This window comes from Mercenaria mercenaria, chromosome 3 (assembly GCF_021730395.1).
Source record: "Mercenaria mercenaria strain notata chromosome 3, MADL_Memer_1, whole genome shotgun sequence".
Classification (NCBI taxonomy): Eukaryota; Metazoa; Mollusca; class Bivalvia; order Venerida; family Veneridae; genus Mercenaria; species Mercenaria mercenaria.
This window is the reverse complement of record NC_069363.1, coordinates 60,320,359-60,573,369: the sequence shown is the minus strand read 5'-3', so window position 1 is coordinate 60,573,369 and position 253,011 is coordinate 60,320,359. Positions and strand designations below refer to the sequence as shown.

General features: G+C 35.5%; 6 protein-coding genes across 14 annotated transcripts; 2 read left to right on the top strand and 4 right to left on the bottom strand.

Annotated features, from left to right (window-relative positions):
* Positions 1–2,677: 2,677 nt before the first annotated feature.
* Positions 2,678–16,261, bottom strand: LOC123524594 (elongator complex protein 3). Its single transcript, XM_053538702.1, has 16 exons — positions 16,133–16,261; positions 14,018–14,123; positions 13,627–13,717; positions 13,223–13,270; positions 12,150–12,220; positions 11,536–11,599; positions 11,185–11,253; positions 10,258–10,412; positions 8,847–8,927; positions 7,096–7,303; positions 6,536–6,608; positions 5,752–5,872; positions 5,315–5,471; positions 4,680–4,907; positions 4,371–4,452; positions 2,678–4,028 (listed from the first exon to the last, which is right to left on the bottom strand). Exons 1-16 carry the CDS (start codon positions 16,152–16,154, stop codon positions 3,931–3,933), a joined length of 1,674 nt encoding a protein of 557 aa, XP_053394677.1. The 5' UTR covers positions 16,155–16,261; the 3' UTR covers positions 2,678–3,930.
* Positions 16,262–28,132: 11,871 nt separating this feature from the next.
* LOC123524595 (neurofilament medium polypeptide-like) lies at positions 28,133–82,971 on the top strand. 4 transcript variants are annotated; one of them, XM_053538698.1, is made up of 5 exons: positions 28,133–28,239; positions 39,933–40,155; positions 63,591–63,714; positions 76,173–76,783; positions 78,224–82,971. In XM_053538698.1, exons 2-5 carry the CDS (start codon positions 40,032–40,034, stop codon positions 79,033–79,035), a joined length of 1,671 nt encoding a protein of 556 aa, XP_053394673.1. In that variant the 5' UTR covers positions 28,133–28,239; positions 39,933–40,031; the 3' UTR covers positions 79,036–82,971. The 4 variants fall into 4 exon arrangements, with proteins under 4 accessions (XP_053394673.1, XP_053394675.1, XP_053394674.1 ...); XM_053538700.1 differs by lacking the exon at positions 28,133–28,239 and adding an exon at positions 38,176–38,194; XM_053538699.1 differs by lacking the exon at positions 28,133–28,239 and adding an exon at positions 38,232–38,378.
* A 2,616-nt stretch (positions 82,972–85,587) lies between these two features.
* On the top strand, positions 85,588–170,687 carry LOC123524598 (CYFIP-related Rac1 interactor B-like). Of its 6 annotated transcripts, none has more exons than XM_045302895.2 (11): positions 85,588–85,723; positions 134,788–134,907; positions 140,908–141,029; positions 141,614–141,719; positions 143,900–144,036; positions 152,301–152,375; positions 156,376–156,498; positions 158,233–158,312; positions 159,725–159,851; positions 161,494–161,564; positions 162,431–170,687. In XM_045302895.2, the coding sequence occupies exons 2-11, from the start codon at positions 134,826–134,828 to the stop codon at positions 162,492–162,494; spliced, it is 987 nt and encodes a 328-aa protein (XP_045158830.1). In that variant the 5' UTR covers positions 85,588–85,723; positions 134,788–134,825; the 3' UTR covers positions 162,495–170,687. The 6 variants fall into 6 exon arrangements, with proteins under 6 accessions (XP_045158830.1, XP_045158829.1, XP_045158827.1 ...); XM_045302894.2 differs by lacking the exon at positions 85,588–85,723 and adding an exon at positions 111,828–111,956; XM_045302892.2 differs by lacking the exon at positions 85,588–85,723 and adding an exon at positions 111,891–112,065.
* LOC123524596 (uncharacterized) lies at positions 95,248–111,845 on the bottom strand. Its single transcript, XM_045302890.2, has 5 exons — positions 111,741–111,845; positions 101,013–103,825; positions 99,269–99,388; positions 98,998–99,081; positions 95,248–96,718 (listed from the first exon to the last, which is right to left on the bottom strand). Exons 2-5 carry the CDS (start codon positions 103,804–103,806, stop codon positions 96,516–96,518), a joined length of 3,201 nt encoding a protein of 1,066 aa, XP_045158825.2. The 5' UTR covers positions 103,807–103,825; positions 111,741–111,845; the 3' UTR covers positions 95,248–96,515.
* Positions 147,305–149,565, bottom strand: LOC123524597 (uncharacterized). The gene is made up of 2 exons (XM_045302891.2): positions 149,455–149,565; positions 147,305–149,182 (listed from the first exon to the last, which is right to left on the bottom strand). Exons 1-2 carry the CDS (start codon positions 149,482–149,484, stop codon positions 147,503–147,505), a joined length of 1,710 nt encoding a protein of 569 aa, XP_045158826.2. The 5' UTR covers positions 149,485–149,565; the 3' UTR covers positions 147,305–147,502.
* A 1,819-nt stretch (positions 170,688–172,506) lies between the features above and the next one.
* Positions 172,507–229,453, bottom strand: LOC123524600 (maltase-glucoamylase-like). The gene is made up of 45 exons (XM_053539726.1): positions 229,236–229,453; positions 228,275–228,449; positions 227,630–227,726; positions 225,338–225,450; positions 220,846–220,971; positions 219,437–219,568; positions 217,490–217,627; positions 216,237–216,353; positions 214,074–214,200; positions 212,934–213,090; positions 212,532–212,665; positions 211,413–211,447; positions 207,767–207,883; positions 207,114–207,145; positions 203,912–204,031; positions 203,292–203,376; positions 202,126–202,182; positions 201,677–201,804; positions 200,830–200,936; positions 200,368–200,417; positions 199,417–199,575; positions 199,014–199,072; positions 198,342–198,500; positions 197,954–198,125; positions 194,078–194,235; positions 191,757–191,931; positions 191,393–191,492; positions 190,490–190,602; positions 189,824–189,949; positions 188,762–188,893; positions 188,345–188,485; positions 187,944–188,060; positions 187,069–187,201; positions 185,991–186,117; positions 185,006–185,139; positions 183,124–183,158; positions 182,376–182,492; positions 181,723–181,871; positions 180,957–181,041; positions 179,984–180,040; positions 179,311–179,432; positions 178,321–178,409; positions 177,650–177,699; positions 175,785–175,925; positions 172,507–174,745 (listed from the first exon to the last, which is right to left on the bottom strand). Exons 1-45 carry the CDS (start codon positions 229,445–229,447, stop codon positions 174,683–174,685), a joined length of 5,172 nt encoding a protein of 1,723 aa, XP_053395701.1. The 5' UTR covers positions 229,448–229,453; the 3' UTR covers positions 172,507–174,682.
* Positions 229,454–253,011: the final 23,558 nt, after the last annotated feature.

Genomic DNA, 253,011 nt, shown 5'->3' with positions numbered 1-253,011 from the left:
TCATCTTGGTCTGTTGTCCCTCTAACTTACTTAAAACCTCTTATCAGAGAGTTTAACCTAACCCCCAGTAAATGTTTAGAAGGTGTTTTCATTTTTTAGGACTGTGTGATCTTTGACCTAGTAACCCTTAGCTACTGACCGCATGCAATTATCCTTTTAAGTTTTGGTGACTGTACGTTCTCTGGTTGTTAACTTGGGACTATTTTCAGCCTTGGTGATTTAGACCTTGGTCTTTGACCTAGCAGTCCCCAGCCCCTTATTGACTAGCAATCATAGTATGAAGTTTGGAATTCATGTATTCTCTAGTTATTGATCATAAATAAGTTAACTACAGATCAAACAACCTACTGACCAACATGGGCAAAATAATACATCCCCTACATATGTGACAGGAAAGCATGCTTCATTATCAGTCTGATCTGGATACATACTATTTGATTTTCAGTTGCATCCAGGTGCTGATAAACGAATAGTATGGATGTGCACTGATCTGGATCTTTTCTGGTCGCAAAGCCCCTAATATTTGTTTTGGTACAGCAACACGCAAAATACTAGATTGGTTTTCTTAGCTATAACATTCCAGTCACATACAAAACTAGACTTGGCAGTGGTAACTCCAAATTCCAACTAGAGGTATAGGAGTGTTTAGATCAAAGCATTTGTCAAAATGATGGTAATCACTCTACTGAAAGTCATTTAACCCTTAGCCTGCTAAATTTCTAAAATGGACTGGTCTTTCATTCAATTTGGGCAATAACATTTATCATTTGAAGGGGTGTTCACTGAAAATTTACTGACTGAATAGCGAACAGTGCAGACCATGATCAGACTGCACGGATGTGCAGGCTGATCTTGGTCTGCACTGGTCGCAAAGGCAGAATCGCTTGCCGCCAGGGTTAATGAGAACATGATGATATGCACAGCTACACTTCACATTAATCACTTGAGGTTTGGTGATACTCAGTCTGCTGAAAATCATTGACCTGCCGTTACAAATATATACATAACTAGGCTACCAGTGGTGTAAGAGAAGTTGTCAAAATATAAAGATTTGACAAATAAAGGGACCTAACTCTCTTGAAAACATGCTGATAATATGCATATGATTTTGCACTGATCATGCTTTTAAGGTTTGCTGGAAATGCGCCCTATTATATAAGAAAAGTTGCTTAAATATAGGATTTGAAGAATCGAGGGCCATTACTCGGCAGAAAAACACTGAACCTGAATATGCTGACGAAATGCACAACTAGGTTTGGCAATGATCTATTACATGAAGTTTGGTGTATCTGTATGGGAGCAATGCTCAGACAAGGGCCATAACTCTGCTGAAAATCACTGAACCAGAACATGTCTATGATATGTATAGCTAGGTTTGGCACTGATAAGTCATATGTTTTGTGGAAATCCGCCAAATAAGATAAATGGCCAAAACATAAAATTTGATTATCAAGGGCCCTAACTCCACTGAAAATCATCAAACCAGAAAATGCCATCAATATGAATAATGAGACTATGTACTGATCACTCCTGTAAGGTTTGGTAGAAATCTGCTCAATAATTCAAGAGAAGTATTAACTAGAATGTGGCTGTAGGACACAGGGTGTGCCCCCCCCCCCCATTGGTACATTTGTCACAAATAAGGGGCAATAATTCAAAGGTTTGCAGATTTAATGGGGTTTAGCCTAAACAAACATTTTATGAAAAGGATTCATTATTCTAGGCCATATATTTCTAAGCTATGAGCATCACAAACAAAAAATCTACTATTTTGGCTATTTCAAGGGCCATAACTCTGTAACAAGCGCAAAGATTCTCAAGAAGAATGCCAAGTGTGAAAGGTCACATTATGATAAAGACTCGAGCAAGGTTTCATGAATTGACATTAAATACTTTTTGAGCTACGCACATAATTAGGTGAAAATGTGCATTTTTTTACTATTTCAGGGGCCATAACTCTAAAACTTGGGGTGGAGCCCGCCAAAAAATAAGAGGTGTGCAAGTTTATATCATGATAAAGACTTATGCAAGTTTTCAACCATTTATATTAAATACTTTTTGAGCTAGGTGCGTCAAAGGTGAAAATGTGCATTTTGACTATTTTAGGGACCATAACTCTGAAAATAGGGGGCGAAGCCAGACAAAAAATAGGAGGTGCACAAGTTCATATCGTGATAAAGACTCATACAAGGTTTAATCAATTCATATCAAATACTTTTTGAGCTAGGCGCGTCACGAACTCTGGACGGACGGACACCCATACGATTCATGTATTAAGTGGTCATTCCATTGTTTGAAAACAATAGAATGACCACTTAAGGAACAAAAGAATTAAGTGGTTACGGAATGAATACAAAGGATTTCTATTGTCCTAGGCCACACCTCCTACCACCTAAGGTACCAATCCTGTGCTTGGACGGATGGAAACATAGACAAGACCAAATCTATATGCTCCCCACCACTCATTTTTATGAATCAAGGACCATAGCTCTACTGAAAATCATGGACCAGAAAATGCTGAAGATATGCACAACTTGGCTTGGCAGTGATAACTCGCTTGGTGTAAATCCATCCAGCATTATCGGAGGAGTTGTGTGGAAAACTTTGTGACATACAGACAGCACTAAATATGTATCTCCAACTACATGTGGACGACATAATTACAAACAAGAAAATCTGCAAGTATATTAAAACTTTTATTGTTGGAGAATATATTTATACCAGGAATCATAATGAACAAGGAAAAAGGGTTCTAAAATACACACATGTTTACTACCAGTTTACACTGAATCCCTAGAGTACTGCTAAAATGACGATGATAACTGAATATTGCTGTGTTTACTTACATACGATATTTTCAATGTTGGACAAGTAACAGCAGCCAGGAAAAAGGGGCTTGTTTGCACTTTGAAAATACTGTGTATGACAGCTGCATTTAAACGGAAATAAACAACAAATTTATGAACAACCTTTTGCCTTGAAGGTGTTCAGCTGAGATGTCAAAATGCAAATATACTAATGGTGCATGGATACAAACATGCTGTTAGTATACAGAGGATAATGTTTGGCTGACTTGGTAATGCCTATATTTAGTAAAAGAGCTCTGAAGATACGAAACACATTCTGCATTCAGACGTAATTTCATCGTCTGCTGAAACTGGAACCAGTACACAGAAACCAAGGAAAAGTTCACAAGGAAGCTCTAGGGCAGAGTAGAGACCGACTCTATACTCGATAACCCACTTGAACGGTATAAATTAGTACACCAATCGTACCTTCCCTGTTGAAGAGCTGAACTCTGCAAACACCATGGCGAGGCAGGGTTTACTGGTTCCTTGCTTTTCATCACAGCGCTCAGTGTGCCGGGGAAAAACAGTTTTAGATATTTCCAGGGCCCAATTTTTGATTGGTCGGCTACTTTACTGGTGGGAGCAAATACCATTTACACAACAGCCTACACTTCTTTAGAGCTTCGATGTGAACTTGCCCCAAAAGATGTGGTTCCGTATATCCATGTGCAAATAAATTGAAGCACAGGCAACTTTTGAAAAAACCAGGCATGTCTGATATTACCAGACATTGATAACACATTCAAGCACTTCTCTACCATCCAATGCTGAAGAGACTTCACTAACATTACATAAATAAGTCTGAAACTTAAACTAGGTGTTATATTCATGATTTTACTGGAATCAGCACTTTAATAACAAAAGTTTATCTGCAAATCTGTTCATTGCCTATCACTTAGATCTACATCTGGCCACAAGACTGACAGTGAAATATGTCACCAAGGCAAATTTATCACATGACACTTTCTTGACCCGACAGCATTTCATTTTCAGGAACGGTGTATCCTGTATATAGTTTGTTTACAACAGCTGATGTGTTTCCAAAATTTTAGTTAAATTTTATCTGTGGCCATGTTATTTTTCAAGTCTGCAAACTGTCAGGTGATACAAGAGATTTTGACATGTATGGTCCATCTAGTTCATATCCAATCTTTCTGTAATAATTTCTGGTACCAACACCTGTAATATACATTAAATATTATGTTTGTAAATCATCTACAATTGTTTACAGTAAACTGCTTTTAGGTTGCATTGAAAACAAAGATGTTAATAAAATTCACAGAACAAGAATAAATTGCAGTAGAACCAGCAAAAATTCTAGGCAGCTCGTCCTGCAGACGACTTACTTTCAAAGAGTATGTCAAGACCTGCAGCAGATATACAGCACTCAGTTCTTTAACTTTATTGAAAAATTACCACTAAAATCACACAGAGTTAAAAGTATATGAACAAACTTTAAAATTTCGCAGCTAATTGTCTTAAGGACAATATTATCAGACAATTAGATGTTAAAGCACATACCAGAGATTACAGCAATTTTATGTGAGCCATGTTCCTCTAATGCTATTCTTTCTGCTTCCTCCATCAACAACATCCCAAAACCCTGCAAACAAATTGGCACTGAACTGTATATGTTGTGAAACCAATTATCATGTGGGGTAGGGTTGTTATGTCAATCCATGAAACTAAATTCTAATGAAGCAAAGATCAATATCCACAAATTGATAATAGCCATTAGGGCCAAAACCATGAAATTTCTGTCCCACAAAATTAAATGAATCCACAGTATTTTATTTCCTTGACATACAGGCAGGAATTTAATTGTATTACCTGATGTTGAAATTTTGTAGGATCTCGTGCGTGTACAGGGACCACGCTTCCGTACACGTGTAACTCTCGGACAATGGACACACCTCCTTTCAGTTCAGGTCTGAAGGTATCCTCTGAACACTTTCTGAGACGCAACAAACCAATCAGAATGTCTTGTTCAGGATCCTCGTATGACAAGAATGTTTCCCAGCCTCCATTAGCAACATAATCTCGACGAATCAGCTCTGCCTGAAATCATCATATATCTATTATCAATTTAAGATCACAGAGGTCCTATATACAAATTTCTAACTGTGGCAAGTTCCATAAGTCTGGTCCGAGTGAAACCTAAAAGAAAACCAAGGAGCAGAACTTTACATAACATTCCTTTAATTTTTGACTTTAGGTCAAATAATTTTTGAGGCATGCATGATACATATTTGGTCAGACAAGCAAACAAATACGAATTTAAGTGCACCCCCTACCCAAAACTGTCAGCAGTACAGTCAAAATTCTATAAGAAAATTACATTTAAACAGAAAGTTACTATAACTAAGACCATAATATCATTATACAGTTTTTTATCACCTCTGTAAGTACTGAAACAGCAAATGCATATCACTGTTTGAAAACTGTAAGTATTCTCTCTTTCATACCTCATATGGTTTGACTTTATGGTGTATTTCCTGAATGCCAACTTCCCTAGTTCTAACATCTCGGCACTGAGTTCCCAGATCTTTCATTCTCGCGAGAGCCAGCTCGCGCAGATTCCCATGTTCTACACCTGAACTCACTAATGGCATAGGGATATCTCTGTAACATTATGTATTACATTTAATATTTTTAGTACATGTAAATGAAAGAAAATGTCTCATTAACCAAATTATCTGTTTCATTTTTAGATAGTACTGTGAGATTCTCTCACAAATGCGTCTTTTCCTATTGTATTGTGATCTTCAAATAGGTTCTCCTTTGGCATGCAAGACAAATACAGTTGAACCTGCTCTAGCATTAATTAACCAATCCAAAATAAATCTTCACATATCTGATAATATGTCATAGTAAAAATACAACACTCATTTAAGTCACATACCTTTGCACTCTATATACCCTTGTCCATGGGGGCACCAATGCAAGAATTCTTGCTATAAGATCTATCAATGTTGAAGGAGGATAACTCTTGTATCTTCCAGTCTTCCATAATTCATACAGCCCTATGAAATACAAGTAACAAAATAAAATTTAGGAAGATCTTGTTGATTAACAGAGAGCTGTTAACATATCTAGTGCTCCTAGTTTCTGTAGCAGTACTGACATTTTCTCCACAAGTAACTGCTAACTTCTTCAGATAAGGACAAAAGACTTCATAGTGATTTCCATTAAATTATCACGGAAAACATACGCCTCACCTGCCAATGGAACTCAGTACACCACAATTCACAGATCTGTCCTCTCCCTATTAAGCCAAGTGGACAGGGTTGTCTAAACAATGAAGTGTTTAAATCATAATTACATTTACTATTAACAATTAACATCCAAGCACAGTTGAACCTGCTTTAGCAATCCCCTGTATTAAACAGCAACTTGCCTTAGGCAGTCGTCAACAGTTTCTAAACTGACTTAAAAGTTTTAAGAAGCCACCTGTCTTAAGCAGCCAGTTTATGTCACTCTCTTAGCTAACTGCTTAATACGGGTTTGTCTGTACTACCAGTGTTGAGGAAGATTTATGTAGGAGAAACAAATGAAAACAATGAAAGAGGCATATTTCATTAAAGATGTATTCACAAAATAACCAACAAACTTACATTTTTGTCACAACATAAAATGACATTCATGCATTACATTCCGTCAAATAAAAACCAAATATGTAACCTTACCTGTTCCACGTATCACAAGAGTTGGGTAGATCTTTAAACCATCAGGCCGAAAAGCTGGGTTCTCAAAAAATTCCTGAAAATGAAAATATAGAAAGTTCTAGCATACTTATAAACAGCATCAAGCCTGGGATGTGATTAACTGACTCTGTGATCTTTGTTACCATTACTTTAAGGTTGGTTACTATTACTGTTACAAAATCATCAAGCAACAACACTGTGAATGTTGCCATAAGCAAGACCAATTAATATTATATAGTGTTAAAACAAAACGGTTTTTTCGGTTTTAAGTAACACAAGCACATGTTAAGTCATACTGGAACTTTAAATCTAGACTGAATGGTGAACAACATTATTTTAGATACAGGTGCAAGACGTGTACCTGAATTGTACCACTTAATTCCACGAGCCAGCTTAACTGCTTCCTTTGAGGGAAGAATTCTACACCCATGTTGGGGGATTGCATAGAAGCAGTGAGGGGCAACAGATCTGAAGTCGGCAACCACAACAACTTTGTCAAGTAAGCCACTAAAACAGAAACAGTCTACTGTAAATCAACTTACAATGAACTGGTCTATATCTCTCTCCAGGCCCATATTTGGCAGATCTGGCATCATATGTGCAACCACCTTGAATCCTGCATCCTTTGACATATGGAAGGACTCGCATACAGCGCGCACTGTGTGACCTCTGTTTGTGTCCCGAGCAACATCCTCGTACACACTCTGGACACCTATTTCCAGCCTCGTACAGCCATACTTCAACATGTCACTACAATATGGTATTGTTAACAATATACTAACCCAGTAAAAAAAAAGGTACTGTGAAACTCAACAGTACATAGATCTACAACATACAAAGCAACTTTTACAATTTTTTTTTGTTTGTTATCAATGTGCCCTTCATCAATGTAATACTCATGGTGTCTTGCATCAATGTAATTATTGTGGGGACTATGTGGCAGTCGGTATCTTTCTTGTACCTCAAATGCCTATAAATTTTGATTTTCATTTACATGTTTCAGGCAGCATTTTTTCCAAGAACGCATGTTTCAACAGAAATATATGCATTTAACTCATTAAGGACGCAGATCGCATTTTATGCGTTCATTTTAACTCTTATCGGCTACCGCATGTCGTATTTATCCGTCAAAAGGTAACAGGCGTGTATGCCGAGGATCGCATAATTGCGCTATCCGCCTGATAGTACTGTATGCCGCGTGACGTGATTTTACGTTTGTAAGAGTACCAACGATTGGACTGCTGTTAAAGGCAACCAACGAAAATACTTTACTCTAAAGATTTATAAAACCCAGAAGCGATCGAAACAATCAAAGCATTTAATATACTCATCACTAAATATCCGAATAAGAAAGTTATTTCTAGGTATTGTATGTGTTATCTTCTCATTCCATTATACCGCAGAATCTTTCTTTTTTATTCAGTATTTTTAATTTTATTAAATAAAGTATAATTTTGTTCTTTCATAATGTAATATGCTTAAAGTATAGCGATAGATGATATTTGAATAAAAATAAAATAATCAAATATTAAATGGTTGTTTTCTATGTCCAGTCTTTCTTGAATATTTTAGTTTTCCATATTCATGTTACTTCAGTTGGCCTGTAACACAATTTTGCAAATCAAAATAATAGTAAATTTTAAATTATTGATTAGATCGTAAATTGTAGTTTCAGTTGTGAAAATTTCAGTTTTATTCATCTTTTATAAACAGATGTTTGTCCCTAATTTTGATCAAAGGCTGCCTAGATCTTATCGATTATTGATTATCAGTGAAAATCCACAGGCATACAAAGCAGATAAATTGATAAGTGGCTCAGGAATGTATCGGAAAATTGATACCAGTAATTAAGCGGCGATATGGCTGCAGGTATTAATGAGTTAATGAGAAGCACCTTCTGTCTCCGTTATATGCAGTTAAAAAGGTGATGTTTTCAATTAATGGCACATAAAATCTATGTTTTTCAACAAAAAGAAGAAGTGCACTGTTGTGCAGAGCAATATATGGCTATGTTAACAGAGTGAATATACTTGTAAGGGATTCAGCATATATGAACAGAATTACTGTCCATCAGACCACTTAGCATGTTAGTGACCATGATCTTTAACTAACATGGTCCATGGTGGACATGTTTTTTGTACTAATGGCCTCTATGACCTTGAACTTTGATCCAGTGACCTCAAAATCATCAAAAGCTATGAGTAATTTGATCTATTATCAAAAGAAGTGAGTTAAGAATACAAAAGAAACATTGCATACAATGAAAAATATGAAACAGCACATACTAACTTACCTTGTGTGTTTCTTGAGACAGTAGTCAGGTCGTGTTTCTATGGTAATGCCAATGCATTTTGTCTTACTTCTTTCTGAGTACCTGAAATATAGAGGTTGCTTTAAGCATAAACTCAGAGCCCTATCTAAATGGGCAAAATACATCCATTCACAAGCCAAATATGACAGGGCAGTGAAAAAGGGGCATAAAATATTATTATAGGTGCCTGTAATTAATATGGGGGGTGGAGGTGGTAAAACAAGATCTTGGCCTCTCAAATGCAGAATGGGATAGGGCATTAAAGTGGGTATCAGCAATTACTTTGGAAGTTTGTTGATGGATGGCAGGGGATTAGGATAGAGATGGCTGGGAAAGAGGAGACTTGGAAACAAGTAACTGAATAAATTTGGGGGTATGTGTGTAGGTGTATGGGGGATACTAAGATAAAATATCAAGAAACTGAACTCAACTAAGTTGAGAGTTCAAAAAAAGGAGAATGGGGATTCCCGAGACTTTCACCTGTGAGCCACTAACCCCAAATTCTAAGTGATCTCCCTCAAAAGGTATAAAGCTATTGTGTAAAGTATGAAAATCATAGCTATTATACTTCACCACAAAACAAGAAGGCTCTTAGTCATTCTGTAAAGATTGAATGATATAGCTGTTGTACTTTCTGAATTAGAGTGCAGAAATGGAAAATGTTGATGGAAGGACAGACAACACCAATCCATATGTTCTTTTTCAAAAAACGGGCATATAAAAATGATGACTGAGGGGAATATGTCCCTGTGATCTGTGAGCCAGTAACCCCAAAACCAATAGGTATCTTCCTCAAGCATTACTTAGTCTAGTGTAAAGATTAAAAGCCGTAGCTATTATTCGAAGTCTGGAAACATATTCACTCTCCTGGTCTGTGACCTTGCCCTTTGACCCCAAAAACAATACTGATCTTCCTCTAGTGGTACATAGTCAAAGCGCAAAGTTTAAAAGCCGTAGCTTTTAAATTTTATGACTTAAGAGTCCCGTAACTTTTTCAGTCTCCAGGTCACTATGGCCTTGACCTTTGACCTACTGATCCCAAAAAACATTACCAATTCTCCAATTGGTGCTTAGTTATCAAGTAAAGTTTAAAAGTTTTAGATATTACACCTTCTGACTTAGAGCCCAGAAATAGAAAATGTTGACAGAAAGATGTATGTACAATACATATGTCCCATTTTTTCAAAACAGGAGTATAAAAGAGTGACACCTTAATTTATGATGGAGCTATCCTGTTGTCTCTTTGGTTCCTAATGATAAAGTAATAGCAGCATAGTTATTACATTTAGATAGTTTCAACGACAGTTCTAATGGCCATTTTAACCACTTGAAACAACTGGACTGGTTTACTGAGAATACATGTGTGTTATTTACTGATCAAAGAACTACATACTTGACTGCCTCCTCCACACTGCTACTGGTATGACCTGATAACGCATCATGAAGATTCCTAATAAAGTAGTCCCTGTAATCATCTGATAGACTCATGAATGTCCCACCCATCACAATAAACTCCACTTTATCTACACTGTGACCAAGCTGCTTCAACTGCAAAATTATGTAAGGTTTAAATGTACAATATGACTGGCTATGCCTATCATTTCATATATCAATAGTAAGTTGTTTTTTTTCTTTTTTTCTTTCTTTTCTTTTGGATTTAACGTCGCACCGACACATGAAAGAACATATGGTAACTTTCCAGCTTTAATTGTGGAGGAAGACTCTAGGTGCCCCTCCATGCATTATTTCATCACCAGCAGGTGGAACCACTGACCTTCCGTAAGCCAGCTGGACGGCCTCCTCACATGAAGAATTCAACGCCACGAGTGAGGCTCGAACCCACATCTTGACTTGCCTCAGCAGCTGTATCTTTTTTAAGTAAATACTGTAACTAAAATTACAATTTCACTTGATTTTATTTACTGAACAATTTAGGAAACAAGTCTTCTATCACTGTTAATGAAAGTTGTGAGATCTTTCTCAATTTAAATAAATATGTATGTTTATACTGAATACACTGAAATCTGTATAACTGAGAATACACTTTATTTTGAAACTAGCAACAGCAAAAGTGCTCTATTCTTACATATGCAATTAAACCAAATTATAAAAGGCTTAATAGAAACAGCTTGAGAGTCATTTATCAGTATTTTGTAAAATAGGTATAGCCTCTTTGGCCTTTGACTTTCATGTGTGTAAATTCGATTCGGCCCCACTCTTCCAGAACATTGTATGTTCAACTCTATGTCCTGTCTGAAGATAAGGGTTATAGTTACCTGTTCAACTCTATGTCTTGTCTGAAGATAAGGGTTATAGTTACCTGTTCAACTCTATGTCTCGTCTGAAGATAAGGGTTATATCTTGCTCTGATTGCTCTCATTGATGTTGGCTGCAAATAGAAACATAACCTTAATACAACTTCAATGCTAACACAATGTCAGCCGAGTTTACGATACCTGCCCCATGATAACTCGTGTTGAAAAAGACTTGAGTGGAGTTCAAAAGCATTTGCCCTTGTAAGTTTCAGAGAAACTTGCTAACATGTAAAATTTAAACCAAAATTTCTCTACTGAAAAAGGGCATGATTTCCACAAAATAAAAGCTAGAGGTACGTAACTTGCACTGAATGAGGCATGATTACCAGATTATCAATATGTTAAAAATACCTCACCTCATAGCCAGTATATGACTGTGTGGAGTACTCAAAATCTGAATCTGGACCACCAGGACAGTATCTGAAACAAACATGTCACACTGTTGTATAAAGGTCTTCAACAGCAAATTATAGCAAATTCATAACAAAGTCAGTGTTACATTAACTTCTGTTTTATTCTCTTACAGGATCAGATACTCCTAATGAGGTAGGAGAGGAAATCTTTTAAATTACAGCAGTCCTAATCATTCCAATATCTCAACAAAACTTCGTCAGAATAAATATGCTACAAACGAAAAAATGAAAAATTAAATATTTGGCATTTGAAAGTTTTGAAACTTAAGAATTTTAATGTTGATGAATAGGGACCCAGCCTATTTTTAAACTGATAAATTAACAAGGAAAATATAAATATGACAGTCAGAACACTAAACCACTGAAATAATTATGATATTTCTTATCAAAGTCAAAGAAAAAGTCTTAAGCATTACCGATATCTATGTCAAAATATATCAATTCTTTCGGTATACTGTTCTTTTATAATTAAAGCTTTTTGGTTCAGAAGGATGGAAGGGTTGGACAAGGCAAGGTAAGGCAAGTCCAAGCAGGACAAGACAGGCCGGCAAACTTACACACAGATATTTCCTGTCATAGCTATATGTGGACATCTGTGGGGTTTACACATGACTGCAACAACAGCAATCTGCAAGATAAAAAACATTAGCTTTATAAAAAGGATGAGACTCAACATAGTTTTGAGGAATTAAATGATCATATATCATACGTCTATGTAACATGTTCTTTTGTTGTATGTTATGACATCCTTAACGTCACTTGTTTTGCTTCCGGTCTACAAAAGTAAAGAGTCAACGTTAAACCGACAACAGCTTTGTCTTCCTTTAATGTCTCCATGACAAGCTTTATACATAGGATGTGAATCAACGTAGTTTTGAGGAATCAAATAACTATATATTTTGAACAAAGGTAACGTATCTTTTAATTTGTCTGATAAATGAAAGCAAGAGCTGTCCATACCACAGAAAGCTCTCGACTATCTGAGCATCGAACAAGAGTTTCAACTTTGCAAGACTTAATATGTAACTGAATTAATTCATTACAGTTTAAAACAAACGTCAGATTTTATAATGATAATAACTTGCATACAAAACTTCAACCAAATTTTCTAAGTAAAAAAAAAAAAGAGCAATAATCTGAATTAAATTCAATCAGGGGTTTGATATCTTGGTTATTTCAGTAGGCCTGATGACAGGTAAGCATTGTATGAAGTTTCAATGTAATACATGTAGTTCTAACTATCAGAGCTATAGCTTGGCAGTTAGTTGCAGCCAAAACTTCAACCAAATAGGGCCACGATATGACCTTGTATGCAAAACTTTAACCAGACACTGATGCCCGGGTAAGTAAAATAGCTTTCATTCTTTTCTAAAAACTGAGCTAAAAACAAACAATTTGGGACGCATGGACCAAGTTTTCATTGATCTTAGTAGTCTAAATTTCTTTCTAAGGCATTTATGGGCATTTTACGATTATATTACAACATTCCCGCTAATCTTCACATTCAAATTTATCAAGACGAGTGTTTTCTTTACTTGTACTGGAACTGTAACTATCAGGATCTTGCATACAGAAGAGAAACACTGTGTGTTTTAAGAACTAATTATTAATATATCCTGTACATACATACCCCACTGGCTGTTCTCACAGGTTTTGCCTTTAGTTTTGGTAGTAATACCTGAAAATGATAAATATACAAGAGATAATAGCAGACAATGAAGCTCATCACAGAAGATGAAAAATCTAACAAGAACACATCCTGCGAGGGTGGGGGGTGGGGGCGGGAATGAATGGAAGAGAGGTGGACAGATATACAGACACAGATTTATTAACAGGATTTCTATATTCTCCTTTCACATTTGTAGTAACGGATTTTTCTTTCTTATACTTTGCTAACTTGAAACATTAGGAATTCATGCTGCATTTTCAGGCAAAAGATGCCTGCTAATATTTCAGGCAATGCCAGCAAAATGACAGAGCAAAAAGTCTTCCATAAGTCAGCTGGATGGCTGATACGTGCTGGCACTATATTACCTTTTTATATTGTTGGGGAACAGCTGCAATGATATCCACGAGTCTTGGCTGACTTGGAAGACCATATTTACTTGCAATCTTTGACTTCACCCTAAAAAATAATACTGATACAATAAGTAAACAATTCAATTTTAAGTTTGGAGCTAATAAAAAATGAATTTCCTGCAGTCTGTACAAGTTTTCGATGAAAGCTTGTCTTCAGATCCTTAACATTATTTTGATTGTAAATTTGATTGTACAAATTATGTATGTATGTGATTTATGTACATGATATATTAATAAATACTGTTTAAACTAAATTATAGGAGCAGACATCATGGTATTTTCCAACGCTACTCAGAGGTCGAATTATATAAACATTTACAAGTCAACATAATTTCATTTATGTCACCTGTTAAGATTAACATCCTTGTTCTGTTCATGGGCTTTTATAAGTTCGCTTACAATCTCCGATACTGTGATCACCTGTAGTTCTTCCTTAGATGCACTCACAATCTCTGGAAAAGAAATTTGATAAATTCTAAGATTACTTTTAACACAATTTTTTTGTGTAAAATTTGGGGCATGCAGTACAAGAATCTTACAAACACTGTGAATTTAACTAGAATGTTGATGGCCAAATGGCAACAATGTCAAGCCAATTATTTGTTCACACACTGTCCAATGACTCAAACATTTTAGCCCATTGAGAACAAAAAGTCCATACAAAACAAACTGACAGCACTAGCAAGATCATACATGACCTTTGACTCCTTAGTGTGACACTGAACTTTAACCTTTGGCAGTGGCTAGAGGGTTCGGACCTCTAGACCCAAAGAATACGGGTCCAGTTACCAGACCTCTAGACAGGAAGGTCTAGAGATGAATATTGAAAACGATATTTGAAGACTGGAGACTATAATTTATCTGTCAAAAACAGGAGATGATTTAAAAAATTTGCTCTCATTTTCATTGTGGTTTTAAACACATTATATTGCAAGTCACAGAAATCAGAAGTTTTATATCCATTATATCCATTAATCCCAAGTAAAAATTAGATCACAAATCGGTTAAGTTATTAATAGTAATCAGCAATTTGTTTGCCACAATGGAAGCTTTAATCAAATTTGTGTTTTTCTAAGATTATGCTTTTATTTATCTAAGACTTTGATTGTGTTCATAGATTGTTGAATTTGTTTTACTGCTTGAGTAAATAACAATGACACGTAAATCACTGATAAACTTCATTTTCAATATGTCTCCAACCCCGAGTGAGTTATTTTATAGGAAGTGTCTAGCCGTCCGGTAACCGGACGCCTAGCCTGCGTTCTATACGTCAGGTTATCGGACGGCTTGCAAATCCTCAGGGAATTTTCTAGCCGTCCGGTAATAGATTTCCTGATGAATAAGTAATGATACCTGTTATTTACTGAAGATATCGATACTTATATGCAAACAAAATTTTGTGTGAATACATACTAAATATTTACTTTTAATCGTCTTGAATGAATCACTGCATTATTCAGCTGATAAAACAAAAGTTTGCTGAATTCAATAATGGGGAAATCGCCGTGACGTCACTCATTAAAATCTATTGCAAAACAATGTTTTTATTAGATCAGAATTTTTAACTTTTAACAACTTTTTCAATGGATTTTCTAAATTAAACTAACAATTTTCATGTTGTAATTTTTCAAATATTTTTTGATGAATAACTGTTTTAAATGGCATTTAATTTCAATAGCGGCAGTGTGATGTTGACAGTTCCAAACTTTCAGGAAAACAGTAGTTAAGCGTTCATGATTAATCCATTTTATTTCGAAATAATGGTCAAAATTAATTTATGAATTGCTTGTTTTATAAGCTTTCCATTCATAAATATTTATAAATTTGTGTTTAAACAATTAAAGTTTAGGCCGTTAGAAAACATCTCTTTTTACAAAATAACATGAACGTTCGGCGATTAATGTTTTATCATGTCTAAAAATAGAATGTCAACGATCTCATGTTTTGACGTCTGAAAAATCAGTAATCTATTCGAGACGATGAATTTATACGTTGGTATGTATTCACACATTTTTTTACAGGTAAGTATGGATATCTTAAGTAAATAACAGTTAAAACTATAGTAAATCATTACTTATTCATTAATTAATCAATTACCGGACGGCTAGAAAATCCCAAGGCTAGAGCGCAGGCTAGGCATCCGGTTACCGATTCCTGGGCGTCCACGGTAGACTGACACTAGCGACAGTGACAATATCGTTGTCATGTGTTCCATTCCTGGTAATTCCAAGAAGAAAAACACAAAAAAACATGTAATTTTGATAAATACTGGGATTAAACTTATTGGTAGCAGTCTTCTTAAAGAGTGTTTTGTCTTATTCCTTATATGGTCAGGTCGGGTACATGGACTGACTCTTGGTCTACATCGCGAAAATACGTGATATTTAAAATAAACAGCCTATCAGGAAATATGTGGGATGGTAGAAGAGCATCTAGAAAAACAATTAGTATCAATAATAACCTCTTTTCTTATTTTTGCCCATTGTAAACGCTTGTGTACATAGAAAATCACAAAGATCATGAATTTGATGACATATTGGGAAATGTAGGTTAGAGACCACCAATTATTTCCATTTTTTAAGTGTTCGTTTCGTATAAAGTTTATACAGCAAAACAGTAAAAATTGAATAAGATTTAGGATCTTATGAATTGGCAATTTAAAGTTTAATATCTAGGGACAAACCTTGACCTGAGTCTTCTTCTTATGATGTTGAAAACGCGTATACGGTTAAAAGACATGCTAGCTTTGTATTAAAAGAAAAACAAAAAATAATATTCTTGAAAATAATTTGAAATATGAAAAATCCGTAACATATTCAAGTGTTGTATCGTATTATTCTAAAGCACAAAGCTGCCAGAGAGGAGAGATAACTGGATACAAGTTTTACTTTGAGAAATCAGGATATATTTAGAAAAATGTACTGTTTGCAGTGGCTAATTCCTGTGCTTTTGATCCCCAAGCCAGTTGGGGTTTGGAACCCAGCACTCCTGTACAATCATGCAATGTTCATCATACTATATCTTACAGGATTTTTCCTTGAAAGGAAACCATGTTCAATTTGCAGCATCCTTTTTATTACTGCTTTGTGTTTACTGTGTTACAACTGCCTTGGGAACTGTGTTCTGTGGTATTGCGAAGACAACACGTGCGAAAATGAAAAGTGTGGGAATTAAACTTTTGGATAATTTTGTTACAGAGCCTGGTATGGTGTAACACAACTTATCTGCAGTGATCAATACAAAAAATGATACGCAATTTAAAAAAAACATGCTGGAAATGTCTCAGATACTGAACGTTGCAGTTTATTCTACTATTTCTGATCGGTGCCTAAAGTTTCACCGAGCAAATTGTGAAAATGACATTGTTCAGTATGTGAAATCATGGATTGAAATGATAAAAAACATCCGCTATAGAACAGACCTATCGCAGAAGTTGAATAAAATTTGAAAATTCAAATCTCAACAACAGTAGGCCTACTCTGTCATAAATTTATCGGATACTGTACAACAAATAAATTCAATAATGAAGGAATTAATAATTAAATGTATACAGTTAAAATGTTTGATTAATTGATACATCATTGAGAGTATCATGAAATCACCATGACATACACATTAAATTTAAAATGCAACATAGTAGAACATTTTGAAGTTCAATGAACATTTTTTGATATTTTTAATTTAACACAAAAACAAAAACAACAGCATTGCTTTGCATTAAAGAGAATAGTACTTAGTCTTATAATCATCTGCATGATTAATGAAAAATTTCTTTGTCTAAAAAGTGTCTAGCAGAAGTTTTGTAGGAAACAGACTTAAAACTTAAGAGAACTATACGAAACATTGCCATCTCATTCTGTTTGACAGTAGGATGTAGTGTCTATATTAATAATGAATGTGTATATAGTGACCATACTGTCATACATAAAGGTGATATGTGCTTAATCTGTGATATATTGCTGTACATAGTTTTGTAATTGTTGTTTTGTTCTTGTCCATATAGAAAATAACCACCATTTAAAGATGTTATATTTGTCATACAGTTTTGATCGGTGATTCAGTGAATTTTTATGTATTTAGAGCTCATAAATGGCAGTTCTGATCTGAGGCAGATTTCTTGAGGTCTGTCATGGATTAAGTCTGAAATAAATGGACAGAAATGATATACACATATATGTAAAATAGAAAATTGTATCAGTCATGCCAATCTTGCTAGATCTACCTGTAATAAATATTTCTGCCAAGGGTCACTCTGCTAGTTGCCTCCTATGATGTGTGCTGGAAAATCTCAAAGAGTACAATTTTAAGTCAGAATGAGGCTATATTCGATCCCAATGTTTATGAAATTAAAGTAACACTTCCAGCTCTGTTGTTGAAGCTGTGTGATAAAAAAATTGATGGAAATTGATAAAAATATGTTTCTTTCTGTTGTGAAAATTATAATATTCTAATATTCAGCTTTTTTTTTTTAATGTTTTTTTTAATGTTCAGCTTGAAGAATTTCAAACTCAGGGCTTGCACTGTAAAAGTATTTTTGGACTTTTGTGGCAAATTTCCTATATATGATAATGTAAACAGTAAAACTTGATTTTAGAAGATTTATTTTCATAAACATTCTTCGTCTTTAACTACATTAACAACTGTATTAGTTTTTGAGTTTTAGACATCACTCATTTACAGTGCAATTTGTGTTGCTGTTTAAGTTTGAACAGACATAAAATTGGTAATAAGTAATTATGCCAATTCATTATGTATCATACTTTTTTGGTCAGATTTTCATTATTGTTTTACTGCTGTTATAAAACCTTCAGTTCTGAACACATTCAATTTTTATGAAAACTGTTTTGTTTAAAGAATAAAATGTGAATTTTTTTCAGACTTTATTCCTTACTTTTGCCATATGTATCTGAACAAATAACAATATTGTAACACTGTGACCTTATCATTGTTTAGCTAACTGGTGCGCACAACTTGTATATGGTGAGCTACAACATGTATTATTATCACTCAAAGTCATGCTTTTGTCTGTCTGTCAATCATTTTCTTAAAGCAACATCTTTTAAACAATTCTTTGCAGTTGAAGAGGAGGTTCCTTTGATGAGCCTAGCTCCTTGAAAGTTATTCATACTGTTCTGCTATTGTTTTAGGGGACAGTAGATTAGAGGTCAAGGTCAAAGTGACCTTAACATTTGGGTTTGAAAATGGTTTCTGCTCAGTAATTTGAGAAGCCTTTTGTCTCCTAAGTTCATAGGATGAATACCTGCGGTCAGTAGATCAACCTTACTGTGAAAGGGTCAGTAGGTCAAATTTCAAGGTTACAGTGACCTTGAGACTGAAAACTGTTTTAGCTCAGTAACTAAAACATGCTTTGGCCTACAGTCCTCAAACTTTTTAGGGTGAATGCTTGTTGCTAGTTGGTCAGTAGATCAAAGGTCAAGGTAGTACTGAACAGTTCTGAAGTTGTTATGAAAATGGTCAGAATGGTTTTCTTTATGAAATCTAGGATAAGTTTAAAACTGGGTCAGGTGAGGTAAAAAGATAGGTCATTAAGCTAAATCATAGAGAAACCTTGCTAAAACTCTTAGAGGCCATTTTTAGCTCATCTGATTTTTTGAAAAAAAATGATGAGTTATTGTCATCACTTGAGCGGTTGTCGGCGTCGGCGTCTGCGTCGGCGTTGCCTGGTTAAGTTTTATGTTTAGGTCAGCTTTTCTCCTAAACTATCAAAGCTATTGCTTTGAAACTTGGAATACTTGTTCACCATCATAAGCTGACCCTGTATAGCAAGAAACATAACTCCATCTTGCTTTTTGCAAGATTTATGGCCCCTTTTGTACTTAGAAAATATCAGATTTCTTGGTTAAGTTTTATGTTTAGGTCAACTTTTCTCCAAACTGTCAAAGCTATTGCTTTGAAACTTGGAATACTTGTTCACCATCATAAGCTGACCCTGTACAGCAAGAAACATAACTCCATCTTGCTTTTTGCAAGATTTATTGCCCCTTTTGGACTTAGAAAATCAGTTTTCTTGGTTAAGTTTTATGTTTAGGTCAGCTTTTATCCTAAACTATCAAAGCTATTGCTTTAAAACTTGCAACACTTGTTCACCATCATAAGTTGACCCTGTACAGCAAGAACATAACTCCATCCTGCTTTTTGCAAGATTTATGGCCCCTTTTGTACTTAGAAAATATCAGATTTCTTGGTTAAGTTTTATGTTTAGGTCAACTTTTTCTCTTAAACTATCAAAGCTATGCTTTGAAACTTGCAACTCTTGTTCACCATCATAAGCTGACCCTGTACAGCAAGCAGCGTAACTCCATCCTGATTTTTGCAATAATTATTGCCCCTTTTTGACTTAGAAAATCATTTTCTTGGTTGAGTATTATGTTTAAGTCAACTTTTCTCATAAACTATCAAAGCTATTGCTTTAAAACTTGCAACCGTTTTTCACCATCATAAGTGGACACTGTACATCAAGAAACATAACTCTATCCTGCTTTTTGCAAGAATGATGGCCCTTTTTAGACTTAGAAAATCATGGGTAGGACAATATTTCTATTACACAAAAAAAATCAGATGAGCGTCAGCACCCGCAAGGCGGTGCTCTTGTTTTAGTATTCTAATAACCTTAGATCTGTTTTGGGGACTTTATGGATGTGCTTTCCCATCTGCCCATCTTTAGAGGCCATATTTTCTACAAGGTGCTTCTGTGGCCAAGCAGTTACTGTTGCTGACTTGAATTCACTTGCCCCTCACCACTGGGGGTTCAAAATCTGGCTTGAGTGTGAAATTCTTTCATATGAGGAAGCCTTCCAACTGGCTTGTGGAAGAGCAGTGATTCTACCCAACTCTAAAGATCTTCTAGTCATATAGTTTCAAAATAATTTCGCAAATGTTTCCATGCATGTCCAAAAATTGTTAAAGCAATCTGTGAAACTCAAGTGAACAATCTTGGGCCATCATGGCCTCTTTTCAAATGAATTTGAAGCCAGTTTCATAGGATTCTTGACAAAATTGATAGTGATAATGGAAAAATGCCTGATCTCCACTGAGAACTAGTGTTTGGTGTAGACTGTTACACTATGCATGCCTTAGACTTTCTCACAGGTTAAAAATAAAAAAAATAGATGCTCTTTGTTGCTCAGTGTAACAGTCTACCTTTTCACAAGACTGACAAGATTTTCTTTTACTCTACTGCATTTCAGTATGTTTTGGGAGTCTGAACTAGTCAAGTAGCATTCTATTGAAATCTTAATGTTCCTATTGCAGACTACATAAAATGGCTTTGTAAGAACTTTGTGTATCAAAAAGAGACACTAAAAATTGAAAGAATCGAGAAGGAGTAAATTAAGAGGATTGTATTAAATGAAGCTTAGCTTTCTTATATAAAAATTAATCTCTTTTTTTTTTCTCTGTAAAAGCATTAATTGTAGTTCTTTATGTGAATATAAGTCTGAAAATCTGGTACTCTAGAAAATATCAAAATAACATAAGTAAGTGGATTCTATATGAAATTATCAACAACCTGATTTAGGCTTTAAAATTTCAGCTTCGTTTTGTTTGTTCATTTTGGGTTTAACATTGTTTTTCAACAGTATCTCAGTTATTTAATGGTCCACAGTTAACCTAACTAGTGTTCCTTGAATCTGCATGAGGACAAACCTGTACTCTGCAAATAACTGTTAACTTCCCCACATGAATCAAATGTGGAAGACAAGATTTCAGACACAATGTCTGTAATCAAATTGTCACGGAAAATATTTGCCTTGCCTGAGGATCAAACTCATGACCTTGTGATGCATAGATTTGCGCTGTCCTTAAATTGAGCTAAGCGGGCGGACTGTTTCAGCTTCACAGATGTTAATATGAGCCGTGCCATGGGAAAACCAACATAGTGGGTTTGCGACCAGCATGGATCCAGACCAGCCTGCGCATCCGCGCAGTCTGGTCAGGATCCATGCTGTTCGCTAACAGTTTCTCCAATTCCAATAGGCTTTAAAAGCGAACAGCATGGAGCCTGACCAGACTGCGTGGATGCGCAGGCTGGTCTGGATCCATGCTGGTCGCAAAGCCACTATGTTGGTTTTCTGATGGCACGGCTCATATACTGTTATGGATCTCTGACGATACAGTCAGAAAATAGAAAAAAGTGTGAAATTCAATGAAACATGAGCTGATTGGATAAAAAGGTAATGTTTACAACCATCTAATATGTTTCACTATCAAGCAATACAATGTTTCTGTGAAAGTTGGAATATTTTACAAGTATCTGGCTGAATGTATTACTTTTTAGCTCGACTATTCGAAGAATAGTCTAGCTATTCTACTCACCCTGGCGTCGGCGTCGGCGTTGGCGTCGGCATCACACCTTGGTTAAGTTTTTGCATGCAAGTACATACAGCCATCAATGAAAGGCATATAGCTTTGAAACTTATTTCTTCTTTTTCTAGGTCAATTACCAACCTCTCTGGGTCAAGTCCCATAACTCTGACATGTATTTTGAGCAAATTATGCCCCCTTTTGGACTTAGGAAATTTTGGTTAAAGTTTTACATGCAAGTTACTATCTCCAAAACTAATGCAGATATTGGTTTGAAACTTCACATGTGTCTTCGGGGTTATAAAACTAGTTGATAGCAGCAAGTCCCATAACTCCGACTTTCATTTTGGCCAAATTATGCCCCCTTTTGGACTAAGAAAATTCTGGTTAAAGTTTTGCGTGCAAGTACATACAACTATTTCTAAAAGGCATATAGATTTGAAACTTATTTTTTCTTTTTCTAGATCAATTACCAACCTCACTGGGTCAAGACCCATAACTCTGACATGTATTTTGAGGAAATTATGCCCCCTTTTAGACTTAGAAAATTTTGGTTAAAGTTTTACATGCAAGTTACTATCTCCAAAACTAATGCAGATATTGATTTGAAACTTCACATGTGTCTTCGGGGTTATAAAACTAGTTGATAGCAGCAAGTCCCATAACTCTGACTTTCATTTTGGCCAAATTATGCCCCCTTTTGGACTTAGAAAATTCTGGTTAAAGTTTTGCGTGCAAGTACATACAACTATTTCTAAAAGGCATATAGATTTGAAACTTATTTTTTCTTTTTCTAGATCAATTACCAACCTCACTGTGTCAAGTCCCATAACTCTGACATGTTTTTTGAGCAAATTATGCCCCCTTTTAGAAAGAAGAAAATTTTGGTTACAGTTTTACATGCAAGTTATTATCTCCAAAACTAATGCAGATATTGATTTGAAACTTCACATGTGTCTTCGGGGTTATAAAACTAGTTGATAGCAGCAAGTCCCATAACTCTGACCTTCATTTTGGCCAAATTATGCCCCCTTTTGGACTTAGCAAATTCTGGTTAAAGCTTTGCGTGCAAGTACATACAGCTATTACTAAAAGGCATATAGATTTGAAACTTATTTTTTCTTTTTCTAGATCAATTACTTACCTCACTGGATCAAGTCCCATAACTCTGGCATGTATTTTGGGCAAATTATGCCCCCTTTTGGACCTTGTAAATTCTGGTTAAAGTTTTACATGCAAGTTTCTATCTCCAAAACTAATGCAGATTTTGAATTGAAACTTCTCATGTGCCTTTGGGGTTATAAAACTAGTTGATAGCAGCAAGTCCCATAACTGATATGCATTTTGGTCAAATTATTCCCCCTTTTGAACTTAAAACTCTTTCGATATTTAACTTTTTTGGGTAATATTTTCCTGTTTCTGGGTCAATATTTCGAATAGTCGAGCTTGGCTGTCTTACAGACAGCTCTTGTTAATTGTCTCTTTAGAATATTACATGTTACAGGTCATTTTGCTTCTAAAAGATTAAATCAACAAACGGGTTAGGTTTGAAGAAAAATTGTAAAAAATTGGATTGGATAAGCCTATATACAATTACCTTTTCTTTGGTGGCTGACATGCTATATCTATTGAAGAATATTGCATAACTTTTTGATAGTGAAAATTTTTGCCTGTTTGCAGCACAAGATATTGGAAGAGCCAGTCAACACCATGTTTATTGTGACTGGAATTATTTCTCATGAATAGTTCTGTTTAGTGCAGGTACTTTCTGTATTTGACTTGCCCGTTTGTCTGCATCCACATCACGGACTGGTGAACTTTTTGTATGTAAGCTGTTTTCTCAGTAATCACTTGTGTGAATGGACTGAAACTTCACACACTTATTCTCTGCAATGAACATACTTACATTGAACAGGTCTCATAAATATTTTGCTTTTTTACAAACTTATGCCCCTTTTTTGATTTAACAATTTGGGTTAGGTTTTTTAGCTCAACTATACAAAGTATATGGAGAGCTATCCTTTTCACCCCGGTGTCAGCTTTGGCATCTTCCCGCGTCCCCACCTTGGTTAAAGTTTTTTTACACTTTCTTTTTTTTCTCCTTATCTCTGTAATTACTTGATGGATTTGCTTTAAACTTAAAATAGTTATTCCTCATCATCACCCACATCATATGGCACAAGGGCCATAACTCTCCCACCAATATTTTATGAATTATCCCCCCTTTTACTTAGAATTTCAGGTTAAAGTTTTTATGCACTTTCACTTTATCTCAGTTATTCCTAAATGGATTTGATTAAAACTGAAAGTAGTTGTTCCACATCATCTCCCACATCATATGACACAAGGCCCATAACTCTTGTACCAATATTTCATGAATTATCCCCCCTTTTACTTAGAATTTCAGGTTAAAGTTTTGATGCACTTTCACTACATATCTCAGTTATTACTGAATGGATTTGATTCAAACTTAAAAGAGTTGTTCAACATCATCACTCACATCATATGACACAAGGACCATAACTCTTGCACCAATATTTCATGAATTGTCCCCCATTTTGCTTAGAATTTCAGGTTAAAGTTTTGATACACTTTCATTCTATCTCAGTTATTATATAGTGGATTTGATTCAAACTTAAAATAGTTTTTTAGCTCATCTGATTTTTTGAAAAAAAAATGATGAGTTATTGTCATCACTTGAGCGGTTGTCGGCGTCTGCGTCGGCATTGCCTGGTTAAGTTTTATGTTTAGGTCAGCTTTTCTCCTAAACTATCAAAGCTATTGCTTTGAAACTTGGAATACTTGTTCACCATCATAAGCTGACCCTGTATAGCAAGAAACATAACTTCATCTTGCTTTTTGCAAGATTTATGGCCCCTTTTGTACTTAGAAAATATCAGATTTCTTGGTTAAGTTTTATGTTTAGGTCAACTTTTCTCCTAAACTATCAAAGCTATTGATTTGAAACTTGGAATACTTGTTCACCATCATAAGCAGACCATGTACATCAAGAAACATAACTCCATCTTGCTTTTTGCAAGATTTATTGCCCCTTTTGGACTTAGAAAATCAGTTTTCTTGGTTAAGTTTTATGTTTAGGTCAGCTTTTATCCTAAACTATCAAAGCTATTGCTTTAAAACTTGCAACACTTGTTCACCATCATAAGTTGACCCTGTACAGCAAGAAACATAACTCCATCCTGCTTTTTGCAAGATTTATGGCCTCTTTTGTACTTAGAAAATATCAGATTTCTTGGTTAAGTTTTATGTTTAGGTCAACTTTTTCTCTTAAACTATCAAAGCTATTGCTTTGAAACTTGCAACACTTGTTGACCATCATAAGCTGACCCTGTACAGCAAGCAACATAACTCCATCCTGCTTTTTGCAATAATTATTGCCCCTTTTGGACTTAGAAAATCATTTTCTTGGTTGAGTATTATGTTTAAGTCAACTTTTCTCATAAACTATCAAAGCTATTGCTTTAAAACTTGCAACAGTTTTTCACCATCATAAGTGGACACTGAACATCAGGAAACATAACTCTATCCTGCTTTTTGCAAGAATGATGGCCCTTTTTAGACTTAGAAAATCATGGGTAGGACAATATTTCTATTACACAAAAAAAATCAGATGAGCGTCAGCACCCGCAAGGCGGTGCTCTTGTTCAGCTTATCACCCACATCATATGACACAAGGTGCATAACTCTGGCACCAATTTTTCATGAATTATGCCCCCTTTTACTTAGAATTTAAGGTTAGATTTGATGCATTTTCACTATATCTCAATTATTAGGAAATGCATATGATTCAAACTTGAAGTAGTTGTTCCACATCATCACCCACATGACACAAGGTGCATAACTCTTGCACCAATATTTTATGAATTATGCCCCCTTTTTTGCTTAGAATTATACTTATATAGTGTTTTGGTACACTTTATCTTTACCTCTCCTATTACTTAATATTTTTGACACAAACTCAAGCCTTTGTGCAAATTATCTTCATCCACCATTGGAGTCATTAAACACTCCAGTGACAGCTCCAGTTTCCTCAGATGTGCCCAGTTTCACTATCCAGCATCGAAATAGTCGAGCGCGCTGTCTCCTGTGACAGCTCTTGTTGTATGCATGCTGGTATCTCAGAAGCCAATAATTGGAATGGATTGAAACTTCACACACTTGTCCATTGTGATGAACTGACATGCATTGTACAGGTTTCACAACTCTGTTTTGCTTTTTAACAAAATTATGTCTCTTTTTATGACTCCTTTGAAGAAGGTGGGGTATACTGTTTTGCAGATGTCGGTCGGTCGGTATGTTGGTCGGTCCTTAGACCAATCGGTTTTCTGATGATAACTCATCACTTGAGCCTAGGATCATGAAAGTTGATAGGGAGGTTGATCATGACCAGCGCATGACCCTTATTGATTTTGAGGTCAGTTGGTCAAAGGTCAAGGTCACAGTGACCCAGAACAGTTAAACGGTTTCCGGATTGTTACTCAAGAACGCTTAGGCCTAGGATCATGAAAGTTTATATGGAGATTGCTCATGACCAGTAGATGACCCCTATTGATTTTGAGATCAGTAGGTCAAAGGTCAAGGTCACAGTGATCCGGAACAGATGAACGGTTTCCGGATGATAACTCAAGAACGCTTGGTATAGGATCATGAAAGTTGATAGGGAGGTTGGCCATGACAGTAGATGACCCCTACTGATTTTGAGGTCAGTAGGTCATACCGGTAGGTCAGGGTCACAGTTTTCAGATGATAACTCAAGAAATCATGAAAATTGATAGGGAGGATGGTCATGACCAGCAGATGATCCCTATTGATTTTGAGGTCAGTAGGTCAAAGGTCAAGGTCACAGTGACCTGGAACAATTAAACAGTTTCTTGACTTCAACTTGAGAACACTTGGTCCTAGGATCAGGAAACATTGTTGATCATGACCAGCAGATGACGTATATATACCCCTATTGATTTTGAGCCAATAAGGTCAGTTGGTCAAAAGTCAAGGTCACAGTGAACGGGAACAGTTAAACTATTTCTGGATGATAACTCAAGAACGCTTGGGCCAAGGATCATGAATTTAATTTAATCTTGTTGGGTTTAAAGTCGCACCGACACAATTATATGTCATATGGCGACGTTCCAGATTTGATGGTGGAGGAAGACCCCAGGTGCCCCTCGTGCATTATTTCATCATTAGCGGGCACCTGGGTAGAACCAACAACCTTCCGTAAGCCAGCTGGATGGCTTCCTCACATGAAGAATTCAATGCCCTGAATGAGGCTCGAACCCACATCGATGAGGGGCAAGTGATTTGAAGTCATTGACTTTAACCACTCGACTACGGAGGCCCCTAGGATCATGACAGTTGACAGCAGATGACCCCTATTGATTTTGAGATCAGCAGGTCAAAGGTCAAGGTCACATTGCCACAAAATATTATAGTAGAACTTTAGAGAATGCTTTGGTCAAAGATTACATTTGATGCAGAGTTTACTTATGGCTGGTAAATGACCCATAATAATCATTATTGATCTGAGGTCAGTATGTCAAACATCCAGTGCACAGTGACCAAATAGTTTCTATTCCTTGTGCTATTACTGAATATATCAAGGGTTGGGGGTGGGGGGGGCAGATTTCTTGTTCTATGAGCTCTTGTTTTACTTTTATATTCATTCAGCTGACAAAGCTAAAGATAAAGGTAAATTTTATTTACCGTCACTTTGTGAAACAATGAACAAAAGCTCTGTAGAGCTTTTGAGCAACCCTATTTTAAGAACCGTTAAAACCAACTGTATACCTTACCCCCAGCAATTTGCTGGTACCCATTTACAGCTGGGTCGACTGAGGCAGTCGTAATAAAACTGTCTTGCCTAAGGACACACCTCAATGGGAGTAGCCAGGATTCGAACCTGGGGCCTTCACCTCTGTAGGAAAGTGTCTTAGCCCTCTAGACCAATGCGTCCACACAAAGCTGCTTAAAAGTCGAGCATTTCTGTCTACCAACAGCTCTTGTTTTGTTTAAAAGGCAGGCAGAATTGACATTTTGCACAGTGACTATAATATTGTAAAAATAACTGTGTTCTTGGGCCAACTACTGTATTTAGTGGTGTTCAACCAAACCGACCATAAGGGGAGACCACTGCTTAAAGACATTCAAAATAAGTAGAGTACATTCCCTTAGAAACACTTCCGATTTCAATATTTACAAAATTTCCAGGTAGATCTACATGTATCTGTAAGTTGTTTGATTCATCTTTTTCATGGATTTAAAATGTAAAATTAATTTTACTCAGGAATTCGGAGACTTCAGTGATTTTGACAATTTTTATTTATGCAATGATTTCTTACAAGAATCACAGAAGTCCAAACGTTCTTAAACCAATTCGACCCACTGGCGCCAGATCAGAAGGAAAATGCCGCTGTAAATGTTATACCCTACCCCTAGGTATTCTATAAGAACCATGGTCGTGAACGGGAAAATATACTAACCCGTTTCAATCGCGCATTTCATACCTAAAACACGCAGTGCGGTAAATGTGTACTATGGATATCAAACAAGTGGTAATTTATCTTCCATTGTGTACCGGTCACATTTTTTCAATACATCTTATCTTAGAAAAACAACGCGTAGTTTATAGTTATTTCAGCATTACACAAAAAACTTGCTTGAACTTCCCTGGTGAAGTTCCGTTCTAGATTACAAAACCATTCTGATTGGCTGTTGTGAAAATGTACGTCAATCGTCATTTTACTACACGTGTTCGCTAAAATGTGAAAATGCAGCATTAATGTGCAAAATGAATAAAATAAACAGAACAGATGCAGACCAATGTACGATTTCAAATTAAAGATCATATACAAGATGAATTTCATTCATCATTTCGAGTTTTAGTGTAAAATTGTGATTTTTTTAAATTCTGTTTTTGTTTGTTTACGTTTCGCCAAACATGTGCACACTGCCGTGACCTCTAGACCGGATATTCATTAGGGAAGGTCAAGCAAGTTTTTCTGTAACGTTGACGAAAGCATAAAATATGTTGATAATCTCAGCAATATGGAATATTGAGACAATGTGTCTGGTGCACGATGGAAGATAAATTATCGCTTGTTCAATAAACTAGGTACCCATTCACCGAAGTGCGCGTTTAAGTTGAGAAATGTACGATTGAAACGGGTTAGTGCACTTTTCCGTTCATGACCATGGTTCTTATAGAATACCTAGGGTAGGGTATAACATGTACAGAGGCATTTTCCTTCTGATCTGGCGCCAGTGATTCGACCCGTTGCTGAGAGATGTTCATTCTGCTCTGAGCTGAAACGAGCCCTGTATTGAAACCTAACCATAAATATGTCGTGTTACATTTTCATCATCTGAAATGCCATGATGGACTTAACTTGTACTTTAAAATATGAAAGTAAACCCAGGTACAGAAAATACCAAGGTCCCTGCTTTAGGGCTGTCATTGATTGGGTCTTAGGCGTATCGGCGATACCGATATATCAGAAGACAAATATCGACGATACATCGATATATTGATTATTAAGTTAGATTAACGACCTATTTGTTCATATGCATACTATATACCTTCCTGTAAATGCTATTTGTAGTTTTATTGCCTACTTTCCATATTTCTGTTTGATTGTGTTGTATTTGTATTTATAAAATAAAAGAAATACATAAAAATTAATAACATCTTTCATTTTTATTTTGCCTTCACTCCTTTTTTTGCATTTATCCAAATTTACAATTTTGTGAACTTTAGTTGTTTTTTAGGGTGTGAGTGTTTATTTGGGTAGTTTTTTCTCTCTGTAAAATATCGATTTTTGAAAATGGGAATCGATAATCGATCGACAAAAAAATATCGTTGATACATCGATATCGTTTCTATCGATGACAGCCCTACCCCGCTTGGGCTGGAACCCCGAACCTTTTGATTCAACCGCGTTCCTAGAGGGTTAACCCTACAGCAAGGCTGTTGATAGTGGCCTATAACCCTACAGCAAGGCTGTTGATAGTGGCCTATAAAGCTACTATCATTACAATATTTTTAATCCATTTTTCTTTTGTCAATTTGATCTGACAAAAAAATAAACCATTTTTACACAATTTCGTTTGAAGACAAGTGATACGCACAAGTTTCAAATGAGTACCACTGTCTGCAATAATATGCCAACCATTGCAGTTGTGACATGAGTAGGAACCTATATGCCATAAGCTAATGGACATGACCATCACAAAATAAAAATAGTGTCAATTAAGTTAATATGGAAGCCAGAACTATATTTATAATTATACTGTCTATTGGTTTAGTACAGCAGAATCTTCCTGAGTTCAGGGTAGTTCATCTCGTACATCAAACTGTTATTTCTACTTTTTAAATTACGCTTGTTATTGCTGCATGCAAGTATGTGAAGTTGTCATTTAAAGGCATATAGCTCTGAAACTTATTTTTTCTTTTTCAAGGTCAATAACCAACCTTACTGGGTCAAGTCCCATAACTCTGACATGTGTTTTGGCCAAATTATGCCCATTTTCGGACTAAGAAAATCCTGGTTAAAATTTTGCATGCAAGTTACTATCTCAAAAACTAATGCAGATTTGGATTTGAAACTTCACATGTGTCTTTGGGGTTTTAAAACTAGGTGATAGCATTAAGTCCCATGATTCTGACGTGTATTTTGGCCAAATTATGCCCCCTTTTGGACTTAGAAAATCCTGTTAAAGAAGATCACAGTGACCCAGAACAGTTGGATTATAACTTGAAAAGGCTTGGGCCTAGGATCATGAAACTTTATAGGAAGTTGATCATGACCAGCTGATGACCCTTATTGACTTGGGGGTCAGTAGGTCAAAGGTCAGGGTCACAGTGACCCGGAACAGTTAAACAGTTTCCGGACGATAACTTGAGAATGCTTGGGCATAGGATCACAAAACTTGATAGGGAGGTTGATCATGACCAGCAAATGACCGCTATTGATTTTGAGGTCAGTAGGTCAAAGGTCAAGGTCACATTGTTAAACAATTTTCGGACAATAACTTGAGAACATTGACCCAGAACATGTCTGTGGTTTCCTGAGGTTGATCATAACCTGGAGATGACCCTTATTGAATTTAAAATCAGAAGGTCAAAGGTCAAGCAGGGCTCGACCTAAGGCTGGAATTTGAGCTGGACATCCGGACCACCTCATCTCAATATCAGTTGGCCCGGATCCAACTGAGCTGGACCAAAAAAGACAAGGCTTTGAAACCACCATACACTGTATTTTACATGTCACAAAATAAGACAAAATACATGTCATTTCATTTATTTTCTACTTAAGCCTGATTAACATAGTTCAGAGGTTTCAATTGTACCGTGACATGAAACTGTCAAGTTTATATAGTTTTTTGAAACAAGTTATTTCATTTTTTTTCTCTCAATAAAAGGAACATATGTTTCAATGTCAGAGTCATACTCACTTTCATAATCCCCATCAGACTGGTAATCTGACAAGTATTCATCGTTCAAAATATTTTGATCATATAATGACTGGGAACCATCTGAGATGTTCTCAGCAGACACTGACTGGGAACCATCTGAGATGTTCTCAGCAGACACTGACTGGGAATCATCAGCAGGCACTGTCTGGGAACCATCTGAGATGTTCTCAGCAGACACTGACTGGGAACCATTTGAGATGTTCTTAGCAGGCACTGACTGGGAACCATCTGAGATGTTCTCAGCAGACACTGACTGGGAACCATCTGAGATGTTCTCAGCAGGCACTGACTGGGAACCATCTGAGATGTTCTCAACAGGCACTGACTGGGAACCATCTGAGATGTTCTCAGCAGACACTGACTGGGAATCATCTGTAATGTTCTAAGTCACATATTAAAATGTAGTCTGTATATGACTTGCCCTTTTTACACAGTCCATGCACTGATCTAAACAAATTTTTAAGTCTACATATGACTGTCTGGTTTTACGACCTGATTGCTTTAGCAGCCTGGGATTGGTCTGGGTTTAAAACTGCATTATGTTTTTTTACATTGTGAGAGTGCATTTCTGTTTTCTCATGATTGGTAAGTCGATCATGTTCGAATTTCTTATACCCTCTGATAAATCCATGATCCGTTTGCTTCTTTTCATGTCGAGAGTAAATAACACATGTCATACCATTTTGCTCACAATAGTTCAATCATGTAAATTCAGTTAACCAGGAATCTACAAAGTTACGTTTTCTGGAATTTTCGTACTGTCTAGCCTTTTCCTTTTTTTCCTCTTCATTTTTTTTTGCTGATTTTACCTTACGGCCACTAGCGGCACCAAATATTGAAAATAACTTTTTCGGATATTCGCTACTGGAGGCCGCCATATTGGTTTACATAGCGCGTTTTCAGTTGGCTTACAGACTACTCAGCGTCCAATCAAAATTTGCGTAATAAATTCATACTAAAAATTATTCACGCATCAGTTTATTATCGTTGTGGACCCAGTTTTTCGAACTGGACCGACGGACCAGCTCAATAGAGGACGAGTTGGACCGAGAGAGTTTTAATTGGACACGGGCCAACGGTCCAAAGCTAAATCGAGCCCTGTCAAGGTCACAGTGACCCGGAATAGTTAAAACGGTTTCCAGACAATAACTTGAGAACATTTTGCCTAGGATGACAATTTTGTTAACTTCTGGAAGTTGATCATGATCAGCAGGGTTTATAGACTTTGAATTTAGTAGGTCAAAGGTCAAGGTCACAGAACAGTTAAACAGTTTCTGGATGATAACTTGAGAAGGCTTGGGCTTAGGATCACAAAACTTGATAGGGAGGTTGATCATGACCAGCAAATGACCCCTATTGATTTTGAGGTCAGTAGGTCAAAGGTCATGGTCACATTGTTAAAAACCTTTTTCAGACAATAACTCGAGAACGCTTGGGCTTAGGATCACGAAACTTTATAGGGAGGTTGATCATGACCATCAGATGACCCCTATTGATTTTGAGGTCAGTAGATCAAGGTCACATTGACCCAGAACAGCAGTTACTGAATGCATCCAGGGAGACATTTTGTGTTCTACGAGCTCTTGTTTAACGTTTAGGGTAATATTCCTGCTTCTGGGACGACAATTTGAATAGTCAAGATTGGCTGTTCTACGGACAGCTCTTATTACATTGTATGTCTCGTTTTGCCCTGTCCATCCATCCGTATGTCACACTTCATTTCCGATCAATAACTGGAGAGCCATTTGACCTAGAATCTTCAGACTTCGTAGGTTTGTAGGGCTTATGGAGTAGACGACCTATATTGCTTTGGGGTGACTAAGTCAACGGTCAAGGTCACAGGGGCCTGAACATGGAAAACAATTTCCGATCAATAACTTGAGAACCCCTTGACCCAGAATGTTGAAACTTCATAATGATTAGTCATGCAGAGTAGATGACGCCTATTGATTTTGGGGACACTGCGTTAAAGATCAAGGTCACAGGGGCCTGAACAAGGAAAACCATTTCCGGTCTGTAACTTGAGAACCACTTGACCCAGAATGTTGAAACTTCATAGGATGATTGGTCATGCAGAGTGGATGACCCCTATTGATTTCGGGGTCACTCTATTAAAGATCAAGGTCACTAGGGCCTGAACATGGAAAACTTCTTCTTCTTCTTGTCGTTCGCGTCTACTCTGTCAGACCAGTAGCCTCGATGAAACTTGCGGTTTGCTGAAGATCCTCATTGCCTCCATATAGTTTCTGGTGGATTGAGGTATCTATCGGCCAAGTCGCAGCTCGCTCCTGGTCATGCCTTTTACATCTCTGAAGTATATGCTCTGCAGTCTGATCTTCTTCACCACATAGACAAGTTGGCGATGATGTCAATCTGTATTTCTTGTACACGTGAGCATTGAGCTTGTTGTGCCCTGAGCGGAGCCTGACCATCATCACTTGTTCAGACCGATCAAGGAGATGAAAAGCATCTTCCTCCATCCTTGGTCTCGTTAGTGCCTTGATGATGGTGACTTTCTCCTTGTAACTCACAGGTTCTGTTGGTTGTTCTGACTGAGCTCCTAGCTTAGCCAGTTTGTCTGCCTCTTCATTGCCTGCAAGTCCACAATGGGATGGAATCCACTGAAGTGCTACTTTGCAGGTTATACTCAGGCTCTGCATTCTCCTAGCTAGCTGCGGAGCTTTATTGTTGATCAGAGCTTCCATGACAGACAGTGCATCTGTGAGAAAGACAAATGAGGAGCTTTCTTCTACCGAGTCTTCAACCATTGAGACGGCCTTCATGAGTGCTTCAGTCTCTGCCTTGTAATTGCTGAAGTGTTTTCCTGTGGCTGCATGTAGTGTTTCTCTCTTGCCAGATGGGTATTGAATGAAAACTCCTGCTCCTCCATCTTTGACGGCGCATGTGGCTGATCCGTCTGTACAGACATGAGTCCATAATTCCAGAGGATAGTCTTCATTGATCATAGCAAGTGTGAGGCTCTTCCGAATGCCTTCATCCTCTTGCTTCCCGCGGTCAAGACGAGGAACAGCAAGTCTCACAGTCACTAAGGACAGATCATTCGCTAGTGGGTTTATGATGTCTTCACTACCTAGGGGAGTCTTTGGTATGCTCAGTTCAGTTTTGAACTCTCGGTTGACCATTTCCGATCAATAACTTCAGAATCACTTTACCCAGAATGTTGAAACTTAATAGGATGATTGATCATGCGGAGCAGATGACACCTATTGATTTTGGGGTCACTCTATTAAAGGTCAAGGTCACAGGGGCCTGAACATGGAAAGTCATTTCCGATCAGTAACTTGAGAACCACTTGACCCAGAATGTTGAAACTTCATAGGATGATTGATGAGTAGATGAACGGTATTGATTTTGGGGTCACTCTGTTAAAGGTTAAGGTCACGGGCCTGAACATGTAAAACCATTTCTGATCAATAACTTGAAAACCACTTGACCTAGCATGTTGAAACTTAATAGGATGATTGGACATGCAGAATAGATGACCCCTGTTGATTTTGGGGTCACTTTATCAAAGGTCAAGATCACAGGGGCCTGAACATGGATTACAATTTCCGGTCAGTAACTTGAGAACCAATTGACCCAGAATGTTGAAATTTCATAGGTTGATTAGACATGCAGAGGGGTAACCCCTATTGATTTTGGAGTCACTCTGTTAAAGGTCAAGGTCACAGGGGCCTGAACATGGAAAACCATTTTCGGTCAGTAACTTGAGAACCACTTGACTCAGAATGTTGAAACTTCATAGGATGATTGGACATGTAGAGTAGATATCCCCTATTGATTTTGGTGTCACTATTAAAGGTCAAGGTCGCAGTGGATAGAAAATGGAAATCCATATCCGGTTTATAGCTGGAGAACCATTTGACCTAGAACCTTCAAACTTCATAGGGAGATAGGAATTACAGAGTAGGTGACCCCTTTTGTTTTTTTGGGTCACTTCATCAAAGCTCAAGGTCACAGGGGCTGAAACTCTTTCCAATCAATAACTTGAGAACTACTTGACCCAGAATGTTGTAACTTAATAGGATGATTGTACATGCAGAGTAAGATGACCCCTTATGATTTTGGGATCACTCTGTTAAAGGTCAAGGTCACAGGGGCCTGAACATGGATAACTGTATCCAATTCATAACTTGAGAACCACTGGGCCCAGAATCTTGAAACTTAGTGCGATGGTTGGACATGTCAACTAGGTGATCCCTATTGCGGCCAACCATCAGTATCTCTTTGACTTTCGCTCTTGTCCCCTATTGACTTCTAGCATATACGACTATGCAGTGGGGAAGACATGTGCTTTTTTACAAAAGCATCTTCTACTGGGTAAATGAAAGTGTTCAGATTTAATGGATAGGACCATTAATATTTACTTGTTTTCATTGAAATCTCTCAGAAGCATGTGGTCAAGCACAAAAATATTAAAGTCATCTGTACACCTGAAATTAATATTTGCTAAATCAGGTGGAGATAATTCATTCACATAGAGCTTATCTGATATTCTTGATCTTTCATGAAAATTTATTGCATTTTATGATGGCCACTCATAAACTAGATCTGTAGAATTGTTTTGTATGAAAGCAGAGTGAAATCGTCCAGATACAATGCCGACACTTTGACATATTTCGAAATGCTGTAAATATTTAAGTGCCTAACATAGACACGTAAATGGATATACTAAAGCTTTTACTAAATAGAAAATAATCGTGCAATAATATTTATACTAAGGATTAGATGTTTCAAATTTTACAACATGTACACAGTTTTGTTACACATTCATTTCAAGGCCTTTTTTATCAATTGAAAAGATGTTTTCATTGTGATAAAATGTTTTCCATTAAAAAGTTTCTGTTGACAGGAAGTTTATGATGCATTTTTCTAAACAACTCAACTATTTCTGCCCTGGCAGATACTAGATTGTGTGGTTTAGTTGTCGATGTGAATGATTCAAATATTTGTGGGTTTAGATAGTATTTCTTCCTTCTATTTTAAAAGATATTTAGTAACTTAAAGGTAGTTAATCAGATTTTGTTCAAGAAATGTTTTAAACTTTAACATCTGATCATTATACATATTGAAGTTCACTTAGCACTTAATACAAATTAATTTTCATGAGAGGTATTTTATAAAATCAGATTTTTGTATCCTGGTTACCCAGCCAAGATAGAATTACTTTAGTTACAAATTAGTGCAAGTATAAATTTAACCCTTAGCCAGTTAAATGTCTAAAATGGACAGTTTGGGCAGTACCACTTATTATTCAAAGGGGTGTTAACTGAAAATTTACTGACTGAATACCGAGATCAGCCTGGACGGGTCGCAAAGGCAGAATTACTTGCCGCCAGCAGGCTAAAGGTTAATAAACATACTTTGGCTAAGGATTGATTTTAATATAAGACCAATTTTATTATATTTTTCAAAATTTTGCATTAACAGATATATATTTTCCTGACATTTAATAGATTGAAATGCTTGTGTGAAAAATAACTATAACTTCCCTTTTCCATTTTTGGTGACGCAGCCAAAACAGATTAGAAATAAATGTCAGAAGTTGCATTCAGTTTTAAAACTTGCCTTTTGAACCTATCGGATATTGCACTAAAAAAAAGAAAATAAGTATCAAGCTTTTCAAATACTTTAGTATTTAAGGGGATTAATGACAAAACATCAATAAAACAAAGGTTTCTAATAAGGATCTAACTTTATGTAATTGGTCTTTTTGTTCCTTAAGTAAATCTCTAACAGATTATACGAAAACTGAAAAATGTCATAAAATGTTGCTTAACGGTAAATGTGAATAACCACCTTAATACTCGGTATATAATATTTTTTGGCAAAACTTAAAATAGATCTTTGTCATAGGTGATTATTTTTAATATTTATTCATGAATTTAAAAAAAAATGTAGTTACAAAAGATTGTCTTTTTCATGGTAAAGATTTTATCTGTCACACAATGTACCCTTAGGATACAGAAGTGCAGAGTTAAGGACTGGTGTAGTTGTATGATTGTATGTCTTTATGGTAAAATAAAATAAACAACTAATTCATTGACATAATTTGTTTCATTTGTGTCATGTATTATAGGGCATTAATTAATTATTAACTTTGAGGCTTTGTTACATTTTGTTCCATCTATCATAAGGCATTAATTAATTAATTCTATAAACTGTTAAATCTTAAAATGTGAGTATGATTGAATGTTTTAATAAATGTAGGGCACAGGCATTCCCCAAATATACATCACCAAATGAATTTTCTTTGTGACCTTTATCAAAATTAATGTACATGTACATCACAAAAATAAATATTCTGTATGACAAGTCATATGACTCTTAGTCAATTTTCATATATTGATTTCTTTGTTTGTACTTGATTACAGTTAACTATAAACAGTTGACAGTACATTTTGAATTTTGAGAAGAAAAATGACAATAGCATAAAACTTCTTATTTCAAGTTGATAGCTGGGAATAGACCTTAATTATCCTTCATCATCTTACGAAATTGAAATAAAACAACTTTAGTATCTCATTAGTCATTCAGTTGACTTATCTTAATATAATAGATAATAGCATTATAGTTGATTACAGTCATTAAGTGATTAAGCTGTTTATTATTGTATAGAAGATCAATGTGGGACATTATCTCCCGCCTACCTGGACCACTTGGCCGTTTGACATGATAGTTTTGTCTGGTATGACTAAGTCAGATATTGGGATTTTTAGATACCTTGTATGATTAACAACTTGTATCACAATAGATTTTAAGTGTCACTGTTGGTGTCTCAGTTTAACTTCCCGTGAAATAGAAAGTAGAGGACGCGAAATGGAGATATAAGTTCTTTAAGGAGATATTTTGTCTGGTCGATATACAATAAGGTGTAGAATACATGTACTTTATAAATAAATTACTTGTATTCAGTAGCTCATGACTGGAAATAATTCAAATTTCACAATCATTGGACTTAAATGTTGTTTGTGTTAAAGTGTTAAAGTTTCACAATTGTACAGGTAAATATTTCAAATAAAATATTATCAGCTGGATTTGTGTGTTGAAAAGTAATATCTGTTTGGAATATGTTGATTTTTTTTTTTTTTGGTTTCATCAAATAAATAAATATCTTAAAGAGTATGGAAATTACTTTTTTAGATGATTTTGATATATTTGCAGAACATAATTATGAAACACTTATTGTATGATAATGAAGTGAATATACAAGTTTTGGACCTGACAAAATGTGATGTTCACCTTGACCTATCGCCCTGAGGGAATATCATCTGGGTCGGGTACATAGACTTGGATATTTACCAGCAAAGGAAGTACATTGTATTTCTGTCTCCGATATGTAGTGAAACATATATATATATATTTCTTTCTCTGATTTTCAGCAGTGTTATTGCCCTTGATCTATTTACTCTTACATTATTGGGTAGACTTACACCAAAGCTTACAGGAGAGATCAGTGCCAAGTCTTGTTGTGCATAATGACATATTGTGTTCAGTTTCAGTGATTTTCATTGGAGTTATGACCTTTGATTTGTCCTATTTTACCTTGCGCAGGCAATTGCTCTGATACCATCGAAAGGAATAACACCAAACTTTACAAAAGTGCCAAGCCTAGTTGTGCACATTCTGGGGAATTCTGGTTTGGTGTTGTTCAGCAGAGTCGTGGCCCTTGATTCATTAAATTTTATGATGTTTTAGCCATTTGTCTTATATAATAGGGTGGATTTCCATCACACCTTACAGGAGTGATTGGTGCCAAATGTTATTAAGCATATTATTGGCATGTTGCGGTTCAGTGATTTTCAGGGGAGATATGGCCTTTTGTTTTGTTTGTCCAAATTTATGATTTTTTGGCAACTTCTCTTTCACCATAGGGTAGATTTCAGTCAAACTTTGCAGGAGCTTTCAGTGACAAACCTAGTTATAACTTTCATCAGCATGTTCTGGTTTAGTGGTTTTCAGCAGAGTTATAGCCCTTGATTTGTCATATTTTACAGGATTTGCACTACTTGCTGTATACAGTTAGAATTTCACCAAACCTCATACGTGATTATTGTAAAGCTTAGTTATGCATATTATCGTCATATTTTGATTTAATGACTTTCAGTGGAGTCATAATCCTTGATTAGTAAAATTCTTTGATCTGTGCTACCGTACTTCTCCTATACCACCGGTTGGACTTCCAATTAACCACTGCCAAGAGAAATTTTCTGACAAAATTATTACATTTAGTATTGCATTTACTATGGCATTAGCGTAGCTATATAGAAAATAACAGGTAATGGTAGATTTCCCAGAAGCACAGAGCACCCCAAACACAGCCATAGGGCCATGCATATTACCATTTGAAGGAGTGCATTTTTACAACATCAGAAATGATACATTAACTCAAAGTTCCATTTTAGACATTGTATTTCTATTTTCAGGTTGTTTGATCTGCTAGGAACATCAAGATGATAGAAAAAAGAAAACAAATTTAAAATGAACTTACTCATTCCTGAAACTGTTGTTGGCACTGTTGACAGATGAAACCTCCGGTACTGGATTCTGCGAGTGTGGCCATGGCAACCAAGTGTTCCAGTGGTGTTACCATGATGACAGATGACATGGTTCACATGAGGTCACATAGAAGTCATCGCAGAGCTCATGGTAAGGCTTTTTCCCAACAAAATTAAATTCGCTGTCATTATGCATGCTCTTGCGTTTATTGTGTATCAAGGTGTGATGATTAGAATTGAATTGACAAGCTGTTTTGTCATGGCAATAAAGATATAAATATCTTTACAATTTATTTTGGTAGTCCTTTTACACCTGTTAGAAAAAAACAGGTGATAATTATCATGATATGGCTGTTTTCATCATTCAGAATATATTTGGGTGTTGACCTGATTTTTGGCATACAGGTTTGGTATGAGGAATCTGCTCTAGATTTGATTAGACAGTTTTTAGCTCACCTGTCACAAAGTGACAAGGTGAGCTTTTGTGATCGCGCGGCGTTCGTCGTCCGTGTGTGCATAAACTTTTGCTTGTGACCACACTAGAGGTCACATTTTTCATGGGATCTTTATGAAAGTCGGTCAGAATGTTCATCTTGATGATATCTAGGTCAAGTTCGAAACTGGGTCACGTGCGGTTCAAAACTAGGTCAGTAGGTCTCAAAATAGAGAAATCTTGTGACCTCTCTAGAGGCCATATTTTTCAATGGATCTTCATGAAAATTGATGAGAATGTTCACCTTGATGATATCTAGGTCAAGTTCGAAACTGGGTCACGTATGGTCAAAAACTAGGTCAGTAGGTCTAAAAAAAGAAAAACATTGTGACCTTTCTAGAGGCCATATTTTTCAATAGATCTTCATGAAAATTGGTGAGAATGTTCTCCTTGAAGATATCTAGGTCAAGTTCAAAACTGGGTCACGTGGCATCAAAAACTAGGTCATTAGGTCAAATAATAGAAAAACCATGTGACCTCTCTAGAGGCCATATTTTTCTTGGGATCTGTATGAAAGTTGGTCTGAATGTCCATCTTGATGATATCTAGGTCAGGTTCAAAACTGGGTCAACTGCGGTCAAAAACTAAGTCAGTAGGTCTAAAAATAGAAAAACAGTTTGACCTCTCTAGAGGCCATATTTTTCAATGGAGCTTCATGAAAATTGGTGAGAATGTTCACCTTGATGATATCTAGGTCAAGTTTAAAACTGAATCACGTGCCATCAAAAACTAGGTCATTAGGTCAAATAATAGAAAAACCTTGTGACCTCTCTAGAGGCCATATTTTTCATGGGATCTGTATGAAAGTTGGTCTGAATGTTCTCCTTGAAGATATCTAGGTCAAGTTCAAAACTGGGTCAACTGCGGTCAAAAACTAGGTCAGTAGGTCGAAAAATAGAAAAACCTTTTGACCTCTTTAGAGGCCATATTTTTCAATGGATCTTCATGAAAATTGGTATCTTGGTAAAATTCGAAACTGGGTTATGTGCTGTCAAAATCTTGGTCAGTGATCTAAAAATAAAAAAATCTTGTGACCTCTCTAGAGGCCATATTTTTCTATAGATCTTCATGAAAATTGGTGAGAATGTTCACCTTGATGATATCTAGGTCAAGAACAAAACTGGGTCACGTGCCTTCAAAAACTAGGTCATTAGGTCAAATAATAGAAAAACCTTGTGACCTCTCTAGAGGCCATATTTTTCAATGGATCTTCAGGAAAATCGGTCAGAATTTTTATCTTGATGATATCTAGGTCATATTCAAAACCGGGTCACATGAGCTTAAAAACTAGGTCACTATGTCAAATAATAGAAAAAACGACGTCATACTCCGTTCAAAACTGGGTCATGTGGGGACAGGAGAGCGATTCAGGACCATCATGGTCCTCTTGTTTTACAGAGTAATGGTCCTTGGGCGAATTTAGAATTATTTCCCATGTTTTCTGCACTTTTTGTGCCATAAAATACAGATAATGAGGTTTTGACTGCAGATTTACAATGATGGTATACAGTTCATGATCAGTATACTAATTTACATGTTTTGCATAGAAAAGAGACACATTATGAAATGGCATCTGTTTCTTGGCACAAAGTCAGAAAGTATAACAGCTACAGGTTTGAAACTGTACAAAATAATTAAGCCCCGCTTGGGTTTTAGTTTTTAGCTCGACTATTCAAAGAATAGTCTGGCTATTCTACTCACCCTGGCGTCGGCGTCACACCTTGGTTAAGTTTTTGCATGCAAGTATATACAGCTATCAGTTAAAGGCATATAGCTTTAAAACTTATTTTTTCTTTTCTAGGTCAATTACCAACCTCACTGGGTCATCCCATAACTCTGACATGTATTTTGAGCAAATTATGCCCCCTTTTGGACTTAGAAAATTCTGGTTAAAGTTTTACATGCAAGTTACTATCTCCAGAACTTATGCAGATATTGAATTGAAACTTCACATGTGTCTTTGGGGTTATACAACTGGTTGATAGCAGCAAGTCCCATAATTCTGACCTTCATTTTGGCCAATTTATGCCCCCTTTTGGACTTAGAAAATCCTGGTTAAAGTTTTGCATGCAAGTACATACAGCTATTACTAAAAGGCATATAGATTTGAAACTTATTTTTTCTTTTTCTAGGTCAATTACCAACCTCACTGGGTCAAGTCCCATAACTCTGACATGTATTTTGGGCAAATTATGCCCCCTTTTGGACTTAGAAAATCCTGGTTAAAGTTTAGCGTGCAAGTACATACAGCTATTACTAAAAGGCATATAGATTTGAAACTTATTTTTTCTTTTTCTAGATCAATTACCAACCTCACTGGGTCAAGTCCCATAACTCTGACATGTATTTTGGGCAAATTATGCCCCCTTTTGGACTTAGAAAATCCTGGTTAAAGTTTAGCGTGCAAGTACATACAGCTATTACTAAAAGGCATATAGATTTGAAACTTATATTTTCTTTTTCTAGATCAATTACCAACCTCACTGGGTCAAGTCCAATAACTCTGACATGTATTTTGGGCAAATTATGCCCCCTTTTGGACTTAGAAAATTCTGGTTAAAGTTTTACATGCAAGTTACTATCTCCAAAACTAATGCAGATATTGAATTGAAACTTCACATGTGCCTTCGGGGTTATAAAACTAGTTGATAGCAGCAAGTCCCATAACTCTGATATGCATTTTGGTCAAATTATGTCCCCTTTTAAACTAAAACTCTTTTGATATTAACCTTTTTGGGTAATATTTTCCTGCTTCTGGGACAATATTTCGAATAGTCGAGCTTGGCTGTCTTACGGACAGCTCTTGTTAGGGATAAAGGTCAAGGTCACAGTGACCTTCAGATTAAGTGGTTTCTAGATGCATTCAAACTTTTCTAAGTACCAGTGGAGGAAAATCCAAATTGTTTTTAGGATCAGTGGCTTACAGGTCAAGGTTGCAGGGACTTTAATTTTGGTATTTATTTTAGTTTTCGAAAACTAAATCAGAAAGTATAATAGCTATTGGTTGCAGATTTTACACAATGACTAAGTTCCACTTGTATACCTTGGTATCCCATATCCACAGCCTTATCCAGGTATCCCTCATCCACAGTTTGCATCCTCCACGTGTTCATTGTAATTACTTCTTATATGCCAATTTTTCCTGGGCTGTCTTGTGAATGGGCATGTTACGCACCATAAGGTTGTAAATATGAGGATCTACAGATCTAGTTGTAGTTTTGCTTTGATGTACAATGTTTTAACACTTTTGTTCTTGTTATGGGTGAAGGTATGGAAAGATTATTTCATATACGGGTATTTTGAGGTTTTATCTGTTCCCCATTTTTCAATTTGAGTTATGGCCCTTCCTGCACTTTTCTCATGTCACAATGTATGTCATAAAAGCTGGTGTTTAGTGTCAATGTAACACTTAATTTCATCATTTATTTATACAATAATTGAATGATAGATATTGGTACAATTTGTATCAACAGTAATTGACAAGCCAGTTTATCACCATGTTGTTGATGAAAGTGACAGAAATGGGCAATCAATATCACCTTGACTTCCAACTTTATTGCTTTATCTAGTTGTGACTAAGTAAATGGTCAAGGCTGAGTGTATGGAATTCCCCTTGGGTTTTTATTCACTCAGATTTTTCAGATCTGTAAGATTTTACAGTTGGACTGACAAGCGTATGTGCCATCTCTTGAAACTTTTCTTGTAGCTTGTGTGTGTTTAAGGTAATGGAGCCACAATGATACTCTGGCAATTTCTATGTGATATGTATTCTAAGCTGTTCTCTGTATCCTACTTCAGCATTCTTTTGCTATCACAAATATATGGCTTTTTCATGCCAAAATCAGGGTAGGAGAATATAATATTTAATCAAATGGAAGTTGCTGATTGTGATATAGGCCGAATACCTTAAGTTGCTTCACAGGAGCCTGAAATTCTATCTATAATGCTCCAAAATGGCTAAATATAAAAATTACCCCTCCTATATATATAAAAAAAGAACAGGAATGAAACAAAACCGTACCCCGCCCACTTTTTGTAAACAAGAAACTTCGAAAAACAGAAAAGCATCTCTATACGAGCGGTCTTTTTTTGAAGAGGACAAAAAAATATACTAGAAACACTGCTTACTGTAAACTGTCTTCCTTTTAACTAACACAAAATCATCATTTTCAATACCTTTTCGTTCATCGCCGAAACCATTGCGTGACGTCACATATACATGTACCTGTTTCACAGCCTCGCAGTTAATTCGATGTACTTTCACTTCGATAAGAAATAAAGGTAGGATATTGTTTATGTTCTATATTTTATTGTTCATTTTTCCATGAATAAAAATTATATATTTGCATTTGTTTGTCAATGTATTCAACTAATATTTTCAAAACAAAAACGTAAACAAAAGGGGAAGTAACTCCATTATTCACTGGAGGGAAATTTAAAAATTGGAAACTTCCATAGTGACTATTTTTTATTATGGCAGATAACCTGAGCGCTGCGATATGGTATGGAAATCCTGTGTTTTTTATAAAAATGTTGCATTTGACCCTTAATTAGTTATGACACATCGAAGTGAAAGTATATCGAATTAACTGCGAGGCTGTGAAACAGGTACATGTATGTGACGTCACGCAATGGTTTCGGCGATGAACGAAAAGGTATTGAAAATGATGATTTTATGTTAGTTAAAAGGAAGACAGTTTACAGTAAGCAGTGTTTCTAGTATATTTTTTTGTCCTCTTCAAAATAAGACCGCTCGTATAGAGATGCTTTTCTGTTTTTCGAAGTTTCTTGTTTACAAAAAGTGGGCGGGGTACGGTTTTGTTTCATTCCTGTTCTTTTTTTATATATATAGGAGGGGTAATTTTTATATTTAGCCATTTGGAGCATTATAGATAGAATTTCAGGCTCCTGTGGTTGCTTGTGGTTTATGCCCATATTGGCAACTGGCTTAGAGTCTTTTTAGGATTTAGAAGTTCATGAAGGATACTCCCAATTCTGAAAGCTTCCTTTGCAGGTGTAAAATCAGTAATAATGACCTCAGAAAGTCTTTATCCCTCACCTTGTAGTCAGATTTCCTTTGTACCAATGATTGACAGATCCACGGTTTGCTTTAAGCAAGAGGATTTCGCAATTGCAATTGCGTTTTAGTCTAAAATAAAGTTAATATATCAAATTTGCATCACCTGGTTTTTGTTGTTCATGTAGCAGGCCACTGCAAGTGATTTCAGGCACCTTGACCTTAACATCTTTTATCTGGTGTTTTCTCAGTTGACTGTCCAGTGCAAATATGGTGCAAATATTTACTATGATATATACTGGAAACAGTGATCATGTGATGTTGAATAAATTAATTCTGCTATCACATAAGATGTCTGCCCTATCTTGGCAGTAATTGTCTATAGATATCAATTGAACATTAAACCTTCAGAAAACCTGATTATCAAGAAGTGCTTGAAGAATTATCTAATTTATACATTAGCTTGCTTAATGAAAGAGATACCACTGTAATTGAGCCGTGCCATGAGAAAACCAACATAATGGGTTTGCGACCAGCATGGATCCAGACCAGCCTGCGCATCCGTGCAGTCTGGTCAGGATCCATGCTGTTCGCTTTTAAAGCCTATTGGAATTGGAGAAACTGTTAGCGAACAGCATGGATCCTGACCAGACTGCGCGGACTGTGCTGGTCTGGATCCATGCTGGTCGCAAACGCACTATGTTGGTTTTCTCATGGCACAGCTCAATTAATTCTAGTTTTTCGGTAAAGGTTGCTTTTGTTCAATCATGGTTGGGAAAAGGTAAGGATAACGAAAGTCATAGTGATGGTCACTAGTAAACTGTATTTGTATGACTGGTCATTAGTCCAATCCTCGAAAATGGCAGTTCACCATTCTGTTCTATTTTTTGAGTTGCCTGGCTTGATAACTCGGAAGGGGGAGATCTATTGGTTACGGGGTTGTGGGTTTGAATCATGAGACTTATTTCTTTCAGTCACACAGGGATGGTTTGATAAAAGGCATTGTGTCTCAAATCATTTGTCCTCCACTTCTGATTCATGCACAGAAGTTGGCAGTTACTTGTGGAGAACAGGTCAGTACAGGTACTGAATCCAGATTTTGCTTAATGCAATTTTAATCGTTTTGTTTAGCTTTGCATGATTTTTCAACAGTATCGGTGATATATTGCTGTCAGTTAGTCTAACTAAAGTATTAACCTGGTTCCAACATAACTGAAAACCCTACTGCATGTAAATAATTAAGAACGAATGACTTTAGACATAATGTCTGCAGTCATTTACCATAGCAGGGGTTGGAAGTAAGGTACACCTGATTGAAAGTTATTTTCTCTGTTTGAAAGTCAGCTAACCAGGCGGCCATTTCTATATTAGTATAAGTTACAGAATTTTCTGTTTTCCATATTCCATCTAAACGTAGGCAAGATTGAATTTCTATTCCATTCACAAGAGAAGGGAGATCAATTAGGCTTAAGTATTTTTGAGTCTAATTAGCATTGATTTGAAAAAAAAAAATGAATGGAGAAAATCAGTCTATTCATCCTATAATGACAGAGTTTAATGACAGCATTTCTGTGTGGCATTGACTTTTAAAGAGGTTTAAAGAAAAAGTTGTAACTTGATAATCTGGAGTCATAGTTGTTGTGGTGTATTAAGTTACAAAACTTAAAATAAGATTAATGAGTCTAAAACACAAGACCAACTGACTTGGTATGAATTGAAGGTAAACAACTCAGTGACAGTTGTTTTCATTGATGTAGAGAAGTGATTTCCCTTTGGAAGACCAGGTATTTGTCAATCAATAAGTCCATTAATCATTAATTTGACATGAAATTGTGATATATCATTATATATTACAACCTCATACTATGTTAAAACACTTTTCTAAGCAGAAACATTTTGAATCCTGAAATTAGGTAACTAGCATAAACAAGAGACACTGTGTCTCTGTCCAAAGTACAGTTTTTAGTCTATGCAGAATATATCACACAGACATTTCTTGGTTTCATTACTCTGGCACATATCTGTACGTGCTCTTTAATGGAAGCTAGTTTGTTTGTAATTTTCGTACATGAAAACCTTGTGTGAATTTTAGCCACACATCTCAACTGTTCATACAAACCAAGGGATGTAACTCTGAATTGTCATTCCTGAGGTTTAGGTGGAGTGTGAGGGGGATGGCAGTCACCTTTACCAAGGACAGAGCCTAATCAACTCAAGTGTCAGTTACTTGTTAAGATTGAACAGTATTCATTCTTTATCATTCATTGAGCAGATTTTGCAGTTAAGTCAATCCTGGACATTAAATCTCAACAAACAAGTAAAATTCTGATAATTTATGTTATCTTTTAAGTTTGAAATATCAAAGAATTTATGTCCCCATAAGATAATTGATTTAGATGAAAGCAGGAAATGTTTTGCCATTAAAGTTCAATAATTTCAGATGGTTAAACAGTGTATTTTAAGGACTAATTTTGCGGGCTATTTTCAGGGTATTTAGTTCAGTCATTGATTTCAGGTCTGAAGCCTTATCAGTTATTTGTTCTCAGCTAGATTAGAGATTTGTCATAGATAACCCCTTCTAATGGTAAAAGGAAAATACAAATTTACAGGTAGTCTTTTATGAAGTGTTAAGATAGGAAAATCAATGCTATCAGACTGCTGGATTAATGGAAGTTTCAGGGTGGGAGTTTTATGTAATGTTTGATTACAGAGGAAATTTATTGCCAGACGTTTTTTGTCAAGAAATGGACTGTTTCCTTCTGCAGTTTGAAAGGAAAGTAAAGATACAGGCCTTCCAGTGTTCCTACTTTTTCCTACTTTTTTAAATGCCTTCTACTTTTTAGCTCACCTGAGCACAAAGTGCTCAAGGTGAGCTTTTGTGTTTGCCCTGTGTCTGTCGTCGTCCGTCCGTCCGTCGTCAACAATTTGACTGTTAAAACACTGTAGAGGTCACAATTTTGACAAATTTTAATGAAACTTAGTCAGAATATTACCCTCAATAAAATCTTGGACGAGTTCGATATTGGGTCATCTGGGGTCAAAAACTAGGTCACCAGGTCATATCAAAGGAAAAGCTTGTTAACATTGTAGAGGTCACATTTATGATATATCTTCATGAAACTTGGTCAGAATGTTAATCTTGATGATCTGAAGGTCCAGTTTGAATCTGGGTCATGTAGGGTCAAAAACTAGGTCACCAGGTCAAATCAAAGGAAAAGCTAGTTAACACTCTAGAGGCCACATTTATGACCACATCTAAATGAAACTTGGTCAGAATGTTAATCTTGATGATCTATAGGTCAAGTTTAAATCTGGGTCAGGTGGGGGTCAAAAACTAGGTCACTAGGCCAAAGCAAAGGAAAAGCTTGTTAACACTTTAGAGGCCACATTTATGACTGTATCTTCATGAAACTTGGTCAGAATGTTAATCTTGATGATCTGAAGGTCCAGTTTGAATCTGGGTCATGTATGGTCAAAAACTAGGTCACTGGGTCAAATCAAAGGAAAAGCTAGTTAACACTTTAGAGGCTACATTTATGACCATATCAGGGCTCGACACTAACGCTGGTCCGAGACCAGTGCTTTTCAGGGAGGACCACTAACTTCTCGAACCTGTGTGGTCCGATGGACCACCCAAAATTACAAGCAAGTCATTTTTAAAATAAATTAATAAACATTGAATTGTTAACGGTACTGCAGTTTAAAAATAGAATTTGGTTTTCCCCGTGTATATTTTCTTGAAATTTGGAATGCCCGGATGTAACGCTGGTACTAAAACCCGGGAACGGAACACGGTAACTTATCTATCTGCTCAAAGAGCTATAAAAATAAAATGTACTTCTTTGATCTGCTTCAAGTATTCATTTACGAACTATTGAGGTATCAGTACAGTATCTAGCGTTCGGTAGACCTGAGGTTCTGGATTTTGACCCATGAAAATCGAGAAAAACTTGTATCTGACTCGCACAGAAAATGCCCGATGCGTCGGCGTGACCCGCGGAAATTTTCTTTGATTCGTCTCGAGTTTGAAAGTTCTCCCTCTGTGCCAATCAAAATCCCAGTGAATTTAAATATTGTTTGCCGCCATAAGCTGAAGTATGGCAGTAGGCGGAGCGTCGTATATTAATGAGCTACTGACATATGTCAATTACGCCACGTGCCGACTGACACGTTGTCATCTCGCTGTTTGTATTTAGTGCCCATCATTATCAAAAGTGTTTATTGATCAAAAAGTTAAAAGTTAATTGATAAACAATACGAAAAGCAGCCTATTATCGTGTTTGTACAACTTGTTAATTAGCGGTATACAGCTTCTGCTGTATTGTTGTCTTGCCGATTATTACTGAACAACAAATTGGATAACGAAATTCATTTATTTTATGTGCTTGACACGTTTATATAAGCCGATCGGCCGTTACGATCTATAGCATTTTATTTAATTTATTATCATTACCGAGGCTTTGTTTGGGCAAAAACAAATAAAAATGCTTTTAATAAGCAGAAATTATAAGTATTCAATAGGTATAATGAAAAAAAAAATTATAACACGTATTTTATCAAGAATTTAATGTTACTTTCGTTTCCCATATTTGTCACTCGTTTTCACGGCCGTGATTTTCGGACATTTTTAACGAGATTTTCTAGTGCAGTCTTAATAAAAAGTCAATAAAAAGTCTGTATTTAAGAAAAAATGACAACTGTTGCAAAAAAAGCTCTTATTTTGAAGCATTTTTCGGGAAGAGGCACCATACCCCACCCACTTAAAATATGAATTGCTGAAAAAATCATCTTTATTGACATCTTTATTTTAAATTTGATTTTCAAAACTATTTTTAATAATTAAATGGCAGATGTTTAACAAAATAATAATATAAAAATCACATGTTTTGCAGTATTTGTAAAAAGTACTCCATGAAAGAAGAGGGGGTCTTGTATGTTACTGGTTGCCTTAACTTAAAAAAAACATACATCTAGGTAGAACCATCTGAAATTCTGTCGGACCATCAGTTTGCAAAAGCTGCTGGTCCTTTGGACCACCACTGGAAAAAAGTAAGTGTCTAGCCCTGCATATCTTAATGAAACTTGGTCAGAATGTTGATCTTGATGATCTTTAGGTCAATAGTCAGGTGAGCGATACAGGGCCTTCATGGCCCTCTTGTTGGTGAAAACCTCCTACTTCTACTTTTTTGCTTGACATAAAGAAGAAGAAAAAATCAGCCTATTCAGTAGTTATATTTGCAGATGATGGACTCTTGATGTGTTGCTTGCAATTTCTGGAGTCATTTGGTGCCTCCTGTAATACATTGCCTCATATCAACGTACATGTACCTATAATCCTACCAAACCATATTTTAAGCTTTGGAAACTCCATAAGCATAGTTGTTTTACGCTTTGATGCTCTACTGAGGGTGCTTGGTTGCATTTGAGTGCTTAAATAGCACATTTTATTAGGTGTTTTGGTCTGGGTTTGGAATACATTTTATGTTAATAACCTACTTTTCCTACTTTTTTGTTCGCAAACCTCCTGTTTTTTCCTACTTTTTTGTGTAGGGACCTCCTACTTTTCTCCTATTTTTCTGCAAGGCCATGCTGGAAGGCCCGAAGATATTATTTTGATGTGATCTCACGGCAGCATAGGTTTGACAGCAGTGAGTGTACTGAGCAAGGCCCATGTTATTTTGTTACATTTATAAGTAACATTCTACCAAGGTAATACTATTATAAAACATCTATATACATTGACATCAGCTTAACGTTTACCCTACTAAATTTCTAAAATGGACGGGTCTATAAATCAGTTTGGGTAGTACCATTTATAATTCGAAAAAGCTGTTCCCTGAAAATTTACTGACTGAATAGCGAACAGTGCAGACCATGATCAGTCTGCACATCTGTGCAGGCTGATCTTGGTCTGCACTGTTCGTAAAGGCAAAATCATTTGCTGCCAGCTAACTAAAGGTTAAAAAAAAAGAAACCAGTTCTTAGCCAAAATAAATTTCTGGTATCTCAAAAGTTATGTGCCTATTTCAGATTTTATGATCACAGTTAAGATGTTTTATTTTTTTTTAGATGAAAAAATGATTTATAGCATCATATATGTACTCAATGGTTAGAAAAGTCAGTTAAAATTGTGTCTTGCTTCTAGTGTACTTTGAGTTGCCTAGGAATATCACTCCTGGAATTGTAATTATGTTATGTGAGCTGAAAGTTGCTGTGTGTTGCCTAGGAATATATCCTAAGATGGTTGTTTGCCAGTGGAGTGAGCAAAAAAATTGTTTGCTTTAAACCTTCAATTTCATAGAAGTATGGCCATAGGGGTATAATTATATCAAATGATGGCGTGCAAAGGAAACAAGAAGGACTTGTATCATGCCATTAGATTTCACCTTTCTTTGTTGTAAGGAGCATGTGCTTGGGAAACCAGCAGGAAATTTTCACTGGGCACAGGAATTTTGCATCCAGTGATATTTAAAACACTTGTTTAACCCCCAGATACAAAGTATACAAAGGCTTCTTTTTTAATCATTGGTCTTTCCATCCATCCATCACTTGTATCTGCTCCATTTCTTTTTAACCTGGAAGATTTTCATAAAACTAACATTAGTCGTAAACGTAATTGAGACGATGTGCAGCCCCTACAGCCTATGTCAACTATGTCCAAGGTCAAAGTCACACTTAGACATCAAAGGTCAAATAGCTTAATTTCGTGTCCACTCCATTATGTTTTAACTGCTGAAAGATTTTCATAAAACTAACATGAATTGTTTGTCACACCAAGATGATGAGCAAAACGCGCAGTTCCGGTCACTAGGTTGAAGGTCAGGGTTACACTTGGAGGTTAAAGGTCAAATAATTTTAACTTCATGTTATCTCCTTAACTTCTTAACCACATGGAAACTTAGCATCAATTTTTAAACAAATCAAGCTGACATATAGAGCACAGGTCTCTAGGTCCAAGGTCAAGGACACACTTGGAGGTCAAATGTCAAATAGCTTATTATAATAACTTCATGACTGCTTGGTATCGTTTAAACTGTTTGAAAGGTTTCATTAACTCAGCATCAGCTGTTTACCTCATCAAGGCATATTGCATTATATCATACCACCCATGTCCCAAGATCCAAGGTCACATTTTAAGGTCAGATGTTTTTCTTTCCCTGTGTACCAGAGCAGCATCTGGGGGTATTAATAACCATTTGTAATAGCTTTAGTTTTATTTCCTTTGTATGAAATTTCGTGGTTTGGGAAATAGACTAAAATAGAAAAAATTAGTCCCCCTCAAATATTTGTTATTTCACAGTATTGAAATTCATTTCCCAAATTACATTTAAAACATTTCATTTTCTAATACAGGAAAGAATGGATATGACTCTTTCTCTTATTTAGGCTGTTGGAAATTAGTTGTAAATGGATATCCTGGAAGGGCTATCCTGCCATCAAATTTGCAAATACTAATTTGGCAGTGTTTGAAAATTGGAAATTAAGCAGTTGCCTTGTGTCTATAGAATATCTATTGAATGGGTCTGTGATATCCAATGGTTTTTCACTACTGGCATTTCAGATACAAGGGAGAATTATTTCCGATGGTTTTCTAGATGCTCCCTGCCATTATTTATACCTGAGTCAGCATTTAATCTTGCCTGTATTTCTCTTCAAACAAAATTTGATGGATCTTAATTCTTTTAGAAGAGGATTGAAACAAATTGTAACAGTTATCATGTAAGTTATCTGCCATCTACAGGTGAATCTATTTTGACTGAAGATTTTTTCCTTCTTCTTGGATATAGAAAACAGTTTTCTTGAAATATGTTGGAATTTTGAAGAGGTAATTTTATTTTTTTGTTTGAATTAAGAACAAGATATTATTACATGTGAAGTATGTTCAAAATTGTCTGCTGGATTAGTTTAAATAAATGAACACAAAATTGTTGTAATTTGGTATTTATTAATTATCTGTTTGTCTAGTACTGAGAAATGTGCATAAGTTATGTAAGTGAAGATATTGCGCAACTTTAGGAGTGCAGTATTACTTTGCAAAAAAACAAGTGGTTATTTTTTATGCGCAACTACTGTAAATGTTGTTATACTAGCATAGTAATATCACATTTAGCCATTTAGCGGTAGTTGCTTATGCACTAAAGATGGCATAGTGGTCTAGTGGTAACACGCTTGACTGTCAAGCCAATGGTCTGGGTACAAATCCCGGAGTGTCTCCCACCTAACCAGATGCTAGTACTGGTTTTTCCCAGGAAAAATGGCTTTGCATTTATTGGTGCTACACACAACCAGACAGTCTATTTGGAAAAAGCGAGGCTAGACTGTATCAGATGGATTTCTCTCTCTCCCTGTTCTAGGGGCTTTCTCCGGCTCTGCCCCTCTGGTAGGATCACTTTTAGGATGTATTTGGTGCCCAGAGTGGCTGTCATTGTATGTAAAGCACCTTTTAATGTGTTTATCATGAAAATGTCTGTGTATAAACCTTGTTTGATATAATATATTTCATTACTTTGCCATTATTTTATTATGTTCATAAAATTAAGTATAAAAACTGCACTGATATTACCCTATTAACCCTTAGCCTGCTGGCGGCAAGTGATTCTGCCTTTGCGACCAGTGCAGACCAAGATCAGCCTGCACATCCGTGCAGTCTGATCATGGTCTGCACTGTTCGCTATTCAGTCAGTAAATTTTTAGTAAACACCCCTTCAAATGATAAATGGTACTGCCCATATTGGAAGATGGACCAGTCCATTATAGAAATTTAGCATGGTAAGGGTTAAAAGTGAGTGCTGATAAAGTCCACTAAAATGCAAATAAATGCAAGTCAGTTTAAAAGCTGTCAGTGCGTTCATCGGTTGAGAAAAAGAATTCTTAAATTGAGTCACAAAATTCATTTTAATTTACATTACTGAATCGGATTGAACTATTTTTAAATGGTATAGGTCCATTTTTGCTTAGTGTGGGATATTGCTACCGGTTTAATATATCTGTAGCTCTTTGGAGACCGAGGTGCCGATAACATTTGCCCTCAGTTCAATGGGGTCAAGGTCAAGGTTACTTTTTAAAGATAGAAAATTGTTCAATAATGGTAACTTCAGTAAGGAATAATGTCTTGTGACCAAACCTGGAATTGAGGAAGCTTACCCTGAGGTGTTAATGATATTGTTGGTTGCTTGGGTCACTGTCAAGGTCATCATTACTAAGACAAGAAAAGTCACAAAAACCAGTTATGAATGAGTGAAATAGACAAAACCTTGTAAATAGACAGCTTTCATAGAGATCAATGTTTTTGGCTGCATTCTTGGTAACTTGGGTAAAGGTCATGGTCACTATTGAAGTATAGAAAAATGATTTTAAAGCCCTGCTCCCATCCTACCTTTTAACCTTGAATTGTCACTGAGAAAGCATGAAAATCCTGACCATGAACAGTGACGCTTGTCAAAATAGAGTCTATTTTAAATAAAATTCTGTATGAAATACCTGTGGTTTTGCATGCTAAAGTGTGGCACGTGGCCGTTAACTGTTACCTATTGTAATCATGGGTTGCATACACACATAAGAATATGAATAGCCGCGGAGCAGGGCTTTAAATCAATTATTTATATAGAGGATATTTGTTTGTTTCAGTGTAAGATCAAAATATATTTTACCGAGTGAACACTGTAATGCAATATTTTCACGAGTGGTGCAGCCACGAGTGAAAATGTAAATTATGGTGTTCACAAGTGAAATATATTTCAATCTTACACTGAAACAAACAAATTTTCTATTTATTTTATGTGCTTTTAATGGTTTTAACCAAATTATATCCAGTTTGTCCATGCAACGTCACATGCATGGCATCATAATGTCATAATGTCGTGACGTCAGGATATCTTTGTAGACAAACTGTAAATAGTTATATAATGTTTTCTGATTGCTTTTACATTTTATTATGATAGAATGTATATATCAATAATCTTGTTTGTATTTTTATACATCTATTATCTTTTCTATTATTTATAATTCATATTTCTACGAATTCAAGTGTAGTTCCGTACCAGTGAAAAATAGAAATGATATTTTCACTCAGTCTGTTTGAAACAGTGAAAATACCAATTTTATTTCACTGATAAATTTCAGTATGTTACTGAAGAGCATAAAATAAACTAATGTTAAAGGGAAAGGCAATGCTATTTTGATGTAATTTCATCTGCTGAGATTTCTTTAATTATTTAAAGAAGTGAAAGAATTTTCAAAATCGCCTTAAAAATAAGAAAGTTATGAGCATTTAAATATTTGATCTAAATGGCGGTCATTTTGTTTCAATGGCAACAAAAAACAAAATGGCGTACAGTGAAACACCGCTCGCTCGAGGTCGCAAGGGGATGAGCAAAATGCTCGAGTTATCCATGGTTTCGAGCGACCCAAACATTGACCAACATACGAAGAAAATTGAAGTTTGTTTTACCAATTGTCATCGAGACCATTGCAGAGGAAACGGTGATGCGTAATAATAACACACTCGTGACATTTTCAAAAACCGTATTACAAACGTTATTTATGATAGATCGTAAATGGCACATATGAAGAAACAGCTAAGACATTTTTTTTTTTATTTGAAATACTGTAATCGAATTCGCAATTTTCTTCCCCAAATTAAGATCTCATAATTATCGTCTCAATTTTATGAAAAGGCTATCTTATTTCCTTTATTTGCATGCAAACAACTGTTGATTAAAATATTAAGATCTCATAATTATCTTCTCGATCCCGCAGAAAAAGGTAATAATTAATAACAATTTTGATCAATAAAATTTTTCTTCCACCTTTCATCAATAATTGATCTCATTATCAGATCAAATATACCGACAAACAAACATTTAAGATAGTCGGGGAATAGACCATGCAATTCTCACGACGTGAGAAAATTTTAAATTAACCGATACATTCTGACCGCCGAAGGTGTGAAAAAGGTTGACACCTCTGCTCGAGTTTGCCATAAGCAACAAAGAGTAAATTAATACACAGGGACCAGGTGTCATGCTCGAGCGATCGAGTTATCGATGCTCGACCCAGCCATGGTAATTTCATATAGAAAATAGAAGGAAATCGGTCGGGACCACATGAATTGCTCGAGCGAGCCCAGGTGCTCGAGTCATCGATGCTCGAGCGAGCGGTGTTTCAATGTATTTATAAAATTTCAAGACACATATTTGAAACATATTTCTGTAAAATAATTTCTCTATTGTTTCCAGCTATAATGAAAGAAATTACCATGTTTCACATTTTACTCTCAAGAAACATAAAATTAATCAATTTAAAAGGTTGTTTGCTAAATAAAGAATTCAGTAGTGTGTAAATGACGTCATAAACACACAAAATGGCTGCCTCCATCATCAGCAATTTCCTTATATTTCAAACTGCCATATCTTTTTCAATAGTTGTCCGATTTTAAAAATTCTTTCAGCGTTATGAAAGGCTTGCGAAAGGTTTTCATATGAAATTACTTATTTTGAGGCTTTCCTTGTCCTTAAAAGAGAAATTGCAGCCAAACTTGGTGTAGTAGGTAGTTTTCATGGATACCAAAATTCAGTAGTGTACAACCTATTTTTCTGACCAATCAGAGCGAGTTATTTTTCAAAAAATGTGGCTTCTTATTCCTGAAGACCAACGTGACTGTAGCAATTATTTTCGAAGTACAGCTCTACAAGCTGAAGAGCGTCCACTGAATGCGCATGCATACCAATGACAGCCCCTTCATCGTATGTCAAAGGAAGCCGACACGTTTTTGTTACTTCGAGGTGTCAGTCAAAGGTAGACATGACTGACTGCAATTCTGATTGGTCAAACGTAGATTTCACACTATGTCAGATAGAGTCCATGAAGAGAATTCTTCGGGAAAAAGAAACCTCGGTCGGTCGCTCCCTTTCGGTTTATTTTTCACGAAGAATTCACTTCATAAACTCTATCTATAACGTGGCATTTTGGGTTGTTTTGGTCAATGTCTTGGACAATATTACTGAAAATAGAACAAAATATTTTCACTAAACTTAGCCATCATGCACAGAGATCGAAGTTCAGTTGAATTTTGGTTTGGTAAAGTCAAGGTAATTGTTACACAATGCACTAAAGATATATAATGTTTTTATTCTGACAGGAACTTCTATTAGAAATGGAGTACATTTGTACTTCTCCTTGAAATATGTAAGCTATTTCAGTTGAATAAATTCAGTAAGGAATGACTCATTAGAACCAAACTGGCATCCATTTTAAAAATATAAATGCTTTTTGTTGGCAGAAACCATTAACCAGTTTGGCTTGGGGTGGGGCAGGTTAGTGGGGAAGGGTGTGCGGCGATACTAGCTCTCTGAGTTTGCTTGTTGACCTAATTTAATGTCTGTTGACAGCCAGAAGGGTTCATTAGCATTTGTTTTCCATATACTGATGATCCATCTTGGCTCTCCAGTATTAGTTGATTTATCAGCTCTCAATTATTAGTGGATTTATCAGCTCTCAATTATTAGTTGATTTATCAGCTCTCAATTATTAGTTGATATACCATTTATCATTGACTTGTCCTTATTGACAGTGTAACATTGATGCATGACAGCCTGGTGCTATTTTACATAGAAATTCTCATAAAAGACATGTAAATGTGGGTATTCCAAGTTGCATGTTGTATGTCCATTGTGCTTGCTGCTTTATCAGAAACTTTCTCCATTTCTAATTAGTTTTGTCTGTCAGACATACACTATTATTGAACCCAGATGGCTTTTCTCAGCTCATGATAAACAAAATACATTCTTCAATAATTCATTAGTTTCAAAGAAAAACATTTGAGTAACTGTTGAAGTTGTCCTGTAATGTTGGTACCAGGTACTGCATATTGATGATGTTCTTCAAATCTCTTTTATCAGTTTTGGTCACCTTTATGAATATGAGTAAGAAAAATTGAATGATTACAAAATGCACTTTCTTTTTTAATGTGGTTTTTGAAGTGGAGATAAGAAAATGGAAATTCCCGAATATTTTAAAAATGATCAGTGAGCATTTTTCTGACTAGTTATTGGCTCTGGCATTTTTGTAGGCGATAAAAGGAAGTACAGTCAGTGAAATTTCTGAATTAAAAGTTTTGGACCTAAACTGAAAAATGATTTTTTTTTTTTTTAAAACACGGATAAAATATTAATCTCTTGGATCTACGAGGAACATGTATAACATGCTTTAAGTGGAAAGGTAATGGATAAGTCAGTGCTGTTTTTATGTGCTGCATTGATTAGAACGTTAAACCTTGATGCTTTCTAATTAATTAGTGCACTAGTAGTGCTGCCATTTATTATTACATAATCCAGGTGACTATTCATTAAATTGATAACATTGATTTTTTTGTCGTGATTAATTTTAGTGCTCCCTTGTGAACCAGACTGAGTTGATTTTCGCATTGAATGAAATTCAAATAAAAGCAGAATGAAAATGCAATGAATATATTGAACCAAATCAATAAGTATTACTTTGAGACAGTTTGCTTTCAAAGAAATTTATATTTATCAATCACGAACTATTTATAGTAAAGCTGCAATTGGAGTGGGAGGTGCTAGGATGGAGAAACGCGGTGGTTGTGGACCTGAGTCTGTTTTTAATTAGTGTCTTTTGTATTGAAATGTTTTCTAACATTTCAAAAGAGTTAAGACTGTAAAATTGATTGAAATTTAGAATTAATTTAATAAAATTCTTGTCAATTTGAAATTGCTGTATTGTAGCAGTTATTTTTATTCCTTGTTAACTTTCCAGAGGCTACATTTTCTGTATGATCTTCTTCAAACACTCTCAGAATGTTTGTCTCTATGAAATCTATGTCAAGTTCGAAACTGGATTATCTATGTCAAAGACTAGGTCACTAGGTCAAATCATAGAAAGACATTGTTAATGCTAAGAAGACTATATTTTTAACTGATTTCCGCAAGACTTGGTCTGAATGTTTGTCTGTTTAAAATCTATAATAAATTTGTAACTGGGTCACTTGGGGAAAAAACTAGGTTATTAGGTCAAATTATAGAAACCTTTTTTTTATAACACTTTAGAAGCCACTTTTTCAACTTATAAATCTTTGTCAGAATGTTTGTCTTTATAAAGTTCAAAAGTGGGTACCTGAGGTCAAAAACTATGTCACTAGGTCAAATCATTGAAAAAAATGCGGAATGATCTACCTGATTCACATAAAACATTGTCAAAATGTTTGTCTCTATAAAATCCCAGTCGAAATTGACGGTTTATTACCATGGTAATTCATGGTTCAACCATGGTAGTTCATGGTCATGGGACAATGGTTTACCATGGTTGACCATGGCTGTGGTAATTGGCACCATGGTCATAAACCATGATATCAGACCATGGTCACGACTATCAAAAACTGTATTTATATGAATTCGAAAGGGTCGTGAAAATACATGACAATTGCAGTCTATATCAATTTTTGCAAGTCAGTCATTTATTTGTCATGAAATTGCTAAGATGACAACAAATTATAGTCAGACTATGAAAGTTTACCTTTGAATCTGTCTATAAATGCAGGAAAACTATTCTGTAACTAGGAAAATCTTTGGAGACAAAATGCAGTCAGGTGTTTTCAGTGCATTGTAAAACTTGATAAGTGTGAAAATTACTAACATGACCATGGTAGTCCATGGTCAACTGTGGTTGAAAAAAGTTGACCACGGTAGACCATAGTCAAACAGTTGATAATCTTTTCTGACCATGGTTGATCGACCATGGCCAATCTTATCTCACCATGGTTGACCATGGTATTGGCCATGTTTTCACCATGGTATTTGATGGTTGACCATGTTAAAACAAGGTCATTCATCAAAAACTGTGGGTCATCATTTCGTCTGGGATCTAGGCCAAAATAGATACTAGATTATCAAGGGTAAGAACTAGGTCAGTTGAGCAATTCAGGGCCCTCTTGTTATTTCTCATGTTACTACCACTGCACAAAACCTCTGAACTGCCTCAACCACCTACATTACCCCCTTCATCCCACATCTACCAAAAAAACATTGTTTGAATTTCACTGAAGATCAATTTTTATGAAGTTGAGCAATCCTTGCTTGTTCTGCAAATCGCTAACTGATGACAATCGTAGTGCTGCTGAGAAAATGGTGCTACCAGTGCTATATATCACTTTAAATGGGACAAGTAAATTATGACGCAAGTATGTACAGAATATTGCATAGATATCGCACTGACATGCTGCAATAAAATATAAAATTATGTTCAATTGTTGACATTCTCGCATGTCTGTATGATTGTTTGAACAGTGACTTTAATGACTCAGCCTAACATTTGTGTATTACCTTCAGGCAAATTTTGAATGAGAAAGACGGATAATTTAATTAACGGGAGGATATTTTAATTAAGAGTTTATCATAAAATTATGAATTTCTTCTCTCATTGTAAGGCACCTCTCTCATTGTAAGGCATCTCTCTGAGAGTGAGGCATATTATCTGTGAAGTCTGGTCTTTTTCTGTTGATTTGGAGTTTTCTTTAAAGTAAGTAGTGTTGTTTTTTTGCTGTTTTTATGCAGAAAAATGGCTTTCTTTTCCAAATTATTTAAAATTACTTGGAAATTTTGTAAGTTAAAGCTTTTCCGGATTAATTGATTAATTGAGATATAATTAGGTGCTGATTCACTGATCAATCTATATACTGTAAATGAATCAGAATGTGCATGAAGGAAATGCATTAAATGAAACCCAGAACAATTTTCCATTTAATCTGAAATTTGAAATGTGAAATCATTAATAGTCACGGGGGACTAATTTTCATAGATTTCGTGGTTGCATCAGTCCATGGAATTAAATTCCAGCGAACAGAAATAATTTTCATTCTTTTTATATTCACAAATTCATATCCCCACAGAAAAGCTGTTTTGGCCCACTCAGAAATTTCATACCCTGGAAAGCAAGTGATTTTGAAGTAGTCATTTTGGAGAGGAAATCTTATTCCTACTAAATTAAATGATGTGATTTTGTTGCAGATACTTACGTGCTGTTTTCTTTGGAGGTAAATAATGGAGGATTACTTTTGGCTGATTAAAAGTGAAATTGAAATGACATTTGAATAATTTTCTTATACTTATCTAAAGGTCATCATCTGCTCCTAAATTTTGATCTGGAAACAAACATCTTCTATCACTATGTAACATACAGCACAGAGGATTCTACTAATACTAGTATGTTTCAAAGGCATATAGAGTAAATAAAGGGGATCAAAATACAGACAATGAAGGCAGATAGCCCCTCTTTGATGTATGCCCTTAATTTAAGTAATAAGCAGCCTTATGATTGTAAAATATTGTTGCTTCAGCATGTAAGGTAGATAACTACATGTACTTCTTTACGCCAGAGTAGTTGATCCTTCTTTGTGCCGAGGTGATACTGTGTCTTATATGTGTAGTAAACTTTTTTTCCATGATGTTTTAAATTTTATGTTAAAAAAGTCCAGATGAAACAGCTGTCCAAATAGATATGCATAATTACAGGGTTAGAAAGGCACTTCTTTCATTAGTGCACATGACCCTATAAAATAGAGCTATAAAGGGAGGTAATCAAGCGGGTTCAATAAAACTTTATACATGTACTATGTTTATCAGTATTCAAATTTTTTACAAAATAATAAATAAAAATAATAAATGTTAGTAAAAAATATATCAAAAATAAGATGTAAAAAGAAATTGATATATATTATGTTCATAACAAAAAAATATGGCAGCATGTAATAAACAAAGGCATTGTGAGCCTTTAAACATGAATAACTTTGTTGCCTTACAAGTGTAAAGAATCTTAATGAATTAAATTTAATTCACCACATAGCTATGACATGTAATTTATGACATTGTGTCCACTGAATGTAAATTACCTGTGTTGTCAAGTACAGTATGCCACTCCTTAGTTATGTATGAACTTTGTTACTATGTCCTATCTTGTTTAAAGCCTCTTGCTTGTTGTTGCATTTTCCAAGAGATAAAGGAGAAAACAGTTGAACTTGTGTTAATGGCTATCTGCAGTAAGCAGTCACTTGCCTTATTCAGCCAGTCGACTAACTTACCAAATTGAATTTTTAGCTCATCTGATTTTTTGAAAAAAAATGATGAGTTATTGTCATCACTTGAGCGGTTGTCGGCGTCGGCGTCTGCGTCGGCGTTGCCTGGTTAAGTTTTATGTTTAGGTCAGCTTTTCTCCTAAACTATCAAAGCTATTGCTTTGAAACTTGGAATACTTGTTCACCATCATAAGCTGACCCTGTATAGCAAGAAACATAACTCCATCTTGCTTTTTTGCAAGATTTATGGCCCCTTTTGTACTTAGAAAAGATCAGATTTCTTGGTTAAGTTTTATGTTTAGGTCAACTTTTCTCCTAAACTATCAAAGCTATTGCTTTGAAACTTGGAATACTTGTTTACCATCATAAGCAGACCCTGTACATCAAGAAACATAACTCCATCTTGCCTTTTGCAAGATTTATTGCCCCTTTTGGACTTGGAAAATCAGTTTTCTTGGTTAAGTTTTATGTTTAGGTCAACTTTTTCTCTTAAACTATCAAAGCTATTGCGTTGAAACTTGCAACACTTGTTCACCATCATAAGCTGACCCTGTACAGCAAGCAACATAACTCCATCCTGCTTTTTGCAATAATTATTGCCCCTTTTGGACTTAGAAAATCATTTTCTTGGTTGAGTATTATGTTTAAGTCAACTTTTCTCATAAACTATCAAAACTATTGCTTTAAAACTTGCAACAGTTTTTCACCATCATAAGTGGACACTGAACATCAAGAAACATAACTCTGTCCTGCTTTTTGCAAGAATGATGGCCCTTTTTAGACTTAGAAAATCATGGGTAGGACAATAGTTCTATTACACAAAAAAAATCAGATGAGCGTCAGCACCCGCAAGGCAGTGCTCTTGTTGTTCTTATCTTAACTTGGTTTAAAGAGCTGCCAGCCTTAAGCAGTCAGATTTTATGGCTCCCTAGTTAGTACAGATTTGACTGTACCATAATTATTCTGCTTCTAGTTTCCATTTTGTTATTTCAGCAAATCATCGCAAAAGTGCAGTAGAGTTGTTGGAGGCGTCTAAAGGGACATACGTTAAAAGCACAACAGTCCTCAATCACAGACAGGAATTGAAACATCCAGAAAACCTCTCTGTTGGAAACAGGTATATATATATAACCGAATTTCAGAAATTTCTTTTGTTTCATCTGCTATAAATGTGTAATATTGTATTTTGTAGCTGAATTGAATTGAATATTGCAAATATGAAAACCTGGTTTTCTGGTGTTGCCATGTTTCTTGTTTCTGTTCAGTATACATTAATTTATGTCTAAAGCCAAACCCAGTAAACTTATGTATGCAAAGCTTGTGTGTTAAAGGTATCCAGTGCTTAACTTTTGCTATTGTAGTTTTTGCTTATGGTCTAACTTTAATTGTAGGAAGTCTTTTTAAGATGAATTAAACCTAATTAAATATGTAAATTATGTCTCTTCCACTGGGGGAGACATATTGTTTTTGCCTTGTTCGTCCTTCCGTCTGTCACACTTCATTTCCGATCAATAACTGGAGAAACATTTGACCTAGAACTTTCAAACTTAATAGAGTGGTAGGGCTTATGGAGTAGACGACCCCTATTGTTTTTGGGGTCACTCCATCAAAGGTCAAGGTCACAGGGGTCTGAACAGGGAAAAGCATTTCTGATCAATAACTTGAGAGCCACTGAAACTTCATAGAATGATTGGTCATGCAGAGTAGATGACCCCTATTGATTTTGGGGTCACTCTGGTAAAGGACAGGGTCACAGGGGCCTGAACATGCAAAACAATTTCCGATCAATAACTTGAGAATCACTTGATCCAGAATGTTGAAACTTAATAAGATGATTGGTCATGTAGAGTAGATGACCTGTAGTGATTTTGTGGTTGCTCTGATAAAGGTCAAGGTCACAGGGGCCTGAACTTGGATAACCATTTCCGGTCAGTAACTTTAGAACCACTTGACCCAGAATGTTGAAACCTCACAGGATGATTGATCATGCAGAGTAGATGACCCCTGTTGATTTTGGGGTCACTCTACTAAAGGTCAAGGTCACAGGGGCCTGAACATGCAAAACCATTTCCGATCAATAACTTGAGAATCACTTGACCCAGAACGTTGAAACTTAATAGGATGATTGGACATGCAGAGTAGATGATCCCTATTGATTTTGGTGTCACTCTATTAAAGGTCAAGGTCGCAGTGGACAGAACATGTAAATCCATTTCCAGTCAATAACTTGAGAACTATTTGACCTAGAACCTTCAAATTTCATAGAGTGATAGGACTTACAGAGTAGATGGCCCATATTGTTTTTAGGGTCACTCCATCAAAGGTCAATGTCACAGGGGGCTGAACATAGAAAACTCTTTTCAATCAATAACTTGAGAACCACTTGACCCAGAATGTTGAAACTTAATAGGATGATTGGACATGCAGAGTAGATGACCCCTACCGGGTCACTCGATCAAAGGTCAAGGTCACAGGTGATTGAACATGGAAAACCGTTTCAAATTCATAACTTGAGAACCACTAGGCCCAGAATGTTGAAACTTAGTGGGATGATTGAACATGCCAAGTAGATGATCCCTATTGCAGCCAACCATCATTGTCTCTTTCACTTTTACTTCTGTCCCCTATTGACTTCTTGCCTATCGACTATGCATTTGGGGAGACATGCACTTTTCTACAAAAGCATCTTCTAGTTAAATGTATTTGCTGAGCTACATTCACAAATGTTAATTTTTTAAAGGACTTCAGTAGGGAGAGCATTGGTCTACAGATGGCGGGGTCGCGAGTTTGATCCCCGGGCGGGTCGTATGTTCTCCATGACGATTTGATAAAAGACATTGTGTCTGAAATCATTTGTCCTCCACCTCTGATAATTCATGTGGGGAAGTTGGCAGTTACTTGCGGAGAACAGGTTTGTACTGGTACAGAATCCAGGAACACTGGTTTAGGTTAACTGCCCGCCGTTACATGACTAAAATACTGTTGAAAAACCGCGTTAAACCCAAAACAAAAAAAAGCAAACAAAATAATTTTTTAAAGGACTTCGAGTCTTTTAGTGACAATACACGTTTATGCTTTAGGCCTGTTCAGTCTTAAACCTAAGACACAGTACTGTTTATTCGCAAAAACCTGTTAATTTCATATTCACATAAATATTTTGAAGTATTGTTCATCTTTTCAAATATGACTTTTGGTCTAATATACCTTTAATATACTGTCAATGATCATGGTGATGGACTTAGACTGATTCAAAGTGCAAAAACAGTTCTTGTTATTTCTTTGGTGTATTCCGTAAGGCTTTGTCCAAATAGATGAACCTTTTAATTTTGTACAGGAACTTTTACAGTTAGAGCCATAAAGGGTGGTAACCAAAAACAATAAATTCAAATAAACTTTTTACTCTATTCATCAATATTGAAACCTTTGGCAAATTTAAAAGAAAAAAGTTATGGAAAATAGGATTTAACAACATGTTAAAAGTTTTTGTATTGGTGACGGAAAACATGGCAGCCACATTTCAAATAAAGGCATTACGAGCCTTTAAGAGAAACTCTATGTGGAAAATAAGCTGAAATTATTCAGACTTCTTTGTTTTTAGCTCGACTATTCGAAGAATAGTCTAGCTATTCTACTCACCCTGGCGTCGGCGTCGGCGTCACACCTTGGTTAAGTTTTTGCATGCAAGTACATACAGCTATCAATTAAAGGAATATAGCTTTGAAACTTATTTATTCTTTTTCTAGGTCAATTACCAACCTCACTGGGTCAAGTTCCATAACTCTAACATGTATTTTGAGCAAATTATGCCCCCTTTTGGACTTAGAAAATTCTGGTTAAAGTTTTACATGCAAGTTACTATCTCCAAAACTAATGCAGATATTGAATTGAAACTTCACATGTGTCTTCGGGGTTATAAAACTAGTTGATAGCACCAAGTCCCATAACTCTGACTTTCATTTTGGCCAAATTATGCCCCCTTTTGGACTTAGAAAATTTTGGTTAAAGTTTTGCGTGCAAGTACATACAGCTATTACTAAAAGGCATATAGATTTGAAACTTATGTTTTCTTTTTCTAGATCAATTACCTACCTCACTGGGCCAAGTCCCATAACTCTGACATGTATTTTGGCCAAATTATGCCCCCTTTTGGACTTAGAAAATTCTGGTTAAAGTTTTGCGTGCAAGTACATACAGCTATTACTAAAAGGCAAATAGATTTGAAACTTATTTTTTTCTTTTTCTAGATCAATTACCTACCTCACTGGGTCAAGTCCTATAACTCTGACATGTATTTTGAGCAAATTATGCCCCCTTTTGGACTTAGAAAATCCTGGTTAAAGTTTTACATGCAAGTTACTATCTCCAAAACTAATGCAGATATTAAATTGAAACTTCACATGTGTCTTCGGGGTTATAAAACTAGTTGATAGCAGCAAGTCCCATAACTCTGACTTTCATTTTGGCCAAATTATGCCCCCTTTTGGACTTAGAATATTCTGGTTAAAGTTTTGCGTGCAAGTACATACAGCTATTTCTAAAAGGCATATAGATTTGAAACTTATTTTTTCTTTTTCTAGATCAATTACCAACCTCACTGGGTCAAAACCCATAACTCTGACATGTGTTTTGAGCAAATTATGCCCCCTTTTAGACTTAGAAAATTTTGGTTGAAGTTTTACATGCAAGTTATTATCTCCAAAACTAATGCAGATATTGAATTGAAACTTCACATGTGTCTTCGGGCTTATAAAACTAGTTGATAGCAGCAAGTCCCATAACTCTGACCTTCATTTTGGCCAAATTATGCCCCCTTTTGGACTTAGAAAATTCTGGTTAAAGTTTTGCGTGCAAGTACATACAGCTATTACTAAAAGGCATATAGATTTGAAACTTATTTTTTCTTTTTCTAGATCAATTACTAACCTCACTGGATCAAGTTCCATAACTCTGGCATGTATTTTGGGCAAATTATGCCCCCTTTTGGACTTTGAAAATTCTGGTTAAAAGTTTTACATGCGAGTTTCTATCTCTAAAACTAATGCAGATATTGAATTGAAACTTCACATGTGCCTTAGGGGTGATAAAACTAGTTGATAGCAGCAAGTCCCATAACTGATATGCATTTTGGTCAAATTATTCCCCCTTTTGAACTTAAAACTCTTTTGATATTTAACCTTTTTAGGTAATATTTTCCTGCCTCTGGGACAATATTTCGAATAGTCGAGCTTGGCTGTCTTACGGACAGCTCTTGTTTACTTAATTCCCAGGGTATATTATAGGTTTGTTCAGTTATTATATATGTATTGATCATCCACTGAGGCAGTCTTTACGGCTGTTCTCTGCATTTACTGACATGTAAAATTGGTATGTTTGTGCATTTATTGACATCGCAATGTTGGAGGTCTCATTTTCTTATTGTGAATGTGGTTGGAAATAAGACTTTTCTAATAAATTTCATGTTGCCAACAGTTGATTGATTATAGCCTGTAAGGCTTTCAAGTTTGAAAAATTGTAGGTGACTTCAATGAGAATTTTTTGTACAAGGTTGATTTTAGGATTGGTTTTGGTATTGAGCCACGCCATGGGAAAACCAACGTAGTGGCTTTGCGACCAGCATGGATCCAGACCAGCCTGCGCATCCCCGCAGTCTGGTCAGAATCCATGCTGTTCGCTTTTAAAGCCTATTGGAATTGGAGAAACTGTTAGCGAACAGCATGGATCCTGACCAGACTGCATGGATGCGCAGGCTGGTCTGGATCCATGCTGGTCGCAAACCCACTATGTTGGTTTTCTCATGGCATGGCTCAATATCCATTTTAAAAAAGGGGATAAAGCATACACTTATAGCTCGGCTTGCCAGTCAGTTGTCAAAACTTTTGCCAGAAGTCCATTTTAAAGACTGAGGTTCAGTAGTTTTGACTGTTGACTGGAAAGCTATTTACTGAATGCTTTGTCAGTCCATAGTCAAAACTATTGCCTGAGGTCATGGCATAAGAATTAAATTTCAGTTAGATTTTTTTTCTCGATTTTTGACTTTAGCCTAACAAAATACTGTGTTGAACTTTAGACTATCATTTTGAACATATTATGGAGTGACAGTTTGTAGGAGTATGGTAATAATATGTTATGGTAATCTGAAACATATTTACCAATTTCAAAATTTCAAAGGATTTTTAGTTTTATATTATGGACAGTAAAGCTTACTTTCTTACCAGTAACCTGAAACTTCTAAGTTAAAGGTGCAGGACAAATGACCTTTGGTCATCACTGTGAACATTTGACTCACTGGGGATTCAAACCTGCAACGGTCTGAAAACAAGGCCTGTCCTCTACTTATTGAGTTTACTGGGCCATGGATAAGTTTTGCATTTAGGTCAACTTTTCGCCTTAACAGTCAAAGCTATTGCTTTAAAACTTGTAACAGTTATTCGCCATTAAAAGCTAACTCTGCACAGCTAGTACTGAAACTCTACATTGCTTTTTGCAAGAATTATGGCCCCTTTTGGACTTGGAAAATCAGATTTCTTGGTTAAGTTTTGTGTTTAGGTCAGCTTTTCTCCTAAACTATCAAAGCTATTGCTTTTAAACTTGCAACACTTGTTCACCACCAATAGCTGACTATGTACAGTAAGAAAGATAACTCCATCCTGGCTTTTGCAAAAATTATGGACCCTTTTGGACTTAGGGAATATCATAAAAACACGGGTAGGACAATATTTCTATTATACAGAGACAAAAAGATCAGATGAGTGTCTGCATCCACAGTGGTGGTCTTGTTTTCAGTTTTGTTGGCATTGTATGTTTTGTTGGGTTTAACAATGCCTGGACACAGTTATAGGTCATATGGCGACTTTCCAGCTTTGATGGTGGAGGAAGACCCCAGGTGCCCCTCCGTGCATCATTTCACCACCTGGGTAGAACCACCGACCTTCCATAAGCACATGGATCCAGCTTCCTCACATGAAGTATTCAGTGCCCCAAGTGAGGTTCGAACTCACATGGATGTGGGGCAAGCGATTTGAAATCAGTGACCATAACCACTCGACCACTGGGAAATGATTAGTAACCTCTTACTTCAAGTTTTCTTAAAAGTTCTCAAATTTTATTATGTCTCCCACCACACAGTGGTATGAGAGACTTATTGATTTACTCCAGTCTGTCTGTCTGTGTGTCTGTCTGTCACAAAACTTGTCCTCTAAGTTGAACATTTCTCATCCAATTTTCACCAAACTTAAACATAATGTGTTTGACCATGAGGCCTCAGCCAGGTTTGATAACTAGCCAAATCGGTCCAGGCATAATGGAGTTACGGCCCTTGAATTACCAAAAATCGGCCTTTTTACTCTTGTCCGCACTCTTAAGTCGATTATTTCTCATCTGATCTTCAGCAAACTTGAACAAAATGTGTTTGACCATGAGACCTCGGCCAAGTTCGATAACTAGCCAAGTCGGTCCAGGCATTTTGGAATTAACGGCCCTTGAATGACCTAAATATCAGCCTTTTTACTCTTGTTTGCTCTCTAAATCGAACATTTCTCATCCAATCTTCACCAAACTTGAATAAAATGTGTTTTACCATAAGACCTCAGCCAAGTTCGATAACTAGCCAAATCCGCCCAGGCATTTTTGAATTATGGCCCTTGAGTTACTGATTGGATCCACTCGTCCAGACCGTCTAATTGGATCCACTCGTCTAAACCATCTAGAGAAACTAGACATTTTTCATAGGGGCAAACTTCTGGGAGACATGCGCTTTTCTCAAAAGCATCTCTAGTTTGTATGTTGCTTTTCATATGGCTATTTAAAAGTAAATAATTTGGTGTGATCCCTGTTTGAATAAATCTTTGCTTTCTCATTACATACATTTTAGTTGTACAACATCTTGTTCTAGACTTGTTGCTATTACTCTCTGTTGAAATTTTCGGCTTTTATTAGGAGGAAGAAGATGGATGACTTTAATGTTATATATTGATAATCAATGATGAACACTGGGGAATATGCCAACATTAAACAAATAAAGCCATGTCTTTCCATTGAAACTGATAGTGGGATAATAGTTGTTTTGCATGCTCTTGAAAATAATGGGTGAAATTATCTTCTGTAAATATGGAAACTATGTAAAAAAAAAAAGGTTGCCAGGATGTTGCAAGTTGTAATCAATGACATTCTAGTAATATCAGGGTTCTTTTCCATAACTCCCAAAGGTTGAATTTGTTTTAGGTATTGATTACAGTTGAATACTAGAAGAGTTGTTTTTACTTTATTGAATGTTGTTGCATTTAGTAAAAAAAGTGGTTGAAAATGTTGATTTTTTTTGTTTGTTTATGTTTCTGTATGTATAACCGTGATAACCTGAGAATGCTTGGGCCTGGGATCATAAATTTTGGTACACAGGTGTAACATCATAAAATACATGTCAGGTTCGACTTTGAGGTCAGTAGGTCAAGGGCCAAGGTCACAGTGACCCAGAACAGTTGAACGGTTTCCGGATGATAAGTTGAGAACGCTTGGGCCTAGGATCATGACAGTAGATAAGGAGGTTTGTTTGTGTTTCTGTATGTATAACCGTGATCACATGCAGATGATCCCTATTGATTTTTAGGTCAGAGGTCAAGGTCACAGTGACCTGGAACAGTTAAACCAATTCCAGATGATAACCAGAACGCTTAGGCCTAGGATCAGGAACGTTGATAGGAAGGTTGGTCATGACCAGCAGATGACACCTACTAATTTTAAGGTCAGTAGGTCAGAGGTCAAAGTCACAGTGACCCGGAACAGTTTAATCATTTCCGGACGATAACCTGAGAATGCTTGGGCCTAGGATCACGAAACTTAATAGGGAGGTTGATCATGACTAGCAGATGACCCCTATTGATTTTGAGGTTCAACTTTGACATTGGTTTATTTATGTGACAAGGGCGTATTGTGGGGGTATAATTCATCACTCCTGTGACAGCTCTAGCTGAACCAGGCTTTATGCTCAGTAGTTCAGACTATTGCTCAAGGACCAAAAAATCTCAGGCCGTTAGGTTAGAATATTGACCATCAAACCATTCCATACTGGTAATTATTCAATTTCATGACATCAAAAGTTGAATGTTCACACTTTTTGTTTTAATGTTTTTTTGACTTACTAGCCCAGTTGAAAATAGAATGTTCAGTCATGTAGTGAAAACTATAGACCAGCAATTTATATAAGAATTCATGTAAAGCTTATAGTTAATAATGCATCAAGATTTGTGTCAAGTCTGATATTTACTTGAGAAAGTACTTTCAACTCCTTGTTATTGTAACTTAAGTAAAACAAAGTGTGTTTAAGCACTGTTTATGCCCCCTTTCGCAGATGTTGGTTGGTCGGTCAGCCTGTCAGTATGTAGACTAATCTGTTTCCTGATGATAACTCAAGAACACTTGGGCCTAGGATCATGAACATTGATAGGGAGGCTGGCCATGACCAGCAGATGACATCTATTGATTTTGAGATCAGTAGGTCAGAGGTCAAGGTCACAGTTACCCGGAACAGTTAAACCGTTTCCGGATGGTATCTCAAGAGTGCTTAGGCCTAGATCAATGAAAGTTGATAGGGAGGTTGGTCATGACCAGCAGATGACCCCTATTGATTTTGAGATCAGTCAAAGGTCAAGGTCACAGTGACCCAAAACAATGAAACGGTTTCCGGATGATAACTCAACACTTCAGCCTAAGATCATGAAAGTTGTTACGGAGGTTGGTCATGACCAGCATATGACCCCTATAGTTTTTTGAGATCAGTAGGTCAAAGGTCAATGTCTCATCAGACGACCTCTATTAGTTTTGAGGTCACAGTGACCCGGAACAGTTAAACGGTTTCCGGACGATAACTTGAGAACGCTTGAGCCTAGGACCACGAAACTTAAAAGGGAGATTGATCATGACCAGCAGACAACCCTTATTGATTTTGAGATCAGTAGGTAAAAGGTCAAGGTCACATTGACCCAGAACATTAAAAATTTTGTGTACAGTGACCAAATCATTTCTGTTCCCAGTGCAATTACTGTATGCATCAAGGGGGAATTTTGTGTTCTACAAGCTCTTGATACCTATAAAATCAGTCAAGTAGCCAGTATGCTTAAAGATGTAAAACATAAGCAGTATAGACATATTTGGCATAAAATATGCACTTGAATGTTAATACATGATATTTCATTTTTTTTTAAATGAACAACACACTTGTAATGTATTGCAATTTAAACTGGTTTGAAGATTCAATCAATGTTGAACATTTTCATACAAAAAAACTGAAGACAAGTGATAAGATATTCTTCCTGAATTGTTACCTGCAGATTTGATAACTTTTCTTATGCACCTGTCAGTCATAACTCTACACCTAGAGTAGTTATACACCTGCACTCATAAAACAGAGCAGGGTGTTTCCTTGTTGTGAAATGATGAACATAATTGTTTTTGGCTTTCGATAGTCATAAATCAAACAATGAGTAGATGCAGCCTGTCTGTGTGAAAAGATTGAATTATTATATATTTTCCATTGATTAAATGGTTATCCTGCATGTTATTGGTTATCATTAGTTATCATGAAATTGATCAACGGTAAAGTGCCTTTCTGACGCTTAGTACAAGGTCTTAGAGTCACTTGTCTGGAACATGTTCATGAACTGTACAGTAGAGACGTAATACTGTCAAAAGTAGACTGTTTGTTTGTTTGTTTTGGGTTTAACACCGTTTTTATGCCCCCCGAAGGGAGGCATATAGTTTTTAGCTCATCTGATTTTTTGAAAAAAAATGATGAGTTATTGTCATCACTTGAGCGGTTGTCGGCGTCGGCGTCGGCGTTGCCTGGTTAAGTTTTATGTTTAGGTCAGCTTTTCTCCTAAACTATCAAAGCTATTGCTTTGAAACTTGGAATACTTGTTCACCATCATAAGCTGACCCTGTATAGCAAGAAACATAACTCCATCTTGCTTTTTGCAAGATTTATGGCCCCTTTTGTACTTAGAAAATATCAGATTTCTTGGTTAAGTTTTATGTTTAGGTCAACATTTCTCCTAAACTATCAAAGCTTTTGCTTTGAAACTTGGAATACTTGTTCACCATCATAAGCAGACCCTGTACATCAAGAAACATAACTCCATCTTGCTTTTTGCAAGAATTATTGCCCCTTTTGGACTTAGAAAATCAGTTTTCTTGGTTAAGTTTTATGTTTAGGTCAGCTTTTATCCTAAACTATCAAAGCTATTCCTTTAAAACTTGCAACACTTGTTCACCATCATAAGCTGACCCTGTACAGCAAGAAACATAACTCCATCCTGCTTTTTGCAAGATTTATGGCCCCTTTTGGACTTAGAAAATATCAGATTTCTTGGTTAAGTTTTATGTTTAGGTCAACTTTTTCTCTTAAACTATCAAAGCTATTGCTTTAAAACTTGCAACACTTGTTGACCATCATAAGCTGACCCTGTAAACCAAGCAACATAACTCCATCCTGCTTTTTGCAATAATTATTGCCCCTTTTGGACTTAGAAAATCATTTTCTTGGTTGAGTATTATGTTAAAGTCAACTTTTCTCATATTACCAGCAAAGCTATTGCTTTAAAACTTGCAACAGTTTTTCACCATCATAAGTGGACACTGAACATCAAGAAACATAACTCTATCCTGCTTTTTGCAAGAATGATGGCCCTTTTTAGACTTAGAAAATCATGGGTAAGACAATATTTCTATTACACAAAAAAAATCAGATGAGCGTCAGCACCCGCAAGGCGGTGCTCTTGTTTAACTGTCTGTCGGTCTGTCCGCTTTTTTCGTGTCCGGTCCATATCTTTGTCATCGATGGATGGATTTTCAAATAACTTGGCATGAATGTGTACCACAGTAAGACGAAGTGTCGTGCGCAAGACCCAGGTCTGTAGCTCAAAGGTCAAGGTCACACTTAGACATTAAAGGATAGTGCATTGATGGGCGTGTCCGGTCCATATCTTTGTCATCGATGGATGGATTTTCAAATAACTTGGCATGAATGTGTACCACAGTAAGACGACGTGTCGTGCGCAAGAGCCAGGTCTGTAGCTCAAAGGTCAAGGTCACACTTAGACATTAAAGGATAGTGCATTGATGGGCATGTCCGGTCCATATCTTTGTCATTGATGGATGGATTTTCAAATAACTTGGCATGAATGTGTACCACAGTAAGACAACGTGTCGCGCGCAAGACCCAGGTCCGTAGCTCAAAGGTCAAGGTCACACTTAGACGTTAAAGGTCATTTTTCATGATAGTGCATTGATGGGCGTGTCCGGTCCATATTTTTTTCATTCATGCATGGATTTTAAAATAACTACGCATGAATGTGTGACACAGTCAGACAACGTGTCGTGCGCAAGACCCAGCTCCGTAGGTCAAAGGTCCTAAACTCTAAAATCGGCCATAACTATTCATTTAAAGTGCCATCGGGGGCATGTGTCATCCTATGGAGACAGCTCTTGTTTTTCAACAGTATTTCAGTCATGTAACGACGGGCAGTTAACCTAACCAGTGTTCCTGGATTCTGTTCCAGTACAAAACTGTTCTCCGGTAGTAACTGCCAACTTCCCCACATGAATCAGAGGTGGAGGACTAATGATTTCAGACACAGTGTCGTTTATCAAATAGTCACAGAGAACATATGCCCCGCCCGAGGATCGAACTCACGACCCAGCGATCTGCAGACCAACGCTCTTACCTACTGAGCTAAGCGGGCGGGTTATAAGTAGACTGTATACATGGTAGTCACAATTGAAATTTTGAAATTGATAAATATGTTTCAGAAATGAATGTCCTTACAAACTGCTTTATCAATATTTCTAAGGAGTCTTGCTCTGCTGAAATGGTAATTTCTAACATGTTGGAAACAAGGTATTTTTTCTGAAAGCTTAGTCTAGAGAAACGGTAATTCGCCACCGCAGTGAAAAAAACGGATACATATATTGATATCTCAAGAAGCACAAATTCACTTTTTTGTGCTGATTTGACGATATGGACAAGATTTGTCCAGGGACACGTGAAAATTCACCAGCATTTATTCAGTCGGGACTTACTGATACAATAGACTTGAAACTGTCAGCTTTATTTAACAAGGAACCTTCACATTTCATGAGTTATTATATTAAGATGATTAAATCCTAAATAGCTTTCTGTCAAAAGTGCATGATGTTCCTCATTCTTACACAGTAAATATCAAAAGTCTGCCACCCTACAGGGAAAATAAGTACAGACAAACATCATTATTTAATTAGCAATTTAAATGGTCATATCTTCAGGGTGTGATTCAGTCTGGACAGACTATGCGATATGTGCAAATATAGCAAATATAGATAGACAGACAGACTGATGCACTGACAGAATCAATATGTCTGCCTCTTGAGAATGAAGGCGTGAATATTATCATTCAGTTTATATACTGGAACTAATCGGTTTTACAGCAACAACTGCATTAATTCTATATATAGAGTATTAAGTTGTATAATTTAATGGAAGTATTGTCTTCAAACGATAATAATTTGCAAACTGCAACATCAAATGTATCGTAATTTGTATATTTCCAGGGATGTACTGTCATTGCCAATAACTGCTGGCAAACATTCGCCTTCAGATGAACCTTCAAGTTTATCCAAGGAGAACGCCAGAAACTTCAATACATTAGGGGAAAGGGACAACAGTAGATCTCCACCGACATTCCATAAAGAAAATCTCCAGCAAACCTCCAGTGGTTCCAGTTCTCCATTAACTGGGAAGAAATTGTCTGTGATATCTTCAGTTTCATCATCTGTTTCTCAATCTTCTAACTCGCCTTCAGTGGGCAAAAAGTCCTCATTGACATCTCAGTCTTCAAAGTCGCCATCGGTTGGCAACAAGGCTTCTGGGACGTCTCGAACATCGGAAGTAAAAATAAACTTTGCTGTGACCAGTTCAGAGACGGAACATTCTGCTTCCCAAGGGAAGAAGTTGTCTCTGACCTCAGTAACTTCATCAGTATCTCATGCAAGTACAAAGAGTCATTCCAAGGATGAAGTGGACAGTTCAGGCTTTAAGACTCCACTGACACCTCCTCCAGTACCCGGCCATAAACCAGTTGTGCCTCCTAAACCAGGTTCTGCTACCAAGCCTACAACCCCGCCAAAACCTGGGCCCAAACCTGTGATACAACAGACTCCAGGTATTATGAGCTGCGCCATGAGAAAACCAACATAGTGCATTTGCGACCAGCATGGATCCAGTCCAGCCTGTGCGTCCGCGCAGTCTGGTCAGGTTCCATGCTGTTTGCTTTCAAAGCCTATTGCAATTAGAGAAACTGTTAGCGAACAGCATGGATCCTGACCAGACTGCGCGGATGTGCAGGCTGGTCTGGATCCATGCTGGTCGCAAATGCATTATGTTGGTTTTTTCATGGCACGGCTCATACCTAATCATAGCTGCAGACATAGTACATTTTTTATAAGTTCATAAAAAAGTGGCTTCTAATACATGTCCATCTTTAAAATACTTGTTAAAATTTGCTGAACCTCAACTGGAGATTTGAGAAATTAGCAATTTGAACATGTGTTCCTCCTTGAGTTTTGATCATGTTTACCTCTGCTTCCTACCCATAATAATGTAAACCTTTAGTTTGTTTTTCTTGCATGTTTTGAAGTGGTATTTCGAGACAGTTTTATTTCAGCTTACATAATTTTATAGACTACAATCTGTTTTAAAAAAAACCTGATATTACCAGTATTATGCTGAGCCCGTTGTTCACTGTTCCTTAAGTTGAAACAAATGTTTGTTTGTTTGTTTTCAGTTTTTAGCTCACCTGATCACCCTGTGTCTGTCATTCATCGTTATCAATTTGTAGGTCACAGTTTTAGCCCAAACAAAATGAAACATGGTCAGAATATTACCGTCATAAAATCTCAGACAAATTGATTACTTGGTCATTTGGGGTCAAAAACTAGGTCACAAGGTCAATTGATAGGAAAACCTTATTTACACTCTGGAGGCCGAATTTTTAAAGTCATCTTCATTAAACTTTGTCAGAATGTTTATCAATGACAATATTTCTATTATACAGAGACAAAAAAATCAGATGAGCAGTTGCATCAGCAAGGCGGTGCTCTTGTTTTAATCCTATTTTTAATTAATTTCAAAAAAAATTATTCCTTGGATGACCCTCTACAAAGATTGTTCAGATTATTACGTTTTGCCAAAAAAACATAGCCATCTAAGGACATGGTCACTTTTCCCTGTATGTACAAATTGTAAACTTCAAAAATCTTGTCCAAAACTGTTGGTCCCTTTCTGAAATAATGTCACAGAAATGTTTCTTTAGTGGCCATCTACCAAGAATATTCATTTCACAAAAATGTTTGTTTAGTAAACCTCTGCTGAAATTGAAAAAATAAAATCATTACAAAACAAAAGAAAGAAAACGGAAAAAAACATTAATGCCAGGAACTAATCTATTTTTCCTAATATGGCTCTATGATAAACTTTGAAAATCTTCTCTTTTGAATCTTCAGGGCTGTTTTTAGCATTAGAACCTGTTTGAACTGCATTTCTGATGAGCTTTATAGGGTCATTGTGGTCCTCGTGTTTATCATTACTTCTCGCAATATTTCAGATAAACCAGTCCCTCCTCCAAGACCTGCTCGGAAATTTACAAAGAGCATTACTGCACAATCGGAAAATACCACAGACACATCAGCTAAAACAATGGCCTCTTCTGATAAAAAACCTACACCAAATATTAAGAATCAAGCATCTGACAGTTCGGAGCAGAAGAGATTCTCATCTGTATCAGCAAGTGCTTGTGATACTCCTTCAAAGGATCAAAATGAAAAATCTGTCCAATCTAGACATAGTCTTCATTCACACACTGAAGGATTTCTAAAACCACTTAGTGCTACTACCTTGAGTGCTTCCGTAGGAGTACTTGTGGAGAGGCACCGATCTCCGTTACCAAAACCTCGCATTGATAAACAATTAAATGAAATTGAGTTGCCACCAAGGCGACAACTTCATAGATCACAGTCAGATTTAAGTAACTGCAGACATTCGCGAACAAGTTCCGACTTTTCCGACTTAAGTTCACGCCTTTCTCGGAACAGCACAGAAGTGGAACGATTTTTCAATGAAATGGGACTTGATAGATCAGTACTTGAACCTATGAGAAAGCTATCTGAAACAAGACAGAAAGACATTTTGGATAGTCTTAGTTCATTCGATTCTCTAGAAGCTCATAGTCTGTCAAGTAGACTGTCTAATGATCTAGAAAGACTGCCAATGGAAAGTGAGCAAGACTTAAGTGGGCGAGATGCTGGATCGACATCAGTAGTGGAGAGAAATGCTCGGATAATCAAGTGGCTGTGCAGTGTTAAGAAAGCTCGGACAGTTTTAACAAAACCTGTTAAGAAAAAGTCTGAGGCGTCTTGAAGTGCAAATAGATGATTTGCTAATTTTACATTTATATCATTCTGTCAAACAAACGCTTTGTTAAAAGTTTGTTTTTCTTCCTATGTACACATACAAGAATTTTTATTCGTTATCTCATAAAGAATTGTTGAATTAAGTTTTTTTTTTACTTTGTAAATAAAATTCATGCACATGAGCAAAATTTGCACAATTACTTATTTGGTTTGTTGTAAATACTTCAACATAATGTTGTATTATGTAAATGTTTAGGTGCACATAGATAAACTACAGATTTTTAAATTTGCAAGAGTTCTCTTTGAACAAACATAGATTTTGGACTATACCTGTCTTTCAGCATGTATAAAATGCTTTGGCTTTGATTTTTGTAAAAAATAAAAAAATGAAACTAGTTTTGGTGATATAAAATGTTAAGATCAAATGAAAGAAAATAACAGTTAATCTTTGTATATCTTTTTACAATCATCTGTGATAATGCTTAAGGTCTCTTACAATATAGCATTTATTTTGATGTGCTGCCTTACTTTTGAATTAATGACTTGTGCATTATTCTTCTTGCATAAGCGATTGCAAGCCTCGTGCAAAATTGTAATATTTCCATTTTAATTAACTCATTTTTTTTGCAAATGAAGTAAAAAAATCTGAGAATGAAATATTTCCTGTATAATGTCTATACTGGTTTATATAAGAGAATGATTTTAACTGTTTTGTTGTTTATTATAGTTTGTTGTTTATTATAGGTCAACATAAATGTCAGTAAACTTGATTTTATGAAAAAGGCCTAACATCTAACGGTATCTATGCAGAACCCCTCCCCCCACCCCCAAATCTCCTTGAAATTAACTTATTAAGTAAATGTTTATGTAATAAATAATCAAGGCTTTCATGTTTCTTATTGTCTAATTTACCTTTACCACAATTCAAAGTTCAGATGTACTGGAATTTAATCATAACAATGTTAGCCGAGTATCTGAATGATGAAACATGGTATGTAAGAGGATAAACAACAAGAAGGCCTTCTTTATTGCCATTTTAACATGCTTATAAGAAATATTTTGATTAAAATTATGCAAAACTTCATCCGAGTAGTAATATACCAGGCATCATACAGCAACTTGACATGTCGTTATGCTTTTTTACCAGTCTGTGTGACTGTTGTTTATCATAGGTTTTATCATGGTTGGTTTTTCTTCTTTGTTAAACTGACAGAGAAATCCAGCCATGCAAGAATTATTGTTTTAACATGTGTCAGATATTTATTACTATGTTAACTTTCAAAGGGTTTAGTAACGGTTGTTTTTTTTTTCTTTCAAAAGTCAGCATTAAAGATGAAATGAAAATCTTTTTGAGCAAACATTTTATAAATATTTGTCTAGGTGTTCATAAATCCTGTTCATTCACGTACTCACCATAGTGTTCATTTAATTTGTGAATTCTGAAGTTTTGTTGACATGTATAGCTGTTTTTGTCTTATTCGCACCATCACGTGTAGATCATCTTAGAAAAATTTTCATTGTATATTTCTAGATGGTGTTAATTTCGAAACATTTTTGTTGTTGTAAAATTGCAACATGCACTTTGTTTAAAGCAATAGCCTCATTTGAAATATTAAAATCACATGTTTAATCCACGAGCCGTCCATGCATTTTTAAACCGAAGCATATATGGATTTTAGAAATTTTACATTACGTTTTAAATGATTTTAATTCTATTTTTTCCCCTCCAGCTTTATATTGACTTCTCACTTATTATAATGTTTGAACTGAGCATAGAAAGGGCCGTTCTATGCAAAACCAGTACTAAAACCAAAATATTTATGAAGAACATTCTTTTACCTTTCAAATATGAAAAAATTATCTTCATTTTTTCATGACTTAAAATGCTTCTAAGTAAGTATCTGAAAGCATTAAGAGACGTGACATCAAGAACACCATGAAAGCAGTATGACACTGTCGTGCATGGCGTGTATTTTTAATGACATTTACGAGACAGTCTTTGCATATCACTAACTAAACAGTATACACTTGAATACATGTATAATTGAATTATGGTGTGTGTTCTGTTCATGGAGGTCAAGGTAACTATTACATGTACTAAAAGTAGAAATTTGTTTTGGCTCAATAACTTCAGTAAGGAATATGGTTATTTAGACCAAACATGGAATTTAGGAAGCTTGCATTGTGGCCATGGTTTTAGATATATTTTGGAAAAATATAGAAAAAATGCTTTTTTATCAGTAATTTAGTAAGGAATGAGTAGCTTTCAAGAGTGAAAGCTTTATTCCATTCAGCTGGGAATACCAATTCACGGACTTTGCTTGTTATACAATAATTATATCATGTCACTAATGCAGGTTTACTCGTGGAACGGTCCATATGTAAACATCAGTAAACAAGCAGATTGAACTTTAGTTAGATATTGACAAATTTCTATTTTTGAGCAATAACTTATGAAACCAAGGCAATAAGTACTTCCTTCAATTTACTTCCAAGATTGGACTCAAATGCACCAATCTTCCAACATTGTAACAAGTTGCCTGCTGAAAAATAACTTGTATTTTTATTTTTTGCAAAATTTTGAGTCTGGTACTGTTGTACTCTTATTGAAATTCTGCAGTTTCTGTCAGATTTGCACTGTATTTTTTATGCCCCCGAAGGGAGGCATATAGTTTTTGAACCGTCTGTCTGTCCGCAATTTTCGTGTCCGATCCATATCTTTGTCATCCATGGATGGATTTTCAAATAACATGGCATGAATGTGTACCACAGTAAGACGACGTGTCGCGCTCAAGACCCAGGTCCGTAGCTCAAAGGTCAAGATCACACTTAGACGTTAAAGGTCATTTTTCATGATAGTTGGGCGTGTCCGGTCCATATCTTTGTCATCCATGGATGGATTTTCAAATAACTTGGCATGAATGTGTACCACAGTAAGACGACGTGTCGCGCGCAAGACCCAGGTCCGTAGCTCAAAGGTCCTAAACTCTAACATCGGCCATAACTATTCATTCAAAGTGCCATTGGGGGCATGTGTCATCCTATGGAGACAGCTCTTGTTTTTTAATGTAAACCACGCCTTTATTTTTGTTTTGCAATGGCGAATATTGTATTGATCATTTTATAATATTATTATAAGCTCACCGTAGACTGAAGTTGTGAAGCATCTGTGATCCATCTGTAAATAGTTGCCTTGCGGTCAAATTCATTTTGAATCTGGTTCTATGTGAACTATTACATGCTACTTTCTACTTTCTAGAGAAAACGTTGTTTTTAATGTCCATATACAGTTGAAACTTGGTACCAATAATTCTAAGGGACCAATAATTTTACATAGAGATAGCCAGATTTTAGCTAAACAACAAGAACTTTGGTACACATGTATTGTTGTAGCTTCATGTTGTATACAAGAATATTTCTATATTGTGATATGTTGATTTCATATAAGATGGCTAAAACACTAAAACTCTTAAATATTTGTTTATAAAAAAATAAAATAAAATAAACAGTTAGTTGGTAATATTTTAATTTTTGACTTCAAGCAAAACCATATGTAGTCAAATACTTACATTAAGAAGGAATGTTGACAGGAATTTCTTTCAACATAACCCGATCTTGTACACAAAGAAGATACTGAGTTTCAACTGAACTTGTAAAAGAAAGTGCACTTGATAAATTAAAGAACCTGTGTTAATTTTATAAGGATTCAAATTTTTGTCAAATGGTTGAAGTTTGAGTTTTGAAATTGTTCTGGATTATTAATTTTTTGTAACATTTAAGGTAGCAACTAAGGGCTGGTTCTCTATATAAATCATGATAATCATTTTAAATTTGGTTGTTGATTATATAAGGCTGTATTTTATTTACAGAAATATACATTGTTAGCAATTATTATTCAAATCAAAATGGGATCATATTTCAATGAAATATATAATATACAAGTCTTTTTGTTATGTTCTCTGTATTATGATTATGTGAGCAAAAAACAGAACAATGTTAGTGTGGTGAAGACCAAGACCTAACTGCATCACTCCCACAGTTGTGTGTGTGTATTAAATTTTATTTCTAGTTGCTGACAGTAACCCATATAGGTGAATCCTCTACAAGACAATTGTGGAGGGTAGTGCAAGATACAGGTAACTGGTCAGTTCAATAACTTCCCTGGTTCTTCATCATGCTAGATGTAAAGCACCCATACACAGGTTAATTTTAGTAAATTTTAGTTGGAGGTGGGGAGTGGGGAGGAGGTCAAACAACTGCTGGTTTTGTAGTCCAACAGTGATTCAGTGATGTGTAAGCTTATTTATAGTCACCACTGGCTACCCACTAGAGTGACTCTTCCAGAAGGCTGCCCATGCCTGAAAATGCTTCGAGGGGTACACAAGGTCTTCCTTGGACAAGATCATATCATAAATGTTCAATGTTGTTGAACATTGGATAAGAATTTGTAAAAGTTATTAAGCAGACAACGTCAATTTTCACAACTTTAAGTAATGCAAGGGCTTAAACTCAAGTGACTGGCACTATCCTGCTGGTTATTGAACATGGCCTATAATAAACTTTGTAACCCAGTTTGGTGAATAGTCTATATTAAGAACTACTTTAGTTACAGTGGATACTCAATATCCACCATTTTGAATAATGCTAGGACCATAACACTACATACTAAGAGGATCCAGCTGATTATTAAGTTTGGCTAAGATACTTTGCCGATGAACATTGTCTCAAAGTTTGTTGAACAATGGATAAGAACTTCTCAAGTTGGAGAATGGACACATCATTTTTTTGCAATTTTGAGTAATTCAAAGTGCCTTTATTCCAGAGAGACTGCAGTTACTACAAGGTATTATGATCATAAGTATTGTGACAAAACATTGTGGATGCCTCCTATATACCTGGCCAAAAAAATGTCCTGTTTTACAGGCATATATAAAACAAAACCAGGCAGTGTTATAGTACCTGAACACTACACTTCCCCTGTATGTCTTCTGCCTTTGTATGCAGTTTGAACAAAGTCCCTTCAGCACTTAGTAAATTTAACTAAAGATTGTTTTTCAAGAAAAACGTACGTCTCTCATCACTTACCATGCAGAAATTGTAAAATGCACAAATTACCGGTAAGGATCATAACTCCAGTGAAAATCACTGAACCATAACATTCCAAGAATACAAACAACTAGGCTTGGCAGTGTTACCCCTGTTAAAGGTCCATTACTAAGGGAAAGTGAGTTGGCAATTTTTTTCATAACCAGTGCATAGACTTCTGCAAGACACTAAATAATGAAGATTGGCAGGTCAAAATTTACAGAAGGTCTTTGGAACTCGAAGAAATGTATGTGTATTATGTTGAAATTTCAATGAATCGACAGAATGACCCCCAAGGTTTTTTTAACTTTCTTCATACTTCATAGAAAAATAATTGTACATATACTGCGATTTATTTCGAATTTCTACATACCAACTTTCATTTTCCAATAAAATGAATTAGTTTCTGTGCTTTTTAAAAGAAATTAAAATGTTCACTTTCCTTAGTATTGGACCTTTAAGTTTGGTGGAGCTCCAAGCAGGGATACAGGAGAAGTAGCACAGATCAAAAAATTCAACAAATGAAGGGTTGTGACTTTTCTGTAGATCGTTTAATCAGAACATGACTATAAGGTTTGGTGGAACTCCACCCAAAAATTTAAGAGATGTGGCCAAAACGTCATAAAATATGATGAATCAAGTCGGAATATGCTGATGACATGCACAACTATGCTTAAATCTGCCAAGTCATATAAGAAAAGTGGCCAAAGCATCATAAAATTTGATGAATCAAGGGCCATAGCTCTGCTGAAAATCATCAAACTAGAAAATGCTGACATCATGCAGGACTAGGCTTGGCAATGATCGCTCTTGTGAAGTTTAGTTTAAATCAGTCCAGTGATGTCAGTTGCATGGACACACTTTGTGACGGACGGATGGACAGACAGACAGCACTAACACTACATGAGGGAGATATAATAAAGGGTAATAATTTAGAAGGTAAGCAGAGCAGAGTTACATTTCTTGTACACTGTACAATGACAAGCGAGTAATGTGCAAACTAAAAACAAGAACTTTTCAATTGCTTGCAGATGAGTATATGTATAATGTGTGAATGAGCTGCTGTTGATGCACAAGATGTATGGACGCCTCGTTATATTGCAAATGAAATGAGCCAGCAACAAAGTTTTATATTAATACACAAATTGTCAAAAGACGAATTATTTTAGGACGCAAATCAGTCAGTTGTACTGCAGTGAGCATTTATAAGTTTGGAAAGTTAAGATATGGTGTCTTAGTCATCCATAAAAGGATATGCTGTCCCAGTGTCAGACAAAATAAGATAAGACATGATCACACAGGTCTAACCAAACAATATGCTGTAAAACTACACTGTACTTGAAGGCGAGCTTTATGGCTCCAGATGTAATAATTCTATTTATATAATATACTGCTGATCTTATTTAGATGTTGGTCCCCTCATATCTGTGTAATAGAAAGGAAATTAACTAGGAAGTTGTTTATTTATGGGGAAAAGTCACCTTTCACGAATAATTAATTAATTGCACCACCTTGTTCAGTTAACTCTTGATATACCATTTGAATTAAAATACAAAGCTTCTTTGTTGATTATGAAAGTGCTCTATGCAGAGTGAATAAATTACTATTTAGTAAGTATGATTACTATTAACTTAATATTTAAATCACTTTCGACTGGTTGTCAATCTACATAATTCTCCAGATGTATAGGGTATAGCAAATACAGTGGGTGGGGTAATCCTGTATGAAAAAAAAACACTAACTACAGCGACTGGTAAGTACTTTAAAGTTTATTCATTAGATAAGGAAGCTTCTATGTGACATCCTTGACAAGATGTATGTTTATTTGTACACAACAGCAGCGCTCTAATAGACCATCAGGTTGTCAGAAGCTAAAGTGCAGGGTAAGATATTAACTAGAAGTAAACAGACTAAACAAGAGCCGTTTGGGAAACAAATATCTGCCCCCATCATGAGCTGTTGGAGACAACTGTGAATGTAATTTAAACTAATTTTATATGTTTTAATCTTGATCTTTGACCTAGAGACCTCAAAAACAACCGAGTTCATCAACTTACTGTAGGTAGTCCTCAAGCCATAGACCCAAGCATTATTCAGATAATGCTCAGAAACCATCTTCAGTCTTTAGGTCACTGTGACTTTGAACTTAAGACATACTGACCCATTAACCAATAGGGGTCATCATTTTTAGCTTTACTATTCATAGAATAGTAGAGCTATTGGATTTGCCCGTGTGTCGGCTTCTGTATGTAAGCTAATAAGTATCTCAGTAACCACTTGTGGGAATGAATTGAAACTTCACACACTTAATCACTGTGAAAAACTGACTTACACTGCACATGTTCCATAACTCTATTTTGCTTTTTAGCCCACCATCATCAGATGGTGGGCTATTAAAATCACTCTGCGTCCGTGGTCCGTCCGTCCGTCATTCCGTCCGTCCGTTAACAATTTCTCGTTATCGCATCTCCTCAGAAACTACTGGGGGGATTTTGACCAAACTTTGTCAGAATGATGTATTGGTACCCTAGTTGTGTCCCCCTGAAAATCAGACTGGTTCAACAATTTATGAGTGAGTTATGGCCCTTTGTTTATTTCTATAATTTATATAGATTTATATAGGGAAAAACTTTGAAAACCTTCTTGTCCAAAACCACAGAGCCTAGGGCTTTGATATTTGGTATGAAGCATCATCTAGTGGTCCTCTACCAAGATGATTCAAATTATTTCTCTGGGGTCAAATATGGCCCCGCCCTGGGGGTCACATGGTTTATATAGACTTATATAGGGAAAAACTTTGAATAACCTCTTGTCCAAAACCACAGGGCCTAGGGCTTTGATATTTTGCATGTGACATCATCTAGTGGTCTTCAACTAAGATTATTCAAATTATACCCCTAGGGTCAAATATTGCCCCGCCCTGGGGGTCATATGGTTTACATAGACTTATATAGGGAAAAACTTTGAAAATCTTCTTGTCCAAACCACAAAGCCTAGGTCTTTGATACTTGTAATGTAGCATCATCTAGTGGTTCTCTACCAAGTTTGTTCAAATTATCCTCCTAGGGTTAAATATGGCCCCGCCCCTGGGGGTCACATGGTTCATATAGACTTATATAGGGAAAAGCTTTTAAAATGTTCTTGTCAGTAACTACAACATTCAAACTTGGACCACATGTATATTTTTGAGTGGCAAGATGAACCTTGACATGAGTTGACCTTGATTTTGACCTAGTGACCTACTTTCACATTTCTGTAGCTACAGCCTTCAAATTTGGACCACATGCATAATTTTGTGCACTGGAAAAAACTTTGACCTTTATTTTGACCTAGTGACCTACTTTCACATTTTTGAAGGTACAGGCATCAAATTTGGACCATATGCATAGTTTCATGTTTCAAAATGAAATTTGACATTGATTTTGACCTAGTGACCTACTTTCACATTTCTCAAGCTACAGCCTTCAAATTTCAAATTTGGACTACATGCATAGTTTTGTGTACCGAAAAAAAACTTTGACCTTGACATTGACCTAGTGACCTACTTTCACATTTTTGAAGGTACAGGCTTCAAATTTGGACCACATGCATAGTTTTGTATTCTGAAATAAAATTTGACCTTGATTTTGACCTAGTGACCTACTTTTACATTTCTCAAGCTACAGCCTTCAAATTTGGACCACTTGCATAGTTTTGTGTACTGAAATGACCTTTGACCTTTACATTGACCTAGTGACCTACTTTCACATTTTTAAGGTACAGGCTTCAAATTTGGACCACATGCATAGTTTTGTATACCGAAATAAAATTTGACCTTGATTTTGACCTAGTGACCTACTTTTACATTTCTCAAGCTACAGCCTTCAAATTTGGACCACATGCATAGTTTTGTATACCGAAACAAACTTTGACCTTTACATTGACCTAGTGACCTACTTTCACATTTTTGAAGGTACAGGCTTCAAATTTGGACCACATGCATAGTTTTGTATTCCGAAGTAAAATTTGACCTGGATTTTGACCTAGTGACCTACTTTTACATTTCTCAAGCTACAGCCTTCAAATTTGGACCACTTGCATAGTTTCGTGTACCGAAATGAACTTTGACCTTAAGATTGACCTAGTGACCTACTTCCACATTTCTGTAGCTACAGGCTTCAAATTTAGGACCACATGCATAGTTTTGTGTACCGAAACAAACTTTGACCTTGACATTGACCTAGTGACCTACTTTCACATTTTTGAAGGTACAGGCTTCAAATTTGGACCGCATGCATAGATTTGTGTTGTGTAAGGAAATGAAATTTGACCTTGAGCTAGTCAATAAGTCTTGAAATTTGGAACACTCAAAAATGGCACATTGGTGGGCGCCAAGATCACTCTGTGATCTCTTGTTTACAAAATTATGCCCCTTTTTCGACTTAGAAATTTTGGTTAAGGTTTTGTATGTAAGCTGGTATCTCAGTACTCACTTATGGGAATGGATTGAAACTTCACACACTTTTTCACTGTCATGATCTGATATGCACTAAGCAGGTCCCATAACTCTACTTTGTTAATTTTTCAAAATTATGCCCCTTTTTCAACTTAGCAGTTTTTGGTTAAGTTTTTGTATGTAAGCTAATATCTCAGTATCCACTAATGGGAAAGGATTGAAACTTCACACACTTGTTCACTGTCATGATCTAACATGCACTGTGAATGTCCCATAACTCTAATTTGCATTTCTACAAAATGATGCCCCTTTTTTGACTTAGCAGTTTTCGGTTAAGTTTTTGTATGTAAGCTGGTATCTCAGTATCCACAAATGGGAAAGGATTGAAACTTCACACACTTGTTCACTGTCATGATATGACATGCAGTGCAGAGGTTCAATAACTCTACTTTGCATTTTACAAAATGATGCCCCTTTTTCAACTTTTGTATTCATTCAATTGATAAGGTTGTTGCATAGTTGAGCTTTGCTGTCTTCCGACAGCTCTTGTTTAGTTAATGGGCATAAAATGATTTCTATTCTTAAGGTTACTGCGGCCTATTAACCTCCAAAACTGATACCTGACCTTGACATACTGACTCCCAAAACAATAGGGGTTATCTACTGGCCACAGATAATTATCCTAAGAAATTTGATGACTGTAAGCCAAACCATTCCTTAGTTATAATGCTGAAACCAGTCTTGAGGTCATTGCGACCTTGGACTTACTAACCAAGTTTGACTACTGCAGGCAATAGGCGTTAAGTTGGTCCGCAGTTTGCATTTTGCAGTTCGCAATTCGTATTGCAAACTGCAAACTGTTTTGCATTTTGCAGTTCGAAATGCAAACCGCAAACTGATTTGTATTTTGCAGTTTGCATTTTGCAGTTCGAAATGCAAACCGCAAACTGATTTCCATTTTGCAGTTTTGCATTTTGCAGTTCGAATTGCAAAATGAATGATTTTGTGGTTCGAGTTATATATAGGTAAATGAACTTCGATTCGCTTTCCGAGAAAGTTGCGGTTTTTACATTCAATGAATGTGTACATTGTATCCTTCGTATATTATCTCATATTGTACAATCACTGAAGAAAGATTATCCCTGAGGGAATATTATCTAGAAACTATTACATATATGTCTTTGATTCTCACGGCAGGTCACACTGCAAATAATATTGAATGAATTTTAACTGAATGTTCTTTTGTTTTGTTCACTCTCGCATTGCTATGCATGTTTAGTATATTTTGTTCTTATAACGATGAACTGTACATGTTCAAGTTATATCAATAAATTACTGTTCTGTTCTGTTCTGTATTTTGCTTTCAGGCTTTTAAATTAAACATTTCAACCCAATTTGCACTTTTAAATTTGAATTGCAAACTGCAAAACACTATGCATTTTGCAGTTCGAATTGCAAAATGAATTTTATTTTGCGGTTCAAGGTATATATATTTGAACGACGATTCGCTTTAAAAATAAAGATTCTGTAATTTTTTGCTTTTCATGCTTTATTATTTAACATTTCCATCTAATTTGTACTTCGTAATTTGAATTGCAAACTGCAAAACATATCAATTTTGCAGTTCGAATAGCAAAATGAACTGTTATTTTGCGGTTCACGTTATATATATTTGTTTGTTTTTCGTGAATATGGAATATATCTCGCTTAGAGGTGAGAAAATCTCAAATATTTTCACGAGCGCGTAGCGCCAGTGAAAATGTGAACATTTTCTCACTTTGAGGTGAGATATATTCCATATTCACGAAAAACAAACAAATTTTCTTTTTATTTTATGCTTAATTATGTTGAGATTATTATGCATTTTGCAACAAATTTTAATCTTAGCGCGGGAAAATGATCACAAAAAGGTCACACTTCCTGCGTTCAAAATTGACTACGCCAATGTTATTATATGTATATATTTCCCTTTTTCTTCTTTAGAACTGCGTGTACATTTAGTGAAGAAATATTACAGGTACTTTGATATTCAAGTTCTTTTAAAGGTTCCGTAACACTTAGAATTTACTTATAGAATATTACTTTTTGTCGACTCTATCTAACACGAATAATACTACGAATAATTTGGAAACGTGTTTGGGCGCCATTGTCTATGTATGACTGGTAACAGGAGGAGCGCCAATCACCTAACAACGTAGGAAGGCCAGTTGCGTAACAAAAGCTCGCTCCGCCTCTACGAAAACTATGACTGGCTATCTTCGGAGAGTTTAAGCCACTTAGAGCGAGGCAATTGCGGACACGGTTAATGAAAAGATCATATGTAAGGGGTAACAAATGGCCATTAACTTTGTGAATAAAAGCCGGGCCCAGGAGTAAGCTGAAGACAGGACACGGTAAATTTGATTCGATGCAAGGCATGAGTAAGTCAAAAGTTTGTGATTTAAACTGAATCACTTTACTCCAATTTTATGCTAGTTTGTGGTGCTTATAGACTCTTGAGACAACAGTATATACCGTCATATTAGACGCGGATCAAGATAATAGAACTGTTTTATAGCACTAATAAGACATTATTACATCGTCTATGAAAACAAATCTTTTAAGAGACGACTGTTTAAAGTGTTCAAACAGTTATAGAATTTTTACCCTCTCATTATTTTGATAAGACTCATTTTGTCATTTATTTTCATTGCATCCATCTAATGTTTCGTACATATGATAAGCTGTAATGCTTAAATCTAAATAAATGCTTAGTAAGATATAGCATAAATGTGCCTAAACAAAATATGTCATGATACACAATTTAAAGCAAAATATACTTTCTAATATAAGATTAATAAGCATGCATATAAATTTCACATACAATGTGACATGTTTGTCTCTATTCTGGTAGACCACAGTTTCTGTAATGAATAATTAAAGTAGAAAACAACTTTAAAGAAAGCAAAAATATGTCGTTTCATGATGTACAGTGTAACATATTACGCTGACTTGACCTAAAACTTTCTATTATTTATGAAAGGTTATTAAGTTAAACAGTTAACAGAAATGTGCACGTATGAATATACAAATGCAAATTTGCGGTAGTTTTTAATGTAAAAATCAATATGTAGCATAATGCTTTATGTCTTGAGGAGAAAAGTGTTAGTTATAATATATAGGTCTACGGAGTTCAAATGCCTTGTATACAAATATTGACAGAGTTTTCTGAATCAGGTTGTTTTCAGACGTTAACAACTCTATAAATAAGTTTGGATGTTTCCAATAATATTTCTTAATATGATTTTGTTAATTATCCGTAATATTCTTTGATTTATTAGTGGCACTCTTCCTAGTTCGCCATAGATAAAAGAATTCTGTGTTTGTAACCTTACGCCTAAAACGTTTTTGCAAAAGTGTATGTGCATATTTTCTATATATTCAATACAACATATAAAACAAGGTCACAATCAAACATACTAATGACAACAGAATTTCTACATTTATATTAACCGCAAAACGAATTTTTATTTTGCGTTTCAGTATTCAGTATTTCAATGTCCTTTTCGCTTTGTAATTTGAATTTCAAACTACAATTTTTATTTTGCTTTTCAGAATTTAGGATATCAATGTACATTTCGATTTGTAAATCATGATTTTTTTTTATGTATGTACAAACTGAGAATGAAATAAACTTTGAAACTTTTAATTTGAATAACAAAGTGCAAAATATTTTGCATTTTGCTGTTCGAATTGTAAAATATTTTTTCATATCGATTCAATATATGTAATAAACTGCTTTTCAGTTTCTTAGGAAAGTGGTATTGGTTGGGATTTTCCAGACTTTAAAATTTAACAATTCAGTCTTATTTGCGTTTTTTTGATTTGAATTGCAAACTGCAAAATATTTTGCATTTTGCATAATATGAATTGCAAACTTCAAAATATTTTGCATTTTGCAGTTCAAATTGCAAAATGATTCAATATGTATTGAACTGCGATGAAGTTGCTCAGAAAGGTGGTATTGTTTGGGGTTTTCAAAATTGAAATTTTAACGTTTCAATCTTATTTACGTTTTATAATTTTAAATTGCAAACTGCAAAATATTTTGCATTTTGCAGTTCAAATTGCAAAATGAATTTTTGTTTTGCGTTTCAGAATTCAAGATTTCAATGTCAATTGCGCATTGTAATTTGAATTGCAAACTGCAAAATATTTTGCATTTTACAGTTCGAATTGCAAAATGAAATTATACATTAGATTCAATATATGTATTGAACTTTGATGAAATTTCTCAGAAACATGGTATTGTTTGGGGCTTTTCAGGTTTTCAATCTTATTTTCGCTTTGTAATTTGAATTGCAAACTGCAAAATAATTCAAAATATATGCAAATTATCGCAAATAACCTTCAATATCTACAATATCATACATATTCATATTTGTTTTTGATACAGAAAAAAGAGATTCTGTTTCAAGTAACTAGCATTCAGTGAGGCAAATGTAAAATTACAGTCATTCGTAATACTTTAGACATCCCCCATCCCTTTTGTCCTATTAGGGTTTTGCTAAAGTCTGCTACATCGACAAAGATTGTTTTTCTTGGGACCTCGGACGCTTGATTTCGTATCCAGACATTCTTTTTTGATCGTACCAAGTGGGAGCTCGTTGGCTCTAACCACGGTTTGATGGCGGGGATCTTGATTTCTGTTGCCTTGGTATTTAAGGGGAGTCAGAAATGGCATAGCTTTATGCAACTGATTCATTTATACGGTTTCCAGCATACTGGGGTACATTGTTACTAGAAACACTTGATGCTTGTGTTTCTGCACATAATAAAGTCCCAATGTGAAAATACATTTTTCACAATGTTTCCGTTCATACTTCTCTTTGCCGAGTAAACTAAACTAACCTTACCTACTGGCCTTGATTTTGATCTGAGGTCAGTGTACACAGCCCATATTCTTTTCCTAGCATCGCAAAAAGACAACTTGTTGAATCTTAACCAGAATTTGAAAAAACGCATTTGAAATTCGAACTGCAAAATGGAAAATATTTTGCGGTTTGCAATTGAAACTACAAGCACAGGAATAATTTTAAAGCCTGAAAATCATTTTCTCGGGAAGCAAATCGCGGTATAAATTTCTTGAACAACGTGTTCTCGTGTTCACGTGTTATTAAAACTTTTTTTTATATGCGCGTTTTATGCTAGAATTGCGTTAACGCGTGTTCATTATATTTTTGTGTTATAACATCATCAGATATCCCTCGGGATACGTTGCTACTCTCGCCCTCGCCTACCGAGCTTGGGCACCAACCGATCCCTTGGGATTCTGCAGATGTTATAACAAGGAAAAAAAACGTGCGTTATCTATGCGTTCATTTTAAAAATTAATAATGCAAAGCGCAAATGAGAATGAAATGTTGAATTAAAAATTCTGAAAAGTCCAAAACATTAACATCTTTCTCGGAAAGCGAATCGCGATTAATTTATATCTTAAGCGGCGATCATTTTTCAATTTGAATAGCAAAGCGCAAAATATTTTGCTGTTAGCAATTAAAAATACAAAGCGCAAAAGTGACTGAAAAGTTCGATTTTAAAGTCTGAAGTATATTCATTTTTAAATACTGAAAAGCTCAAAACATTACAATTCATATATATATAATGAATAATAAGTAAAACTTCATTTTGCCATTCGAATCGCAAATCGTAGAAAAGAAAAACGATGTGACTGAAATATTCAATGTTATAGCCCGAGTTGCTCAAAATATTAACATTTTTCATGGAAAGCGAATTGCGGATTATATATATATCTCGAACTGCAAAATAAAAGTTCATTTTGCAATTCAAACTGCAAAGTGCAAAATATTTTGCAGTTTGCAATTCAAATAACAAAGTGCAAATTAGATTGAAATCTTCAATAATAAGGCCTGAAAGGAAAAAAATAATAGATTATTTCTTAGAAAGAGAATTGTCGTCCTTATATATCTTGAACCACAAAATAAAAATGCATTTTGCAATTCGAACTGTAAAATGCGAAATGTTTTGCAGTTTGCAATTTAAATTACAAAGTGCATATTAGAGTGAAATGTTAAATTTCAAAGCCTAAAAAATGCGCTTCATATGTATCGTGAATCGCAAAATACAAAATTCATTTTGCAATTCGAACTGCAAAATGCAAAATGTTTTTCAGTTTGCAATTCATATTACAATGTACAAATTAGATTGAATTGTTAAAGTTTTAATCCTAAAAAGCCCAAAACAATAACAGTTTTCTCGGAAAGCAACGCGGTTCATACAAATCTTGAATTGCAAAATAAAAACGCATTTTGCAATTTGAATCGCAAACTGCAAAACAGTTTGTGGTTTTCAATTCGAATCGCAATCTGCTAAACAGTTTGCAGTTTGCAATTCGAACTGCAAAATGCAAAACAGTTTGCGGTTTGCAATTCGAATTGCGAACTGCAAACTGCAGACCAACTTAACGCCTATCTGCAGGCATAAGCATTCATTTCTAACTACTGACTGGTAACAAAAACCCCAACAATGTGCAAAACAATATATCACCTCTTCTTTGAAGGGGCATGGGAAGAGTGCATGATTGCAATAATATGGCTCATTATGGTCATAATTCAACTCACCATCTCTATTACTTTCATAAAAACCTTTGTTAAATCTGCATAACCTACCCCTTACACTGCCTGTACAAAACAAAATGGGTACAAAATAACAATGATTTTATTCTAAAATAAAACAACGGAAAAGTACAGTTCTTTTAAAACAAAACAATAAAGTAAAACTATTTGATACAACATTAAAACAACGATAAACTTGAACAATTCAAAACACAGAAACAAAATATATCACAGATAGCTTTGATGCTACATTTGTATATAGAAGTTTGAATCAATATGAATATATCGATATGATTTACACACAGACACCTTTTCAATGGGCAAATACATTTCCTACGACTACCTGTGAGTGAAAAACGAAAAAGAAAATGTGGCCTTAAAATGATCACTTGAGAAGGCTCACGTAAAAAAGGATGCTTCAAAAATGTATGAGCATCCGTTCTATGAGTCACTTTATATCAGTGGTTAATGTTGCAAACAGGAAAATTTGGGCAAATGCTACAAGTGAAAATGTTTAACCCATGAGAACTTTTTTTTTTTCAAATTCTTACAAAAGTTTACATATGATGTATGTTGCTTTAATGCAAATTTTCTACAAGTTTCATCCAGATCCAGCTGCAAATGCTCTCAAATTTTCAGAACAAAAAATGGCTGAAGTTTACAACGGAAAAAAAACTATCAAAATATTTTTTTGCAGAAAAATTCAAAACTAATGGAAATATTAAGGTAGTGGACCTATGTGAACTCTCAGCAATTTCCTGTATGATAATGTATTCTCTATTTCTTCAGCAGTCACAAGCACATGGATTTACAATTCTATGTTTAATACCAATTGGTATCTTACATATGAAGGAAAACAAACAAACAAACTTGTTACAGAACAGGTAAATTATACCTTCATGAAAATCTGAAAATCATTTTTTAACTATCACAGTTCTGCTTGGCAAAAATTTAAAAATGGCAACATATTCAACTTCTATAAAACTGAAACAATTACTTTCATACACCTTATTTTAAGGAAAGATATTAGTAAATAACAAACACTGTTGTCCAAAGTGAACAAGCAACACATTAAACGTTTCTAACACAGTGAAGAAATTGATAAACATTGAACATTAACAATCCCTGATTTTCAACTGAGGAGTAAGGTAATATTTGCAATATATATAATGAACATACATTGAAATAACATGATAATTTTATGTCAGTACACTGGGGGGCAACTCTGTTGAATTTCCTCACCACATTGCTAACAGTTCTGTCCCTTAAACACAACACTCTTACATGTACATCAGTCAAGAACATTCCTATTTTATTTCCTTAGGTATTATTTCTAAAACAGTATTCTCAATATCATTTCCTTATTCCAAGTTTATGAAGACTATTTTTCACAGGTTGCCGTTTAGAAAGACCAAGTCTTAATGGTTTACCACATGTTTTTAGTGGAGTTATCATGACTACATGGTCCTCATCTGGTAGTTCTGGTAAATGAACATCACTATCGAGATCACATGATGGTCTGTACTTCCAGTTAAAACATCTTTCATATGACTTTTCTGGAAATGAAAAAGTTGTTCTTGAAATAAAATGAGTTCTTGAAAACAAATAATTTTAAGTAATTTCCTTCCAACAATATTTTAACTGCTTGATATCATACTACAAGAGGGTCATGATGACCCTGGATTGCTCACCTGAGTAATATGAGCTACATGTTTCAAATGTCAAACTGATGATTTTTAGAAATTTTATGGAAGATTTTCCGATGTACAATCAAGTAACCCCTGGGGCGGGGCCAATTTTACCCCAGGGGTCATGATTTGAACAAAGTTTATAGAAGTCTACTAGGCAATGTTACATATCAAATATCTAAGATCTAGGTCTTCTGGTTTACTTTTAGCAAATTTATGAAGATTTCCCTATGTACAATCAAGTAACCCCTGGGGCTTGGTCAATTTGACCCTGGGGGGGTCAAGATTTGAACAAATTTTGTAGAAGTCTAATAGGCAATGCTACATGTCAAATATCTAAGATCTAGGCCTTCTGGTTTATTTTTAGAAATTTTTTGAAGATTTTCCTATGTAAAATCAAGTTACCCCTGGGGCAGGGTCAATTTTGACCCCGGGGGTCATGATTTGAACAAATTTTGTAGAGGTCCACTAGGCAATGCTACATGTGAAATATCTAAGCTCTAGGCCTTCTGGTTTATTTTTAGAATTTTTTTGAAGATTTTCCTATGTAAAATCAAGTGAACCCTGGGGCGGGGTCATGATTTGAACAAATTTGGTAGAGGTCCACTAGGCAATGCTTCACACCAAATATCTAAGCTCTAGGGCTTCTGGTTTTTGAGAAGAAGATTTTTAAAGTTTTCCCTTTCGGTTGCCATGGCAACCAGAATTCTGCATGGAATTCAATTCTTTGAATAATTTTTGTAGAGCTTCACCCAAGGAACATTCCTGTGAAGTTTGGATGACATTGGCATAGCGGTTTATGAGAAGATGTCGTTTAAAGTAAGTTTACGGACGACGGACGGTGAGTGATCAGAATGGCTCAGGTGAGCTAAAAATACAGTTACAAAAAAGTTAAAGAATAAATCAAAAAACAAGACATTTTGTTCAGACTTGATTTTAATGCAATGGCAAAGAGTTAGTCTTTAAAAGCAGTCTAAATTAAGTCACTGCAGGAAAAAATAAGTTCCCTGCATGAAAGAAGAATTTCATGGTAATGATCTGTTTATATTATAAGCCTAAGTCATTGCTGTAATTGTCAAAACTACAATTGCCCTGTTTGGTAGTCTGACTCTGGAATTCTAAACAAGAGCGCCGCCAAGCGGGGCAATATACGCCCGAAGGGTTACATCAGAGGATGGGAGCAAAATTTAAAGAACTTGACTGTTGAAGCCCAAAGAACAGGAACAACGAAAAGAAGAAATTCCCCCCCCCCACCAAAAAGTTCTAAGTCCACAAAAAAATTCTTACCAGGTAAAGTTATGTCAAAATACATCTAAAAATTGGATGTACCATCCATGTTGTACCACAGAAAAGTGGTCTGTTTTTCCCTACTGCCAATAATAAAAAAGTTTCAAAATAAGCTATTTATAGTAAACGGGAAGTAATTAAAAAAAAAATTATTGTAAGAGAACAAAAAGGGATCTGCCAAATAAAAACAAGAGCACTGCAATGCATAGCAATATACACAAAGCAAAGTCATATATGACCTTTGACCCCTAAGTGTGACCTTGACCTTGAAGCGAGTCATCCAAAACATGCGCTCTACATGTCACCTCAGTGTGGTGAACATTTGTGCTAAGTTTCTTTGAAATCCTTCAAGCAGTTCAAGAGTTACAGAGCGGACACAGCAAAGTCATATATGACCTTTCACTCCTAAGTGTGACCTTGACCCTGAAGCTAGTCATCCGAAACAAGCGCTCTGCACGTCGTCTCAGTGTGGTGAACATTTGTGCCAAGTTTCTTTGAAATCCTTAAAGCAGTTCAAGAGTTACAAAGTGGACACGAAACACACTCATATGACTCTCCTAAGTGTGACCTTGACCTTGAAATGAGACATCCAAAACATGCACTCTGCACATCGTCTCGGTGTGGTGAACATTTGTGTCAAGTTTCTTTGAAATCCTTCAAGGGGTTCAAGAGTTACAGAGCGGACATGAAACTGCTAACGGACGGACACCGGGACCATAACATAATACGTCCCTTTGGGCGTATAAAAACTATCTTGCTTTAAAAGACAATACTAAGACATGTATGTGTATTAAGCTCCTTGTCATAAAATCCATTTCCATCCAAAAATGTCTGCAAAATGCTGTTAGAGTAAAACATACCAGATTTATTAATTGGTTTCCATGAATGATCATCTTGTTCATTGCAAAGGTCTAGGTCACAGGCATACAACTTTGGTTTCTGATCTGAAAACATCAAAATATCTGATCTAACCAAACTGCCTATATAGAATAGATATTGATGTAGCACCTTTACAATATTTTTACAATATTTTTCTACCAACTTATTAACACCTTTGCATCTAAAATGAATGTAATGAATTTTTGGATGTAAAAAAGATATTGCTTTTAAACTCACACAATTACAAAATACCTTTATCTTTTATATCCAGTGTCTGTTCTCTATCTGTCTCCATAGTTCCACCTGTTTTTTCAGCACATTCATCTGGAACTATCTGGTCTACTGCATTGTCAACATACATGTCCAATTCGTCTGAAATGAAAGAGAAATTAGTTACAGTATAATGAATTGTATTTATATTGAAAAATTCAGTTTGACTTTTACTAACCTAAAATATTAAATCTTATATTATAAACATTATAAAGTGCAGTATTAAGTCTTTTACATCTTTAAGCAGACATTGGGTTATATGTCAATGACTTGTGTTAGTACTCACGGAAATTAAACATTTAACCTTTAAGGTCATACCAGTAATGATACACTGATTTTTTTTGGTAGAAACAGGGTTTCTTTTCGGCCGTTTTTATAGCCGTTATTGGGCTATATTCCCAATGCCAAAAAGTATGTATTTTCCCCAAAATTAGTGCAAAAATTCCCAATCTTCATTCTGAAAAAGGAAATCATCAAAATTGCACAAACATTGACTAAATTATGGACAATTTTGTAATGGCAGTATCTTAAAGGGGTTGTACAATGTGAAACAACTTCAAACAAGTGTATGAGAAAGTACTTAAACACATCCTTACTATATCCTATGGGACTAAATATTTCCCATTTGGGAACATTTACTTGTCAAAATTCCAAATATCGGGGGTATAGGCTATGTTCCCAAAACAGAAAGAATAAACCCTGAGAAACAACTGTCTTCATTTTATTACAAAATATATCTGCATTTCGAACTAGAGCTATCACTTTAGGAAAAGTAAAATGCTGTAATCAAGAACTTTGACCTTCAAATGTGACCTTGACCTTGGACATAATGACCTGGAGTATGCACTCTGTATGTCGTTTGATGAGGTTAACAATTGATGCTAATATAAATATGCTTATATGAAACACCTTTCTGTGGTTAAGAAGAAATGGAGAAGACATAAATTTAAACTATTCCATTTAAGTGTGACCTTGACCTTGGACATAGTGATTTAGGTCATGGGATGTGCACATGGTCCTGACGAGGTTATTAACAATAGATACCAGTTTTATGAAAATCTGCCAAGTGCTTTAGATGACACAGAGTGGACACAGTTAAGCTATTGGAACATTTACTTACATGAAGTGACCTTGACTCCGGTCTTTGTGACATGGGTTGGTTGCTCTCCAGATTTTCTTGATGAGGTAAATAATTGATACTAGTTTTAATCTTCCCAGCAATATATATATATATATATATGGTGTACATAAACCTTAACTATTTGGCCTCTGACCTCCAAGTGTGACCTTGACCTTGGACCTAGTGATCCGCGTTGAGCACTTCACATGTTGTCTTGATGAGGTAAATGGCAGAAGTCTGTTTTATGAAAATTTTCCCAGCAGTTAAGTTATGGACACTTCACCTTGTCTTAATGAGGTCAACTACCAATACATGTAAGTCTTATGAAAATCTTCCAAGCTGTAAGACTATATGAAGCATACATGAAGTTAAGCTCTTTGACCTTGGCCCTTTTGACCCAATTTGTGCTCTCTACTCATTGTCTTGATGACAGTTTTATTGAAATCATCCCAGCAGTTAAGAAGACAGAGAGTAAATGCTAATTATAGATGGTTTGATGGACATACAAGACATCAACATAGACCCACACACTTTGCATCTGGAGGTTATTAAGTTCACTACATTTAAAATTTCATATATAAAATTGTACTATAAAACAATTCTTACCAGTATCTATTTGTTCATCTTGGTCTGTTGCATTTCTATGACTACAACCTACCAATTCTACATTTCTCTTCAGATCACCAGACAATGTTATACCAATGTCAGAATCCTCCAGTTTTTCTTCCTTTAGACCATCCTCAGTGATTTCAACAACAAGCTTCGTTTTATAGGTTTGGGTTGTCCCATATACATGTTGAAACTCTTCTTTGAAAAGTCCTACTTTCTCAATAGTAAGACTAGATTCTTTCAACAATTCTCCAACTGTATCAGACTGTCTTATCTCAGAATTGTAAAAAGTGTTTTTTTCACATGAATCTTGACTACAAGAAAGATCTTCTGCGTGAATAGTAAACCCAGTACTGGCACTATCCTGAGAGCTCTGTGAAAGTAATTCTGTTGCAGAAATAAATCCTGGACTTTTAAGTATATTTTGGCCAGATGTGACATGTTCTTCACTTTGGCTCTCGTCATATACTTCCGAAGATTCTGTATGAGGTACTTCTGTATTCTGGTAACAGTCGATGTGTTCTAATGTTTTAATAGAGATCTGTGATGTATTTTGATCATTTTCAGATTCACAAGGACTTTTAATAGCTTCACTCTTACTTGCGTCACATACATCAGAAGTTTCTGCCTGAGGTGATTCTATATCTTGATAATAGTTTAAGTGTTCTGATGTACTAGTCAATAATAATATATTTTGATCATTTTCAGAATCAAAAGCATTTTTAGTTTCAGATTCAGCAAGTTGTAATTCTTCAGCATGCTGACTGGACAACAAATGATCTTCACTAATTTCCTCTTGTTTTTCCAGATTAAAGTCTACAAATTCACTATCTGTTGGCATTAAATTTTTGAAGTCATCATTTATGCTTTCTGTGTCACTTGATGTGTCTTCACTTGTAACACAACTCTGTGCAGTAATGTCGTCATGTTCCTTATAAAGATCTTTTTGCTTTTCTGCCTGTTTTTCTGTGGAGTCCCAAATTACAGTTTCATCTAACGTAGCTATTACATCTGAAGCTAACTGTTTCAACAACTTCGGTACCTTAATATCACCAGATTCAATGAGATTAGTATCCAATCTCAGCAATTTTACACTTCCATTTTCATCTAGTCCAACTTTGAAAAGCTTCCTCTTCCTTGTTTGAACTGTTGATTCATCTTCTACATCTGATTTCTTTTTCTTTGAAATATGTGAGCTGTTAAGTTCTGGGCTTGATTGTTCTCTTTTTCCTACATGACAAAAGACATTTTCTTTGTTCTCCTTTTTTACATCTACATCATTTACATTGCTTTGACTTTCATTTTGTTGACTGGGTTGTATCAATTCTTCTTTTAATTCAACAATAGTACCTATAAATTCTTCATTCCTGTTAGTCTCAGAGTTATGACTGCTGTCATTACATGAAACTGAGTGTGTCTGAATAAATGAGTTCTGCTGACTGTTGCCTTTGGTTGAGTCTTTTTCTGATTTATAACTGGCTCCTGCTTCCGTAGCATTTTCCTGTTCAAAATTAATGAAAAGATCTTGTGAACTATCAACATCATGCTGTTTTTGTACTAAAGGAAATTTTGTAAATACCTCGTTGATATCATTATCATATTTTGTGCAAGTATTTTCAATAGTTTGTAAATTACTAAGTATACCATCACCTTCTGGAGAACTTGATAAAACCACTGACTTATCAAGCAAAAATGAGTCCACAGCAGATTCCTTTGTTTCATGTTTGTCTGGATTATTATCTCCAGATTTCATATCCTTTGACAATGTTACACTGTCTCCATCTGCAGCAGGAGAGCATGATACTTTGTCATTCCCACTTTGATCACTTTCCATGCCCCCTTTTTGTAAATGTTCAGTTTTCTCTTTTGTACAAAATTCACTACCCTTAAAATTATGACTGGGACTAGACAATATGCTTTGGCTTTTATCATTAACATTGTCCTTGTTTGTTTTATCTATTATTTCAACAGACTGTTCAAAAGGGACAATATTCTCAGACAGTCTATTATTAAAGCAATCTCCTCCTGGAGTCATAATGCAATCTTTCAAGCACCCTTCAAAACTATTCTCGCTAGAATTCAATAGCCTGTCAATATCTGGTTCAGTGTCTATTATCCTTAAGTTAACTTCATTATTTTGTGATTCGAGATTATCAACATGTTTAGTCTGTGACAGCTGAAAATCCTCATAATCGGAATCTGATAAAATCTCTGTGCTATCATCAGATACAGCTTCACTGAATTCGTAGACAACAGCAACAGGTGAATTAAAGTGCACACTTTCTTTCTTCTTTTCTGTAACATTTCCATCTTTAACATCAAGCTCCTTAGAAGTATCTTTACAAACTGGACTTAGGTGCAATGCAAACAACAACTGTTCCTTTATACAGCTGTTGGTCATGTCTCCATATGTTTTACTACTAACCTCTTGCTGATTCTCAATAGAATCTTGAATTTCACAATGACTGAGATCATAGTCATCATTTCCCTCCATAATATCTTCATCATTCACAAGTTTACTGTATTGCAAAATATTTCTATCTTTAAAATGTTTAATATCTGTGCTGTCGGAAGAAAGTTCTCCACAGAGTCCTTCATTCTCTACATTTATGTTCCCTTTATTCATGAAATTTCCATCCTCCATAGAATTTTTCAGTCTGAACACTGGAAGGTCTTCAATAATCAGGAATAATATTTCTGATACTACATGATGTGTACACAAATCAATATGATCCTCAACAGGCACATCTCCAGGTTCAGATCTGTCACCTTGAAAGTTACTCTGAAACATCGTATCTTGTCCACAGAGCCTGAAAATAATCAAATGAATGATGCATTTAATACAACAAAACCATAGTTTAAACTAGCATCAATCTTTAACTTCAGAAATGTCATGTCACTTTAATTAAAAAATTTTATCAGACGTAATAAAAAATTGTTTATTTCCGGTATCCCGACCTACCCTAAATTTTTGGCCTAACCCTAAATGTTTTTATGGCCTTGGAGAATTTTTTTTCCAACTTTTGCAAAACTGCACTTTTTATGCTTTACCGTAAACATGGCCAGTGATGTTAGAAATCAACTTACTGATGCTCTTAAGGCATAACCTCCTTACTTGTGTTCATTTTTTGACACAAAAATGATTTCTGAAAAGTCTCCCTTACCTGGTAATAAAAAAATTCTAAAAAAAAAATAATTTCCGACCTACCTACCCTAATTTTTTTTAGCATGTTACCGGAAACAAAAGAATTTTTTTTTAGGCCTTATATCAACACTTCTTTTGGAATATGAACTACATGTAAAGGTACATTTATAGAGTAAAAATGCCCTGAAAAATATCCTAAAGATGATTCAGTATTATCACAAAATCAGTTTATCATACTAAATCCTTAAATCTATTTACTGATATCTTCAGTTCATTTTGTGATATCCAGAAATCACAGATATCTATAAATCATTTTGTGATATCTATAAATGCATATAATGATATCAATAACTGATATCTTAAAAATGAATTTACAATATCCAAAAACAAACTGATGATATAAGATAATGTATTGTTAATGATTTTGGGACAGCATTAAATAGTGAATAATTAGTATGCCTTATTCCTATTAATTTTGTGGTTATAAGAAACATTGTTGTGTTTTCCATCATTATTACAAATACAAGAGCTTGTCAGTAAGACAGAGAGTGCTCGACTATTCGAACTGTTGTCCCAGAAGCAGGATAATTACCCTAAATGTTAAAATATCTCTAGAGTTTCAATTCAATATCAACATTAGTTATGGAGATAGGAACTCACATGCAAAACTTTTAACAGGATTTTGTAAGTCCAAAAGGGGCATAATTTGGCTAAAATGCATGTTTGAAGAGTTATAAGACTTGATGCTATCACCTAGTTTTATAACCCTCATGACACATGTGAAGTTTGAATTGAATATCTACATTAGGTTTGGAGAAAGGAACTTGCATCCAAAACTTTTACCATCATATTAAAGGGAAGTAATTCTGAAGAAAATACACCAACATTTTTTATACACCCAAAGGTATGAATTATGTTATGATGCAGGTGTCCGCCTGTCTGTCCGCCCATTAGCAATTTTCGTGTCCGCTCTGTAACTCTTGAAACCTTTGAATAATTTCAAAAAATCTTGACACAAATGTTCACCAAATCGTGACAAAAAAAAAATCTAAGTCCACACAAATATCCTTACCAGGTAATGATAGGTCAAAATACACCAAAAAATTGGATGTAACATGTTGTACCACATAAGAGTGGTTTCGATTTTTTCTTACGGCCAGTAATAAAAAAGTTACAATATAAGCTATTTGTAGTAACAACAAAGCTAGGAATGAATTTTAAAACTATGGACCTGGTTCTTGCGAATGACACATCGACTCATGGTGAATTTTTGTGCCAAATTAGTGGAACCTGTCTAATCCAAACCTGTTCGGACCAGAAAAATTGTTCGGATTACAAAGGTGTTCAGATTACAAAGGTTTTCTACGAGGGCGATCCAGTGAATATGAACATGTATGTCTGAGGCCAATGTTAATACCTGATTGTTTTACCATGTTACCAGAATAATTGAAGAAGACATTTTGCAAATTATGTTATTATTTTTAATATTTACAAACATTTATATAAAAAACAACTATTTATGCATAAGGCAGTACATACATTAAGTACATTTATATGTATATATGTAGAAGCAACAATATTGCATGTATTATACATGAAGTACTGTAATACAGAAATGATTTCATTCAAACATCATGATAACTTATAAAGCACATTATCAAGAGTTTTCATATAATACATGATCATCTATATATTTTTCATATATCATGTAATAATTGCCACTGCAAAGGTCTCTACTTTTTCACACAAAAAATGAATCCAGTGTGGTTTGTGTTTGTGAGCATTTCATTGACACAATTTTTTTTTCAGTTCTTAACTTTAGATCTTCTGCAAGTTCCAGCAAACTGGAATCATTTTCCTGAGCAAAGATTTTAAGTTTAATTGCCATTAACAACACGTCTGAATATGTCATTTCAGCTCCAGGCATTGCTGTATCAGGACTACAAACGTCATAAGTGTCACCGTCAATTACGGAATCATCTGTAGTTTGTGAGGATTTATAATTTTCCACTAAATTTTTCTCCCAGTCCTCTGATCCAGATTCCTAAGCCTCTGCTCCATCGTCGATATGATGAATATCCTCCACCGACAAAGAAAACCTAGCAACCAGTGTTGCCAAGAGTACGTCATCAATGATCATCCTCAAAGTCATCAGAGTCATCATGCACACTTTCCTCAGTTCCTGCTGTGTCTGATTCTGAGAAACCAGCAACTCTGAAGCACATCTCGATTGTTGTTTCTTTCACATCCTTCCATGCTTTAACAATCCATTGAATACAGTTCAGGAGAGTTAATTGTTTGCACAGATGTACATTTTGAGCACTTTCAATGACATTCAAAAGAGACCTTAACAGATATTTCCTGTAAATTGCCTTGAAATTGAATGTTCTAATTATTCCCTGGTCAAGCGGCTGGAGATGTGAAGTTGTGTTGGGCGGAAGAAATTTCAGTGTTACATTTGACAAAGTGAGATCTGATTCACCTCCATGTGACGAAGCATTATCAAGAAGTAGAATAATGTTTCTCCCTTGCTTACGCATATCACTGCCCTTACAGAAGCAAGCCTCTGTGGCGTACATGCTGCGTATTTGCTGTGTAAATGCCGCGAACACAGTAGTACGCCAGAGGAGTACATTTTACATACACCGCATGCCGCGTACATGCCGCGTACTATTTCGAGTACACAGCATGTACGCAGGAGGTCACTAGTACACTTCAAGTACGCAGCACAGACTCTGAAAATTTAAGGAGTACACTGCATGTATGCAGGAGGGACTTGTACAAGAAAATAGTACACTGCATGTACACCGCAGATACTTCGAAATTTATAACACTTATATTTAGTTGCATTAAAGTTGTTTCCCCTTGATGCAGTTACGCCATTTTCTTCAGATGTTTACCAAATTACATGCTACAAAAATTGATTTATTTCATTGAAAAGTGGATGAAGAAAAGCATACTAATTTATTTGATAACATCAATCTACATTATTTTGGTAAGGGTAAATACTTATTGATGCATGTCACTTATCTTTTTTCTGTTTTTTTCTGTCCAAATGATCAGCATTTGCATAAGAAAGTTGGTGGGGTAAGGCATTTACATTATCACAGCAGTTTCGCCACAAGAGTACACAGCATGTATGCAGCAGGAGTACACAGCATGTACGCCGCAGGACTCGGGCCAGGAGTACACAGAATGTACGCCACAGGAGTACACAGCATGTACGCCGCAGGACTCGTGCCAGGAGTACACAGAATGTACGCCGCAGGAGTACACAGCATGTACGCCGCAGGAGTACACAGCATGTACGCCGCAGGGGTAGTACACCGCAGGCTCATTTGCATGTGAAAAGTGTATGTGCCGCGTACATGCTGCGTACTATTTCCCGCATACTAAATTCCTCCAGCGTACATCCTGTGTACTATGTAGTCCACAGCATGTACGCAGCAAGTAGTACGCGGCAGAGCTCATTTGCATGTCAAAAGTGTACTACAAACGTACTATCGGTGTATGTGCGGTGTATATCCTGCGTACCATTTAAAGCCCTTGATTTCAGTACACATCATGTACGCATCATATACGCTGTATGTACACAGCAAGAGTACGCAGCAGGCCTTTTTCTTCTGTAAGGGTGTTTAGTTCTTTCAACCAGGTAACAAACAGTTCATTTGTCATCCACCCTTTCTTATTTGCCTTATATTGCACACCTGAAGCACTTCTATCAACATTTTTCAGACATCTTGGGTTCAAGAATTTTCCAATCACTAACTGTTTCAATTTCTCTCCAGATGCACTGCAGGCAAACATGACATTTACTCTATCCTTTGACATTTTCGGGCCACTCTGACCCTGACATCTTACAGATAGTGTTTTATCCGGTAAAGCTCTGTAGTAGAGGCCGGTTTCATCACAATTAAAGATATCCTTTTTGTCGTAACGGTTACTAACCACTTACTATTTCCGGAATTTTTTTCTTATAATCATTGACACTTTCACTGTTTACACCACCACTTTCACCACACACTTTATATCCTTTCACATTGTAAGAATTTTTCCAACTGTGAAGCCAGCCGTTTGAAACTTTGAATTCAGACAGTTGAAGTTCCTTGGCGTACTCTGATGCTTTCTCCTGAATCAACGGACCAGACACAGGAATGTTTTTGAACGGGCCATGCAGAACCATTCCCACACGAGTTCATTTAACTTATCGTATTTGCCTGTGTTGACGCGAATCTTCTTTGCATTAGCGTTGCTTTCCCATTGCTTGGGGTAGAATTCTTTCTTTTTCAACAGATCGGAAACGGTAGACTTTCCAACACCAAACCTCTCTGCAAGTTCCTGAAAAAAAAGATAAAACAAACTTGTTTAATGTTCAGTTCAAATCTGCATTCTCAAAGCGGATTTCATTTCATCAAACGATTTTGATCAATTTAATTTTAATTGATTTAATTGTTTATTCTACATACCTTGAGAGTTGGTTTGGGCGTAATTTGTGAATCATTAATTAACTTAATTTTGTCTTCAAGGGTTAACTCAACCCTGCGACGTTTAGAAGGTGGCTGAGACATGATTATGTTTATGACTTTAAGAAAATGAATTAAAGATTTTATACAGTTTGAAAAATAACTCAAATATTGAAAACAATTATCTTTCAATTTTCAATCATTTTTAATCAAATAAAAAGCTAAAACAAATGCAATAAACATTCATTGTTGTGTTTTACTCACGTTTTTTTGATAGCAAGTCTTCAATTACGGAAAACACGATTAAATTGGCAATGCATTAAAGTATTAACAAAAGACAGCTGCAATACAAATTATTTTTAGCATCCAATTATTGCAAACGTACGGTAATGACCCGTCTCTTTAACGTATTGCTTTGATTTGATGAACAATAAAGGATGACTACACAATTATGATATAATTAGTCGGCAATGCCTCTCCGTAATCGTATTTTTCACACTTGTTCACCAACTCGCATATTGTAAACAAATGTTTCCACCGCTTTTTTAACATTAAAAATTTTGTCAGTATTTTATGACACTTCGCACCTCACTGAATCTCAAAATTTTGGGGTCCGGTTGGTGTTCGGATCCGAAAGGTAAATTTCAATTACCTTATATAAAACTGGACCAAAAAACTCGTCCGGTTTTCAGAGCAGCAAGGGTACGGATTGCAAAGGTATATTTGTATTAAATTAAGAAGAAAAAAATATTGGACCGCGAGAATCGTTCAGTTTAGACAGGTTTCCGGATACAAGAGTACGGATTAGATAGTTCCACTGTACATCAAAATCCCTTCATGCATGAAGAAGAAATGCCTCTATGTGTGACCTTGAACTTTGACCTAGGTCTGGTTCTTGCGCATGACACTCCCTCTCATGATGGTTAAAAATTGTGCCAAGTTAAGTAAAAATCCCTCCATGCATGAAGAAGAAATGCTTTGGACAGTCATTCTTGAATTTGACATTTGACCTCTAAGTATGACCTTAACCTTAGATCTGGTGCTTGCGCATGACACTGTCAATTGGTGCCAAGTTACATGTATCAAAATCCCTCCATGCATGAAGAAGATATGCTCCAGGCAATGTCTGTGGACGCTGCACCCCTGCCCACCAAGGGCATTCCCATTATACATCCTGCTTTCAGACAGGCGTATAAAAACCCTATCGACCTTTGACCTAGTTGAGTTAGGGGTTTCGGTGTTGGGAATGACACATCGTCTTTTCATGGGGTACATTTGTGCCAAGTAATATTAAAATTCCTTTAAGGATTGTTGAATTTCAGACCAGACAGGAAAAAAAGCCCTTTTGGCCTTTGACTTCCAAGTGTGATCTTGACCTTTCAGCTAAATGGTCCGTGTTTTGTGCATTACACTTTGTCTCAGCCAGGAGAATTTTTGTGCCAAATGACATTTAAATCCTGTTTTGCATGACAAAGTTAGGCAGGGCAGGAAAAAAACCCTATTGACTTTTATCTCCAAGTGTGACCTTGATCTTTCAGCTAGGGTTTTAGGTTTGCGTATGACACATCATCTCAACATGGGTAATCTTTATGCCAAGTAATATTGTAATCCCTTGTTGATGGATGACAGATCGAGTTCTGGACCGGACACGAAACATAGACATAGACTCTGTTCATGCCATGTTAACATTTGACTGCAAGTGGGACCTTGATCTTTGAGCTAGGGGTCTAAAAGTTGTGCATAACACATCCTCCTATTTTATGGTACATTTCTGCCATGTAATAATATTAAAATCGGACCTTCATGGATGGCAGAGTTATGGAGTGGACAAGAAAAAGGCCCTGTTGACCTTTGACCTCCAATTGTAACCTTGGCCATTGAGTTAGGGGTCCAGGTTTTGCACATGACATGTTGTCTCATCATGGGGAACAGTTGTGCCAATTAATATTAAAATCCCTTGATGAATAAAAGAGATATGGACTGGACACGAAATTGCGAAAGCGCAATCCTATAGTCAAGGCTTGACACTAACAGTGTCCCAGGATTCTGAGGACCCAAAATTCTAACAAGGGACATCCATTCATCAAAGCTGGGTCTTCCGCCATGATACCTATTGTCAGTACCGACAGTGTAATAGCCACATTTAATACCAAGTTACACTCAAAGTCAAAGATTTCTTAATTCTAACAGAGTATTTGGGTCACTTCCAGTTTAGCGGTCCCCGGTCAGAAATATGTCATGACGTCACGTTACTTTGGGGGCTGCTGCCCCCACACCCCTGCTTTTTCCATTAGTGCTACTGCCCCCAGACCAACTCCATGTTATTTCAACAAGAATTTAAGGCGTAAAAAAAAAAATTGTTTGTTTCCTGTATCCCGACCTACCCTAAATTTTTGGCCCGACCCTAAATGTTTTTATGGCCTTGGAGAATATTTTTTTTCAACTTTTTAACAAAAAATTGCAAAACTACTCTTTTTATGCTTTAAACATGCTCAGTGATGTTAAAAATCAACTTACTGATGCTCTAAAGGCATAACCCCCTTGTTTGTATTCATTTTTTGACACAAAAATATTTTCTGAAAAGTCTCCCTTAATAAAAAAAAAATTAAAAAAAAAAAAAAAAATTCCGACCTACCTACCCTAATTTTTTTGAGCATGTTACCGGAAACAAAGAATTTTTTTTTTAGGCCTAAACACAACCCTCCTAAAATAAATAGTCAAAGTCAGTGGGGACCGCTAAAATGGAAGCTACCCGAATATAATTATGTCCATAAAAAAGATACACAGTAAGCTAACTAGTAAAACTAGTTAGTTTGATATGTACACAGCTCTGAAATTTTATTAATTGATGCCTAATAAAGTACTTGTTATCATAAACGTAAGTCATGTCCGAAATATGTGTATATCCGAAGTTTTCCAGTTCAACTTCCGCTGCCGTGAACATGCAGACGACAGGTAAATCTACACTATCTTTAATTTTATCACCATTCTAGATAAAATTGTGAATAGAGTTGACGTTTTATGATAACATATATTGATATACATTTTGTTAAAAGATTTCACAGAAGTTCACTATTTAATTAAACAATTAAATAACATTAATATCGAGAAAAATACTTTTGACATGCGACCGCTCGAGCTACAATGTTTACATCTCGTAGAATCTCGCAAAAGGTGCGATATCTTGTTTTTATTTATTACAAAATAAAATTTTGCATTTTTGCATTATATTTCTATATAAATATCAAATTCAAACACGCCTATGTTAATGTTGTGAAATAATTCGCGCAACAAGTAATTCCTAATTTGGAAATGGCTCACCATGACCCGGAAGTAAGAAATTCAGAAATAGAAAATAAAAACTTTTGTCAATTTTCATGTTTTGCTGATGAAAGTTAATATATAGAGACTGGATAAGGATTGAAAGAGTTTATTTACATTGGTACGTAATATGTTTTATTTTGTTGAGCCACAGAATCGTCCTAGAAATGAGTTTATCTCTGCTGGCCACAGAAGCACCACATGAATTTGTTATAAATAATTGCACAGCTCATTCTACAAGTGTGTTAGATGGTGGTTTACAGAAAAGGCAGATGCATGGTCAGATGTGACTGGTTGATTGAAGTACACTTACTTAGCTAATGTTTTCAGCTTCAGAGATGTTTAGACAATACACTGTTTGAAATTGGGGCAAGTCTGTTGGGTTAAAAACAACTATTCTACTAATGACAGTGTCACCAGGATGCAACATGAACTTGGTTGGCAGACATTACAAGACCGACATGACATGGCAAGGCTGACAATGTTCTATAAAATTGTGTACGATTTGGTGGCAGTGCCGGTTTCATCATATCTTAAAAATTGTGGTGCCCGTGAGAATGACGCGCCACATGCACCACATTTCCTTCAGGCAAATTCACACCTCTGCCAGCTATTATAAGTATTTCTTCTTTCTTGACACAGTCGTTCATTGGAATAGCCTACCCAGTTACTACCGTCCTAATATCTGTCCTAGAAGGGTTTAAGCGTAGTCTTAGCCCCTCTCACATTTCAAACCACCCCTGAGTACCAGAGACAGTTGTTTTTACCAGCTTTTAACATGTAAATATCTTCACCTTATATTAACACTATCGCACTTTCATTCATTCTCACTGTTTTTACTTTGAAGTCTTCTTTCAATTCCTTTTATATAAATTAAGTTAAACTACTTTTATTCTTGCAATTGAAGCGTACCTGCTTTTTTACCCGAAAGGGGCATAAGCAGTATTAAAAGATAGATAGATAGAATTATAAATCTTCATTGAAGGATGCCAGAAATTTGTCGCGCTATAATATTTGTGAGTACAAATTTAAGACTAACATTTTAATCCATTTTTCGTTTGATTTGACATAAAATAAACAATACAACACATTTAGGTACATAGAAAAATCACATACAATATTTTGCCACCATTACACCGTTGTCTCATTATTGATTAAAGGGTTTTTCATCATTGAATAACAGGGACTGACATTCAGCCACTTCCCAGTTGAATAAAACATTCCCAATTAAGGCAGAGAAACTCCCCTCAAAAAGCCAGATGTGTTGTATATCCTACCATAATTAGGTTTAGTGTACACCTGAAAAGATTTCTAGTTTTTTTTGAAAATTTATGAAATGCAATTAGAACCACAGCCCATGACAGACAAGGATTAAATCCGTAAGTCCCAGGGTCTATGTTTTCTTTTTCTGCTTTCAAGGGAGATTCTGATAATTTTAATTCCGTTTTCACAATGTTTATTTCTGTTTTTGATATTTGAAGTTAATAAAATTCCCTCAAATGAATTGTGTTACAAATCCTACAATGAAAAAAAACATAAAATAAGTTAATTAAATGTTCGCCTCTGTTAAAAGAAAGTAAAAAACATTGCTTCATCATACATAAAGTAAGGATATATTATGGGTCTAATTTGCTTGTGACTGAAAAATGTTAGTTGCAAGTTCAAAAATGCCAAAAAAAAAAGATGAGACATATTGGAAATGTAAATGTATTAACCTACTTTAACTTAGCTGAAAATACATGACTTTGTACAGTTTAAAATTAACACACAACGTGTTTCTTTTTCTTTTTTTTCAATAAAATGACTGTTTCCCAAAATATGCAGTCATTGCGCAATAATTTCTCAATGGCCTCTACCTAGAAGCCCAGTGAAAAGCCTAGGATTAAATCTTCAGCTTTGAAAGCAAAGGGGTAAATAGATTTATTTTTTGTGGATTTTTTAACATGAACATTTGATGGTGTTTTGATGGGTTATGTTTAAGATAATAATAATTAAATGCATATATATAAAAATGTTGTTCTTGACATTCAAAATCAGCCATGTGCTACATGTATAAACAACTTGTCAAGTGTGGATGTTGCAGTTTGGCACTGATTGCAAGTACTGGTAGGTAAACAAATGGGGTTAAGCCATAAATTAATGGATGTGTCACCATCACAAAATAAAAATAACATCAGCTGAATTGTCTTTGCCATAACTACTGCTCCTTCAGCAACAGAAAAGCCATATAAAATATTGCAAATTTTTTGCTTAAAAAATGTATGATCTGAAAAGAAAGTCAGTACACCACAACTAGAGTTTTATCATAATAGCCAATAAAAAAATGCATTTCTGGCACACCCTTGCAAAGAGATAGCTTTTATTTAAAATAGTCTTTAATTCATAGGCATTACACAATTGGTACTGTATGTATTTTGTTGCTTATGCTTTATTGTAATACACGTAGGTATTAAAATTTTAATACCAATATTACATAAATCCTCAATATGCATGTATATATGTGTAAATAAGGGATCTTTTTTGATTACAGTAAAACACCGCTCGCTCGAGGTCGCAAGGGGATAACCAAAATGCTCGAGTTATCCATGGTTTCGAGCGACCCAAACATTGACCAACATACGAAGAAAACTAAAGTTTGTTTACCAGTTGTCATCGGGACCGTTTGCTTCAAAAAAGTTTATTTCAAATCTTCAAATCTTGGCCCTTTAAGGGCATCAGCATTACAGATAAATGCATATACATATACAAATTAACAGCCAAAACAGTTCAGCAAACAAATATCACGAACCATCTAAACATTAGTAACATTTACTAACAACAGGAATGTGATCAACATAAACTCAAAGTAGCATGCATGAGCCCTGTCACAAGAAAACCAACCCAACGACCCCACAAACATGGCGAATCAAAACCAGGCCATGCATCCGCGCAGATCCAGTAGAGCCCAGAAAACACCCGCACTCACTGCAGAAATTTAAAGACGTCTTAACTGACAGATTAAGCTCCACCAAAACCCCACAGATACACAGACCGGCCGAGTAAACGGTGATGGGTAATAATAATATACTTGTGACATTTTCAAAAACAAACGTATTACAAACGTTATCTATTGATAGACGTTTCAATATGTAATTTGTAAATGACACATGTAAAGAAACAACTAAGATTTTTATATATTTTTATTCATCAACAAGTGCATATCATAATTATCGTCTCAATTTTATGAAACGGCTATATTATTTCCTTCATTTGCATGCAAACAACTGCTGATTAAAATACTAAGATCTCATAACTATCTTCTCGATCCCGCAGAAAAGATACCTTAAGTAATCAGTAATTGATCGATATTTGATCAATAAAACTTTTCTTTAAGCTTTTATCAATAATTAATCTCATCATAAGATCAAATATACCGACAAAGAAACATTTAAGATAGTCTGGGAATAGACTACGCAATTCTCACGGTGTGTGAAAATGTTTAATTAACCGATACATTCTGGCCGCCGAAGGTGTGAAAAATTTTGACACCTTTGCTCGAGTTAGCCAGAAGCAACAAAGAGTAAATTAATACACAGGGACCAGGTGTCATGCTCGAGCGATCGAGTTATCGATGCTCGACCCAGCCATGGTAACATCACATAGAAAATAGAAGGAAATCGGCCGGGACCACATGAATTGCTCGAGCGAGCCCGGGTGCTCGAGTCATCGATGCTCGAGCGAGCAGTGTTTCACTGTAATTACAATATTGCAAATGGCTCAAAAAAGTGTCTTTGCCAGAGCTGTGACTTAGTTTTGCTGTATCAAAGTAACACATCCCTTAAAGTTGGCCTGCTGATGGCAAGTGATTCTACCTTTGCGACCAGTGCAGACCAAGATCAGCCTGCCTGTTCCTTTGCGACCAGTGCAGACCAAGATCAGCCTGCATGTTTGTGCAGGCTAATAATAGTCTGCAGTGTTTGCTATTTAGTCAGTAAATTTTCAGTGAACACCCCTTTGATAAACAAGTTGAATGATGGACCAATCCATTTTAGAAATTTAGCAGCATAAAGGTTAAAGATCTTGAAAAGCATGAAGTATCTGCAAATTCTGCTGGTACTGTTGTTTTAGATATAACCCAATACTGATATAAAGGGATTAGGTTTGGAGACTTTTTTTTAAAGAACAAAAAAACAAAAAACAAAAAAGACAAAACTGAGTTGCTTTCTAATGAATTTCATACATGATCATTAGTATAAATTTATCAGTCATTTTTTTTACACTTCTACACCATATCTGTGTGCACGTACATAATTTATTATCTACATAATATGATGTAGTAATTTGTCATTCTAATAAGAATCTGCCTATGCATTGACATTTATCAGAATATGAACATTAAGCATGTAAATAACAACATTATACATTCATTGACTTAATGAAGCATAATTTTATTTAGACTCGACTATTTGAGGAATATTAAGACTTTTCTCCTCACCCTGGTGTTGGTGTTGTTATCTATGTCATACCTTGGATATATTTTGCATCCAAGTTTGTATCTCGGTAACCATTGCATGTATTGGATTGAAACTTGTCACAAGACCTCTTAGTCATCAGAAATATTGAAGTTAGTTTACTTTTGTTTGAAGTTTTTTGTTTGAAGTTGATTTAAATTATTGCCCTTAGAACTTTAAAAGATTCCGTTAAATTTTTCCTTTTTAGCTCATCTGATTTTTTGAAAAAAAATGATGAGTTATTGTCATCACTTGAGCGGTTGTCGGCGTCGGCGTCGGCGTCGGCGTCGGCGTTGCCTGGTTAAGTTTTATGTTTAGGTCAGCTTTTCTCCTAAACTATCAAAGCTATTGCTTTGAAACTTGGAATACTTGTTCACCATCATAAGCTGACCCTGTATAGCAAGAAACATAACTCCATCTTGCTTTTTGCAAGATTTATGGCCCCTTTTGTACTTAGAAAATATCAGATTTCTTGGTTAAGTTTTATGTTTAGGTCAACTTTTCTCCTAAACTATCAAAGCTATTGCTTTGAAACTTGGAATACTTGTTCACCATCATAAGCAGACCCTGTACATCAAGAAACATAACTCCATCTTGCTTTTTGCAAGATTTATTGCCCCTTTTGGACTTAGAAAATCAGTTTTCTTGGTTAAGTTTTATGTTTAGGTCAGCTTTTATCCTAAACTATCAAAGCTATTGCTTTAAACTTGCAACACTTGTTCACCATCATAAGTTGACCCTGTATAGCAAGAAACATAACTCCGTCCTGCTTTTTGCAAGATTTATGGCCCCTTTTGGACTTAGAAAATATCAGATTTCTTGGTTAAGTTTTATGTTTAGGTCAACTTTTTCTCTTAAACTATCAAAGCTATTGCTTTGAAACTTGCAACACTTGTTCACCATCATAAGCTGACCCTGTACAGCAAGCAACATAACTCCATCCTGCTTTTTGCAATACTTATTGCCCCTTTTGGACTTAGAAAATCATTTTCTTGGTTGAGTATTATGTTTAAGTCAACTTTTCTCATAAACTATCAAAGCTATTGCTTTAAAACTTGCAACAGTTTTTCACCATCATAAGTGGACACTGTACATCAAGAAACATAACTCTATCCTGCTTTTTGCAAGAATGATGGCCCTTTTTAGACTTAGAAAATCATGGGTAGGACAATATTTCTATTACACAAAAAAAATCAGATGAGCGTCAGCACCCGCAAGGCGGTGCTCTTGTTTTCACCTTAGCAGTATCTATTTGTATTAATGGATTGAAACTGCTAAAAATGGTTCTCAGTGATCAGACCTACTGAAATAACCAAGTAAGACAACTCTTGGTTAAATTTTGTTAAAATTATGGCTCTTTTTTTGACTGAGAAAATTCTGTTATTAAAAACTTCTGCATGCTAATAGTAAAGATCAGGTTTATTTAACGTAACATTATCAACAGACAACATAAGCTAAAAAGCTCTTGTGAAACCAACATGGCATCCAGTAACAGATACTTGCCTGGGCTTATTTTACCTCCCTGTAAGCTGAGTGCCAAGCAAGGGAGCTTTTTAGTACAATTTTTCAAGTCTTTGTTATAACACACCTGGGAATTGAACTCCTGGCCTCCTGAATTCAAAGCAGACACTACTACTGAGGTATTCAGAATGTTGAATAAGGTGAAAATACTATAGGCTTTGGTACTGACTATAGAAAACATTATTAATTCAGAGAAAAAGTTCTAGAATGTTCTAAACTAGGGTTAACTTAGACTAAAAAGTCTGTTGAGATCAAGTAATCAGTGATAAAGTTTATTTCTTTCTTCATATTAAATGACACTGATAATTTCTAAGAAAACCCTTTTCTCTCTGGACTCATCACAACAGTTAGAGTCAGAGATAAGAGATAGTGTAAATTTTTTCAGAAAGTGCTATTTGAGAGAATTTAATGGCAGAGATATTTATTTTAAAGGACTAACGACTGATGCCAGTCTCTGGTTAGGTATGCAATGTATATTAGTGGTAGACATAATCACAGTGCAAAGTTATAATTACTATTCCTTTTAAAGTAAAAATAATTGAAGGCACATGAGTATGAAAATACAAATGTATACATTTTGAGGAAGTCCTTAGCTTATTCAAGGCAAATGATCAAGTTCTTAATTTTAAAAGTACTTTTTTGGCAGGACAGCCAACATGTGTATTACGTGTACTATTTAAAGGTAAATAAATTGTTAAAGCTTAGATTAAGTAAATAGCAATTACATGAATGTTTGATATCGTTTTTTCTTGTAAAAAGGAAGTAAAATTATTGAACTCTGTGATAAAATGTGTACTTGACCTTGTGGATTGAGGAAGATATTAAAAGGAAATGATTTGCTATCGCTTTTTGAATTTTTACCGATGTTTTATGTAGGATTAAAGGTTCATGTGATCTACCCCTTTTTAGCAAAAAAAAAAAAAAAAAAAAAAAAAACCCAAAAGAACCCAGCTTTTTTGTTGGGATACAAATTGATGGATTTCATATTTGGATATGGTATTTGTTTTGTATCACTAGGGGACAGAAGAGGGATATAGGTTTGGCTGTGTGGGTCAGTCTGTCCATCCTTCGTCGTTAGGCAGCCATAATTATCTTAGTAATGGTTGGTTACATTGAGATGATATTTGGTTAATATTGTGTTTGTATTCACTTATAGCCCCTAGCCATATCTCTGAAATGGTTTATCATATTAAGTTTACGCATGTAGTTGATGTTAGTGTTTGAGTTTAATCAGATTTCATTCTCTGCAATTTTTGTGAAAATGAACTAAAGACTGACCAGAGTTATTACCCCTGATTTCTTTGTTTCTTTGTGTATAAAGATTGTAAGTTATCTAACAGCTTAAAACATGTGAATTGTACATAGAGTTTTGTGCTAGAAAGTTTCTGATATTAAGGAGATAAATTGAGGGAAATAATTTGTCTCAATTTTGCCTTCTAGAAAGTGGTACTCTTGTGACCTTTCCTAGGGATGTGTTGCAATATTTTCAAAAATCATATAATTGTTCCAGTCAAATTTCTAAAATACTTTATTATCCCTAAAATTCTTATGATGATTTGGTCAAGCCACAGTGACTGAGGCTGAAAACTCTTTCACATCAATAACTGGAGTATACTAGGATGTATGTCCAGACTGTCCTTGATATGGATTGCCTGTGGTTAATAGATAATCTCTACAGGTGACAGCATACTTAATACTGAAAATTACTTACCTGGTTTAATACCACTGACAGGCCATCATGTAGGGCATACAGCTTTTACAAACAGCTTTTGTTTAATTTTTGTTGATAAGTTTTGATTGCATACAGAAGTATTTGCCATTTCCTTTTCTATTTTCCAAAAAAAATGACTTGTATGTTCTAACTTTTCTTTTTGTCTGTATCCAAACACGTCCTTGTGCTTTGGACGGATATTTTACATCACCTTGCCATTAAAATGCAGTGGCATGAGAGACGTGCTTTTGCTAAACTCAATCTCTAGATAATTATATGAGAATTTTTTGCTTTTGTTCTGGAAAATCTAAGGCATTGTGCAAAAGGATTTTCAGCAGGAAGGTATGTTGCATAATACTTTATTTCCTTGTCCCATTACGATATAATTACCAGAAGAAGCAAATAGTGACCTTCAGATCTGCGCAATAGAAACTAACTAAATGTCATTGGGTTGGTATTAACATATGGAACCTGTTAGGAAACAGGTGATGTCATATAACGGTAAACCACGCCATCAATATTAGACATGTTGTGCCTTTATAGAGTAGCATACTGTTAATAGTTATCTTCATATATATATTTTGAAAATTATTAGGTATTATATGAATGTTTTGGCATTCAGATTATAAACATTCCTTTGAATGAAAGACTTAACTGTATAGCAGCTTGAGATTTGAACATACTTATTCAGAATCAAATGAAATCCAACTGATACTGATAGTGGGATAAAATTAAGGTAGAAAGTTGTGTTACTGTAATATTTCTTAACAAATGTTAACAATAGTGCAAAAAAAGCCCTGATACAGACATACAACATGGCAGCCATTGCAAGTGTTACTAGTCTCGTTGACCCTGATGTCATATTTAAATGTACAGTGGGCCGTTAAAACTAAATAATTCTTGGCGCATGCTGGCAAAAAAATGCATAACCGCTGGACATGGTTTGTTATGGGGCCAATACAGCAAAAACCATTTTCATTACTATTCATAATAACGCAGGTATGAAATATCCTTAAATGATGAAGTATTGCGATAGAACAATAAAGCTATTTCTTATGCTATTTTTATGTACTTCATAAATATCTAGTGTTTCCTTAATATGATTATTGATCATCATAAAGAAATGGGGATATGTGAGAGTTTTATTCACTATGTGGAAATTATTTCTTAACATCTTTTTCTGGGATACTTTTACTTTTTAGCTCACCTGTCACAAAGTGACAAGGTGAGCTTTTGTGATCGTGCGGTGTCCGTCGTCCGTGCGTGCGTCCGTGCGTGCGTCCGTCCGTCCGTAAACTTTTGCTTGTGACCACTCTAGAGGTCACATTTTTCATGGGATCTTTATGAAAATTGGTCAGAATATTCATCTTGATGATATCTAGGTCAAGTTCGAAACTGGGTCACGTGCCGTCAAAAACTAGGTCATTAGGTCTAAAAATAGAAAAACCTTGTGACCTCTCTAGAGGCCATATATTTCACAAGATCTTCATGAAAATTGGTCAGAATGTTCACCTTGATGATATCTAGGTCAAGTTCGAAACTGGGTCACGTGCCATCAAAAACTAGGTCAGTAGGTCTAAAAATAGAAAAACCTTGTGACCTCTCTAGAGGCCATATATTTCACAAGATCTTCATGAAAATTGGTCAGAATGTTCACCTTGATGATATCTAGGTCAAGTTCGAAACTGGGTCACGTGCCATCAAAAACTAGGTCAGTAGGTCTAAAAATAGAAAAACCTTGTGACCTCTCTAGAGGCCATATATTTCACAAGATCTTCATGAAAATTGGTCAGAATGTTCACCTTGATGATATCTAGGTCAAGTTCGAAACTGGGTCACGTGCTGTCAAAAACTAGGTCAGTAGGTCTAATAATAGAAAAACCTTGTGACCTCTCTAGAGGCCACATTTTTCATGGGATCTGTATGAAAGTTGGTCTGAATGTTTATCTTGATGGTATCTAGGTCAAGTTCGAAACTGGGTCACGTGCGGTTAAAAACTAGGTCAGTAGGTCTAAAAATAGAAAAACCTTGTGACCTCTCTTGAGGCCATATATTTCATGAGATCTTCATGAAAATTGGTCAGAATGTTCACCTTGATGATATCTAGGTCAAGTTTGAAAGTGGGTCACATGCCGTCAAAAACTAGGTCAGTAGGTCAAATAATAGAAACACCTTGTGACCTCTCTAGAGGCCATATTTTTCATGGGATCTGTATGAAAGTTGGTCTGAATGTTCATCTTGATGATATCTAGGTCAAGTTCGAAAGTGGGTCATGTGCCATCAAAAACTAGGTCAGTAGGTCAAATAATAGAAAAACCTTGTGACCTCTCTAAAGGCCATATTTTTCATGGAATCTGTATGAAAGTTGGTCTGAATGTTCATCTTGATGATATCTAGGTCAGGTTCGAAACAGGGTCATGTGCGGTCAAAAACTAGGTCAGTAGGTCTAAAAATAGAAAAACCTTGTGACCTCTCTAGAGGCCATACTTTTGAATGGATCTCCATAAAAATTGGTCAGAATGTTCACCTTGATGATATCTAGGTCAAGTTTGAAACTGGGTCATGTGCCTTAAAAAACTAGGTCAGTAGTTCAAATAATAAAAAAACCATGTGACCTCTCTAGAGGCCATACTTTTCATGGGATCTGTATGAAAGTTGGTCTGAATGTTCATCTTGATGATACCTAGGTCAAGTTTGAAACTGGATCAACTGCGGTCAAAAACTAGGACAGTAGGTCTAAAATTATTAAAATCTTTTGACCTCTCTAGAGGCCATATTTTTCAATGGATTTTCATGAAAATTGATCTGAATGTTCACCTTGATGATATCTAGGTCAAGTTCGAAACTGGGTCACGTGCGGTCAAAAACTAGGCCAGTAGGTATAAAAATAGAAAAACCTTGTGACCTCTCTAGAGGCCATATTTTTCATGAGATCTTCATGAAAATTAGTGAGAATGTTTACCTTGATGATATCTAGGTAAAATTCAAAACAGGGTCACGTACCTTCGAAAACTAGGTCAATAGGTCAAATAATAGAAAAACCTTGTGACCTCTCTAGAGACCATATTTTTCAATGGATCTTCTTGAAAATTGGTCAGAATTTTTATCTTGATAATATCTAGGTCAAGTTCAGAACTGGGTCACATGAGCTCATAAACTAGGTCACTATGTCAAATAATAGAAAAAATGACGTCATACTCAAAACTGGGTCATATGGGAAGAGGTGAGCGATTCAGGACCATCATGGTCCTCTTGTTTATTGCTTCACTTTAGAAGGTGTGCCAACTGTATACTGTATTTCATCCAATTGGTGCTCCACTCTTTTATGAAGTTTTGTTCTTAGAATATATGTTGCTTTCAAGTATTATATACGTATTGGGATGATGAATAAACTTGTAAAGCTCCTGTTGGTTATTGTTCAAACTGACAAAGTGATGAGCATTGTCTCATTCAGGGTCGAATAGGAAAGAAGTCTTAAGTACTTCTTTATTTATATGCACTTAAAACCTCTTTCTCATTATTCTGTTTATTTGTGTATCTTTAAATTACCGGCTTCAAATAGATCATAAACCAGTTTACATTGCAAGGTAGTTTTCTCTTTCCACATATTATTGACCTGTCTGTCTTTCTGTCTGTCTATCTATCTATCTGTCTCTCTGTCTGTCTGTCTGTCCATCCTCCAAAATTTAATTTAGTACTCGGCTGCCTAGTTATGCTTGCTATCAACATTTAGCTGGACTGTTTGGAGAAAAGGTAAAGCTATTGGACTCACCCTAGCGTTGGCTTGTATCTCAGTAACCGCTTGTAGAATAGATTGACGCCCACACACTTAGCTCAATAGGGAGAGCGCAGATCTCTCATTACTTGTAGAGAACAAGTTTGTACTGGCACAGATTCCAGGAACACTGGTTAGGTTAACTACCCACCATTACACAGCTGAAATCCTGTTGGAAAAATGGTGTTATACCCTAAACAAACAAAACTTCACACACTTGTCCACTGTGATGAACAGACATCCACAATTCTGTTTTGCATTTTTACAAAATGATGCCCCTTTTTCGACTTTGCAATTTTTGGTAAAGGTTTTGTGTGCAAGCTGGTATTTCAGTGCCCACTAATGGAAATGGATTGAAACTTCACACACTCTTCCACTGTGACGAGCTGATATGCATTGTACAGGTTCAATAACTGTGTTTTGCATTTTTAGCTCGACTATTCGAAGAATAAGTAGAGCTATCCTACTCACCACGGCGTCGGCGTCGGTGTCGGCGTCGGCGTCACACCTTGGGTTAAGTTTTTCGTACCAGTCCACATTTTGACAAAGTCTTTTGAGATAAAGCTTTGAAACTTTCAACACTTGTTTACCATCATCATGGCCAGTTATAGGCAAGAGCACATAACTCCATCAAGGATTTTGGCTGAATTATGGCCCCTTTTGACTTAGAAATCATGGTTAAGTTTTTCGTACCAGTTCATATTTTGACAAAAGTCTTTTGAGATAAAGCTTTGAAACTTTCAACACTTGTTTACCATCACCATGTCCAGTTATAGGCAAGAGCACATAACTCCATCAAGGATTTTGGCTGAATTATGGCTCTTTTTGACTTAGAAATCTGGGTTAATATTTCGTACCAGTCCACATCTTGACAAAGTCTTTTGAGATAAAGTTTTGAAACTTTCAGCACTTGTTTACCATCACCATGTCCAGTTATAGGCAAGAGCACATAACTCCATCAAGGATTTTGACTGAATTATGGCCCCTTTTGACTTAGAAATCATGGTTAAGTTTTTCGTACCAGTTCATATTTTGACAAAGTCTTTTGAGATAAAGCTTTCAAACTTTCAACACTTGGTTACCATCACCATGTCCAGTTATAGGCAAGAGCACATAACTCCATCAAGGATTTTGGCTGAATTATGGCCCTTTTTGACTTAGAAATCTGGGTTAATATTTCGTACCAGTTCATATTTTGACAAAGTCTTTTGAGATAAAGCTTTGAAACTTTCATCATCTGTTTACCATCACCATGTCCAGTTATAGGCAAGAGTACATAACTCCATCAAGGATTTTGGCTGAATTATGGCCCTTTTTGACTTAGAAATCTGGGTTAATATTTCGTACCAGTTCATATTTTGACAAAGTCTTTTGAGATAAAGCTTTGAAACTTTCATCATCTGTTTACCATCACCATGTCCAGTTATAGGCAAGAGTACATAACTCCATCAAGGATTTTGGCTGAATTATGGCCCTTTTTGACTGAGAAATCTTGGTTAAGTTTTTCGTACCAGTTCATATTTTTTGTAAAGTGTTTGACATATGGCTTTGAAACTTTTATCACTAGTTTAGTATAATAGTCTCTATCTGTAGGAAAGAGAACATAACTCTGTCATCTGTTTTGGCTGAATTATGGCCCATTTTGGACTTTGAAATTGGTTCTGTTTCCATACAAGTCCATGTTTTGTCAAAACTATTTGACATATGGCTTTTAAACTTTGAACACTTGTTTATCATTATGATTTCCATCTGTAGGCAAGAGTACATCACTATTTTGACTGAATTATGGCCCTTTTTGGACTTTGAAATTGGCTCATATATTGCCATTTAGTGCAAGACTTATTGAAATCAAAGTAATACAGAAACATTGTTTGTCTAATCTATTTATTTCTTTTGTCTGAATATCCGTGGAAATATTTTGACACCATTCTTCAATCAATTCTTCGAATAGTCGAGCGCGCTGTCATCAGACAGCTCTTGTTAGCTCACCTGTCACAAAGTGACAAGGTGAGCTTTTGTGATCGCGCGGCGTCCGTCGTCAGTCCGTCCGTCCTTGCGTGCGTGCGTAAACTTTTGCTTGTGACCACTCTAGAGGTCACATTTTTCATGGGATCTTTATGAAAGTTGGTCAGAATGTTCATCTTGATGATATCTAGGTCAAGTTCGAAACTGGGTCACGTGCGGTCAAAAACTAGGTCAGTAGGTCTAAAAATAGAAAAACATTGTGACCTCTCTAGAGGCCAAATTTTTCATGAGATCTTCATGAAAATTGGTCAGAATGTTCACCTTGATGATATCTAGGTCAAGTTCGAAACTGGGTCACGTGGGGTCAAAAACTAGGTCAGTAGGTCTAAAAATAGAAAAACCTTGTGACCTCTCTAGAGGCCAAATTTTTCATGAGATCATCATGAAAATTGGTCAGAATGTTCACCTTGATGATATCTAGGTCAAGTTCGAAACTGGGTCACATGGGGTCAAAAACTAGGTCAGTAGGTCTAAAAATAGAAAAACCTTGTGACCTCTCTAGAGGCCATCTTTCTCAATGGATTTTCATGAAAATTGGTCAGAATGTTCACCTTGATGATATCTAGGTCAAGTTCGAAACTGGGTCACGTGGGGTCAAAAACTAGGTCAGTAGGTCTAAAAATAGAAAAACCTTGTGACCTCTCTAGAGGCCATATTTCTCAAGAGATCTTCATGAAAATCGGTCAGATTGTTCACCTTGATGATATCTAGGTCGAGTTTGAAACTGGGTCACGTGCCGTCAAAAACTAGGTCAGTAGGTCTGAAAATAGAAAAACCTTGTGACCTCTCTAGAGGCCATGTTTTTCATGGGATCTTTATGAAAATTAGTCAGAATGTTCACCTTGATGATATCTAGGTCAAGTTCGAAACTGGTTTATGTGCGGTCAATAACTAGGTCAGTAGAACTAAAAATAGAAAAACCTTGTGACCTCTCTAGAGGCCATATTTTTCAAGAGATCTTCATGAAAATTGGTCAGAATGTTCACCTTGATGATATCTAGGTCATGTTCGAAACTGGGTCACGTGCGGTCAAAAACTAGGTCAGTAGGTCTAAAAATAGAAAAACCTTGTAACGTCTCTAGAGGCCATATTTCTCAATGGATCTTCATGAAAATTGGTGAGAATGTTCAGCTTGATGATACCTAGGTCAAGTTCGTAACTTGGTCATGTGCGGTCAAAAACTAGGTCAGCAGGTCGAAAAATAGAAAAACCTTGTGACTTCTCTAGAGGCCATATTTTTCATGAGATCTTCAGGAAAATTGGTGAGAATGTTCACCTTGATGATATCTAGGTCAAGTTCAAAAGTGGGTCACGTGCCTTCAAAAACTAGGTCATTAGGTCAAATAATAGAAAAACCTTGTGACCTCTCTAGAGGTCATATTTTTCAACGGATCTTCATGAAAATTGGTCAGAATTTTTTATCTTGATGATATCTAGGTCACATGTGCTCAAAAACTAGGTCACTGTGTCAAATCATAGAAATAACGACGTCATACTCAGTTCAACACTGGGTCATGTGGGGATAGGTGAGCGATTCAGGACCATCATGGTCCTCTTGTTACAAGATTATGCCCCTTTTTGACTTTTGTTTTTAGCTCACCTGTCACAAAGTGACAAGGTGAGCTTTTGTGAGCGCGCAGCGTCCGTCGTCCGTCCGTCCGTGCGTAAACTTTTGCTTGTGACCACTCTAGAGGACACATTTTTCATGGGATCTTTATGAAAATTGGTCAGAATGTTCACCTTGATGATATCTAGGTCAAGTTCGAAACTGCGTCACGTGCGGTCAAAAACTAGGTCAGTAGGTCTAAAAATAGAAAAACCTTGTGACCTCTCTAGAGGCCACATTTTTCATAAGATCTTCATGAAAGTTGGTCTGAATGTTTGCTTTGGTGATATCAAGGTCAAGTTCGAAACTGGGTCACGTGCCATCAAAAACTAGGTCAGAGGTCAAATAAAAAAAAATCCTTGTGACCTCTCTGGAGGTCATATTTTTCATGGGATCTGCATGATAATTGGTCAGAATGTTCATCTTGATGATATCTAGATCAAGTTCGAAACTAGGTCACGTCCGGTCCAAAACTAGGTCAGTAGGTCAAATAATAGAAAAACCTTGTGACCTCTGTAGAGGCCGTATTTTTCATTGGATCTGCATGAAAATTGATCAGAATGTTCATCTTGATGATATGTAGGACAAGTTTGAAACCGGGACAACTGTGGTCAAAAACTAGGTCAGTAGGTCAAATAATAGAAAATCCTTGTGACCTCTCTAGAGGTCATATTTTTCATGGGACCTGCATGAAAACTTGTCAGAATGTTCATCTTGATGATATTAAGGTCAAGTTCGAAACTGGGTCACGTCCGATACAAAACTAGGTCAGTAGGTCAAATAATAGAAAAACCTTGTGACCACTCTAGAGGCCATAGTTTTCATGGGATCTACATGAAAGTTGGTCTGATTGTTCATCTTGATGATATCTAGGTCAAGTTCGAAACTGGGTCAACTGCATTCCAAAACTAGGTCAGTAGATCTAAAAATAGAAAATCCTTGTGACCTCCCTGGAGGTCATATTTTTCAAGGGATCTGTATGAAAATTGGTCAGAATGTTCATCTTGATGATATGTAGGTCAAGTTTGAAACTGGGTCACGTGCGGTCAAAAACTAGGTCAGTAAGTCAAATAATAGAAAAACCTTGTGACCTCTGTAGAGGCCATATTTTTCATGGGATCTGCATGAAAATTGGTCAGAATGTTCATCTTGATAATATCTAGGCCAAGTTGTAAACTGGGTCGCATGCGGTCAAAAACTAGGTCAGTAGGTCAGATAATAGAAAAACCTTGTGACCACTCTAGAGGCCATAGTTTTCATGGGATCTGCATGAAAGTTGGTCTGAATGTTCATCTTGATGATATCTAGGTCAAGTTTGAAACCGGGTCAACTGCGGTCAAAAACTAGGTCACTAGGTCTCAACATAGAAAAACCTTTTGACCTCTCTAGAGGCCATATTTTTCAATGGATCTTCATGAAAATTGGTCAGAATTTTTATCTTAAAGATATCTAGATCAAGTTCAGAAGTAGGTCACATGAGCTCAAAAACTAGGTCACTATGTCAAATAATAGAGAAAAAAAACGATGTCATACTCAGTTCATGTGGGGGCAGGTGAGCTCTTGTTCATTCAGTTGACAAGGCGGTTGAATCGTCGAGTGTTGCTATCCTCAGACAGCTTTTATTAGCTCACCTGTCACGTAGTGACAAGGTGAGCTTTTGTGATCACCCTTCGTCCGTCGTCAGTCCGTCCGTCCGTCGGTCAACAATTTCTTGTCTGCACGATAGTGGTTTCATTTATGATTTTATTTTAACCAAACTTGCACACAACTTGTATCACCATAAGATCTCGGTTCCTTTCTTGAACTGGCCAGATCCCATTATGGGTTCCAGAGTTATGGTCCCTGAAAGAGCCAAAATTAGCTATTTTGACCTTGTCTGCACTTTATTTATGGTTTTATTTGATACAAACTTCCAAAATATCTTCAACAACAATAAATCTTGGATTCCATGACAAATCAGATCCAATTGTAGGTTCCAGAGTAATTTTATTTCTGATTACCTCCCCTGATTTTAATCAAAATGGATTTATATCAGTAAGTCCTTATAGGACTTATTTGAAATTTCATTATTAGCATTAGTTTGACTGAGCCAATCAGGGTAGATAACTATGGACTGATTTTATGTCAAATTAGCTCCCTTTATTTCAAATTAAAATGGGTATATCTCCGTAACTAATGAAGATACTGATCTGAATTTTCATTTATGTCAACAGATTAATTTGGCAGATCCTTCTTTTGTTCACTTACAATAATTTTCTTTTAATTACTTCCCTTTTACGTTACTATAAATAGCTTATTTTTTGTATTTTTTTTATTATTGGCTGTAGGGAAAACCCGAGACCACTTTTCTGTGATACAACATGGATGATACCTCCAATTTTTAGGTGTATTTTGACATATCTGTACCTTTTAAGAATTTTTTTTTCTTTTTGGTTAAATTTCTTCCCTTTGTTTTTCCTGTTCTTTGGACTTAGATATTTTTTCTGAGGACCTTCTTGTCCTCAAGTGCAATGATAACAGGTGAGCGATATAGGGCCATCATGGCCCTCTTGTTTATTTTGGTGGCAAGATTGAGGAAGGGAGGTGTAGGGGTGTATGTTGGTGTTATTTATTGAGTAGTAAAATTTGTCACTTACAGTAACAAATGTACAATTTGTTGTTAAAAGTGTTTCTACTGTAGTTACAGCTTGCTATGAAGAAAGGTCCAAAGGTTCTTCTGCTGTAGTTTAAAGTGTGGTTAAGAGAGGTTCTATTGTAGTTATGATCATATTGATGTACTGTTCAGAGAGGTTCTATTGTTGTTATGATGTGCTGTTCAGAGAGGTTCTATTGTAGTTATGATGTGCTGTTCAGAGAGGTCCTGTTGTAGTTTTGATGTGCTGTTCAGAGAGGTTCTATTGTTGTTATGATGTGCTGTTCAGAGAGGTTCTATTGTAGTTATGATGTGCTGTTCAGAGAGGTTCTGTTGTAGTTATGATGTGCTGTTCAGAGAGGTTCTATTGTTGTTATGATGTGCTGTTAAGAGAGGTTCTATTGTTGTTATGATGTGCTGTTCAGAGAGGTTCTGTTGTTGTTATGATGTGCTGTTCAGAGAGGTTCTATTGTAGTTATGATGTGCTGTTAAGAGAGGTTCTATTGTAGTTATGATCATATTGATGTACTGTTCAGAGAGGTTCTATTGTAGTTATGATGTGCTGTTAAGAGAGGTTCTATTGTAGTTATGATCATATTGATGTACTGTTCAGAGAGGTTCTATTGTTGTTATGATGTGCTGTTCAGAGAGGTTCTATTGTTGTTATGATGTGCTGTTCAGAGAGGTTCTAGTGTAGTTATGATGTGCTGTTCAGAGAGGAGAGGTTCTATTGTAGTTATGATGTGCTGTTCAGAGAGGTTCTATTGTAGTTATGATGTGCTGTTCAGAGAGGTTCTATTGTTGTTATGATGTGCTGTTCAGAGAGATTCTATTGTAGTTATGATGTGCTGTTAAGAGAGGTTCTGTTGTAGTTATGTTGTGCTGTTAAGAGAGGTTCTATTGTAGTTATGATGTGCTGTTAAGAGAGGTTCTATTGTAGTTATGATGTGCTGTTAAGAGAGGTTCTATTGTAGTTATGATGTGCCGTTCTGAGAGGTTTTACTGTAGTTACAATAAGCTGTTAAAAGAAACATACTACTTTAGTTGTTACAATGTGCTGTTAATAGAGGTTTACGGTAGTTAAAATGTGCTGTTAAAGGGAGGTTCTACTGGAGTTACATTGTGCTGTTAAGAGAGGTTTTACTGTAGTTACAGAGTCTTCTCAGTTGAATATGCTACATGTAAGTAGGTATAGGGAAAAATACAGTATACATGTAGCACTTTTTTCTCTCCTAAATTGTTTACATAACATTCTTAAATTTACTTCTGGGTGAAACAAGGTAATAATCATGATGTAGAGAAACCCATTTATGTCATGATCAGATGATAGGAAATTGTTGATAAAGTACTACTTCCATTGTTTTCTCCATGTGTTGAGATACCATTTGTATGTTAATTGGTATACTAGGAATTTATTGTTAGAGGTAAGGATCAGTAACATTTTGGACATAACTGGTAATTAAAATGACATTTAATGAAATACAGTAGTTTTTAAAGGTAACGGTAAGGATAGATTCTTTTAATAGGAAGAAAAGAAGATTTTATTTATAGAATATAACCAAGCTTTCAGTTTCTCGTCTATTGGGTACAGTTTTGTTGTCTGTTTATGTAATTATGTAATAGTGTAGTAGTATATTATGAATATCATACAGTAAATATGATAGAAAAAAACTTTATTTCATTGTCAGTGTGCATCCTTATATTCTCAAGTATATACTGGTTTACATGTAAGTTTAGCCCACACATTTGTTGCATAAGGAAAAAAATACCAACAATTAAGAACGGCTGAAATTTGAAATCTTGATCTTATTACGACTGATTTTTAGCACCATAATTCAAAGAATAGGTAGAGCTGTTGGACTTGTCCATTTGTCAGCATCCTGATTTGGTGGTTAAGTTTTTGTACATAAGCTGGTTTCTCAGTAACCACCTGTGGGAATAGGTTGAAACTTCACACACTTATTTACTGTGATAAACTGACCTACGCTGCATAGGCTCTGTAACTCTGTTTTGCAATTTTACAAAATTATGCCCCTTTTTCGACTTCTATTATTATTCAGCATGGCTGATGAATAACCGAGCATGGCTGTCCGCTGACAACTCTTGTTTGTCATGTAACAAAGCTGTCAGTTACTATGTGAGAACAAATTGATGCTGGTAGAAACATTAACATCAGTATGTGAATGAAGACAGTTTAATCCAACAAAAATGTGTTTTGCTTTTGGTATAGTATTGTTTTTCAACAGTTTTCAGTTGTATAATGGCAGGCCATTACCTAACAAGTGTTCATGAATTCTGTAACAGTACTTATATGAGCCGCGCCATGTGAAAATCAACATAGTGGCTTTGCGACCAGCATGGATCCAGACCAGCCTGCACATCCGCGCAGTCTGGTCAGGATCCATGCTGTTCGCTAACAGCTTCTCCAATTCCAATAGGCTTTAAAAGCGAACAGCATGGAGCCTGACCAGACTGCGCGGATGCGCAGGCTGATCTGGATCCATGCTGGTCGCATACCCACTATGTTGGTTTTCCCATGGCACGGCTCATATGTTCTTGAAAGCAATTGTCAACTTCTTCTGCACATGAAACAGAGGTGGAGGATGAATAATTTGAGACATCATTGTTCAGGGATCAGACTTGTGATCCTTCAATCCATAGATCTATGCTCTACCTATTGAGCTGACAAATCGAGGTTTCAACGCAATAAGGGCGTATCTACATATAGTTATTATATGTAGATACGCCCTTATTGCGTTGAACCCTCGAAATGTAATGTACACAAAAAAGCGCTGGTACAAAATTTAGAAATTATTAGAAATATTTTTGATTGATACTGGTTTTAGCCCAAGTATTGTACTGTTTTCTGCAACAAGAACCATAAAACTGTCAACATTTTTTTCGTCTCCTGGTAGCCTGAAACGAGGAAACTAACAGTTTTAAAATGTTTATTCAAAAGAAAAAAAAGACCCTTAAATTTATCAAAAGCAGAAACTTCCTGCTAGTTATTTAATACCTGCAATGATTTGCAGGAGTTCACATATTCCTCTTTTTACAAAAAAAAAGAAAACAGGTCAACAAGTATCAGCAAACAAGAAAAAAGTTTTAGCTCACTCTCAAAAATATTATACTGTCAAATATTTAATGCATTCTTGCATCAATAGAGATTTTAAAGTTAGTGACGGTCTAAAGGGTGTAGAATGAGTTACAAAAGGAGGGGAAGTTTTAAATGTGGACAAAGAGTATCTTCGATGAAATACAAGGTTTCACTTTATTTATACTAGATATTTTAAATGCCCGCTAAAATCAATCTGTTCATGATTGAAATGCCAACAAAAGAATAAATTTCTATTCATTTTACCTTCAGGAGTTAAGTTATGCAAATTCATATTTCGAAGAAATAGCTGATTTAGCAAAATCTTTGAAAATACAGTACATGAGCCGTGCCATGAGAAAACCAACATAGTGGGTATGCGACCAGCATGGAGCCAGACCAGCCTGCGCATCCGCGCAGTCTGGTCAGGCTCCATGCTGTTCGCTTTTAAAGCCTATTGGAATTGGAGAAACTGTTAGCGAACAGCATGGATCCTGACCAGACTGCGTGGATGCGCAGGCTGGTCTGGATCCATGCTGGTCGCATACCCACTATGTTGGTTTTCCCATGGCACGGCTCAATTACTAATTCACATTAAATATAGAAGCCATGCCCAGGAATTACATGTTGCTGCAGTATGATATATTTAAGGAATAATATATAGCAGAACCATGTTTTGATATATTTAAACACTGAAGATGTACATTGTAATTTGTTTGTTGGATAATTTCAGGAGGATGTAGTCTGAGTGAAGTACATTTTGTATTCTGTTCTGTGTGGCTTATAACCATTCTGAGACTCAGTGTTGATAAATGAAAACATGGTTCTGGTATATTTTATGTAAAAATGTTGACGAAAAAGGGAATCACTATTTCTTGTTCATGTGTGGTGCTGTTTAATAGGTCCGAGTGAAAACTGATTCAGAGTGTTCAAATGTTCTAAAGCCTGGTTCTTCCATATTTTATTTTGATTGTAATATATGTCTTTTATGTGAAACACTTGATGAAATAGGGTAGCATTGTTTGTTTGCATGTATATGAGCCAATGTAACATCCCCATGACTGTGTTTCAACAATATTAAATGAAGCGAAGGGGTTACACATCTGGCGGAATACCGGTAATTCAGGAGTGCTTAGATGTCTAGAGAATTATTCTGCTCATCTAATAATGGATTCAGAGTTTGTGAATTATGTGTTTTATCTTTTTATACGCCCGTCTCTGAAAGAGCGGGGCGTATTATGTGAACACCCATGGCGGGCGGGCGGCATCCAAAAGCATGTCCGCTCTCTTAAGTCGAACAGTTTTCATCTGATCTTCACCAAACTTGCTGTTCTATTTTGGCCAAGTTCGATAACCACCCAAATTGCACCAGGCACTCTTGGATTATGGCCCTTGAATTACTCGAAAAACTGTAAAATTAACCTTGTCCATTCAAACAGTTTTGATCCGATTGTCAATTTCATCCAACATGGAACCTCACAAATACCTTGATTCCTTCTTACTCTTTTTTGAGTTAACAAGGCATACAACACATCAACATTATTACCTTTATGATATGCAATTGAATATTTATGTCAGCTCTCTTAAGTCGAACAGTTTTCATCTGATCTTCACCAAACTTGCTGACAATGTTTGTGGGCATAATATCTCGGGCAAGTTCGATAACCACCCAAATCGCCCAAGGCACTCTTGGGTTACGGCCCTTGAATTACTCGAAATCTGCAAAATTAACCTTGTCCATTCAGACAGTTTTGATCTGATTGTCAATTTCATCCAACATCACCAATATCTTGATTCCATCTTACTCTTTTTTTGAGTTAACAAGGCATACAACATCAACATTATTACCTTTATGATATGTAACTGAATATATATAATAGATGGGCGTATTTTGTGACAGTCTGGCACTCTTGTTTTGATCATTGATTATGTTATGTTAAACTAAGGTATTCTATTATATTAACGTATTGTTGTTGTTGTTTTTTTCAGTTGTCATTGTAGAGCTGAGTGGCTGCTAGGAGCCCACTATGGGGAATCTCCTCAAGTTATTATCTCGGGAGGAAAGCAAGAAGGCTGATGATATCTATACTTTCTTTGTTGATTTTGAAAGTATGTATAATTATGCACTCTGAATAGTAGATTTGTCTATTTGGTTTGTGAGGCTCACAAACTTTTTTTTTTTCAACAGACTCAGTGCATTGTATTTCAGTTATTATGAAGGCCAGTTAACCTAGGGAGTATGAATTTCATACTGGTACTAAGATGTATTCTGGAAGTAACCGATTACTTACTCACATGTATCATTTGTGCATATAGAGATCAAATAACTTTTGTTAATAAATTGTCGTGTAAAAGAATATATCCTTTTTCAGGGATTGAACTTAAAGGCTCATAATGTATTTAGTTTGTACAGATTTTTTTAGCTCAATTGTGATTACAGCTTTAAGCTTATTTGAACCGCTCTCGAGATCGCTTCCTGTCTTTGTTTATAATGTGGCTGTCACATTTTTGTTACACACACAAAATACATTCATTTCTTGTTCAATCTTGTTTTTATGCCCCCGAAGGGAGGCATATAGTTTTTGAACCGTCTGTCTGTCTGTCGGTCTGTCCGCAATTTTCGTGTCCAGTCCATATCTTTGTCATCGATGGATGGATTTTCAAATAACTTGGCATGAATGTGTACCACAGTAAGACGACGTGCAGTGCGCAAGACCCAGGTCCGTAGCTCAAAGGTCAAGGTCACACTTAGACGTTAAAGGATAGTGCATTGATGGGCGTGTCCGGTCCATATCTTTGTCATCGATGGATGGATTTTCAAATAACTTGGCATGAATGTGTACCACAGAAAGACGACGTGCAGTGCGCAAGACCCAAGTCCGTAGCTCAAAGGTCAAGGTCACACTTAGACATTAAAGGATAGTGCATTGATGGGCGTGTCCGGTCCATATCTTTGTCATCGATGGATGGATTTTCAAATAACTTGGCATTAATGTGTACCACAGTAAGACGACGTGTCTTGCGCAAGACCCAGGTGCGTAGCTCAAAGGTCAAGGTCACACTTAGACGTTAAAGATCATTTTTCATGATAGTGCATTGATGGGCATGTCCGGTCCATATCTTTGTCATTCATGCATGGATTTTAAAATAACTATGCATGAATGTGTGACACAGTAAGACGATGTGTCGCGCGCAAGACCCAGCTCCATAGGTCAAAGGTCCTAAACTCTAACATCGGCCATAACTATTCATTCAAAGTGCCATCGGGGGCATGTGTCATCCTACGGAGACAGTTCTTGTTGCTAAATGTTTTCTTGTATATTTGCCAAAGGTTTGAATATTGGTAAATGCTGTTGAAAATCTTATTCTATAGTTTGTGATTACCTCCCTTTACGGCTTTAACTGTATTATATATGAGCCGTGCCATGGGAAAACCAACATAGTGGCTTTGCGACCAGCATGGATCCAGACCAGCCTGCGCATTCGCGCAGTCTGGTCAGGATCCATGCTATTCGCTTTAAAAGTCTACTGCAATTAGAGAAACCGTTAGCGAACAGCATGGATCCTGACCAGACTGCGCAGATGCGCAGGTTGGTCTGGATCCATGCTGGTCGCAAAGCCACTATGTTGGTTTTCTCATGGCGCGGCTCATATGTTCATGTGTATTATTGGAAGTAGTGATTTCTAAACCATGTAATTATGCATAACACTATGTTTACATAGATTCTGTAAAGTAATTGTCCATATTTTCAAGTAAGAATTTAGATCTAATATATCTTCAATATAAAAAATCTGTCAGTTTTAACCATGTATCATAAATGATACCCCAGCAATATAAGTGAAAGATGATATGTCAAGAATAAACATACCTGTTGTCTCAGTATAGTATACATCGTAGTAGGAATGGATTGAAACTTCACTCACTTGTGCTCGGGTTCCATAGCTTGTGATTTTAATGAAAATACATGTAATTACGGAACATAACGGCGATCTTAGATATTAGCGTAGACAGTAAGCGCGGAGAGTAGCTTCCCATACCAAAATGGCGAAAATTGTAAACAAACTTGTTTTGAAGTTGGAAAATTGTCTGTAACAGTTTTTGTTGTTAAAAATCACGCTGGAGTTTTAGATTGCATAGAAGACAATTCGTATTGCGAAGGCAAATGCTCGTCAAGTTATCTTGGTAAAATAATAATAGAAACTAAACAAGAAATGGGCCTAACGGCTAAACTGGTCGGAAGTCTGAAAAATACATATACTGGCTGCAACTCCGATCAGCGGTCACCTGTCTGCAGCGGCCAAATTGGCTGCTTCCCCTTGCTGGCTGCTTAAGACAGGTTGGACTGTAATTACAGGTGGTTGTGACTGTAGCTAGCTTTGAACTCTTTGTACTCAACTTTTTCCATAGTTTTCATGCGGTAGGGATAGAGTACGAAATGGACTCCATTTCGCGAAATGGACTTTACGTCTACGAAATGGACTTTTATTATTTAAAATACGGCTTAAATTTCAAATATATATGTATTTTCTTAAATGAATCTGATAGAGGATAGTTTCGCCTACATGATGATTATTTTTTATGGTAAATTGGCCGGGGGAATAAAAGAAATTGTACGATTTATCAAGACCGCGGCCTACGAAATGTACATTTTCATACAGAATCTTATACAAAATGGACTTTTATTTTTTAAAATACGGCTTAAATTTCAAATATATCTGTATTTTCTTAAATGAATCTGATAGAGGATAGTTTCACCTACATGATGATTATTTTTTATGGTAAATTGGCCGGGTGAATAAAAGGAATTGTACGATTTAGCAAGACCGCGGCCTACGAAATGGACATTTTCATACAGAATCTTATACAAAATGGACTTTTATTTTTTTTTTAAATACGGCTTAAATTTCAAATATATCTGTATTTTCTTAAATGAATCTGATAGAGGATAGTTTCACCTACATGGTGATTATTTTTGATGGTAAACTGGCCAGGTGAATAAAAGAAATTGTACGATTTATCAAGACCGCGGCTTACGAAATGGACATTTTCATACAAAATCTTATACAAAATGGACTTTTATTTTTTAATTGCGGCATTAATTTCAAAGATTTATGAAGTTTCTTCAATTTATTTTATTAAATAATAGATAAACCTTCACATTGGATTGGTCATTTTAGATGATATATTTTTGTTATTTATAACAGAATTATTACAATGTAAATTAAGAGCGCGTCATAGAAAATGGAAATTGTGTGCCAAACTTGCACGAAATGGACTTTTTATTTCATTTCTATTACTTTAATGTTGAAGATATCATCATTTTCTTTGACAGATGTGATAGATCAGAGTTTAACTTACATGTTACACTCTTTTGATAACCTGCCGTATTTTATACGGAACATAGTTACATAAGAAATATTAGACAGGTTAGAACGTTTAAATAATGAGTTATTTTTTTACGAAATAGATATGTCCCTTAAAAGATACAAATAGATACTTTTAAAAATTATTTAAATTGTTTTTCCATGTCATAAAGTGTTTATTTAATTGTAATTAAGTTGCCGCAGCTTTTAATATTATTTTCGCGTTAATTGCCCGATGATTGGTTTATCACACCTAACTAATCAGTGTATGCACGTGTATAATATTAGCCCCTCTTGATTGACCACGTGTGTATCTTTACCATTGTCACCTTACTAATTATCATATATTAGAGCGGCAAGCATATTTGTTCGCTCCGACATCAAAAACAGTCAAAGGTAAGTTTAATAACAATTATATAAAATTGAGAAATGCCAATTAAATAAAATCGTATAAATACACACACCCGGTCTACTCTACATTTTTTTTTTTGGTCAAAATGTCTAAGAAATACGCTTGTTCAGTGTGTCTGGAAAATTGTAAAACGGATTGTATTTACTGTGAGGTAAGAATTTTCGTTTTAATGTTTTAAATTGTTGTTTGATTGTGGTAATATATTACATTCGTATAAGAAAATTAGCATAATTGGATTTATACATTAATTGTCGTTTATTGACTTATTAGTTTAATTATGTACTCCCTGTGCTCCATATTATATTTTTTTTGTATTTGCTGTAGACATTGTGTTAACACGCTTTATGCAATAAATCGAAATTGAATTTAATTTACATGTATGTGGTACATTTACGCTACGCTCGTGACCAAATTGGTTTTCCAAAATGATTGCTTAAAGTAATTATGTTAATTTCACGTATTTATGTTTATAGTTCTAGCTAAAAGATCAGACTGATTAATTTTCACGGCTTTATTAAATTCCACCCACTAACAAATTAAATTGACCGCTGTTTTATAAGCTCCTCCCTCGATTTTTTTTTATCCAATAGCAAGCGAGCGCCACTTCTAAACCAGAACTACGTATGTAAGTTAATGGAAGTGCACTATAAAACGTTTTATTCCATGTTTTTAAATTCCTGCCGTTTATTCATTATTTAAGATTTTACTATTCTGTTTTTTGTATTTTCCGTCCCTAAGTCTGAATATTATGCCCATAGTTTGTAATATTTGTTTTCTTTTATAACGAAAGTAAGATTTAAGATCGCGCTGTATGAAATTTTATGGGTATTTTCTTGAAAAATTGACTGTTTTTATAAACATTTGAGTACATTTTTTGTCGATATGTTTTTTCTTCGGTATGGAATTCAATCTATATTCTTTCTCAAGCGTTGGTGAAAATTGTAAACGAATATATTAATAAATAATGGCACTACACGCGTTTATTGTGTACGTGTTCCAAAATTGATGATAACTAAATTCCACTTAAACTGTTTGTGCATACTTGTTCACAGGTTATCGGAAAATTGGTTTTATATTCATGTGTACAATCACAGATTTTGTCTGACATGTTATTTTACATGTATAAGGAACTAATTTCCCATTTTTTACAACGTTACTTTTATTCACCCAAGTATTCAAAATACAATATGGGGATAAAGAAACAATATAAACATATAATACAATTGGGGATGGGGGTGGCGGAGGGAAACATTTATGAATAACGAAATATCACATTGAACAACTGTCTTGATTAAGTTAGAAATATATTAAAGGAGTTCATCACAATATTTTTTGCGTAAAGTTCAGGATTCGCCGCTGAAAGTGCATAATTGTCGGATCGAGGCGGTCTTAATAAATTGTAATATTTTAGTTATAAATTAGAAAAAAAAAATATTATCAAAAGTGACCAATACTTTAACCTATCATATCTTCTTATGAAAATACAAATTTCATCAAAATTAAACCCACAGTTAAGAGAATAAAAGTCCATTTCGTAGAAGTTTGGCGCGAAAATGTCCATTTCGGAGGACGCGGCCTTCCTAACTTGTAATATTTTGGTTATAAGTTACAAAAATAATTTATAAAAGGTGACCAATATTTAGTATTACCTTTAACCTATCATATCTTCTTATGAAAATACAAAAATCATCAAAATTAAACCCATAATTAAGAAAATAAAAGTCCATTTCGTTGAATTTTGGCACGAAAATGTCCATTTCGGACGACGTGGTCTTAATAAATTGTAATATTTTGGTTAAAAATTAGAAAAATATATTATCAAAAGTGACCAACATTTAGTATTACCTCTAATCTATCATACCGTTTTATAGAAATGTATATTTCATCAAAATTAAACCCATAATTAAGAAAATAAAAGTCCATTTTGTAGAATTTTGTTACGAAAATGTCCATTTCGGAGGACGCGGTCTTAATAAATTGCAAAATTTTGACTATAAATTAAAATAATGATTTTTCAAAGGTGATCAATATTTAGCTTTACCTATTATCAATCATATCTATGGAAGAAAATACATATAACTTTCTCATTAAAGTCACAATTAAGAAAATAAAAGTCCATTTCGTAGACGTAAAGTCCATTTTGCGAAATGGAGTCCATTTCGCACTCTATCCCTACCCGTTTTCATGAAGCTGCAGTGAAACATGAAGTTAACATGTGCACATTCTTGGGACTTTCATGTCTGATTGTTCTTTCTGGAATTTTGGCCCTGTTGTGGACTCTATTATTTTAGGGGGGCATATGTCATACAATTCTAACATTATTCTTGTTCCAGATTGTGAGCCCACAGAGATGGAGAAAGAGGTATGGGATAAAATCAAGGCTGTTCTAGAGGAGGCTAAAGATGTTCTGGAAGGTCTACGTCAGTATACTGGTGCAGCTATTTTAATCAGGGATGTAAGTCAAGAGTTTGCTTCTCGCAGATTAAATGTAATGTTGGGGCCTCCGTCAAGTGGTTAAGGCCGCTGACTTTAAATCATTTGCCCCTCACCGATGTAGGTCTTTATGTGAGGAAACCATCCAGCTGGCTTACCAAAGGTCGGTAGTTCTATGCAGGTACCTGCTCATGATGAGATAATGCACGGAGGGGCACCTGGGGTCTTCCTCCACCATCAGAGCTGGAAAGTTGCCATATGACCTATAATTCTGTCGGTGCAATGTTAAACCAAAAAAAAATAAAATAAATAAATGTACTGTTTGCAGCCACTTAGAAATATTTTTAACCCATATAATGCATTTCTGTTGATGGGAAGATAGAGTATTTCATTTCAATTTCTTTGAAATATATTGACCACAAGGGCAGATCATTTCTGAAATTATGTCCTTAGCTGCTGTTGTTATTTTATATCATCAAGCAAGATTTGAATATTATATTATTTGAATACACTCAAGGGAAATAATAGCTAAATAAAGGTTGACAACTCAATACTTTGCCTTTCTCGAGTTATAGTTCAAATATTTGCAACTTGAATATGTTTCAGGCGATTTCACACCCAGCTGATGAAGGATTACAAGAGAAAGCATGGAATGGAGTTATTCCCCTTGTTGAGCAGTTACGCAAATACTACGATTTTTCTCTATTATTAGGTATGCCTGCTGTTCAAACATTTCTTTGTTACTGGGCATCAAACTGTAAAAAAAAAATTTTATGCCCACAGACGTGGGCATATTAAAGTCACACTGTCCATTCGTCTGTGTGTGCGTCTGTGTAAATTCTTGTCCGGGCTGTGACTCTTCCATCCATAAAGTGATTTTGAAATGACTTTGCATAAATGTTTACCATGATAAGACGACATGTCGTGCAAGACCCCTAGCTCTAAGGTCAAGGTCACACTTAGAAGTCAAAGGTTAACATGGTCTGTTTCGTGTCTGGTCCATAACTCTGCCATTCATCAAGGGATTTTGAAATTACTTGGCATAAATGTTCTCTATAATGAGATGATGTGTCATGCACAAGACCCAGACCCCTAGCTCTAAGGTCAAGGTCACCCTAAGAAGTCAAAGGTGTTTCTTGTCTGGTCCAAAACTCTGCCATTTATCAAGGGATTTGAAAATAATTGTTAACTATATTAAGGTGTGTCACGCTTAAGACCCAGGTCTCTTAGGTCAAGGTAGACTAGCTGCTAGACTATCTTTTTACATTTTATGATTGAATGTAGTAAACTGAACCAGTCTATATCCTATGTCCAATATCATATGATAATTTTAACATCATTCCTCTGTATCCTCTCTAAAATAGACTGGCTTTTGTCTCTACGAAATGGAATTCGACAAAAAAGGGGAAAAATATAAAAATATATTTATTATCAGTCTAGTGGCTAGTCTAAGGTCAAGGTTAAGGTCATGAAATGATGTGTGATTTTTTTTTTTTTGCGCAGACAACTGTAGCATTCTGGGGCATTTGTCACCAATAGTGACAGCTCTTGTTTTAACTGAGCCTGAGAGAATAGTCATTGAATCTTACAAGAATATTATTCAGCATGTGAGTTGTGCACCTGGGGTTTTGTTTGGGATTCAAGTAAGCCAGACCAGTGTTATGGCCCTTGACTTAGTAAAAAAGCAATTAGTTCCTTGAAAGTTAGTGTTACATGTATCTCAAAAACTGTTTGACCATGAGTCATGAAATTGTTTAGGAATATTATTCAGCATGTGAGTTTATGCTGGGGTTTTGTTTCGGATTTCACTCCACAAGACTAAAGTTATGGCCCTTGACTTAGTTAAAAATAAGCATCAAGGACCATAAAGTTTGTGAAGTGCACATATCTCAAAAAGTGTTTGACCTAGAGACATGAAACTATAGAAATGTTGTTCATCATGTGAAGATGATGTTATATAGTACTGTAAAAACACATAATTTTGCTGTGTAAAAATTTTGCTAATTCGAAATTTTGAGTATGTTCGCGAGGTTTAATATTCACGAAATTGTAAAAATGGTATCATACTTTGAATTTAAATGATACTAATGGTGAATATTTATGTGAGGATTAATTTTTGTGAGATGTAGGGCCCCGCGAATATAGCGGGGGAAAAAAACCTCATGAAAATTTCTGCTTTTACAGTATTCATACTGCAGTCCCGTTCTAATGACTCATAAACCCAACTCCAGGTGATATAACAGTTTTCTTAGTCTTGCACATATGACTTTACAGTGACAGTGTTGTTAATCAGAAGCATTCTTAGTTGGACCTTTTTCAAAATTGTTAAGATGGTTTGGTTTGATCCAAGAGATAAAAAAAAAAAATTCATGAACTACTAAATGGTTAAAAGCAAGGTCTAAAAGGTCATGGTCAGATAAAAACTTAAGGTCCTCTTTGTCAAAAACTGTTGTCATGTATTTCAGAAATTTGGAATACAGTAACATTAATGTTGGGAATCAGTCAAACTTTTTGTCTTATGTTAAGCAGTAAATCTGATCATTGACTTACCTCGACGGAAATCAAGTCAATCAATTATTGCCAAAATTAGGCACAAAAGCATTTTGATAACACTGGAAATAAAGCTGAGGACAGGTCATTTTTCACACTATCTTACAAAATGCACAGTAATAGTTAAGAATGATATTCTGCCAAGCAAATATGAATATAATTTAGCTTCTCTAGGGGGACATTTTGTGGATTCAGAAGTTATCAATGAAAAGTCTGTCATTCTTCAGGTCAGGGATCATGTACTCACTATTTTGTATGTGCTGTGATTATAAGATGTGTTAAAATCTTTTTTTTTTTTTATTCTGATGTTTCCAAAGTAACCTGTATGATTTAACATTTCAGAAAACAATATACCATTACTACTAGAAGCTTTATGTTCAGATAATATGACATCAAGGGAACATCTAGAAAAGCAACAAGCTTTATTCAAACAGTTTGCAGAGATCCTAGACTTTGTTCTCAAATTTGATGATCTCAAAGTAAGTGTATTTATGCATCGTATGGGGGAAAATAAGGTTACTGTTTTACAATTCTCCAAACTATGGTACCAAGTATGGGGGAGACATATTGATTTTGCCCTATCCAACCGTCAGTCCGTCTGTCACACTTCAGTTCCGATCAATAACCGGTCTGACCTAGAACCTTCAAACTTCATAGGTTGGCAGGGTTTATGGATTAGACGACCCCTATTGTTTTTGGGGTCACTACATCAAAGGTCAAGGTCACAAGGGCCTGAACATGGAAAACCATTTCCGATAAATAACTTGAGAACCACTTGACCCAGAAAGTTGAAAGTTGTAGATGCAGTCAGTAAGATCAGTTAACACAGCAGCTGATAGGTGTGTTTGTACCTTGAAAGGCAGTCAGTAAGGCCAGTATAACACAGCAGCTGATAGGTGTGTTTGTACCTGTAAAGGAAGTCTTTATAGCCAGTAAAACACAGTGGCTAATAGGAGGTGTGTTTGTACCTGTAAAGGAAATCTATATAGCCAGTATAACACAGTGGCTGATAGGAGGTGTGTTTGTACCTTGAAAGGCAGTCAGTATGGCCAGTATAACACAGCAGCTGATAGGAGGTGTGTTTGTACCTTGAAAGTCAGTCAGTATGGCCAGTATAACACAGTGGCTGATAGGAGGTGTGTTTGTACCTTGAAAGGCAGTCAGTATGGCCAGAACACAGTGGCTGATAGGAGGTGTTTTTTGTACCTTGAAAGGCAGTCAGTATGGCCAGTATAACACAGTGGCTGATAGGAGGTGTGTTTGTACCTGTAAAGGAAGTCTGTATAGCCAGTATAACACAGTGGCTGATAGGAGGTGTGTTTGTACCTGTAGAGGCAGTCAGTCAGGCTAGTATAACATAGTGGCTGATAGGAGGTGTGTTTGTACATGTAGAGACAGTCAGTAAGGCCAGTATAACACTGTGGCTGATAGGAGGTGTGTTTGTACCTGTAGAGACAGTCAGTAAGGCCAGGTGTGTTTATACCTGTAGAGACATTCAGTAAGGCCAGTATAACATAGTGGCTGATAGGAGGTGTGTTTGTACCTGTAGAGGTAGTCAGTAAGGCCAGGTGTGTTTGTACCTGTAGAGGCAGTCAGTAAGGCCTGTATAACACTGTGGCTGATAGGAGGTGTGTTTGTACATGTAGAGGCAGTCAGTAAGGCCAGTACAACACTGTCTGATAGGTGTGTTTGTACCTGTAGAGGCAGTCAGTAAGGCCAGTACAACACTGGCTGATAGGTGTGTTTGTACCTGTAGAGGCAGTCAGTAAGGCCAGTACAGCACTGTGGCTGATAGGTGTGTTTGTACCTGTAGAGGCAGTCAGTAAGGCTGCGGATAGGAGGCATGTTTGTATTCGTAGAGGCAGTCAGTATGGCCAGTATAACAGCTGAAGGGGCAGTGGTGGAAAAGGGGTTAAGGCCCCTGACTTTGAATTACTTGTCCCACAACACTTTAGATTGAGACCTACCCATGTCATTGTGTGAGGAAGCTAGTTAGCTGACTTGTGGAAGGTCAGTGGTTCTACTCAAGTGCCTGTCTGTGATGGAGAAAAATGCTCTGAGTGGCATCTAGGGTCTTTCTCCACCACTTAAAGCTGGAATGTTGCCATATTACCTGCATTTTGTTGGTGTGATTCAAGTCCGACAAAACGGACCATACACATATGGAGAGTGCCATAAATAACCACTTTAATAGTAAAAACTCTTGCACAATTTGTTACAATGTTTTATTTTTTTTAAAGTGCTTTTAACCAAAATATTAAACCCACTATAATGTAAAGTAATGACTACTTTTAAATCTAATCTGGTATAAAAAGGGCTGGTCATAAATGTGGCATAACTAAAACAACAAGAAAAGAAAAAAAGTACAACAAATAGTTTCCAGTCAGCAAGTCATTAGCACAAAAAGCTAATTAGAATGTCAGTGGTTGGTGGATAAGTTTTCCAGTGTGCAGTAGATATACAATGTGTATATATATATATATTAATGTTTTGGTGCTTTGGCTTAATCAATGAAATAAAACCATTTGCAATTTGAAAGAATGATGTTTACAGAATTTCAGTGGTTAGTGGATAAGTTTTCCAGTGAGCAATATATATATAAATATATATGTTTTGGTGCTGAATAAATGATGTTTACAGGAACATTTGCTCCAAAAAAACTTTCCTTCATTTTGAACTGTAATGACATTTGCTTGCCTTATAAAACTGAGAAGACTTTAATGAACAAATTCCATAAAAATTAGTTTTAGAGACATCTAGGCCTTTTAAGGAGCTATTAAACTTTCCCTAGTTCTATTGAAGCTGTTGTGTCAGCAATTTTTATTGATCAAACAGTTTTAGCTGTTGCAAGATGAAGAATTGCCAGTGATATACAATGTCACCTCAGTGCACTTAATTGCAAAAACTGCTTTTTTTTATGTCACTGCAGTTACACGTCTTTTGCACTGAAATGATGAGTTATGTACGCCTAATCTTGTATTATTGTTATTAATCCCCGCCGATGAAATCGAGAGGGGGGTATTGAAATGGCGTTGTCCGTCCGTCAGTCCGTCCGTCCGTCCGTCCGCAGCCATTTCTCAGTAACTACTTGGTAGAATTTCATGAAACTTGAAATAAACATGAACCAACATACTGCGATGATGCCAGTCAAGTTTTTTTTTGATTGGTCAATTTCCCTCAGAGTTATTGCCCTTGATTCAATAAAAAATGTCCGTCTGCAGCCATTTCTCAGTAACTCACAGGTAGAATTCCATCAAATTTGAAATAGACATGAACCAAGATACTGCGCTGGTGCCCGTCAAGTTTTTTTTTTGATAGGTCAGTTTCCCTCAGAGTTATTGCCCTTGATTTAATGAAAAATGTCCGTCTGCAGCCATTTCTCAGTAACTAGCAGGTAGAATTTCATCAAACTTGAAATAGACATGAGCCAAGATACTGCGACGATGCCCTTCAATTTTTTTTCGATTGGTCAATTTTCCATATAGTTATTGCCCTTTAGTTGTTTAAAAATCCACAGATCTGTACATAACAAACCAACCAATTGGAAGAATTTCATTAAACTTCTTTCATTCTTTTCCATGAACATTTATTATAAACATGTGATGTTGTGTACCTACACCTGGTCACCACCTTACCTTGGTCAACCCCCCCCCCATTTTTTAATTTTTTTTTTTCATTTTTCGTTTTCTATCAGTATTTATAATCAACATGTAAACTGTTGTATCCTCACCCCACCCAAACAAACCATTCATTTTCTTTTAATTTGATTTTGACTAATGAAATTATTTGCTTCTTGGTAACATTCTTAACTTTTTGCTGGATATATTTTTTGCCGTTCCTCAACTCTGACCCTTTCGGCGGGGGATTCCAATTCATCGAATTTGCTTGTCCTTATTTCCTTTTAAGTGTTAATGCTTTTGCTGGTGGCTTGTCCAGTGGTCATTTTCAGTCAACTTTCTTGACTTCCTGTGCCTGCGCTTTGTTAATATTCTCTGTCTCTTTCACATCTTCTGCTGATCGTTTTTTATCAACTTTCTGGACTTCCTGTGCGTGCACTTTGTCAATATTCTCTGTCTCTTCCATATTGTCTGCTGATCGTTTTTCATCAATTTTTTTTCCTTCCTTATCCTGCTCTCTGTCAAACGTATCTGTTTCTTTAGTGTCCTTTACTGAGCGTTTTTGCTCTGGGTGATCCATCAGAAATTTTAGCTGAGTACCATCCCTGTACCATTTACGTTGATCTCTGTCTGCTGAACGCTTCTTTATTGGATTGGCCTGATTTCTCTGCTGAATATCACTTTGCATTGGTTGTTGAGCATAATCCCCAACAGTTCTTATTTGTTGATCATTTCTGTATCCTGGCAGCTGTCGTCTGTCTTTAAATTGTTGATCGTTCCCATATTTTGATTGCTGTCGATCACTTTTTTGATACATGGATGGTTGCGCTAACCTTCGCTGTTGGTTCTGTCTTAACTTTGAAGACTCGTGATCATCTCTGTACATAGGCTGCTGGCCACCATTTCTGGCAGGTAAAGGATTTTCTCTATACCCTGGCTGACTTTGAGCTCTATAGCCTGGCTGAGTTTGAGCTCTATACCCTGGCTGACTTTGAGCTCTATAGCCTGGCTGAGTTTGATCTACATACCCTTGTTGGAGTTGTTCCTTAATCCTTGGCCTGAGTTGATTATCGCTGTGTACAAGCTGTTGTCGGTTGTCCCTGTAACCTAACTTTTGACCATTGTTTCTAAATGCCAGGTTGTCCAGTCTCTCTGGGGGAATGTCCTGTATCTTTTTAGGGGGGTAATAACCAACAAGTTTGTGGTATCTGTCCTCGTATCTTGGTCTCTGTGAAGGGTCTCTAAACTGGCCCTGCTCCCCATATTTGCCGCTTAACCTTGATTGCTTAGTATTATTCACATAATCTGTCCATAATTGTTTTCCTAGTGTGTAATTATGTGTAGTGCCAGAAACTCCTTTTGTGAGAACACGTATCACTGCTCTAGCAACGTTACGGGAAAAGTTTTGCCTCAAGATCTCCTTAGAGATATTTCCAACTGCAGTATGTGATAGTTTATTTTTTTCTTGTTGTCTACCAAATGTTGTATTAGAATAATTTATATTAAGTCGATCCAGAATTTCCATTACAATCTTAGTAACTGTCTTTAAATTAAGTTTTTTTCTACCAGCAGTAGTTTTGTTTGTAACTCCAGTTTTCACATTGTCTGTTGCTTCAGTTTGAAAAGTTTTTTCCATATTCTTTTCTAGTGTTGAAGTTCCATTTGTTTTAAACGTGTCTGACTTTTCTTTATTGCCTGTGTCCAGGTTACTGGCTTCATTAGACCAGGTCTTTTTTCTTTCAACAGAGTCATCTACCGGTAGTCTTGTCTTAATGGGTTCTTTATTGGCAAAATCTCTAGTGCTTTTGTCCAACTCGTCTTTATGTAAGTTTGAGTTTTGATCCCAGGAAGTTCTGTCCAGCTTTTTGTCAGGTAAACTGTACCTGGCTCTGTCTCTGTCAATAGTGTTGAATCTAGATCTTGTGCTCTGTCTGCGTATATCGGTGAAATGACCACGCATATAGGCAATTACAAGAATTAAGGCAGCAAGTGTGATTAGGATCTTCAGCTGAAATAGGAAAAAGTCAACAGTTATAGTTCATGTGGGTGAAAAGAAGCAAGAATATAAGATATGTGTACCAAAAAACATTTATGCAATGTTTTATCAAAATGTAAAAGAAATTTATTGAAGACTCATTTCACTTTTAAGACATAATCATTATGACATCATGAGAGTTAGGGTAGAAATTTCAGTTTTAATTAAATGGAATCATTCAAATGTTCTCTATGTTACTAAATCAGTATACTACACGGTTATGTTTTAGAAATGAAAAAATCTACCTTGAAATTAGTTGATCTTTTATTCTCCATTTTACCAACGTGTTAATTCACAAAATAGATGCTATCATCTAAACTGTAGCAAGGCAAAAGAAAATCATATTGATATTTTAAAATCTCAATTTCACCACAAGATGTCACATTGTAAATATGCATAGATACCATATTTAACCTACTAAGTATAAGTAAGTATAATTATTTAGAAATACTTAGATCTACAATTTTAGGCATTACCTTAACAGCCTGTTGAAAAAAAAGCAATGTCTAAATAAATCAGAATTAGAAAATAAGACCATTGTCACAGTGTTCAGTAACCTTCCTCTCATCAGCTGCTCCATGAATTTTCACCAAACTTTGTCTCTAGCATTCTTAGGTGGGATCCGGACAAAATCCCCTGCAGACAAAACCCCCTTCACTCATTTGTGCATAGGCAGACAAAACCCCCTTGATCTTTTTCACAAGGAGGACAAAACCCCCTTCGCTGAATTTTACAAGGAGGACAAAACCCCCTTCGCGTTTTTTTTTTGTCCCCCTTGTCAGGATGTCAACATCAGGTGAACCAATCAGAACTTTCATGACCCTCTTGTTTTCTCTGTTTTCTTTTCATCTTATTTTATTGGTAGCTGTAGGGAGATTTTTGTTTAAAAGATTAATTACTGTAAAAGCTAAGGTGGCTATTGATTTCTTAGTATATACTATATTATACATGCAGAAAAGACTGTTGCAAGATAATAATATAACAGTTGCTGTGTACATTCATTAAATTGATCATGATAATTTTTGCCACAGTTTGCTATATATATTGTTGTAAATGTGTTGTAGAGAAAAAAATCAGTTCTCAACCAAAGCCATTAGAATTAGTATTGTTAGGCAGAGGAAGAAGTCTTAAAACTAGGGATGGCAATGAATATTCGTTCATGGCGCGAATATTCGAATACTGTTTCACTATTTGAATATTCGGAAAAAAATATAAAATCATAAGAAATAAATAAAAACCAAAATGCAAGAACCAGTATGTTCGTTTATCTAATTTACCAAAATTTGCTGTCATAGTAAATATGCGCGAAAATGACTTCTGTCGCTGTTAGACGTGTCACTTTGTATATTAGCGTGCCGATATTGTACATCGCTATGGTGATGACATCGTACCCTGTAGTAAGTACCGCTAATTGCTTACATTTAGAAATTTTATTAGTCCCCAATTGATGTAAATCTGTTACAAATCGTCATGTTTTCGGAAGGTGCGAACATATAATTAAAAATCATCAGAAAGCACTTGAACTAATGACTAGGATTTCAATCAAAGTTGATTCAAGATGTATTTCAGTAAAGAAAAATGCCGAAAAGTGTTGTAAACAAGTCAAATGTGATGAATATTATTTTTATGTAAAACGGATTCCTCTTGATGATAAATGCATTTTGTATGGAAAAAAAAGTAGAATCTACTCAATATTCATGCAAAGTTAAGCAAAATTTATCTTTTATAAGACTCCCCCACCCCCACAGTCTTAATTTTACACCCCGTTTAATTGAAAATATTGTTCATGCTATTTCGTGAATCTACTGTCTAAATGCAAGCAATGCCCCCTGTCTTTTTAAAATATTTCACGATTCATCCGATAAGAAGTCGGCTACGTGTAATATGTGTGGAGAGAACCTTACTTACGGGAGGGCTACATCCCTGTAAAAACATGTAAAAATAAGTAAAACCTATATAGATTATATGTAAATGGAGGCAAATAACAAATATTTTATATTCAAAAAGATGAACAAGCGATGAAAACGATAAGTCAGTCTTAATTCATCAATGTCTGAATTACTTCCGTTGTAAACGAAAGTAGAATTAATGCAGAGCGCTGCTAAAGGTACGATAAATTCATAACATTTTGAGTTGATTTGTTGATCATTTGATGACTGAAAATTGAATATTCGTTCGGAAGGCTGACCGAATATTCGAATACCAAAATTGCTATTCGTTGCCCATCCCTACTTAAACGTTATTTAAGATTTTTCCAGATTTCTTAGTTAATAGAATTATGATATCGTAAAAAAAATTTCAAAGTGGTATCATATTTTTAGGAAGTTTTTATCATTATCTTTTTATCTTTTAGTCAGGTAAATATGTAGAAAATTCTCAAAAGAGTTGGTCACAATATTGAAATTTGATATTAGTTGGTATCAAACACATTAACATAAACACAACTGGGTTATTATTCTTAATTGCTATGAATTTTAAGTGTTTTAAAAAAAAACTAATGGTCATCACTTTATTAACTAATACATTTTACTGTGAGCTAAGTTGTGTTTTATCGAATAGAAATTCATATCCATGTAGACTTTACAACGCATGTACAGTACTTCATATTTAGTGGATTGGCACATTAATAGCAGTTAACCATTACCCTGCTATATTTCTAAAATATACTGGTCCATCATTCAGTTTGGGTAGTACCACTTAAGGGGTGTTGTCTGAAACTTAACTGGCTGAATAGCAAACAGTGCAGACCATGATCAGACTGCACAGATGTGCAGGCTGATCTTGGTCTGCACTGGCTGCAAAGGCAGAATCACTTCCCGCCAGCAGGCTAAAGGTTAAAAATACATTGAAGTACATGTCGAAATCTCAATAGTCACAACTATGTGTACTCTGTCCATTTGACTCCAGACAGGTAGTTTTAGCTGTTGATCAGCGAGCCATTCAATAAATGTATGCCATGTCTTGGAAATTTACATTTCACATAGAATGTCTTGGACATATTGTTAATTTTCTTTCTGTCTGTTCTACATTCTCTTTGATCTGTAAAGTTACTTAAGATACAAGTTTTAACAGAATTTTACTATTATTTCAGATGACCAATCCTGTGATACAGAATGACTTTAGTTACTACAGACGGACAGAGAGCAGACGGAGAATGGTTACAAGTGTAAGCCTTCTAGTTTGTATTTATATAGTATCCTTCGATCATCTGTTTTGACGCTCATGAGTTTTGACGCCCTTATTTATTTTGCTGTTAAATAGGTATAAGTGACCTTTTATGATGCCAAATTACACACGTTTGCAAAGCAGGCAATATTTTACCTTGCTCAAATAAAACATTAATGCATTCAACAGATTTACAGTAAGATTATATTATTTTTTCGTACTTGGGTGTATTTTTATGTCTTTTTAATAATGCAAAAATCTCCAATCCTTTAAAAACCTAATTCTTACAGAAGCAACTGGTCAGGAATTCAGATCTTGGTTTTCTCTTTCTCCCAGCTATTTTTTAAAGTCACAAGACAGTTCTTTGACTGAAATTTTGAATAAATTTTAGATTTTTCACTCTCCTGTAGGCTATACACCTTGTATCATTTGAAAACATTAAATTAATTTAATTGAATATGGTTTAGCTGCTCTTTGGCAAATCTTGTTGTAAATAAAGAAGGTCATGTTTCTAATAGGTTTTCACTGAAAGTACCAAAGTTAGAGCTGTTAGAAAGAGTTATATATTTTTGTGTCCTCACTGTTTTGATAATGAATGACTGCTATTAACAATATGTAAAGTGAATAAAAAAAGATCACATTTTACAAAGAAATAGTAAAAAGGTCACTTAAAAAGATTAATATTAATTTGTTTATTGTCCTTTTAAGTTTCAGGTCTCGACTGCATTCACATAGAATTATACCAGCCAAATATGATTTTGGCCATATAGGCTCCAGAAAAGTAAAGTTTTGGAGAGCCAGCCAATCAAAAGGCGTCATTTCTCATGAGCCTTAAAAATATGGATGCCTCGATGGTCAGTCAGCAATAATACAAATATTGACACCTTTTTGGCCACAAAATTCACAAAACAAGAATAAAATAAAGGGAGACATGCCATAGTTTATAACAACACTATTTATTGGTTTAATTTATCTGTATTACTAATGAAATACATGTTAGACTGCTTAAGGGCGTCAAAACTAATGACTCTAGGATAACTCTCTTGTCATTTGTCATTAAACCCATAAGGTTCTACATTACATGTACCGAGACAAAAAACCCTCAGAATTTTTCATATGTAATATTACGTTCCTTTTTAGCTCACCTGTCACAAAGTGACAAGGTGAGCTTTTGTGATCGCGCAGCGTCCGTGCGTCCGTCCGTGCGTCCGTTAGTGCGTAAACTTTTGCTTGTGACCACTCTAGAGGTCACATTTTTCATGGGATCTTTATGAAAATTGATCAGAATGTTCACCTTGATGATATCTAGGTCAAGTTCGAAACTGGGTCACGTGCGGTCAAAAACTAGGTCAGTAGGTCTAAAAATAGAAAAACCATGTGACCTCTCTAGAGGCCATATATTTCACAAGATCTTCATGAAAATTGGTCAGAATGTTCATCTTGATGATATCTAGGTCAAGTTCGAAACCGGGTCACGTGCCGTCAAAAACTAGGTCAGTAGGTCAAATAATAGAAAAACCTTGTGACCTCTCTAAAGGCCATATTTTTCATGGGATCTGTATGAAAGTTGGTCTGAATGTTCATCTTGATGATATCTAGGTCAAGTTCGAAACTGGGTCACGTGCCTTCAAAAACTAGGTCAGTAGGTCTAAAAATAGAAAAACCTTGTGACCTCTCTAGAAGCCATATATTTCATAAGATCATCATGAAAATTGGTCAGAACGTTCACCTTGATGATATCTAGGTCAAGTTCGAAACTGGGTCACATGCTGCCAAAAACTAGGTCAGTAGGTCTAAAAATAGAAAAACCTTGTGATCTCTCTAAAGGCCATATTTTTCATGGGATCTGTATGAAAGTTGGTCTGAATGTTCAGCTTGATGATATCTAGGTCAAGTTCGAAACTGGGTCATGTGCGGTCAAACACTAGGTCAGTAGGTCTAAAAATAGAAAAACATTGTGACCTCTCTAGAGGCCATACTTTTGAATGGATCTTCATAAAAATTGGTCAGAATGTTCATCTTGATGATATCTAGGTCAAGTTCGAAAGTGGGTCACGTGTCATCAAAAAGTAGGTCAGTAGGTCAAATAATGAAAAAACCTTGTGACCTCTCTAGAGGTCATACATTTCATGGGATCTGTATGAAAGTTGGTCTGAATGTTTATCTTGATGATATATAGGTCAAGTTTGAAACTGGGTCAACTGCGATCAAAAACTAGGTCAGTAGGTCTTAAAATAGAAAAACCTTGTGACCTCTCTAGAGGCCATACCCTTGAATGGATCTTCATGAAAATTGGTCAGAATGTTCACCTTGATGATATCTAGGTCAAGTTTGAAACTGGATCACGTGCCATCAAAAACTAGGTCAGTAGGTCAAATAATAAAAAAAACCTTGTGACCTCTCTAGAGGCCATACTTTTCATGGGATCTGTATGAAAGTTGGTCTGAATGTCCATCTTGATGATATCTCGTTCAAGTTTGAAACTGGGTCAACTGCATTCAAAAACTAGGTCAGTAGGTCAAATAATAAAAAGTCTTTTGACCTCTCTAGAGGCCATATTTTTCAATGGATCTTCATGAAAATTGGTCAGAATTTTTATCTTGATGATATCTAGGTCAAGTTCAAAACTAGGTCACATGAGCTCAAAAACTAGGTCACTATGTCAAATAATAGAAAAAACGACGTCAAACCCAAAACTGGGTCATGTGGGAACAAGTGAGCGATTCAGGACCATCATGGTCCTCTTGTCATTAAGTTACATATAGAAGAACAGCAGTTAATTTGATGAAATACTTGGTAAGGGTTGGGGTTTTTTGCTACTCTTTGGATAATGTGTTGAGATGAGGTTTTTGTCAGGCTGTACACTGGAGTTTTTGTCAGGCTGTACAGTGCAGTTTTTGTCAGGCTGTACAATGCATTGCTTTTCTAGTCATGTCTGCCTGAAACAAAGGTAACAGGATAGTGAAAAATTTAAGAAATGCTTTTTGTGTATGGGCAGTCTCAGTTGTAGTATCATTCATGGTTACCTGTAAAACCAAGTGATATTTTTCTTCTAAAACCCAGATTAGATTATATGAAGTGAAATGCCTTGTTAGGTTTTTTAAGGTTTCGATGGGGGCCTTGAGAAACAAAAATCAAACAACACCAAATCATAGAAAGAAAGAGTTGTTTGACGTGAAAATTGAACAGCATGTAAAACATGTATATTACTTTACGAAACAAGTGTCAGTATACTGATATAAACATTGAATTCCGGAAAAGGGCTGACTAAAGGGGCTCCACTTCCGGACAGTTAAACGCCTTTAAAAACTCACCATTTTCAAAGAACAGTTACACATGTTCGTTTTGATGCATTTGCAATAGCGTGCGAGTGGTGAAATTTCGCATAACAAGGTGGAACATAGTTTTCAGCAATTGTTTATCTTTTTTTCTTTACAAATGGCATTCATTTTCAAAGGGAGACAACTTTTTCTCAAAGATTACTTAAAATAATCGGAGAAAGTTGTTTCCCTTTGAAAATGAATGGCATTTGTACTTAAAATAATCGGGAACAGTTGTCTCCCTTTGAAAATGAATGCCATTTGTAAAGAAATAAAGATAAATAATTGCTGAAAACTTAGTTTCACCTTGTTATGCGAAATTTCACCACTCGCACGCTATTGCAAATGCATCAAAACGAACATGTGTATCTGTTCTTTGAAAATAGTGAGTTTTTAAAGGCGTTTAACTGTCCGGAAGTGGAGCCCTTTAGGCAGCCCTTTTCCGGAATTCAATGTTTATATCAGTATACTGACACTTGTTTCGTAAAGTAATATACATGTTTTACATGCTGTTCAATTTTCATGTCAAACAACTCTTTCTTTCTATGATTTGGTGTTGTTTGATTTTTGTTTCTCAAGGCCTCCATCGAAACCTTAAAGAAAAAAATAAAAGTACACTTTCTGTGAATAATTACACTGAAGAAAATTCCCTCGGATATTTAAATGCAGATATTTTTCTAGGATTCAACAGAAACTGATGAGAAGGTCCCACATGAAATTGCCAACAGAATGTCATTGTTTTATGCACATTCAACACCCATGTTAAAGATGCTCAGTGACACAACTTCCTCCTTCGTTTCTCAGGTATACTACATGTATATACTCCCATGTACTCTGTTTTGTATGTTTAAAAGTAAAAAATATCATTTAAACTTAAGGAGGTAGGTTACCTTGTTACAAGGGTAAATTCAAATTAGTTGAACCGCAGCATCTTTTTGTATTTCGTGTAATATGAAGTTTTAACTGCTAAAATCTCAGTTTCGTTTGTCTCTGTCCCTTCAAGTTTAATTTTTATCTAGGTTTGAAGAACATGACCCTCCAAAGGTATTTCATATTGAAAGAAGAAGGAAAATACGGATATTTAACACTTTTCAGTGTATTTTAGTTTCATTGATATCCGTACACGTCAGCATAATCTATAATTTTACTAGCACGCACGTTAGCTTTCTAATATAAGCTTAAAATGTATATGTCGCGGGGCTCGTGTTTCCATGGTAACGCATTTTCTCTCATTTTTGAACAATTATGTATAAAAATAGGGGTTTTCGACGGCTTAAGTGCCATTCTGTTAATGACCAACATGGAATATCTGGGTAATATTATTAGCAAAATACCAAGCACTATACATGGTACCCTATTTTTCTTAAAGTTTAAAGTAACCATGGCAACATAGATGTTTAAAATGGCTTATATCTTGCTTTTTTTCGTAATTTCTTATAAAATAATATTGAATAAGATTATCTTTCTAGTTGGGTAGCTTTATAAACATATTATTTCTAAGTAAGTTATATTTTCGTGTTATCTGCATTTATTCAAACAAATTTCAAGGCTTAGAATACTTACAAACAGTACCCCCGTCTGGCATTTTTCATGGAAAAATCGTTCAGCATGCTACTATTATTCTCATGGATATTGTTGAAATGAAAATAAAAGCCGAAGCTGTGTTTCTTAAATAGACTAGTGTCAACGCTTTTGAATTTACATTTAGATACATAGGTCACGGGCTTCGTTTCCATGTAACATCAATTCAATTCAAGAACCACAATTTTCTACTGAAATTTGAACACTTTTAGATCTTAGTTTTAGTATATAAGTAACAAATTATCAACGGAACCTGAAAAACAGGTATCACAAATCAAACTGCTAGATTTTTATTTGAAAATGGCCGTAACAAGTAACCTCTCACCCAACTATATTCCAAATAACATTGGTTACCACCATCCATTTTCTTACATTCCGCATAACATTTCAATATAACTACATAAAAGAAGCAAAATATTGATTATTTTTCAGAGCAAAAGACTCATAAAAAATATTTCAGCAAATAATGGTTATCTGAAAATAGTTTGAATAAAGAAAATGCACAGAATTACGTACTTTCAAGATAAAAGCTATTAATTTTGCGCGGTAACTGACACGTAACGTCATGACGTCAATGACGTCATTTTAAGGCAACATTGTTTTGAAGCGTTTCTGCGGCAATTTATTCATTATTTCTGCATTATTAAACCATAAAGCGTCAGATCGAAGACAGGTCTATGATTTGTTTTCAGAAGAATGAATAAACAAACACATTTAGTTTGTCGTAAACGTCGTCGTAAATCGTCACGTTAGCTTCCGGTTGGACATGCGCACATACAAATATAAAGGTAACCTACCTCCTTAAGAATTAAAGAGTAGTATTTGTATTGTTACATTGAAGATAAGTCAGAGATGTTTGAAAAATAATTGTTTTTACCTCCCTTGGGTACATTAGCAATAATGTTGTTGTTTGAAAATTGTTTTACTGATATATGTATATATCTGTCTGTTTTGTAGAACAAAAATCTTCCAGTAGAAAATACAACAGACTGCTTATGTACAATGGCAAATATCTGTAGAGTGATGATAGAAAACCCGTACGTATTCTAGTACAGATAGTAATGTAGTTAGTACAGTGAAAGACATGTTGTTATACAGAAAATAAGTTGTATCCTTCAGATAGTCATTCTTGCATGAAACCTTTGGGTTTTTTTTTCCAATTTCGGACATCATCTCGTGCTCAAACAGGGAAAAAACATGTACTTAGGAGATTCTCGTGAGAATATGCTGTATGTGAACAATTTGGAAATGCTGTTCTGGGTCCAGTGTAAACAAAGACCCTGAATCAGTTTTAACTGAAGTCGAAAGGTTGAGACTTAAGAAATATTTTCATATGCCTTTTCATTAAAATTTAACATTTTTCAAACCTAACTTTACTTAAACTAGCAGTCAGTTCTTTCTCTCTTTATGTGTGATTGCATTGATGTTCTATATTATTGTATTAATATGGCTCAAAGTAAGTTTACACATGGTGATTTATCTTTGAAAATGATAGATAAACATTTAGAGAAGTACAATTGTGTTATTTAAATGAATTTGAATTGAGAATGTTAACCTGCTAAATTGAAATTTTACATCAAAACTGTTTTAAAATGTCTCTGTCTACACATCTATGCAGCCTATTGATGTGTAATGTTAAACATAAACGTGACAAGCTGAAAAGTTATGAGTTGTAAACATTAAGTTTGAGTGAGATTCAACTTTATAGATGAACTATAATGGATGAATGGGAGATATTTATTTGAAATATTTCTACAAAATGTATGTAGATCTCATCAGCAATGTTTGAGTTTATAAACTGCAATCAGAGTTGATTATATTGATATTGGAAAAGTTCAGGTTTTGTATATATCAAACTTTGATTGAGATGGGGCTGTGTGCAAAGCAAAATTTTGTTTAGTTACAAAATAAATAGGCCTAGAGATTTCATTTTTGAGGATATAAAGTATGTGCAGATGTATTGATCTCTATGACTTGATCAATGATAATGTTTTCATTTCAAAAAGCATAAAGGACTGAATAAACCAGACAGAACTCCAACACCTGTACGTTATAAAAAGAAAGGGTGCTATGTAAAGCTTCAGTTTTCATTGTAAACCTAATACATTGAAGAAAGTGTTAGTCACACCTATTACCACATGTCAAGAAATGCTACACTTAAAAAATTTTAATATCCACACAACATGTGTAAAATAGGTGCAGTTACTGTAAGCCATGAAGTGTATGATTGAAACATGTGTTCATAAGAATGTGAAACGGCAGACTTCGATCCACTAAAGTCAGCTGAAAAGTCTTGCATTTTCGACATTCCAGCATTTTTATTCTACGTTCCAGCATTTTTGTTTTGTTTTATGCGAGAATAGCAACATAAAATATATAAGAAATAAAGAGACCAATTGTAACTGATTTACTGATATTTTATTGATAAATTTTACACTTTTCTTTACAGAGAGTATTGTTCCAGAATAAAAAATGTAGAGACCAAGTTGTTTTGTTTACGAGTTATGGTTGGTGTGATTATTTTATATGACCATGTGCATCCAGTAGGGGCATTTGCTAAGAGTTCTGGAATTGATGTAAGTCCTTGTTTTATAAAGTTATTGTTGATATGATGTTGGGCAATTGTTTATCTTTGAAAAAAGAAAACCCTGAAACTTTCGGACATACAGCATATTGCCAGGTTCTTCTTTCTCATCAGTGTGACATCATCTGGTTCATAAAATAGTTTTTTACATATTTGTTTTAAAGTCCGTTAATTATAATTGAAATTTTTTTTTCTGTATTTTAACATATATGTTGACTCAACATGTGTCAAGGTTAGGAATATATCATATGCACATACATATTTGTTTGAATATGAATTACGTAATCAGGAAGCAGTGGAACAAACAAAGGTTGTTATGGCCTTCTCTACACATTGAAACAGCAAACACGGGTTGTAAGGGAATGGATAAAACTCTCAATTCTTTCAGGGTTTCATGTGATCCAAACATATGCATTATAGGAATTTAACCTTTACCTTGCTAAATTTCTAAAATGGACTGGTCTATCATTCAGTTGGGGCAGTACCATTTATTATTCGAAAGGGTGTTCAATGAAAATTTACTGACTGAATATGAAAAACAGTGCAGACCATGATCAGCCTGCACGGACGTGCAGTCTGATCTTGGTCTGCACTGATCGCAAAGGCAAAATCACTTGCCACCAGCAGGCTAAAGGTTAGGACGTAGGACTACATGCTGGATGGATGGCCCGCCCGCTTAGCTCAGTAGGTAAGAGCGTTGGTCTACGGATCGCGGGGTCATGAGTTCGATCCTCGGGCGGGGCGTATGTTCTCCGTGACTATTTGATAAACGACATTGTGTCTGAAATCATTAGTCCTCCACCTCTGATTCATGTGGGGAAATTGGCAGTTACTTGCGGAGAACAGGTTTGTACTGGTACAGAATCCAGGAAAACTGGTTAGGTTAACTGCCCGCCATTACATGACTGAAATACTGTTGAAAAATGGCGCTAAACCCAAAACAAACAAACAAACAAACATGCTGGATGGATTTTGACGAAACTTCACAGGAGTAATCAGTACCAAGCCTAGTTGTGCATATCACCAACACATTCTGCTTCAGTGCACAAAATAGCCGCCAGAGCTAAAGATAGAAAAGTCTTGTCCAGCTTTCAAAGGTCAAACTGCTGGCTGGATTTCAACGAAACTTCACAGGAGTGATCAGTACCAAGTCTAGTTGTGCATATTGCTAGCACGTTCCACTTAACTGCACAAAATGGCCACCAGAGCTAAAAATAAAAAGATCTTGTCCGGCTTTAACAGGTCAGACTGCTGGATAGGGATTTCAACGAAACTTCACAGGAGTGATCAGTACCAAGCCTAGTTTTGCATATTGCTGGCACGTTCCACTTCGCTGTACGAAATGGCCAACAGAGCTAAAAATAGAAAAATCTTGTCCGGCTTTCACAGGTCGAACTGCTGGACAGATTTCAATGAAACTTTACAGGAGTGATCAGTACCAAGCCTACTTGTGCATATTCCTGACATGTTCCACTTCACTGCACAAAATGGCCACCAGAGTTAAAGGTATACATAGGGGGGAGGCATATGTTTTTGAGACAAAAACACCTTCTAGTTTAATTTGACAAAAACACCTAGTTTAATTTGAATGGCTTCAGATAAACTGTAAGACTCATACTGTTTTCTGTTTTCAGATAAAAAGCTCAATAAAACTTTTGAAAGAGCAAAAGGACATGAGTTCAGAGGGATTGTTGAATGCTTTAAGGTAAGAAACTAGATAAATAGTCAGTTTTAATGCTATTATTTTGCTATATTAAGATTTATGAGCTTGTCAGATTTGTGAAAAAATCTACGAGGTATTTTTGTCACTTGATCGTCGATGTTAGCGTTGGTTAAAATTTTTGTTTAGGTCCACCTTTTCTCAAAAACCGTAAGAGCTACAGCTTTGAAACTTTGCACACATGTTTACCATCATTAGATGACTACATAGGCCAAGAATCATAACTCTAACAGGCAATTTATTAGAATTATGGCCCTTTTTATGCCTCCGGCATCTACTGATGCGGGAGGCATATAGTGATTGTCCTGTCCGTCTGTTTGTCCGTTCGTCTGTACGAGGTTAACCAAATGGGACCGTTTTGTCTAGCATCAATACCCCTTACTAGAATGACTTGATACTAATGCATATGTAACCTGTGACCATTCCTCATCTTCAGACATCACCTGACCTCAGTTTGACTTTGAACTGGACCTCGTTTTGAACTTAGGTTGCTTTGTATCGACAAGGATGCCACTGGGGTCATCAGGCGTTTATTGAACGCAGCTCCTTGTTGTAGTTAGAAATTCTGAACTAAAACACTTTTCTTACATACTGACCAGCACTTGCAGACGCGCAGTGGCATCCGTAGGCAGTGCTCTTGTTTTCATTGTAATCTATCACATTTACTATATACAAGACTGTGTTCCAAATCATTTGCTGAGATTAATGTATTACCGGTAGATTTGTTGTAAGATTATGCTCGTCCCCAAATTTTCTTCGAAAATGAATTTGGATGAGATAAATATTTCATCTTTTATTACGTTATAATTACATAAGGGTGCTACTTGTTTGTTTGAACATATCTATTTCAGATATACTACAAAACATCTACATGATGAAAGTACGCCAAAGAGTGTCAAGCAGCTGCTTGACTAGAGACACTAGTGATGTTACACATGTACCAAATGTTCATCTGTTTTATACACATTTGTCAGCTCATCTACACACAACTGCTTGAATTGGAAATGCTCCTTTCCCATCTTGATGTATCAACTTTACTTAACAAAAATACCTGGAGATGAATTATGGAAAATTTCGGCTTTACTATGGAAAGGCACATCTCTCTGTGGATGTTATCTATTCTGGTAGATTTCTACTTTTCAAAAATGAAAGGAGTGCATTATGGGAATTAAGCTTAAGAAGTGATACATCCTGTTTAAAGATGGAGTAAAATGTAGAAATTTTAGCTGGACCAGATGTTGCCTCCAAGAAATTAAATCAGACTGTTTATTTGCAGTCTGTACCTCAAAAATTCCTGTTTTTATAAAGTTTTGGGTTGAAAGGCTCTGAAGATATTTATAAAACTATTCTAGAAATGACCAGCAGATGTATTAAGTTTTAAAAGACAAAAATAAAGTAGATACATGTTTATTGAGAGATAAAAGCAGTTATGACAATGGATAAAGATGCATAAATTTCATCGTCTTCAATTTAAAAACTTGTTTTTGAGCCTGTTCTGCTCTAGCTAGATGTCTGCCTAATATTGTGATTTGTTTTTGTCTGGCTACTTGGTGTTCACTGACCATTAACTGACCATCAGCTGACCATCAGACTACAGTCTACAATCTCATCATTCCAGGGTATATGATACTGTTGATTCTCAACACAACTTCTCGCCATCACACAGTTTCATTACCTGCACAGCTTCCACACATTTTCTTTACAACTGTCTTTGCCATTTATATTGGACTTTTAGAACCAGAGAACTCATGCTATATTTACTAAATAGTCAGAATGAGTATGAATGTGTCCTTTTCAAACAAACTTTTCTACTTTGAAAATATCTTGTGTTTTGATTGACAAGATTTGAATAGGTCTTGACTTACGGCACATTTGTACTGCCTTGGTAAAAATTGAAATTATTTGTTATTTTAATGGTCTGCAGTTACATGTAATATTAAGAGGGATATAGAGGCATGAATTCCAAGCTGCTTGATATGTAATTGTGGAAAATCACCTCCAGATAGTACATGAATACCAGTTTCTATGTTTACATTTCTTTATTATTAAAAGTCTCAGATTATCTCCTTTTTTTTCTACAATTTAGATACTGATTTCTTGGAAATCTCATACTCCAATATGTAAACAATGTTATATATACAATCATGGTATGTTAAATTTTTCTTATTTCGGTACTTTCTCTGCCTAGATGTAAATGAAATGTAAAGAAATGGGTGAAAGTGTAACCATTATTTCAGTGTTACATCAGTTAGAATGTCATTTTTGAAAGGATAATTAGGAATACAAATCACCAAGGTGCTTCTTAACCCTTAGCCTGCTTGCAGCAAGTGATTCTGTCTTTGCGACCAGTGCAGACCAAGATCAGCCTGCACATCCATGCAGTCTGATCATAATCTGCACTGTTCGCCATTCAGTCAGTATTTTTTTGGTAAGCACCTTTTTTAGGTTAATGGTGCTGTCCAAATTGAAAGATGGACCAGTTCATTATAGAAATTTAGTAGGGTAAGGGTTAAAAAAATCATGAAATGCTGCAATTCACAATCGGTATGGTGCTTGATATAAAATGCAACTTGTTCAAACTTAATTATTAATTTCATGAATTATTATCACTTTTGATATTAATTATAGATTTTAATGTTTATCCACTGTGCAGAAAACAGTCAGAAGTCAAGGTCCAAGATCTTGAGACTTATTTCAAAACTCGCCTCTGATTGGTTGATTCAGATTTAAAATTTTGAAATTGACTAATGATAAGGCTACATTCTGAGACTGGTCTCCAAACTTAGTTTTATAACCTTGGAACTGTAGCAGACATAGTTTTGGTTGGTTGCCTTTCTTGAAAATGAACTGGCATCCTTTCAGGTATAAATTACTTTAAAATTTGATAAGCTGACTATAAGATATATACATGTAAATAAAAGCATTCCATTTTCTAAAAAATGTGCATAATTCATGTTCTGGGTATAGTTTCTATTGGAAATTTGTAATTTTATGTAAAGTAATAAATTAGTATTATAGAGAGTTTATGTTTATATAATCTTCTGAAGAAATTTTCTTGTTTTAGAGTAGCTTATTAACATGATAAACTTGTTGTATTTAACCGTTTTAAGGAAATGGACCAGTAATGACATTTGGAAATATTTGTTCGATTACGTATCCTCCATAATAAATATTGCGCTTTTGACATCCTGGGGCCGTAACAGAAAATTACTCTTCATAACAGCCGGAGAATGCCTTATTTGCGACGGAGAAAACGTAAAGTAGCAAAAATTGCCAATGTCATAACGAATCCGCTACCTTAAACAAATCAATAGTAAGCAGAGCAAAATAAGGTGCATTTTTGTTGATGAATGTATTAATTGATAAAAACGCATGTCATTTTCTGGGAGACTTAGAACTTGCTTTTAGTTAGTGGGTAGCCTAATTGGCCTGGTGAAATTATGACTGAAAGGACATACTAGGGTCAGTGTTTATTAATGCTGTAAAAGTTGACGAGAGCATACAGATGAAAATGTCATGTTTCTGTTGTAATGCCAATATTGATGCTAGGTTCATGTGCCATAGATATTTGTTGAAATATTAAGTTTGTGCTATGTCAAAAGTACTGTGTATGTTCTGAAGGATTTGTTACAGTATTTTGTTGAAATATTTTATAGAAATTCTTGAAAAAGTCCATGTTTTGATACATGAAAATCTGTTTCTGAAATGAACACAAACAAAGGTCTAGTGCCTTGAGTTGATACTGCTTATAAATGTTTCATATTTTATTCGGAAACTGCTGCACAAAATGGCCTGTTTCACCTTCCTGTAGAACAGATGTTGAATGTAATCAGACCTAATCATTCCAGATCTCAGAATTGTTGTAAACAAGACCTTAGCTTCTTGACTGAAATACCTCGAAGAGGAATAATTATGAATTCAGAAGTTAAAAGGAAAGGCAATGTTGTTGTAATGTTCATTCCGCCTGCCCGATCTCCTAATTGTTTAAGGCAGTAAAAGAATTTTCATAATCTGCTTAAATTTAGAAAGTTATGAGCATTTCCGTATTTGAACAGAATGGCAGATCTTTTGTTTCGACGGCCTAGGAAAACAAAATGGCAGATATACCGTGAAATTATTTAATTTATGGGTATTAAATTTTGGGTTAGTTGGCTTTTTCATGGGGAATTGAGTCCTTGGATTTCTTATTTTTTATATGAAATGAATTGAACTTTATTTTATTATCTTGGATTAATGGAACCAATAAATACAGAAACATTTTCAGCCATGAATATTGATTTTGCAGTAATTTATTTTATTTATTTCAACTGTATTTCCTTAATTCTGAAAATAGTTTCTCTGCTTCCTTCAACTAGAACAAAAGAAATTATCGTGTGATACATTTTAGATAGATAACGCTATAGAAATTTATTTATTCAAAAGGATATTTGCTGTGTAAAAAATTCTGCAGTATATAAATAATGTCATAAACACTAAAATGGCTGCATCCATGGTTTACCCATATCATGCTGGACACGATTGATTCTGCCTTCGCGACCAGTGTAGATCATGATCAGCCTGCGCATCCGTGCAGTCTGATCATGATCTGCACTGTTCACTATTCAGCCAGTATCTTTATGGTAAGCACCCCTTTTAGCAGTTAATGGTACTGTCCAAATGAAAAGATTGACAAGTTCATTATAAAAATTTAGCAGGGCAAGGGTTAAATTTCAGATTGCCATATCTTTCTCAAAAATGATCCGATTTGAAAAATCAGTTTTATAGTACAATGATGCCTTCATATATATTATTAGTCATTTCTTCCTTTTTAACCTTTGTTAAAATTGAATACTACTCATATGCCCCCATATTACCATTGGCATTTATAAACCATTAGACTAATGAAAATGCCATTTTATGTCAAAATAATATATTTATAACACTACGTGCTCTGCGAACAAAACCATAAATTGAAAAAGGAGTTTCTTAAGTCAAGGAAGTTGACTGAAAACAAAGTGCTCATATTGAGTGATAAAATTCCGTGAAATTATTTGTTCAACATGTATATATATCCTTGTTTTCCAGACTTTTAGATACTTGGTTTTTGTATATAACATTGTTGATTTTATAGAATGGCAAGCTATTACCTATATACTGTATGTTTTGTTAAGTTTCCAGCTATTCTCGCATTTGTTTCTTTATTAAATTTTATGAACAAAGAGTTGCATATTATGCACAGAGCTACAGTAATATACAACTTGTTTTGAATCTTTGTTTATGTAACTTACTGAAAGTTTTTGTTACTTTTGATTGTTGGCGACTGCATTACTTTTGTTTTATAGCTCTCCTGAATTTTGATCAGGGTGAGCTATAAGTAAAGGTGGATAGTCCTGTATTCATTATGATATCCTGCATCTGTCACCCTGTGTCTGTTATCCTGCATGAACATTTTACGTCCAACATCTCCCAAGAAACTGCTGGTCAGAATAATACTAGACCTGGTCGGTGGCATCCTGGTATGGATCTCTTTCAAGTTGTCTGCTAAAGGGGTCAGTAGAGCTAAAACTAGAACATTCACCAATCAACCTTTAAACAAGTTCTCATGGACAACTTGGTGGATCTTTTACAAACATGATCTGTAGAAACCTTGGTTGGACCTCAGTTTTGTTAAGATGGAATTGTATTTTGGCCCCATCGCAGCAAAATGTAGAAAAACCTTAAAATAACTTTCAATGAATTGAATGTTCACCCAGCTTGGTCAGAAGCACATTCAAAAGGTCAAGGTCATCCTTAGGTGGGTGACTTAGACCTATTTGAACCTCTTGTTTTAACTATTGCTCACAGAATACAGATGTTTAAATGATGTATACGATTATTATAGTGTGTTAGAACTACAGCGAAACACTGCTCACTTGAGCATTGAGGGTTCTAGCACCCGGGCTCATTCAGGCAATTTATATGGTCCCTGACCATTTCTGCTATATGTTTGAATGACATACAACAGCTGGATAACTCGAGCACTTTGACCTCGAGTGATTGGTGTTTTACTGCAGTTAAACATTTGAATGGTGTCATAAAAAATACACTTAATGACCTACCAGATGACTTTTAAGCTCTCCAGAACAAAGGAGGCAAATACCAACAAAAAGACTGAAATGTGTTTGTTTTACGAGTTGTTGCTGTAGGGAGGTTAATTTACTAATAAATTTCAATGATGAGAAGTAGATTTAGAGAGGTGTTTATGGGAAAGGTATTTATGTGAAAGAGATTTGAGGTGTTTATGGAAAAGAGATGTGGAGAGGTGTTTATGGAAAGGAGAGGTGTTTATGGAAAAGTTGTTTATGGAAAAGAGATGTGGGGAGATGTTTATGGTAAAGAGATGTAAGAGGTGTTTAATACTTGGAATTTTTGTTAACAAAGTTTAGACTAGTTGTAGTTCTAGATTTATAATGTCTTGTTACTTCTGAAAAGTCAGGTACTTGTTTTATGTATATTATGATTAATGGTGACATTCAAATATGTTGCTTCAACAGTTTTAAACTCTTGTAAATCATTGGAGCATGGCTTTGTGAAAACCAGTATTAGGGCTTTGCGAGCCGCAGAGCTCCAGATCAGTGTACATCAATACCGTGTGTTAATCCCGAGATCCATACTATTATCAATTTCAGCACTTTCATGCTATTGATAAGCAAACAGTACGTATCCATTATGGTTACAAAGCGCTAACATTGGTTTTCGCACAGCAGTGCTCATTTCTCTTTATCACTTAAAGTGAATTTAAGCTCAATTATTTATTCACAGATTTTTATGTTCCGTGTTAGAACATTCCAAAGCTATTTATTTAAGTAAATAATATATACATGAGCCGCACCATGAAAAAACTAACATAGTGCGTTTGCGACCAGCATGGATCCAGACCAGCCTGCGCATCCACGCAGTCTGGTCAGGATCCATGCTGTTTGCTTCCAAAGCCTATTGCAATTAGAGAAACTGTTAGCAAACAGCATGGATCCTGGCCAGACTGCGTGCATGCACAGGCTGGTCTAGATCCATGCTGGTCGCAAATGCACTATGTTGGTTTTCTCATGGCGCGGATCACATAGATAACTTAGTCTGAATGACCATCAGGTTGGGTGTCAGTTATCTGCTGTTATAAGGTTGCCATAGTACTGTCCAATTATATCACCATGTAGTATTTAAACAGGAGTGACAATACATTTCTCAGACAATATGCTGCTCGGGATTATTTGCATACAGAACGAAACTTTTGAGAGGCAGGACAAAATCATTTTGATTTTTTCCCAAAAAAATCTAAAATATAAGGAATTAATTTATTCATCATATGAACATATATTTAACCTTTAGCCTGTTGGTGGCAAATGGTTTTTCCTTTGTGACCAGTGCAGACCAAGATCAGCCTGCAGACTGATCATGGTCTGTACTGTTTGCTACTCAGTCTATAAATTTTCAGGGAACACCCCTTTGAATAATAAGTGCTACATCCAACTTGAATGATAGACAAGTACATTATAGAAATTTAGCAGGGTAAAAGTTAAAGTAAATGGAAAAAAAAAAAATACTTGTAAAATTTATTGGTGTTTTGTTAAGGTATGCAAATTTCTGTAAGGTTTGCAAATAGCATGTTCCCAAAATCGTTTCTCTTTTCTTTTTTGCTTAAAAAATAAAGATTTATAGATTTAAAAAACTCACTTTATTTGATAAAATGTAATTGATTGAGGAAGGTAAAGAGAAAAAAAATTCTTTTGATACTTTTTTTTTTAAGAATGGGAATACCTGTATTGTCAAATAGAACACAGCAAGACTCTATAAATGAAATTATAGTATAATGAAATACTAATTTTAATATTTAGTTCAAAACATTTCTTGAATGAAATGAAAGAATACATCAGCATTTTCACTTTAGGTACTGTGAAATCAGTTAATTTTATGGTCCTGAAATTTGGTCTTTTCCTCCAAAGAACAGTTGTTTTATGGGAATATGACTTGTGCATTTCTGGTTTTGAACATACAAGAATGGAATTTTTATTTTGTTTATTGGTATTAAATTTAATTGGTTGATGCTACCATGAAATCCACAAGTACTGGTTTTCACAAACATTGATGATTTTGTAGAATCCAAGCAATTTTTGGGAGCCATTGTGTTCATTTTGGTAGATAAAGGTGTATAACAGATTGACGAACATTTTAGGATGATCTCTGTATTTTGATATTAATGAAGACATATTATGTTTAAATTGACTCTTACAAAGGTGATCTTGGCGATATATGACCATTTTGTGTCGATTTGCCGTAAAACCCATTCACTCACTCACAAAGGTGAAGAGTTTCTCCTTTATATATTAATATTATAAAGACTATTAGAAACATAACTAACAGGTTGTTAGATGTCTGTGTAGGGATAAAATACATAATCTTTAACAAACATGTCCATTTTTTTTTCTTTTGACCATATTTGCAGTGCTTGGTTGCTGGGTCTATTTTACTGTTGTTTTTTTTTTTAACCTTTTTTATGAAATTGAAAATGGATCATCCACATAAGAATTTAGTCTTTGATATATGAGCCGTGCCATGAGAAAACCAACATAGTGGGTTTGCAACCAGCATGGATCCAGACCAGCCTGTGCATCCGTGCAGTCTGGTCAGGATCCATGCTGTTCGCTTTCAAAGTCTATTGCAATTAGACAAACTGTTAGCGAACAGCATGGATCCTGACCAAACTGCACGGATGCATAGGCTGGTCTGGATCCATGCTGGTCGCAAAGCCACTATGTTGGTTTTCTCATGGCACGGCTCAGTTATTACTTTTGATACTATAAATCCTACATTTAAATATTTCACTTGACATTAACTGTATCAAGACATTTCTGCTTTACAGATCATCTTTTGTAAGTTTTAGATTGGTACATCTCCATTGCACAGGTTACAGTCTATGCTATTTTTGTCTGTATTTCTGCTACCAGTATGTGTGTGTTCGTCTGTCTGTCTTGTTCACTAAAGCTATTGCTTCCTGTTTGTGTTCCATAACATTAATATAAGGAATCAGGATTTTGTATGAAAATGAAATAAAAACAAATGTAATAGAATTTGTAATAAATTGACAAAACCAAACTAGAATTTGTTCTTGTTGTAACCACAGGTCTCTGAGGCTTGAGTGCTTAGGGTTGCCGACTTCCATTCATTTACCTGCCACATCTGAGAATTTGAAACCCTACTTGGAATATATAATGCTTTCATGTACGCAAAATAAACAGTTAGCCTGTGGAAGGTTGGTAGTTGTTACCAAATGCTGCCCTGTACCTAAAGATATCTACACAGCTTGTAAACACCAGCTCCCTCTCTTTTTGGAGGCGAGTTGAAAGAAGAGCCAGTGATACTTCCGAAGCAGCACTTATGACCAGAACTACATGAGAATTTTGAACAAAGAAAAATAGGGTGAGTTTATATTAACTGTTAACAGGTTAATGCTGCACATGATTTGCATACGAGTGTGAAATATAGCATCTGAAAACTGCCAAGCAATGATTTCTTGCCCATGAGGATTACAAAAAAATGGGCGTAGGATAATCTTATCTCAAATTGCTTGTCTCACACCAGTCACAGACTTCTTTTTTTTACTACCTCTTTTATAGTAAATCAGTTTGACTACATTATTTCTGTTTAAGTCCATTAGATCTATCAAACACCGTCAGTTGGAAAATTTAACATTTTCACTTGATGACATTGCAATATGATGTCACTGTAATGGGCAAGTTTCCATCAAATGTATAATAAACAGTTAAACAAGGGTTGTTTGTAATACACAATGTGCATCAAAAGATGGCCTGTCTAAGGCAAGTGGATGTGGAATTTGGTATGCTATGACCTTACCCTTTGATCAAATGACATTAAAAAAAGGTAACATTTTCATTTGATGACATTGCAATATGATGTCACTGTAATGGGCAAGTTTCCATTAAATGTATAATAAACAGTTAAACAAGGGTTGTTTGTAATACACAATGTGCATCAAAAGATGGCCTGTCTAAGGCAAGTGGGTGTGGAATTTGGTATGCTATGAACTTACCCTTTGATCAAATGACATTAAAAAAAGGGCAATAGGGGTCATCTATTGACAACAGGCAACCATAGTATTAAGACCAACAGCCAAAACTTTCTTTAACCCTTAGCCTGCTAAATTTCTAAAATGGACTGTTCCGTCATTCAGTTTGGGCAATACCATTAATTATTCGAAGGGGTGTTCACTGAAAATTTACTAACTGAATAGCGAACAGTGCAGACCATGATCAGCCTGCACAGACGTGCAGGCTGATCTTGGTCTACACTGGTCGCAAAGGCAAAACCAATCGCCGCCAGCAGGCTAAGGGTTAAATATTGAGCTGAAACCATTTTTAGCCTACAGTCAACATGTCCTTTTGACATAATGGCCTCAAAATAACAGGAGTCATCTACTTACTGCAGACGCTCATCTAACAGTATAAAGTTTGATGATTAAAAGCTTAAGCATTCTCATGTCTCATTATTGAGAAGTATGATGTCATGTCCCCATCTGAAAAAAGTTTGATGTCATGTCCATTAGTTGAAAAGTACTGTGTCTCTTAATGGAGGTGTATTAGAAAACAACCAAGCTGTTGCTTGATTAATACTTATACATGTATACATTTATTGTTTTATCTCTAGTTGTCCTTAAAATGTTGAACATTATAAAACAAACGTCAGATTGTTATAAACCCTAAAATGATTACACCAGCACCACTGCTCTCAATGACAAGTTCAAGATGATTTGTTTTATATTAATCATGTCACCGAAGTTTGGGTAAACCTTTGGGATGGGAAAGACTTTTATCAAATTTTACAAGCCACTGTGTCACTGCTTGAATAAAACTTGTTATCAATCAAAATTTGGGTAAAATAAATCACAAACACAAAAGAATTTTCACTAAAAAACGTTATATAAAATACTTATTTGTTACAAAAATGTAAATGATTTTGCTTCTATATAAAATATGGCACATACAATTGATATGACAGTTATTATAAAGCTTCTCACCAGTACAGCCAGAGAAATGAACATAGCACAACTTTCAAATTATCCTGTCATGACCTGCATGTACTTATTCTGAATATTTTTTTGATCACTGAAACTGAAACAAATACTTGTTGCAACGGTTAAGAGTGACTGGAAACACTTCAATGTTCAATGACTGGTTAGTAGATATAAAGCAAGTCTTGGAACAATATAAACAAGCTGGTCCTGGGGCCAAATTCATCCATGTAATAGTTTTAGATAATATTTATCTACAGTAACATGGACTGTATGAAATACCTGTCTATACAGCCTCGTTTAAAGAAAATTCTGTTTTGAACCCTTCAGCCATGTTTTTGCAATAACCGAATTTGTTGTTTCCAAAAAAGGCAAAATTCAGGGAATAAAATATTTCTCTTTATATTAAGTTTTCACTGTATCCAAGTTTTTTTATCTGAGGTTTACTTTATGTGCAAATAATCATGATTGCAAAAACATTCAGCTCAAATGAACACGAGTGAATAAAAAATGAAAAAATACTTGGTCTCACAATATTGAAGGAATGATTTTTAACTGATCACTGACTGCTTAAAAATACAGCCATGTACAAATAAACCATACTGTTCCAATGAAGAGCATAAAACAGTAAAAAAAAAACACAGCCATTTAACCTGGAAACAAGAGGGCTATAAAAGCCCAAAGTTGCTCACCTGACTGTGACCCCTTGGCACTGCCGCTGATCAAGTTTGGTATATATTTTCAGCTCTGGCCCCTAATGGCATTCAAACTTAAGAGAGGTCCAGTAAATGATTCTCCCAACCAAGTTTTCTGCTGAGATGTTTAAGGAAACTGTTTATGCAAGATGATGGACACCGGACCATCCTTCTATACAATAATATTGCTCACCCTAAACATTTTGTTCAGGTGAGCCAAAATTGCAAAATCTGAATATATGGCAAGAAGGCAAATCAATTTCACACATAAAGCTGTCCAAAAGGAAAGTTGTTATTATGATTAAACCATACACTTTTTCATTACTTTTAAATAAATCTTTAACAAAATTACATTAAAATGCTTCCTTGATATAGCCAATGCATGTGCATGAGGCAATGGAGATAACAACTGTGAGCTCCTCAATTGTGTTAACTTTCAATGGTATGACCCCCTTAAGACTCCAGGACATGACTTTTTTTATGAATATCAAAAATTTTACCTTGTCGTGCCTAGTCCGCAAAGTACCATTAGCCAAATTATAAACTATATGAACAAATCTTTGATAAAACTTAATATAATCACCTTTTTTCATGTTATTTCTGGGCACACTAAACATTCATTGCCTATAAAAAAAAATGTTTAAGTCTGACTGGAGCTGATCAGTTTCATATGTGAAATATCAATTCTAAATACATCTGTTTAAACAGGAAAAGCACCATACATAAATAGGAAAAGTGTTTAAAACTAACTCTAAACATCTATACAAAGATTTTTCTTGACAAAACTTACAAAGTACAACCAAACAAAGTTTATAATACTGCATATACATATCAAAGTCCACAGCATTTGAATAAAGTTATCTTTATTGTTAAACATTACTCTGGCAAAAAACTGCCATTACTGTCATTTTCAAGGGATGTTTGAATAGGAGAGTAAATGCGTGTTGCCAAGGAGATAAAATGTTTTTGAACTCCTTTTTGTACATATACATGTTCATTCCATGGCAAAATATATTTAAGCCCTGTAATGCATAAGTAAAACAAGTCTGAATGGAAATGAAAGCTTTTAAACAAAACTTAATGCTGGTATAGAGTTAATTCACTTCTGTCTCCTGTTACAGCATCTGTAGAAGACCTCCAGGTAGACTGTTGCACCAACCCATTCCTCTGGACTCTGCAGATGTTATGACTTGGAAAAAGTGTATTATCCCTCTACTTATACACAAACGTTTAAAACTGTCATCCATTTACAAAAATAGATACTACAGATGTTCTAGATATACAGCTATTCTCATAAAAAATATTTTTGACCAATGCTATTTGATGAATGTCAATAAAATGTTGAAGATGAAGGTTTTCCCTGTCTATCAGCTCCATGAGAATGTGAAGTTGGAATCTAGAGGATAATTCAAACCAGTAACCCACAGCAACTGTAAAAATATAAAACACGAACATGTCAGAAAATTATTGGGACCATTCAGGCACAGCTCACAACATACCTATATATATAATTCTCAATTTAGTAAATCAAGAATCATTTCTTGCATTTAGAACTATAATAACAATTGGTATAAAATATCATAAGTTCTTTGGATTAAACCGAACTACAAATTAAATGGCCCCTCCAAAAGACATTACACTTCTCAGGTCCAATAGTTTGGCTTCACTATACTTTACATATGTCTCGCTTATATTTCTGCACATTTTTCGTATTAACTTTTAGGCTGTTCACTGTTACTTAAAATGTTTTCTTTAAAGATATTTATAATGTCCAATGTATGTTGCACTTTACCATTTAAACAAGGAAAATGAGAGAGCAAATATGAAAATATTCAGTGTGATTAGAGTAGCTTCCATTTAGTAATGAAACATATTGGTTGTGTTTAAACATGCCCATGTATTTCATACCAAAATGGAAACTTCAAAAAGTGATTCAGTTATGCTGAGATAGAGATACGAGCCGCGCCATGGGAAAACCAACATAGTGGGTTTGCGACCAGCATGGATCCAGACCAGCCTGCGCATCCGCACAGTCTGGTCAGGATCCATGCTGTTCGCTTTCATAGTCTACTGCAATTAGAGAAACCGTTAGCGAACAGTATGGATCCTGACCAGACTGCGCAGATGCGCAGGCTGGTCTGGATCCATGCTGGTCGCAAACCCACTATGTTGGTTTTCCCACGTTGTGTGCAATACAAAGACCATATTTTCCATTGAAAGTTAATCAAACAGTTTTGAGGGTGCTGAGTTCAAAGTTTTTAAAGTTAAATTTGGAGAGCAGTCTAAAAACTCTAATATATGATTGGCCCCTTCTAACTTGAAAATTACCAATGGCAAAGCTGCCAGCCAACATCAGTTTTAAAAGTTGCAGTATATCTCATTACTAAAAGGTAGGGAAAAAAGTAAAATTTAGGAAAAATATTCACAATAGTGTTAAATGGTATGTAAAATGATAAAAATCATACATACCTTGGTATCACTGTAGTATGTCATTTTTGCACTCACAGATAATGTAGATGGTTTATTCTGTACACCATAAATCCATATATGTACAAACTTTAAATCACCCACTACAGAATGAGGCTTTGTCACATTGTATGTGAGCTGGTTCTACAAAGATAAGATATAATACTGCAACATACAAGGAATTAAATGACTGGTAACAATTAACCCTTAGCCTGTTAAATTTCTAAAATGGACTGGTCCATCATTTAATTTGGGCAATACCATTTATTATTCGAAGGGGTGTTCACTGAAAATTAACAGACCAAATAGCGAACAGTGCAGACCATGATCAGCCTGCACAGATGTGCAGACTGATCTTGGTCTGCACTGGTCGCAAAGGCACAATCACTTGCTGCCAGCAGGCTAATATATAATATAATATACTGATTATCTTCAGGTTTTATATTCCTAATACTCATTGAACTTCAGGGACAAGTGAAAACCAGTTTAAAAGTGAAAATGTTTCACATATATAGCTTAGAGTGCGGGAGGTTGTGGGTTTGCTTCCCAGTCACATCATAACAAAAACATTAAGCTCAGCACTATAAAATAGGATAGTTCTAGGACTGGTCAGCCCGGTGTCGGTAAAATGTGACGTATGATGCGTCTATGGCAAGATATTTCAGTGAGGCAGAACTATAAAGTTTGACACTGGGCTCACTGCTACAAGTAGATACTGTCACTTATATGAATGAAAAATTGTATAAAATGAAACTAAACCAAAACAAGAGGGCCATGATAGCCCTATATTGCTCACCTGTTATCATTGCACTTGAGGACAAGAAGGTCCTCAGAAAAAATATCTAAGTCCAAAGGACAGGAACAACAAAGGGAACAAATTTAACCAAAAAGAAAAAAAATCTTACAAGGTATAGATATGTTAAAATACACCTAAAAATTTGAGGTACCATCCATGTTGTACCACAGAAAACTGGTCTCGTGTTTTCCCTACGGCCAATAATAAAAAAGTTACTAAAATAAGCTATTTATAGTAACGTAAAACGGAAGTAATTAAAAAAAATAAATAATGTAAGTGGACAAAAGAAGGATCTGCCAAATAAATCTGTTGACATAAATGAAATTTCAGATCAGTATCTTCATTAGTTATGGAGATATAACAATTTTAATTAGTTGGGCCATAACTCTGGAACCCATAATGGGATCTGGCCAGTTCAAGAAAGGAACCGTGATCTTATGGTGATACAAGTTGTGTGCAAGTTTGGTTAAAATAAAAACATAAATGAAAACACTATCGTGCAGACAAGAAATGACAGACGCACACACGGACTGACGACGGACGAAGGGTGATCACAAAAGCTCACCTTGTCACTATGTGACAGGTGAGCTAAAAACGCACATATTAGGACAACTGACTGTTTCAAATTTCGTTTAAATCTCTGGAGAACTTTCAGGAAGTAATAATCAAGTATTAAAAGGGAATTGATTTTAATAGATATTGGCTCTTGTGCAATGCAAAACCTCTTTTTTATATCTATCTACATTGCAAAATACACTGAATTTTCTTCTGTACTTATGAGTTATGCTAGATCTACAGGAAAGGACACACATAAGTACAAAATTGGATATAATTTTAAAAGTATTCAAGAGTACAAGGTTCTTGTTCACTCCACTTCCTCTCATTAGTATATATCTATGTTAAACTTTTAAGTCTCAATTAAATTTCTTCAGTATTTTTGAGCTTTATTTCTGATTCAAGGAAAATAAGATGGACATAAGTTCGAACAGACAGATGTGACAGACAGACAAAGTGACAACTATATGCTCACCCTCCCGGAAGCATAACAAATCAGACATTCAATCAAACTTACACTCATAAACTGGAACTCTGAATAATAATAGTCTCCTTTCTCAATTGTATCTGAAAAAAAATATAAAGGAAATATATAGACATGAATTAATGCATGTCAAAGTTCTATTTATAAAGTGTACACCAACTGTTTACTGGTCTATGCAAAATCAGGACTATTGTCCATAATAAAAGTTCCCTACCGGAAAGAGCATCTGTCATATTTGCTTCCATAGATATCACGTGTATATAGAACTTTAATTGAAGAACCTGCATATTCTCCAAATAAATTACCACCTCTATGTGAATTTTCAACATTCAAAGACTACTTTTTTTCATAATATATACCAAAATTGTAAAGAATCTTTGTGAATATAGAATTGGTTTAATTCCAAAAATTGTTACAGGTCTACAAGTATAGCTTACTTATAAAATTTTCACCAACATTTTCTGTCCAAAAAGGAGTGTGAAGTTTCAATCCATTCCAACAAGTTTTTCCCGAGATTATAAGCTTATGTACAAAAACTTACACCGACACTGATGAGTGGTGACTGCTGTAGCTCTACCTATTCTATGAATAGTGTATAAAAAAAACTTTCAAGCTTATTGGTACTAGAACTCATTTTTTCAGCACTAATCTGTATATACATTGCAATTATAACAGCTCAAAAGTACAAGAAAAGAATTGTTTACCTATCCCAACTCCATCATCCCAGAAGAGATCTCCCTTGGCAGAACCGCTGTCATCTGGTACCACCAGCAGATGCATGTCATTTTTTCGACTGTAAAATACCAAATGTAACCATTCATGAAAATATTTTGGTCAGAGTTATGCACCATGAGTCATTTGATGTGTGTGATGATGTGGAAATACCTATTTCAAAGTCTGAATCAAATCCATTTACTAACAATGTTTTTGTGAAACACATATTCCCCCATAATAGAATGTCCTATTTTCATTCCCAAAATTACTATGACCTTGACCCTGACCTATGGCCCCTGGACCCCTAACATACCAAAGGTCATCTACAGACCACAGGCAATCATCTCATGGAGTTTATAAATATAGGTTACAGAATTTTTGTTATTGAACCTGAACTGTTTTCAGTCTCAGCCTCATTTTGACATTGATATACTGACTCCTAAAACAACAGAGGTTATCTACTGACCACCAACAACGGCGATCATTCTATGATTCAGTTTAAAGGCAGTATGCCAGTGTTCCATACCTATTCAGCAGAAACTCTTTTAAGCCTTTAGATCACTGTGACCTTGACCTTTGACTTACTAAACTATTAACTAATTAAAACTAACATTATGACCAAGTTTCATGTACATTTGTTGCAAATCAAGTAGAAAATGGGCCCTATAGATTTCTTACAAGGATTTTCTATGATTTAATTGAGTTGCCTCACTTTTGACAAGACCAACCCAGTTTTGTATCTCATCTAGGTTTCAAGACAATATTTTTGACCAGCTTTCATGTATATAGCATGGCCTTGAGTGTTATCAATGTTTTATTCTATCTGACCTTGTTACTCTTGATGACCTGATTTTAAAACCTGTCCTAGAAAAATTATGACCTCAACCATTTTCTACTCAGGTGAGTGGCAAATACAGACACCCTATCTGTATACAACTATTCCTAGAACCATAACCAATTAACAACTTAGTTATTTTTACCTATAAACGGTGTTATTAGCTGGGTCTTGTGTAGGCAGAATATAACCCCCTCTCAGGAACAGGGGAATAACATCTCTGGGAGCATCCACAGTGACCGTTGTATTTCTGGACATCTCCTCTCCCTGGATACCAAACAAAATGTATATATACAACAGCACACTTATCCACACATTTACACAAAATGTATATATATATATACATATATATAACAGCACTCTTATCCATCATTTTCATAAAATATGTATCTTAACACATATATTTTCCTTTTTTAAGTCCACTTGTAATTTACATATAAAAGAAATGACAAATCAAACAATTATTTCTTAAACAAAGTCATCTAGTTTTTTTTCCAAAAATGTACTGGACTCTGCAAATTTAAAGACAAACTACAGTTAAACATTAATTGTGGGATGATTAAAATGCTTGAGCTATAGATCCAAACACAGAAAATGTAAGGAAAATGGCCAGGGCCCAAATCAGTTGCTTGAGCGAGTCTAGGTGCTTGGGCCATTGATGCACTGGCAATCAGTGATTTGCTGAAAATGGATGTTTATGAATATCATTAATTTGTTCATATTTGCTTTTGTGGATAAATCAAACAAAAATATCAATGGAAATTAGTCACAAATGATTTATAATGACTTGAATTTATAGGAAATGTATAATCTCTTACATTAAAATAATTGAACCATCTTGCATCTGGTAGATATACATCCTTCTGTATATGTCCCTGTAAGACAAACACAGCCTGTTTTCAAAAGCATATTTTAGGACATGATAACATAATTATCATTTACTATGAAATGAAGTACTACATATGCAAGTTACTCAAAAAATATGTGGGCACTTAAATTTACGAAGAAATATTCAGGACAAATACAATACAAATACACAGTAACAATATTTACCTTTTCAACTACAAACATGCAGTTTACAGATATTCACTACAAAGTAACTTATTCGAGCAAATGTTTTAACATAATAATGTTTAAAGCATGGTGCAAAGGTCTGACAAAAAATGACATCACTAATATCTGTCAGACACTGTCACAATTTCTCTAAATACTTAATGGGTTACAAATTCACTCAGTTTTTCTGATACACTCAATTTTTCTGTACCAAAGTATATTTTCAGGTCCTTTGGGATTATGAAGACGATTCTTTAATGTTATAACAGAATTCCACTTAAGCTGGTCCTAAGGGGGCAAATACATTATCTCTCATGAACAGACTCAATCCAACCAAGTCTGCTACTATTTTGCTTGGTTGCATTCTATGCTTCCAAAGGACCTTCTTTCACTAAATACTCCTCACTTCTAATCAGCTCTATGCCAAGAAAGTTGAAATTGGTAGCAAACCATCTGATTTTTTAAATCTAGGGCAAACAATTTTGGTCTTAAAAGTGCATAATCCCCAGTTGATTATCTTTTAGGTCATTTTCTTTATTCTTTACACAAGTCCACTTACTTTTTGATTCACCCACATATCTGCAAAATTCTCATTTAAAAGCCACATCAGATTAATTATGAAAATTTCTGTGCATGGAACAGACTGGCAATTCAAATCAAAAGCAAAGTTTGTAATTACTAAAGACTTTTTATGATAAACTCATTAAGATTAGTCACAAAGTGATAGAAATAATTTACTTGTTCTAAAACTGGTGCAATAAGTAGTGCACTGGCCCACATAAACTGTGTGTCAACTTCCCATGTCTTCCTGTCTCTTGGAAATCTAAAATTCATTCAGACAAGAAATATTCAGAAAGTTTTCAATACCATCACAGTCATGTAGTATACCTTTTTCAGCACTTATAACATGAAATGCACATATCTACTGGAAAGACATTCAGTAACTGTTATATTACAGGGCATCAGAAATAAATGTTCACAGATTTTCTTCCTAAGTTATGACGGAAGTCTTGTATAAAGATTAGTCATACAGTACAAATAAAACGAGTCAAGTATCAATAAGTCTTAGAATAGTTTGCACGAAATGCAAGCTTCAGTTCTGTTATCTGCATTGGTCTAATTCTAAATTTCCACTTTTAATATCTTATTCCAACAGTTTGTGACCATGTCCATCTGTCTATTTATTTTTGTTGGGTTTAATGTCGAACCGACACAACTATAGGTCATATTGCAACTTTCCATCTTTGATGGTTGAGGAAGACCCCAGGTGTTCGCTCCATGCATTATTTCATCACGGGATGTCACCTTGGTACAACCACCGACCTTCCGTAAGCCAGCTGGATGGCTTCTTCAAACAAAGAATTCAACGGCCCTAGTAAGGCTCGAACCCACATCGATGAGGGGCAAGTGATTTAAAGTCAGCTACCTTTACCACTCGGCCATGGAAGTCCCTCCATCTGTCTATGATTTCCAGTAACATATCAATAATGTAGGAACTACTTACTCATGCATCATTGACCTAATTACAGTTCCTCCTTCAGTGTGTACTCTATAAAACTGTGTATACACATATGGCAACAGAAGGTATCTTATCTGTAGAGCCAATCGAGATGAGTACGCTACATGCTTCCCAAACAAAGCTGGATCCTGATCCTGCGCATTTCAGAAATGAGAAAGAAATATGTTAACATTTATCATTAAGGACAATGAACCACAAAGTGTTTCAACATGTTTTTAATCAAAGAGAAAATGATGATTATACTCTTTGGTGTTTATCCTACATTTTCAACCAATCACATGCCAGACATTTTTGGCAATTTTCATATTTAAGAATGGAGCTTTATCAAACCCTTTAAAATAACCTTAAAACTAGGCAGACAAAGAAAGTTAATCTTTAGTGGTCAATCATTTCAGATGAATCTTCCCCAAAACAAAATGACTTAACATAGCAGGGAAGCTGTCCTTTGTTTGTGGAACAATTCTGAACCAGTCTACACTTCACAAGTCCTGTATAGACAATAGTAACATTTACAAATGGCAAGCATACAAAAACCATTAAAATGGTTTGAATCCTTGTCATATGCTACTACAGCATTTCAGCTGAAACAGTCCAGATAGACTTATATAGCCTAAGTGAATTTGAGATAGATTTCTTACCTTCATACCTTTACCATTATGGTTTCTACTGAATGTATAGAATGCTCCGAGCTGCATCCATCGCTGACACATCTCTACTGATGGTTCCGAGAAGAAACCACAAATATCTGCACCAGTCTACATAGAAACAAGTATAAGCTGTTTATTTATTGATTACTGAGAATTAATCTGTAGTTTTCAGTTTTAAAGTTTTTGTTCAAAATATACTACATTATACATATATTATACTACAGTAAAAGGCGGAAGTGTCCAAAAAAGGTGATTTGGATAAGACTTTTGCAGCAATGGTGGGGCTTTGAAGGGAGATGAGTAATGAGTGGTTCTTTTGTCTTTTTTTTAAATCTTTATCTCCAATTTTCAGTTTGTTGCTAACTAGTATGTTTCTCATTATAAAGACAATCTACTTAAAAATCGTCTCTTCTTTTACGAAAAAATTTAGGCTATTTAGAAAAAAATATGGTCATTTGGTAACTGAGCTGCATTACTTTTATTGTACCTAATACCACTAATCAGGCAATGTGAAGATCAATTCATTTAAGTATATTGTGAAAAAGAAAAGATCTGTATGTCCTTGCTTTCTAAAGTCTGAGCCTGTTTGTCTAAAGGTACTACCAGGATAAGCATTCAACAGACATTAAATTTATTTACTTCAAGCTTAACATGTGCATAATCCCATCATATGATAATTTTCAATAATATTTCAGTAAATGTACAGCAGAAATACAATAAATACATCAATTAAACTTACATAAGGAATTCCAAACAGGTTAAACTCAATAATTCCTGAAATGACAAACAGAAACTGTTTACAACTTGTTCACATTTCAATGTTAAAAGAAAAGTTTTCTTGAAAGTTAAAAAAAGGTTGTATTTTGCGATCACCTTTGATACAAATCTACAGTAAAGTATCTATGTAAAAAAACAACAACATTGTTTTTAACTAGAATGTGTCTGTAGGACACAGGGTGTGCCCCCCGTTGGTACATTTGTCACAAATAAGGGGCAATAATTCAAATGTTTCCAGTGTTAATGGGGATTTAGCCTAAACAAACATTTTTTTGAAAAGGATTCATTATTCTAGGCCATATATTTTTGAGCTATGAGCATCACAAACAAAAAATCAACTATTTTGGCTATTTCAAGAGCCATAACTGTAATAAGCACAAAGATTCTCAAGAAGAATGCCAAGTGTGAAAGGTCACATCATGATAAAGACTCTAGCAAGGTTTCATGAATTTACATTAAATACTTTTTGAGCTAGGCACATAATTAGGTGAAAATGTGCATTTTTTTACTATTTCAGGGGCCATAACTTCAAAAATAGGGGGTGGAGCCGGCCAAAAAATAGAAGGTGTGCAAGTTTATATCATGATAAAGACTTATGCAAGTTTCAACCATTTATATTAAATACTTTTTGAGCTAGGTGCGTCACAAGGTGAAAATGTGCATTTTTGACTATTTCAGGGGCCATAACTCTGAAAATAGGGGGTGGAGCCAGACAAAAAATAGGTGTGCAGGTTCATATCATGACAAAGACTCATACAAGGTTTAATCAATTTATATAAAATACTTTTTGAGCTAGGTACGTCACAAGGTGAAAATGTGCATATTTTTACTATTTCAGGGACCGTAACTCCAAAAATAGGGGGTAGAGCCGGCCAAAAAATAGAAGGTGTGCAAGTTTATATCATGATAAAGACTTATGCAAGTTTCAACCATTTATATTAAATACTTTTTGAGCTAGGTGTGTCACAAGGTGAAAATGTGCATTTTTGACTATTTCAGGGGCCATAACTTTGAAAATAGGGGGTGGAGCCAGACAAAAAATAGGTGCGCAGGTTCATATCATGACAAAGACTCATACAAGGTTTAATCAATTTATATAAAATACTTTTTGAGCTAGGTACGTCACAAGGTGAAAATGTGCATTTTTGACTATTTCAGGGGCCTTAACTCTGAAAATAGGGGGCGGAGCCAGACAAAAAATAGAAGGTTCTTATCATGATAAAGGCTCAATTTATATGAAATACTTTTTGATATGGCGCATCACAAGGTGAAAATGGGCATTTTTGCCTATTTCAGGGGCCATAACTCTTAATAATAAGGGGCAGACCAAAATGAAAAATAGGAGGTGCACAAGTTCATATCATGATTAAGACTCATGCAAGGTTTCATGAATCTATACCAAATACTTTTTGAGCTAGGCGTGTCACAAGGTGAAAATGTGCATTTTTTACTATTTCAGGGGCCATAACTCTAAAAACAGGGGGCGGAGCCAGACGAAAAATAGGATGTGCGCAAGTTCATATCATGATAAAGACTCATGCAAGGTTTCTTCAATTTATATCAAATACGTTTTGAGCTAGGTGCGTCACGAACTTCGGACGGACAGACGCACGGACAAGACCAAATCTATATGCCCCCCACCACTCATGGGGTCACAAAAATACGTCTGTGAATACATAAATTAACATGGATTTTTTTAATGTGTTTCCCATGAACAAAAGCTTTTTACTGATTTCTCAAAAAAAAAACTGAAAATGTCCTACTGTATATATGTAATAGTGAAAAAGTGAATCTGTTACTTTTTTATTCCTGTTTCAAGGTATCACATTACAAAGTTGTGTTACCTATGATGGAGTCATGCAGGTTTCTCCAGAAGCTGTCATTGTCTCCAAGCCAGTGTGCCCCAAATTTTCCACCTGAAGGGTATGTTGATCTTGAAATGACAACACCTCGCTCACCTGTGGCATTTCGTAAACCCCTGAAATTAAGTTGAAATGTGTGTATGTTCCTTCAAGATAGAATTTCTTCAAAATCCTAAAGGAAAGTATGAAGATTTAGCAGTTTTCATTTTGAGTATGATTTACAATGATGTGTTTCAAAATTCCATCATGCCTTCCTCATACAAAGTCAAAGTATTTCACAATCAAATGAAATTAACTGAAACAGTGATTCACTCCTCTCACAATTGTATTTCTTCATTTTCTTTCTCAGTTTTTTTTTGTTGGGTTTAATGTCACACCCATAAAATTACATGTCATATGGTGACAACCAAATTTTGATGGTGGAGGAAGATGCCAGGTGCCCATACATCGCTGGTTGGCACCTGGGTTGAACCACCGACTTTCCAAAAGACAACTGGATGGCTTCCTCACATGAAGAATTCAAAGCCCCGAGTGAAGCTTGAACCCACATTTTTGAGGGGCATGTGATTAGATGTCAGCAACCATAACCACTTGGCCATGAAGGCCCCTTCTTTTTCAGTTTGAAGATACAATGTCATGTGCATAAGGTACAAAGTCCTCCAAAACAGCAGATGTTGCAACCCTCGTCATGTCATATCATTAATAAATTTTAAAGGCAATGCAAATATCTCACAGCACAATGTGACTTGTATCAACAAATACATGTAATCAAATATCCTGCATATAAAAATTCTCTGTCTTGGGTCATTATGTAATGTTATATCAGGAACTGAAAAAAAGGTCAAAGGAAGAGATTTTGCAGAAGGAAAATTGGTGAAGTTCAACTATAAATTTAAAAAAAAATTGTAACCAATTTTTAATATTGAGATTTGTTTGCAATAAAAACCATGCACATAAATTTTCTTACATCAAGGTTGGTTCCATTTCACTCCATCCATATAAACTGTGAACATCATAGTGCCTGTATTTACCATCATCTTGCAGACCAACCATACATAATGTCTTCTCTGACAGATACTCTCCTAAAACTGATCCTGCAAAAAAAGTTATCATTTGTTACATACAGTAAACCTGTCATGTAAATGATTTCAAGAACTTTATGAACATTATCACTTTACTTTACATTTTTACTAAATCAAGGACCAACATTCTTGCCTATTAACCAACTTGTACCTGATCTTATGACAAAGGACATTTTGCATAATTTTCAGAAAAATCATTAACCTTTAGCGTGCTGGTGGCAAGTGATTCTGCCTAAATTGCAACCAGTGCAGACCAAGATGAGCCTGCAGTTTTCAGTGAATACCCCTTTAAATAATAAATTGTGCTGCCCAGATTGAATGATAGACCAGTCCATTTTAGAAATTTAGCAGGGTAAAGTAACAAAAAAATGGTTTTTAATGGGATAACAATGTGAACTATTATATTTTGACTAACTAAATGGCTAAAACTACAGCCTTATTGAAGTAATTTTGCCTGCTATAAACCTTGTCTTAGATCTTCTGGTCAACTTCTGGATATATACATTTGCTACTTTGTACTCTAATAATACTGACTTATTCAAGGGGCATAACTCTGTTGGAAAAGATGTAATTTGTCCATTATTGATCATGTGTAAAAACTTTATACAAGTCTGAGATCTTGTAGTTGTAAATAGTTTTATGGTAACCTCTGTGTGCTCAGGTGAGCTAAATAAACATTTCATATCATGGTTCTGCATGAGTACCTTAAAATTAATGCACTATCTCTGAAAAGTCAATTTCTGTACAACTGAAGTTCGTACTACTGACATATAAACTGAAATCAAATTCTTGTTTTAGACCAGAACTGTGTGTATTAACGAATCTAGGTACAAATTCTTGCACTTCATTATTAAGTATGGATTATCTTTCTCCCATCAGTTATGAGCACCAAAACAGATTTGTCTCCAAATTTTTACTCAATCATGTCCTGATAATAAAACCCTATGTAAGTAATATACTTACTTGGTTTGTAAGGAGGTATGTCTAGTGTATTATTGTCAAGTGTACATTTAAGGGTCCAGTAAGGTTTGTCTTTTTCTGGCCAGTTCCATGGACGTTCACCATTCGTGTCGAAGTTGGCTGGTTCATTCATGTCCTTTTAAAATGAAAATAATCACAAACATTTTATACACTGTACAGTCCTCCCTCTCTACAGCGGCCCTCTGAACAACAATTCCCTCCTTGCAACAACACTTGCTACTGACTCCAAAATATGCTTTTTGTTCTTTATTTTACCTACAATAACTCCCTCTGAACAACAACCAAAGTTTCTCTCTCCCAAAGGGTGTTGTTGTGGAGAGGGAGCACTGTACATCAGTATCTCTGTAGTATGACTGCCCTACATTGTAAACACATTCTACCGGAAAGAAACTCTAGGAAAAATATGCTTCTTAACAAATAACAATAATTCCAAACAACTTTTTTAAAATTAAAACTTAAGTGAACAGAAACAGCATAAATGTTCAAAGTACTATTTACTGATATATTCTTAACATTTAGCATGCTGGTGGCAAGTGATTCTGCCTTTGCAACCAATGCAGACCCAAGATCAGCCTGCACAGATGTTCGCTATTCCATAAGTAAATTTCTAGTGAACACCCCTTAGAATAATAAATGGTACTGGCCAAACTGAATGATGGATTAGTCCATTTTAGAAACTTAGCAGGCTAAAGGTTAACTGGATCAATTTTTAGTTAAGCTTGCTATATTCTTGCATTGTCTGGAAGCAGAATGAACTAAAATTAAGAAGCAACTGTATACATTTATAATTCACATGCCTTTACTCAGTTATTAAAGGACAAAAGGCATGCCAGTTATTTACATGAAATTTAACTTACAATCCAGAGACCATCAAAAGCTAAAGTATCATGGAACTTGGTAATTGTTTTACTCCACCAGTCATGGGTCCTGTTGTTCAGAAAATCAGGGAAGGCAACTTTACCTTTAGGCCACACCTGTGATAAACATACTCAAACCATGTAATTCAACAATATAAAATTATCAAATTAATTATAAATTAAAGGGGAGAGGTGGTTTATCAGTCTGGGCATCAGTTGTTCCATCCAGAGGTCATAGGTTTAAACCCCATTGGGGTCACAATCTCATCTTCTCATACAACACCAGTACTGTTTTTTCTTAGGAAACAAACTCAAGATTCAAATAAGCTTTAAACTTTCATTGCAATCAAACTGAAAGGAAAATACTAGATGCACAAACTCAAAAGTTAAAATGCACTCACATATCCAAGCATGATATCAGAGTCTGGTTCAGGTCTAGAGTCTAATGGTCCTGTATTGTTTGGCCACTTAATAAATACATCGTCTGTTACGCCCGTGTCATATGGCCAGTAATCTGTCTCATTTGATATCAGGGCAGGATCCTAAAAACAATACAAACACTTTCAGCGACATACAAACACACCTATAAATTTACAATAATTTTCTTTTTGTATCCAGTAGTACATGATATGTAACCCTATAAAGTTGTACCATTTCTTCAGTAGATATTTCTCAAACTAACCAAAACTGGGTCCTAAGTAATAAATACAATCTTTTATTAGCAATATAATATCTATTTTTCCTTCAGCAGTGTCAAATATACATGATATTTTGTAAAATTATATATACATATATTCATTGTCTGTGTGTTCACATACCAAAATGATTATAAAATGCATTCCACCATCCTGGAGTTCTTTAATATATTCTGGTAGACCAGCAAAAGTCATTTTGTCATATGTGAAATCTTTCCTTTCAACCATGTGGTCTATATCTGCATATTGTATATCCTGCAAACAAACAGATGATAGCATTGCATTTCAAAAGTGAAAATGTAAAGCATTTAGATGCTTGACATGAAAGCATTTACAGGCCTATCAAACAATGATACAACTCTCTATGTGCAATGACTGAAACTCTGAATGGAAGCAGTCTCAAAATTAAAACTTCTTAAACAAATGTGCAATCTCCATTAAAAAAATGTCAAAACATATCTTGGTAAAATTTTGTGACTATAACATTTGGTCTTCAGGTGAACCTAATGACCTGGGTTGTGTGTTCTGCACGTTGTCTTGATAAGGTTACTAATTAACTGATGTTAGTTCTAAGAAAATCTTTCCAGTGTTCAAAAAGGTATCAAGGGGACACAGTTTTAACCTATCTGATCTCTGACTCCATGAGTGACCTTGACTTTAGGCCTAATGACCTGGGTTGTGCACTTTGCAAATTGCCTTGATGAGGTAAATATTAGACACTAGCTTTATGAAAACCTTCAAAGCATTTTAGAGGATATGGAGCAAACACAAATTGAGCTATATGACCTCTGACCTCCAGTGTGACCTTAACCTCAGATCAAATGATCTGGGTTGTGTATTCTGCACATCATCTTGATGAGGTAAGTTTATATATAGCTAGTTTTATGAAAATCTTCCAAGGGGTTTAGAGGAGAGGGAGCGCAGATACACAGTTAAGCTATTTGACATTTAAACTCCAAGAGAACTTGGACCTAGCAACCTGGGATTTGCACTGTGCATGTCATTATGATAAGGTTAATAACTCAGGCAAGTTTTATAAAAAATTCTCAGTGGCTAAGAAGATATGGAGCTGACATGAATATGGACAGATGGACAGACAGACAGAGGAACAAACAGACATCCATGTGTAAATCCTTTGTATCTGGGGGTATGACAAGGCTACTTGGATTATCTGACTGTACTTACATGAGGTATTCCAGCAGCTTTAGTTCTGTCCACTGCAGCTTTCATGTTTTCTATACTGTCATAACCCCACCTACAAAGCTGGAATCCAAGGGACCAATAGGGTATCATGACAGGATGGCCTATCACCTGAAACAACAAAATTAAGCTGAACTGTGACATGCTATTCATTACATCTACTTATTCAACAGTTTCTGCTTTAACAAATAAATGTGTTTCTTCAGTTTTACTAAATTACATCTAGCAAAGCAGCAGTCTAGTGGTTAAGGTGTTGGCCGCTCAACCTTGGGGTTTGAGGGGGTCGTGAGTTCAAGCCCCACTGGGATCATGACCAAGCCTTCTCTTATGACATCAATATTGGTTTTTTCCCAGGAAGCAGACTCATGACTGGTTCAAATAAGACTGAAGCATTCATTACAACTGAGCTATAATAAATTAGTATGAACTAAATTACAACTAAATTATGCCCCCTTTATATAATGGAAGCTGATATTTGCTGTGTAAGGACTTGTTCTGATTTTGTTAGGTTCCGAGTATCACAGACACAGTTTAACTCATATGCTGACTTTTAAACTGAAAGGGTCAAGGAAGACCAAAGGTGATCCCCTGTACATTATTGCAGGCAGAAAACTGGATAGAAAATGTAAGCAATCAAAAATAAGTTGTTACCGATGTATACTGTTGAATGACATTCTCTGGACTCTTTCCCAGGAAGATGTAGAAATCTAGGATGCCTCCAATAGTTCTGTATGTAACTCTAGGTAAAGGTTCTAACAACACCTCTGGTATGAAAATCGAAAAGTTAGATAGATCAAATTTCCTTGTTAATAAAATAAAGCAATAATCTGGTTTTGGTGCCCTCAACAAACATTTACCGTCTTAACACAAAAACATGACAGTTAAATTATCCAATTTTTCATATGGAAGATGTGCAATACTACAGTATGTGAAAATTGTGTCTTCTTAGGCATGAAAGTCCTTTTAATAGACCTAGTAGAATTACTTTTCACACAACACCTATGCTTCTTTAAAGTAAAAATAATTATTAATTCACTGTCTTGTTCAGTGTAATGTTTGTTCATACAGTTAAGTGGTTTAAAACCAATTTAACAGTATTCAGAGTGTCTGGATTCTCTGCTATTATTAATCTGACAACTTCTTCACCTGAATGTGAAGTGGATGATTTATGACCTCTAACATGACTACTGTTATGGAGAAGATAGTCTACACTTAGCCTTAGATTTGAACTGAGGGTGTTTTGAGTTACATCATTAAAGTCCAGGCCTTATGACGTTTTTCCACCTAAAGTTTTATGGTTGAGAAAAACCCAATGTGAACCTGTGGGCACCTTTTCAGGTTGTTGTAGGCACCTAGGTGGAACAAAGGACCTTCTGAAATCCAGCTGGATAGCTTCAACATACAATAACCTTATAAGTAGAGAAGTTGTACCATCTTACCCATTTAAGTGTGGCAGTTGTACTATCTAACAATTTCATTGGAGAAGTTGTAATATTTTATCCATATCAGTTGCAAAGTTGTATTATCTTAAGTGGAGAAGTTGTATTATCTTACCCATAGCATTGGTGTTAAGAAAGAGGACAGCGTGAGCATTGCCTTTATCATCTTCTAGATTCATGTAAAATGGATGTGCACCATACAGGTTTGTATAATCCTGAAACAAAACCAGTTACTTAGTGATCACATCACCATTTTCAACTGTTAATTCATATTGTAATACAATTAAATCCATTTAATATTTTTCTGTGTTCTATTAAATCGCGGAACAGAAGCCACAAAAATAATACAGAACTCCAGTAGACAAGGTAAATGGTAAAATTAATGTCCATTTTTATTTCATATTTATATGCACCTTTTATATGCACCAGATGAAAACTACAAATCTTAATTCCTAAAAAGTATTGGTTTATAGGCTTACAGGAGAGTTAACTGCAGCATCTCTGGTAAAGATTGGCCAAGTTCTATAATCCATATCATGTTTTAAGTGGAAATGTCTGTGTTCTCCGAGACCATAGAAATTCTTTGAGGGAATTTTGGTGGAAATCTGCAGGTACTGTTCAGAAAATACAATAGGTCCAACTGATGTGTCCCAACTGAAATGAAAATTATATGAACATATTTTACAATCATAAAAAACATGTATTTATACCATTAACTTGACTCGATACTATAAATAAATAAAATGGTGGGATTCATAAACTGAGCTTCCAAGGCTGCATATATAATGGCCTGTTAATTCATTAGAAACAATAGCCTATATAACAATCTTCACAGATACAGATCGCAGGTTACAGGAACTCATGGTCCTACAGTGACATATTGCTGCCAGGGTATTATTCTAAACTTTTCAGGAAATGTGTGCAATTTTCTGAAAATATTACAATAAATAATATTTTCTAGATATATTTTTTAATTTCCTGAAAATGTTTTAGCTCAATTTTTTCATTAATGCTTGGAAATGGACAAGATACCGTAATCGGCCGATTATAGGTCGCAATCGTGTATAGGATGCAGTGAAAAAATATCAGCAGAATTCTGGAAAAATGCTTATTCCCACTTATCATTTATCCGAATTTATGTTTGTCCGAAATTCACTATAGTTTCTACTAACTCGCTGGTTTTTGTTAAATCATTGTCGATGTTTTTGCATGTTGTGCAAGTATTTAAATTGAAAAGCATAAACTCTATGTAAGCACTAAACTGCCACATCCTCTGATCACTCCATGAATATTGACGCCAGTGAAAACTGAAGTACACTTTGGCACATGGCGGTAAAATGACGTTATTTTAAGGCTGGTTTGCAAATTGTTTTGAACATTACGGATCAGCGACTATGATCATATTGGATCAATCTAAAATCTTGCATGCACATGTTTACAATTGCCTCTGGGTATGTTTAAACGGTTAATTGTTTGCAGATTGTGACAGTACTCGGGGGTGTAAGATAAGCAATGCCTCGGGCATGAATTTCTCGATGAACAAGAGGATTATAGACAACTATCAAAATTATGTTTGAAGACTAGATAATCGATTTCCGGGCTACCTGATATGGAGTTTCAAGTATTTTAATGCAGAATGTGTGAAAACACGCCGGGAAAGTTTTATACAGGTCTTGTTAAAAACTTAATGATCAGTTACAGAAATGCGTTGTAAAATATATTTTAATGAAAAACAGCATTTATTTATCTTAAGATTTTACGTAAGCTCTAAATTTTACATTTTATACAAAAGTAATTTAAAACGCTGGGTCCCAATACCGGCTATTAGCTATGCCCAAGTCATTGGTATGTACTTCCCTCTCTTCAATATAGAGGTACGCGGTGTAAACTAAGATCGATTTCCTTAAATTTTGAGTCGGGGGAAGTGTTTAGTCTTTTTCTATCCCCACATATAGGACGCATCGGTCCTTTGAGACCAGAATCTCGGTAAAAAAATGTGCGTCTTATATTCGTAGGATGACGGTAGATAGCTATCATGATAGTATAATATTCTAAACTTTCCACCAAGTTGTGCATTTTTCTGAAAACATTATTGTAATGAATCATATTTCCTAGATATGCTTTTTGTTTCCAGGAAACTTTAGGCTATTGAAATAAACTTTTCAGAAAAAGGTTGAAATATCGAGAACATTTTTGTAATTATCCATTTATAATTCTAGCTAATTAATGGCAGGTGTGGGCACTTATGTTAAAAGCAACAAGACAGTGACATAAACTATCCCAGTAAGATTTTCAGGAATCTTTTAACTATTTAAATAATCTTTTCAGAAAACTTCACTTTTCAAGATAATATTTTTAAATATTGTGACAGCTATCTAGCTGTCTTGTGGCAGAAACAAAGTAATTAACAAGAAGACAGTAACACCTAACTTTTCAACAGCCTTGTAAATGAATGAATATAAAAGTCAAACAAGAGGGTCATGATGACCCTATATCACTCACCTGTTAAACTTGGCCTTTGAATCATCAAGATAAACATTCTGACCAAGTTTCATGAAGATAGAGTCATACATGTGGCCTCTACAGTGTGAACAAGCTTTTCTTTTGATCTGAGTGGTGACCTAGTTTTTGACCCCACATGACCCAGTTTCGAACTTAGCATGGGAATCATCAAGAAAAACATTCTTACCAAGTTTCATGAAGATAAGGTCATAAATATTGCCCATAGTGTTAACAAGCTTTTCCTTCATATAGTCGAGCTAAAAATGTATACTTTCATAAAAAGAATCTGTTCACTTACACTGTAGTGTTGGTATCTTTTCTTTTTACTTTAATAAAGAATTCACTGGCCTCCTCAGAATATTCTACATCATACAGCGCCTGACTGTCGTACTCATCATGTGGAAGATTTAATCCAACCGGAGCCTCGTACCTGTTTTCGTCATCCCAGTCTGTGATCTAAAGGTCCAGTATATATAGTTCCATAAGGTAATTATATGCATTACTTTAGGAAAAAATATGATTTCATTTTAAATCAAATACCTTTACCAAAAATTTATTTACATGGTGACTTACTGATGGGTAGTACTATAGGCTTTATCAGAAATCCATTTTTAACAAGCAAATTCGATGAATTGGTATCCCCCGCTGAAAGGGTCTGTGGTGAGGAACAGCAAAAAAATATATCCAGCAAAAGGTTAAGAATGTTACAAAGACCCTTACAGAAGCAAGCCTCTGTGGCGTACATGCTGCGTATTTGCTGTGTATATGTCGTGAACACAGTAGTACGCCAGAGGAGTACATTTTACATACACCGCATGCCACGTACATGCCGTGTACTATTTCTACGAGTACACAGCATGTACGCAGGAGGTCACTAGTACACTTCAAGTACGCAGCACAGACTCTGAAAATTTAAGGAGTACACTGCATGTACGCAGGAGGGACTTGTACAAGAAAATAGTACACTGCATGTACACCGCAGATACTTTGAAATTTGTGCAGTACACTTCATATACGCGGGAAAGACTTGTACAATTTCTTTTGGCATTTATGCTTTGTTTTTTTTTTTATAAGTTAAAGTCTGAAGTAAACTTCATATATGCGGGAGGGACTTGTTCATTTTCTTTTGGTGTTTATACTTTGAATTTTTTTAGGTAAAGTCTGAAGTACACTTCATGCAGGAAGGATTTGTACATTTTTTTTTTTTTTTTTGGAAGCAAGAACTTGATTTCCGAGTAACTTTTATCTTAATAGCATAGAATAGTTCAGATTACCGGTATTCTGAACAATGAAAATTTGCTTAACTATTTGCAATGTTCATTTGTGAAGCTTACATCTTAGTGATCTCTGAGCTACACCTTGCATGCAGTGTAAAAATATATTCTTTTTCATTTTGAATTAATCCTGGAGCTTTCTAACTTGGATAATTGAAAAGCCTTATTTGAACTTCATTGCATTACATTTTGTAATACATGAAATAATTACCAAGATAATGCCTCAACAGCGTCCGAATGAGAAGAATTAATAGCTCTCACTGTTATTTGAATACTCTTAAGCAAAACACCATTCCATCATGTTTTATAAAGGCTTTAATGCTCATTATGTTAACTCATTAAGGCCCCACCAAATTAAAAAGTTGTTCATCGGATTTGCCGCTCGTATATTTTCAGAACGTTTTTGGCTAATTGCGCTTGCAATCCAAAATTTTTTGGTTCGCTACTTTTTACAGACGTAAAAGTGTATAAATGCTTATATAATTGCAGTCCTAGATTGTTCTCAGATGGATTTTAATCAAAATAAATACATACTACGCACACATCGTCTATAATAAATCATAACACTTATATTTAGTTGCATTAAAGTTGTTTCCCCTTGATGCAGTTACGCCATTTTCTTCAAATGTTTACCAAATAACATGCTACAAAAATTGATTTATTTCATTGAAAAGTGGATGAAGAAAAGCATACTAATTTATTTGATAACATCAATCTACATTATTTTGGTAAGGGTAAATACTTATTGATGCATGTCACTTATCTTTTTCTGTTTTTTTCTGTCCAAATGATCAGCATTTGCATACGAAAGTTGGTGGGGTAAGGAATTTACATTATCACAGCAGTTTCACCACAAGAGTACACAGCATGTATGCAGCAGGAGTACACAGCATGTACGCCGCAGGACTCGGGCCAGGAGTACACAGCATGTACGCCGAAGGAGTACACAGCATGTACGCCGCAGGGGTAGTACACCGCAGGCTCATTTGCATGTGAAAAGTGTATGTGCCGCGTACATGCTGCGTACTATTTCCCGCATACTAAATTCCTCCAGCGTACATCCTGTGTACTATGTAGTCCACAGCATGTACGCAGCAAGTAGTACGCGGCAGAGCTCATTTGCATGTCAAAAGTGTACTACAAACGTACTATCGGTGTATGTTCGGTGTATATCCTGCGTACTATTTAAAGCCCTTGATTTCAGTACACATCATGTACGCATCATATACGCTGTATGTACACAGCAAGAGTACGCAGCAGGCCTTTTTCTTCTGTAAGGGGAAGCAAATAATTTCATTAGTCAAAATCAAATTAACAGAAAATGAATGTTTTTTTTTTTTTTTTGGAGGTGTGAGGTGGGGCAGGGGTGAGGGTACAAAGAGGTTTACATGTTGATTATAAATATTGATGGAAAATTGAAAATGAAAAAAAAAAAAAAAAAAAAAAAATGGGGGGGGGGGGGGGGGGGGGGGGGTGTGACCAAGGCAAGGTGGCGACCAGGTGTGGGTACATAACTTCACATGTTTATAATAAATGTTCATGGAAAGGAATGAAAGAAGTGTTTAATGAAATTCTTCCAATTGGTTGGTTTGTTATGTACAAATCTGTGGATTTTTAAACAATTAAAGGGCAATAACTGTATGGAAAATTGACCAATAAAAAGAGAAAATGACGAGCATCATCAAAGTATGTTGGTTCATATTTATTTCAAGTTTGATGAAATTCTACCTGCTAGTAACTGAGAAATGGCTGCGGACAGACATTTTTGTGCATTTTTTATTAAATGAAGGGCAATAATTCTAAGGGAAATTGACCAATCGAAAAAAAAAACTTGAAGGGCATCATCGCAGTATCTTGGTTCATGTCTATTTCAAGTTTGATGAAATTCTACTTGCTAGTTACTGGGATATGGCTGCGGACGGACATTTTTCATTAAATCAAGGGCAATAACTCTAAGGGAAATTGACCAATAAAAAAAAAAATTGACGGGCATCATCACAGTATGTTGGTTCATGTTTATTTCAAGTTTCATGAAATTCTACCAAGTAGAATTTCATTAAACGGCGGAGGATAATAAATGAAAATCTCAGGTTGCTACTAGTTAACATACATATATACATGTATGTGTAACAACAGACTCCAAGGACAGAGAAAGCTTGTTTTCAAATGCTTAGATATACATTTATGAGTATATATGATTGTTTGTATATTTATACATGTACATCAATAATGAAATAAATACTGTTTTTATACCAATCTATATTGAACCGTCTTATTTTGAGAACAATTTTGGTCACAAAATACGCCCGTCGAGAGCTTTCATATGCATTTTTATAATAAAGGTCACAGTGACCTTGACATTTTACCTATTGATCATGACTTCCAAATGGGTGTCACTGGTGACCTAAAAATGAACTTTGAAGTCAATAGGTGGAATCGTTCACCTTTCATATGCATTTTAATAAAAGAAGTCAGTGACCATGACATTTGACATATTGAACCTTGACCTGTAATGAGTGTCATGGGTGACCTGCATATAAAGTTTGGTGACAGTAGGTAGAAGTATTCATCAACCCACAAAAAGGCCATATAAAAAAATGTCATTCTTATATTTGACCTCTGTGACCTTGACCTTAGACCTAGGGACCTGGTTCTTGCGCAAGACACTCCGCCAAGGGCGTTCCCATAATACATCCCATATTTCAGATGGGCATATAAAAAGTATGCAGATGGAAAATATATTTTCAGATAAGAAGATATAATTTCTCACCAAAGAAAAAGCCAATGAAAAAAACAGATTTGGATTGGCAGTTGAAACTATGTATATGACTGTTCCCAACCTGATAGGCACTATAAAAGAAAACCAACATGTCCAGACAACAGGCTTCTAAGGCACTTACCTTGATGTGTAAGATGTTGTTACTATTTTTTTCAATATGCACTCGTAAATTTGCCTTATCACCACCAAACAAGGTATCCTTACTATGCTTTTTGTTTGCTTTCAAATTCAGTTTTAGATCATTTGGATCAGGCACCGTGCCTGTGGATGCTCGATTGTAGCCATGCCTGGTCCTGTAAAACAATTGCCATACTTTTCTATTGCACTTAGATGAAATATAAAATTTCAATGACAGTATCAGTTATATACCTTATGTCTGAATGCATTCTTAAGTCTTAAAACTGTAATGATTTTTTTTTTTAAAACAAGCTAAACAGCTGGAGATGTAATCAATTTCTTCAATTATTCAAAGCAAAAAGATCTTGTAACAAAACTTTGTAAATAAATACCTATCAATATGGCACTTTGGTATAAAATATGGCAAATCTGTTGAAGGATCAAAGAGACATCTTCTATTATTACATTCTGCTACAGATATATGCCGATTGTCCTTATCTGGGAAACAATTCACACGTAACATCTCATCAGAAGTTGGTCTGCGAAACTCCCTGTAAAACAGCAAGAAAACTCTGTTGATGAACATATGTATACATGAGATGGAAACTTGGTGTCATTATGACAGATGCATTTAGTTATAATTTGAATCATAAATCATACTTCAATTACAAACCACATTTTCGCAAGCCGGCCGGAAGGCCACAACAGCCCTATCTCATTAAAGATTCACAGCTCAAAACATTTGTACTATATTACTTTGAAAACTGGCTAGCAGATTATTGGTTCAAGATCTTCCAAGTTCACTTTGAAGCTATACAGGAAAAACTACATCCCAAACAGCCATTTGCTGCTATTCTACAACATTGTTTTGACAAAGCAAGATGTTTTTTTTAAACAATTTTAGAACATTGAATTTAAATCAAAACTATCAGCCAATCAGGTGATGGGATTTGATGATTTTTCTATTTCTAGCTCTGGAAGTCAAATTTTTGGCCAGTAGTAATTACATGAATACTCTTTGTAGATTGTTATTTCTGGTTATTAAAATACTGTTTTATACAAACCTCCATTCCAGCTGGAAGTCCTGGTTCATGGGTAATGCCAGGTTTGTGATCTCCAGTACCTTCAATGGTAAATTCACTGTATAAATATCATGATAAGAAATATACAGCTGGAGATATACTGTGACAGATGCTTAAAAACCACTTTATGAAAAAGTCTTGCATCACAAATTTGAGGGAATAGATACCTATTTACATTATCAAAGATCAAACATTGTATAAACATGTTTGGCTGAAAAAATTAGGACTTATCAAAAGTAATTCCTGCAACACCAACATGTTAGATCAGTGACAGTTACAGACAGATAAACAGGAAAAAGACCAAAATAATCACATAAAAGGTAGACCAAGGATCACTTAGTTAGTGCCTAATATATAAATACAGGTAGGAAATGTCATAAAATACCTTTGTTGTTTCGTCATAGTGTAGCTGTGTATGCATTATATCACCTATATATACAACAGTGGCTTTAGTCCTTACACCAAACACTTTAACTGTGTCTATAATCAAACTATCTATAGTTGAACTAGGGGTGTCATGTTCTACTGTCAAACTTAAAGTGTCCTGAAAAGTAAATGTTGAAACAGGATCATGATATAATGCGGCATATATAGATCTAGTAAGATATTTTCATTGGCACATAATAATGCGAGTGTGAGACAGACCATCCGCAAACACATAACAAAAAAAAAAAAAAAAAAAAAAAATAAGTATCAGTCAACCTTCACCTTCCTTCTAAAATCTGGTAAAAGTATTATAAATATCTATTAAAACTTTGTAAAGCCCATATCTGCAGCCTTGTTAAACCCTGAAAAACTATAAAAGAAACACTTGCTTTAATCAATATAATCAAAATAGTAACATGTATATTTCATTTATTTTCAAATTTATCCATTAATCATTAATCACATTTCTGGTTATAGTTATTTAAGAAATAATAAGTTCCCAAGTGTGGTTTATCATAGAATAACCCATGTTTTGAGTTCTTATGCGTAAGAATATATCACGAAGCCCTGAGTGATATATTGTTTCGCATTAAGAACAAAAAACTAGGGTTAATCTACAATAAATCACACTTGGGAACTTGTTATTTCGATTCTAACAAGACACACTTGGATCAAAAGTGTTAGAAAAAAATGACTACTTTTTACGACCATGTACGCACCTGGATTGAATGACGTTATTGCACGCGAGTGGTTTCTTGCAAAATAATCCGAGTTAGATTTTGCACCACACATATGTAGGTTATTTGCTGGTCGTGTTAGAATGTCAATTTACTGTAATTACTAACTGCAAACACAGTAGAAAGACTATGAACAATCTGACAGATAAACTCTACAATAAAACAGAACTTACATGACCGCTGCTGAATCTGGCATAAAAGTAGTTCTTGTTGGCAAATGTATCTGAAAAACAGAAATATTTATCGTTAGTATTCCATTTTGTTATTCATTTACACCTCAGATATTACTGTTGATAGATCAGCTCTTACAGATTGTTATTCACAAGCTGACCTACTGACCCCTAAAATAAGTAGTAAAACAACAATTTTACCATGTTTTCTAAGGCTAAGAAACCCCATTGAAGTAACAGTTTGATACTGCTTTCTATGGGGAGTAACTGATAACACTGGCTGAGACACTGTGTTCTTTTTTGTTGGAATCCAAATATTTTAACTTTTTTGCAAAATAAGTATATTTTTGTTCAGTTATCCTACAATTGAGATGTAACACTTGATACTAATTTGATTTGTTTGTACAAAGTTTGGTTTCACAATCTAGAAAAGAATACAATCAGGAAGTACAGATGTATATCTACCGACTGAGACTCCATCATCCCAGAAGAGATCACCCTTGGCTGTATATCCTCGACCACCATTCTCTGAATCCTTGAGGGCAACAAGCAATGTAAATGGATTTTTTCGACTGAAATATACAATGTAAATGGATTTTTTTATCTGAAATATACAAGCAATGTTAATGGATTTTTCCACTGAAATGACAAGAAATGTAAATGGATATTTTAACTGAAATATACAAGCAATGTAAATATTTTTTTTTATTAGAATATACAAGCAATGTAATTGGATTTTTTAAACAAAAATATGCAAGGCATCTTTCTATGCTATAATCAAGTAACTGCCAATCAAGTTTCTAATTTTACTGTGATGTTGATTCAGTTTAATACAGTCTGACTGACAGTTTAATTCACATTTTCTGCAAATGTGTTTTTTTTTTCATGAATTTATCCTTACTGGTAAACAGGAACCAGGTTCAAGTCTTGTCATGTTCAAAAGATCCCTTGTTTTGTTCAAACATAAACTGCATCTGTTCTTTGAAAGAGATTTTGAAAGTTGTACAAATAACTGACAGAAATGGAGCAGAGTCAAAATTATAAATTTCCAAAATGCTGAAATATATACTGGAAAATACCCCCCACCCCCCAAAATGGATTTCTTTTCATGAAAATTAAAAGCTTAACGAGAGCTCATTACCAAATATATAGTTCTTTAGAATTACATCTAACAAAAGTATCATTATGGCATTTATAAGGGTCATCATATCAACCAAAACCCCATGCTGTTTAGTTAACAGATATTGAATTATTGAAAGTCTAACAGAAGTGAGTAGTTTTAACCAGTGAAGGAACCTGTGAGTAGTTTTACCTGAAATGTGTGTTATTAGCTGGTTTTTGCATTGGCAGAATGTATCCAGCACGAACATGCAATGGAATCTTGGAGTCAGGTTGTACAGGTAGGATAACATAGTCATTCTGGGTAGCTAACTCTTCTCCCTGAAATATCAGTACTAATTTGGGTGTTTTTTTTCTAACTATAGAAAAACAAAACTTCAGTGTTACCAGTACAAGAGCAAAGGAAAAATCAATGGGCAATCTTTTAAGTGTTACCAATTTGTTTTTACAGAGTTATTATTTCTTTATCTATGGCTAAAAATTAGCAACATGGTATGGAAAATAATCACCAAAAATTAGCAAAAAATATTTTTCATGAACTTCTTCTATGTTCCTAAATAATCTGTAAATATTATTTAATCTGACCAAATGATTTAACATTAACCTAAACTGCAATATTTCTAAGTTTATTTTCATACTCACAGTATAGAAATCATACCATGGACCTCTTGGAACATATATACTGATAGATGTCTGACCCTGTAATCAAAATAGATATAGTATTAACACAGATAGGTAAATCATACCATTTTCTTTCTACCACTGTAACTCTTCCCCCCCTGCCAATGCCCCCTTCCCCCCCACCCCAATCCCCACAATAAAGATCTTATTTAAAGTAAGGATACATGCACCATCTAATCCAGAATAGCTACAAACAAGAAGCTGCGTTCAATAAACGCTTGATGCCCCTGGTGGCATCCTTGTCGATACAAAGTAACTTAAGTCCAAAACGAGGTAAAGTTCAAGGTCAAGGTCAAACTGAGGTCAGGTGATGTCTGAAGATGAGGAATGGTCACAGGTTACATCTGCATTAGTATCAAGTCATTCTAGTAAGGGGTATTGATGCTAGACGAAACAGTCCCATTTGGTTGACCTCGTACGGACGGACGGACGAATGGACAAATGAACGGACGAATGGACAGGACAATCACTATATGCCTCTTGCATCAGTAGATGCCGGGGGCATAAAAATGAAAATGTGTGTCAATAAGACTTACTATGACTGTATGGTCATATGTTCCTTGTTGACAATGCAAAATAAAAAACCCTTGTTGCCATTTGACATGCTGAATAACATTCTTATAAAGTTTCATGATTCTTGGTCAAACTGTTTTTGATTATGTGAGACAAAATACTTTTTGGTCCTTTAGGCAAATTTTTGTCCATGTCAACAGTCATAACTTTGTTTTTTCAGAGTAAAATAATAAAACAAAACCTGCTGCAAAAATTTGATATGCTGAATAAAATGCCTATAATGTCTGATGACTCTGGAGGAAATATCTTTTGATATATCTGTGACTGATGGACAGACAAATTCTGTCATTGCCAACCCCCTCCCATTCATACACACACAGAAAGGTGGGCAAAAAGTTTCAGATAGAATGCATGCTTTCATCATATTCACCTTAAAACTTGAACAAAGCTGATGTTCAGGTTGATTAACAGGTCAATTTTATCTTACTATGCAATACATCTTACCGTTATGCAAAACTGCCAGACATGTGTGCAATATTAAAAGTTTTAGAAACAGAAAGCACTTTAGTCTTGTTTAATAAAATGCATCAATCAAATGAGCATATATGAAATACCTGGTATAATATTGGAGATATCATCAATGCAGGTCCCCACAGAAATTGCTTGTCAAGGTCAAAGGTCATCTCATCATCTGCAAACCTGAATATTAATCATAATGCTGTCTTCTTTATAAAGAAATCATGTCTTTAGAGATACAGTATTGAAACACTCACATATACACTTTATCTTTCTTTCTAAGTAAGATAATGTAGAAGAATTGAAAATTAACTCCCAACAGATGACCAAAATTCACACTCTTCTGAGATGATATTAAGTCAAAGGTTCAGACCAAGTTTCATTAGGATTGGACAAAAATGGTGATTTCTACAGTTTAACAAACTATCTGTGGATGACGTAGACTGAATCAGCCACATATGACAATAGCTCACCCTGAACCTTCATGTGTACTTAAAATTGGTACAAAGCTTAAGACTGAACACAAGTAGCTATGGCAACAACAGCTGAGCAAAACTTGCTATGGCAACAGCAACCAAGTACAACTTGCTATGACAACAGCTACTGGACACAACTTGCTATGGCAGCAGCTACTGAGCAAAACTTGCTATGACAACAGCTAACACTCCTAATAAAGCAATATAGTAACACAACTAAAACAACGTTAAAGTTGACATACTCATGATGTAGAGGTCTCATTACAGTGTGTCCTACTGTATGTGCCTTATGGAACAGTGTGTACAGGTATGGTAACAACCAATATCTTGTTTCCATGGCCATGCTATTTTTACTTGCTCTGCTGGGTATGTTTTTTTTTTTGCATATTGAAATAATATGAACAAAATTTTGGTAAATGGCCACCCAACAAACATTCCAGTGAAAAGGACAGGAATTTTGTCAAGTTCCTGGAATAAACACCCAGGGAAATGTGACCATGTACTGTAATAAAAAAACAAATGGGACTGATCTGACCAATTTTGTAAACAATCATCCCAGAAACATTGCTGTATTGTTTTTTTTAAATCAAACTTGTAGGTTAGATTTTGTTTGGACATTTTTCTAAAAAAAAATGCAAATTCTGACGAAAATTTTTAAAACTCTCCACTATATGTATACAGGGAAAGGGGACAATCTTATTTTTACATACTCTGATGCATATCTTTTTTCACATATAAAAACAATCGAAAAATTTTGGTAGATGGCCACTTAAGGAACATTTGTGTGAAATTGGCAAGAATTTGTTCCATCAATATACATCCAGGAAGAAGTCACAATGTTCCCTAATAACAAGCAAATTGGAAAATAGGAATAAATTGACCATCAGTGTAAATGGTCATCCAAGAAACGTTACTGTGAATTGTTTTCAAAATCAAACTAGCAGCTAAGGAGATTTTGTTTAAGATTATTCCTCTTTTAGATCTGGTAGTTCCTATATATAGCTTAATAGAAATGTCTGAACACTTGGTAAAGATCAAGAACCACCATGCCAAATATCATCAATATATCACCAAATGAGCTGCACCATGAGAAAACCAACATAGTGCATTTGCGACCAGCATGGATCAAGACCAGCCTGCGCATCCACGCAGTCAGGTCAGGATCCATACTGTTTGCTAACGGTTTCTCTAATTGCAATAGGATTTGAAAGTGAATAGCATGGATCCTGTCTAAACTGCACGGATGCGCAGGCTGGTCTGGATCCATGCTGTTCGCAAATGCACTATGTTGGTTTTCTCATGGCACAGTTCATATAGATTTCAAGTGATGTTTAAACATTTAACATTTTGGACAGATAAATAAGAAAAAGTATAAACCTCAGTTAGAATTGGAGCAATCATGAGGGCTTTCCCCCAAAGGAACTCTCTGTATACATTGTGTGCAAACTGCTCCTGGGGAAACCTGCAAAATCACAATATGTATATGTTTTAACATAAGTATCAGTAATAATTCAGCTGCCATTCCTGTATGACCAGACAGCTCATTCAACATACTCATAGATTTTTTTTAGAATAATCTTATAACTTTTATAGAGCCAAGCTGGAACTAGAGAACCATAAAGGACTTGTTGCTTTCCAGAGTGAACAAAAACAAACAAACTAACAAACAAATAACAAGAGGGTCATGATGACCCTGAAACGCTCACCTGAGTAATATGAGTCACATGTTTCAAATTGCAATCTGATACTAAAATATTAGAAAGTAGGTCAGTAGGTCACATTCATGGTCACTAAAAGTCAGTTTTAAGATCAGTATGCAAAACTGTACATGTCATCCTAATTTCAAGGCTGTATCTTAAAAAAAAAGAAAGTAGGTCAGCAGGTCAAGGTCACAGTTAAGTGACACCTAATCACTTGGGGTCATCAGGAAATTATTATTAAACAGTCTAGGAAATATGATCTGGTAATTTTTGAAGATTTATTTCCTATATGACTCATATAACAAGTGACCCCCAGGGTGGGGCCTCTTTACACCTCAGGGGCATAATTTTAACAATCTTGTTAGAGATCCACTAGGCAATACTGCATACCAACTATCAAAGGCCTAGGCCTTGAACTTTCAGACAAGGAGACTTTTTTCCTATATAGTTCTATGTTAGACTTTGGACACCCAGGGCAGGGCCTCTTTTCACCCCAGGGGCATAAATTGAACAATTTTGGTAGAGGAACACTAGGAAAGGCAACAAACCAAGTATCAAAAGCCTATGTCTTGCAGTTTCTGGAAAGAAGAATTTTAAAGTCTTTTCCTATATATCAAGTCTATGTAAAACTTGAGCCCCTCGGAAGGGCCCCTTTTTTCACCCCAGGGGGATAACTTGAACAATTTTGGTAGAGGACCAAAAGTCAATGCAACTTAAAATATCAAAAGCCTACGTTTGCAGTTTCGAAAAAAAAAAATTTTTAAAGTTTTTTTCCTTATAAGACTGAAAAAACCTTTCCCCAAGGCCCATAGATATGCACATGAAAAATATCAAAGGTTTCATTGAGGATTAGCAGAAGTTTTTTAAAGTTTTCCTTTTGGTTGCCAGGCCCCCAGAGTTCTGCAGGAAATTCAATTCTTTGAACAATTTTGAAAGGGCCCCCACCCAAAGGGATCTTTCCTGTGAATTTTTTGGTATATTTCCCCAAATGGGTTTTCAAAAAAGATTTTTTTAACAGAACAGGGACGACGACGCGATGGACATGAGGGGTAGAAAGCTCCCCATGACCTTTGGCTCGGGTGAGCTAAAAAACTTTAGGGGTCATTACCCGCATTCCTCACCTTATGAATTTTTCACATTCTGAGCCAACGGGTTGTCGTTTATTGATCAGAAAAATTTTTTTCATGTTCGGTTTTTGTGACCTTGATTTTTGATGGAGTGCCCCAAAAAAATTGGGGGTCATTATTCGAAGTCAATCTGCATGACTCTTAAAAATTAGGTCAAGGGTTTTCAAGTTATTGACCCGAAATGGTTTTAATGTTGGGCCCCCTGTGACCGAATTTTGATGGAAGCCTAAAAACCAATATGGAGTATCTACTCCATAAGATTTCACCTTCAGGTTTAAAGTTTGAAAGTTTTGGGCCCAAATGGTTCCAGAACTGTTATTAATGGAAATAAAGAGTGAGGGGCGAGGAAAATTAAACGTATGTTTTCCCCCGTTGGGGAGTCTAAAAAAACCTAGTGGGCCCAAAAATTATTAAAATTTTAAAATGTTCTCATTTGAATCTGGTTCATATTAGATTAATAAGTATTGTCTGCATACGCCAAAAAAACCAATAATATTTCCTCTTACTCGTAAAAAACATGCCCTGACAATGTACTTCCCTCTGTGTGGCTTTATGGAACGTGTGTACAGGTGGGTAGGGCCAGTATCTGGTTTCCCGGGCCTCTCTTGCTGATTGGCTACCTCAGGTCCAGTATGGCTGGATGGTTATCCTAATAGGTAATATTTAGCAAAGTTTTAAAGCACTCTGAAAATAATGTTAAAAGAAAAATAAAACCCGTTGGGTTTTTAAACTTTTTAGTAAAAAACAATCAGAGATAGGGTAGAAATATGTACTTTAGGTATTTATCGAAAGGGGGAAAAAATGCAGTTTGAAAAAGTGCCCCCCGGGGGAAAAACTTTATTGTCCCTTATCTTTCATGTAGTAAAAAGTTTTATTTAAATTTATGGTTATTACTTTGTTTGGAAATATGATGAGTTTTTCAGCGGAAAATATTGCGCGATTTAGGAGCACATTTCTTTCGGAAGAAGGTGATATTTCCCGATGTAAAGATAATAACCCTTTTATTACATGCATCTGCACGTATAAAATTTGTTAAATTTAAAGTGTTCAATGCCCCCCATGGGTTTTACAATACTGAAATAAATAGAAAAAAAAAGTTTTAAGCAAACCCCACTGAATTTCGTCACGATATGAAATTCAGGTGTCAGTGTATGGAAAAATATTGACATTTCCGGTACCAGTGTAACTTAACGGGGAATAGAAACGAGTATGCAATAAATGGAAATATCTATAATAATACAAATTGTGGTGGCCAAAACAATCAGATTACCTTGGCATCTTTTTGGTTATGGTTGCGACTGAATGGATAGAAAGCTCCAAGCTGTAACCACCTCTTACACAACTCTGGTGATCCATTGTTCCAGTAACCACAAATATCAGCACCTACCTGAATGACAATATCACAAGACGAAAATATAAACTTAAAGGTCCATTACTAAGGGAAAGTGAGTTGGCAATTTTTTTCATAGCCAGTGCATAGACTTCTGCAAGACACTAAATAATGAAGATTGGCAGGTCAAAATTTACAGAAGGTCTTTGGAACTCAAAGAAATGTATGTGTATTATGTTGAAATTTCAATGAATCGACAGAATGACCCCCCAGGTCTTTTTAACTTTCTTCATACTTCATAGAAAAATAATTGTACATATACTGCGATTTATTTCGAATTTCTACATACCAACTTTCATTTTCCAATAAAATGAAATAGTTTCTGTGCTTTTTAAAAGAAATTTAAATGTTCACTTTCCTTAGTATTGGACCTTTAAAGGTTATTCTGCATACATCAGATCTGACTTCATCTGGTTACCTCAAGAAAGAGACCACTTGAATACCAATCCCAGATCTCCAGGAGAGGCATTTGATCTCTTTGGTGATGTTACTAATATAGCATTTTTCTTGCACACCGGACTGGCATTTCTGGTAACTCTACCCATGTCAGTACATATGGTGTACCCCATGCCAAATGACTTTCTTGCTGCTGTTGACAACTAATGATCCACATTTATGTAGGAGATTCATGCACTTATCATGTATTTTTAATTTAAAATTCAATAAAATTCAGTACATTCTTCTTGTTGTTCTTTACAGTTTATTTTTTAATTCAGAAAAATTTATTTTACTGAAAAAACAATACATTACACTTCAAAATGATGAAACTAAACTGGAATTTTGTTGTTGGTAATCTTTGAAACATCATGACATCATTTCTATGAACTTAAATTTTTTGCACTCTGTTTAAATACATTAACAATTTATATAAAAACTGTGTTATAAACATAATCATTTGCTTTGCTTTTTTATTCTCTAACAAAAAATAACAAGGAATCGGTAAAACCGAATGATGCTCCCCGATGCATGTGCTTGTCCCAATATGGGGAATAACGTATTAGAAACCCAAAAATTTTTTTAAAAAATGGAGATGGTAAAAAAGAAGAAAATTGAATGAAGGGAGAAAATTAAAGGGATATATCATTAAGTTTTATTTTTGCCATTAAAACTTTTCAAGTAATGTTCCGGACAAGCCTTATTTTGTATAATAAAGGGAGATAATTCAAAAACTAGGTAAGGCAGAGTTATGGTTCTTTTACACTGCACTTCCCATCAATGGCCTCTATCATTCTGTGAAGATTCAATGAAATGCCATTAATACTTTTCAAGTAATGCTCCAGACAAGCCTTATTTTGCATAATAAAGGGAGATAATTCAAAAACTAGGTAAGGTAGAGTTATGATTTTTTGACAATGCACTTTGTCTCAATGGCCTCTATGATTATGTGAAGTTCTAATCAAATGCCAATAATACTTTTCAAGTTATACTCCAGACAAAAGTGTGACGAACGGATGGACGGACAAAAGGATGGACAAAGCTGCAACTATATGCTAGCCCTTCTGGGAGCATAAAAATGATCTACCACAGGTTGTAGGTGTAGATGGGAATATCTGGCTCTTGAGAAACTGTTTTGGTGGTAACTCAGCAGAACCTCGTTACCACTAAAACAGTTATCCTCAAACAGGATAATCCCATCAGCATCTACAACCAGTGACAGATTATTACAGTCTTCTGATTCAAGTTACAGCTACCTGAGGCAAAATAAGTACTGACTCTCTATGACAAAAATAACATTTATCTTCGTTTTTTTTTTCCTAGGAAGAAATCAACATATGCGGACGTGCAGTTTTAAGTGAACAAAGTAGTGTGTTTTTTTTTTGTAAAATTTATTTCAGGAGTAAACAGTATTAATCATATAAACGTTTACATGACAGCCTTGAAAGTAAACTAACATTTTCTTTCTGAATTTAAAATATTTTAAACATCCTTGAAATACAAAAAAATACATGACCAAAACAAAAAAAAAGTCCTATCAAATAAAAGCTTTCATAAAATGACAATAAAATATCAATGGAAACTGCACAAAATTACAGGTGGATGTATTTAATATTACAATGGTAAATGGATAAAAAATAGATCCTAGAACTGAAATACTGCAGTGACCCAGATAAATAATAAAATGGTAAAGGGAAGTTAGTGAAACAAGAGCTGTCACAGCTCGACTATTTCGATGCTGGATAGTGAAACTGTGCACATCTGAGGAAACTAGAGCTGTCACTGGAGTGTTTAATGACTCCAATTGTGGATGAAGATATTGCACAATAGCCTGTGTCTATGTCAAAAATATCAACTTTAAGTAATAAGAGAGGTAAAGATAAAATGTATCAAAACACTATATAAATATATCCTAAGCAAAAAGGGGCATAATTCATTAAATATTTGTGCCAGAGTTATGCAGCTTGTGTCATATAGTGTGGGTGATGATGTTGAACAACTATTTTAAGTTTGAATCAAATCCATTCAGTAATAACAGAGACAGTGTGAAAGTGCATCAATACTTTAACCTGAAATTCTAAGTAAAAAGGGGGAATAATTAATGAAAAACTGGTGCCAGAGTTATGCACCCTGCGTCATATGGTGTGGGTGATGATGTTGAACAACTATTTTAAGTTTGAATCAAATCCATTCAGTAATAACAGAGACAGTGTGAAAGTGCATCAAAACTTTAACCTGAAATTCTAAGTAAAAAGGGGAAATAATTCATGAAAAATTGGTCCCAGAGTTATGCACCTTGTGTCATATGATAAGGGTAATGATGCTGAACAACTGTTTTAGTTTGAATCAGATCCATTCAGTAATAACAGCGATAGAGCGAAAATGCATAAAACTTTAACCAGAAATTCTAAGTAAAAAGGGGAATAATTCATGAAAAATTGTGCCAGAGTCACGCATCTTGTGTCATATGATGTGGGTGATGATACTGAACAAATATTTTAAGTTTGAATCAAATCCATTCAGTAATAACAGAGGTAGAGTGAAAGTGCACCAAAACTTTAACCTGAAATTCTAAGTAAAAAGGGGGAATAATTCATGAAAAAATGGTGCCAGAGTTATGCACCTTGTGTCATATGATGTGGGTGATGATGTTGAACAACTATTTTAAGTTTGAATCAAATCCATTTAGTAATAACAGAGATAGAGTGAAAGTGCATCAAAACTTTAACCTGAAAATCTAAGTGAAAAGGGGGATAATTCATAAAATACTGGTGCCAGAGTTATGACCCTTATGTCAGATGATGTGGATGATGATGGGGAATAAGTATTTCAAGTTTGAATCAAATCCATCATGTAATCACAGAGATAAGTTGAAAAAAGAGAAAGTGCACCAAAACTTTAACCAAGGTGGGGACGCGGAAAGATGCCGACACCGATGCCGGGGCGAGTAGGATAGCTCTCCTTATACTTCGTATAGTCAAGCTAAAAAAGACATCAAAACTAAATATAGATTATCTATGCAGGTCACAGTTTTCTCTATACAACATGACTAAATTTGGTCATAAAAAACATTTTTGTATAAATTACTTACATATGGTATGCCAAACAGGTTGAATTCTAGCATCCCTGAAAAGATAAAAAAAAAACATTTGCCAGAGATATGAAGCTAAACACTTAAAGGTTTTATTCAAATGCTGTTTAGTTTTAACCCTTATCATGTTAGACATGACTGATTCTGCCTTTGTGACCAGTGTAGCTCATGATCAGCCTGCACATCTGTGCAGTCTGAACTGTCTGATCAAGATCTGCACTTTCTGCCATTCAGTATCTTTTGGTGAACACCCCTTTAAATAGTTAGTGGTACTGTCCAAATTGAAAGATGGACAAGTTCATAAAAATTTAGCAGATAAGGGTTAAGTCAAGTGCTAACACAGTCCAGGTTATGTCGTGATTTTCTAGGATACCCCTAGAAAGCAAGCATTGGTTGGCACCTAGGAAGAACCTCAAACCTCTGACAAGCCTGCTGGATAGCTTCCCAGTAAAAATCTACAGTTTATGGCAAGTGATTCAGAGTCAGTTTCTGTAAGCACTCGGCCACGATGACTCCTTCTCCACAAGTAAAAGGCAAACAAATTAATAAATTTAATTTCAGATTTATTACTCAAGACAGATATGAAAGTTTTTTGTTTTGATGGATGTAACACAGTTTCTTTAACAATTCTTTGGATAAACTGTTGGACATTCAACCAAACTTCTTAAAATGTTCCTAGAGAGTATTAGAGTCTTTTCTCGGACTAACCTGTTGTCTACAAGTTACTTTAAACACTTCCTAAAGGAATCAAAGGTAGAATAATAATAACTGTAGACATATTGTTTCAAGTCAAACATAACAAAAAGCATGAGCATTGCTAAGAACTGGAAGCCTTATGTCCATCTTTTGTGTGAACTGAATGAACTACAGTACAAAAATTTCAGTATGCTGAAATATTTAAACTGTTCCACTTAGTTCAATTCTCTCGGATCTCATTTTGCCCTGCAATACATTTCCTTCATTTCCAAGTTCTGACTATCTAAAGGAACAACTCTCATAAGAATTTGCACCTTAATGTGCAACAGCCAGATACCAACTACAGAGAAAATATTTGAAATTAGTCTATCTGCTTCATTAATTCACTTTAAAGTAAATTTTCCTTGGTAACTAGTGCTATACCTATGATAGATTTCCTCAGATCTGACCAATCAGCATCATTATCTCCCAGCCAGTGTCCAGCATACTTCCCACTTCCTGGATATGTAGATCTTGACAACACAAAACTTCTCTCTCCAGTTGCAGCTCTCACACCCCTTTTTTATATAATAAGTACAGCTTTATTTGAATTCAATTAATAAGATATGTCAATGAGAAATCTAAAGCCTATTTAAAGTTGAACAAGTAATAAACTGTATGCAGCCACTTACAACCCCCTCATACGTTAATTAAATGATCTGAAAATCTCTGGTTGCTGAATAATGACTGATTGTGATACATGATTGTTGCCATGTCTACTGTTTATTCTGATTGTCTTAATTATAGGATGATGTACACCAGCCCTATAGTCTGTATATAACTTACTTTAATGTAGAAGGTGCTTCACTCCATCCATAAAGACTGTGCACATCATAGTGTCTATATTCACCATTGTTACCCTGTCTACTGACCATACAGATTGTCTTGTCACTTAGTCTACCTTCAAACCCTTTTCCCTCATCATCAAACCCATAACCAGCCTCTGCAATATGATGCATCAATGAAAAAGTCCGTAGTTTTTTATGTGTACATCACCATGAAACAAAAACATATCTGATGTAAAGACAGCACTGACTTGGCTATGGACTTGACCTAAAATGTATTTATTTAATTAAATAGAATTAATTGGTATAACTACATGCAGTGACACGTCATCTCATGGGGAACATTTATGCCAAGTAATTTCAAAATCCCTTGATGAATGGCAGTTATTATGAACTGAACATAAAACAGACCCTGTTAACCTTTGACTTCTAAGTGTGAACTTTCCCTTGGAGCTAAGGTCTGGGTCTTGTGCAAGACACATAATTTCATTATGGTAAACATTTATGCCAAGTTATTTCAAAATCCCTTCGTGGTTGGCAGAGTTGTGGACTGGACGCAAAACAGATCCTGTTAACCTTTGACCTCTTAAGTGTGACCTTGACCTTGGAGCTACAGGTCCGCATCTTATGTATGACATGTTGTCGCATTATAGTGAACATTTATGCAAAGTTATTTCAACATCCCTTCATGGATGGCAGAGTTACAGCCCGGACAAGAATTTAAATGGACACACTCTAAGGATAATATGTACAAGGAAAAAAAAATTTATATATGCCGAGAAAGATTTTACTTGTTCTATAAGATTAAGCTTGCTCTATTATAGTGTATAAGGTAAGAATTTATACTTGTTCCATATGGAGGATTTATGTACACGAAAAAAAAAAGATTTATGTAGCCTGAGAAAGATTATACTTGTTGTATAGGGTAGATTTATGAACACGAAAAAATTATGTTTATTTCATGTATAAAGTGAGAGTATATACTTGCTCTATAGGTAGGATTTATGAGGAAAAGAGAATTTATATTTGTTCTTCAGAGTGGATTTACAGAGACACAGATGGACACAGAGTGGATTTATACAGGAAAAGAAACTCTACTTTTTCTATTGGGAGGATTTATGTACAAAGAGAAAATGTATACTTGTTCTGTAGGGAGGATCCTCATATTGATTGTTGACTGGACAATGTAAACTCCAGGGTTCTACATTGTCAGGCCAGTTCCAGGGTTTCTCTTCATTTGTACCAAAATTAGCAGGTTCATTCATATCCTAAACAATAAGTAAATATAGATAATCTAAAAAGTATATATACATAAGAGTATTATACAAGTGGCAGCACAATAACTTAACAATCCATGCCCATGCATGGTCAATATACATATGGCAGCACAATAATTTAGTGCTCTATGTCCATGTATGGACAGCGCAATGATTTAGCACCCCATGTCCACGTATGGACAGTATACATATGGCAACACAATAATTTAGCACTCTATGTCCATGTATGGGCAGTACAATGATTTAGTACTCCATGTCCATGTATGGACAGCACAGTAACTTAGCACTCCATGCCCATGCATGGTCAATATACATATGGCAGCACAATAATTCAGTGCTCTATGTCCATGTATGGACAGCGCAATGATTTAGCACCCCATGTCCACGTATGGACAGTAAACATATGGCAACACAATAATTGAGTGCTCCATGTCCATGTATGGACAGCACAATGATTTAGCACTTGTGTCCATGCATGGGCAGTATACATATGGCAGCACAATGATTTAGCACTCCATGTCCATGTATGGACATCACAATGATTTAGCACCCCATGTCCATGTATGGACAGTATACATATGGCAGTACAATGATTCAGCACTCCATGCCTATGTATGGACAGCACAATTATCTAGCACTCCATGTCCATGTATGAACAGTATACATATGGCAGCACAATGATTTAGCACTCCATGTCCATGTATGGACAGCACAATGATTTAGCACCCCATGTCCATGTAAGGACAGTATACATATGGCAGCACAATGATTTAGCACTCCATGTCCATGTATGGACAGCACAATGATTTAGCACCCTATGTCCATGTATGGACAGTATACATATGGCAGCACAATGATTTAGCACTCCATGTCCATGTATGGACAGCACAATGATTTCGCACCCCCTGTCCATGTATGGACAGTATACATATGGCAGTACAATGATTTAGCACTCCATGTCCATGTATGGACAGCACAATGATTTAGCACTCCATGTCCATGTATGGACAGCACAATGATTTAGCACTCCATGTCCATGTATGGACAGCACAATGATTTAGCACTCCATGTCCATGCATGGACAGCACAATGATTTAGCACCCCATGTACATGTATGGACAGTTATGGCAGCACATTGATTTAGCACTCCATGCCCATGCATGGACAGCACAATGATTTAGCACTCCATGTCCATGTATGGACAGCACAATGACTTAGCACTCCATGTCCATGCATGGACAGCACAATGATTTAGCACCCCATGTCCATGTATGGACAGTTATGGCAGCACAATGATTTAGCACTCCATGTCCATGCATGGACAGTATACATATGATAGTGCAATAATTCAAGCATAATGATTTAGCACTCCATGTCCATGTATGGACACTATACATGTGGCAGCAAAATAATCTAGCACTCCATGTCCATGCATGGACAGTATACATATGACAATGCAATAATTCAACACTCTGTGTCCACATATGGATGGCATACAAGTGGCAGCAGATAATCTAGCATTCCATGTCCATGTATAGATAGTATATACATGGCAGCACAATAATCTTGCCCTCCCTGACCATGCATGAACAGTAAGTATGTGGCAGCATAATAATCTCCCTGTTCTTCCTTGTCTCTTCATTTCAGATGAGTTACTAATATTTTACAAATATGAACAATTTGCAAAGTATACACATTGATACTGCTACGAAATGTTGTTTTTAAGGGATATGATATATCTGTAAAAATTATACAAAGCCCTTACAATCCAGAAGAGCATCAAACGGGACAACATTACGATGTTTCACAATCAGTCTGTGCCACAGATCTTGGGTCTCGCTCTTGAAGAAGTCAGGAAAAACTGACTTTCCACAGGGCCAAACCTGTTCTTCCTTGTCTCTTCATTTCAGATGAGTTACTAACATTTTGCAAATTTGAACAATTTGCAAAGTAAACACATTGATACTGCTACGAAATGTTGTTTTTAAGGGATATAATATATCTGTAAAAATCATAAAAGCCCTTACAATCCAGAGAGCATCAAATGGGACAACATTACGATGTTTTACAATCAGTCGGTACCACAGATCTTGGGTCTCGTTCTTGAAGAAGTCAGGAAAAACTGACTTTCCACTGGGCCAAACCTGTCAATGATAAAACAAAAACAAAAATGTATACAAACTTTTTTGCATAGAAACTTCATGTATCAATGGCTTTGAAATCACAAATTGGAAAAATTGGTACTTACAAGCAAATTAAAAGAAACCCCCAATCTTTTCAGTTTTGAATAAATACAAGAGTTATAAGTCTGGTGTTATCGTGTAGGTTCTGACCCGATTTGCAGGAAACCACGTTCAAGTCAACAAAAATACTGCCTTAAAATTATCATATAAACTGAAGTTTATATACTAAAACATTGATATCAGAATAACATTTTTCATGGAAGATGCTAAAAGTAAATACACACACCAAATATCTACTTCGTATAACTAACTATTACTAAGATATGTTTTCCAAAGGATAGACAGCCACACACAAAAAAAACCAACACAAAAATTATATCCCTCACTGTGACCTTGACCTCTGACATACTGTCCCCAAAAACAATAGGGGTCATCTACTGGCAATAGCCAATCATCCAATAGGAGAGATCATGTTTGTAAACAAATCCGTTGTATTTTCTATTTTTAGAACTGATAAGACAAAGATCGGGTGAACAGACGCTGAGCGTTAATGTTTTCTTGTAAACAGTGATGTTTTTCTAACTGCTTAAACTTTCTTAAAACACAATTGATATCAATATTTTTTTGATCAATGGAAAGGATATAAAACAAGCAATTTAGTGATTATTTTTGATTATTATTTCGAAATAAAATTGATTAATTATGAACTCTTAACTTACACAATTTTTTCTTAAAGCTTGGAGCATCGCCAAGCCGCATTTAAAACCATATGTCATTTAAAACGGTTATTCATTTTAAAAAGATATTTGAATAAGCAAATATGAAAATCGTAAGCATTTCAAAACTTTTTGAATTTTTAAAATCCATAAATGAATGAAAAAGTTATTAAAAATTAAAAATTCCGATCCCATACACAAACGATGTAAAAATATTTTGTTTTGCCCACCACCAGATAAACAGGTGTTGATGCGTGACATCTAGGCGATCTCTCCTATTGTTTTGCCAACCACCAGATAAACAGGTGTCGCATGACGTCACGGCGATCTCTCCTATAAAGTTTGACTATTTGTGCATGCAAATACGCTTACATGACTTACATAACCCAGCAAGGCCCCTGTTGAGTCTTTGTCTTCATCAGAAACTTTCAGATCCTCAGGCCACATCACAGAGCCCCTCAGGGCAGTCAGATTGTCATAGGGCTCATACCCTGTCTGGTTACTATCCAATGCTGGGTCCTGGAAACACGATGAATTGACATTTTATTAAAGTCTTCCCATAGAAACATTAATGATCTTTGATTTAACATAACAGCTCAACAGCAATATCATTTGCAGATTGTTTGAGTCAAAACAACACTGCCAACCAATAACAATTATTGACAATCCAAATGCATTTCCTTCTATGATATTGTGCTGCAACTGTATTTCAACTATTATGAATTATATCCTCATAAAAAGTTGCAATATTTTAGAAACCATAACACCTAAATGGTGCAGGATGCAAGCAACCCCACAAAAGCCACAATATTAGAAGATTTGCTGTTCCTACTACTACAAAATGGCAAAATGTGCAAGAACATTAGCAATGTACAATCATGTTAACATCATTTCCTTTAACTAGAAGATGATTTTGCAGAAAAGTGCAGGTCTCCCCAAAAACATAGTAGTAATAGGCAAGAAGTCAATAGAGAACAGGAGAAAAATCAAAGACTGACAGTTGGCTTAGTGACTTAAATGCAATAGGGATAATCTACTTGGCATGTCAAATTATCCCATAAAAATTCCATGTTCAGGGTCAAGAGATTCTGAAGTTATGGAACTGAAATGGTTTTCCATGTTCTGGCCCTTCTGACCTTGACCTTTGATTGAGTGACCCCCAAAGTCAATATGGGTCATCTACTCTGTATGTCCAATCATCCTAATATTAGTTTCAACATTCTGGGTTAAGTGGTTGTTACTGATCGAAAACAGTTTTCCATCTTCAGGCCCCTGTGACCATGACCTTTGATCAAGTGACCCTAAAAACAATAAGGGGTCATCTACTCTATAAGTCCTATCAAACAATGAAGTTCGAAGGTTCTGGGTCAAATGATTGTCAAGTTACTGATTAGAAATTGTTTTCAACATTCTGGCCCCTCTGACCTTCACCTTTGATCGAGTGAACCCAAAATCAATAGGAGTAATCTACTCTGCATGTACAGTCATCCTACATTCTGTGTCAAATAGTGGTCATGTTACTGACCGGAAATGGCACGTGATCCTGACATTTGATGGAGTGAGACCAAAATCAATAGGGGTAATCTACTCTGCATGTCCCATCATCTATGAAGTTTAAACATTCTGGGTCAAGTGGTTATCAAGCTACTGATTGGAAAAGGGTTACCATGTTCAGGCCCCTTTTACCATGACCTTTGATGGAGTGAATCCCAAAATCATTATTTGCTCTGCATGTCCTATCATTCTAACAAGTTTAAACATTCTGGATCAAGCCATTCTCAAGCTGTTGATCAGAAAGGGTTTTCATGTTCAGACCCCCTGTGACCTGGACCTTTGATGTAATGACCCCAAATATATTTGAGGTCATCTACTCTGTAAGCTCTATCACCTAATGAAGTTTAAAGGTTCTAGGTCAAGTGGTTCCTCCAGTTATTGATTCAGATTGAAAATGAAGTCTGATGGATTCTGGCCCATGATTGGAAATAGTTTGCCATGTTCAGGCCCCTGTGACCTTGACTTTTAATGGAGTGATCCCAAAACCTACAGAGGTAATCTATTTCATAAGCCCTGTCATACTATTAAATTTGAAGGTTCTTGGTCAAAAGGTTCTCCAGTTGTTGGTCAGAAATGAAGTATGATGAACGGTGGACAGGGAAAAAACAATATGTCTCCCTCAACTATGGTATATGATTATCCATTACAGAACTGCAATATGTATAGACACTGCCATGTGAAAACCCATATAAAAACGTGTATTAACAATATGTGTTGTTAAAATATGTTTAATCTTCTTTTATGCTAGAATGTCATATAAAAGAATGTACCAACCAAAATAATAACAGTTCTCATGCCATTTTCTCTCAGACTGTTGAAATACTCTGGCAGGTCTCCAAAGTTTGTTTTATCAAGTGTAAAATCCATATTTGCTCTAAAATGATCAATATCAGCATACTGGACATCCTGAAATTAGAAATTTCAAAGTCTGATGTTAGTGTCTGCAGACTATGCTAAGGATTCTATATTCAGAATAATATGAAATGTCAAATTGAAATGAGTGAAAGAATTTATAATAGTGCAACAATCCATATGATTTTGTTTTAACTCCCAGAAGAGTGTAACATTTTCAGTGTTATATGGTTGGTCTCATGTTGATCCATTAGTACTATATGTCTGTGGAAAATAAGTAAATTTTCATGTCAGGCTATGATAAGAATATGTGCAAGATACAACTGTCAATTAGTGAACCTAAATGGAATTATGTGGGGTCAGTATGATATATAAAGGGACTTCAATGGATAAAAACTTCCTACTCCCCAATCACTGATTTAACATACTGACCCCAAATATTTCCATAAAGGATCACAAAAAAAACAAAAAAACAATTAATACATTGTAATGTATATTCACCATTTTTAAAAATATTTTTTATGGAAATAGGTAAACCATTCTAAACACTGCTGAAAGAGTGATCACCAGCTGTTCCTCTTGAAAACTGTACCCTGTCTGTTTATTTAACCCTTAACCTGCTATATTTCTATAATGGACTAGTCCATCTTTCAATTTGGACAGTACCACTTATTACTCAAAGGGGATTTCACTGAAAATTTACTGACTGAATAGCGAACAGTGCAGACCATGATCAGACTGCACGGATGTGCAGGCTGATCTTGGTCTGCACTGGTCGCAAAGGCAGAATCATCTGCCGCCAGCAGGCTAAAGGTTAAAGCTGTAATATGGTGAGACATGATACATCAGCTACAACAAGGTGTCATACCTTTGCTAGCATTTCACTTAAGAGAAAAGTTTTGAGGCTAACTGTTCTCCATGTCTGTTTCATGTGGAGAAGTTGTCATTTACTTGCAGAGATTTTGTCTGATTTGGGTTTATTGCCATTTTTCAACAGCAGAGACAGAGAATTTACAAAGCATATATGACACTGTGACAAAAGACAGTGGTATTTTACACATTTACCTGGAGTAACATTAACCTTTAGCATGCTAGGTAAATTGTCGTCTGCTGGAAATGTCGTCTGCTAAAATTGTTAAGTTCATTCAATTTGCTCCAAAATTGGAAGAAATATTGTTAGAGTAGCAAACAGCTTGGAACCTGATCAGACGCCGATTTAATCGGCGTCTGATCTGGTTCCAAGCTGTTTGCAAAGGCTGTTAAATTCGCCTGCAGCAGGCTAAGGGTTAATATGTACTATATACTGACTGAAGTTGTAGAACCAAACTTACATGAGGGATGTTATATGCTTTTGTACTATTCACAACAGCTTTAATCTCCTCTGTATTCTTGTAACCATAGCGACAAATTTGGAATCCTAATGCCCAATATGGTACCATGTATGGACGTCCAATAACCTAAAATGCCAAAAAACGGTCAAAACTAAAACTATCACTTAAAGTGATTATACCTCCACAATACCATTTCTGAAAATGAAAACATTCCTTTAGGAAAAGTCAATCACAGATATTCAAAATTCGAAGTTAGTATAAATGAAGGAAATTTATCAATGTTTAAGACAATGTTACAAACCTTACGACTTTCACTTAAATTCCTATTTATGTCATTTATCATAGTGTTAAGTTTCATTTAAATCTCTCCAAACAAGTCAAATTATTGTCCTAACGGTTCAAAAACAAGAAAAGGGAGATAATCAAATAACATTTTAAGATGCAACTAGAACTGTCACAGGAGTGACTCATACCCCCACCATACGGTCTTGTCACAGAAGAATGGCAAACATAAGGAATCTTAAAAATACTTTGGAGTACTTCATCCTGGGCTTCCACATATAAGTAATACTAGTATAATACTAGTATAGTAATACTAGTAAATATATTAAATCTCTAATATTAGAGATACACTAAAAGTGAATATAAACAAGAGTGCAAGAATGTCACAATATACGCCCGTCACAGCAAATTTCTTTACTCTAGCACCTGTATTTGCAAATGGAATTTTAATTTTGTAGTTGTTTAGTAATAACTAAGTGTTTTGTTTTTCTAAGTCCACAAAAAAACTCCTTACCAGGTAGAGATACCTTAAAATACACCTAAAATTGGAAAGTAACATCTATGTTGTACCACAGAAAAGTGGTCTTGGTTTTTCCCTACGGTCAATTATAAAAAAGTTACAATATAAGTTATTTATAGTAACAACTAAGGGAAGTTAATCTTAAAAAAAAAAAAAAAAAAAAAAAAAAAAAAAAAAATCAAAAAAAAAATTGTAAGTCCACACAAAAATCTTTACCAGGTAGAGACTGGTCAAAATACACCTCAAAATTGGATGTAGCATGCATGTTGTACTACAGAAAAGTGGTCTCGATTTTTCCCTACGACTAGTAATGAAAAAGTTACAATATAAGCTATTTATAGTAACAACAAAGGGAAGTAATTCTAAAGAAGGGAACTGCGCATGACACTTCGTCTCATGATGGTGTATAGTTGTGTCAAGTTACATCAAAATCCCTCTATGCATGAAGAAGAAATGCTTCGGACAAAGTCATTCTTGTATCTGACCTTTGGCCTCTAAGTGTGACCTTGACCTTAGACCTAGGGACCTGGTTCTTGCGCATGACACTACGTCTTGTGGTGGTGAACATTTGTGCCAAGTTATATCAAAATCCCTCTATGCATGAAGAAAAATGCTCCGGACAAGGTTTTCATTCTTGTATCCTTTGACCTCTAAGTGTGACCTTGACCTTAGACCTAGAGACCTGGTTCTTGCGCATGACACTCCGCCTCATGGTGGTGAACATTTGTGCCAAGTTATATCAAAATCCCTCTATGCATGAAGAAGAAATGCTCCGGACAAAGTTTTCATTCTTGTATCCTTTGACCTCTAAGTGTGACCTTGACCTTAGACCTAGAGACCTGGTTCTTGCGCATGACACTCCGCCTCATGGTGGTGAACATTTGTGCCAAGTTATATCAAAATCCCTCTATGCATGAAGAAGAAATGCTCCGGACAAAGTTTTCATTCTTGTATCCTTTGACCTCTAAGTGTGACCTTGACCTTAGACCTAGGGACCTGGTTCTTGCGCATGACACTCCTTCTCATGATGATGAACAATTGTGCCAACTTTAATCAAAATCCCTCTATGCATGAAGAAGATATGCTCCGGACAAAGTCATTCTTGAATTTGACCTTTGACCTCCAAGTGTGACCTTGACCTTAGACCTAGGGACCTGGTTCTTGCGCATGACACTCCGTCTCATGATGGTGAACAACTGTGCCAAGTTTCATCAAAATCCCTTCATGCATGTAGAAGATATGCTCCGGACAAGGTCTGTGGACGCCGCCCGCCCGCCCGCCCGCCCGCCCGCCAGGGGCGTTCCCATAATACGTCCCGTTTTTCAAACGGGCGTATAAAAAGTGTCTTACCGACCCATGTTACCACAGAAAAATGTTTTTACTTTTTACATAGGACTTATAATAAAAAAGTTAGAAAAATACCTAAAATATTAAAAATCTAAAAATAGGATTTCTAAAAGTAGACTAATTCCTGGAATTTAAGGGGAAAAAACTAAGTACAAAAGTTAAACAAGAGCACCGCCTTGCGGGTGCTGACGCTCATCTGATTTTTTTTGTATAATAGAAATATTGTCCTACCCATGATTTTCTAAGTCTAAAAAGGGCCATCACTCTTGCAAAAAGCAGGATAGAGTTATGTTTCTTCATGTACAGTGTCCACTTATGATGGTGAAAAACTGTTGCAAGTATTAAAGCAATAGCTTTGATAGTTTATGAGAAAAGTTGACTTAAACATAATATTCAACCAAGAAAATGATTTTTCTAAGTCCAAAAGGGGCAATAATTATTGCAAAAAGCAGGATGGAGTTATGTTGCTTGCTGTACAGGGTCAGCTTATGATGGTCAACAAGAGTTGCAAGTTTTAAAGCAATAGCTTTGATAGTTTAAGAGAAAAAGTTGACCTAAACATAAAACTTAACCAAGAAATCTGATATTTTCTAAGTCCAAAAGGGGCCATAAATCTTGCAAAAAGCAGGATGGAATTATGTTTCTTGCTGTACAGGGTCAGCTTATGATGGTGAACAAGTGTTGCAAGTTTTAAAGGAATAGCTTTGATAGTTTAGGATAAAAGCTGACCTAAACATAAAACTTAACCAAGAAAACTGATTTTCTAAGTCCAAAAGGGGCAATAATTCTTGCAAAAAGCAAGATGGAGTTATGTTTCTTGATGTACATGGTCTGCTTATGATGGTGAACAAGTATTCCAAGTTTCAAAGCAAAAGCTTTGATAGTTTAGGAGAAAAGTTGACCTAAACATAAAACTTAACCAAGAAATCTGATATTTTCTAAGTACAAAAGGGGCCATAAATCTTGCAAAAAGCAAGATGGAGTTATGTTTCTTGCTATACAGGGTCAGCTTATGATGGTGAACAAGTATTCCAAGTTTCAAAGCAATAGCTTTGATAGTTTAGGAGAAAAGCTGACCTAAACATAAAACTTAACCAGGCAACGCCGACGCCGACGCCGACAACCGCTCAAGTGATGACAATAACTCATCATTTTTTTTCAAAAAATCAGATGAGCTAAAAAAGGTTACTTCCCTTTGGCTCTAAGCCAATCAGAATGAGATATAGTGAAAATACATCAAAATTAACCTTGAATTCTAGGTAAAAGGGGACACAATTCATGAAAAATTAGTGTCAGAGTTATGCACCTTGTGTCACATGATGTGGGTGATGAGGTGGAACATCTATTTTAAGTCTGAATCAAATCCATTCAGTAGTAACTGAGATATAGTGAAAATACATCAAAATTAACCTTAAATTCTAAGTAAAAAGGGGCATAATTCATGAAAAATTGGTGTCAGAGTTATGCACCTTGTGTCACATGATATGGGTGATGAGGTGGAACATATATTTTAAGTTTGAATCAAATCCATTTTGTAATAATTGAGATATAGTGAAAATACATCAAAATCAACCTTAAATTTAAAGTAAAAGGGGACATAATTCATAAAAAATTTATGTCAGAGTTAAGCACCTTATGTCACATCATCTGGGTGATGAGGTTGAACAACTATTTTCAGTTTGAATCAAATCCATTTAGTAATAACTGAGATATAGTGAAAATACAACAAAATTAACCTTAAATTCTAAGTAAAAGGGGACATAATTCATGAAAACTTGGTGTCAGAGTTATGCACCTTGTGTCACATGGTGTGGGCACATGATGTGGGTGATGAGGTGGAACATCTATTTTAAGTTTGAATCAAATCCATTCAGTAGTAACTGAGATATAGTGAAAATACATCAAAATCAACCTTAAATTCTAAGTAAAAAGGGGCATAATTCATAAAAAAAATGGTGTCAGAGTTATGCACCTTGTGTCACATGATGTGGGTGATGAGGTGGAACATCTATTTTAAGTTTGAATCAAAGCCATTTAGTAATAACTGAGATATAGTGAAAATACAACAAAATTAACCTTAAATTCTAAGTAAAAGGGGACATAATTCATGAAAACTTGGTGTCAAGAGTTATGCACCTTGTGTCACATGATGTGGGTGATAAGGTAGAACATATATTTCAAGTTTGAATCAAATCCATTTGGTAATAACTTAGATAATAGATTTCGGGACGCGACGGGACGGGACGGGACAGGACGCGACGGGACGCGATGGGACGTGACAAAACTGACTCCTATATACCCTCCTCAAACATGTTTGGTGGGGGTATAAAAACAGTAACTTACTCCAGTATACTGCTGTACAACATTTTCAGGTTCAGGACCAAGAAACATGAAGAAGTCAAGAATACCGCCGATAGTTCTGTAGGTCAACATGGGAAGTGGGTTTAAACTATATTCTGAAAAAAAAAAATAAAAATAAAACATAAATAGATTTCTTATAAATCTACACAAAATATCAATGATGCTACAAAAGCATCAATGTACAAACTGTAAGAAAAACATTTTGCATTATATATAACCTACATATTACCTATTCCACTAATCCATAACAGGGTTTTTAGTAAATTCTGCCTTTATCTTGAAGGTTGGAAATGGTGGTTGTAGGATCTTTTTTTTTTTTTTGAAATTAAGAATGTCAGTTTTATTGCCAAATATGCATTCCTCCTAAATTAGGCAAAATTTTCTTTAAAACTTATAACATTTTTTTCTTACAAAATTGTTCCATGGAAATGTTGCTTTTGTGTGAACTAACATATCCAGAATGATAAAACAATCTCAATGGTATTGTCTAATATTTAATGAGAAATCAAGCATAGCCCTAGTTATTAAAAAGTGGATCCGGCAACAATGGCTACTATATATGACTGAATGTTTCCAAGTAATGTCTACTATCTTTAGCCTGCTGGCAGCAAGTGATTTTGCCTTAGCGACCAGTGTAGATCATGATCAGCCTGCACACTTCTGCAGTTTGCAATTCAGTTAGACTACAGAGTATCTTTTTGGTAAACACACCTTTTAACAGGTAATGGCACTGTCCATTTGAAAGGTGGACAAGTTCATTCTAGAAAGTTAGCGGGTAAGGGTTAAGACATTCAGTCCATTATTATAGTGACAGAAGCTTTGGTATCTAATGACCCATATTTTGCTTTAAATCCATACACACAACAAGAACTGTAGGCTGGGCTGAGGGAATATCAACATCTATTTTTTTTTTTTTTTGGCAGTTCAAGGTTTTCATTGTTTTTTTTTATCACTTTCCACAAAAAAAACCCAGTATTTGCTGAGCAAGTTAAAAACAATATTTAGAACAAGAGCTTGTAGAACATGCAATGCCCCCTTTAATGCATTCAGTAATTGCACAAGGAACAGAAATTATTTGGTCATTATACATAAAAGTTCTACTGTTCTGGGTCAATGTGACCTTGACCTTTGACATATTGACCTCAAAATCAATATGGATTCATTTGCTGGTCATGATCAACCTCCCTATTAAGTTTCGTGATCCTAGGCCCAGTTGTTCTCAGTTTAATGTCTGGAAACGGTTTAACTCTTCTGGGCCAATGTGACCTTTGGCCTACTGACCTCAAAATCAACAAGGGTCATCTGATGGTCATGATCAACCTCCCTATCAACTTTTATGATCCTAGGCCCAAGCGTCTTGACTTATCATCCGAAAACCATTTAACTGTTCTGGGTCACTGTGACCTTGTCCTTTGACCTTCTGATCTCAAAATCAATAGGGTCATCTACTGATCATGAACAACGTCCCTATCAAGTTTCCTGATCCTAGGCCCAAGTGTTCTCAAGTTACCATCCAGAAACGGCTTAACTATTACAGGTCACTGTGACCTTGACCTTTCACCAACTAACCTCAAAAACCAATAGGGTCATCTGCTGCTCATGATTAACCTCCCTATTAACTTTCATGAGGCCTAAGCATGCTTGAATTATCATCCAGAAACCGTTTAACTGTTCCCGGTAACTGTGACCTTGACCTTTAACCTACTGACCTCAAATCAATAGGAGTCATCTGCTGGTCATGACAAACCTCCCTACTAACTTTCATGATCCTTGGCCCAAAAGTTCTTTCATTATCATCTGAAACCCTTTCACTGTTCCAGGTCACTGTGTCCTTGACCTCTGACCTATTGACTTCAAAATTAATAGGGGTCACCTGTTGGTCATGACCAACCTCACTATCAACACCATGACCCTGAGTCCAAGCGTTCTTTAGTTATCATCCAGAAACCATGTCACTGTTCCGGGTCACTGTGACCTTGACCTTTGACCTACTGATCTCAAAATCCATAGGAGTCATCCACTTGTTATGACCAACCTCCCTATCAACTTTCATGATCCTAGGCCCAAGCATTCTCGAGTTATCATCCAGAAATGGATTGGTCTACATACTGACAGACCGACTAACCTGACGATCGGCAGACAGACCGACATCTGCCAAACAATATACTTCTCCTTCTTCGAAGTGGGACATAAAATACAAACTTATGATTTTGAAAAATTCAAAATTATAGCCTGTTTCAAAAATAAATGAAGCACAAAAAGAACACATGTTACCCATAGCATTGCTGTTGAGAAGGAAGACACCATGTGAGTTGCCATCATCTTCCAGGCAAGTGTAGTACGGATGTACACCATACAAGTTAGCATAATTCTGTAATGGGAATGATACATATTTATATATGAGAGAGAAATGAACGTTGCATCTTTTGTTTATATCATTACATAAATACCAAAACTTTGGACATTAATAAATTTAACACTCCAGAATCTAATCAAGAACTATTCTATATGGAACAAAGCACAACTATCAAGGTGCTTGATTTTCATCCTGTTATACGATAAAATACATATTAATACAATAAATGTAGTTTATTTTAATGTCATTTGCAGCATGAGAGTAATATTACAACCTGGAGTGTAATATGGTAGATTTTTAAGACTGGTAAAAACACCTAAAACACCTTTCCAGGACAAAAGTAAAGGAATTTCCTAAAACAGTATTAATGAACCACACCATGAGAAAACCAACATAGTGCATTTGCAACCAGCATGGATCCATGCTGTTTACTTCAAAAGCCTATTGAAATCAGAGAAACCGTTAGCAAACAGCATGGATCCTGACCAGACTGCACGGATGCACAGGCTGGTCTGGATCCATGCTAGTGGCAAAAGCACTATGTTGGTTTAATGTTTGTTTACCCAGTGTGATGGTGCCTGATCCCTGGCGAACATTGGCCATGTAGTAAAGTTGAAATCATGTTGGAACTGATCATGCAGGTTTTCACCAAATCCATACACCTTTTTTGTTGGAAGTTTGGTACTGATCTGTAGAAACTGGTCAGACAACACCAGGCCCCCAACTCCAGTGTCCCAACTGTAACAGGAAAGTCATTAACATTTATTCATATATGTTTAACACTTACCCTGCTATATTTCTATAATGGACTGGTCCATCTTTCAATTTGGACAGTACCACTTATTATTCAAAGGGGTGTTCACTGAAAAATTACTGACTGAATAGCGAACAGTGCAGACCATGATCAGACTGCACGGATGTGCAGGCTGATCTTGGTCTACACTGGTCGCAAAGGCAGAATCATCTGCCGCCAGCAGGCTAAGGGTTAAAGATATCTGATTTGATAGTCAATAAAATTTTATATGAGCTAGAAAAGTGTATAACAAGGCAAGTCCACTTTTTGCTAAAAACCCGTAAGAACTTAGAGCTGATGTCTTTGCGGAAGCTTAAGACATGATAAATCATTTTTTGAAGATTCGATAAATAACATAATTACATGTATATAAATTTGATGCTCTTTAAATCATAACGTTTTTAATTAGCTATAAATATACAACATTAGAACAGTCCTATAAAGTTACAATGATATTTAAGATTGATACATAAGGTGGACTATTGAAACAAAAAACATGACAATTATTGAATAAACTTTAAAGTTTCTTTCAATTCAAAATTGCTATGAGGTCATAATTATATACTCACCTATAGGTTCTAATTCAGTTAAAAATGTTGTAGTATAGTATATACATTCTCATTCATCAAATGTTTGACATGGTACCCAAGACGTTCTACAAGGGAACCAGGATAAACTTCTGGTATGCGAGAATGAATACATATATAGACATCACAAAAAATCAAACTCACAGAATAGTTCCAGTGGATTTTCTGATGATTTGGAAAGCAAATGTTGAGTTAGAAGTTATTCTTATGTCGTATTTTGAAGTACTGGTTCTTTCGCTTGGTAGGTTAATATCTAATGGGACTTTGTAACGATTAAACACAGGATCATCCAGCTGAAAAATAAAATGATTGCAATTTGATAACAACTGATGTGAAGTTCTGTCCATTTCTGGCATAGGCAAAGTTCTTCATCAGGTATAGTGTTAAGTAACCTGTAAGCATCTCAAGCCACAGGGTGATTTTGAAATTTTTGTCTCTTGTCTGTGAAAGCGGAATTAACTTTGCATATGCATATATCATGCACCTGATTTTTTTTTTTGGTTACCCACCTACACTGCAGACTACTACCAACATATATGTTGTCATTCATGTTGAATTGCACTGCACCCCACAGCTGCTGAGCATGATATATGTCTAAACAGCCAAAAAATTTGACACCAGTGACACAAACCTCTTGGACACACACATATTGTTTTTTACATAGTTTTTTTTTTAACTAAAACCATTCCATTGGGCAGAACAAATGGCAAAATATGAAGAAATCAAGTTTAACATAAGTGATTTTTTTAAACACTTTTCACCAAAGTGTCCTGGATCAAGATCTATTTGACCATTCAACATGTCATATCAAACTATGTGATACTGCACATACTGTATTAAGGACTTAAATGTTTTTATCTGATACAGAAGCACTTAAATCCTTCTTAAAACAAAGAAATAAAACACCAAAGTTCCAAAGATCAAATATTTATCTAGTAATATTGCAAAATTGATGTAAAAATGTTATCTAAAGGTGAAATAAATCCAGGACCTCCAGTCAGGATTTAGATAAATGAGGAGATAGATAAATCCAAATTGATGTCTATTTCAAACATAGATAAAAAAGATATAAAGAGTAAAGTTTTTAAGTCTTACTTAAGTTTGAAAATAGCAAAATTCTTCAAAGCTATGTTTTACTTGCTGGGTAACACATAACTGGAAAAAAATTACAAGGTAATTAAAGTCCTGAAAGGCTTTTGAGCCGTGCCATGAGAAAACCAACATAGTGGGTTTGCGACCAGCATGGATCCAGACCAGCCTGCGCATCCGCGCAGTCTGGTCAGGATCCATGCTGTTCGCTAACAGTTTCTCTAATTGCAATAGACTTTGAAAGTGAACAGCATGGATCCTGACCAGACTGCACAGATGCGCAGGCTGGTCTGGATCCATGCTGGTCGCAATCCCACTATGTTGGTTTTCCCTTGGCACGGCTCTTTTAATCTTATGTTAAAAACAGATAAAGCAGCTGTCTAAATAGGGAGTGTGCTTAATGGCATGGTTAGAAAAGCACTATTTTTGATATTGCACCTGATCTTTTACATGATCAATTCTATAAAGGGAAGTGCATGTAATAATCAAAGCATTGTAAATACTGGAGGATAGATTGTCTTGAAATGTATTGATTCTGTCAGGTTTGAGATCAGCAATGTCCCTTTTCTGTTGGGAGTGTTAAACTAGTAAATGTCTTTTTCGGTTGTTTTTTTTACAACAGTGTAACCATATTCTTGCCAAATTTCCATGTCCATTGTGAATCTAATGACTAAATACAGACTATGCAGACTATCATTATCAGACTGCACAGATGTGCATGTAGACACATAGTCACAATTACAAAACAATCGTACATTTTGTAATAGGTATTGGGCGAATATACATCAAACTATAATAACATAGGGAATAGAACTGAAACACATTTTTTAAGGTCACTAATTATAGCAGGGATGATCAGACTTTTACAGAATACATATATAAACTAGAAAATGCTTTTGTAAAAAAGCGCATGTCTCCCCCAATGTAAAAGTTCTATAGGCAAGAAGTCAATAGGGGTCAGGAGCGAAAGTCAAAGAGACACTGATGGTTGGCTGCAATAGGGATCATCTACTTGGCATGTCCAGTCATCCCGCTAAATTTAAACACTCTTGGCCTAGTGGTTCTCAAGTCACTGTTCAGGCTCCTGTGACCTTGACCTTTAATCAAGTGACCTCAAAATAAATAGGGGTCATCTACTCTGCATGTCCAATCATCCTATTAAGTTTCAACATTGAAGGTCAAGTGGTTCTCAAGTTATTTCCAAAAAATGATATTACATGAACAGGCCACTGTGACCTTGACCTTTAATAGACTGACCCCAAAATCAATAGGGGTCATCTACTCTTCATGACCAATCATCCTATGAAGTTTCAACATTCTGGGTCAAGTGGTTCTCAAGTTATTGATCAGAACTGGTTATCAATGTTCAGGCCTCTGTGACCTTGACCTTTAACGGAGTGACCCCAAAAACAATAGGGGTCATTTACTCTGCATGAACAATCATCCTATGAAGTTTCAACATTCTGGGTCGAGATGTTCTCAAGTTATTGATTGGAAATGGTTTTCCATGTTCAGGCCCCTGTGGCCTTGACCTTTAACAGAGTGACCCTAAAATCGTTAGGGGTCATCTACTCTGCATGACCAATCATCCTATGAAGTTTCATCATTCTGGGTCAAGTGGTTCTCAAGTTACTGACCGGAAATGGTTTTCAATGTTCAGGCCCCTGTGACCTTGACCTTTCACAGAGTGACCCCAAAATTGTTAGGGGTCATCTACTCTGCATGACCAATCATCCTATTAAGTTTCAACATTCTGGGTCAAGTGGTTCTCAAGTTACTGACCGGAAATGGTTTTCAATGTTCAGGCCCCTGTGACCTTGACCTTTAATGGAGTGACCCCAAAATCGATAGGGGTCATCTACTTTGCATGTACAATCATCCTATGAAGTTTCAACATTCTGGGTCAAGTGGTTCTCTAGTTATTTATCGGAAATGGCTTTCCATGTTCAGGCCCCTGTGACCTTGACCTTTGATGGAGTGATCCCAAAATCAATAGGGGTCATCTACTCTTCATGACCAATCATCCTATGAAGTTTCAGCATTCTGGGTCAAGTGGTTCTCTAGTTATTGATCGGAAATTGTTTTCAATGTTCAGGCCCCTGTGACCTTGACCTTTAATGGAGTGACCCCAAAATCAATAGGAGTCATCTACTCTTCATGACCAATCATCCTATGAAGTTTCAACATTCTGGGTCAAGTGGTTCTCTAGTTATTGATCGGAAATGGTTTTCAATGTTCAGGCCCCTGTGACCTTGACCTTTGACGGAGTGACCCCAAAATCAATAGGGGTCATCTACTCTTCATGGCCAATCATCCTATGAAGTTTCAACATTCTGGGTCAAGTGGTTCTCTAGTTATTGATCGGAAATGGTTTTCAATGTTCAGGCCCCTGTGACCTTGACCTTTGACAGAGTGACCCAAAAAACAATAGGGGTCGTCTACTCCAGCAGCCCTACAACCCTATGAAGTTTGAAGGTTCTAGGTCAAATGGTTCTCCAGTTATTGCTCGGAAATGAAGTGTGACGTACGTACGGACGGAAGGACGGACGGACGGACAGGGCAAAAACAATATGTCTCCTGGGGGAGACATAATGATTACCCTGTTGCAAATTAAACTAGAATTGTCACAGGAGTGACTCATACCCCCACCATACGGTCTTGTCACAGAAGAATGGCAACCATAAGTAATCTTAAAAGTACTTAGAATAATATAACAAGAGCTGTCGAATGACAGGGCGCTCGACTATTCGAAAAATTGATAGAAGAATGGGGTCAAAATATTACCATAGATTTTCAGAAAAAAGAAATAATGGACTAAACACAAAAATGTTCCTGTACTTGTGAATTTTTATTAGTCTTGCACTAAATGGCAATGTGTGACCATGATGGCAAATATGTTATGTTATATGTTAGGCAAAATATGGACTTGTATGAAAAATTTAACACAATTTCTAAGTCCAAAAAGGGCCATAATTCAGTCAAAAAAGTTGACAGAGTTATGTACTCTCGCCTACATATGGAAATCATGTTGATAAACTAGTGTTAAAAGTTTCAAAGGTACAGTTCAAATAGTTTTGACAAAACGCGGACTTGTAAGAAAACCTGAAAAAATTTCAAAGTTCAAAAAGGGCCATAATTCAGCCAAAACAGTTGTCAGAGTTATGTACTCTTGCCTACAGATGGAAATCATGATGTTTAAAGATTAAAAGCCAATGTCAAATAATTTTGACAAAACGTGGACATGTACGAAAACAGGACCAATTTCCAAGTACAAAAAGGACCATAATTCAGCCAAAATTGATGACAGAGTTATGTACTCTTGTCTACTGATAGAGACTATTATAATGAACAAGTTATAAAAGTTTCAAAGCCATATGTCAAACACTTTACACAAAATATGAATTGGTACAAAAAATTTAACCAAGATTTCTAAGTCAAAAGGGGCCATAATTCAGCCAAAATCCTTGATGGAGTTATGTACTCTTGCCTATAACTGAACACGGTAATGGTTAACAAGTGTTGAAAGTTTCAAAGCTTTATCTCAAAAGACTTTGTCAAAATGTGGACTGGTATGAAAAACTTAACCAAGATTTCTAAGTCAAAAATGGGTCATAATTCAGCCAAAATCCTAGATGGAGCTACGTACTCTTGCCTATAACTGGACATGGTGATGGTAAACAAGTGTTGAAAGTTTCAAAGCTTTATCTCAAAAGACTCTGTCAAAATATGAACTGGTACGAAAAACTTAACCAAGATTTCTAAGTCAAAAGGGGCCATAATTCAGTCAAAATGCTTGACAGAGTTATGTACTCTTGCCTACAACTGGAAATGGTGATGGTTAACAAGTGTTGAAAGTTTCAAAGCTTTATCTCAAAAGACTTTGTCAAAATGTGGACTGGTACGAAAAACTTAACCAAGATTTCTAAGTCAAAAAAGGGGTCATAATTCAGCCAAAATCCTAGATGGAGTTACTTACTCTTGCCTAAAACTGGCCATGGTGATGGTAAACAAGTGTTGAAAGTTTCAAAGCTTTATCTCAAAAGACTTTGTCAAAATATGAACTGGTATGAAAAACTTAACCAAGATTTCTAAGTCAAAAGGGGCCATAATTCAGTCAAAATGCTTGATAGAGTTATGTACTCTTGCTTACAAATGGACATGGTGATGGTAAACAAGTGTTGAAAGTTTCAAAGCTTTATCTCAAAAGACTTGGTCAAAAAGTGGGACTGGTACGAAAAACTTAACCAGGGTGTGACGCCGACGCCGTGGTGGGTAGGATAGCTCTACTTATTCTTCGAATAGTCGAGCTAAAAATGTCAAAAAAGGTTAATACTTAAAAAGAAGTTTACCTGTCTTTGGAGTACTTCATCCTGGGCTTCCACATATAAGTAATACTAGTATAATTATGTGCCCTGGATGAGGGATGAGGTAAATATAAAAAATCTCTAATATTAGAGATACACTAAAAGTGAATACAAAAAAATTTCTTGCCGACCCATGTCACCACAGAAAAATGCATTTACCTTTTACATAGGACTGATAATAAAAAAGTTAAAAAAAATACCAAAAATATTGAAAATCTAAAAATAGGATTTCTAAAAATAGACTAATTCCTGGAATTTAAGGGGAAGAAACTCAGTACAAAAGTTAAAAAAAGGTTACTCCCCTTTGGCTCTAAGCCAATCAGAATGAGATATAGTGAAAATACATCATAATTAACCTTAAATTCTAAGTAAAAGGGGACATAATTCAAGAAAAATTGGTGTCAGAGTTATGTACCTTGTGTCACATGATGTGGGTGATGAGGTGGAACATCTATTTTAAGTTTAAATCAAATCCATTTAGTAGTAACTGAGATATAGTGAATATACATCAAAATTAACCTTAAATTCTAAGTAAAAAGGGGCATAATTCATGAAAAATTGGTGTCAGAGTTATGCACCTTGTGTCACATGATGTGGGTGATGAGGTGGAACATCTATTTTAAGTTTGAATCAAATCCATTTTGTAATAACTGAGATATAGTGAAAATACATCAAAATCAACCTTAAATTTAAAGTAAAAAGGGGACATAATTCATAAAAAATTGATGTCAGAGTTAAGCACCTTATGTCACATGATGTGGGTGATTAGGTGGAACAACGATTTTAAGTTTGAATCAAATCCATTTAGTAATAACTGAGATATAGTGAAAATACAACAAAATTAACCTTAAATTCTAAGTAAAAGGGGAAATAATTCATGAAATCTTGGTGTCAGAGTTATGCACCTTGTGTCACATGATGTGGGTGATAAGGTGGAACATCTATTTTAAGTTTGAATCAAATCCATTTAGTAATAACTGAGACAATAGATTTCAGGACGCGACGCAACAAAACTGACTCCTATATAGCCCCCTCCAAACATGTTTGGTGGTGGTATAACAAACATGTTTGGTGGGGGTATAAATAGACTGTAATAGCCAAATCATTTGAGCATGAAATATTTTGATTTTGCTCTTAGACTAGAATAGTAATAACTTTTAGAGATTTACCGAGAGCTAAGTAATATTGTATTCGGCAATATAATAGATTCCTTTCTCAATAAATTTCCAAGTATCATAAATCATCGGAAAAGTCATTTACTTCTTTTGATTATCAAAAGCATCTATCAAAGTTCTATTATTCTATTTTCACTTCTTTGTGGTGATTAAAAATAACAAATATCCGAAATTTTACTTCCGCTAAATTCTGAATTTTTTAGTACAGCTAATTAATTTGTGAATTCCATTGATGTAAAATCTTCAATGAACAAGAGCTGTCTCCATAGGATGACACATGCTCCCGATGGCACTTTGAATGAATAGTTATGGCTGATGTTAGAGTTTAGGACCTTTGACCTACGGACCTGGGTCTTGCGCGCGACATGTCGTCTTACTGTGGTACACATTCATGCCCAATAATTTTAAAATCCATGCATGAATGACAAAGATATGGACCGGACACGCCCATCAATGCACCATCATGAAATATGACCTTTAACGTCTAAGTGTGACCTTGACCTTTGAGCCCCGGACCTGGGTCTTGCGCGCAACACTTCGTCTTACTGTGGTACACATTCATGCCAAGTTATTTGAAAATCCATCCATGGATGACAAAGATATGGACCGGACAAGAATGCACTATCATGAAAAATGACCTTTAACGTCTAAGTGTGACCTTGACCTTTGAGCTACGGACCTGGGTCTTGCGCGCGACATGTCGTCTTACTGTGGTACACATTCATGCCAAGTTGTTTGAAAATCCATCCATCGATGACAAAGATATGGACCGGACACGAAAATTGCGGACAGACCAACAGATTGACAGACTGACAGACAGTTCAAAAACTATATGCCTCCCTTCGGGGGCATAAAAATCCGTCATCCAGCGATAAGAACACTGTCTAGTATATAAAGCGTGCTTAGTTTATTGGTCAGTAGGCACATGTCTGCTCAAGTTTATAATACACTAATCCTCTGCATTCAATTAAAGCGTGCAGTGAAGCGTGGTAATTTCAGTTGTTCTATGTACTGCCATTTGAGAACTATTTTCTTTCGGCGGAGTGTGAAATCTACAGCGATTATCAAAAAATTGATTAAGCCGAAATCTGTATAGGTATTATTGTGGTTCCACTGGATGGAATTGTCTTCGACAATCCGTCCAAAAAGCAATAGATTCAATAATATTTCCTATTAATTTAACCAAATACTGTTAATACTCAAACCTTTCAAAAATATTATAAGAAAATAATTATCAAAAATAAATTTAACAAAATTATTGTATTTTATATTTGTAACAAAAAACGTGACAGCCATATTACAAAGCCTTTAAAGTTTGACCTCCAGTATCAAAGTTTGACCTTTACCTTGAAATACTTTTATATACCACATCTTGCTATTTATGTAAGAAACTACATGTAAGAGTTATGAAATGTTTACAACTGAAAATTGGAGGAAGAAAACAACTTTAAATGGTTGCAAAAAGATATGACCTTGACATTGAAAAAAGGAATACCAAAGTTCACAACAGAAAACAGACTTCATAACATATCAAATGATAAGAAAACATGAAAATATGGCCTAAAAAAAATTCTTTGTTTCCGGTAACATGCTAAAAAAAATTAGGGTAGGTAGGTCGGAAATTTTTTTTTTTATTAATGGAGACTTTTCGGAAATAATTTTTGTGTCAAAAAAAATGAATACAAGTAAGGACGTTATGCCTTTAGAGCATCAGTAAGTTGATTTCTAACATCAATTGCCATGTTTAAAGCATAAAAATTGCAGTTGAAAAAAATATTCTCCAAGGCCATAAAAACATTTAGGGTCGGGCCAAAAATTTAGGGTAGGTCGAGACACTGGAAACAAAAAATTTTTTTTTTTACGGCTAAAGATAATTGACACTGGCCTTGAAAAAAATGACTGTGATAAACATCAACCCAACAGTATTGTTGAGTATGAACCCAAGTGGGGGTATGATAATATTTTACATGGTACATTTAGAAACAGAGGAATGTGCTGACACCGTATATTATTTTGTGATAGATAAGATACTTCCCTCACTTAACAAAACATCACTTTAAGGAAGTTATTTAATTACTCTTTAAATTAATGGGACAAAATCTGCAACTGTCTATAAATCTATTCAAATGACAGAAAAAAATTAAATTATACAGTCTGCACATGCAAGGCAGTATTATTTCCTTTGCATCAAACTAGTATTAATTTTCCTGAAAGAACCCTGCAGTTGACAATATGGTAATATTATTCAATCATCATTCTTAAACTAAAAATCATAGCACTACTTTGCTAATCTGTTTTCAATATGAGATGCATAGTTGCATTAGTTCACCACAGACACTGGGGTCAGGATTTACTCCAACGCCCCTCGAACCCGCCCGCTTAGCTCAGTAGGGAGAGCGTTGGTCTACGGATCGCGGGGTCACGAGTTCGATCCCCGGACGGGGCGTATGTTCTCAGTGACGATTTGATAAAAGACATCGTGTCTGAAATCATTCGTCCTCCACCTCTGATAATTCATGTGGGGAAGTTGGTAGTTACTTGTGGAGAACAGGTTTGTAGGTTTTACAGCCATTTGAATAGTATTGCCTTTTTGGCGAGAAATCTTGGAGGAAATGTTGATCGAAGAGTAGGTGCAAGTTTCAAAGCAGTTAAAACCCAATCATTGAGTAAATGTCTTGTATAGATTAGGGATAAAAAGGCTGCATCGTCTTATTAGGATAGGTTCCATAACGTGACCTTTAAATTTCAAATTTGATTTATCTCTTGATTGCAATTAAGACTTATCCTTCTGTTTCATGATTTCAGATGATTTTCGGAACGGATAATTTTATGAGTATAGAGATTACACAGTCTTCAAAAAACGTCAGTAGGAAAAACTTAACTGGGCTTGCAGGACACCAAGAGGACGGTTTCTACGTAATGCGAAATAAGTCACGAGTAGCTGTAAATGCATCTGCCTCTAAGCGGTTTGATTTTGCAGAATCGTGTAAGTTTTTGTGTACTTGAACGATACCTGTTCTTTGTGAAGCTATTATACGTTTGAGTTATTTGAATGCAAATGATTCTGAATTATCAAAAACACTTCCCAAACTTAATATAAACACGCTGATTTAGAAGCATGTTCTTTATTAAGTTATACGAAACAATATCTCTTGTTAATTTGTTTGAATTTAATGTCACAAAATAAAATTATTTCGATGGTAAGGCTATGTATGTACTAGAAATTATTCATAATTTGATAAAATTTATAAGAAAACTTTGACTCTGTTTAATTGTTCATCTGTATATCAAATATTTCCAAAATATCGACGTTGACAGAATATATGATAAAAATGTCTTATTTGTAAAATATTAGTGACGGCATTTAATTTGAGGATATGCCTTGTTTTAGAAGCAGTCCATGCGGGATGTGTTGATTCACGCGATAGATAAAAAACGTCCAAACTTAACAAGTCATAATATGAACCGCGTCATGAGAAAACCAACATAGTGCGAACAGCATGGATCCAGACCAGCCTGCGCATCCGCGCAAGCTTGTCTGGATCCATGCTCGTCGCAAACGCACTATGTTTGTTTTCTCATGGCGCGGCATAACAGCTCTAATACTTGTGTCGTTTCAGGGTCTCTACGAAACGTGTCAGACAGTATTTTCAAATATAACAAAACAGGCGGAAATTTTACATCATATAACAAACACCATACTCGTCCACGATTCCTTGAAGATTTGGTAGGAAATCTGAGAGCTCTGTTCGAGAACTATACACATGCAAACATTACGAAATTCAACAACACATGCAGGAATTACTGGAACAATGAAACTAACGAGCAGTGTTTGCTCACGATAGCAAGAACAGGGAATTACAGTCTCGGAGTAACAGTAATGTTAAAGGCAAATGCATCACGTCACGACTGGGAGATACTGCGTAACTAATACAATTTTAAAATATAAACACTAAATTTTTGCTAAATGCAAAAGTACATGTTTGATATACATCAACTATTTAATCGAACTATATGCTATTTATGGGGTGACAATACATGATATCTTAATAGATTATTATGTCTTGTTTACGGCACATTTTACAGATAATAATAAGATGTTTGGTAACTAATGTGCTGCATCCACATAATACACAAATATAGCTTTATTTCTTTTAACAATTAAAACATTTCACTGAATAGACAGTAGAGGCTCATTAACGTGTTATAATCAGACTACCCAGTCATTTATAGTTTTTTTTTTTCAAATAATACACATTTTACTGTTTCTTACTAAATTCATTTACTAAAGATGTGATCAACTATTTCAGACAACAAAGCTCCACAATTTTTGGACGGATTCCCACATAATATAACTGTACAGTATGAAAATGGATTTATCTGGTCGATAAATGTAACGGACTTCGTCACAGATGATCATACTGAACAGCAAGACCTTAAATTTGAAGTTCAGACGAAACTGCCGACGTCAGAGTACACAATTGGTAACTTAGAAATATATTTCATTGTAACTAATATTTAATTATTTTTATTGCAAAGTCGTGTTTTAAGACTACTTATGCACGATGGGCGGTTATACGTCGGGCGTAATAAACAGTGTAATAAGGGTATAAATAGTGTTAAAATACGTTTGTGCTGCAAATTCGTTCGATTCTAATATGTCTTCTGTTGTAAAATTTATATCAATATGATAAAACTGTTTATTCGCGCATGCATGGCGCCAAATGGTAGGTCGTCACGTTCCTTTGTTTTTACACACGAGGACCAGAAATGGTAATACGTGTTGCGGAAGAGTTCAGTTCGGGCAAAAATGATGGCAACTTATTCTGCCAAGCGAAAAACCTAACAAGGAACCTTTTCCAAAATTCCCCGTATTTTATGTTATTTCCAAAGATATTATTCTGGCAAATAGTACTCTTGTAAAAAAAATCAGATTATCGTTTCAGCTACGCATTTGGGCTAAAAAGTGTAAATGAAGCATGAATGTGCCATACGAATTTTATACAAAAAGTTAACAAAACAAACGCCTACCATTTTCTTGGGAGATTTTTATAATTGTAAATACTGAACATCCTCGTTTTAATTGCTTTCATTTATTTTACAAGACTTAGTACATATTCAGAAATGAAGGTAAAGAAAAAAAGAAATCTTGCATGGATTTATCTGCCGTTTCTAGACACACATTAATGACGTAGAAATTCTCTTCAATAAGAAAGTTTAGAAATAAATGATGTTTTTCCAATTCAAAGCCACTATAAAGGTCCGGAATAAGATACATTATATATATTTTCCCCATTACACGCCAAATGTTGTCAAATACATATGTCGATAGTTTTAACAATCATTGCGCGTAAGTTTATGAATTAAATCGTTCTAAATGTAGATATACTAATGTCAAATTATTCAGTCTAATGTTTAATTCAAAATGGACCTTCCCCACAAATGTCATTTACCTGTTAGTAAGGATTTTCTATTAACAAAACTTATGTGTGCATGATGTTCCTTTATATGTATCAATACAACAGCTAATCATGTAATAACACGTGGTCTACCTATAGATGAATATATACATCAATCTGCAATAAATATGTGAATAACCTCTGTCACGGGTCAATACAGTGTAACCAAACATTCAGTCTTTTAAGGACATCGGACATTATGCTAGGGATTTTGCCAAAATTCCAATGCTATCTCATGACTTCAATAGCTGATAATTTTATATAATGGCTTCAAATATTCATAAATAAGTTATATTCCTATCACAATATCACAAAAAATAATCTTATTTCATATACAAGTTATGGTAATAGATAAACGCCTACAATGCAGATTATCCATTTCATTAACATTTTGCAAAATAACTGAAAAGGCGAAAGCTTAAATTTTCGACACACATCTGTACTTCAGTTTTTTTTGCCTAAGTACCCATGTTAACTTATGCAAAAATTATAGCCTATTGTCTGTTTTCTTAACATCTATTGTTATACTCTATTGACACATGCATGTCAAAACTGACCGGGTATTATAGGTAGGGTTATATATTGAATAAATGCATTGTGTAGCTGGCCTCAAAATTGTTGATATACATTGGTGTACCTGACCTTTTTCAGTTGCGGAGGGGTATAGGGGACAGCCTAGGCCACTCTGGGTCCAGGGTGGGGGTGGGGGGGTGATTGTAGATTTTATGACACATTTGGGCACCTTCTAGATGCATTGTTAGCTCTTTTCAAGGTATCTTTATATTGCATTTCTGTGTGTTTAAGTTTTCAGTTTCCTAAATTATCTGTAGGCCCAGGCCTGCTGTGCTTAGATAATAGCGGCTACGCCACAGGGTCATGCACATTTAGCCTATAACTTTTAATGCCTAGCAAACATTTCAATGCGCTTCCTGTTACTCCAGTATAAAAGAAGAATATTTTTAAACAACATAATAATACATGTATAAATAAAATATCGACTGGTCCAGTATATCAATGGAACAGAACTTCACTAGCTAGTATCCGCATTTATGTAGATATTCTTGGGGGTCAGTCTTAGTTCTTTGAAAGGTCTAGTATTTCGGTCGGCTTCGGAATAAGTTTTGACATGTTGGTAAATTGGTTTTAATTCAGGGGGTGTCAGTGTTAGTTCTGGGAGCATCAGTGTTAGCTCTGGGGACGTCAGTGTTAGTTCTGGGGGCAGCAGGGTCAGTTCAAGAGGCGTCGGAATTTGTGACTGGTGTAGTTATGTTAAAGTTTAGGATGCTGGATCCAGTGCTTCTTTGGTTCAAATCAAAGCAAAGGTTGTTCTTAAAATGCATTCTAGGTGTACAATAATTGTGTCCGTCCTACAAAGGTTAAAAAGGCATTTGCACCACAGTGGCACTATTCCCATAGAAGATCTTCTATATCACTTTGTCATGTTTAGGTTGAATACACATAAATTTAGTGTCTAAGCCACATGCTTAGTTCATGACTTGCGACAGATGCAGTTGTTTCAATCCTGATGACACTTAATTGTCAAGACTTATCAGGATTAATCTGCTTTCAAGCTTGACTTTCTATGTTGACTATTTATTTATTATAGTGTTTTCTATGCTTGAAATATTTACAAAAAAGAATAAAGCTGTAGATATGTAAGGTGTAAGAAACAAATGCAATAAGTGTCAAAATATTTTATATAAAATTAATTTTTAACACTTTCTCCCTTGTGACCAAGTACGATTTTGCAGCGTACGTATATATTAGTTATTTACAAAGGCATGTTAAATATTCTGTTGCGCCACTGGGGGGATGTTTAAAACGTCACTGGAAAGATGATTAATGTTCATATTTCAATAGGAATGAGGATGAATAATGTCTGCGAAGTCATTATTTTTGTTCACAAACTTGTAAAATTTAGCCGACTATATCAAGAAATGATCTTCAACTATCTTTATTATGCTATTTCAGAAGTGTAGCCCTCGATCAGTTTTCATCTAATTGTCGGCGAAATGAAATGCAGCCTACAATTGGCGCAAACAACATAATCATAATGGCATAATAATGTGTGATGATTAAAGTTGTCGCTGTTCTATCATCACAACGACCTTCTTTGTGCTGTGTGGAGGCCGCAAAATGTTTCCCTGTACATAGTCAGAGCTATTATATTTCGATCTCTGCTCTCCTGATCGTTCAGCACGATATAAAGGCTGTGTTGCTGGTGCTGTTTAGTTTTTCGTCTTGAACATTTCGGCTTGAGTGGTTTCATTACTCCAATGTCCATAGTTTTTTGGTAATGTTTGGTGAATATGGTGTTTGCTTTTAATTTTGCCTTTTTACAGTTTCTGTTATATGCAAATCCCATGGCCTTGGATCTCCTGTCTAAATTCTAGCTTGTTTAATTTTATCCATAGTTTTCTCGTTAAGAGCTTGTCAATTAGTTTGACTAGGGATCAAACGCTACTTCTAATGGATTGCACTCTTGTGTATTATAATTGAAGGTTACATGAAAACCAATGTATAAAAACATTTGCGGATATCATTAAATTTTATTCCGTTTCTTGTAATACATGTCAATACTGAATTCTGCTCAAACCTTGGCTAGAGGGCGTAGACACTCATATGCGTTTACACTTCAGTTTCAATCAAACTGATACATATTCATTTTTTTTTCCGTTTTGTGTTAACAGAAATTAAAGAGGGTATAATTTCCCAAGTGCCTGAGATTGGAACTCGGGTCGCACGGGTGGAAGTCCAATTCTCTAACCACTGAGCCAAAAAGTCCCTGACACAGTTGCCAAAGATTGTTTTTGATTTTATTTTAAATCTTAGAAGCTATGCGTAAGCAACCATAACACTTCCCCTCTTCAAAGAACAGAAATTGAAGAGGATACAATTTTATGATGAAACAATCCAAGTTCCTGAGGCGGGTCTCGAACTCCCTCTCGCAGTTGTCAGAGATTTTTTTAACTTACAAGCTATGCGTAAGCGACCGTTACACCACTTTTTTCTGCTTTATTCGGGTTCACAGTTTGTAGTACACTGTACATGTTTTTCGTCGAATTTTATTCAATTACAGAGAATGATACTGGTATATTTACATGGACAGTTGGCACTGGTTTAAGGTATATAGACACAGATATCGTATTCTTCGTTATAGACGGTTTTAATGCAAAAGCACAAAGAGCAGTAACTATCAATTACTGTGGATGTGAGGAACCGGAACAATGCTCTTCTGTCACGTCTAATTCAAATTCGACAGGTATTGTGTTTTCAATTTCTGCTCTTTATTAATTAATGATTAAAATATTAGTATTTACCAATTTACCTGAGGTCGATTGTGAAACAAATTCTGCATATTATTATTTGCATATCCAGGAAGAGTGCTGTTGTTTACAACCAAGGTTTATAATATTCGGGCGAAGTATTTCAAGGAAATTAAGACACTGTGAATTCAAAACCCTTCAAAAAGCTTGAACTTTTGGCACCGTGAATATAGAAATGCAGTAAATGAAGTTCTCTCGGCACCTCATTCCTGATAGAATCAAATCGCCACGATGGTATGAGAGAAATCAGTTTTCCTTTTAATGCTGAGCGTTAAGCAAGGGTGCTACTGGTATCACTTTTCAAGTCTGTGGTATGACCGGGCAGGGGATCGAACCAACTACCTTAAGCATTCGAAGCAGACACTCTGCCACTAGGCTGTCGAGGCGGTCAATAATTTAGGATTAAGGTATAAAACATTGTTAAAAGGTTTTATAATACCGGTATGTGAGTTATTTATTTTTTCAGATAATGTAAAAAAAGCATCCTGTAATTGTCCAGAATACGCTACCGGATTGTACTGCGAGAAAATAAAAGACACATGTCCAGATAATGAATGCTACCAAAATGATTTATGCAATGCGACGACCTACCGACTATTAGACAGCTGGCCATGTGCTCCATGTCCGAATGGAAGACATCAAGTAATGACTCTAAAACAACAAACTTGTGAGGGTAGGTAAATCTATTTCGTATTAAAGAATAAATAAGTATGTATAAAACGACAGCTTTTCATCGTAATACTCTTAGAGGCAATGACTTTTTATATAACCAAATAACAGATATTGATTCACTTTTTTCTCATGTTATTCCTAATCATACAAAATTACAAATTAATGAAAGTTCATAGGTGATATTGAACATGTAATGTTATTTAGTGAAGCCAATATAAGGATTTATTGACTTGGTGAAATGTGATAACGATCAAACATAAACTTTGATTTATAAAATCCAGCAACTCAAAAGTTACTTGTAAAGAGTAAACAAATCAGGAAGTTCACAACGACGGTTAATATAATACTATGACTGTATCGCTGTGGTAATTATTGTGAAGAGTTTTGATTTATTTAATAGTTTTTATTAACTTGAACTCATATTCATTTTCTTTAAAATAGCTTGACTATAGTAAAGGCGATACTAATATTTAGGGGTAATCAACTTTACATAACATAATGAGAAATGCCAGTATGCTGATATTTATCATAATTGTATAAATGTTAATGGATATTTTCCCTTAAAAATACCTTATTAGAATATATTATATGTTAATTCCACTGAAATGGCATGGGAAACATCAGACTTTTGACCATACATATAAAATAAATCAAAACTCTTCACAATAATTACCACAGCGATACAGTCATAGTATTATATTAACCGTCGTTGTGAACTTCCTGATTTGTTTACTCTTTACATTGGCCATACATTTGATCAGGTAACAATGCAACCAGTAGAGCAAATCGTATATGATACTAATTCCACATCTAGTTTTGAAATTAAAGCCAGACATGTAGCAGAATTCATATGGATTAAAAATTTACAGTCACCGTTTCCGTTGGGCTTAAATGATAATATTTATCAGGAAGGTAATATCTCTAAAAACCCTGATATCGATATCTTTTCTATTTTAATATTAGGAAACGTAAATCCAGGTCTCACTGGTAATTTTGATATTATTAAAGACAAACGTATTCGTAATTTATTTTTTAAAGGACCTAAATATAGAATTTCTTCAACTATTGATTTTAATGCTTGTCGTGGTCACATTGCAGAATCCATTGAAACCTTCTGTGTTAAATGGTGTCGTCGTGAGAACGCTGATCCCAATGCATTAACGTCTTGGAAACGAAATATTTTTAACATTGTTGATTCTCGAATAAAATTTTATCAAACTAATGTACACCTACTTCCACCAAAACCCAAGTTTACTTTAAGACATTTGAAAAAGGAAATCCAAGAATTTCATTCTAAGTATGTCTTAGTTCCAGCAGACAAGGCGGCCAACAATATTATCATCATTTGACGCCTGCATTATATTAATGTTTTACAAAACGAACTAAATAGCACTAAAACTTATACATGGAGTCCTTCTGTTGAAAACAAATTGGTTACTGATCACATCACTGAAGTTTCTAATTTAAAAGATCGTATAGACGATCAACAAATTAAACTACCGACCATGTACTGGATTCCTAAATTGCATAAACAACCATATAAAGCTCGCTTTATCGCTAATTCAAGCTCTTGTACAACTACAAATATTTCAAAACTATTAACATCATGTCTAACTGCTGTGAAAGCCCACGTGGAAAGATACTGCGATAAAGTATACGAAAACTCTGGTAAACACTTATTTTGGTCGATTAAAAATTCTGGCGAAATCCTGGATAAGTTAAAAATTAATAATTACAAGGTATCTACAGTCAGTATATACGATTTTTCTACTTTGTATACCACTTTACCACATAACTTAATAAATGACAAATTAACTGCCCTAATTCAAAAGACTTTTGCCAGAGAGAATGCTACATTTATCGCTTGCAATTTTGATAAAGCTTTTTTTACTAGCAATATTATTAAACATTATACTATGTGGACCTGTGACGAAGTTTGTAAAGCCCTTTCCTTTTAATTGAAAAACATTTACATCAGGTTTGGGAATGCAGTTTTTAGACAAGTTGTTGGTATTCCCATGGGAACAAATTGTGCACCCCTTGTCGCAGATTTGTTTTTATATTGTTATGAAAGAGACTTTATGTTGAGCCTTTCTCCAGATACGCAAGCAGATATTATAACTGCATTTAATAATACATCACGCTATCTGGATGATATTCTTAATATGGATAATCCGTTTTTTGGTCATTTGGTGGGTACTATTTATCCTAGGGAGCTTCAGTTAATTAAAACTAACAATTCGGATACTGATGCTTCATTTTTAGATTTACATCTCTCTATTTATGACAATATTATACATACCAAAATTTATGACAAGAGGGATGATTTTAATTTTAGTATTGTAAATTTTCCCCATTTGGATGGGGATGTACCTCAGGCTACATCTTATGGGGTATATATTTCTCAATTAATTCGGTTTGCCAGAGCGTGTAGTCATGTCAAGCATTTCAATGAACGTAATCAATATATTACAAGTAAACTTCTTCAGCAAGGCTACCGTTATTACAAATTGCGTAAATATTTTACTAAATTTTATTATCGTAATTCTGATTTAGTTTTAAAATTCAATAGTAATTTAAAGACACTTCTGCGAGAAGGTATTTCTAAACCCGTTTTTTATGGGGATGTGGTTTACAAACTTCGTAAGATCTTGGGTCATGGTAATTTTCCAAATGTATTTGAAAAGATTATCAAACGTTTTATTAAAAGAGGTTACGACCCAACTGTTTTGAGACATACCGCATGTTTAGTGTTCAGCCCGTTTACAGTTGGACACTACGCTTCCCTCTTTGATTGCGTCTGACGGAAGAGGGGGAGGACTCTATGATGAGCAGTTTTTAAATCCTACCAGGACTGAACTGTTTTGATATTTGTCTTCTGGCCTGTTTCGTCGGGCCCTTAAGGGTGTTTCTCTTGTTGCTCTGTCTTCTGAAAAGGCATTGAGTACATACGTTTTTGGTTCTTAAGGTTTGCTTTTTATATATTTATACACGAGCATTTTTGTGTTTTACATGCCATGCCTTTTTGTTTCCATTACGTGTGTTAGAGTTGTTTGTATATAAAAATAAACTGAACACGTCACTGAGGCCCGAAAGAGGGTAGGTAAATTTAACATTTTCAGCGTGTTGCAGGACCCAGAAATCGGACAGTAGGAAAATACTAATTATCATCACTTCTGTTTGGCAGAATCACGTTTAGGTCGGTTTTAATGATAAAAAGACATTTTAAGTATTATTAACCTTGTTTACATTCAACTGTAAATGTTTGATGCTGCTGAGAGTTTGAAAAATCCAGCTGGCCTACATACGACACAAAATGTTAGGTAAAACAATTTGGTTTAAACGCATTTTAACTCGTGGTATTAATGGGAAAACATTGATACTTGTTTTATAACACGCAATTTTCTCGTCGGCATTTAACAGATTGTAGACGAGTTCCCCTTGAATAATGTTGGGGCATCAAAACATGTATGCGCATGCGCACTGAAAGCACATGCAGCTTCCCCCTGTGAGAGCTGTCACAACATTTCGTGAAATGTAAATATTTCATTTTTGAAAGTTTAACTTTTGCAATTTGCAATTATTGCAGATGATGTTGCACATAATGCAAACGTCTTTGTACTTGTCAAGAAATGATAAAAAATTACGCCAAAATAAGCATTTACGCGACTGTTCGATTTTCTGGGTCGTCCAAAATTCTGGGTTGCCAACCAGTAGAATCACATCTTTAAATTTTGCAACCAAACAGAAGTAGCAAGATGTCATAATGGAAGGTTTTATCTAGATAAGGCAAATGTGGTATCTGGAGTGTTAACAAGTCATCTCTATAATCTGACCTAATAACCTAGCTTTTGACCCAAGATAACTATGATGGAGTTGTAATAAACAAGAGGGTCATGATGACCCTGTATCGCTCACCTGAGTAATCGATATGAGCCACATGTTTCAAATGGCAAACTGATGCTAAAATATTAAGAAGGTAGGTCAGTAGGTCACATTAATGGTAACTGAATGTCAGTTTTAAGATTGGTGTGCAAAACTGTACATGTCATCCAAATTTCAAGGCTGTAGGTCAGTAGGTCAAGGTCTCAGTCAAGTGATCCCTAATCGCTTGGGATCATCAGGTAATTGTTTTAAAACAGTTTAGGAAATATGATCTGATAATTTTTGAAGTATTTTTTCCTGTATAACTCATAATTTTAACAAGTGACTCCCAAGGGCGGGGCCTCTTTTCACCCAAGGGGCATAATTTGAACAAACTTGTTAGAGATCCACTAGGCAATGCTACATACCAAATATCAAAGGCCTAGGCCTTGAACTTCCAGACAAGAAGATCTTTTTTTTTTTTCTATGTAAGTTTATGATAAACTTGGTACCCCAAGGGCTCTTTTTACCCCAGGGACATAATTTGAACAATTTTGGTAGAGAAACACTAGGAAAAGCAACATACTAAATATCAAAAGCCTAGGCCTTCCATTTTCAAACAAGAAGATTTTCAAAGTTTTTTTCCAATATAGGTCCATGTAAAACTTGAGACCCCCCCCCCCACGGGGCAGGGCCTCTTTTCACCCCAGGGGCATAATTTAAAAAATTTTGGTAGAGGACCACAAGGCAATGTTACATACAAAATATCAAAGGCCTAGGTCTTGTGGACAAGAAGATTTTTAAAGGTTTTTCCTACAAGTCTATGTAAAACTTGTGACTCCTGGCGCGGGGCCTCTTTTCACCCAAGAGGCATAATTTGAACACTCTTCATAGAGGACCATGAGATAATGTCACATGCGAAATATCAAGGCTCTATGCCTTGCGGTTTGGGACAAGAAGATTTTTAAAGTTTTTCCTTTCGGTTGCCATGGCAACCAGAGTTCTGCATGGAATTAAATTCTTTGAATAATTTTGTAAGAGGACGACCTAAGGATCATTCCTGTGAAGTTTAGTGTAATTCTGCTCAGTGGTTTTCAAGAAGAAGATTTTTTTAAAAAATGTTGACGGACACACAACACACAATGCATGACGGACATTGAGCGGTCACAAAAGCTCACCATGAGCCTTTGGCTCAGGTGAGCTAAAAACTTCTCAGTCTATTACCTAGAAAATGTGGCTTATGAAATGTTAACAAGGTTTTTCTATTTTTGTAACAGTGATCTTGTTTTTTTTGACAGCAGGTGACCCAGTTTGTCCTGTAATTGTATGTGGATTAGTGTGTGTGTGTGTGTGTCCTTCCCAGTTTGTGTAGACAGTCACTATCACTTGCATGGAGCAATCTTATCAATATTTGGCTTAATGTTAGCCACAAACACAAACCCCTTAGTTCCTATCTCAGAGGTCACATTTAGAGTGTCAAATGCATTGTCAGATTTATATTTGGCTAAATTGCCTTATTGAGACGGAGTGTTGCGCACAAACCGCAGCAGCCTGTCTCAAGGTCAAGGTCTTACTAAGGGTTAAAGTAATCATACAAATTGGACTCAATATAAAGCAAGAGTTACAGTTCTTGGCCAGCACACCCATATCATGATAATAAAATTAGGAAACAAACTTTCAAGATGATCACCCAATGAACATTCCTATGAAGTTTGTTAAAATTGGTCAGGTGGTTTGGGTAATTTTGTTTAAAGCAAAACATAAACAATGGATCACAAACAGGTGATCACAACATTTCACCATTAAGTACCAAGTTGAGCTAAAGCTGAACAAGCTGCTATCAATCAACATCTTCCCAATGAGCTTATACTTATATTTATTTCTTAAAAGGAGGAAGAGATTTATCAAATTTTAAATGAGGCTCAAAAAATCACGTAGTCAAATGGCATTGTTTCATTGCTGGGCAATAGTTGACCCTTGAAACAGTGTGAAAATAAGTCAAGTCATTTCAACAACCTATGTTATCAACATTGAAATCTATCTTAAACAATTCAGATTATCGCAATGTTTGAGACATCTTTTGAATCCCCTTGTATGATTAAATTTCTGAAGTATATACAACTAATGAGGACAAAATTTGACAGAAAATTAATGAGGATGTGTATGGACAACCAGATTTTACCTAATCTGTATTACTATTTGTTTTATTTCAGGTTATAAGTCACATTCACACAATTTTAAGACATACACCAGCTATCAAGCTTCTGATGACGAAGGAAGACCCAAGGTTAGTATTGGGCAATATACAGCATTCTGTAAAATTTCAAAGGGCTCAAACTCTTAAAACTGGTATGGTAAATTCACATCTAGATGATATGCACAACTTCTCTTCATAATGAAACATATCTGTTTGTATTAGCCAGATCCCTTATAAACTGTAGGTGTTATAATATACAGTATTCTGTTATCTTTCAAAGGGCCATAACTCCTTAACCCAGCATTGGACATTCATGTCCCGACAATATGCACAAATTAAATTCATAGCAACACATTTCTGTAATTCTGGGCCAAATCCTTTAAAAACTGTTGGGAGTTAACTGGACAAAGATTTTTGGATAGATGAAAGGTCAAGGCAGCAACCATATGCCCCACCATCTCACTCCCCGGTACCTATATAAAAACATTTGCTTAAAACATGTGGTCTGAAATGGCACACTTGACATAGTACATATCAAAACTATGAACTTTCCTTGCCTGTGACATTGGCGGTACAGACCAAGCTTTGTGTCAAGTTTCCTTAGAATCCTTTAAAAGTTATTACTGAGTCACAATGTGTAATGGACAGATTCAGTTACAAAGTCCAAGTTTGCAATATCTGTTAATCTCCACTATATGCCTCCCTTTGGGGGCACAAAAATCAATACTGTTAACAGTTGTAGACAATGTAGAATAATTTGATATTTCCAGTAAAATTTTGAGCCTGGTACTGCAAAATCATTTAATTTCGTGGTTTTGGTCTAAATGGCAATTTCGTGGGGATATAAATTTGTGGATTTCAACTTTTGAACATAAAATAAATGAGAATTTTACTTGTTCGCTGGGGTTAAATTTCGTGGATTGACTCAACCACGAAATCCACGAAAATTAGTCCCCCACCAAAATTAATGATTTTACAGTATATTACAATAAAATTAATGAAGATGAAACAGTACCTCTTTGTAACTCACATTTGCTTCCAATGACTGTATGTTGGACATCAACTTGGTACATGTGGGCCAGTGGTCTAGTTGTAACACGCTTGACTGTCAATCCAGAGGTCCGGGGTTTGAATCCCGGTCCAGGCACTGGAAATTTCCAAGATGCTCTCGAGTGTCTCCCCCCTAACTAGAGGCCTGTACTGGTTCTTCCCAGGAAAGACAGCTTGGCGTGTATCGGTGCTATACACCGGGCACCTTAAAGAACCAGACTGTCTTTTCGCAAAGAGCTAGGCTAAGTTAGCCGGACACTTCTGTATCTAAAAAGTTCTCTTCTGTTCTGGGGGCTTTATCTCACTCTGTCCCTCTGATCAGACCGCTCTGTGTCTGTACTAGTAGAGGATGAATTTCGCGCCCTGTGTGGCCGCATTTGCTATATGTAAAGCGCCTTTGAACGTGTTTATCGTGAAAAGAGCGCTATATAAATATGGTATAATAATAATAATAATAATAATAATACATGTACATTTTCAGTCTCTAGTATGCTGTGACCATGACCTTATACTTAATGACCCAAATATGACGTTGGCTTTTTTACTAACCATTAACAACCCTGTTTCAAAGTCAAATTAATAAACTAGATGCGTCTCTGTTAGACACACTTTTCCTACTTCCTATACTTATTTGTTGGCAATGCAAGACGAAGTGAACTGTGTATTTTGCAGAGTCTGCCATCTTGAGAATTATGTTATGTAGTTTGTATTAATTGTAAACTTC

Excerpts from the sequence above, each read along its gene's own strand:
- LOC123524594 (XM_053538702.1), bottom strand. The coding sequence starts at position 16,154 with ATGGGCAAAAATAAGAAAAGAG. Across the intron at positions 14,124-16,132 it reads GGGCAAAAATAAGAAAAGAG|AGATTGTGAGTGCATCTAAG; the intron begins GTTATTATTGAT and ends TTTCTTTTCCAG. Across the intron at positions 5,873-6,535 it reads TCTTGTGATACGTGGAACAG|GGCTGTATGAATTATGGAAG; the intron begins GTAAGGTTACAT and ends TGTATTTCATAG.
- LOC123524595 (XM_053538698.1), top strand. The coding sequence starts at position 40,032 with ATGAAACCTCCGGTACTGGATTCTGCGAGTGTGGCCATGGCAACCAAG. Across the intron at positions 40,156-63,590 it reads AAGTCATCGCAGAGCTCATG|CAAATCATCGCAAAAGTGCA; the intron begins GTAAGGCTTTTT and ends TTGTTATTTCAG. Across the intron at positions 76,784-78,223 it reads TGTGATACAACAGACTCCAG|ATAAACCAGTCCCTCCTCCA; the intron begins GTATTATGAGCT and ends GCAATATTTCAG.
- LOC123524596 (XM_045302890.2), bottom strand. The coding sequence starts at position 103,806 with ATGTTTCAGAGTAACTTTCAAGGTGACAGATCTGAACCTGGAGATGTG. Across the intron at positions 99,082-99,268 it reads ACTGGATATAAAAGATAAAG|ATCAGAAACCAAAGTTGTAT; the intron begins GTATTTTGTAAT and ends TGATGTTTTCAG. Across the intron at positions 96,719-98,997 it reads GAAACCAATTAATAAATCTG|AAAAGTCATATGAAAGATGT; the intron begins GTATGTTTTACT and ends TTTCATTTCCAG.
- LOC123524598 (XM_045302895.2), top strand. The coding sequence starts at position 134,826 with ATGGGGAATCTCCTCAAGTTATTATCTCGGGAGGAAAGCAAGAAGGCT. Across the intron at positions 134,908-140,907 it reads TTTCTTTGTTGATTTTGAAA|ATTGTGAGCCCACAGAGATG; the intron begins GTATGTATAATT and ends TTCTTGTTCCAG. Across the intron at positions 161,565-162,430 it reads GGATTGTTGAATGCTTTAAG|ATATACTACAAAACATCTAC; the intron begins GTAAGAAACTAG and ends TATCTATTTCAG.
- LOC123524597 (XM_045302891.2), bottom strand. The coding sequence starts at position 149,484 with ATGGAGAATAAAAGATCAACTAATTTCAAG. Across the intron at positions 149,183-149,454 it reads AAAGATCAACTAATTTCAAG|CTGAAGATCCTAATCACACT; the intron begins GTAGATTTTTTC and ends TTCCTATTTCAG.
- LOC123524600 (XM_053539726.1), bottom strand. The coding sequence starts at position 229,447 with ATGCCAGAAATGGACAGAACTTCACATCAGTTGTTATCAAATTGCAAT. Across the intron at positions 225,451-227,629 it reads TCTCAACAGCAATGCTATGG|AATATAGTTTAAACCCACTT; the intron begins GTAACATGTGTT and ends TTTTTTTTTCAG. Across the intron at positions 181,872-182,375 it reads ATAATGGTAAAGGTATGAAG|GATCAGGATCCAGCTTTGTT; the intron begins GTAAGAAATCTA and ends TGAAATGCGCAG.